The 288,358-nt window shown below is 45.6% G+C and overlaps 2 protein-coding genes across 6 annotated transcripts; one reads left to right on the forward strand and one right to left on the reverse strand.

Moving 5' to 3' along the window:
- Positions 1–36,654: 36,654 nt before the first annotated feature.
- SMIM13 (small integral membrane protein 13) lies at positions 36,655–53,916 on the forward strand. Its single transcript, XM_052649512.1, has 2 exons — positions 36,655–36,766; positions 53,387–53,916. Exons 1-2 carry the CDS (start codon positions 36,691–36,693, stop codon positions 53,572–53,574), a joined length of 264 nt encoding a protein of 87 aa, XP_052505472.1. The 5' UTR covers positions 36,655–36,690; the 3' UTR covers positions 53,575–53,916.
- Positions 53,917–87,305: 33,389 nt separating this feature from the next.
- Positions 87,306–208,920, reverse strand: NEDD9 (neural precursor cell expressed, developmentally down-regulated 9). Of its 5 annotated transcripts, none has more exons than XM_052647989.1 (7): positions 208,876–208,920; positions 118,201–118,647; positions 98,032–98,133; positions 97,013–97,114; positions 94,812–96,029; positions 92,530–92,619; positions 87,306–89,782 (listed from the first exon to the last, which is right to left on the reverse strand). In XM_052647989.1, exons 1-7 carry the CDS (start codon positions 208,885–208,887, stop codon positions 89,273–89,275), a joined length of 2,481 nt encoding a protein of 826 aa, XP_052503949.1. In that variant the 5' UTR covers positions 208,888–208,920; the 3' UTR covers positions 87,306–89,272. The 5 variants fall into 5 exon arrangements, with proteins under 5 accessions (XP_052503949.1, XP_052503948.1, XP_052503950.1 ...); XM_052647988.1 differs by lacking the exon at positions 208,876–208,920 and adding an exon at positions 139,528–139,695; XM_052647990.1 differs by lacking the exon at positions 208,876–208,920 and adding an exon at positions 119,180–119,269.
- Between the last annotated feature and the right edge of the window lie 79,438 nt (positions 208,921–288,358).

A 288,358-nucleotide genomic window follows, 5' to 3' on the forward strand; every position in this document is an offset into this window, starting at 1 on the left:
CCTATTTCGTTTGGTTTTACACATACACTAAAATTTATAATCAATTTCCACTACTAAACTGATAGGGGAAAAGTAGGAAAAGAAGCAGTAAATATGTAAAATCATGTATATCATATATATATATATGATATATTCTTTCCTCATGATTTGCAATACAACATACCAATCTAAGAATCAGCTATATTTAGGGTTTTAGTATGTGAAGTAACGGCAGTCTGGTGGCAAAGGCAGAGCACGGAAGATCTGTTTTCTTGCACATTTGTAAGGGTTAAGCCATTAGATTAAGCACAATTAAGAGGCTCAAGACAAAGGCAATTTGATGTGGGCAGTTGGGAAAATAGCTGAAGTTTAATCTGATTACGTGGCACTCTTAGAAGGTTCCAAAATGGTACTTCAAATCCATTAAACAATTTTCAAAATACATTCAGTTATGTGACTGCATCTGTTGGTGAGAATCATTCAGTGAGAAAAACTGCTCTGAAATGAGAACACAGTTTAGCCTTTCATTTTTCACTATTTAACAGAATTCATGAAGCCTAAAGAAAAGGACAAAGAATAAAGTCTTTATATACTTCTTCATTCTCGCCAGAAAAAGTCCTGAATGTCAAAACTAAAATCTCAGGAATATGAAAAACTTTTTAATGTAAATATATCAATCAAGTTAGATTTTTAAAGATCTCTATCCTGGGCATAGAGAAAAGTTAGGTTTGTAAATATGAATATGATGAAGTTTCTGTGGGCCACCAGTTTTGAGTATTTACTCTTGGCTAGCTTATCTATTATGAGGGGCCTTATATATTATCTTACTTGATCTAATATTCACCTTATGTTACTATATATATTTTATAGATGAGATAAGTAGAGTAGAGAATTGAATCTAGGAGTGTGTGGTGAAAGAGTTATTTTCAAAAGTTGACAACATGAAAATAAGAGAACTAACACACTGAACTAGCCCCCTTATAACCTCCTTATCCAGGCTCTTCCAGCCCGAGCTGTTATGGAAACCAGCTTACTCTTCCTAAACAATGCTTTCATCATTTGGCTCTCCATTCCAAAATCCAGTTTACAAAACCTAGAAGACACTTCCCAGCCTCAGATTCAAGATTCTTCAAAATCTGGCTCGATTCATCCCGTAATCCCCTTGGTCTCTAACCTTCCAACTCAACTCTTTTTTGAGCGCCTATTCTGTGCTAGGCTCGGCAAAGATGTGTCCTTGTCTGTCGCAAGCTGCTCATAGCATACAGTTCAGTTCAGTCGCTCAGTCGTGTCCGACTCTTTGCGACCCCATGCACTGCAGCACACCAGGCCTTCCTGTCCATCACCAACTCCCGGAGTTCACTCAGACTCACGTCCATCGAGTCAGTGATGCCATCCAGCCATCTCATCCTCTGTCGTCCCCTTCTCCTCCTGCCCCCAATCCCTCCCAGCATCAGAGTCTTTTCCAATGAGTCAACTCTTCGCATGAGGTGGCCAAAGTACTGGAGTTTCAGAGCATACAGCTTTAACTCAAATGTACTTTTTACTGCTTTCTGCTTCCTTACCAAGTTATATCCCTAGATGGAATGTTCAATTCTACCTTCCTTTTTCCTACCTACTAAAATCCAACCTACTCAAGATCCAGTGTTGACCCCCAACACCTTTATGATCATACACTAACCATCTTTGCTAGAAAGTGTCCCTTGTTCCTTGAGAACTCCATCTAGAACACTAGCTTCCACATTCATGTACATGGGATTCCAAGCAAACAGATTCCGCAGTCCAGCATTCCGATTCTGAGTCCGCACGTGTGGCTTCACCAAGTCTGGGGATGTACATTTAAAATTCCTGCTCCTTCCACCCGTGCTAGCTCTCCAAGGACGGGTTTGATGTTTTTCCCTCTCACTGAACTGCCTCCTCTTCTGAGTACGCTGGTGTCACAGACTCAAATCTTGACCTCAGCTTTATCAACCCTGATGATTTCTGGCTCTTCAGTTACCAGCCACCTCCTGGTCCCGACCACATTCTTGGCCTGATATTGAAGCAAACGTGCCTTGTATTGCAGGGTTTAGATTTTTTTTTTTTAAATAACAAAACTAGTCACCGTACCATGTAAGTCTTCTTACTGGGTAAAATGTTACACAGACATAAAGCACATTTACTGGCCTGAGTGATTGGTCCTCTCGGCTGCTGACTTGTGCATATGCTCCTGCTGGAGGACCCAAGAGTCCCTCGCTGCACATCTGACTTCCTGAAGCAGGAACTGTCTTTTCGATGGAAACTGACAGTGCCAAGCGTACTGCCTGTTACCAACCACGTGCCAGATGAATGAACCAGTGGGCACACCTACTCAAAGGCTTACTGAGGCGTGTACTACGTCTCCTTGATGTCAATTTTAAAGAACATGGTACTCAACGTAGAGAACAGTTCTCTTTCCATCAAAAGAAAAATTAACGCAATTCCAAAAGTTAATGCAATTCTATCAATTCCCAAAGTGTGCACCAAGGACTTACGACTATGACAGACACCTGTTCTATCTTACATAAAGCAAGCACCACTAAGATCAGTGTTCTTTTCAGAAATCTGTTACAACAGGGACAAATCCACTTACTTTTAAATTGTAAAGCAAAAAAGATTTATGGTACAGTAAATTTATAATTTACAAAGAAACCAAAAAACCACAGAAACATTTTAGTAGGAGAGGGAGGATCTTGAAGGGGTCAAGGTAAGCACCACACCATTGCTGAAGAAACACGGTAGTGAAGGCAGTACGCTTTGAGTCTGAAACAGACTTTAGCCAGAAAATCCCAAGATGGCTTGTGACACACGCCATTTCTTCTTAGGAATCGGAATAGATAAGAGGCCAAAGGACAGCAATGCTTTCCTTGAATATACAAAGAACTAACAACTCTCCAGCCCGTGGAGAAAAGGGATGTGAAACAGCCTCCAGGTACAATTCTGACAGCAGAGTATTTTGCCAACAACCCAAGACACCCTCTCTCGGGCATAACTTCACCAACATTAAACAGCCAGGAAATCTGTAATTTCAAAAAATCTAGCAAGCTGCTGGCTCCAAGAGAGGGCGTCTTCCTGGGATGAAAGCCTTTGAGAAAGTGGAAGCGCAGCAGCCCTCCTTCCCAAGGTGCCTGGAGAGCCCGGCACGGACCCCCCAGAGGCAGAGAGGAGAGTCGCTTTCAGGCTGAGCCCTCCGGAAATCTCCAACTGGCCTCACTGATTTTTGCCTTATGCACACCTTCTGATTTCTTCTTGAAAGGCACGAGTTAATTTTTAATCTAACTCTTCAGCATCAGTTCAGTTCAGTTGCTCAGTCGTGTCCGACTCTTCGCGACCCCATGAATCGCAGCACGCCAGGCCTCCCTGTCCATCACCATCTCCCAGAGTTCATTCACACTCACGTCCATCGAGTACATGATGCCATCCAGCCATCTCATCCTCTGTCATCCCCTCTCCTCCTGCTCCCTAATCCCTCCCAGCACCAGAGTCTTTTCCAATGAGTCAACTCTTCGCATGAGGTGGCCAAAGTACTGGAGTTTCAGCTTTCGCATCATTCCTTCCAAAGAAATCCCAGGGCTGATCTCCTTCAGAAAGGACTGGCTGGATCTCCTTGCAGTCCAAGGGACTCTCAAGAGTCTTCTCCAACACCACAGTTCAAAAGCAGCAATTCTTTGGCGCTCAGCCTTCTTCACAGTCCAACTCTCACATCCATACATGACCACAGGAAAAACCATAGCCTTGACTAGACAGTCCTTAGTCAGCAAAGTAATGTCTCTGCTTTTGAATACACTATCTAGGTTGGTCATAACTTTTCTTCCAAGGAGTAAGCGTCTTTTAATTTCATGGCTGCAGTCACCATCTCCAGTGATTTTGGAGCCCAAAAAAATAAAGTCTGACACTGTTTCCACTGTTTCCCCATCTATTGCCCATGAAGTGATGGGACCGGATGCCATGACCTTCGTTTTCTGAATGTTGAGTTTTAAGCCAACTTTTTCACTCTCCTCTTTCACTTTCATCAAGAGGCTTTTGAGTTCCTCTTCACTTTCTGCCACAAGGGTGGTGTCATCTGCATATCTGAGGTTATTGATGTTTCTCCCGGCAATCTGGATTCCAGCTTGTGTTTCTTCCAGTCCAGCGTTTCTCATGATGTACTCTGCATAGAAGTTAAATAAGCAGGGTGACAATATACAGCCTTGACGTACTCCTTTTCCTATTTGGAACCAGTCTGTTGTTCCATGTCCAGTTCTAACTGTTGCTTCCTGACCTGCATACAGATTTCTCAAGAGGCAGGTCAGGTGGGCTGGTATTCCCATCTCTTTCAGAATTTTCCAGTTTATTGTGATCCACACAGTCAAAGGCTTTGGCATAGTCAATAAAGCAGAAATAGATGTTTTTCTGGAACTCTCTGGCTTTTTTCATGATCCAGCAGATGTTGGCAATTGGATCTCTGGTTCCTCCACCTTTTCTAAAACCAGTTTGAACATCAGGAAGTTCATGGTTCACGTATTGCTGAAGCCTGGCTTGGAGAATTTTGAGCATTACTTTACTACCATGTGAGATGAGTGAAATTGTGCAGTAGTTTGAGCATTCTTTGGCATTGCCTTTCTTTGGGATTGGGATGAAAACAGACCTTTTCCAGTCCTGTGGCCACTGCTGAGTTTTCCAAACTTGCTGGCATATTGAGTGCAGCACTTTCACAGCATCATCTTTCAGCATTTGAAATAGCTCCACTGGAATTCCATCACCTCCACTAGCTTTGTTCGTAGTGATGCTTTCTAAGGCCCACTTGACTTCACATTCCAGAATGTCTGGCTCTAGATGAGTGATCACACCATCGTGATTATCTGTATAATGGTCAATAAACTTTTTGAACCTGGTCAAAAAAAAAAGTTACGGTCTCCCAAGTTGCCATAGCATCTGTTATTAAACTCGAAGATTCTAGTAACCAAATTCTACTGAGCCTTATAGAAAAATCAGTACATCTTTTAAGTATTGGAAAAAAACTCAAATAGTGAACTCTCATTATAAACCAAAACTTCTTGTGCAGAGCTGCTGTTGGTCTGAGTGATGTCTCAATACTGCACTCATTCTACTTAAAAACAGACTTTACTTCCTTTGTAAATTAATTATCTACTATTCAGGGTTTCCATATTTATTATACTGGTAAGTAGATTAGGTTTGATATGCACATATATTGTTCATGATCACCTCCATTTAAAATGCCTTTCCCTTATATGCTCCATTTCCATACAAATGAAACAGACTTTTAGGTTTTATGTATATTCATTACTTTGAAATGTATGTGTGTATGTGTATCTCTGTCCATCTAGCTACCTATTCTTTTAATTTATGAGAAAGAAATTACATGGGGAAGTCATTCTGATTTTTCCCTTCTCATCTATAGTAACAAGAAATAGCTCTTCTTTCATCATATTTGTATGAGAAGAGTACATTTGCACTGGTTCTAGGATAAGGTTATAAGGATTAGCGAAAGAGATGACATTTTTGGAGTCAGAAGGCTTGTGCCTGGTTTTGTTACCTATAGTATGTGATCCTGAGTAAATCATTTATCTTGTTTGAAACTCAATTTTCTCACCTGTAAATTGGTAGTCTACAGGACTTGTCTCTCTCAAAAGTCTTTTGTGAGGCTTCAAAACAGATAATGTGTGTAAAAATGCATTTAAAAAATCTTACTGATTAATAACTATAAAACATTACTATACTTGTAATGCACTGAGGTGATAATTCAAAGCCAAAAAAAGGCAACATATGTAAAGTAATTATTCAGTAAATGTATGAATAACAACTTTGTTTATATTATTATTAAGCTATTCATCTTTAAAGAACTTAATTGTATAATTATAGAACTTAAATCTATAATTATAGATTTCATTATATAAAAACAATATAATCTGGCCTGGTCTACAAATTATGAAATGCAAGTAGAATTACAGAAATGCATACACATTTTGATTTCAATAAGAACTTATGAAATTACAGGTTTCCCTATTTAAAAATAACAACCTAACCTCCCATAAATATAACGATTATGAAGTACAATACAGATGTGGGAATACACACACAGGATCACTTACTAACAGGTCACTCGGGCGTCTGGGCCTTGGGGAAGTATCTATATTACCCAAACACGCCTAAACTGAATGAATGGTGGTGATTTTAAACGCATTGAGAGACTGTCCTTTGAAGGAAGTTACTGTGGATATGTCTGCAAAGCAAAAGTTCGTTTCCCAATTTGTCCTCTGCAGGTGGGAAATGGGACGTAAGGAGACAGGAGCACCGCTCGGGGAGCCAGCAGAACCTGCCAGCACTTGGTCAACAGCTGCTCAGCATTCACCAACCATCAAGGGTGAGGCTCGGTGCCTGAGCTACATCACTGAGCAACGGCGACAGACACCTGCCCTTGCGAAGCTTGCCTTCACATAGGAAGGACAAGAAAGCACACAACATAATAAATGATCAGAAGGTTCCCAGGGCTATGTAAATGAGTAAATTATAAAGTTATAGTGTTATGGAAAAAGCAGAGAGCCGTAAGGAGATGCATGTAACACGGCCGAGAGCAGGCTCCAGTTTTAAATAGCGATGTTAGGGTAAGCCCAACTAAGAAGGTATTAGGAAGACAACCACACAGCTCGCAGGGCAAACACCCAGCCAGAGAGAACGAAAGGCCCCATTTGCTTCTGACAAAATCATCTTGTGAAAACGAGAGGAGCCCATTTCGCTGATGAGTAACCAGTGCCCCAGAGTAACCCGGTCAAGGGCACAGAGCTGGTCCACGACAGACCCAGGACGAGAGGCCAGGGCTCCTGGCTCCCGATTCAGGCCTTCCTTCTGCTTTGCGGCCTCGATCACCAGGCACAGAGGGCGGGGCCCTGTCCTGCTAGGGCACTGAGAAACTCAGGGTGTTATCACTGATGTGCTGGTTGCTGCTATTATTATTAACCGGGTCCATTGACAGTTCTTAGAAAGTAGATGAAGCTCAAAAATAACTTCCTTTTCGCTGCTAGTGGTTGATATTTCCCCTCCCTCTACCTGTGCTGCTTTTCTTGGGTGGTTCATTTTAGTGTCACATTATCAGTTATAGTAAGTATATTTCTTTGGATATTTGATAAAGGAAAAGATGTTGAACACGGAAAGAAGCGATCAAATGGAAAGCATTTGTGACTCACGACAAACAGCCAGTGAAGGAATGGACAGAGTGTGGAGGCTGGTGGTTTGGAGAGAGAGGCAGGCTGGGGGAAGGGAAGCAGGGGGCTGGGGAGGTGGGAGGGAGTGAAAATACTAGGAGAGAGCCCCCAGCACTGAGCTACGTGAAAACGATGATGAAAGAACAAGCTTCAAGTAAAGAAACAATCAGACAACAAAAGAAGAAACCTGGAGAAAAAGCAATAGTGGAAAAGGGGCTGGAGACAGTAAACGACATTTTCAACTTAAAATATGAGATTCGATGATAAACAACACAAAGAAGAGAGAAAGAGTAAGAATCAGATTTCTGACACCGTAGATGCCAGAGCTGGTGGAATTACTAACAGCAAGAGGGACCAGAGGCAAGTCTGAAAGGTGAGTAGCTCTCTTTCAGTAACGCTGGGTTTAAGGTGGCAGGGAGGTTCTTGCGAGTGCAAAGGGCCCAGCAGATAGGAGGTACATCTGGAAGGTGTGGATCACCCCAGAGCTGTTCTGTCTAACACAGTAACCTCGACCTCGAACCACATGTGTCTATTGAGAAATCGTGGTGAGGCTGAACGGAACAAGTTCCAAGCATAAAACACATACCAGATTTTAAAGATTACACACGGAAAAAAAAAAAAAAAGTACCCACTGTTTTCTACACTTACTACATGTTGAAATACTATTTTTGTGAATTAGGTTAAAAGTATGTTAAAAATTAATTTCACCTGTCTCTCTTTACTTTTTAAAGTGACTACTAGAAAATTTTAAACCACACATATGGCCTGCATTATATTTCTCCTGGAAGGCATGGATATAGAGCAATACTAGGAATGTTTTAGGACCACATAAGGGGACGAGAATTCTGGGAAGAATCACAGACATCATTTAGAAGGGTCTCAACTGCAAACACATATGCGAGAAAGAAAAAAAACATGTCATTATAACAGTTAACATTTACTGAACACTCGCAGCACTAAATGAGCCGCACCAAGTGCATTATCTTACTTGTTCCTCAAACAACCTTATGAAATAACGTTAGCATCTTTCTTTTCACAGAAGAAAAAGCTGGAGCCAAGAGAAGTTAATCTGCCCAAGGTCACAGTTAACTGCTGTGCTGGAATTCAAACCAGAAGTTGAGTCCGAGCCTCAGGTTCCAAATTGCTACATCAACCCCAGAACAATTGACATTCTGCTATTAAACTGTTAAATTTTAAATGGCCGTATTTAAACTAGCAATTTATTATAATGGTTCATTGTTAAGAGCTAGTGAAATACCAGCATTGTCCTAATTCCAAGGTTAAGAAAAAATACGAGTGAGCAAATTTGTAACTTCAGAATTATGGGAACTACTAATGTTGACCTACTTTGAGTATGTTGAGCCTAAAGAAGAGCTTCCAGTGCAGCTCCGTGCCTTCAGTCAACGTCCACTCCTAACACCCAAACCTGATGACTTAGGTGGTACACAGCCGGCTGTCTAAGGGAGGTGATCCTGGACGCAACTCTAACCAGAAGGGCCCTGCCTCCTGAAGATGACTAGATGACAAGACTCCTAAACTGTGATTAACATGTTTTGAAGGGATAAATTATATCTCAACTGAAAAAAAAAAAAACAAAAAACATGTCTTGAAGGGAGCTAAAATTTCAGCCTTTTGTTGAAGAGCCAAAAAGTAAGCTTACCCAACTGGATGCGTTAAAAATGGATTTGATACACTTTTGAAGAAAAGAAAAAAATAGCTTGATATTTTGACTGGAGTCATACATAGCAAAATCTCCTAAAAATATAAACTTGCATTAAAATGAGATATCTTACATTTGGTTTGGTTGGTTGCTTGTTTTTAATTAGAAAGAAAATTTTCTTTCCTTTTTATCTTTAATTTTTTACTACCTATCTGGGCAAGACCGTAGTCAGAACCACAAACTTGTACAATGATGGTTAAAATCACATCATTTACAGAAACTTTACCAGGTAGATTTTATCAACCAATTTGGCTCAGATTATAAAAGCACACTTTCCCAGGCTTTAAACAAAGGATTACCATAAATTTATACTCTGGAAGTGGAAAAAAGGGAACTTGAAACAAAAATGGGTTTTGGAGTAAGACAAATTAGCAGAGACACCTTGAGAGACTGTTCATGTTGGACTTGGATCCAGAGGAGTGTCTCTGAACCGAACCACTACCTTATAAACCCTGAAGTTTCACACACACTGCATCGTTGCTTTTTTTTTTTTTCCCAAGTGGGAAGACTCGGATTTGGACATTTACAAGTGAAATAATTCTCCTCTGAAGACCCAAAGTTTCTGAAAAATGCTTGTCTTCAGGCAGTATTGGCTTGCCCTTTATTCTGGCTTTTTTAGGTTCCCATGACTGTTCCATTCAGGTAAGGAGACTTTCTTGGACATTTCCCTTACTCGTTGTAATTCATAATAATTTGGAGCAAAGGTTCAGAACCTGAAGGACACAGCCAGTTAGCCCTAAAAACACTTTGTCCACCCAGGTGCCAAGCTGCCAAAAGCACAGCCAACTCTCCTCTTATCGTCAAGGGCCACCACACCGAGTCCCTCTCACCCAAGAGCATGTCTGCTCTCAACATCACCCGTGATTCTCATCATTACAACTATTAATTGAATACATAAACCTATAATCGCGCTGGCTACTTTTTTCAGTTTATGGAGCACTAGCGATTGGCCAGGCATCGGTGCAGGTACCAGGAATGGAGCAGTGAACAAAATGAGGAAAAATAAGAATAAAAATAAAAAAGCCCAACTCTGCCCTACTGAAACTGACAGTCCGGTGGGGAACGTACTCAATAAAGTCCATAAACTAAACAGAGAGTGTGTTAAACAACAGAGATGCTCCAGGAGGAAAAAAAAATGAAGCCGACTAGGGTCATACGAACTGCGGTGAGTGGAGTGGGGAAGACTGGATTTTTAGGAAGAGTGGCCAAGCAAGAAGGCTCCTCCGTCCACAGGGAGATTGCGTGTGGAGGGTGGACAAAAATCTAGGACTGACTGGTGTCAGCTGGAGCGGGGGTAAAGGAGATGCGCGTTCTTTTAAGGACCCCTGAAGTGGGGAGAGGGGACCATCTGAGAGGAAAGAGAGAAGCAAAGATAGAACAGGGGCCACCGAGGACGTACGCGACTTCACATCTGAGCTCCGCACACACTTTCCTTTTTTTTGAAGTCACGGAATCGGGTTCTGCCACCGACACTCTCGGGCGATGTCTGGGTCAGGGACACGCGGGGACACACACACGCACGCACGCCCCTTTCTCTCCGGGAACTGAGCCTAAGATCCAGCAGAAAGCCTCGTAAACCGGGAAATGAGCCGGAGCCTGCGGAGACAGCGGTTGCGGGGCGGGGGAGAGAATGGAGCAGAGAGGCCCGCTCACCGCGGTTCACACGGGGACACCCCACCCCGACCCCGCCGTGCAAACCCGGGGAGGCCGCGCGCAGACACACCCCCGGCTCTTGCAGGCTCCGTGCAGGCGGGAATTCAACCGTTAGCGCCCCGGAGCCGGCGTGAGTCCCGCGGCGGGGCCGGTCCCGCGCGAAGAGGGGCGCCGTCCACCGGGCCGGACCGGACCGGGAGCGTGGAGCGCCCGCCGCGAGACGAGGGGGGCGGCGCGGCGGGCACGTGCATGCAACAGGGGGCTGGACGCGGCGGCCGGCGCCCGGAGGGGCCGGGCGGGACCGCGGAGCCGGCGACACAGGAGCCCGAGCGCGGCCCGCGCGCCCCCCGCCCGCAAACGTCCGCCGCCCCCTCCCCAGGCCCGCGCGGCCCGGCCCGCCGACAGCGACGGGTTCCAGCGACCGAACCCGCAGCCCCCCGCGCCGCCGCCGCCGGCCGGTCGGCCCCCTTCCCGCCCGGCGCGTCGGTGGCGGAGAGGAGGAAGGGGCGGCGGCGGCGGAGGCGGGAGGCGCGCGACGCCCACTCACCATGGCCGGCGGCGCGGCGACCCCGGCGGCCGGCGATGCGCTGTCCAGGGTAGCCAGCGTCCCTCTGCCCGCGCTCCCGCCGCGCGCGCCCGCCGCCCCGCCCCCGCCCCGCCCCCGCCCCGCCCCGCCCCCGCCCCGCGCCCAGCCCCGCCCCGCCCCCGCCCGCGCCCCGCCCCGCCCCCGCCCGCGCCCCGCCCCGCCCCCGCCCGCGCCCCGCCCCGCCCCCTCGGGCTCGCGCGCGCGCGCCCCCCCGCCGCAGAGCCGTTTCGGGCGCCCGCCGCGCCCCGCCCCTGCCCCTCTCCCGGGCTTCACGGAACGCCGCGCGTGCGGGCCAGCGGGGGAGGGGCGCGCGGGCCAGGCGGCGGCGGCTACCCCCCGCCACCGGCGCCCCCTGCCGGCCGGGCGGCGATGTACAGGCCCGGCTCCCGCCACAAACACACACGTACACCGGTACACCGGCGCCCCCTACCGACCGGGCGGCGAGGTGCAGGCCCTGCGGGTGCCCGCTGCGCTCGGCTGCTCAACGTTCGCGGAGGCTCGGCCAGGACCCCAGGCATCGCCCGCTCCGTGTACCCCGGTCTCCCCGACCCCAGCCCGGAGGCTGCGAGCGCAGCTGATCTGGGGGAAGAAGGGGCTGCAGGAGGCCAGGACGTCGTCCTTCGCTGACTCGGCTCCGGGGCTTTCAAGCACACGTTCAGTTCAGTTCAGCCACTCCGTCGTGTCCGACTCTGCGACCCCATGAATTGCAGCACGCCAGGCCTCCCTGTCCATCAAAAACTCCCGGAGTTCACTCAGACTCACGCCCATCGAGTCAGTGATGCCATTCAGCCATCTCATCTTCTGTCGTCCCCTTCTCCTCCTGCCCCCAATCCCTCCCAGCATCAGAGTCTTTTCCAATGAGTCAACTCTTCGCATGAGGTAGCCAAAGTACTGGAGTTTCAGCTTTCGCATCATTCCTTCCAAAGAAATCCCAGGGCTGATCTCCTTCAGAAAGGACTGGCTGGATCTCCTTGCAGTCCAAGGGACTCAAGAGTCTTCTCCAACACCACAGTTCAAAAGCATCAATTCTTCGGCTCTCGGCCTTCTTCACAGTCCAACTCGCACATCCATACATGACCACAGGAAAAACCATAGCCTTGACTAGACGGACCTTAGTCGGCAAAGTAATGTCTCTGCTTTTGAATACACTATCTAGGTTGGTCATAGCTTTCCTTCCAAGGAGTAAGCGTCTTTTAATTTCATGGCTGCAGTCACCATCTCCAGTGATTTTGGAGCCCCCAAAAATAAAGTCTGACACTGTTTCCACTGTTTCTCCATCTATTGCCCATGAAGTGATGGGACCGGATGCCATGATCTTAGTTTTCTGAATGTTGAGCTTTAAGCCAACTTTTTCACTCTCCTCTTTCACTTTCATCAAGAGGCTTTTGAGTTCCTTTTCACTTTCTGCCATAAGGGTGGTGTCATCTGCATATCTGAGGTGATTGATATTTCTCCTGGCAATCTGGATTCCAGCTTGTGTTTCTTCCAGTCCAGCGTTTCTCATGATGTACTCTGCATAGAAGTTAAATAAGCAGGGTGACAATATACAGCCTTGACGTACTCCTTTTCCTATTTGGAACCAGTCTGTTGTTCCATGTCCAGTTCTAACTGTTGCTTCCTGACCTGCATACAGATTTCTCAAGAGGCAGGTCAGGTGGGCTGGTATTCCCATCTCTTTCAGAATTTTCCACAGTTTATTGTGATCCACAGTCAAAGGCTTTGGCATAGTCAATAAAGCAGAAATAGATGTTTTTCTGGAACTCTCTTGCTTTCTCCATGATCCAGCGGGTGTGGCAATTGGATCTCTGGTTCCTCTGCCTTTTCTAAAACCAGCTTGAACATCAGGAAGTTCATGGTTCACGTATTGCTGAAGCCTGGCTTGGAGAATTTTGAGCATTACTTTACTAGCATGTGAGATGACTGCAATTGTATGGTAGTTTGAGCATTCTTTGGCATTGCCTTTCTTTGGGATTGGAATGAAAACTGACCTTTTCCAGTCCTGTGGCTACTGCTGAGTTTTCCAAATTTGCTGGCATATTGAATGCAGCACTTTCACAGCATCATCTTTCAGCATTTGAAATAGCTCCACTGGAATTCCATCACCTCCACTAGCTTTGTTTGTAGTGATGCTTTCTAAGGCCCACTTGACTTCACATTCCAGGATGTCTGGCTCTAGATGAGTGATCACACCATCGTGATTATCCAGGTTGTGAAGATCTTTTTTGTACAGTTCTGTGTATTCTTGCCACCTCTTCTTAATATCTTCTGCTTCTGTTAGGTCCATACCATTTCTGCCTTGCATTGAGCCCATCTTTGCATGAAGTGTTCCCTTGGTATCTCTAATTTTCTTGAAGAGATCTCTAGTCTTTCCCATTCTGTTGTTTTCCTCTATTTCTTTGCATTGATCACTGAAGAAGGCTTTCTTATCTCTCCTTGCTATTCTCTGGAACTCTGCATTTAGATGCTTATATCTTTCCCTTTCTCCTTTGCTTTTCGCTTCTCTTCTTTTCACAGCTATTTGTAAGGCCTCCTCAGACAGCCATTTTGCTTTTGTGCATTTCTTTTCCATGGGGATGGTCTTGATCCCTGTCTCCTGTACAATGTCACGAACCTCATTCCATAGTTCTTCAGGCACTCTATCTATCAGAATTAGGCCCTTAAATCTATTTCTCACTTCCACTGTATAATCATAAGGGATTTGATTTAGGTCATACCTGAATGGTCTAGCGGTTTTCCCTACTTCAATTTAAGTCTGAATTTGGCAATAAGGGGTTCATGATCTGAGACACAGTCAGCTCCCGGTCTTGTTTTTGCTGACTGTATAGAGCTTCTCCATCTTTGGCTGCGAAGAATATAATCAATCTGATTTCAGTGTTGACAAGGCTCCCACTTGGGATGCAGGATCACCCTGCATTTTGCAGGATGCAGTGGTCAGATGGAGGGGTCAGTCCGGTTCCTTTGAGGGATGAGGTCGGGAGCTGATCAGTCTCCCTACTAGATCCCTTGTCTCACGTGAGGCTCTGGCTCAAGAGGATGGTCTTGTTCTTTGAATTAAAAATGGGTGCCAGGAGGAAATTCACCCCAGTACTCACCTCAAATTGTTTTTTTCCCCATAGCTGTATTATGAAATGATTTGTCTTAATATTTTTTCATTTTTTAGGGTTTTTTAACACATATTATTTTATAATTTTAAATCCACAAAAATGGTTCTCACATTCTTTGAACATTCAACTAGGAAAAGACTGGCTCAGTTTCACTGTGTGATTAATCTACTGTAACACAGTGTGAATTCTCAACGTATTCTCAGACATTATTGTGTATAAATTGCACCTGAGGATTTAATCAACTACGGAGACCTGGATGCATCAAGCTGCTCTCAGGTGCAGATCAGGAATCCAAATTTTTAGCAAGTATCACAAGTGAGGCTGATGCAGGCACGTAGGCCATGGACCACATTTTGAGAACACGAGTCCATCATCTCTGGAAGGATTTAGTCTTATTTTTCTAATAAGATGGTGGAGTAGGGGGGAAGTGGGGGAGAGTGTGATAGCTAGCCCCTAAGCATTCTGCTCCTTGCTTGTAGAAATTATACCATTGATGTCATCTATACCTTGCAAAGAACACCAGGTTCACATGTGTAAGGAACCCTTAAATTTTGAATTATACTTCCCATTTGGTCTGATACTTCTTATTTTATGTTTATTATTTTACAATATTTATCAGTCCACAGGTCCAGAAGGAGACCTAAAATGTCACTGATATATTATCCGTCACTTAAAATAAATTATGGCTTTTCTTGTCACTACAGTAAAGGAACATAGGAGATGGCAAATGCCAGAAGGTATTCCTTTTCCCACTAATTATTTCATTAAATAGAAAAAGGAAGTAGTTCTACCCCTATTAATACAGAACTGGGATCATATCTTCACGTTCTGACCAGAGATAACATGAATTCCCACTCATTTGTCCGTTATTAATATGCAATAAACATGCTTTATAAGATTTTTCTTTTATCTTCTTGTTCTCTTGTATGGATCACTCAACTTATAATGTATTGTGACTTTAAATCAGTCTGCTTTTCTTCAGAGTGTTTGTGTTTTTTAGCGAATGATAGAAACCGCCTCTAGAAATCACATTTTTTCCATGGCCATACACTCTGCCTCTGTGTAAAGAAAGTTCTGTCCTGGTGCGTATGGTCAGGCCATTCAAGATGGCTGTTTCTTTGCTCACTCTGTATCCCCTTCTTGTTGGAGAAGGAAATGGCAACCCACTCCAGCGTTCTTGCCTGGAGAATCCCAGGGACGGGGGAGCCTGGTGGGCTGCCGTCTATGGGGTCGCGCAGAGTCGGACACGACTGAAGTGACGCAGCAGCCACCACCTCATCAGTTTTTAAAGGGTAAACTTTTTGCTGTTTTTTCTTTTTAGATTTTTTGAATGTGGACCATGTTTAAAGTCTTTACTGTATTTGTTACAATATTGCTTCTATATTATGGTTTTGGGTTTTTTTGGCCAGGAGGCATGTGGAATCTTAGCTCCCTGACCACCCCCTCCCTTAGTTGGAAGGTGAAGTCTTAACTACTAGACCTCCAGGGAAGTCCCACCAGTATAGTTTTTGACGTTTAGGATGACCATGTTTGGGGTCACAGGAGCTTGTGGTCACACTTACAGTACTAACAGTGGCTGCCTTTTATAGCATTCTTGTGTGCCAGGCACCGTGGCCAGCGCTTTGCATGTATTATCTCATTCAATCCTTAAAGCAATCCAGCAAGTAAGGTATTATCAGCCCCAACTTATAGATGGAAAGCTGAGGGTTAGAGAGATGAAGAAATCTGGCTGGGGACACTTGTGTGCTAAGTCGCTTCAGTCATCAGACTCTTTGTGACCCTAGCGACTATAGCCAGCCAGGCTCCTCTCTCTGTGGGGATTCTCCCGGCAAGAACATGGGAACGGGTTGCCGTGTCCTCTTCCAGGGGATCTTCCCAACCCATAGTTAATAAGAAACAGAGCTGAGATCCCAAACCATCTTATTCTGATTCCAAAAAAATCCATGTTGCTAACCTCTAGGCTACACTGCCTGGGATTCTAAATGCCTGGGAGAAACCAATGCCACTCTGAGGGTGGTTTTATTATTCTTGGTACCTTTATGTGTATTTGAAATCTTTCTTAACTTGACAAGGGAAATTGACCATTGTAAAATGTCCATGTAGGGGATCTCGATCAACAGACATGTATTGAGCACCTTCTCTGTACACAGAGCAGGGTAGGAGCTGGGCGGAATCAGCAGATTAACAAGAGTGGATCACTGCCTTCTAAATGTCACAGTCCAGAGGTGGGTGTGGAGGGAGGCAGACGGATACCCAAGCAGATGCATTGCAAAGTGGACTGTGGTGTGTGCTCACAAAGAGCTACCCATGAAAAGGGATGCAGATCCGAGAGAAGGGATTCTGATTTGTGGAGGGTGGGTGGTGCGGGGGAGTTGAAAAGCTTTTGAGAGCGTGGGAGCTGCAAGGCCCTTGAATGAGGAGCAGGATATTAGCTTTGGGATAAAGATTAGGCGCGTGGGGAGTGAAGACAATGGATATGACAGGATAATACCAGGTTCTAATGATGTGTATCTGGGGCTGCTGTTTCCCCCTGTCGATTTGATGGAAACGCACAGAGAACAACCTGGCACCTCGTACCACAGGCAGATGGAAATGCACTCCAGCCAGGGTCCAGGTTGGGGTGACCATAGTAGGTGCTTACTGGTCATCCAGATTAACTGCCTAGGATCTCTGTGCTGGTCTCTTTTAAAAAGCCCAGATTGTCTTTGATTACTCGTGGCCACGGTCCCTGTGACCCTTGCCGCCACTTACCGCATCAGCCAGCTTCTGATCTACAGAAGCCTTGGGCTTTGCTGAGGTCAGGCAACTTGCCAGCTCCATGCTGACAGGAGAGCCTGGGTGACTGAGATAACTAGCTTTATGCTGCTGTGATTACAAACTGACTACCATCCTGGATTGTTCTTGGTGAGCTATGACAGCTGTGACTGCCAGAGGTGGGCAGACCCTGTGCTTTATGGCGGATCCATGAGAGTCCTTTCAGGTCTGTGACAGTAAGAAAGGAAGCTCTTCGTTCCAGGACTTGGAAGGACTTCATTTTACAACTTTTGAGAAATCTGGCTTGATGGGGCTAAGCAAAGAGGGATTGCTGCGCACCAAGTTTTTCATTTCTATTTTGTTTTTTTGCCATGCTGCGAGGCTTGTAGGATCTTAGTTCCCTTACTAGGGATTGAAGCCAGGTCCCTGGCGCTGAAAATGCAAAGTTCTAACCACTGGACTGCCAGGGAATTCCCTTTTCATTTCTATTTTGACAAGGAGACACAGGTTCAATTCCTGGGTCAGGAAGATCCCCTAGAGGAGGAGGAAATGGCAACCCACTCCAGTATTATTACATGGGAAATCCATGGACAGAGGAGCCTGGTGGGTCGCAGTCCATGGGGTGGTGAAGAGTTGGACACAACTTAGCAAATGAACAACAAGGCAACATGGAGGAAATTAGCCTTGTAATTTAATATTAAAATTTTTATATTGGGTCTTAAGACCTCCTATGCCCATATTCTACAAGACTACACCTTTTTAGGTATATTTGCCATGAGAACCTCACTATCAAGACTGAATCAAGGAAACTTTTGCTAAGGGTCACTGTGCTTAAATTACATTTTAGCGCCCTCTGCTGGACAAATTGAATACACCGCTGATAAACGCAGGTGATTTCTGCCAGTGGGACCTTTTATTTTTTTTCCCCAATATGATCTTTTTTGACTTGTGCTGTTTAAACAAAGGCTCTGGAAGTATATTACAGTCTGTACTAAAAGAAGTTTTTCCTGTGAACAAATGCCTCTGACAAGTTCTATCCAGCTACCAGTGGTATTTGTCTCCAGCAGATCAATGTATATATAATTTACACATTTACAACCTAAAAATAAACTTAGTGAAAATCAGAAATTTGTAATATTTAATTAATAGTTAATTTTTGTCATTTAAATTACAGTGTGTCTTGGTGTGGTCCTCCTTGGGTTGTTGATCCTATTTCAGTCTCTTGGTCCTCATTTCCCAGGAAAGGGGATTTAGACCAGATGCAGAGATATCAGGTTTTTGTTGGCAGTAAGAAATATATTTCAGACTATGATCCCATCTATATATAGAATTTTCATCAATAAGACAATAAATTTACTTTGTGAAATGCACTCTAATATTTCTTTTTCTATTGCAATCCATCTGGAAAAAAATTCTTTTCATATTCATAAACACATGGTGACATGAAGCTTGGAAATGTGAACTCAAGGACCTTTCCAGTTTGTTTTTTTTTTTCCCTGTCTTTTTATTTTTCATCACTATTCGTCAGCAAAATGTCCTAAGACTGTTGCATTTAGGCTTCTACAGCATGCATTTGTCTTTCTGATTGTGAGGGAGGGACTGTTGGCAGTTGGGATTTACAGCAAGCTGAATGGCAGAAAAGATATGCTGTGTCTTCCAGAGCGATTTATATTATAGATCCCAGATACTTTATTTTTCTCCCAATCTGCAACATAACTACACAACTGATTCTTGGAATTTAATGGAGGCAGGTGGAAGTTTGGTTGTTTTCTTTTCCTCAGTAACCACTTAGCTCTCACTTAAGCAGGCAGAATAAGCATAGTGGTTAAGAGCATGAACTTGGGGTGACTCTCTCAGTCTGCATCCTGGTTCTTGCTTTACTAGTTATGTAACTTTGGTCTGGCTACTTAACCTCTTGTGCCTCATCTTCCTCATCTATAAAATGGGAATAATAATAGTTTCAACCTAATAGAATCGAGGTGAGGACTGAGTTAACATAGCAGACAAGCACAACAGGAGTGTTATTAGCTACTGTTAGCCTAGACTTTAATTAAGTAACATTTGAACATTTGAGCCTAACTGTACATTTTCCTGATAATGCAGAAAAGTTATATACTGATAAGTACTTTTAAGACAGTGACTTTAAAACAGTAGCTTGAACTATAATATTATGCCCAGTAAAAATATTTGGCAGAAGCCAACACAATTCTGTGTAGCAATTATCCCTCAGTTAAAAAATAAATACGTTTAAAAAAAAATTTTTTTTTTAAGTGTTTTCAGCAATAGCATAGCTGTCTTTTATAGGTCTAAATTGTCTGGTCTTCCTTTAAAAAAAAAAAAAAACAACTAACAAATCAACCTAAACAGCTACCATATAAACTTTTATGCATGTGGTCTAGAAGTAAATATTCTACCCGTCACAGGAATAATCAGATCAAGAAAGGAAATGAGGACTGGCTGCATGTGCCTCCACAGTTGCTATCCGTGGAGGTGCAGTCTTCTGCTATATAGCTAGCTCAGAGGGTAAAGCGTCTGCCTGCAATGCAGGAGACCTGGGTTTGATCCCTGGGTCAGGAAGATCCCCTGGAGAAGGAAATGGCAACCCACTCCAGTACCCTTGCCTGGAAAATCCCATGGACAGAGCAGCCTGGTAGACTACAGTCCATGGGATCGCAAAGAGTCAGACACGACTGAGAGACTTCACTTTCTTTTCTTTCTTTAAGCGGCCACAGGGAAACAGGTGTGTGTGCAGTGCCTAAGTATAACTGAACTAAACCACTTTTAAGACTTACACTGTATTTATGGGGGTTTTCACGAGGTCACGGTGAGAAGACAGGACAGTATACTTGGAATAAAGATATTTTTCCAGGGACTTCCCTGGCTGCCCAGTGGCTAAGACTCGTGCTTCCACTGCAGGGGTGTGGACTGAAAGGAACAGTAGAACTGTTTCCTCTCCCTGGCCTCTCACTCTTGCTAGTCACGAAGCTTGCCCCATGAACCCACTCTGACCCCTCGGTCTTGCCCCATGAACCCTCTCTGACCCCTTGGTCTTGCCCCATGAGCCCACTCTGACCCCTCGGTCTTGCCCCATGAACCCTCTTTGAACCCACGGTCTTGCCCCATGAACCCTCCCTGACCCCGCGGTCTTCCCTCCCCAGGCTCTTCCCCGTGGACCTCATTAGTCCACGTCTGTGTCCCTGCAGCCTCCTCTGGGCTGTCTTCACATTTGTAAGCGAAATCTCTCCTCTGTTCTCTCAGGTCTCTGGCTGAGCCTAAGGATTCAACATAAGACTGATGAAAAGCATACAGACCTTATTTAGTAATTTTTGTATGTACATAGGAGCCATAGGCTGCACCGGCGCAGGAGGGCCGAGAGGAGCTACTCCACGTTCAAGGTCAGGAGAGGCGGTGGTGAGGAGATACCCCTCGTCCAAGGTAAGGAGCAGCAGCTGTGCTTTGCTGGAGCAGCCGTGAAGAGATACTCCATATCCAAGGTGAGAGAAACCCAAGTAAGATGGTAGGTGTTGCGAGAGGGCATCAGAGGGCAGACACACTGAAACCATAATCACAGAAAACTAGTCAATCTAATCACATGGACCACAGCCTTGTCTAACTCAGTGAAACTAAGCCATGCCTTTTGGGGCCATCCAAGATGGGCGGGTCATGATGGAGAGGTCTGACAGAATGTGGTCCCCTGTAGAAAGGAATGGCAAACCACTTCAGTATTCTTGCCTTGAGAACCCCATGAACAGTATGAAAAGGCAAAATGATAGGATACTGAAAGAGGAATGCCCCAGCTCCGTAGGTGCCCAACATGCTACTGGAGATCAGTGGAGAAATAACTCCAGAAAGAATGAAGAGACAGAACCAAAGCAAAAATGATACCCAGTTGTGGATGTGACTGGTGATAGAAGCAAGGTCTGATTCTGTAAAGAGCAATATTGCATAGGAACCTGGAATGTTAGGTCCATGAATCAAGGCAAATTGGAAGTGGTCAAACAGGAGATGGCAGGAGTGAATGTCAACATTCTAGGAGTCAGCGAACTAAAATGGACTGGAATGGGTGAATTTAACTCAGATGACCATTATATCTACTATTGCGAGCAGGAATCCCTTAGAAGAAATGGAGTAGCCATCATGGTCCAAAAGAGTCCGAAATGCAGTACTTGGATGCAATCTCAAAAATGACAGAATGATCTCTGTTTGTTTCCAAGGCAAACCATTCAATATCACAGTCATCCAAGTCCATGCCCCAACCAGTAACGCTGAAGAAGCTGAAGTTGAACTGTTCTATGAAGACCTACAAGACCTTTTAGAACTAGCACCCAAAAAGATGTCCTTTTCATCATAGGGGACTGGAATGCAAAAATAGGAAGTCAAGAAACACCTGGAGTAACAGGCAAATTTGGCCTTGGAATGTGGAATGAAGCAGGGCAAAGGCTAATAGAGTTTTGCCAAGAAAATGCACTGGTCATAGCAAACACCTTCTTCCAACGACACAAGAGAAGACTCTACACATGGACATCACCAGATGGTCAACACCAAAATCAGACTGATTATATTCTTTGCAGCCAAAGATGGAGAAGCTCTATTCAGTCAGAAAAAACAAGACTGGGAGCTGACTGTGTCTCAGATCATAAACTCCTTATTGCCAAATTCAGACTTAAATTGAAGAAAGTAGGGGAAACCACTAGACCATTCAGGTATGACCTAAATCAAATCCCCTACAATTATGCAGTGGAAGTGAGAAATAGATTTAAGGGACTAGATCTGATTGATAGAGTGCCTGAAGAACTATGGAATGAGGTTCGTGACATTGTACAGGAGACAAGGATCATGACCATCCCCATGGAAAAGAAATGCACAAAAGCAAAATGGCTGTCTGGGGAGGCCTTACAAATAGCTGTGAAAAGAAGAGAAGCGAGAAGCAAAGGAGAAAGGGAAAGATATAAGCATCTGAATGCGGAGTTCCAAAGAGTAGCAAGGAGAGATAAGAAAGCCTTCTTCAGTGATCAATGCAAAGAAATAGAGGAAAACAACAGAATGGGAAAGACTAGAGATCTCTTCAAGAAAATTAGAGATACCAAGGGAACACTTCATGCAAAGATGGGCACAATGAAGGACAGAAATGGTATGGACCTAACAGAAGCAGAAGATATTAAGAAGAGGTAGCAAGAATACACAGAACTGTACAAAAAAGATCTTCATGACCAAGATAATCACGATGGTGTGATCACTCACCTAGAGCCAGATATACTGGAATGTGAAGTCAAGTGGGCCTTAGGAAGCATCACTACAAACAAAGCTAGTGGAGGTGATGGAATTCCAGTGGAGCTATTTCAAATCCTGAAAGATGATGCTGTGAAAGTGCTGCACTCAATATGCCAGCAAATTTGGAAAACTCAGCAGTAGCCACAGGACTGGAAAAGTCAGTTTTCATCCCAATCCCAAAGAAAGGCAATGCCAAAGAATGCTCAAACTACTGCACAATTGCACTCATCTAATATGCTAGTAAAGTAATGCTCAAAATTCTCCAAGCCAGGCTTCAGCAATACGTGAACCATGAACTTCCTGATGTTCAAGCTGGTTTTAGAGAAGCCAGAGGAACCAGAGATCAAATTGCCAACATCCACTGGATCATGGAAAAAGCAAGAGAGTTCCAGAAAAACATCTATTTCTGCTTTATTGACTATGCCAAAGCCTTTGACTGTGGATCACAATAAACTGTGGAAAGTTCTGAAAGAGATGGGAATACCAGCCCACCTGACCTGCCTCTTGAGAAATCTGTATGCAGGTCAGGAAGCAACAGTTAGAACTGGACATGGAACAACAGACTGGTTCCAAATAGGGAAAGGAGTACGTCAAGGCTGTATATTGTCACCCTGCTTGTTTAACTTATATGCAGAGTACATCATGGGAAACACTGGGCTGGAAGAAGCACAAGCTGGAATCCAGATTGCCAGGAGAAATATCAATCACCTCAGATATGCAGATGACACCATCCTTGTGGCAGAAAGTGAAGAACTAAAAAGCCTCTTGATGAAAGTGAAAGAGGAGAGAGAAAGTTGGCTTAAAGCTCAACATTCAGAAAACAAAGATCATGGCATCCGGTCCCATCACTTCATGGGAAATAGATGGGGAAACAGTGGAAACAGTGTCAACTTTATTTGGGGGGCTCCAAGATCACTGCAGATGGTGATTGCAGCCATGAAACTAAAAGACGCTTACTCCTTGGAAGGAAAGTTAAGACCAACCTAGACTGCATATTGGAGAAGGCAATGGCACCCCACTCCAGTACTCTTGCCTGTAAAATCCCATGGACGGAGGAGCCTGGTGGGCTGCCGTCCGTGGGGTCACAAAGAGTTGGACACGACTGAAGCGACTTAGCAGCAGCAGCAGCAGATAGCATATTGAAAAGCAGACATTACTTCGCCAACAATGGTCCATCTAGTCAAGGGTATGGTTTTTCCAGTGGTCATGTATCGATGTGAGAGTTGGACTGTGAAGAAAGCTGAGCACTGAAGAATTGATGCTTTTGAACTGTGGTGTTGGAGAAGACTCTTGAGAGTCCCTTGGACTGCAAGGAGATCCAACGAATCCATTCTGAAGGAGATCAGCCCTGGGATTTCTTTGGAAGGAATGATGCTAAAGCTGAAACTCCAGTACTTTGGCCACCTCATGCGAAGAGTTGACTCATTGGAAAAAACTCTGATGCTGGGAGGGATTGGGGGCAGGAGGAGAAGGGGACGACAGAAGATGGGATGTCTGGATGGCATCACTGACTCGATGGATGTGAGTCTGAGTGAACTCCAGGAGTTGGTGATGGACAGGGAGGCCTGGCGTGCTGTGATTCATGGGGTCGCAAAGAGTCGGACACGACTGAGCGACTGAACTGAACTGAGAAGCTTTCACGAAAATAATAGAAACCCCAAGAAGCAGCTAAGGGCCACACTCACACACTAGGTTGGACAAAGAGCAGTGAATTTCAAACATGTGACAAAATACGGGGTCTGAACTAGTGCAGTTGATCCTGGAGAAGCGGGTGGGAAGAAAAGGGTTATTTTGACAAGGTTTGTTTGCACAGATTTCTCTTGCCTATCACTCCCCGTCTCTGGTGATAAGATGACTTTTCCCCCTCCTGGTTCAGGGAGGTCACCTATCACATGGGAATTTTATCTCCTGCTTTCAGGAAGAAAAAGGAAGATCAGAGTGACCTTTTTACATATGCTGGTTCTCTAGGGACTTTAACTCAAAATATCAATATGCCCAAGTGACATCATTTAGGGTGACGTGCTCAGAACCCCCTATAATACCTAAGGTCTTTCCAACATACCTTCCATGCCACTGCTGGCCTAATCTTTTTTTAAACCCCGTTTTTTACCCCCTTCATTAATTTATGCATTTGGAAGCCAATACTGAGAGACTAAGATGCAGGGAACACAGATGTCAAAACCTTTGGTTTGAAAAAACACGATTTAGTAGGAGAGAGAAAAAAAATTTTGAGAGTACCACATGATGCATAGATAATCAGTGTGAATACATGATCTAGGCAGAGCCTGAGAGAGGTTGATAAGTCACCCTTGGGCGATCCAAGCTTTCACAGAAGCAATACAGTCAAGGAGTTTTAAAGAACGAGTTTGTCAGGAAGGCAAATTCTCAGTAAGTGTATATCACACTCAAAATGGGGGAAAAACTCATAAAGAAGAACTTCCCTGATGGTTCAGTGGCTAAGATTCCATGCTCCCAATACTGGGGACCTAGGTTCCATCCCTGGTCAGGGAACTAGATCCCACATGCCACAGCTAAGACCTGGCACAACCAAATAGATAAATCTTTTTTTTTTGGTTTGTTTGTTTTCAATAATGAAGAGGGATTATTTCAAGAGCAAGCCCAATCTTTTAAAAATATTTCTCTGAACTCTTTGTCCTCTCTTCTTAAATGTTCATCGCTCCTTCAGCTTCCACTTTGCCCACTTTGCCCACTTTGCAGATGGCTGCTTGAGTCCTGACTGGTCTTTTGAACAACCTCCGGACACCCTCTGGCATCTTCCCGCTGAATATCTTCATCCACATGAGCATGCAGACCTCGCCCCATTCCCCAAGTCAATGATTTCTGTGCAGGGCCTCGACTTCTGCTCAGTCACTCGGGCTAATGATTCAGAAGTTATTGGTTCCTTCCAGGTCCTCAGCAGGACAGAGAACTCATGGGTCTCTGTCCATCGCCTTCTCCCCTTCCTCGTTTTTTTGTTTTTTGTTTTTGTTTTTTCTCCATCCCCCCCCACCAATTAGTGTTCAAGAATAATTAACAGGGGCTTCCCTGGTGGTCCAGTGGCTAAGACTCCCAGGTTCCACTAGAAGGGACAGAATTTCCATCCTTGGTCAGGGAACTGAGATCCCGTAAGCCTGTGCTGTACAGCTAAAAGAATAGATAAATAAAGGTGTGTGCTCAATAACATCCTTTTTTAAAACTAAGAATGGCAAGCAACTAAAAAAACAAAGATTTGAGAATGTGCTGGATATTGTGTTCAAAAAGTTAATTGTGGAAATTATGTGAGGACTCGGATGTTGAGCCTCTTAATTTGTTTCTGCCAGGCCTTGGGATTGTAGTAATCCAGGATTCCTTTAATCCAATTTCAGGATCTGAGCTTTTCTGGGTCAGCCAGATCAGACGGAGCTGACCCAGCCTGCAGGTTTATTTCTGGTTCTCTCTCACTCTTGTGATGCGGCCTTTTGGTGGTTCAGCCCCATGTGGCTGGTCTCCCAGTGCCCTGAGCCTGGAGCCCCCAGAGCTTGCAAGGCACGTCTCAGCATCCTCTTTAAGACCCTCCAACCTTTTTCGGGTAAAAGAGCCCTAAATGCCTGGCTTTCTGGATTTCCATTTCCATCTGCTCCCCTATCTCGGAGCAATTATTCCTTGTCATCTTCTCAGGTTTTTTTTTTTTTTTGAGACTTAGGCTTACACTTTTTCTTCAGATTTTTCAAGTGTATTCAGGAAGAGGGTCAGCACTAGTCTATCATTACCAAAAGCACAAAGAAACTTGAGGGACCACTATCCTAGAGGTTCAGTCACCAAAGAATCTGCCGGCAACGCAGGAGACACGGGTTTGATGCCTGGGTCGAGAATATCCCCTGGAGGAAGAAATGGCCACCCAGTTCAGTAATCTTGCCTGGAAAATCCTATGAACAGAGGAGCCTGGTGTGCTCTAGCCCATGGGATTGCAAGAGTCAGGCACAACTTAGCGGCTAAACCGCTCACTACTACCACCACGCTAGACTGTGCCGACCATCTCTTAATATCTCTGATCCTTCATCCTCCCACTTTCTTCTCTGCTGCCAAATCAACATTTTTTAAAACAATATTTCCATCAAGTCATTTCCCTGCTCAAAAACAAAAGAAAACACTTCAGTGATGCTGTATCACTCTGCAACACTGGTAGCTCTGTACTGTATCAACTTAGCAACACTGGAATTTCCCAGAATTTCCTTTCCCGAATGGTTCTGGATCAGCGGCGGCCAATAGAGACACTCTGAATCACATCTGCGAGGTGGAAAGAAAGCAGCTGCCAAGTTTTTTTTGCTTTAACGTTTTCATGGCTGATGGAAGGTGCCAGGTACATTGTCTTGATTGGCAGGTAGATCACACCATGTGGGGGGTTGTCCTTCCCTTCTCCCCCAATTCACATGCACCTAGAATCTCAGAACGAAACCTCATATGGAAATAGGGCCTTTGCAAATGTAATTAGTTACATTAAGATGAAATCTTACTAGGTCAGGGCAGGTCCTGGATCCAGAGACTGATGTCCTTATAAGAAGGCCACGGGAAGACATAGAAAGGCAGATGCATAGAGGACAGCCCTGTGAAAACGGAGGCAGAGATCAGAAATCTGCAGCTCTAAGGACTGCCAGCCACCACCAGAAGTCAGAGAGGATTCTCTGCCAGATCCTCCCGGGAGGGGGCGTATGGCCCTGCCAGCACCTTGATTTTAGCCTCCACAAGCGAATACATTTCTGTTGCTTCGAGCCCTACGATCTGTAATGCTGTGTCAGGGCAGCGCTAGCAAATGAATTCACCTCTCCTCCTGGGAGGTCTCCTCCTCGATTTCCTCCAACTCCAGGACTGAGGGCGTGTGTGGCTCCCTCGTGAAGGGTTCCAGCGTCTCCTCCACAGCAAACACTGCAGCCCGCGGCATATGCGACCTTAGATTCCTGACCAGGGATTGAACCTGAGTCCTCTGCAGGAGGCAGAGCCTTAACCACTGGACCACCAGGGAAGTCCCAGGAATTATGTCTTTTCCATGGACGCTTAAGGACCCTAACCCTCCCCACCCCCCTCCCACCCACACAAAATGCTTTTTCATGACTTCAGCACTTTGCTTATGCCTTTTCCCTTCATCATCCTCTTTCCCCAAGAACTTTCCCAGTGTCACTCTCAGCCTTGTGGTACAAAGGAAACACCTTTTCCTCTTAAGTCAGACTGACCTGTGTTTGAAGATCAGCTCTAGCTATAACAGCTTCCCTGGTGGCTCAGAGGTTAAAGCATCTGCCTCCAATGCGGGAAACCTGGGTTTGATCCCTAGGTCGGGAAGATCCCCTGGAGAAGGAAATGGCAACCCACTCCAGTATTCTTGCCTGGAGAATCCCATGGACGGAGGAGCCTGGTAGGCTACAGTCCACGGGGTTGCAAAGAATTGGACACGACTGAGCGACTTCACCTTCACCTTCTATCTATAACTGGCTACCAATTTCTTAGATTCTCTAAGCCTCAGTCTCATATCATAAAACTCCTATGTTACACATGTAAAATAATATTTAATAAAGTCACATACATGTGTCTTGTTCCCCTGTTAGGCTAAGATCTTCAACTTTTAAAAACTATAACCGACAGCGAGAATATATTTTGTATTGCAACTGAATTTACACACATACACACAGTCTCATCCCCCCCCCCCATATACACAGAAAACAGAAACAATTCTCACGAGTAGTGTGCCCTTACCCTTGTAGTACATACACATTATTTTGTCCTTCATAGCGTGGTCATGACTCACTAAACGGATCTCACAAAGCACAGACATTGAAAAATGCTGAGACGGTTTGGGTTCTTTTATGTTAGGGAACACATTTTATTTATTTTTGTATTGCTCCTGGCAAGCACAGTGCCTGGCACAAAGTGGGTATCTGACAAATACTTGCCATAGACTTGGGTTTCGCTTGCGGGCAGGAATCTTGTCTTGGTTATCTTGTATCCATCCCACAGCTAGTATAATTCTTCCCATAACATTTAGAGATCAAATTGCTAAGTTCCAGGCCTACTGCCAGGCTTTGGAGATCAAACATTTGTTGTCTTTTTTAAATATATATTTATTTTTATTTATGTATTTATTTGGCTGCACCGACTCTTAGTTGTGGCATGCGAGATTTTTTTTTTTTTTTTAAGATTTATTTATTTATTTTTGGCTGTGCTGGGTCTTCATTGCTGGGCAGGCTTTCTCTAGTTGCAGTGAGCAGGGGCTACTCTTTGTTGCCATACGCGGGCTTCTCATTGTGGCTTCTCTTGTTATGGAGCACAGGCTCTAGAGGCGAGGGCTTCAGGAGTTCCAGCCCTTGGGCTCAGAAGTTGTGGCACATGGGCTCGGTTGCCCTGAGGCATGTGGGATTTTCACGACCAGAGATCAGACCTGTGTCGCCCGCATCAGCAGGCAGATTCTTAACCACTGGACCACCAGGGAAGCCGCGTGCGGAACCTTTAGTTGCAGGGTGCAGGATTTTTAGTTGCGGCATTCAAACTCTTCGTTGCAACATGTGGGGTCTAGTTCCCCGACCAGGGATGGAACTGGGGCCCCTTGCACTGGGAGTATAGAGCCCTAGCCACAGGACCACCAGGCAAGTCCCAGAGATCAAACATTTGGATCAAACAGTATCTGACAGGCACCTACTATGTGGTGATATGTCAGTGCCGGATTGATGACTCCTTCCCCTGACTATCTTAAACGCAGTGTGGGATTGCTGAGAGGGGGATACTGAATAATGCTGCCCACCTGGGAAACTGGAAAAGGAAATAAGGGACATGGAGGCCAAAATACCACCTTTATTATTAAGAAGAACTAGATCAGAGAACATATAATAATGTGAGAACCAGTCTGGCCTGTTAATTAAACCTGAAGTGGAGACAAGGCTGAACTAGGCCCTCCCTATGCTGAAGGCCTACACAGACCACGCAGAAGGTGGCTCAGACCCAAGAGGAAAGTGGGAGGAGCCGAACTCAGCAGAGCCAGCTTGTTTTTCCTAAAACGCACCCGTTAAACAAGTCACTCCTCCCCTGACTAGGGACAGAAGGGATCAAAGGGCATGGAGAGATCAGACATAGTACCAACTGAGTACATATATGTAGTATTTGCGTGCATGAAATACTAAATAATAAAACAATCCAAAAGTGAAAGTGAAAGTCGCTCAGTCATGTCCTACTCTTTGTGACCCCATGGACTACCCAGTCCATGAAATTGACCAGGCCAGAATACTGGAGTGGGCAGCCTTTCCCTTCTCCAGGGGATCTTCCCAACCCAGGGATCAAACCCAGGTCTCCTGAATTGCAGGTGGATTCTTTACCAGTTGAGTCACAAGGGAAGCCCAAACAATCCAAGGAATATCACAAAGTGTGGTGGTGATTTAGTCCCTAACTCACGTTCAACTCTTTGTGACCACATGGACCGTAGCCCGCCAGGCTCCTCTGCCCATGGGCTTTCTCAGTTGAGAACACTGGATTGGGTTGCCATTTCCTTCTCCAGGAGATCTTCCTGACCCAAGAATCAAACCTGGATCTCCTGCAATGCAGGCAGATTCTTTACCAACAGAGCTCTGAGGGAAGATCGCAAAGAAGGGAACTAATTATTTGCTAAATGGAGTTGACACGAGTTTCTCAAGTCTGATTGTTCATCAAAACTTGAGGGACATTAAGTAATTAGAGGCCCTCTCTAACCCCCTCCCCAGCTTCAATATGCTTGCCATGAAATCCCGGAATCTGACTTGAAAGCATCCTGGGTAATTTCGGTATGCAGGTGTGGGCTGAGAAGCATTGACTGAGAGGAGGTAGGCAAGTAATCTGGACTCGGGGAGGTCTTACTGAGGAGGAAATTGCACCGACATTGCAGGATAAGGACTGAGATAGTCAGAAAGGAGACAGCAAAACACCTGTGCTGGAAGGAGAACAGTAAGTAGAAGGACTCCAGAAATAACTGTGGCTCAGGAGTAAGCTTGAGACTTTGTTCTTGAAAACCCTTACAAAGTTTATCCCTGGAAAATAACCTATGCTAACAAATGACAAGACATATCTCAGCATGGCTTAGTAGGAAAGACTGTGAACTGTTATGAGATGGTTCCTGGTTGTGTGACTTTGCCTCCATCACAACATCCATCACCCAGATATTAAAGGATCATTTGTAAGTGGTGCAGGCAGGGGGACCCCTTCCAGGGTCCAAGAGTGGGCTCTTGTCTAACACTCAGAAACAAATTGTCTCAGGAGATACAGTGCAAAGCAAGATGTCCTTTATTGGGAAGGGGTGCCCAGGAGGAGAGAAGCAGGGCAAGGGACCCCAGGACTCCAGGTACGTGGCTTGAAGTCTCGGGTTTTATGGTGATGGGGTTAGTTTCCGGGTTGTCTCTGGCCAATCATTTAGACTCAGTGACCTTCCTTGTGGCACACGTATCTCTCAGCCAAGATGGATTCCAGTGCAAAGGGTTCTGGGAACTTGGCAGGACATGTCATCTCCTCCGTCCTTTCAGTCCCTCTCTTATTGTCCTGGTTAGGTTTCTGCTGGCAGCATGTCATTCTTTTATCGAGACCTCCTGTTGTGAGACAACTGCGGCAAGTTGTAATCACTGTGTCTGGCCAAGGTGGACGATTTCAGTCAACGGCTCCCTAATATAAAGACTGTGTGAGTGCTCAGTTGTCTGAATCTTTGCAGCCCCATGGACTGCAGCCTGCCAGGCTCCTCTGTCCACGGGATTTCCCAGGCAAGAATACTGGAGTGGGTTGCCATTTCCTCCTCCAAGGGATCTTCCTGACCCAGTGATCGAACTTAAGTCTCTTGTATCTCCTGCAATGGCAGGCAGATTCTTTACCACTGCGCCACTTGGGAAACCCAAACATAAAGACTGGTGTTCTTATAGCATTCTGGGGAGGTGGTTACACAGTCTTCCCCATTTCGGGAAATAACACTGCATTTACCTAGAAGCTCAGGTTACAAACCTTGGAGCCATTTTTCGATTTCTTTTCCTTACCTGTCCCCATGTCTAATCCATTAGCTAACCCTGATGATTTTCCTTCCAAACCGTATCCCAAATCTCTCAACTTCTCACTGACTCCATTGTTCCCTTAAGATCATTAATTACTGAAACCTATTCAAGAGAAAGCTTTTTCAGTCTCCTCTTTCACTCTCATTAAGAGGCTCTTAGCTGGCTTAAAACTCAACATTCATAAAACTAAGATCATGGCATCCAGTAAAGTGGAAACAGTGACAGACTTTCTTTCCCTGGGCTCCAAAATCACTGCGGATGGTGACTGCAGCCATGAAATTAAAAGATGCTTGCTCCTTGGAAGGAAAGCTATGACAAACCTAGGCAGTGTACTAAAAAGCAAAGACATCACTTTGCCGAAAAAGGTCCATCTAGTCAAAGCTATTGGAGAAGGAAATGGCAACCCACTCCAGTATTCTTGCCTGGAGAATCCCAGGGACAGTGGAGCCTATGGGCTGCCGTCTTGGGGTCGCACAGAGTTGGCCACGACTGATGTGACTTAGCAGCAGCAGCAGCAGTCAAAGCTATGAAAGGTATGGTTTTCCAGTAGTCATGTATGGATGTGAGAGTTGGACCATGTTGACTAAAAAAGATGTACAACTTGAGAGTTGTGAGTTAAGTTTTATTTGGGGCAAAATGAGGATGGCAGCCCAGGATGCAGCCATCTCAGATAGCTCCGAGAGACTGCTCCAAAGTGGCAGTGGGGGAAAGTCAATATATAAGGTTTTAGTGAAGGGGGAATTCAGTACCATGAAGCACTGACAAAAGGTTTTTTTAGTCATGAGGGTCTGATGTCACCGTGAAGGGATTTAGTGCTTCTCTAGATAAGAGGAGATGCAAGGATTGAGGTCATAAAATCTGTTCCTAAAAACATCCAGCTATCTAAAGAACTGTCCCGCCAGATTCCCTGGAGCAGAGTGCCTCACTCCACCCTGAACTCCCTTGGGGGTTGTTGAAGGTCAACAGCTGTAGCAGCGCTGAGTCGATCTCCACAGAGGCAGATGGCAAAGGGCTTTGATGTTCAGTCTTTGGCCATGCTCTTGCTAAGTGCCAGTTTGTAGCTGACAACCATGAAGGCTAAGTGCTGAAGAACTGATGCTTTTGAATTGTGCTGGAGGAGACTCTTGAGAGTCCCTTCGACTGCCAGGATATCAAACCAGTCCATCCTAAAGGAAATCTGAATATTCATTGGAAGGACTAATGCTGAAGTGGCTAAATTTGTTTGCCCTTTGTGGCTTTGGTGAGAACAAAAGAATGCAGAAACAAAAGACTGTTATCAAGGAGAGAAATAACAATAGCAAAGATAATAAATCAGTCCTAAACTCCCAGTTCTGTTAGAAAAGTGGAGATGAGCCTGAAGCACTTTCTTGAGCTCCTTTGCAGAATTTAAACTCGAGGTGCAGTAGTAAAGAATTCGCTTGCCAATGCAGGAGACACAGGTTCCGTCCCTGGGTTGAGAAGATTCCCTGGAGGAGGAAATGGCAACCCACTTCAGTACTGTTGCCTGAAGAATTGGATGGACAGAGCACTACAGATCATGGGGTTGCAGGGAGTTGGATGTGACTGAGCAACTGAGCTTGCACACATGCACAGACGCTCAAACACCAGATCAACTAGAACCTAAGGGAGGAAGATGTTGACTCTTTCTGACCCTCCTGACTTCAGTCAGCTAAAGTTTGCGTTCAGTTGACCTTCCAACCCCCTTCATGAATATGCATGTACCCTTAGTTTAAAACTTCCCCAGTTTTGCGTAGGGGAAAATACTGATTTGGGAAAGTTCCCCAGTGTTCTCCTAACTTACTGCAAGTAATAAATCCTTCCTTTTGCCTTTTGTCCCGGTTGTGTCTTTTGGTTTGACACCCTCCAAGAGGTGAACCCAGTTTTCGGGTAACAGCTTCTGCACTGGCTGCTCCCGTAAGCTGTGTACTATTCCTCGGCTGGATCCTTCCTATCTTTATTCAAGTCTCAGTCTAAATGTCACACTTTCTCAGGTAGGCTTTTCCTGTTCCCCCCAATCTAAAATAACACCCCATCTTTATCACATTGTCCTGTTTGTTTTCATTATAGGAATCAGCAGTTCCAGAGGTTTCCCTATTCACACTAATTGTATCTTCCAACTGTAACACAGACACCTTGAATGTAAACACCTTTGTCTTATTCACTGCTGTATCCTCAGCAGTGAGAACAGTGCCTGGCAGCTATTAGGCCTTCAATATATGTGAACGAAAGAGAAGATACAAAGCTGTAAGATAATTCTCCCAGCTTCATGTTGTTTTCAACCATTCAACTGGATTTTAATAAAATGTGTTTTATTTATGCAATAGAATTGAACCATCTATGGGAAAAAAATCAATGGATTTTTAGTAAATATATATATATTAATAATAGCATGAGATCCATTCTCTCTTCATAGAAACCCTGTATTAAATTTTATGCAAAGCCATTTTTGCTTAATATATTTCAATATGCAGTATTTGCTCATAATACTGCTGCTTAGGAAATTTGTTGTTTAGTTGCCCACTAAGTTGTATCTGATTCTTTGTGACCCTATGGACTGTGGCCCGCCAAGCTCCTCTGTCCATGGGATTTCCCAGGCAAGATTATTGGAGTGGGTTGCCATTCCCTTCTCCAGGAATCTTCCTGACCCAGGGATCAAACCCACGTCTCCTGCATTGGCAGGTGGGTTCTTTACCACTGAGTTACCTGAAAAGCCACATAGGGTATACAGGCCACAGAATGGAGCAGCTGGGGATGGCCAGGATCTATTTATCAAGCAATCAAGCAACTGCTGCTCAGATTCTGTTAGCTTGTTTTTGGAGACAGAGTATTACCCCAAAACTGATAATCAACAAAAAATTAATCAGTTGATTTAAGAAAGAAATGGAAACTTTTATTTTAGCCAAATTTGAGGATTATAATCCATAAAAAACATCTGAGAAAGCTGTAAGAGCTGTTCCACCCATCAAGGCACAAATATATTTTTTGAGACAGAAGGCTGTACGTTAAGTGTTGTATGATTGACAGTTTATACAACCCAGATCTGAACACCATCATGGTGGGTCACGTGACCCCTCAGAAGCTCAGGAAGGAATGTCATCTTTCAAGGAATTGTTTAAATGTTAGGAGAATGTTGCTGTTTATGGTTGATTTCTGCTGATGCGGAAGATTTGGCATAATGCAAATACACAGTGCACAATAATGGGGAAAGAGGAGGCTGAAGGCCAGAGAAAAGTTGTTTACATTTTTCCTGTCTTGCCATAAAATACGAATTTTATTTCACACTGGTTTGGCCTCTTGGTGGGGGTTGAGTCAAAAGACACAACCAAGGCAAAGAATGGCATTAGGAAGCACTTATTATTTGCAGCAAGTCCGACTGAGCGACTGAACTGAACTGAAGGAGAGCACTGAGGATTTCCCTCAAGGCAGTGTCTTCCAGAACAGAACTGGGAGTTTTAAGCTAAGGGTATATGCATATTTGTCAAGGGGCTTGGGAAGCCAACAGAGTCTAGCTTTAGCTGGATTGAAAACCAGAGTCAAAAAAGGTCAACATCCTCTCTTAGGGCGATCTGGTGGTTGAGTGCCTCAAAGGGGTTTGAATTTTGCAAAACACCTCAAGAAAGTGCTTCAGGCTAATGGGAACTATTAGAACTGGGAGTTTACAAATGATTTGTTATCTTTGGTATTGTTATTTCCATTGCCTGATAACAGACAATGAAGTTATTGTGGGGGGGGGGGGAGTCGGGGGAGGGGGGCGACCGATGGCCAGGTGAAGATCACAAAAACTTGTTTAGTGTTCAGTCTGTCCCGCTCTTTAGGACCCCAATGACTGCAGGCTTCACTGTCCTTCACCATCCCCCAGAGTTTGCTCAAACTCACGGGGTCACAAAGAGTCGGACATGACTAAGTGCCTAACACTACAGTACTAAATGGCCATTGAGTCGGTGATGATCACAAAATGGCTTAGGCCGAAAATGGCTTCTGTTCTCTTCCTCAGCGGACCCTCTACCTCGCCTGCTAAGAAGAGGCCAGGGGAAAGAAATCAATAGAAGAGTGGAGAGGTATGTCAGGGAGCAACAGACTCATAGGAAATCATGTACCTGGCTCCTTCTAAAAGTGCAATACACATCTATCCTCATTTCTCCTGGGGCCACCACTTCAAGGAGTGTGTCACCTGGCGGAATTGAGGAGTTTTAATTTCAGAGGACAGTAACTGAGATGATTACATCGTCCTCTTTCGCGGTGTGTTTGAGCCAGTGCGGCAAAATCTTCACTTGTGGGTCATCTGTCACTTGGTCTCAGGAAGGCGGCTGAATAAAATTCACAACTCAGGCGAATTAAGGGCAAAGCTGAGGTCCGTAAGTCCCTCGCGGGCCGTTTCCGAAATACATTATCTATGAAAACACATAACAACATCTATTATGGGGGAAAGGGAGATTGCATGCCTCTGGCCCCCTCTCTTTGGCAGGGACGCAGGTCCTTAAAAGTCCCAAGTATCCAACTCGCCGCCAGCAAGAGGGCTAGGTTCACCAGCAACCAGTTTTTCAGGCAGCTGCGTCCCCTTTCTTCCTTCTTCGGGGTTCTTCGGTCACGGTGGCTTCAAACAGAACGACGCTGTGTGTCTGAAATCAGCCCGGCGCTTTGGCACACCGCGGGAGGGGTAGACCACTGCACGGATTCCGAGAACCGCAGTCAGAAAGCAGAGGTTGGGCTTGAGGGAAAAAACCGTAGGCTGAGGGAGGGAGAAGGAAAGCAACTGCGTTGGCGGCGCATTCTGGGAGTTGTAGTCCCCGTGGAGGCGGCCTCCTCAAGGCTCCTGCGGACTCTGCACTCCATCTCCCAGCAGGCCCCGCGTCGCAGAGGCGGCGAGCGGTGGGGGCGCCGAGTGACGAGCTGCCGCAGGGGGAGGGGGCCTGGGGCGGAGAAGCGCTGCGGACGCCGCGGGGAGACGTTACCTGCCGTCCGCGAGGGGGGCCGAGGGACCCTCGGGTGGGCGACCGCGAGGGTCAGGCGGCCGCCGCACGCTCCTGTGCTCGCCCTCGGTCCGCCTCAGGGGCTCGCGGCGTCCGCCATGGAAGCACATCCGGCCGCCTCCGGGGTCTCCCGGAGCCGCGTCCCCGGGTCCCCGGAGCGATGAGCGAGTAGGGGCGCCCCCACTCTCCGCCTCCCGCCCGACGTCGGTCGGCTGCCCTGAGAGGGACCGCGCGGGCCGGCGGCCGGCCGCGGGGCCGCCCCCGCGCCGCCCCGCCCCGTCCCGCCTCCCGGGGGCGCTGCCGGCGGGTGGGGGCGGGGGGCGTCCGCCGCTCATGCCGCCCCGGCCGCTGAAGCCCCGGCCGCGCCGCCCTCCCGCCTGCCCGCCCGCGCCCGCCGCCGCCCCGCCGCCCCCAAGATGTGGCACAACGTGGGGCTGACCCTGCTGGTGTTCGTGGCCACGCTGCTGATCGTGCTGCTGCTGATGGTGTGCGGTGAGTGGGTAGTTAACACCCGCCGGCTCGGCTGGTCCTGCCGACTGGCTGGTTCTGTCTCTGGTTTTTAAAAGAAAAAAAGACTGCCTGGGTGGGCAAGTGACGAAAACCCATGGGTTCTCCACTTGCCCCTCGGGAGTGAGCCCGGAGCTGGGTACCCCTGCCCACCGCAGAGGAGGGAGCCGGGTCCAGCGCTGGGCGTGTGGACCCGGGGTTAAGCCTGGCCGCCGCAGCGCCTCGATCGCCACCCTTGCCACAGATCAGCCCAAATCGTCACCTTGGCCTGTTTGCGGAGGTGCGGTGATCGGTTCGTCCTCTTTCTGTCTTTTTACATGTTTTGACTCCCGATGATAAAGCGAGGGAGGTTTCATTACCTTCCTTGAACCAGGGGCAGAAGCAAGAGTTGGCTTTGCAGCACGCGTGAGATGGTTTGCTTGAAGTTTAGGCGTAAGCTGAATTCCAAACAGCAGTGTCGAGACGAGGCAGAACTTAAAAAACACCGGCTATATTAAACTTCCAGGGTCAGGTAACCTAACTCTTAGTTCTGTAGAAATGGTGCTATTTTGTTCGCTGTGATTTTTTTTTTCCCCCTTCCCCTCCATGGAATGAGAGGACGTGAAACTTTTCTCAAGGTAATTTCAGCGCAATTGTAGATCTTTTTTTTTTCTAATACACAGTAACTGGTAGCTACCCAGCCATCTCATCCTCTGACACCCTCTTCTCCTTCTGCCCTCAATCTTTCCCAGCATCAGGGACTTTTCCAATGAGTCCTCTGTCGCATCAGATGACCAGAATACTGTTGGATGGCATCACCAAGGCAATGAATGTGAACTTGGGCAAAATCTGAGAGATGGTGGGGGACAGGGAGGCCAGGCGTGCTGCAGTCCATGCGGTTGCAAAGAGTGGGACAGGACTGGGCGACTGAACAACAAACAACAGCAGATAGCCACAGCTCTCTTAGCAAAGGGGCTGAGCAATTGTGAACATTTGGGAAAGTGTTTACAACCAGATGTCAGTGAGTTTCCTTTTTCATAATTATCATATTGAAGTAGGGATTCAGGTTGATGCAATAATTGGTTAGTATTCAAACTATGGGGCTTATTCATTACCCGATTAATGCACCACGTGCTCAGTGTTAGCTGTGTTTGGAGACATTTAGGCATGTACATATATGTATATTTGTATTCATATACTTGTATGTGTATTTTAAATTTTCTTTTACATGACCATATACATGTGTATAGATAAACTTGTGTGTATATACTTGTTTGTATATTTTTAGTTTTCTTGCTTTTGCTAAGGCACTGGAGTTAAAGCTTCTAACTTACAGGCTTTTCTGATGATAAAGCAATTGGAAGGCCCTTGTCAACTTCCTGCCTGTGATGTCAGGATTTGGGGCTAATTGTAGATGTTTAGGATCCTTGAAATAAGGAAAACCAAATCTTTGTGGTTTGTGTGGTTATGAGGAAGGAGGTAAACATGCTCTCCTTTCTGGTTTGAACATGCAAACTACCTGGAGATGGCCCTGCACCATGTGAACCATACCTGCTTCCTTGTTGTTCGGTTGCTAAGTCGCGTCCGGCTCTTGGGGGCCCAGTGGCCTGCAGCATGCCTGTCTGTCTTTCACTGTCTCCCGGAGTCTGCTCAAACTCATGTTCACTGAGTCTGTGATGCCATCCAACCTTCTCATCCTCTGCCACTCCCTTCTCACCACTTTATAGAGTATTTGCCAAACTTGCCTTTGAGACCTCAAAATTCCTATTTGCTGCATATTCAGACTTGCTCTCTCAGCCTCTAGTAGCCATTTGACTTAAATTCTACTCATTTTTCTAAAAGTACCCCGCCTTTGACTTCAGAAAACAATGTGGAATGAGAGGTGAGGTGTGCTAAGTAAAAGAATGCCGTATTTTGATTGGAGTGGTTGAGACTAATAGCTGTAAGAAGTAATCTGAGCACTTTTTTGTTGGGAGAGTGAATTTTGGGGTAGCTTTGTGTTTTGACTAGTGGGGGAGCCTGGGGCTTAGGGAGGAGGAGGGATGGATCCCACCAGATATGAAAGAGAAACTAAGTCTGCTGTAACAATATAGACATTAAACCACAGAAATTTATTTTCTTACAGTCTGGAGGCTAGAAGTTCAAGCAGGGTTAATTTCCTCTGAGCCTCTCTACTTGACTTACAGATGACCATCTTCTCCCTGTGTCTTAACCTTTCATCTGTGGGTGTGTCTATGTCCTAATCTTGTGTAAGAAGGGCACCAGTCATATTGGATTAGGGCCCCACCCGTATCAATTTATTTAACCTTTAAATAAGCCTTTAAAGGCTTTGCCTCCAAATACAGTCACATTAGGGATTAAAAATCAATGACCTGGGTCTACCCCAGGAAGTGCATAGCCTGAAAGAACTCTGACCGGTTCTTTCACATAGTGAATTCTGATTTTCAAATTTCAGGATCCTTAGGGAGGTCTTCCTTCTCCTATCTGTTGGTTGTACTTTCTTGCCTCTCATTCATTCTAAAAATATTTTCCATTCCCACTATTCACTGAAACTGCTGTTGTCAAGGTCAGTCACAAATGGCCTCTGTATCACCAAGTCCATGGTCACTTTAGAGTTCTAATTCTCTTTATCCTCGCAGACTCATTCTGTACAGGTGAGCATTCTTCCCAGGAAGCATTTCTTGTGGCTTCTGTACACTCTACCTTCATGGTGTTCTTCCTACCATAGTGGTTAATTGTTTTATCTTTTCCTGTCTTCCCATCCCCTAGAATTTAACTTTTTTTGACTAAATCTATGATAGGAAATGTTTTACATTATTCCCAGTACATTCATAAGTATGTAAATTACATGTATCAATCAGTTTATATGTACATGTTTCTATCTACCCATCATCGCTCTTATCGCTGAATTAAAAACTTTACAGACTAGTACTTGGCCATTACTCCATGAGATGCATGCTATTTTCTACACTCCTATCATACATTGTGTTAGAGTAAAAATAAATTTATGTTTCTGTTTTTACCTTCCTTCCATTCTGTCCCTTATCTAGTTCTAAATATTTAAATAGTAACTCTAACTAATGACTAACATTGGTATCTCTAGCTATCACGACTCTCCCGCACCCTAGGTTCATGCCTCAGTACCCTGACTTGAAGCTCTAATAACCATCTCAAACTAAACACATCTAAAACAGAACTTTTGATTTCTACAACCTGTTTGTTCCTCCCTGCTCATGTGTTATCAGCAGCCAGGGACTTGGGTGTCATTCTTGGATTTGCCCTTTCCTTACAAATACTCACTCCATCTGGAAGTCACTTCAGTTTTGTCTCTCTCTCTTTTTTTTTGCCTTGCAGTGTTACTGAGCTATAATTGACATACGGCTGCTGCTCCTAAGTTGCTTCAGTTGTGTCCAATTCTGTGAGACCCCATAGGCGGCAGCCCATCAGGCTCCCCCGTCCCTGGGATTCTCCAGGCAAGAATACTGGAGTGGGTTGCCATTTCCTTCTCCAATGCGTGAAAGTGAAAAGTGAAAGTGAAGTCGCTCAGTTGTGTCTGACTCTTCGAGACCCCATGGACTGCAGCCCACCAGGCTCCTCCGTCCATGGGATTTTCCAGGCAAGAGTACTGGAGTGGGGTGCCATTGCCTTCTCCAGTAATTGACATACAGCACTGTATAAACTTGGAGCTTCCCAGGTGGCTCAGTGGTAAAGAATCCGCCTGCAATGTTGGAGACGAAGGTTTGAACCCTGGGTTGGGAAGATCCCCTGGAGAAGGGAATGGCAACCCACTCAGATATTCTTGCCTGGAGAATCCCATGGACAGAGGAGACTGGTGGGCTACAGTCCATGGGGTCGCAAAAGAGTTGGACACACTTGAGCAACTTAACAACAATTGTCGAGATCTAAGGAGTGCAACTTAATTGATCTACACATATCATGAAATGATTATCATCGTAAGTTTGGTGAATATCCATCATCTCCAAGATATGGAAGTAAAGAAATAGAAAAAAATTTTTTCCAGTGATGAGAACTCTTAAATTTATTTACTCACTTAGCTTTCATATATAACATACATCAGTGTTAATTATATTTATCCTGTTGTACATTATGTCCCTAGTACTCATTCTTATAACTAGAAATTTATCCCTATATTCAGTCCCACCCCTCTCTTCCCTATCAGCCACAGATCTGATCTCTTTCTATAAATTTGTTTGTTTTTAAGTACTAATTGACCTACCACACTGTTAATTCCTGTTACAGGATATTGGGATTTGATATTGGTATACATTTTAAAGTGATAGCCATGAAAGTCTAGTTATATCTGTCACTACGGAGATACTACATAGTTATTGACTTTATTCCCCATGGTGTACAGTTCATACCCATGACTCATTTACTTTGCAACTAAATTTGTACTTCTTAATCTCATCTACTTCTCCCTGCCCCACCCCCATCCTTTGGCAACCATCTCTCTGTTCTCTGTATCTATGACTCTGTTTGTGTTTAGTTATGGTTGTTCATTTGTTTTGTTTTTTAGATTTCACCTGTAAGTGAACTCATAGAGTGTTTTTCTTTCTCTGACTTATGACACTAACATCATACCTTTTAGATCTATCCAGGTTGTTACAAACGGCAAGATTTCATTTTTTAACCCCTATGGCCGAGTGATACTCCACTGTATACATAAACTTTCTCTTTGTTATCTGTCCATTTCCCTTTGCACCGACCGTCTCCTCAGTTTCAGTCTGGTAGTCAGTTTTGTCTGTGGTGGTTTGACTCTTTGGCCGTGGCACTCAGCGGTGCAGAGGCTGGCTTTATCTGTTTGTTTCCTCCAACAAGAGTGTAAGCCCAGTGGGGACAGGGCCTTCTTTGGCTTGCTCATTGCTCTGTTGTTGGATCTTGGAGAGTAATGCCTGACATGTAGAGGGCCCTTGTATACCTGAAGTAGAAGTGAAGAAAGATTGCTCTGTATAAACTGTTAAATTCCTATTAGAAACACACACTTAAGTGTAGTACAAACCAAGGTTGTCTCAAACTGGATAACCTTTGTATTCCTCAGTAAAATACACTTGTGAAAGTGAAAGTGAAGTCGCTCAGTTGTGTCCAACTCTTTGCGACCCCATGGACTGTAGCCTATGAGGCTTCTCCGTCCATGGGATTTTCCAGGCAAGAGTACTGGAGTGGGGTGCCATTTCCTTCTCCAGGGGATCTTCCCGACCTAGGGATTGAACCCAGGTCTCCCGCAATGCAAGCAGACGCTTTACCCTCTGAGCCACCAGGGAAGCCCCAAAATACACTTAGTGAACTCTTATGTTCAGGTGCTGTGGTGGAGGTCATGAATATTCAAAAATTAATAAAGCACAATCCCCAGTATACTTTCTTAAATGTCTGGTAGAATTAATTTAGATCAGGACTTTTCTTTTGGGGGAAGTTTTTAATTACAAACTCAGTATCTTTCATTTGGGCTAATGTTGGGCTATTCCAGTTAACCTGTTGTTTTTTGAGTGAGCTTTTGAGTTTGTGTTTTTCAAGCACTGTGTCTGTTTAATCTGAATTAATATTCTCTCATCATTTAATATCTGTAGCATCTGTGATGATGTCTTCTCTTTCATTCTTGGTATTGTGTTCTTTCTTTTGCTTATGGTCAGTCTAGCTAGAGGTTTATGAATTTTATTGGTCTTCTCAAAGAATCTGGATCTTTTTGTTTTACTGATTTTTTATTTCTTTTTTGGGGGGATCAAACCATTTTATTGAGGGGCTTCGGGGGGAGATCGAAAAGCTGGGAGGACAGTGACATCTGACGTCCTTCTCTGAGCCATCTGCCCAGCTCCTCAGCTGCTGAAAGGCTGATTTTTTATTTCTTGTCCAGATTTTATTTCATTGGTTTATGTTTATCATTATTTTCTTCTACTTATTTTGATTTTAATTTGTACTTCTAGTTTCTTATGGTAGAAACTTAGATTATTTATTTTAAACTATTCTTATTGAAAAATATAAAAATAGGTATTTAATGATGTTAATTTCTTTTTAAGTATTAGTTTTGATTTTCTTTAGAAAAACTTTATTTGGTTCAAAATGTTTTTTAGTTTCACTTGTGATTTCTCCTTTCAATTGTGAATTATTTAGGACATTTCTTTTTTCCCCCCTATATATCATTTTATCATTTTCTAGTTAAATTTTATTATAGTGAGAAAATGTATCTTGTATCATAGAATTTAAGAAGGTTTACGCTTAATGGGCTTGCCTAGTGGCTCAGATGGTAAAGAATCTACCAGCAATGCAGGAGAACTGGGTTTGATCCCCGGGGTGGGAAGATCTCCAGTATTCTCTGATATTCAGTGTTATCACTGGTTGATAGCATTGTTCAGCAGTTCTGTTTATCAGCTATTCTGTTACATGGTAGGAATCTTAAGAGCTCTGAGATGGGTCAATTGGCAAAAGTCATTAAATCCTTAGTTATGGTACTTTTGGTGTGTAAGGCTTCCCTGGTGGCTCAGTAGGTAAAGCGTCTGCCAACAATGCGGGAGACCCAGGTTCGATCCCTGGGTCGGGAAGATCCCCTGGAGAAGGAAATGGCAACCCACTCCAGTACTCTTGCCTGGAAAATCCCAGGGACTGAGAAGCCTGGTAGGCTACAGTCCGTGGGGTTGCAAAGAGTCGGACACGACTGAGCGACTTTCCCTTTCCCTTTGGTGTGTATTGAGGGTGGGGGTTGGAGGATGGAAGTTGAATAGTTTGTGTAGGGTTTCTACTCTGTGTTCTAAGACAGAAGAAACAGAAGAAAAAGTAGATAAGCCATACATTTTCCTTCCTTAAGGAACTTGTGTCTTGGGAGGAGGACTGTTATTAATACAGTGACAGATGGAAGTGAATGTGAAATCCTAAAGGAGTCACCCAAGAGAGTGTAATACTGAAGAGACAGTATAGTAGAAAGATGTAAAAATTATGTGTTGACGTTGCTTAAAAGGGCTTCCCTGGTGGGTTAGATGGGAAAGAATCTGCCTGCAGTGCAGAAGACCCAGGTTCGATCCCTGGGTCAGGGTTGCTTAAAAATGTCAGTGATAGTGGTAATGACCCCTTGTCTGTAGAGTTTGCCCTGGGTGGGGAAGAGACCACAGCCTAAGAGATGGTGACGATGGCTAACCTTTGATGAATAATTTATGACATACAGGCATTCTCCTTAGCATGTGACACATATTCATTCTTTTTATTACTGTATTGTCTGTGGTGGTGTCTGTATGTGGTGGTGTCTGCATTTTATAGACGAAACTGAGACACATAGAGGTTAGCTTGCTCACATTTCAAGTGAGTTGTTGAATTAGGATTCATGGCCAAGCAGTGTGGCTGCAGCATGCCTCTGAGTTAAGAAATTGCAGTGGTAATCCAGTTGATAGTAAGGATGGAAGATGGCGCTGGGAATGTAACGAAGGAAGTAGACGGGAGAGGGTTTATTAGTGTAGAAGCCACAGTAGGGGAAGGCCATCGTGCTGGAATACCCTGTTTTCCACCTGAGGGGTGGGGAGGGGATACAGTACCCCTTATGGAAATATGAGCATCAGAAGAAAGAAATGTCGGATGGACATACTTTTTAAAGGTGTCTTCCAGCCAATAAGGTAGAGATTCGTTCCTGAGGTTTAAGAAAGGGATAAAGTATGGATGAAAAATTTAGTCATATGTAAGAGAGCTCATATTTGGATCTATGGGAGTGTTGTGATCGCTGAAAAGAGGGGAAAATTTTAGAAAAAAGAAGAGGTTTTAAAGGGAATTTTAAAACTGTCCTTCATTTTCTGGATAACAGGGATTGAGGTGTGGAGGTATTCCAGTTCAGCGTTGTGTTGGATCAGTGATGGTCCCCCGTGTGTCTTTACAAAAGAGACATGCAGTAGAGGGAGCTTTGTGGGAAGAGTTGAAAGAGCAAGGTTCTGTTTTCACTTTGCCTGTGTCTTGGCCTTGGACATACTACCTTAGAAGTGAGCTTTAGCTGCCTTCTGTGTAAAAGGGAAAAAAGGTTACAGGATGGAACATGGAAAAGAGCTTTATACCAATTGAGATTGGTATTGAGCCAGTCAGCTAACCATTTAGATATCACCATGATGGTGGGATTAAGTTAAGACTGTGGAGGAATGAGTCCACAAAGATAGGAATTTTTTTCTACTGCACCCAGGCATTTTGAACTAGGAGATCTTGGGTAGGCAGTCATGTTCTCATTTCCTGATTAGTGTTTTGTGTTTTAGCCATACTTTCACTATGAAAATATGAGAAATTTGATGCACTTAATGGAGAAGAGAAACTGGAGAAGGAATGGCAAACCACTTCAGTTATTTTTGCCTTGAGAACCCCATGAACAGTATGAAAAGGCAAAAAGTTAGGACACGGAAAGATGAACTTCCCAGATTGGTAGGTGCCCAATATGCTACTGGAGATCAGTGGAGAAATAACTCCAGAAAGAATGAAGAGACAGAACCAAAGCAAAAACAACACCCAGTTGTGGATGTGACTGGTGATGGAAGCAAAGTCCGATGCTGTAAAGAGCAATTTTGCATAGGAATCTGAATGTTAGGTCCATGAAGCAAGGCAAATTGGAAGTGGTCAAACAGGAGATGGCAAGAGTGAACGTCGACATTTTAGGAATCAGCGAACTAAAATGGGCTGGAATGGGTGAATTTAACTCAGATGACCATTATATCCACTACTGTGGGCGAGAATCCCTTAGAAGAAATGGAGTAGCCATCATAGTCAACAAAAGAGTCCAAAATGCAGAACTTGGATGCAATCTCAAAAACAACAAAATGATCTCCGTTCATTTCCAGGGCAAACCATTCAATGTCACAGTTATCCAAGTCTATGCCCTGACCAGTAATGCTGAAGAAGCTGAAGTTGAACGGTTCTATGAAGACCTACAAGACCTTCTAGAACTAACACCCCAAAAAGATGTCCTTTTCATTATAGGGGACTGGAATGCAAAAGTAGGAAGTCAAGAAACACCTGGAGTAACAGGCAAATCTGGCCTTGGAGTACAAAATGAAGCAGGGAAAAGGCTAATAGAGTTTTGCCAAGAGAATGCACTGGTCATAGCAAATACCTTCTTCCAGCAACAAGAGAAGACTCAACACATGGACATCACCAAATGGTCAACACCGAAATCAGATTGATTACATTCTTTGCAGCCAAAGATGGAGAAGCTCTATACAGTCAACAGAAACAAGACAGAGCTGATTGTGGCTCAGATCATGAACTCCTTATTACCAAATTCAGACTCAAATTGAAGAAAGTAGGGAAAACCACTAGACCATTCAGGTATGACCTAAATCAAATCCCATACGATTATACAGTGGAAGTGAGAAGTAGTTTCAAGGGATTAGATCTGATAGAATGCCTGAAGAACTATGGATGGAGGTTCGTGACATTGTATAGGAGACAGGGATCAAGACCATCCCCATGGAAAAGAAATGCAAAAAAGTAAAATGGCTGTCTGAGGAGGCCTTACAAATAGTTGAGAAAAGAAGAGAAGCAAAAGCAGAGAAGGGAAGATACACCCATTTGAATGGGGAGTTCCAAAGAATAGCAAGGAGAGATAAGAAAGCCTTCCTTAGTGATCAGCGCAAAGAAATAGAGGAAAACAACAGAATGGGAAAGACTAGAGATCTTTTCAAGAAACTTAGAGATACCAAGGGAACATTTCATGCAAAGATGGGCTCGATAAAGGACAGAAATGGTATGGACCTAACAGAAGCAGAAGAGATTAAGAAGAGGTGGCAAGAATACACAGAAGAACTATACAGAAAAGATCTTTAGGACCCAGATAATCACGATGGTATGATCACTCACCTAGAGCCAGACATCCTGGAATGTGAAGTTAAGTGGGCCTTAGGAAGCATCACTACTAACAAAGCTAATGGAGGTGATAGAATTCCAGTTGAGCTATTTCAAACCCTGAAAGATGATGCTGTGAAAGTGTTGCACTCAATATGCCAGCAAATTTGGAAAACTCAGCAGTGGCCACAGGACTGGAAAAGGTCAGTTTTCATTCTAATCCCAAAGAAAGGCAATGCCAAAGAATGCTCAAACTACCACACAATCATGCTCATCTCACATGCTAGTAAAGTAATGCTCAAAATTCTCCAAGCGAGGCTTCAATAGTACATGAACCGTGAACTTCCAGATGTTCTAGCTAGATTTAGAAAAGGCAGAGGAACCAGAGATCAAATTGCCAACATCTGTTGGATCATCAAAAAACCAAAAGAGTTCCAGAAAAACATCTTCTGCTTTAAGTCTTTGACTGTGTGAACCACAACAAACTGGAAATTTCTTAAAGAGATGGGAATACCAGACTGCCTGACCTACCTCTAGAGAAATCTGTACGCAGGAAGCAACAGTGAGAACTGGACATGGAACAACAGACTGGTTCCAAATAGGAAAAGGAGTACGTCAAGGCTGTATATTGTCACCCTGCTTATTTAACTTATATGCAGAGTACATCATGGGAAATGCCAGGCTGGATGAAGCACAAGCTGGAATCAAGATTGCAGGGAGAAATATCAGTAACCTCAGATATGCAGATGACACCAACCTTACGGCAGAAAGTGGAGAACTAAAGAGCCTCTTGATGAAAGTGAAAGAGGAGAGTGAAAAAGTAGGGTTAAAACTCACATTCAGAAAACTAAGATCATGCCATCCAGTCCCATCACTTCATGGCAAATAGATGGGGAAACAGTGACAGACTTTATTTTTGGGGGGCTCCAAAATCACTCAGCTTGCAGCCATGAAATTAAAAGATCCTTACTCCTTGGGACCAACTTAGACAGCATATTAAAAAACATAGACATTACTTTGTCAACAAAGGCCCATCTATTCAAGACTATGGTTTTTCCAGTAGTCATGTATGGATGTGAGAGTTGGACTATAAAGAAAGCCGAGTGCTGAAAAATTGATGCTTTTGAACTGTGGTGTTGGAGAAGAGTCTTGAGAGTCCCTTGGACTGCAAGGAGATCCAACCAGTCCATCCTAAAGGAGATAGTCCTGGGTGTTCATTGGAAGGACTGATGCTGAAGCTCCAATACTTTGGCCACCTGATGCGAAGAACTGACTCATTTGAAAAGACCCGGATGCTGGGAAAGATTGAAGGTGGGAGGAGAAGGGGATGACAGAGGATGAGATGGTTGGATGGCATCACCGACTCAATGGACATGGGTTTGGGTGGACTCCAAGAGGTGGTGATGGACAGGGAGGCCTAGCGTGCTACGGTCCATGGGGTCGCAAAGTCAGACATAACTGAGCCACTGAACTGAACTGGTGAGCTCATTTCTCTGATTTGGTGATCCTGCCCTCTTCCATGGTGATGAATTACTTTGAGCCTTTGTTTTCTTATCTAGAAAATGGGGATAATGATTCCTAGTCTCACTAGTTCAGAGGGCTAATGAGAGTATTAAATTAAATGTTGAATGTAAAAGCACTTGGTGAACTGAGAACTCTGTGATTACAACTGTCCTCTGGGTTTGTGGTGTGTTGATGGTGATGGTTCATTATTCGGGTTCATCTGCTATTGCTACCCTTCTGCTGCTAGCACATGTATCTTGCATTGTTGTGTTAGCTGCTCAGTCGTGTCCAACTCTTTTCGACTCCGTGGATGTAGCCCACCAGGCTCCTCTGTCCAGGAATTCCCCAGGCAAGAATACTGGAGTGGGTAGCCATTCCCTTCTTCAGGGGATCTTCCCAACCCAGGGATCGAACCCGGGTCACCTGCATTGGCAGGTGGGTTCTCTACCGTTTGAGCCACCAGGGAAGCCCTTATTCTTGCATAGAAAGGCAATGTACAGTGCGTTTTCATGGAATGCATCCTCTGAACTAATGCTTGGGTACTGGCACACACAAGTTGAGTACTTCTTTGCTTATCCCAGGATACACAACCTCTGTTGCCAGCTGGTTTATCTAACACACAGACTTGCCTTTTAAACTGTGAAAGACTGCGGTACTTATTTAACAATTAGTATACATTTTTGACTATAAGTGCATATAATTTTGTTCAGTCCTTCTCCCTGCCCCCTCTTTCTGTTGTCCCTCCCTCCCTCCATCCATTTTTCTCTTAGAATCCCAGGACAAGATAGGAGACCCACGGTCTACAGAATAAAAATAGGTAAAGAGTTTCTAGTGTCTGCATATCAGGTTTGGGTGGGAGGAACTGTACGAGCTACACTTCTACAAGAGGCCCTTTAGGCATTCAGTATTCTTGCCTAAAAAATCTCGTGGACAGAGGAGGCTGGCGGGCCACAGTCCGTGGGGTCACAGAGACTTAGTGACTAAACAGCAGCAGCGGAGGAACTGTGAGTACACGCGTGTTATGAGTATCCCACCTCTCTCCTGCTCCTCCACTGCTTGTCCTTTTCTCCTTTTCCTTGGCCACTCGCTGTAATTGACCTGCTGTGGCACTCATATTTCTTCTTCACGTGACCTCTTCTCCACACCTACCTGTGCATCAGAATCATCTGGGAAACTTAGAAGGGATGAGCAAGCACAGTTCTGGAGGCTGATTTGCAGTGTCCAGGATGAGTCGTTGGCAACCAGTAGCTTCTCAAGGCTCCTGAGCAGAGGATGGTGAGTAGCCAGTTTGAGTGATGCACAGTGTGGTCATTGCATGTGTAGGGTCATTCCATTGGACAATAAATAAATGCTTTCAAAATTGCTTTCCACTGAAACATATTCTTCTCCCGAAAAGGGAGAATAGGACTTCCCGCCTCAGCAGATCCTACCTCACCTGGAGGGAATGTGATGTGCTAGAAGGATGTAGAAGGACAGTGTATAGTGAACAACAGTTTGGCTATAAATGATCCTTGCAGAACATTTCCTCACAGTACCTGTCCCGAAGTTAAGTTTGTTGTGGTTTAGTCACCAAGTGTCCAATTCTTTGTGACCCCGTGGAGTGTAGCCCGCCGGACTCCTCTGTCCGTGGAATTTTCCCAGGCAAGAGTACTGGAGTGGGTTGCCATTTCCTTCTCTGGGGGATCTTTCTGGCCTCCACAATTGAAATTGTGTCTCCCGCGTTGGCAGGTGAATTCTGTACTGTTGAGCCACCACACCAGGGAAGCCCAAAGAAAAAGCTGTTTTTATTTCCAGGTCTAATGAACATAGCCAGTGACTATTAGCAGTTTTATCCGGCACTGTAGTACCTCTCTTAACTTCTTTGCTAAGTCACACTTTTCCACTTTACCTATTGGGAGTTTTAGTAGTGGTTCTTTTTCCAAAATAAATGTGTAGTTGTGTTTCATTCAAATTGCATGGGATTTTGAGTGTCACCCTCTGTTCAGACAGTTAACACTGATGAATGGTCTGTTGCCTAAGCACCAGCTCTTCCCGGCTCTAAGTGCCGGGAGGTAGAACCCCCTCCCCTGCCGTCTCCCCAGAATTACAGCTGTGTGAAAAGTTAGTCTTTACTTGGAAAATAACAGGTGAACTTCCCCGAATCTAGCGAATACCCCTGCAGTTCTTGGTTGTTCGGGTTCACCGCTACAATTTCCTTTTTAACTTTGCTTTCTCACCCTATCATTACAGTAGCCATTGAGAAAGGCAGCGCAGTGGATGTTTCTTTGGCTGCCCAGTGGATGAGCTCCACATCTGTGTTAGGGAGAATTCTCTGCCTCACGATTTTTCGTGGGAAGCAGCATCCCTACCTACCTGCTCTTCCACGTGCAACCCTCACTCACACCCAGGCAGAATAGGGAAAAATGAGCTGCTTTTCAGGTTGGCTTAACTGCAGGTGAAGGTAATAATTAAAGAGGTGTGACGTGCTTTAGCTGGTGTGGTGGGGAGGGGAGTGTCGTGTGTAGAGGCTGTAACTTGCTACCCCAGCCCCTGGAGTCTCTCTGATTGGCTACCTCGTTGTGAATTTTGACTTCAGATTGAATCCCTTACATTGTTTGGTTGCTGGCAGTGATGTTTTTTTAAAAGTCTTTTGTTTTGGATCTGTTTTATTAAAATTGAGAAAGAATTCGTGGTCTCACTGAATGCTTTTTTATTTCTATCTCCCAAGATTGACTGCTGAAGCGGTCTCCAGTTCCTTTCTTGCGGATTCCTATGCTGGGGGACTTGACTTTCTCTGAACTGCCCCAAGGGCAAGAGTATTTTATGGTGGGAACCCCACTGGTGACAGCCCTTCCCTCTTCGGTCAGAAGAGTTCCAGTTACTTCCCTTTACATTCTAAATTTTTGCTCATTTTATACCTAATAACCACTGTTAGAATCTTTGATCTTTATGAGGTCAAGACTATCATCATCATTGATTGAGCTTGCTTATAATTTTCCTGATGGTAAATTCACCTCCATAATGTCTATTTAGCACTTAACTTTTAGGTTGAGTTCTCAAAATTAACCTAAGAGAGGTTTTCCTTAGTGTCTTGAAATCACTTGGGCTTATTTAGGCCAATTAATGGTATTTGGGTATTTAAAACGAGAAGTCTACAGAGTTCAGTTCAGTTCAGTCGTGTCTGACTCTTTGCGACCCCGTGGACTGCAGCACGCCAGGCCTCCCTGTCCATCACCAACTGCCAGAGTCTACCCAAACCCATGTCCATTGAGTCAGTGATGCCATCCAACCATCTCATCCTCTGTTGTCCCCTTTTCCTCCTGCCCTCAATCTTTCCCAGCATCAGGGTCTTCTTAAATGAGTCAGCTCTTCGCATCAGGTGGCCAAAGTATTGGAGTTTCAGCTTCAACATCAGTCCTTCCAATGAACACCCAGGACTGATCTCCTTTAGGATGGACTGGTTGGATCTCCTTGCAGTCTACAGAGTATTCATGAATTATTTGTTGGTTTCTGATATTTTTCTCCTGATTTTTCTGATTGTCAAAACATTTTTCTATGTCCACTGTGGAAAATTTTTGATATGGACAGAGAAGTATCATAAAAAAGTATAGTTTCCCCCCATTGACCTACAGATTCAATACAGTCCCTGTCAAAATTCATGCAATTTTTTTTTCCAAAAATTGACAAGATAATTCTAAAATGACACATGGAAATGCAGGAGACTCAAATGCAAGTGACTCAACATAGTCTTGAGAAGAACAAAGTTCGTGAACTTATACTCTTGATTTTAAAACTAAACACAAAGCTACTAAAATCAACATAATGCATATATGGCATAAGGATAGGCAGATCAATGGGAATAGATCTTTGTGACCCCATGGACTATACAGTCCATGGAATTCTCCAGGCCAGAATACTGGAGTGGGTAGCCATTCCCTTCTCCAGGGGATCTTCCCAACCCAGGGATCAAACCCAGGTCTCCTGCATTGCAGGTGGATTCTTTTACCAGCTGAGCCACAAGGGAAGCCCAGAAATAAACTATAACATTTATGATCATTGGAATTTTGACAAAATTGCAAAGACAGTTTAATAGAGGGATGAATAGTCTTTTCAACAAATAGTTCTGCAACAATTTAGTATTCACATGCAAAAGGATTAATTTGGATCTTTTACACCAAAGTTAAAATCAATCAAAGACCTACGTGTAAGAGCTAAAACTAAACCTCTTAGAAGAATGCATAGGCATAAATCTTCATGACCTTGAGTTAGTCAGTGGTTCCCTAGATATGGTACCCAGAAGCATAAGCAACCAAAGAAAAACAAACAAAACAAATGGATTTCATTAAATAAAAACTAACTTAGGCTCCATCATAATTAAAAAACAATCATACTTCAAAGAACATGATCAAGACAGTGAAAAGTCCAGCCCATAGAATGGGCAAAAAATGTTTGCAGATCCTATTTCTGCTAAACAACTGGTATCAAGAATATATTTAGAGTTCCTACAACTCAATAAAAAGACAAGCTGATTATAAAGTGGGCAGAGAGGTTTAATAGACATGCCTCCAAAGAAGATTTACAAACGGCCAGTAAACACAGGAAAAAGATGTTCAGCAAATTTAGTCATTAGGGAAGTACGATCATAAAAGCCACTATGATATACCACTTCATACCCGCAAGGATGACTATAATAAAAAGGGTGGAAAATTGAAAGTCTTGGTGAGGCTGTGGAGAAACTGAGAGCCTCTTACATTTCGGATGGGAATGTAAAATGGCACAGCTGCTTTGGACAGGACTTCAGCAATTTCACAGTTACGTGAAAGTTGTCATATGACCCAGCAGCTCTGCCCCTTGGTGTACAGTGAACCCTTGAACAACATGGGTATGAACTGTGTAGGTCCACTTATGTGTGAATTTCTTGTCCTAAATACATCTGCAGTTAAGTACATGATCTGAGGTTGAATCCTTGGGTGTGGAACCATGGATATGGTGGGTCTACTGAAGAGTTGCAGATGGATTTTCAAAGGTGAGGAGGGTCTAACCATGGCCTTGTTCGGGGGTCAGTTGTTACACCCAGGAGAAGTGAAAATATGTTAGTGCAAAAATTTGTACACTTGGTCATGGGCATCCCGTGTAATCCCAGAGTTTGTCTTTATGCCTTGTCCATAGTAAATGCTTGATAACCGTTTGTTACATAAATTGTGATCACTTACACCTTTAGATTATACATCCTATTTTGTAGTGTACCCCTGATGCAGAGTTAACTGAAATGCTCTCAGTTGATAATGCTGGGCGTAATAATTTTTCTGAATGTTTTTTCTCTCTCTTTAGGTTGGTATTTTGTTTGGCATCTTTTTTTGTCAAAATTCAAGTTTCTTCGGGAACTGGTGGGAGACACCGGATCCCAGGAGGGAGACCGTGAGCCTTCAGGATCTGAGACCGAAGAAGATGCTTCACCGTCTCCGCACAGGATCAGGTCTGCTCGCCAGAGGAGGGCCCCTGCCGATGAAGGCCACTGAGCCAGCCGGTCCTGTGATGGCGAATGGCCAAGGGTTCTGGGAGTCTCTCTGTAATGACGGGGCTTTGCAGTTTGCTAAAGGAGTGAAGAACATTCATTCTTGGATTCTAAGTCCAATTCAAAAAAAGATTTACATGTAAGCCATATGCAAATAAAGGGAAGTTCAACCAAATCGGACCATTGCAGATTTCATCGTTATGATAATTTTTGCTTGTATGCTTAAACATATATACTTTTTCTTTGACCCTTGGGCTTCTTTTCTTGCACTGGTGTTAATCTGATAAATATTACAGGCTTGAAAATCCATATTTTATTAATGTTAGTTCTGCGTCATGTTTCCCCTCTCCCCTCCCGCCCCCACATCATGCCTTGTCTGAAATTGGGATATATCGCGGTTACAGTCAACCAGGCAACAGTCGTGATGTAATTACCCTCGTCTGGGCACGTGTGGACCTCAGGCTTGTCATAGCACCATTACTGATTGTTGGTATCAAATGTGTCAGGTTTAACTGGCTTTTAAAAATGTCTTCAAAAAGATTACACTATGATTCAGCCTTGAAACGAAAAGTCATCGTGTATGCAGAAAAGCACGGCAACAGAGCAGCAGGGCGCGCATTCCACATCAGTGAGGCAAACATCCGTCGCTGGAGGAGCGACCGAAACTCCATATTTTCTTGTAAAGCCACCACAAAGTGCTTTACGGGACCTAAGAAAGGAAGATACCCTCAGGTAGACGAGGGTGTGCTACATTTTGTCAGTGAGGCACGTGCAAAAGGACTGCCCGTCACACGCCAAGCAATGCAGCTGAAGGCCGGAGAAATTGCCAAAGCCCTCGGAATAGATGAAGCGAAGTTCAAAGCCACCAGAGGCTGGTGTGATCGATTCATGCGTCGAGCAGGACTGTCCTTGAGGCGTCCGACCTCATTGCGTCCAAAGCTTTCCACTGACGTTAACCAGCGGGCGGTGCCCGAGCGCCGTTTAAAGCGGTGCTCTATCACCAGGGCGCTTGACAATGCCCAGGGGGGTGTCTGGAGGAACGCAGACGCCCGTCTGAATGATTCCGAAGAGTTAGACTCAGACTACGACGTTATAGTCATCACTTAACCAGCTTATTTCATCATGCACTTCCTGGACGTGAGCACAAGGTTGATCTGATAAATACCTGTTTGAAAGCTCTGTTTGAGTAAATCAGAAAGCGAGACATTCTGCAGAATACAAAAGCATCGTGTCATAGTTGAATCGCCTGTGTCTTTTCTTAGTGATATTTATGGTGCATCTTACCGGTGATGGTATCTTAGGTTAGGGGGAAAAAATAGTCTGTAAATTTATTTTTATTCCTAGGATAGCAACTATTTATTGGGGAACTTAATTCTGACTCTTACCATATCATTAAAATAGTTATCCTCTGAGACACATTTTGGAGCACCCTGTTCACGATTCTAGAATAGAAATGTGGGAATCTGGGCTCTGTCCTCTCCCTTCAGGAAGGGTAGGCTTCATTACTCCTTGCACATGGGAGGACTTCCTGCTCAAGGCATGTGCTGAGGAGAAAATACTTCTTCACAGACAGCAGTTCAGTGACAAGGCCTCCGAGGCGCTAGGTATTGAGAGAGCGGGTGAAAATGCTTGCTTTACTGTAAAGTGATTCCTGCCATGTTCCCTTGTTTGTCTTCACTGAACTTTGGACTGAGTGTTTCCTGGGGAAGAGAGCTATGCATTAAAGAACTTTCCCATTTAGTGTTGCCTGCTTTACATGAAAGTGAATTGCAAAGCCAACTTACTTTATTAATCTTAGGTTCTTTCTATTTTAAACGTTTGTTTCTCAAGAACTAGTCATTACAGAATATCGCCTCTGTTTCATGACTGTGTAACTTTGTTTGATACCTCATACTCCACGCTGATAGTTTTATTAACAGTTCATCTGCTCTGCCCCGAATTGATGAACACCTGTGCTGTCATTGTGGCCCTTTGCATGTACTAAAAGGGAATTTACAGAGTTTAACTTTACTTTTCAATATTTGCTAAGGGGAGCGGTCCCCAGCAGCTCAGAGCGGGGCACCGTCTTTGTTTCCTTACTGGATACAGTTTTTTCTCTATGTGACTATATTGTTCAAGCATTCATTTTAATGCTTTTTACTAGCTAAATATCACATTATAAGTGCTCATCAGGTAGGGGAAAACCTCATGCTTCTTGGTGCTGGGAGGATATTTGAATTGGATTTTTTGCAGGCTGATATTTAGAGCTATGGATTCTGCTTTGTAGTGAATGTCTTAGGTTAGATAATAGTTGCTGACCAACTTTTTTAGTAGCTGGAAGGCTTTCTATTGTGTCAGTATTAAGAGTGATGGCCAACATAACCCCTAAAATATTCAAGGGTCATCCACAAATTAATCCATGAAAAGATATACATGTTGGTATTATTTATTAATATTTATGCTTTTATGAATGTCTTTAAAAATAGAATTTTAAGAAATATTCTGCTTAGCTTGCTTGGGAAATATGCCCAAAGCATATTAATAGCTCACACTCTGCCATGTTTTAACTCTTAGGAAAGTAAAAGGAAGTAGCTGCTGCCGTATGAAAATTCTACAAACTGATTTCTTTGTTTGAAACATTTTTTCCCCCTATGCACCTCTTTTCCTAATAGACTCACCATAGTACATATTTCTAAGGCCACAGAGAGAGGCAAGAGAAATAGTTAACACAGAGTTACTTGTGTGATACAGGGTTTTTGTTTTTCCTGTTTTAGTGCTTTTGTAGCTGAACTTGCAGAGCTCATCATAAGTGCATTTTCAGTTTCTTAGTGGCCTGTGGTTGATGTTGAAGCTTGGAGGGTTCTAAGCATGAAAAAAAAAAAAAAAAAAAAAAAAACCCAAGTATTAGTCTTGTCTGAATGCTCTCAGACAGTGATGGTGACCTCCGACGCCCTCGTTGGAGGATGAATTCTAAAATGAGAAGACTCTAGTGGGTGCTTTCATTTCTATCCAACCAACCACTTACAAATCGTTTTTCTTCTTTTGCTTCTGAAACTTCTGTGAAAATTGCGTATATCAGATTTATTGGTAGCATTGCTCTGATTTCAAGGCCAAAAGACACTAAATATTTGTGTGACGCTGTTAAAGTTTTTAAGATTTACATTCACCCAGGGGCTCTCTGTAGTGATGTTTTCGTGGTGGGAACAACGTTTTGTGGTGGATAGCCAATGTACATGCTGACCCATTTCTTTAGATGTTATCAGATTTAAAAACAACTTCAACCTGTCATTTTAACTGAAAGTTGGGAATATAGTAGGTAATGGTTTCACAAAATAGGGCATTTTAAACCAAAATGTGTTGAAAGATTTGAAAGTAGTGCATTTTTACTTTTTAGAGTTCCATGCTGCAGTATTTTTAAATTCAGTTTTTCTTAAACGCTATGTTTTAATGTAACATGTAACCAGTGTAACATTAGCTTTTGACTGGTAAACTTGAAGTGCTTTTATATTTCAGGTTGACTTTAAAAAGCCAATGAGCAGTACTCAAAGGTTATGGGTTCTTAAGCAATTAATGGAGTAGTGTTTTGATATGGAGTCTAAAATGAAAGCACCTTGTATTGTCTGCTTTTAAAGTATTCTATAGTTTTTAACTTAAAGCGTAAAGAGAAACATTTTATCTTATATTAATAAAAATTAACATTTTTCACTTATTAATGTACGTCTATCCCTTGCTTTATGACCAGTGTTTATTACCCTTTAAATTCTATGCATAACCATTCACCAAATAGTGCTGCTCTGGTTTCTTGAAGGAAACGTTCTGTGCTACGCTATGGTATATTGTCATCTTGCTGCTTGACAAATAGGTTTCTAAGAAATTAGAACTGTGTGTGTTCATAATGCCTTTGTATAACGAGATGAGGAGTCCGTGTAAATGTTATTCGCTGTAAAACAGTTACTAGCTGTTAAAACTGGTCAACACTATGTCTAAAGCTTCTGTGGTTTGTCTGTATGATGTCACTTTACAAAGAATAAATTAAAGTTAAAACAAAAGTTGTGTGTGTTTCACTGATGAAGTAACATGAGGGATTGGAAACCAGCCATTTTTACCGGTGGGCTCACCCTTCACCTCATTTGTCAAACTAAACCTCTACAAGAATTAGGACAAGTTAGCAGTAACATTCCTAGTAGATGAAAAGAATGGACTTGAAACCTAAGGATATACAGTGTTAGAACTAGTTTACATTTAACGTTTAGCCCTTTTTTCCTTCTCAGGCTTCATCCCATATCCTCAAGATTGTTTGGAAGATCTGTTCACCATAGGTCACATCTCCCGTTTTGTTGGTGTTAACCACCAGGAAGACTGGCTGAGGGGACTGATGAAAGCCAAGTAAGAAGATGGAAGGATGCCTTTGAAACCCATTTGAGATGGGGAACCGTGAACTGCTATGGCTGGGTGCCAAGTTTTGATTTTTCCTCCACGGTGCTCAGCTGCCAAGAATGTAGAATGGAAAAAGTGGCCTGTGCCAGGGTCAGGCTTTGTAAGGTAGGGGTGTCTCAAGGGCACGGTCACTCGAGATTGCTGGAGGCCGGTCATGGGGTCTTGGCTGGATCAGAAGAGAAGCCAGATCAGTAAGCACCAAAGTGGGGCAAGTGGGAAGGCATGGAGGTGGGAGGTAGTAAGATGCGTGAGTGTAATCGAACAGAAAATTGGGTTGGAGGCTAGGATTTTGGAGGGGAAGCAACCACAGAAAAGGGGAGTCTGAACTGTGACGCATCCTAGGGTGTCGTGAGGGCCATCAGCCCGGCCACGAATAGTTCTACCTGATGGCTGGAGTCAGGATGGAAAGGGGGACTGGGTCAGGGACACGGAAGACTGATCTTCAGGTCTGGGAGGTCAGGCGGCTCTTAACAGGAGGGAGTTTGCTGAGAATGAAAGAGGTGTGTTCTTGGGGAGCTGTGAGAAGGCTTTGTCTTCAGCCTGCCCCTTCCCCCCACCCCAGCAGCTCTACAAGCCAGAGCGTGAGTATTACAATTAATGTGCTTTGGTTATAAAAGTGATCACTGTTGATGAAGAACTTCCTTGGGGATCGGGAGGACAGAAGAAGGGAGGACAGCAGAAGCTTCTCAAAGAATCTTAGGGGGCGGGGGGAGTTTATCAGGGAGAGGACGTGAAGAGGCTTCTGGACAGAAAAAGGCTGAGGCAAGGTGCCTGGTTTGCAGAACAGCAGGTATTAACGGTTGACTGTTCTGGAATGGAGAATTTGACTATGGGGTGTGATGTTTTGGAGCTGGAGAAGTAGGAAAGATGAGGTCATCAAAGACCTCATACGCAGTGTCAGCGGCTTTACCATCTTGTGTGGCTGCAGCACCTGGACCAACTGCAGTGGCCCAGGAAGTCCATGCTGACCTCACGAAGGAGTCCTCGCGTGAAGATGCAGTGGAAACGGTGCTAGACAGCCAGCGGCGGCCTGGGAGAGAGTTACGGCCCCGGAAGTTTGAGGATGAAGCATCCTCAGGGCTTGAGGCTGGGTCATGAAGGCAAGTGACAGAGAAGTGAAAGACGGTTTCAACACTGGAGGTCAACAGTACTGGGATGTGTACAGAAGAAGTAGGCTTGAGGTTGGCCCAAGGGAGATGAAAGATGAGAGTCCAGGTTGGGGCACACCTATCTGAGGTGCTTACAGGCTCCTGGGTGGACAGAAATCAACAATTGTAAAAATGGTAGGAGGGTCATCCATGGTCATTGTTGTAATAGCAACTGTTGGCAAAAACAGGATCTACCAGGAGAGAAGCCAGAATTGGAGACCCAAGGAGTTGCCCCTAAGGGGCATTGATATTTTAAGAGGCTGGTAAAAAAAGGCCACCAGGGACACTGTAAAGGATTGCTAAGAACCAGCAACATACCTGGAAAGAAGGCAACGTGCTCGAGGCAAAATGAAGAAAGAACTTGAAGGAGCACGCGTTAAACGGGTATATATTAAAGAAAGTTGCTGTTCAGAAACTGGCTACCTGATCCTTGCAGAAGTCCAAGCAAAAGAAAGACGTAAACCTCTGCAAGGTGATGGTGGGACAGGCGGAATAGATGTTGATGGGGTTCAACTGGATGGGGTTTGGTGGTTGATTAGATATGGGAGGTGAAGGGCAAGGATGAACCCTTGGTGGAGGCTGATAGAGGATGTGGGGGGAGAATGTCTGAGGGGGTTAGTCCAGGTGGATGGAAATGACCAGTGGAAATGGCCATTCTGAGGATTCAGGTCAGAACCGAGTTCCTACCCAAATGCTATAAACTCGATAGTTGGCAATTACTTAACCTTTCTGTTCCTGATCTGCTGAACGAGAATGAGAATGTGTACGGTAAGTGAGGAGTCAGTTTTTAAAAATACCTGTTAACCATACTCCTTAATATACAGTGGGCTTCCCTGGTGGCTCAGATGGTAAAGAATCCACCTACGATGCGGGAGACCTGGGTTTGATCCCTGGGCTGGGAAGATCTCCTGGAGAACGGAACAGCTACCCACTCCAGTATTCTGTCCTGGAGAATTCCGTGGACTACAGTCCATGGGGTTGCAAAGAGTCGGACACGACTGAGCGACTTTCACTAATATACAGCAAGCAACCTATAACTTCACCCCGCTTCTCTTCTTTCCTCACTTCTTGCTCTCCTTTGTAGCAAGGGAACCCTTTTATTGACAGCTTTGTCCAGGAGTTGTCAGTTCACTGAGAACAGTTGAAACGGGGAGTCACAAAGCATTCACATTCATCCTGCAGTATTTTGAGGAAAAGTCAAGGCTTTTTTCACCGAATATAGATCCCTGAGTTCAATCTCAGTTTCTTTGCAAAAGCCAGTCTTATAATCTGGTGGTCTCTAGTTTCATCCTCTTTAAAATTGGAACAAGAACAGAACCTTGTGAAGATTTTTACTGGAGTGTTTTTCTACGTTTTACAGTTGCCTGGCTTGCCCCCAGGCAGACAAGACTTTTTGTATCTTGCTGTTGTTGCTGTTTGGGCATTCAGTCATGTCTGACTCCTCTGCCACTCCATGGATGGTGGCCTGCCAGGCTCCTCTGTCCATGGGATTTCCCAGGCAAGAACCCTGGAGTGGCTTGCCATGTCTTCCTGCCCAGGTTCTCTTCCTTGCCCAGGGGTTGAACCCAGGTCTCCTGCATTGCAGACAGATTCTTTAGCATCTGAGTCACCAGGGGAGACCTCCAAGTTTTTCAAAACATTCAACTAGGTTTTCATAGAAACAGCAACCCTTTTCTCACCCTCATGGCTTGTTGTAATATTTAATTACGTAATTACAAGATCTGAGATGACTGACCTAAGAAGGCTTGGAAACCATTTGTGCTAGAAGTCATTTGGTGACAAAAATATGTGAACCGTACAAGAGTCTAACCCTCTGTCCTTAATCATGTAGCCCACCCGGGGCAGGGACGGTGCATCTCACATACCGGAGCAAATGAAAGCCTCAGCGGGTATCTCCTCCCCCTTCCTGCATGGAACCTTCGCACCTGTGTGCTATCTCTTCCGACCCCCCCCCCCACCCCCGGCGGCCCCACCCCTCACTCGAGGACAGACCCCTCTGCTGGTGTGACCTGAATTTCTCCTCCGGCGCTCTGGATGCCCTTACACCTTTTCAGCCAGGTAACACTCAGTTATTCTGTACCCTCGACGGCTGTCTGTCACCTGGGTCATCCTCTTCAACATCCAAGCATGTTCAATAAACACTCTGCCTCGAAAGGAAGAAGGAAAGGCCCCTCCGGCTCTCTCCCCTCACCACGCCACACTGGACTTCTCTAAGGACGTGTCCCCATGACCCTGGCGCCAAATCTGAGGGACAGTTTCCAGTCCTCAGCTTTGCCTGACTTCCCAACAGCATTCGTGTGGTTGGTTGCTCGTCCCTTCTCTGTTCCTTGAAGCCTTCTCCTCCTTTGGATCTTTATTTGTGTATTTATTTGGCCACATTAGGTCTTAGTTGTGGCATGTGGGATCTCCAGTTGAAGCAAGTGCGGTCTAGTTCCCTGACCAGGGATCGAACATGGGCCCCCTGTATTGGGAGCACAGGGTCTTAGCCACTGGACCACCAGGGATGTTCTCCTTTGGTTTTTCATGGTACTAGATTCTGGCTCCATTGGTTTTAAGCCTTCTCTCGTTTGCAGGCTTATCCTGCAGTGACCTGTCCAAGCTCGTTGGGGCTACGTTCTCTCCCGCTTTTCCTTCCCGTCTCCCCGGGCAGTCCTGTTTGTGACTTCAGCCTCTGCCTCTCCCCCAGTGGAGCCACATTCCAGGCTTCTGAGACAGCGACCTCCTCGGCGTCTCCTCTTGGTTGCCTTGAACAGTGGTCCCACCCCGCGTCTTCAACCGCCTTGGACACTGACGTCTTACCAGCTTCCCTGTTGACTCTTGTGAAGCCGACAAAACAGGTATCACTCCTGACCCATCTTTCAGGTCACTGATTCAGCCTATCAAAGTCTGGTTGATTTTGCTTCTGGAATAGCTCTTGAAACCTTCTCTACTTTTCTCCATTTTTTCCCCCACTATCTGTAGGCAATGAAGTGTAGTAGCCAAGAGGGTGGTCTCTGCAATTAGACCTCTGCGTGCCTCATTTTTCATCTGTACAGTGGGTGTAATAATAGTATCTGTCTCATAGGGGTCTCTGCAATTAGACCTCTGCGTGCCTCATTTTTCATCTGTACAATGGGTGTAATAATAGTATCTGTCTCATAGGGTTTCTGTTAGGATTAAATGAGTGAACCCACACGAAGTAATTAGTGCCCAGTATGTGGGGTTGGAGAAGGAAATGGCAACCCACTTCAGCATTCTTGCTTGGGAAATCTCACGGACAGAGGAGCCCGGCAGGCTTCATTCCGTGGGGTTGCAAGAGTCGGACACGACTTGGCGACTGAAGCACCACCACTACAGTGTGGGGGGATTCCCTGCCACTGATGCCCACCTGGACCTGCAGAGCAGCTCCTCAAATTCATTACAGTCCCTCTGCAGCCTCCTCCTTGTCACCAGAATAATCTTTTTGAAACTCAACTACGACTCTGTCGGCTCCTTGCATATAGCATGGGAATGGCTTCCCGTTGCCCCTAGAGAAAGGGTGGAAAAGCCTTAACACACTTGGGGACATGGCAGGACTTCACTCACCAGCTTCTCCAGCAGCATCAGGCACCCCTACCTTCCCTGAGCCCGCACTCTGCCCTGGGCCTCCTCTCAGCTCCACGATCGCTTTGATCACCTGCACCCTGTTCCCGGGTCCCTGCTCGGGCTCTCGCCCCTCCCCTCGTCTCCTAGTCATTTGTCCGGTTGCAGCTCAAAGTCGCTTTCTCAGGCAGCGTCTTTGAACACCACCCAGACCATTTCCAGGCAGTCCCTTGGTTACACAGAGTAGTCCTCCTCTCTTCCAGACAAGAGTCAGACACTTGGGCTTCCCTGGTGGCTCCGTGGTCGAGAATCTGCCCAGCATTGTAGGAGACACGGTGTGATCCCTAGGCCTGGAAGAGCCCATGGAGAAGGAGATGGCAACCCACTCCAGTATTGCCTGAGAAATCCCGTGGACAGAGGAACCCTGGTGGGCTGCAGTCCATGAGGTTGCAAAGAGTCGGAGACGACTGAGCGACTAAACAACAAAGTGGATTTATTTAAGCTCCATTTCATTTTCCATATCCCCTCTGTTGAATTAATCAATGTAGCAGTATAAGACAGAACTTATAACTGAATATTCAATCTTTTGGTTGGAATCTGAGGGACTTAATTCCTGCTCTGTCAGCATCTCCTGAAAATGGTGGTTGTTTTGTTTAATCAACAAACGCAGAAGTGTGTGTTACTGAGATGCTTAGTTTTCAAGCCCCTGACTCCTGTGCGTTTTGTGTCCATAACTCCTCCATCCCTTCTGAGAAGGTCCAAGGAGCCCGTCAAAACGGTCGGAACAGCAGCTTCTGACCACAAGATGGCGTCAGATTTCAGGAATTAGCCAGAGTCCATTGCCTGTCGGGGTGTGTTCCTTTAAGAAGACGTTAAAGGGTTTGATAATTATGTGGCACCGTGTTTTGCGTCATAGGTATTTAGCTTAATCCCCTTTACCTAAAGCAGCTAAGTGAGCGTATAAATCTTTGATCAGACTGGAAGGGGAGGGGGGTTATTCATCGCTAGGTCAGGACAGATGTAAACCAGGGCTATTCGGGCTGCCCAGGGACGTCTTTCCACTCCATTTAGAGCGGAGGCCAGCCAGATGACAATGTATTTACAGACCCTCCGATGAGGGCTTGAAGTCAGAGACAGAGGAGCCCTCCCAAACAGCGCCTGAACTCCACCGACAGAAGTGTGACTCCAGAAACCAGTCTGTTTCAGGAGGGGTGGGGAGAAGGATGCTTGGTCCAAAGGCCCCCATGTTTACTTGTGGGTGCAGCATCCTTACCTTGGGGAGATGCCTTAGGACCATAAGGGCTCTGTGTAGATAGGAAGTGCCTTTGATTTGCTGGCGGGCTGCAGCCCGTGGGGTAGGTTGCATGAGTTGGGCGCAACTTAGCTCACTAATAACTGCAGCTTAGCTAACTAAACAACAGCAACAGCAGTTTCATATCTTGCGTTCCTAAGCTTTGTGGGAGTGAGGAAGGCAAGGAACATGTCACCCCTCCTTTATAAAAGAGATTGAGGTTCAAGGGGGTGAAGCAACTCGGCCGTGTGTGTGATGGTGTCAAACCCTGGACCCCCGCCTTGTTGCTTAGAGAAGGGGAACTGTTTCTTTTTAATTTAAAGCATCCGAATCACCTTAGGTCATTCAGCACAGAGGAGAACGCGTAATGTTCAAATACAAACACGGGACGCAGCCCACACCTATAAGAGCCTTCCCAGCGGGATAAGCTCGTGGAGAAAGTCACCGTGTGTCTCCTTTCTCCTCTGCGCTCCAGACCACGGCCGGCCTCTGTGTCCTGAGGGCTGGCCTTCCTCACCCCAGGAGGGTCTCAGCAAGCTGGGCTCACTGGGGTTCTGATGGTCCAGCAGGGAGAGGGACCTGCAGTGGGTCAATGGGAAAGGGACACTTGGGGAGAGTGACCCAGTTGGCTTCCCGGGGACCAAAGGCTGAGCTGTGTGTCCTGTTCTCACGCAGCCCTGGGAGGTGGCAGGCCTCCGATGGGGGTGACCTGCGGGTTCTGGGGATCCGAAGGCTCGGCTCAGGGTTTGGAAAGTGAAGCCAGCTTTCCTCCGGCCACGCTGGGGCCGGGGAGTGATGCTGGGAGTGGATCTCACGGGGCGGATGGTGAGCATCTCAGAGGCAGTCCTGAGGGACTGAAGAGTGAAGGTTTCTTTTGCTGAGGTTCTGGCTCTCAAGGAGGGAGCTGGGTTGGCCCGTAGTGACTAAGACTGAATGTCTCACCAGGCGTGGTGGAGAGGCTCAGAGTCACAGCTCATTTGGTTTAGACAAAACAATGCAAAACAAAACATGAGACGAGTCTTGCACTGAGCATTGTCAACTTAACCCATCCTCGCTAATGATTACAAGTAAGAACAAGCTTGCAAAGCTCTTCCCCAGACCAGAGACAAACACAGGGAGAACCCCACAGCCCTGGGTTTTCTCATATCTTCCTTCGCATCTCGCATCTTGGGTCCTTTGGTGTAGCTGAGAGCCAGGCTCTGTGCTCTCAGACCCAAACGCGGGTCATCCTGCCTGGTCACCTCCTCTGGCCTTTAACTCCCCCTTCCCACTCACCCCACTTCCTGGTTATCTGACCTGCTAGTGCCCGCAGAGTCACCAAGATGCTAAATGCAGACTCTGGGCCTCTTCCTCATTTCAGTTGACTTGACTCAGAGTCCCAGGCAGGTCAGAACTAAGAATCTGTGTTGTTAAATGTTCCCCCAGCCGTCCCTGGTGGCTCAGAGGGTAAAGTGTCTGCCTGCAATGCAGGAAACCTGGGTTTGATTCCTGGGTCAGGAAGATCCCCTGGAGAAGGGAATGGCAACCCATTCCAGTACTCTTGCCTGGAAAATCCCACGGACAGAGGAGCCTGGTGGGTACAGTCCACGGGGTCGCAAAGAATTGGACACGAGTGAGTGACTTCACTTTTGCTTTCTTTCCAGCTGTTTATGATCCTTTTTATTTAAAACCCCCAGTACTGGGTTGAATAGTGACCCTCCAAACTTCGTGTCCACCTGGGACCTGTAGATGAGGCCTTCTTTGGAAATAGGATCTTTACAGGTTAGCGTGAGGTCCTTCTGGGTTCGCTTGGGCCATAATCGTGCCTGGTGTCCTTGTAAGGAGAGGGAGGAGCTGTTTGCAGTAGATGGGAACGCCTGTGTGCATGGCCTTGGTCTGTTGGGTTTCCGGAAAAGATTTCTCATGGTAGACGTGTATTTTCGAACCTTGGAAACCCAGTGTACAGCACCTCGGGCCTGGTGTGAAATGAGTCCATCGCCCCGTCACCCCTACGGTTGTCATCTTCAGGGGCTGTCTCAGCCCTGCCACTTCCTATTAAATGTCAGATCCTGTTCCAGATGCATTAGCCAACCTGCTTCCCAGGTATTCAAAACCGTCTGGGTAGCTGCTTTTTACACTTTAGCAAAAGTAGTTGGTTCAAACTCTGAAGTACCCATTGTTAAACCTCTGAGGCATGCTTTTGAATGACCCAAATGTATATGTGAGGAATTCAATTGAGAAAGTTGAGAACAGAGTACTCCCCCCAACAAATGTGTGGTTCAGTCAAGAGATCTTAGGTTTGGCAAGACGATTAAGGAGCATCAAGCATTTTCTGTGTCAGAACGGTGGAAGCACATCGTGCTTTTTTGTTTGTTTGTTTATTTGTTTATTTTTTCCCTTGTGTATGTGAGGAGAGTGACTCCTCTGGAAAAATGTGCTTAGTCACTAAGTATCAAGGCAAAGCTTAGCGTTTTCTGAGAAGAGAATTACACCTGTGCGCCATAAGGAGAACTGAGGAGAGCTTAACATGATCTGTAAATATAAGGTGTGACTATGAAGTTAAGCTACTCTGGGGGACATGTTACAGAAATAAATTTTACTATCTTGTTACATTTTTAGTCATAAAAAGTTTATGCTCCTGTTTGTGGAGAAGTACCTTTTCTAAGTGATAGTTCAGACGCACCTGGAAACTTTTCGCATGTTGAAAAAGGGTGACTTCAAAAACTGCTTCCTCTGTTTTACCTCTATTTTTTTCAAACTCTGGGATATGGCCCATTAGGTAGATTGTGACATTATTTTAGGGTCACAAATAAGCTGAAATGTATGACATCACCGATATTTGATTTTTTTGATGACGGTGCCATGCAGTGTGTGGAATCTTAGTTCCCCGACCAGGGTCAGAACCTGCAGAGGGAGGGAGGAGCCATAACTTCTGGATCGTCAGGGAAGTTCTTCTTTTTCCTCTTTATTGCTTTTAAATTTTACCTCACATTTATTGTCATCCAATAAAGCTGCTTTTGGTAACAGAAGAGGTGGGGATTCAGACCAACCCTCTTGCTAAAAATAAAGTAAAGCTAGAGAAAGTATAAAATGCAGTTTTAAAAATCATCAAAGAATCAACAAGGTGGAAGAAATTAATGACCAAGATCAGAGAAGACAGAAATCAAGAGAGTGAGGCTAGTATTGGGAGCCACTCTTGGCCTGGATCAAGCTATGTCATCGAATCATTTCTACAAGTGATTTTTCAAATACAAATGTCTAGCACACACACACACACAAATTAGCATGGAAACGTTTTTTTTAAACCCAATAAAATATGTGTGTGTGTGTGTGTGTGTGTGTGTGTGTGTGTGTGTGTATCAGTCCAAAAGCCAGCTTCTTATTCAATTGTGTCTAACACTTTCAGGGAGGCATTTCCTTCAAATCAGGAGGAAGGCAAGAACGCCTGTTACTTCTCCAGTTATTTAACATTGCATTGGAATGTTAGCTAATGCAACCAAGCAGGAGAAAACACGCTTGTAAGAGCTGGAAAGGAAGAGGCAAACTCTTTGTTGACAATATAATTACATATCTAGAAAAACCAAAAGAATCAGTGGAAAAGCACTGCAAACCATAAGATAATAAGGCAGCAGGACATAAAATTAGCCTAGTAAAATTGCTAGCCTTTGTAAATATAAACTATAAGCCACTAGAAGGTATAATGGAAGGGAAGACCCTGTATACAGTAACAAAATTTTAAATGCCTAGACAGAAACCTAGTAAGAAATATGCAAAAATAATAAGAAACCTGCAAAACACTAGTGAAAGATATAAAAAGAACTTTGAACAAACTGAGTAAAAAAAGCACCATAATCTTGAGTAGGGAAACTTAACATCATAAAGATGTTATTTCTCTCTAAATTAGTTTTATAAATTTAATGCAATCTCAATAAAAATTTCCTCAGGCTTTTTTTTTTTTTTCTGGAACTAGACAAGTTGATTATAAAGTTTATATGGATGAATAAACAACCAAGAATAGCCAGGAAATATTTGGAAAGAATATTTAATGCATAGCTAATCCTATTAGAGTTAGCAAAACATTTAACATCCTCTAAATTAAAACAGTGAGGTATTGGCTCAGGAAAAGACTTATAAACTAGTGGATCAGAATAGAACGCCCAGAAATATACATAAGGAAAATTTAGTATATGACAAAAGAGGCATTGAAATCAGAAGGGAAAACTGAATAGTATTGGGGCAAATGAACTTCGGTAAAGAAAAAGAAAAAAAATTAGATCTTTTTCTCATAATGTATGCCAGGAGAAATTATAAATATATTAGAAATGTAAATGAAAATTAAACAACAACAAAAAAGAAAAATACTAGAAGGAAAAATGGGTAAATCTTTTATGACCCCAAAGTGGAAACTTCTAACTAAAAAATCTAGACAACAAAAGAAATTTGACAACTTTGCAAACAACAAAATAAGTCACAAGATAATTGCTCAGTGGGCAAGTCATGTCTGACTCATGACCCCATGGACTGCAGCACGCCAACCTTCCTTGTCCTTCACTATCTCCTGGAGTTTGCTCAAATTCATTTCCATGAGTTGGTGATGCTATCTAACCATTCTCGCTTGGAGGATTCCATGGACGCAGGAGCCTGGCAGGCTACAGTTTAAGGGGTTGCAAAGAGTTGGACAACTGAGCGACTAACACTTTCACTTTAACAGTTAATTCATTCAGTTCAGTTGCTCAGTCGTGTCTGACTCTGCGACCCCGTGGACTGCAGCATGCCAGGCCTCCCTGTCCATCACCAACTCCCGAAGTAATTACAAATTCGGAAAAAGTCAACTTATATCACCAGGTACTTACTTAACCCACGTCTCCTGTGTCTTCTGCATCGCAGATGGATCCTTTACCTGCGCAGCCATCGGGGAAGCCTTAATATAATAAAGATTTCCTAAAAATTGAAAGGATCTACAACCTGACTTTTTAAAAGATTAGCAAAGGTGTGAATAGAGAATTCTCAGAAAAGGTACATGAATAGCCCTCATTCACAATAAGAGCACTGCATGTCAAAACTACTTAGATTCATCTCTCATCAGTCAGATTGAAAAAAAAAAAACTCCCAAGTTTGACAATGTAAATTTTGCAAGGCTATATGAAAATGAGCACTTTCATACACTGCAACTGTGGACCCCAAATGGTACAATTTCTATGAAATGAAATTAGCATTATCTAGCAAAATTGCATATGTATGTCCTCTTTGATCCAGCAATCATATGTCCAGGAGTCTATCTCAAATATTCAATTGCAAATATATGAAGACATATGCAGAAAGCTTTTCACCATGACCTTATTTGTTACAGCAAAAGGCTGGAACAACCCAAATGTTTCTCAGTAGAGAGTCAGTTAATAAGCTATGGTGTATCCATGAAGTAAAGTACTATGAAGTGTAAAAAGAAATGAAAAGACAACCCCCACTTCCTATGATGGAGTAGTTAGCAGAAAACTGTCTCTTCCACTGAGAACAACTGAAAAAGCTGGGAACAATTAAAATCGATGTGTTTGAAATTTTCAGAGAGTCACTACAAGAACCTGAGTTGAAGGATCAAGACACCAGAGAGAGGAATTCCATGGCACCCCAGTGGTTAGGGCTCTGCGCTTCCACTGCACGGTGCACGGGTTCGATTCCTGGTCAGGGAACTAAGATTCCTTCATGGTGCGCAGCAAGATACCAGAGGGAAGGGAGACTCACTGAAGTGGGCCTCGCTTCCTGAAGCTGCTTTTCTCCTCTTGGCATCTCGAAACTCTTGGCGCTGAGAAAGAGGCTGAGAGGTTTGTGGAAGCATCACCACTCCCAGCAGACTTATCGGTCTGAGGAAATAAAACCTGGAGCGCGGGGCTCCCACGTCAGCCAGGATTCCAGAAGCAAAGGTTCCAGAGAAAAAGGGAGGTACAGAGAAAGGAGCCTGACATTTGGTGGTTTTCACTTTGAAGTCCTTGGTGAATCTTAATCACATAAAGTGAAAGGCTGAGACGCCAAGAAAAGCAGCTGGAAAACAGAGTGGAATTTTTGGCAGTCTTATGTTATTGTGGAGATAAAAATTGGAAACCAGGAACTGACCAGGAGGCTGCACTCCATAAATGCTGTAGGCTTTCAGCTGGGGTCCTAAGAGAGGGTGCCTGAGCGTCAACCAAGCCTCACTACAACTCAGCCTTGAATCACCTTAGTTCCTGGCTGAACTGAGAAAAGCTGCCCGCCAGACCAGAGAGTGAACCTTCTCTGAAGTAAAATAACTTCATCCAGAGCTTTCTGTCAGGCACAGGGGTGAGCATCCCATCCAGAATTATCAGGATCCCAGATATAGAGCCAAGGGAGAAAAGCGAAACAGAATATACTCCACAGGTGTCCCAGATTACTGCCCTTACCAGACACAGATTTAAAAATAATTGTAATCAATGTGATCGAGAAAATAAATGAAAAAACCAAAGACTAGAGAGCTGGAATCAATATTTTCAAAGAAGCAAATAGAAGTTCTAGAATTGAAAAATATAAAATAATCAAAAATTGAACTAAAAAGTGGCATTTAACAGCAGACTGGACACAGCTGAAGAGAGGACTGATAAGCTGGACAGGCTACAGTAGAAAATAGCCTGACTAAAGAACAAAAAAAAAAAAATCAAAAAGATGGAAACACAGAAAAGCGTACGAGACGTGTGACATGGTCTGTCATATAAGACGTTCTAGCAAATGGAATTGGAGTCCCGAAAGGGAAGAAAGAGAATGTGGCAGAAGCAATATTTGAGGAGATAATAACCAAGGGAATTTCCCCAAAGGGATAAGGAAATTTAAGTCACAGGATTAAACATTACAAAGAACCCCAAGCAGGATCAAGGCACCATATCTTACACTTTGGCACAACATAATCGAATTAATCTAAGCAATCTCTGCGAGATAGTGGAGGGAAGAGGAGCGCTGCAGTCCATGGGGTCACAAACAGTTGGACACGGCTGAACAACAATTGAATCCGAAGAGAAATCGTGAAAGTACGTATAGAAAAAAGATGCTTTACTTTTTAAGACTAAAAGCTACTTCTCAGCAGAAATTATGGAAACCAAGTGATGAAACAACAGCTTTAAAAAACTAAAAGGAGATAACAGGCAGTTTAGAATTCCATATCTGGTGAAAATATCCTTCTAAAGAGGAGGCAAAATGAAGATATTTCCAGAAAAAAAAAAAGCTGAGGGTATAGATCCCTGTATTTCGCAGGTAGACGTATTAGAAGAAATAGTAAGTGGAGTTTTCGTGTTTTGCATCATGACTGTGGTAGGTTCTCCTGATGCACTGAGGTACGCGATTCTTTTAATTTACTAATTTCTTGTTTAGGCTCGTTGCATCTGTTGCCTTCACTTAGACTATATTTCTTTTTTTCTTTTTGGTATTAAGATTATGTAAGATGAATTAGAAATGCATCTTTGTAGTCTGGAATATTCTGGAATAGTTTACTCACTGAAGGATTATTTATATCTTTTTTGATAAGACTCTTTAAAATCCACCTGAATCTAGTGTTGTATTTGGGGCTTGTACTTTGTAACTTGTTCAGTTTTTTTTTCCCCAAAGGATTAGTTTTCATGCAAGTTTCTGCCTCTTCCTGATTTTGATGATTTAAATTTTCCAGGCACTGTCCTACCTCATCCAGATTTTCAGACACATGGGCAGAATTGCATATAATAGTCTTTCCTCTATACTGTGATAATTTCTCTTTTCCTATCTCATATTACAGATTCATGTTTCTTTTTTTTTTCTCTTTTCTTTCCTGCACACAGTTGCCAGGGATTTGTCTTTTTTGTTGGACCTTTAAAAGCAAAAATCTTGATTTTACTTATTAATTATACTTTTTTGTTGTTGTCTAATTTATTACTTTTGCCTTTATCTCTACCAATTCTTTTTTTCTCACTTCATTTTGACTTATTTTGTATTCTTAAAATTTTTGAGTGAAGATTAGTTTATTTAGTTCCTTAATTCCAATTACTTTTTTTTTTGAGGTTCTTTATTTAAATGTGAATTTGAAGATAGATGTCTTCTCAAGAGAACTGAAAACATCATTTCCAAATTCCAACTGTGGTACTGTATGAATTGTTATCTCTTATTTAAGGAATCAGTCTGAGAGATTTCACGTGAAAATATGAAGTTAGATATACAAGAGAGAAAACAAGATTGTTAGCCTTGTAAATTAGAAAGATGTGTCTTTATGAAAACATTAAGAACTGTGAATGACCATGTTTCTCTTCTTTTATTCCTACTTGAACCAAGGATTATCCAAATTCCCATTTCCTAAAGTTGCTATTCAAAAAAGGAACATCTTTTTTGTTCCTTTTAAACAAGGAACATCTTTCCTTTAAAAATATCATCCTACCTGGAGAAGGAAATGGCAACCCACTCCAGTACTCTTGCTTGGAAAATTCCATCAACAGAGGAGTATGGTGGGCTACAGTCCATGGGGTCGCAGGGAGTCAGACACGACTGAGTGACTTCAGTTCATTTCTTCTCTTAGAAGTTTGGGACATGGTGCTTGGATAGTCAGGCTTCCTTGGGGAATTGTTTTAAACATCATGAATTTGAGGCTAATTGACAAAACACAGTCCCCGAAGGACTAAGCATCTGTCCTGGCAGAATGTGGCTGCCCTAGCAGTGAGAAATGACCTTGACTGTCCTTAAAGGGTAAAGGCAGAATATTGGAAATAAAATCTTTTTGATACATTTTTGAATGATAAAAAAAAATAAATAAAAATAAAAATAAAAATATCATCCTCTTTACCCCAAGTCTTGATTATTAATATTACTTGTCAGATCTCGTTCCTTTTTGACCAGCCAGTTCTCCAAGTTCAACCAACTTTGTTCAGAAACATTTACAATTTTTTACAATGTGGAAAAGCGATTCATTTCCATTGAAGAGAGCCTTTTCACAATTCCCGAAATGAAATTTGAGCTTACACAAAGAGAGCCTCAGACAGAAAGGGTAATTTTTCATAAACTACTGAATATGAGATGCAGGCTGGATGCTTGTCTGTGACCTTAGCCTTGTGGCTCCCGCCACGGAACTGAAGGGCTAGTCTTCATTGTTCTGTGGCTCAGCCTCACGCATGAATACTTGTGTATGACAGAAGCATCCAGCAGGGCGATTCTTCATCAGTTTAAATTGTTTGTAGTCTCTTTTGTGTGTATAATTCAGAATTTAAACATCCCTCTAAGTGCATTTGTTTGTACGTTACTCAAGCTTCACACTGGGGCTTTGAGACGTTCCTGTGTACTCTTTCTCTGTGAAATGCCTGCTTAGCATGGATGAGAAGGCAGTAGTGGGGTGGAGAACATGACCCGAGGCCCCGAGAACATGCCCAAGGAACCCAGAACGCCTGCGAGAACCCAGCGGGGAGAATGAGACGCTGAATGAAGAGTGGGAAGTTGGGGCAGCAGCATCGGGACGATACCCAGGACAGAGCCTGCTTTTAGGAACCGGACAGATATTCATGGGTGATGGGTGATCAGGATGAATTAAGAAGGAACGTGGTGGTTGTGTGCCTGGCAGGAGAGACACAGCGTGAGAAAGCTGGGAAGGTGTGGGGGGGCTGGTGTGTGCAAAGGGGCTCTTCACGAACACCCGAAGCAAGTGTGGGCAGGACGCAGGGACTGAGGTTCCCGGCAAGGAGGGCCTTGAACGTCCCCCAGGTGGGCACTGAAGCGTCTCCGGGGGTGACCTGATCACACTGGGACTGGATGGAGGGAAAACCAACATCCAGTCTAGTCAAGGCTATGGTTTTTCCTGTGGTCATGTATGGATGTGAGAGTTGGACTGTGAAGAAAGCTGAGCACCGAAGAACTGATGCTTTTGAACTGTGGTGTTGGAGAAGACTCTTGAGAGTCCCTTGGACTGCAAGGAGATCCAACCAGTCCATTCTGAAGGAGATCAGCCCTGGGATTTCTTTGGAGGGAATGATGCTGAAGCTGAAACTCCAGTACTTTGGCCACCTCATGCGAAGAGTTGACTCATTGGAAAAGACTCTGATGCTGGGAGGGATTGGGGGCAGGAGGAGAAGGGGACGACAGAGGATGAGATGGCTGGATGGCATCACTGACTCTATGGATATGAGTGAGTGAACTCCGGGAGTTGAACTGAGGCAGCCCTCGCAGTGACGTCGCTGGTACCATGATAACTGGCATCAAGAGACTAGCCACAGGGATGATGGAAAGTGGACGAATTTGTGATAGAGGCAACATTCTATTACTCTCAGTCACTGGTTGGATATGGGGCCTAAAGGAACAGAATGACTTGTGATAAGCAGGCTTCACCAACCAGGTGGCTGATGATGTCGTTCGCTGAGAAGGACCGCAGCCACCCAGGTCATCTGCAGAATGTGAGCAGAGCGCTGATGCATGCTGGAAGGCATGAGAAAAGTGGAGACCACCCGAGAACCACGCGGGACATCTCAGAGCCCCGAGCTGAGTGCCTGGTGCTGTATCGCAGGCTCCCATGCGCTATCTGTTTCACACATGGGAGTGTGTTTAGGTCAGTCCTAACCTCCCAGTTGATATCTCTCTTAAAGAAGATGTGTTCCATATTTACAATGGAATATTACTCAGTCACTACTCAGTTCAACTCCCGGAGTTCACTCAGACTCACGTCTATCAAGTCAGTGATGCCATCCAGCCATCTCATTTGTAGAGATATGGATGGCCCTCGAGTCTGTCATACAGAGAGAAGTAAGCCAGAAAGAGAAAAACAATAATGTATATTTATGCATATATGTGGAATCTAGAAAAATGGTACAGATGAACCTATTTGTTGGGCAGGAATAGTGACTCAGATGTAGAGAACAGATGTGTGGTTTTTAATAAGGGGTCCCCACTGGTGGGGCTGAGTGGGCTTGTCCTGTAATGTTCCCCTTGCCCTGCTCGCCTTGGCTGGGCCTGGGCCCCAGCTTGGGGTGAGGACTGGATTTTTCCCGTTGCCCCCTCTTCCAGCACTGATTCATGGGGAGGGCTTTGCTCTCAGTACCCCTGGTTGGTCCGTCACCCTGGGGGCTGACGCTTCTTGTTACCTGTACGACTCTAGCTCCTAATATGTAGCAAAAAGCCACCTGGAAGATTTATTTACACACCACTGCATGTTATTGAGTTGAAGGAAGCTTAGCAGTCCATTCAGCCCTGTATAACTGCTTTTTAAGATGAGCAAGACAGATTCTTAAAATGGATAGCCAACAAGGACCTTCTGTACAGCACAGAGAACGCTGCTCCATGTGATGAGGCAGCCTGGACGGGAGGGAGTTTGGGGGAGAATGGGTACATGTATATGTATGAGTGAGTCCCTTTGCTGTGCACCTGAAACTCTCACACTGTTGTTAATTGGCTATTCCTCAATACAAAATAAAAAGTTTAAAAAATTACACACACACACGCACACACAAAAATGAGCAACTCAGGGTAAGAGGAAAATGAAGAGAGAGACAAGAAAGGCCAGAGTATAGATGAGCTGAGTGGTATGAGGTCTGCTGGGGGTAGGAGGGAGTCTTGCCTTTGACCTTGAAAGTCCAGGGGTGGTAGCTGGGAGAGAAACACTCACGTTCCAAAGTCTACGAAGTTCCGAAGACTCATTCAGTAAATGCTTGGTGGCTTATAGCCATGCCAGGCGCTATTTTTGCCTCTGAGATCACAACAGTGGGCAAGACAGAAGGATTTCTTCCCTCACGAGATCACATTAGGTGGAAGCAGACAGACTATAAAAGGCAGAACGTATAAGAGCTATTAATTAGAGTTCAGAGAGGATTAAGCGAAGTGAATGTGCTCGAAGGTGGCCTGGAGGTGACCCTGAGGTCTGGGTGACAATGGGGAGCCTGATCTTGACCATCTGGGAGGGGAGCCCAGGGGCAGGGGGAGAGCTGGAGCAAAGGAATGACTTCGTCTTATTTGGGGAACAAAACACAGAGGCCTCCATGGTTGGGACATGGAGGGGTCAGGGCGAGCATGGTCTGAGCTGAGGTCAGAGGTCAGCAGCGATCACAGTGGGCTTTGCAAGTCAAGGTTGGAGTCACAGGGCAGAGAGGAGGCCTGGAGGGCGCTGGGCGGGCGGCTTCCAGGATGTGAGTCAGGTTTTCAAAAGGTCGCCTTCTGTGTGGTCTCTGCACCGTGGATGCGCCCGTGTGAAACGGTGAGCCCGGTCAGAGAGAGACGAATGTGGCTCCAGTGAGGCCGACGAGCCGGGGTGAGACCCCGAGCAGAGAAGAGACAGACGGGCAGGGAATCCGGTGTTGTCTCGGTGATAGGGAGACTGGCTTGGGGTCTCCCTCCTGGAGGCACCCCCATCCGCCTGCTGCCCCCCTGGCGGTGTTGCCTGTGATCATTCCACTCTGTCAAGCAGCTGTCCGATTTCTTCACCATATAATCACTGTTTCCCCCTTGCAACTCATATGCAGTCTGTGAGCAGACTCGAGGAGCTATCTCTGCCACGGGGACGCAGCAGTGACAGGGTGGAAGAAAGTTCTTCCCTCCTGTGGGAACGTGAGGAACGTGGGGCTTGAGCTCCATCCACCTGGAACTGGGACTGCCCACCTCTGAGTTGCGAGCTTGCAGGTGTCACAGGGGGATGGATTAGGGCTGAGAGAGAGCCCAGTAAGGGGCTTGGATGTTTCCAGGCAAGGATGACGCAACTTGCATCCATGAAGTGATAAGGTGACTGGCATTCCTATGGTTTTTCCAGTGGTCATGTATGGATGTGAGAGTTGGACTATAATGAAAGCTGAGCACCGAAGAATTGATGCTTTTGAACTGTGGTGTTGGAGAAGACTCTTAAGAGTCCCTTGGACTGCAAGGAGATCCAACCAGTCCATCCTAAAGGAGATCACTCCTGAATATTCATTGGAAGGACTGATGTTGAAGCTGAAAATCCAATACTCTGACCACCTGATGCGAAGAACTGACTCATTTGAAAAGACCCTGATGCTGGGAAACATTGAAGTCCAGAGGAGAAGGGGACAACAGAGGATGAGATGGTTGGATGGCATCACCGACTCAATGCACATGAGTTTGGGTAAACTCCAGGAGTTGGTGATGGACAAGGAGGCCTGGCATGCTGCAGTCCATGGGGTCGCAAAGAATCGGACACCACTGAGCGACTGAACTGAACTGAACTGAACTGAATGCCTCCTGCAAGAGACATGAATGGGTTCTAATCCTCAATCTTATCTTTAAGAGTTAACTATTTGATACCTGTCCGAGACCACATTTCAGGAAAGCGCTTTAGTTCCCCAAGGGGAGACTGGCAGCAGGAAAAAGGGACATCCACACTGGTCTCATACCCAAGCCTGGAAAAAGCTGCACCAAGAAGATTGATCTGGGGCGTGAGAAAGAGCCAAGAGAGGAGCTGGCCCAGCCCAGCCCCCGGGGGGTCGGGCGTCTGTAGAGGAGACCCGGCGATAAGCCCTGTAGGACAGGCCCCGTCCATCCTCCTGGGAGCATCTTGACCCCACAGAGGAAGAGGCAGTATCCATGCTTTTGTACACACCCCATAAACATCCAAGCTATTATATGCTCAAAATATTATACATGAACACATGTGATCTTAAAGATAAGTAAAAACAGAAGACAGGGAATACTTAAGGTCAAAAGGATGAGATGAAGAGAAAAGTTAGAACCCAGATATTCAAGCTTTAGATTACTAAATAGTTACTGACACTGGTTACTGCATTTGCCTTTGAACTCCTTGGCAGTAACAGCAGAAGTGGAAACATCAGGTAGTTACAAAAATCTCATTTCCATGAGAAAAACCTTGTCTGTTACTCAGGAGAAACAAAACACACCCCGGCGTTTAAATATGAATACGTCTGCCGATAATTCGCTTACTGGTAATAAAGCTTCTCTTCCATTTAGCCTTTTGTTAGTTTTCTCTGTAATTGACTTTTACTTGTAGGAGCCATGGTTAAAACATCTGTAAATGCTGGGATATGCTCAAGATCTGTGTATCAGGACAGTGAAGTAACAGGAATGTTGAGTTGTTTGGAGAGATCACATGGGGTGATGTAACATCACAGTTATCCAAAACCATAGATTCTGAGTCCAGGGACTGAGGGCTTGGTCCAGTTACACCAGGGAGTGCACTGGAGCTGGCCCCGTGGGGCACTATGAAGCACAGATTCTAACCTCAGGAACCAGCAACAGAGAAATCACTAGACATCCAACAGCAACAAAAAAGGCACTGCAGATAATGATGGGAAATTGCTTACATAATGGGAAACAATGCAATAGTAACTTATGGACACTCTCAATCCTGCCCTTTGGAGAGGTTTCAGGTCTTACTATCTTTAAGGATTCTGCTAAGACCTTTTGTTTCAAAGGACTCCTCCAAATGTGGGATTAGTGGGGGGGCGGGGGGGGGGGTACTTGGAAACTGGATTCATTCACTCGGTCAGTTAGTCAGTCAACAAACCTGACTTGAGCTCCTTGTGTGAGCCTGGTGACGAGATGGAGAAGGGGAACTCAAGATGCTCTCCAGTCTGAAATGTAGAAGAGCACAGGGAGATATGCAGGCAGAGGCGTCCTAGTACAGCGGCGTGTTTGCAGAGCACTTAGGAATTATTTTCAATGCTTATTTTCACGTTGTCGAGCAAGGTCTGTTTAGGAACCCCTGTTTGCTGTGGCAGAATCTGGCAGAAAAACCAGATTGTACTCTTGGGCCATCTTTCCGCACCAGACCACAAGGGGGTGCTGTGTGAGGCCACCCTGAGGGGTTCCAAGAGAACTCTGCTTTAGAGCCACAAAATGCAGGACCCTTAGGCGAGAAATTTTGCCACCATGCTAGGAGGTGCCCACATGAAGGCCTTGCTCTCTGGGGTGAGGGGGTGCTGGCCAGTCACCCTGGGGGGATGTAAAGGACTCTTGAGGGACTCCTAACCACAGCAGCGGCCTGGGACCCTTACTTGTCCACCCCTTCTGGGGAACTTTGCTACAGAAAACTCCGCGTGGCAGGCCTGGACAGGCCCTCTTCTTAGTGCTCCTTGCATTCCTTTTGTTTCTTGCTTATTGATTTTTCCTTTTGCAAACAGGATAGGGGTACCCACTACTCAAGGAAAACCTTCTTTTGTCAAAGCTCAGGCCTTCTAGTGTTGACTGGCTGTCTAGACAGAGAGGTAAAAATAATTGCCCTAGGGTAAGGACAACCTCAGCTTCGTCGTCCATTTACACTTTTACATCTTCCTAAAAGTACACCTGCATCGTCCTTTGTCTTGGTGTTTTGACACTGGGCACGACCCAGGCAGCTGGCCCGTTCACAGCCATCCTCTTTAGAGAATTCACCGCTTTGTAATAGGGATTTAGGGCCCTAAATCACAAAGGGTCACCCTGTCAGGCTCCCTGGGTCATAAAGAAGACTCGTAAACGGTTCTTGGACGACAGGCCGGGGAGGGCTGGCTGCTCCCGGGAATCTCACAGCATCCTGACTGCCTGGCCGGCCAGAGAAAATTACGGGTATGTTTTCACTGAACATCATTTCTTGCTGATGCTTGTCTGCCTGGAAAATTATCCGTGAGGAGACGGACTAAGGTGCCCTTTCTGTTAGCTCAGTTTTCTTAATGATAGTTGTTGGGGGATGGTTTAGACCATGAGAGCTTTGGGTTGTTTTTCCCACTCCCCCGGCCCCCCAGCTACAGGGGAATTTTAGAGGCTGGTAATAGTCAGCTCTGAGATAAAAGTCAGTGTGTGCTCGGGGTTTTAGTTATCCCTTTTTAGAGGCCTTCCCCCCCGCCACAAATGTTGGCCTCTACTCATTAAATCCCTTTCAAGATTGTTTTTCTTTTTTTTTTAAGCCACAAAATAAACCTGTGCCTACTTGTCTGGGACCTGGGAAGAAGGAAGGTGGGCCTAACATGGCCTCCTCCTGGTGCAGTTTTCATGTGTTTTTTTTAAAAAAATTATTGATTATTTTTGACTGTGCTGGGTCTTCATTGCTGGGCGTGGGCTTTCTGCAGTTGCTTTAGGCGGGCTTCTCATTCCCGCAGCTTCTCTTGTTGCAGAGCATGGGCCCTGGGGCTCGAGGGCTTCAGTAGTGGTGCTTCCTGTCGTGTTGGGACCTCCCCAGACCGGGGGTCCCTTGCTTGGCAAGGCGGATTCTTAACCACGGGACCACCAGAGGTGTCACTCTCTCGCCCTAGATTTTTCCCCAGCAGCCCCGTGTCTCGGGCCTGGTGTGGATGGTGCGGTAAGCGTGGAGTTCACGCAGGCTGGTTCCATGGAGATGCCGAGACCGTGGTGCTTCCTAGGTCAGAAAGGATCCACACCCAAGGAGATGCCACAGGAGGAACCCGCAGCCCGGCTCCCGCTCCATCAGATCCCCATCCAGCTCTTCCCGGACCGTGCTGACTCCCCTCCGGCAGACCTGGAATCTGTCCACGTCCACCTCTGCTCCTCCTTTTAAATCCAGGCTGCCTTTGCCTTTCGCCTGGAATGGACGAAAGAGCTTCCAAACTGAGCTGATCGGATCCAAAAGCGACAAGGCCCCTCCTCTCGTCCCATACTTCAGAGGGCTGTTTTCAGAAGAGAGTGCGTATTTGTCTTTATCACTGTCGGCCCCCTTTCAAGAAGCCTTCCCATGTATTAAACACCTCTTAATCTATGACTGGATTGCTCTTCCCATCTATACTACGTTTTATATTTCTTTCCCTTTCTTGTGTCCAAGCTGCAAAGTCCTTTTATTTTGCAAACATCTCATATGACATATATACTATTGATACCAGGTATAAAATAGATCCCTAAGGAGAACAGACTGTAGGGCACAGGGAACTCTACTAAATGCTCTGTGGTGACCTGAGTGGGGCGGAAAACAAAGAGGGAGGCGGTACATGTGTATGGATGGTTGATTCACTTTGCTGTACAGAGAAACTAACAAGACATCTCATTCGCATGCCTCTCAGCCGTTTGAGGGGGAGAGTAAAACAAAGATGAACTATCTGAATATCCTTGACCAGGTTTTCGTAAGTGTTAAGAGAAAAAACAGAGAAGGCAATGGCAACCCACTCCAGTACTCTTGCCTGGGAAATCCCATGGACGGAGGAGCCTGGTAGGCTGCCGTTTATGGGGTCGCACAGAGTCAGACACGACTGAAGCGACTTGGCAGCATCATCTTAGGGTCAAAAAAGTTTCAGGTTAACAGTAGACAAGACAGGTTTCTCTATTGAGAGACTCCGTTGAGGCTTTACTCTGCTCCTGAGTTTCACAATGTGCTCAGTGATGTTTTCCAAAACGACAAGACAACAGCCTGTCTACTAACAGTTTATTTCTCAAGCTATCTCCAGAACCTAGACTATCAAGGAACCTCAAATAAATTTTTAGAATATCAATTTCTTGAAGTTCGTATTTGCTCTGCTGCCCCTTTGCTTTTTTTAAAAATTCAATTCTTATTTTCAGCGTAGTTGATTTACAAGGTCGAGTTACTTTCAGATGTACAACGAAGTGACTCAGTTATGCATACAGAGACAGCCACTCTTTTTCAGGTTCTTTTCCCGCAGAGGCCATTCCGGAGTGCTGAGTGAGAGTCTTTTTCGGCTCTTGGTCTCTCCCCAGCCCTCTTTCTGCCCCCATCTCCCCTCCTCTCTCCACTCTCCCGGTTTCACGTCTTCACTGTCTTTCTCATCTCTTTTATCTCCTCTCTACCTCTTCTCCCGCTTGCTCCCCTTTCTCTTGTCTGAAAGGGTGTGAGCTCAGCGTGAAGCCCCGTCCCGGTGCGGTGGAGCCCCCCACGCCTCTGCCCTGCCCTCCCCTCCTGCCAGCCTCAGCAGGCTCCCCCCACGCCCCACCCTCCGTCCGTGCTGCCAGCCCTTCCTTTGCCCTCAGTCTCCTTCGCCCCAGAGAGGCTGTCTCACCATCCTGCATCCCTCTGATGCTCTCTCTCCCTGAGTCCCGAGTCTTTGCCTGAAGCTTTCAGCTGAACATCGGTCCATCCCCTGCCTCGACTTGTGTAAAAGGCATGTTTACTTTCGGTTCTCAAACAAAGAAGAGCAGAGAGCAGGGTTCCCCTTCCCCCCTGCCCCTTGGGTGCCCAGCGCGCTGCTGAGCAGAGACCCTGGCTGTGAGATGGGGGTTGCTGCTCGGACTGGGGCACCTGCCCTGTGATTGATGGACGGGGTGGGCCTGTCTGCTCTGCTCGGCCAGGCAGGAAACCTTCAATGAATAAACCAATCCTTCTTTCTCAAGTCCTCTGGTGAACAGCAGCGTTTCTTTCATCATAACTCTGCAAACACTGGGAAGAATGTAGATGTGGTTTATGGGGAATCATCAGAAGACCAGACCGCCTTTCACTGACTGGGGAGGAGGAAACCACGTCTGTCCCCAGGTGGGTCATGAACTAGCCCCGATGGACTGTTTACAAAGCTGAGCTTTCCGAATGGCCCTTCTTTTGCAGGCCCTCCAGGGTTTCTGTGAGTCAGTGAACGATAATATTGATTTGAAATAATATCAATTCTATTAATATCAGCATTAATATTGATTTGAAAACAATGGTACGTTAGAGTCGGTTGGGAAATATTTTTACCTCGTTTCAAAATCAACTTTATTCCTGCATGACTCACATACAGTAAAATGTACCCACTTAAGTGTATATTATGCAAATATTGGGGCTTCCCAGGTGGTGCTAGTGGTAAAGAATCTGCCTGCCAATGCAGGAGACACAACAGACTTGGGTACGATCCTTGGGTCAGGAAGATCCACTGGAGAAGGGAATAGCACCCCGACTCCAGTATTCTCGTCTGTAAAATCCCATGGACAGAGGAGTCTGGTAGGCTACAGTCTATGGGGTGCAAAGAGTCAGACATGACCGAGAGACTGAACACATGCAAATATTTGCGTTCATATAATTACCCTAGGAATCGAGATGTAAATACAGTACTGTCCACTATGATAGCCACTCACCACTTGTGGCTATTTAAATTAAAAGTAACTAAAATGAAAAACAGTTCCTCAGTTCATCACGTTTCAAAATCTTAATGGCAACATGTGACATTATTGGCCACTGTATTGGGCAGTGAAAAGTACAAATGCAGGCGCATCTGATATAAAACATATATATATATATATAGCATTGAGATAAAACATATCCATCACACCCAAAAGTTCCTTTGTGCTCTTTTCCAGATAACTCCAAACTCCCAACTCTGATTTCAGGAAATCACAGATTTGAGCTGCTACAACACATTAGACCTGTGTTTTCTAGAGCTCCATATTTATCTGTAGTCTTGATTTACCTGGCTTTTTCTCAGCATAATGATTGTAAGGTTGATCCATTCTTGCTGTAAGATCTGTAATTAGTTCTCTCCTTTTTATTTTTTAAAATTAGTTAATTAATTTTGAGGGCTGCACCTTGCAGCTGGTCGAACTTTCCCAACCAGAGATCCAACCCACACCCAGCAGGGCAAGCATAGAGCCTTAACCCCTGCACTGCCAGGGAAGCCCTCATTCCATTCTTTTTACTGCTAAACAGGATTCCACTGTATGCAGAGACCACAGTTTATCCACTCACCTGTTGATGCCGTTTGGATTGCTTCCATTTTGGGATTATGCTAAATAAAGCAGTTAATTTTGTGGACACTTATTTTCTTTTTCAAAAAATTTTAAATGAAGTATAGTTGATTTACAATGTTGTGTTAGTTTCAGGTGTACAGCAAAGGAATTCTTTTTTTCAGGTTCTTTTCAGGTTATTACAAGATAGTAATAACCTGTGCTATACAGTAGGTCCTTGTTAATGGACATAGATTTTCATTTCACTTGCCTAAATACCTTTGGAATGGCTGGGTTATATGGTAAGTGTATACTTAACTTTGTAAGAGATTGCCAGATTGTATTTCAGAATGGCTTTACCATGTTACACTCCTACCAGCAATGTAGGGGAGCTCCAGAGAACCCCAGTTATTACCGGTTTTTGTTTTGTTGCTGTTGTTCAGTCGCTAAGTCGTGTCTGACTCTTCGTGACCCCATGAACTGCAGCACGCCAGGCTTTCCTGTCCTTCACTGTTTTTTGTTTGTTCTATTAAGTACTAAAAGAGAGTATCTCCAGCCTAGAATCGAATACTGTAATTCTTTTCTGTTTCTCCTTTCAGTTCTCTGTTTTTGCTTCACTATATTTTGCACCTTTGTGACTAGGTGCATTTGCATTGAGGAACATTTTGTCTGCTTCGTGAACTGATCTTCTCATGATGATGAAGCCCTCTTTGCCCAAGTGAATTCTGCTTTGTCTGCTGAGAAAGCCATGAAAGCTTTTCTTTTTAAAAATTAGAATATGCATGTTATATTTCTCTCTCTTTGCTTTTAACTTATCTGTGTATTTTTACTAAAATTGGGCATCTTTTAAATAGCATATAATTTAATCTTGCAGGGGGTGGGGTGGGAGGGAGGTGAGATAAATGTATGCATAGAGCTGATTCACATTGTACAGCAGAGACTGACACAACATTGTAAAGCAATTATACGCCAATGATGAAATAAACAATATATATGTTAAACAATAATTTTATAAAATAAATAGAATTAATTGATAAAATAAATACAATTAAATAGTTTATTTAAATTCAACATAATTTAAATTTTTATTTTTAAAAATAGAATTTAAATTTTTAAATTTAAAATAATTTAAATGATTTAATTATTTAAATTGAATAATAACATTAACATTAAATAATAACAATAACATTAAACCTGTGGCTGAGTCATGTCAATGTATGGCAAAACCAATACAGTATTGTAAAGCAAAATGAAGTAAAAATAAAAATTAAAAAAACATTAAATAATAAATAATTTTAATAAAATAAAATATAAATTTAGTATTTCTTTTTAAAAAAATCTAGTTTGAGAATCTCTGACTTGTAATTGGAGTGTTCAGACCATTTGCATAAAAAAGATAATAACCAACAAAGAATAAACTGTGTTCATTCCAAGTGTGCAGTTTGAGGAGTTTCAACATGCGTGTACCCATGAAGCCATCTCCACAGTTGAGAAGCTGGGCGTTTTCATCTTTGCGCAGATCCTTGAGCTCCTTGGTAGCTCACCCTGTCCCCACAGCGGCTGCCTGCTTCCTGCCACTGCAGTCTGCATTTTGCGGAACTCTGTATAAACGTGCACTGTGTGTGCACACTTCTTGTGTGCATCGAAACGACTCTGAAGCTCATTCATGTTGTTTTTTGTTTCACTTGTTTCTTTGCTCCTTCGTGTGTCTGTGTAGTATTCCGTTGTGTGGATATGTAACAGTGTTTATTCATTCACGTAGACATTTGGGTTGTTTCTAGCTTTGGGCTATTACAAATAGAGCTACTATAAACATGCTTTTTGTATGAACCTATGATTTTATTTTTCTTGGGTAAAAATTAATTCCTAGGTCCTATGGTGACATGAGGGCTTCCCCGATGGCTCAGATGGTAAAGAATCTGCCTTCAATGCAGGAGAACTGGGCTTGATCCCTGGGTTGGGAAGATCCCCTGAAGGAGGTCACGGCAACCCACTCCAGGATTCTTGCCTGGAGAAACCCACGGACAGAGGGGTTCAGCGGGCTACAGTCCACGGGGTCACAGAGTTAGACACGACTAAGCGACTAACACTTTCACTTTTCTTTTCATGGTGTCATGGGGCTTCCCTGGAGGCTCAGTTTGATCCCTGGGTTGGGAAGCTCCTCTGGAAGAGGAAATGGCCAACTCCCTCCAGTATCGTTCCCATGGACAGAGGAGCCTGGTGGGCTACGGTCCACGGGGTTGGAAAGAATCAGACATGACTGAAGTGAATTAGCATGCACACATGCATGGTTTTAATATATTAATTAAACTAAATTTAATTAATACATTTAATTTTTTTTAATGCCAATCTATTTTTCAAGTGTTTTGCACTCTCCATAGCAGGGTATAAGAGCTGCATTTACTCCAATTCCTCGCCAACAGTTGGTATAGCTTATCTTTTTAATAATTCTATTTGGTGGGTTTGTATTTCACTGACTTATTGTATATTCATGTCTTTTTTTTTTTTTTTGCTAGCTGCTTGGCTTGTGAGATCTTACTTCCTGATCAGGGATTGAACATAAGCCCCCTACAGAGGAAGCTTGGCACGCTAACCACTGGACCGCCAGGCAAGCCCTTCACATGTCTTCTTTTGTGAGATTTCTGTTCAAAATTTTTGCCCAGTTAAAAAATTGTTATTTGTATCCTTATTCTAATACATATCTTGGGCTGTGAGTAAAGTGAGTGAAGTCGCTCAGTCGTGTCCGACTCTTTGCGATCCCGTGGACTGTAGCCCACCAGGCTTCTCTGTCCATGGGGTTCTCCAGGCAAGAATACTGGAGTGGGTTGCCATTTCCTTCTCCAGGGGATCTTCCTGACCCAGGAATCGAACCCACATCTCCCGCATTGCAGGCAGACGCGTTAACCTCTGAGCCACTGAGGTGGTACAAATATTTTATTGCTGTTTGTGGTTTGACCTTTTGTTTTCTTAATGGTCTTCCTATAAAAGTTTTAAATTGTGATGAAGTCCAATTTATCAATTTTTTATGATTTATGTTTTTTGTTCTACCTAAGGAACTCTTGTCTACCTAAGATGACAAAGATTTTTCTGCCGTCATTTTCTTCTAGAAGTTCTAAAGCTTCATGTTCAGGTCTATTATCCATTTGAGCATTTGAGTTAACTTCTATGTAGAGTGTAAGGTAAATATTCCGCTTTTTCCATGCGGAGATCTAGTTTATCAAGCACCATTTTTTTTTTTTTTTTTTCCAGAAGACTTTCCATTTCCCAGTAAGTGCCTTGACACTTTCTTTGGAAATGTTTATAGATGTGGGAAAAGAGTATATTCAAGGTATATTCAAATAGTTCATCTGTAACTCTGTGGGACAGCAGAATGAAAGTGGGCCAAGCATTAAAGATAATTTATGTGGTCATAAATCTATTTTCATCAATATAGTTTTCTTTTAAATATTTCTTGATGTCTATTCAAGAATGCATTGAGCAATTCTCTTTGATTCTAAAATGACATCAATAGTACATTCACATTATGACAGCAGATACCATCCCACCTACCATTTAAATATTCAGGCTTCCTGGTGAAGAGAAGCCTTTTTCCAGACATTTGGGTTTGGTAATGCTCACAAATTCCAGAATTTTCTTCAAATGCAACACATCCCGAAGTGACACAAAATGAATGAATAGCTCTCAATTTTACTCAAAAATCCAGATCTATAGTATTAATAAACTCACCATAATTCAACTATGTTAGGGGTGCCAAAATAAGCTAACATTTAACTGTGTGACAAATAAAGAAATGGAAAAAGAAAACCCAAGGCCTATGAAAAGACATCCAAAATTTTAATGATTTAAAAATAGCCTCTACATATAGTACGGGAAAGAGATTAACACAGATTGAACATTTTGGTTTTGAAAACATGAAATGTCGCCTCTTAGCATAGAACAAGTCATCTCCTAAGAAATACACATGATACAATGAAATCTACAAGGACACTTTTTCAAACTCATTGCTGATTTTTAGCAACCCCCTTCCTCCACACACACTTGCTTGTCCTACAGCAATCCGACTTCTTTTGGCAGAATAGAATGTTGAGAACTACAACACTGGTTCTGAAAAAGCACCTCCTGGGTAAGTTTCACTGATTTTTTCTTTAATCCCACTTAAATCATATATCCTTCTCTCCTAAATCCTCTCCTGTTCCAATAATTTGGTTGTCTAAAGCAAGCAAGCTTAATTAAGTCAAGGCATATATTGCAAATCAAACATTTTCCAATTGACTGGAGTGGGATCATTAAATGAAAACTGGACTGATAAACCATAAATAACTTGCTTCTTGACTTGGTGATATGTGAACACATTTATCCATTGGGTTGGAAGGGTTTCATCTGCCCCATGATGAATCCGATGGCTTGTGATGCGTTTGTGCTGTGCCAACCCCAGCATGTATCAGAGGACAGACTGTGGAATGGATGCTGTGCTGAGCTGGGGGACAGTGAATGAGCTGTTCACGGGGTCATTGGGCAGACAGAGCTGTAAAGCCTAGATGGGCTCCTGACAGCTGCTCTGAGCGCTGGGTCTGCGTGTGCACGTTTTAGGGAGGGTACAGGGTCAAGCCACGACTTCTCTTAAGAGTAAGATTGTAGCCTGGCGTCTCTAACCTTTAGGTGATTGAGGAACTGGCCAGCTTCCCTCAGGTACCAGGGATAGCAGCACCGAAGAGGATGACGACAGTCAGAAAGGCCTCCGCTTACAACTCAGGTGGAACCGTCCTTCTTTTGTGGATGATCATTGCCCAATGTGTTTTTAGGAATTCCTGCTGCAAACAATATGCTTTTTTGCAAATCTGAAAATGTCCTTTGGAAAATCTCATGGCCAGATTACTCATAAATGCCGATGATCAAAAAGCCCTGGGGATGGACTTCCTGGGTGGCCCAGTGGTTCAAGACTCTGAACTCCCCATGCAGGGGGCATGGGTTCCAACCCTGGTCTGGAAACTAAGATCCCACATGCCACCTGGTGGGGCCACAAAAGAAAGTCTTTGGGGAACACATGGTCCCCTTTTGTTGGGACAGCGTCCTGTGTTGAAACAACCCAGCGCTAATCAGGAAGCGGCCTCAAAACACACGTGTCTCTCCTCTGGCACCTAATGTGTCAGAGTTTGGGTTAAGATATATCAAGACTTTCTGAAACTTTCTAAGAGGGTTTTTTTCAACCAGAAGTGAGGCATCTTGCAATAACACGTCCGAGACGGCCAATTTTGGAAGGGCTTTCAAAAAGGAAAACAAGGTATTAACCCGCCTCCTTATGGAAGGTGAACACTTGCAAATACACTGTACTGTGTGTCTCAGACTTGGGAGTGACAGGCTCGGAACAATCACGAGTATATGTAGAGCAATATTACAACCAGCTGGTAGGTTTTTCTGAAAAGAAAATGCAGCATTGGGAGGTGCCTCCTAAGGTGCTTCTTATCTCATGGTTCTTAATGGAATGTATCAGACAAACATCTACAAACGAACGTGAACACGTAGTCACACACACGTGGATAAGATTCTGTACAATTGGTGTCTCAGATGCTTATGTGTATACATAAGAACAACATGGGGGGGAAAAAGGCCACACACCACCCCCCCGGAGTTCCCTGAATTTCTGAATGCCATCTAACCCATGAAATGTGAAAGTCTTTCACTTTTATACAAAAATATCTACAAAAATAGACAAGATTTACAAAAACCAGAGAGTGTTTTCCAGTTTTCCTCAGTAACCCAAGGCAGTGCTCCCTTTCCTGCGTCTCCGCTCAGAACGTGGCCATCTCCAGCAGAGAGCGCTTGAAGAGCTGTGCGTTCCTGGACAGGTCGGTCACCTGGTGGACCATATCCTGCAGGGCGGGGGTGCTGGGGTAGTGGAGCGCGGCCGTCTTGGTGGCCAAAACTATAGTCTTGAGCTGCTCGCACAGCTGGTTGCTGGAGTTCATCACTTTGTTGCGAACGTCCTGGGCGGCCACCTGCCGGGTCAGCGTGTCTCCGATGAACACCAGTTTGTGGGCACTGAGGATGACAAACTTGCTGTGGGCCACGAAGATCCTCGGGGGCTGCGCCGAGCTGAGGCAGCTGAAGAGCGCGTCGATGGCGTTGAGCAGGGAGATGTAGTGGGTCTCGCACTGGTCATAGTAGAAGCAGAGGAGCTGCCGGTCCTGCGCGCTCACGCCGCTGCTGGTGGTCGGGAGGCTCTGGGACGGCTTCCACTTGGAGATGTCGTTCTCCACGGGCTTTGTGATTTCTTGTTCCAGCAGCTGGAACTGACTCAGCTGCAGGGGAGAAAAAAAGCCCGACTTAGTTAAGGACAAGGCGGTGTGTGCCGAAGTGGAAACTAACCAGGGCTTGTAGCGATTAAGGCAGGGATGTTCATGTCAGGTGGTTTTTTAGATGCCAGGCCTTGTCAGGTTGCCTGGCTTTCCTGAGTTGTAAAATGCAGAGGTTGAGAAAGAGGATGCCTAAGGAATCCTCCAGCTCTGACTTCTGCAACTGGGCACGATTGGTCTCTTCTGTCCTCAGAAGGGAAGGCAGGGTAGGGTTTCAACCCAGCTCCCTTGGACAGCAAAGAGATCAAACTAGTCAATCCTGAAGGAAATCAACCCTGACTATTCATTGGAAAGACTGATGCTGAAGCGGAAGCTCCATTACTTTGGTCACCTGATGGGAAGAGCCAAGTCAATGGAAAAGACCCTGATGCTAGGAAAGATTGAAGACAGGAGGAGAGCGGGGCAACAGACGTTGAGATGGTTGCAGTCAAATGCTCTACCACTGAGCTACACACCCTGATGAGATGGTTGGATGGCCTCACCGACTCAATGGACATGAGTTTGAGCAAACTCCGGGAAATAGTGAATGATACGGAAGCCTGGCGTGCTGCAGTCCTTGGAATTGCAGTGTCAGACACGAATGAGCGACTGAACAACAGTTACCTACGTCTTTACGAAGGTTAAATGAGTTAACATTTGCAAAGTGCTTAGAATAATGTTTGGTATTATGTAGGCTCTAGGTAAATGTTTATTGAGTGGTGGCCAGGGAAAAGCAAATGTAGGGATCTCTTTGTCAAGTCAGCCACTGATGTTGTTTGCTCCTTCTAGCGGAAAGCCTCAACTTTGTCCCTTGCAGACACTTACATAAAAGATAATCCATGACCCTTTTTTATTTCTCCTACTCTTTCTGTCCAGATTTATAAATGTCATTATCCAGCAACACAGGGATGACTAATGCATATAAATAAGGCTTCCCAGGTGACTCAGTGGTAAAGAATCTGCCTGCCAATGCAGGAGACTTGAGTTTGATCCCTGGGTCAGGAAAATTTGCTGGAGAAGGAAATGGCAACCCGTTCTAGTATTCTTGCCTGGAGAATCCCATGGACAGAGGAGCCTGGTGGGCTACAGTCCATGGCATCACAAAGAGTAGGACACGACTTAGCAACTAAACAAGAAAACAACAAATGCATACAAATACACGTGCACTGCAGAAGAGATCTTCTCTAAAGGATCTGAACACTGATTGGGCTCATAACACCTAGACCCTCAACACTGTCTGAAGGAAGGGACCTCAGCCCAGGTCAGACTCAGTGTTAACTTTCTCCCTTCTCTCATTGCTCCTAGATGGTGTATTATTTAAAATGCAATGATAATAATTTCCAGCTATTGCACCAAGTGTCAGGAGAGACTCTCTTCGGCATGCAAAGGCTATCCATCACTGGAGTTTAGGGGTCAGTCAATCTTCTGCCCTCAAATAGGGTTGAGTCTGAGCATGGCTAACCTCACCCAGCTTCTCCCCTGAGAAACGCACAGTGAGCTTTCCTTTTCCTTAGACTCTGGTTTCTTCTTAGGAATTACTATGATTCCAACAAGTCCCCTAAAGCCCTGCAGTCTTAACTTGGCCAAACGCCAAAGCAAATATAAACAGCGTGATGCTTCAGCATAGTTAGCTTATGCTTTTCCAAGTATGTTCATAAACATATCATCTCATTAGATGGAGGGGAGAGGGATTTTCTCACTTTATAGAGAAATAATTGATGTTTGGGGAGATTAAGTGACTTGCCTAAGGTCACAGAGTTGGTTGGTGAGGCAGCACAGATTGGGACTCTGGTTTCCTGAGTTCTGTGTGCTATTTCATGTCACTGGACACCATTTCAGTTCACTTTAAAAGGCCTAGAAATCCTCGATCCATTTCTCACTTTTTTTATGCTCTTACATTAGCAATACCCATTATTTGCCGCACTCATGCCCAACTTTTGAATGAAAGTGCCTTGCCCGAAGCCCTTAGTAAATGGACTAGGATATATTTTGAAAACACTGAATCCTGCCCTCCAACCCTTTGACTAGACCTAGGATAGCCAAGCCATGGGCTTGTGTGGGAGAGACAGAGGGAGAGGGGAGAGGAGGAGACAGACAGACAGATGGATACGGCTCAGACTTTCTTTTGGGGGGTATTTTATAAACCACAGAAGGAGTTATTAGCTTAGGAAGCCGAGATGAAAACCTATCTACAGTAAAGACTGAGTGGCCATTTATGGGTTCTGTAAAAGTTCCAGGGAAGCCAAATGAGTAGAGAAGCAGAGGAAACTGCCAGCAAACAGAGGCAAAAGAAGTCAATTTGGAGAGAAGCAAAGGAAGCACAGAAAGGAGACGGAATGGACAGTCCTAGTTCTTTCAGATGTGGCTCTACCTTCCTTTTCTGCTCTTGAGCTCTCCCATTAGGGCTTTACTATAAAACCCACTTGCTTGGGCCAGTTTGAGTGGGTCTTGCTCCTTGAGACCAACTGCCTTAACCCAAACAGTCCTAATGTGTTAGACGTACAGGCTTGGCCTGGAAAGCTGCTATTTGAACAGAGTGCAGGTACACCCAGCTGGATCACCAAGGCCATAAAACCTTCTTTTTGTTCTTATACCCTATTTATGCTAAAGTGTACTGGAAGGATCAAAATCACGATCTTTTGAAGCCGTACCTTTCTGATTAAATGGGAAGTCTTTTTTCAACAGTTAATAGTTTTTGTTCCGATTGAACGTACCTGATGATGTTCCAGCTGCATCTTATTCTGTTTGATGATATTTTCTTTTTCCAAGAGCTCTTTCTGTTGCCTCTCGAACTCCTCCTTCCCCTATTATTTTTCAATGTAAAGAAAACATTACATCACCACCATGATTCACTTATGCTAACAGCTTCATTGACAAACATACAAATTCTCTGCTACTTTCCACTGCTTTGGAAACTTCCTGCACGACCGGTTAGGCCCTGTGAACCCCAGCTCTCATCCGGACTTCCAGAGTCACTGTGTAGATCAGAAGTGAAAACTAAGATCAATTTCCATATGGGGCGCCATGCTCTCCGCTCCACTTTACCATTTTTGTAGGACTATTCATGACCCCAACTCCCCCCAACCTCCTTATGCAGTGCTTTTTCTCAGGGTTCTTTTCTAATAGATTATTTGCAAGCCCATAAACCTCCTGCTCAGTTGCTTCAGTCGTGTCAGACCCTCTGTGACCCAATGGACTGTACCCCACCAGGCTCCTCTGTCCATGGGATTCTCAAGACATGAATACTGGAGTGGGTTGCCATGCTCTCCTCCATGGGATCTTCCCAACCCAGGGACTGAACCTGCACCTCTTGTATCTCCTGCGTTGGCAGGCGGGTTCTTTACCACTAGTGCTACCTGGAAAGTCCCAAAGTGAAAGTGTTAGTTGCTCAGTTGACCCCATGGACTGTAGCCTGCCAGGCTCCTCTGTCCATGGAATTCTCCAGGCAAGAATACTGGAGTGGGTGGCCATTCCCTTTTTCAGGGAATCTTCCCCACCCAGGGGTAGAACCTAGGTCTCTAGCATTGCAGGCAGATTCTTTACTTTCTCAGCCACCAGGGAAGCCCCTGCAGGTCTAAATGCGGGCCACATGACATTTCTAGTCTCTTCAAATTATGTGCAGCTCTACACCAAACTAGTATTTTCCAAAATGCAGAGTTGGTCAGCCAGCTGGGTGAATGGCTTTTGTCGTTATTGTTTGTTTGTTATCTTTTGGCCCAGCCACACGGCATGTGGGGTCTTAATTCCCTGACCAGAGACCGGAGCTGTGCCCGCTGCATTGGAAGTGCCAAGACTTAACTCTGGGACTGCCAAGGGGAGTCCCCGGGGAGGTGTTTAATGCCTCCATCTACTCTCACCCCACACTGCTCTTCAGCACAAGGTGTGGCTCTGCTCTCTCCTCCCCCTGCTGCACACAATGGAGAGGTGTTCAGTAATCCTTGGGACAATCCATGGCTGTCAGTCAAATGAAAAGAATAGCGGAATGAGATAGTAAGCCAAATTCTAAATAACGGATCTTGTAGAATGTTTTAATTCCCTGAATGGAAAGGGCAAGCTGTCATGATCTTGGGTCAATCTGGTAGAACTGTCACTTGTAGGAGGCAGATTGTGATGGCCTGATTTCCCATAAGCAGGTTAACTTCTAGATCAATTGGTAAATGCCCAGTGGTCTTCAAAGTAAGTCTATGGTAGGGTTAAGTTTCTCTGTGAGTAATTACACACACACACACACACACACACACACACACACAGTACAGAGCTGAAGGTAACTTAGAAAATTTTCTAGTGCAGAGGGTTTTGAATCTTTTTTTCTTAAACATTGAAGCACCCCGCTCCTTTTTTGTTTTTTCTTCCAATTAAATATCCTGTAGAACCATATAGTGAAATGTGAATATAAGTGGAGCTGCCCTGACTATTCAAGGGCCCAATGCTCTACTTGGGGCTTCCCTGGTGGCTCAGCGGTAAAGAATCTGCCTTCCATGCCGGAGCCACGGAAGACTTGGGTTCGATCTCTGGGTTGGGAAGATCCTCTGGAGGAGGGCATGGCAACCCATTGCAGTATTCTTGCCTGGAGAATCCCATGGACAGAGGTGGCTGGCGGGTGAGGGTCCATGGGGTCACAGAGAGGTGGACACGACTGAAGCAACTTAGCACTATCCTATTTGGGTCGGGGGTGGCTGGTCTCTTCCTGCTTGCCTGAGGCATATCAATCAGATCTAATTTAACTCTAGGCTTCATCCATTTGGCAAATGAGGAAGTCAGGTGAGTTTACATAAGTTGGTGACACAGTCAGTGTCCTGGAAGTCTAGAGGCCTCTGGACCCTCAGACCAGTGTTCTTCCTACTGGACACCACCACCTCCAGACTGTGAACCACTAACCGTGCTCCTGAACCTTTAACCGCGGTCTCCACTTCAATGGTCTAGTCTACATCTTACAGGTGTGAGCCCCAGGCCCCTGCATGTGAATATCGGGGCCTTAGGAGTCTGGAGTCTTTACCTGCAGGTGGACATAGTCATAGTCATCCATCCAGCTCCTTTCAGAGCCATCGCTGCTGCTACAGTCGTGGGGCTGCTCCTTGCCCAGGCTGGGGAGCAGTGGCTTGTTGAGGGCGGGGGCCTTGTGGTCCCCGGCGGGCAGCAGCTGCCCCGGGGAGCCGGCGGGCGGGTACTCGGTGGAGTTCGTGACGCTCTCCGGCCCGCCCTTTCCGGGGCTGGGTCTGAAGAGGGCCTCGGCATTGGTGCTGATGGTTGTGGTGAGCTGCTTGGCGTCGTCCGGCACGGTCTTGGCCACCATCACGAAGCGGTCCAGGCTGTCCCACTTGTTGTGGGGCTTGTGGACGGCCAGCACGTTCAGGGACCAGCCGCACTCGCTCAGCTCATGGCTGGTCTGGCCCAGGATCTGGCGGGAGTCCTCCAGCCTCTGGAGCTCGCGCTTCACCTTGTGATGGAGGACAAGCTCGGGGAGGCAGGCGGCGTTCGCCGCGGCGCCCTGCGCGAAGTGCAGGTAGTCCCTGAGGGCCAGCTCCACCCTGTCCACGGCGGCGCGGACCCCGTTGACGTGCCGCTCCATGTAGCCGTAGCTCCGCCAGTCGGTGGTGACCAGCGCCATCAGGCTGGAGACGGCCCCGTCCAGGGCTTGCTGCAGCCGGAGCAGCCGCTCGAGGGCTGCGTCAGGGTCCAGGAAGAGCCTTCTGTCCTGCGCCGGGGAGGTAGACAGCGAGGACTCCTTGGAGGTGGTGGAGGACGTGGACATGGTGCTCCGCGTGCTGCCCGTGCTGGAGAAGGACAGCCGGTTGATGCCGTCCACCACGTCCGTAGGGCCCTTGGCTTCCGGCGGCTGGTGCAGCGGCACGTCGTACACCCCGTCCCTCTCTTCCGGGCTGGCCTTCTCGCTGGTCTCTGCTGGTGCTTCCAGAAACTGGACACCCCGGGGGATGTCGTAGGCATCGTTGTTCTGGGAGCCCACGGGTGGGCCCGGCTTGGGGGCCGGCTCGGTCAGGGACGCGCCGTGTCTCCGTGGGGCCAGCTCAGCAGCTCCGGGGGCGTCGCCGTTGTACTTAGGGTGCAGGTCCTTCCCCAGGGGCTTGGTGCCCATCGGGGGGATGTCATAGACGCCCTCGGGCCTGCCCGCTTGTCTTATTGGAGGCGGAAAGTCATACTCTTTCTCCCGGAGCCCGGCCTCGTCTCTGTAGCCGGAGGGTGGAGTGGAGTATCCCTGGGAAGCAAGCGGACAAGGACGCTGTTATCTGCTGAGCTGGTCTAAGCGGCAGTGCAGAAACCGTGCGGTGCGTCCCCAGAGGGCCACCGATCCTCCGGGGTGCCGCCCCCTCCCCTCTCCTCCAGGCACTAGGTGTCTCCCGAGGCTGCACAGGGCTCTCGTCCCCACCCTCTGTCGAGGGCGCCCTCCCCTGGACACCCCGCTGCCCTGTGTGGACCCTCCTGCCTCAGCTGCTCTCGGGGTTCCTGGACCACATGTCAGGAGACCCGAGGTCTCCTGCCAGACCTGCCAGCGGGGGTGAAGCTCAATCAGCTGCTAAAAGGGTCTGAGATGCAGTTCCCTCTTATGTGGAATCAGGATAACTGTACTTCCTGTACCGGCGTAGCCCACAGTGACTCCAAACTTGTACGGGTGTGCACAGCCTGAGTCATCTGTGACGTCCTGTATAAACATGAGCCATGTGACATATAGGCTTCCCTGCTCACTCAGTCGGTGAAGAATCTATCTGCCTGCGGTGCTGGAGACCTGGGTTCGATCCCTGGGTCTGGAAGATCCCCTGGAGGAGAGCATGGCAACCCACCGACGCCAGTATTCCTGCCTGGAGAATCCCATGGACAGAGGAGCCTGGCGGGCTACAGTCCATGGGACTGAAAAGAGTCAAGACACGACTGAGCGACTACACCACCACCACAGGACATATATGAGTTGCTTGCCAAACAGAATCGATTGCTTTTCCTTCCTACTGGCTCGCCTTATTGACCGCCCCATTTTCTTATGGGGAGGGGGTTAAACATGGAATCCCTACAATCGTCTTTGTTGTCTCTTCCTAACCCCTGGCTCCCCTTCCCTCCCTGTTCTTGCACACAAAGACAAGTTTTTTCCTCTTTGGATTATCTCAGTGTGTGCAAGCTTACACACACACACACACGCGTGTGTGTGCGCACGCGTGCTTTTGGCAGCTTCTGCAGTAGCTCACTTACCCCTTTGCTAGGAGGGATGTCATAGACCCCTTGAGGCTTTATCTCTCCCACGGGGACAGAAAACACGGGGCCCTTCACAGAGGATGGCGGGATGTCGTACACCTGGGGAGAAACACCTGAGTTAGCCAGCATGGAAATACTTGTCATTTTAATGTTTTTTTTCTTTTTTTAATTTACACATCTATTTTCGGCCGTGCTGAGTCTTTCTTGCTGTGTGGCTTTTCTCCAGTGATGGCGCGAGGAGGCTGCTCTTTAGTTGCCATGCGGGGGCTTTGAGTTTTGGGGGCTTTTCCTATTGCAGAGCCCTGGCTCTAGAGAACAGGCTCGGTTGTGGCTAACGGGCTGAGCTGCTCCGTGGCACATGGGATCTTCTGGGACTAGGGATCGAATCCATGTCTCCTGCACTGGCAGGCGGTTTCTTTACGACTGAGCCACCAAGAAAAAACCTACTTGTTATTTTGTTATGTCCTAAGCTTTTAATGATGGATGTGTTTACCAGGTTATGTATTCCCTTGCTCTTTGGCTGAATTCTATGTAATAAAAATTGATGGAATTTTTCAATTTTGGGTTCTTTGACTTAGATTGAGTATAAAAATGATCTTAGGTGAAAAAAAATCTGCACTGTGTGTACTTTATTATTTTTTAAATTAATTTAATGGTTTATGGCTGCATCGCACAGCATGAGGGGATCTTGGTTCCCTGAGCAGGGATCCAACCTGTGCCCCCTAACCTTTGGATCTCCAGGGAATTCCCAACACTGTCTGTACTTTAAAGTGTAGTTTAAACTTTACGCTCCCTGAGAAAATGATAAGCAAGAAAAGCTTTGTGAGATCAAAGCCTCGGATTCCTTAATGAAGCAAATCCAGAAAACAAGTAATCCTGGCCCCTGGATAGACAACCTAAATAAAGCTTCACACGAAATGTGCAGATTTTGTGAACTTCCCTTTCCTCTGGAGCCCAGAAGGAAAGCTGCCCCGAGGTGCCCCACCCCCGGTGACGACCGTGTTCTTGGTACGCACCCCATGAGCCGTCTGGAAAGGAGGGACATCGTAGACGTCCTTTTGATATCTGGTCGGGTACTCGTACACATAGCCGTGGCTTGTCCTAACCGGCGTGATCACCTGCGGATGGGGAGACAAGAGTAAACTTCCCAGCCCTGAGGGCATCGCAAAGCCTCATAATTAGACGCTCCGCCCCCATCTCTCCCCAACTAAGGAAAAAAAGGAAGAGGGAGGAGACCAAAGGAAGGAGACGAGGAGACACCAAGCCAGTCAACTTCCAAGGCCCTCTTGAATCCCAGGGAAGAACCAGGCCCTGAAAGCTCTCTGCCTTCCTCATGGTAATAAAATCACCTCAAAGGTGGTCAGACCAAGTCCTGATTCCCGAAAGGTACTTGAAGGGAGCTTCCTTTCTCACTTGCTTCAGTTGTGGCCAACTCTGCGACCCCCTGGACTGTAGCCCACCAGACTCCTCTGTCCATGGAATTCTCCTGGCAAAAATACTAGAGTCGGTTTCCATTTCCTCCTCCAGGGGATTTTCCTGACCCAAGAATTGAATCTGCATCTCCTACGTTGCAGGAGGATTCTTTGCCCACTGAGCCACGTGAGAAGCCCCCTTGAAGGGAGAATTGTGTTTAAATTATGAAAGTCCCAGATCAATCCTCTGGAGCACAGCATAATGAAAAGAAAAGAAAAAAAAAAAAAAAAAGGGTGGGGGGGGCTCTGAAACCATTTGTAAAGTGAATAATGTAAATAGAGTTGAGCCACTTAAAATTCCTCTCATACCTTCCCCAGGAAGCCTCTTCATCTGACGTGATTATGATTACAACTAAAATTCCATAGGCCACGAATTCCATAGGTTTATGAAGCTAAAGCTTGCACAACACTGTCCCGAGAAGCCTCCAGGAGCTTTCATGCTAAAGAATGAAATGCATGAAAGATTGAGTCCTGGAGCCGACCAGGAAGAAGTTCAGGTCTAATCATTCTCCCATTTCCACCAGGAAAGCAAATGTCCAGACGGTGCCCACGACCAAGTGATGTCAGATGTCAGACACACTCATCGCAACCCAGCATCTGGAACTAATGTCAATGAAACAAACCTCACCCGCCAGGCTCGTATTTTCGTATCTACACGGCCCACTGTGTCCTAAGCATGGGTAGAGAAATGACTGGAACGTAAACTCCTTTGAAAATATATTTAATCCCCCCCAGAGCTTCTAAATGACCAGGGTCTTTTTTCTTTTTTTTTTTTTTATGACCAGGGTCTTGTGTCTGCCTCATCCCTGTGGGGCGACATGCTAACAGCACCCAGCTCAGTATTGTCCGGGACATTTGTGAGAACAGACATCACAGATTAGGAAGAGCTGGTTGTTCCCTGAGAAACCATCATCGTTTATCCTTTCTCTAATGTGAAAACTCTGGCGTCAGGCTGCCTACGAAAGTATGCGAAAAATGCTCATATCCATCTTACCCTGAAATGGGTGGAACTCAGCCAAAAGCGCCAGTGCCCTTCTCCCTGGGGGCTCTAAATGCCTGGGTTCAATTTGCTCTTTAAATCCCTGGTGCCTGTAGCTGATTATGTTTTGCAATGAAGGTAAAAGAGATTAGCATGCAGCCACCAGCCCAGCCCATGTCTCCACTGCCCCGGGTTTCAAAGAGGCGTCTCTTGCTGTAAGGTTTGTTGGCACAGAGCATACAGAACCATTTCACAAAGTGGCTACTGTATCGTGCAGAGCAAGTCTTCCTTTTTAAAGCAGGATGCTGGTCGCTCAAGAAAGATACACTGTGTTCCCCATGCCCTTAGATGATTTTTTTTTTTTCTTCACTCACTATTGTCCAGGAGAGACATGAAGTACCTTCTCTTCCTCTATCTCATCAGCTCCTCTATTTATAGCTCTCTGCTTTGGCTCTTTAATAGAACCTACTCACAACCCTGCTTTTGTTCAGTCTACAAGCTTCTAAGAGTGGATTCTATCCAAGGCTGTCAAGTTAGCAATAATGCTAATGGAAAATCAAGGCTGGTTATGCTGAAGGCCAGCCGAAGGGTTTCATCTTTAGTTTGAAAAATGGAGGGGGGCTGGGAGATAGATGGGGTGGTGCTGGTATCTGAAAATAGCCCTTGGTACATGTAAACAGGAGGCGCCGTCTCAGTAAGGCGGGTCCCCGGCAAGGCTTTGCCTTGCCTGTGCGGACAGTCCCTGGCAGAGAGCATCCGAGCTCCCCAGTATTTAACGCCTCACTTCCTGACAAATGTCACTGAACTCCTGCGTGCTCCCTCTTTCTCATTTAGAGGATGCCTGTGGTCATCTTTTTTTTTTTTTTCCACTTTGCATTCCAAACCAGTCATTTTCTTTGTTTATGCATTAAAAGAAACAGATGGTGAAAACCACAGGGGCGAAAAGCCAACAAAATACAGCCTCCCTCGACGTGACCATCCAATTCACATCGGTTCTCAAATGGCACGGAGAGGGGACCCGGGCGTGCATCTGGTCAGACGCGGGCGGAGCATAGCGTGAGGTCCCCTGTGCCGCCTGGGAGGACGAGGAGCTGGACGCCTTCCCCTTCTGGACCGTCTCCTCCTCACCCCACTGCTTGGGTCACTTTCATGCCAATTGCGTGTTCTCTCCTCAGAGCAAAGTGCTGACTGTTCTGTACCTTACAAAGTATCCAGTTTTGTGGTTTAAAAGCCCAGTTTCTTTCTGCTTGACAAAGTCCACAAAAACCTTTCTCTCCCAGGATCACTGAACCTCAACCTACAAGGAACACCAAGGTCTGGCTCAGGGGAACATACATTTGGGGCGAAATCTCCTGGGCGTTTGCACGGCAGGCAAGGCTGCCAGTGGTAAGGATGCCACTGCTCCACACAAAGGGTGTCTTAAAAACTAATTTTCTCAATGAAATCAGGTCAAGCTTTTCATTTCCTTTCTCCCTCCGTTTGTTTTCCTTTCCTGCATTCCTTTCATTCTGCGTACTTATTTATAGTTACAAGGGCTTAGCCTTAGGAATTACCAAAGTGACCTCTTAATTCCTTAGTGATGCCACAAAGAGGGGGCAAACTGGGCTTCTCGAGGCTCTGTGACCAGATGCACCTGAAACTGTCTTCCTGGTTTCCCTGCAGAGGGTTTTCTGTCCAGGCGAAAAATCCACCCTTCCTGGGATGTTTGCATACCTGTCATTCGTGTCAACTAATGGAAGAGTCTGAAGATGGATCTCTGAAAAGAGCTATGGAGCAAAGGGCAGACTGTAGACATGTCCATTGAGTAAATCTGAGGCTGGATCCCAGTAGGGGAGGATCAAATATTTGGAAACCAGGGTTATCTTAACTCACTACTAATTATTTTTTTTCAGATTAAAAAAAATTTATTGGAAGACAATTGCTTTTCAATGTTGTGTTGCTTACCATATGACCCAGTAATCTCACTACTGGAGATATACTCTGAGAAGACCATAATTGAAAAAGACACATGTACCCCAGTGTTCATTGCAGCACCATTGATAATAGCCAGGGCATGAAACCAACCTAGATGTCCATCAACAGATGAATGGATAAAGAAGTTATGGTACAAATATACAATGGAATATTACTCAGCCATAAAAGGAATGCATTTGAGTCAGTTCTGGTGAGGTGGATGAATCCAGAGCCTGTTATAGACAGTGAAGTAAGGCAGAAAGAGAAAAACTAATATTGTGTATTAACGTACATATAATGATATCTACTAATTCTGCTTGTAGAAAAAGCAAGAAAATGCTCAGGGCTTACCCTGTCCCATACTTTAATTCGCGTCATTTTCTGCTTCAGATTCTGCACAGCATGAGCTCTTTAGAGATGCTATTAAGACTTCCATGTCTCAATTTTGAGACCCATGCATGCTGAAATTTGAAAGATGGGGTGTGTGTGTCTAGGGTGGTAGTGAGAGCTAGGGGACACTGAAAACCACCAGGTGTGCGAGTCACTGGCCCGGGACGGAGCCCTCGGTCTGTCACCCATGTCTCTACATTCCGTTGGCCTGAGTTTGCACCTGTTGCAGGGCCCAGGCCTGATGCTGAGCTGCCTGTGTGCTGAGCAGGTCGGGGGAAGGGAGAGACAAGCTGAGATCCTGGGCTGGGAGCACAGAACTCCTCCCCTTCTGAGAGATGGCAGCCAGTCCTCAGCTCCAGCCAACTGCCATCTTGAAAAAAAACACTCCCTGGGTTGCCAGATCTTTCCAATTTTCACAAGAAGCCAGAAATCTGGGTTTTTATGTGATATCTGATTTTCAAAACTGGCTCAACTATTTCAAACAGCATCTGGGCCAACGACACGTGCCTCTGGCCCCCAGGTGCCAGTCCTGACTTTCATCTGTGTATTTCTTCCTCCCTCACCCCCCTCAGTCTGAGGGCAGAAGCCAAAAGCTCTTCACCAGCTCTGTGCTTTGGCGAGGCGGAAGCACTCCATTTTTCGCAGGCACCCTGTGTGCCACACCTCTGAGCTTTCACTCATGCTTTGGCTGTACAAGATGCTTGACTTTCTTTCCTCCTCTGCAAATTTTATTCACTTTTTGGGGTCAACCTGAGTGCCCCTCTCCCACAAAGCCCTTCCCAGACAAGATACATCTCCCTCCTTGGAACTGACTGTGTGTGTACTTACATCTCTAACAGTGCTTATCCCTTGAGGTTTGACTGTTTCAAACTATCTCATCTCTTTTCTTCTCATTGTCGACACGGACACAGGGCCGACAAAGTGCCTTGAACATAGTAGATCTTGGATAAACGTATGGATTGAATATAGCTTCCCTCATAGCCCAGTTGGTAAAGAATCTGCCTGCAACATTGGAGACCTGGGTTTGATTCCTGGGTCGGGAAGATCTCCTGGAGAAGGAAATGGCAATCCACTGCAGTATTCTTGCCTGGGAAATCCGATGGGCTACAGTCCATGGGGTTGCAAAAGTCGGACACAACTTAGCGACTAAACCACCACCACCATGGACTGAATATAGTCACGAACTAAAGAAAACTTGAGACTTTCCTTAAGCAAAGGGATGTAGCTCTGCAGAGGGGAATTACAGAGGATGAGGCTGGTTTCCAGATAGGTCAGCTCTAGGATGAGTGGGACTCGTGGGAGGAGGGGCATGTCTTATCAGCCATGCAGGGCAGCGCTGTGCCAGTGGGGTGGCGAACAAAGCAGGGGGAGTCTTGGGTAGAGGTGACCAATCAGAAACCATGGAAGCATTTTATCACCTGCCTCACTCTCTGGTGGTTTCCTTTCCCCCAGTCCAGAGCCCACACGTGACCCAAACACCTGCATTCTTCTCAGCTGCAAGCCAGAAACATATGCGGGAGCTTTGCAAAAAGAAATGAAAACAAACTCTGCCTTTTACCTTTACATCAGAAAGAAGATACAGTAGAAAGGAACAGGGGTCATGCTTTCTCTAGTTCTGAAAATAGGGGACAGGCCCATGTCACATGAAACCTCGGACCGAAGGCCAAGGTCACACTGGGTCTCTGGCCCATTGAAAGGATCAGATCTGATGAGCGGAGTGATTGAGAACATAGGCTGGACGCAGGACGCAGGCAGAGCTGGGTGTGGACCCTGGTTATGCCGCTTAGCAGCCATGAGGGCATGGCCAAGGCATTTGCCCTTCTAAGCCTGTTCCCTCACTGCTGTTTAGTCGCTAAATCGAGTCTGACTCTTCTGTGACCTCACGGGCTCCTCTGTCCATGGGATTTCCCATTGCAAGAATACTGGGAGTGGGTTGCCATTTTCTTCTCCAGGGGATCTTCCTGACTCAGGGATCAAACCCACGTCTCCTGCATTGCAGGCAGATTTTTTACCACCTGAGCCACCAGGGAAGCTTGCTTCCTCGTTAGTAACACATAAATGATAATACTTATAGGCTATTACGAGTATTAAGTGACATCAAGTACACAGGGTACCTGGCATAGCATAAAATTGTAAGCCTCAGCTATCTTTATCATAATCATTACCTAGGTTATGCAGATTTTACTTTTGGACTTAAATCGGGCACTAGGTAATTCAGATCAACCATCCTAATGAAGACAGCTTTAAAAAAGTGAAGAGGTAATATGAAAAATCCTCTTGAGGGTATCAAAAGTTAAAAGATAGTAAAGAATTAGCAGGTCAAAATAGAAAAGTGGAGAAGGGGCAAATTCCCTGGTGGTCTAGTGGTTAAGAATCTGCCTTGCAATGCCAGGGGTGCAGGTTCGATCCCTGGTTAGGGAACTAAGATCCCACATGCCGCGGCGCCACTGAGCCTGCCTGCCACAGTGAAAAGGTCCCACATGACGTGATGAAGATCTCGTGTGACATAACTAAGGTTTGGTGCAGCCAAATAAATTTTAAAAAGAAGACAAAGAAAAGGAAAGAAGAGAAGAAATTCACAAAGAGAGGCCTGAATTTTGAGGTTGCTTTCTTCTGGGCATTTGCTGACCTAAAATAGGTATGAGAGGCTACATTGTGTTTTTTCAGCTTCTATGGGTGAGGGGACTTGAGAGCTCCTCAAGGTAGAAACCACGAAAACCATCTTCCAGTTTGGGTTGGGATCTTAATGGCTGCATGCGAAAGTAAGGATTAACTGGAAGAAAACCTACCCTTGTACAGGCCTAAGCTAGGTTTTAAGTCATCATGGTGGGCAAGAACATCTCAAAGCCTGAAATCAGATTTATGTGTGCTTGTGAGGCTGGCAGAGAGAAGTGAAATCCTCTTTGAAAGTACAGAACATCTTTATAGGGCTTTGATTATTTCTACCAATATTAAAAAAAACACAATGTCCAACACAATCAAAGATAACCAGGAATGCAGGAGACAGGCAAGTGAAACAAGAACAGAACAGCCAATTCCTGCTTCCTTCCTAATAGGATCAGGATGTCTGGCCACAAATCTCAAAGCCACTTGCTTTCAAAATGTTACATGACTAAAGTGAAGTGAAGTCGCTCAGTCGTGTCCGACTCTTCGCGACCCCGTGGACTGTAGCCCATCAGGCTTCTCCGTCCATGGGGTTCTCCAGGCAAGAATACTGGAGTGAGTTGCCATTTCCTTCTCCAGGGGATCTTCCCGACCCAGGAATCGAACCCACGTCTCCCGCATTGCAGGCAGACGCTTTAACCTCTGAGCCACCAGGGAACCTCATGACTAAACAGTAGGAGAAAACCAAATTTAATCATCCTAAAATCGAAGTCATGTAGAAAGACACTGACCTTCGCAAACGTATAAAGTGTTCCCGAAGGTGTCTATGAGGCTGTGGAAATTTCAAACTAAAGCAGGACATGACAAAGACTGTAGCCTGGTGATCATGAGCGGATTTACTGGGATTACTGTTTGACTTTGGTCGTATCAGTGTTGCCATTGTCATAGTTATCACCACAACACACAAGACACAACGGTAGGAAACCCCAGGGGAAAGCGTGCTTTGCAATGTTGAGAGATACAGAGATTTATCCAAGAGAAAGACAGCAAAGAACCTAATCCAAGAGACTACTGAGTTTCTCCTCGGTGGATTTCTTTTCAGTGGGCTGGGTTTGTCAAGAGGCTCTCACGGAAAAGTGGGGCGCATATGCATGAGGAATGTTCAGAAGCAACACACTTCCTTTCCAGACAACTTCTGTTCACAGGGCATCCCTTGTACCAGTGTCTCAGCGAGTGTCCTTGGAGGCACTGCTTCCCGTGGACATCCACTGAACCTTCTTAAAGCCAGAGCTGGTGGGCGCTGGGGAGGGGGCGCAGCAGAGCAGAGGCCCTGAGGTTAGGGGAGCTTCAGCAAGACGCGACCCATTCAGGGGCCGCGAGCAAAGTGGGGAGAGAGCCGGCTGAGGCGCGAATGGAGGCAGATCCTGCCCGCCCTCAACGCGGTGAAAGCCCATTAATAGGGTCTCAGGCCCCCTCACGTTCTGCACCCCCTTGCCCCAGCCCTACGGCTCATGTACTTACACAAATTCTCATCTCCCTCCGCCAACCAACTCACGCTCCTGTTTTGACTCTTTCCCTCCTTCCACGCTCCCAGCAACCAGAAGGAAGAACAAAGAACAGGAAAAAGGATACAGAAAATTCCTCCTGCTTGAGAGAAAGCACTGGGCGGAGAGCATGAGAGCCCAGGCCGGGATGCGGAGGAGCACAAGGAACTTCAGCACCATCGGTCCTGTTCTTGTAGCTTTTACTAACTTTTTATTTTTTATTTTTTGATGTGGACCATTTAAAAACTAATTTTAAAATTTATTTATTTTTGGCTGTGCTGGGTGTTTGCTGCTTCGTGCAGGCTTTTCTCTAGTTGGGGAGCGCACGGGCGGCTGTCTAGTCGGGGTGCGAAAGCTGCTTTCTCATTCTGGTGGCTTCTCTTGTTGTGCAGCGAGGCCTCACGGGCACGCAGTGCAGGCTTTAGTAACTGCAGCACGTGGGCTCACTGGCGGCTCCCACGCTCAACAGCTGTGGTGCCCGGCTTCGTTGCTCTGCGGCATGTGGGATCTTCCCCGACCGGGGATCGAACCCATGTCTCTTGCATTGGCAGGCGGATCCTTCACCACTGAGCCACCAGGGAATCCCTGATGCGAACCATTTATAAAAAGTCTTTGTTGGATTTGTTACAGTATTGCTTCTGTTTTATGTTTTGTGTTTTCGGCTACAAGGCATGTGGGATCTTAACTTCTCTGCTAGGGATCAGATCCACACTGCCTGCTCTGGAAGGTAAAGTCTTATAACCGCTGGATTGGCTCCAGGGAAGTCCCCTAATATTTTATTACTGTTATTGCTATTATTATTCATGGTTCTACAGTTGATGTATGTATTTATAAAAAAAATCACAAAATCACAAAAATAGGATTTAAGTTTTAACATTTTAAAAAATAATAAGAAATTCCACTCGGAGTGAGTAGGAAGGAGTCTTCTGTAACTGAATCTCTGTGTTCCATGATTTAATTCTGTGTCCCTCTCTACAATCCAAAGCAACATTAGGAATGGTCTGAATTCCACAATCCCTTGCTTCTGATACCCAGATAACACCTCCCTGGTGGCACTAGTGGTAAAGAACACGCCTGCCAATGCAGGAGACGTAATAGATGTGGGTTTGATCCCTGGGTCAGGAAAATCCCCTGGAGGAGGGCATGGCAACCCACTCCAGTATTTTTTTCTGGAGAATCCCATGGACAGAAGAGCCTGGGGGGCTTTGGTCCATAGGTTTGCAAAGAGTCGGACACGAATGAAACGACTTAACACACACAACGCCTCAGTAATGGACCAGTGGAGCTGACCCTTGAAACCAGCAGAGCAGGAATGTGTGTGACCAGCTCCTGGTGCTCTGCCCTAAGGCCTCAGCAAGAACTGGGCAACCCAGGTGGTGCTCAGGAAATGTAATGGGTGACTGATGAGAAGTGAAAAAATGCCATAGTGGTTACAGCACATATTCGTCACCTTGACGCTAACATCACCAAAGACCGTCTGAATTCAAAAGCAGCCCTCACCGATTAGCAATCGTCTTTTTGTTTTCCTAGATATATACGGAAAGTAAAATTAGATGGCTTCCTATCTTTAATCCCTCGACACCGTGTTTTATTTATACTGTCTCTGGGACTTGTGCATTAACAAGGGTATTTCGATTTCAACAACTGCCTGTTGGAAAGGACTTATTCCACCTAAATGCCCTTAAAAAGCATTAACAGAGCCACCACAATATTTATTCTATCTTATAATAACCTCTTTGTCTTAAAGCCCATGGACGGTGTGACTCGTTTCCTTTAAAGAAAGGCCCAGGAAAAGAAACATCAGTATTATCAGTGCCGGCTCATGAGAGCTTGGATCCCATTTTCAGAAACTGCAAAGTTACAGGGGTTTGTCTGTTTAAAATACAAGATGACTTCTTGCTTTTCTCTGACTGGAGGAAATGCCACAAGTTGCCTACGCTGGATTTATTAATTCTCTATAAATTCTCTCTGCTCCGCTTGGGTGTAGCAGTGAGCTCATTTATTTACTCGCATAGCAACAATATAATGAAAACTGAGTCTGGCCTTAGAAATACACCCTCCTGGGCCATGTCCATGGTTAACCCTTCCTACTGCTTCTCCCGTGTGCATCGAGAGCTCTCCCCCTGTACTTAGGGAGGTGATCGACTTTCCTTCAAGGACATGTGGATGTCTGGTTTTAGGCTAGAACGAAACCTTTTGCTAGCCACGTGAAAATCATGGCCGGGTCCTTTTTCCAAAAGAGAAAAATGTCACTGAAACTCAGAGGTGGAACGACGCTCTTGGGTCCTGCTCCTTTGACATGGCGTTTGGACGGCAAACAACTCTGTGCAAACAGTGGCCCGATTGTTAGACCCCAGCACGTCTCCCCGCTGCTTTCAGGAAGCGCTTTGTGTAGCAAGTGCTAAAGCAATATTTAGTTATGGAGTGACCAAGTGCCAGAGAGCAGCTAAGAGCATTTAAACGTGAAAGAACATGATGGGAAATGACGTCCGGTTTTTGCAAGTGTTTGAGGTCTTTCTCTGGACGGGGCTGAATACAGCCCACGACAGAGCTGGGCACAGCACAGCCATTAAAAAAAATATATATATATATCCTGAGGCCCAAAATGTTCTTTGAGTGAAAACTATAAAAGGCGCAAGCATGTTGGTTCTTTTCTTGTCCAAATAAATTCAGCAATACACGAAGCACGAAATCTAGATTTTTGACTTGGATTTTTCAGAGAGGTGCTCACAGACTGCCTGAAAGGGATGTGATGATGGGAAGAGGAAAGGGTGAGAATTTCTGCGCCCAGATGCCTCTGGGTACCATTTCCTCCTAAATAGGATGAAGGAAGATGCTGTGACTTAACTGGGAGAAAAAGGTGATGGCAGGTGGAGGCGGCTCACATGGCAGAACCTGGTGGCAGATCTGAAAGGCGCTGACCCAGGGGTGTGGCAGGGCTGTCGCTTCGAGAGGCACCAGACCCATCAAGGGCCCCTGCCGAGCCCGGAGGATTAAACGGAAAATGGGCAGAACATGAGTCCCAGGATGCCACTCTCTGAGCTCTTGGTAACAAGGCAGGCATGAGATGCTCCTGGAAAGTGTTCTCTGTATGGGACTAACTCTGCTGCCCCCCGGCTCCCCATCCTGCCCCCTACCCCGGTGCTCCTGTCTACTCCTTGCTCTTTAAGACATGGTTCTGCCTTCTAAGGGAGACTGGTTTCCAGATAAGAAGGTGGGTGGGATCCTAAAGGAAGGGTGTAAGAAGGACCTGCCCAAAGGGAGGCGTCAACTGAAACTGACATCAACACCCAGCTATCTTTTCTTCTTTCTTAAGAATCTTAAGGCCAGGTCATGTAATCAAACTTTTCAAGAGACGGGAAAGAATCAGATGAGGATATCTGGGTCATAAAACTTTAGCTAAGACCATTAAGTGACAACCCAACCCTACTCCCGATTTCACGGCCGAGGGGACTCAATTCAGAGGTTATTCAGCTGGGGGATGACAGGGGCGTGCCCTCCCCCCGTGCCCCAGGCCATGAAGACTGCAGTGTTCACAGGCTTCACAGCGAACAAATGAGACATTACCTCTCTAACTTCGGGCTTCCCAGGTGGCTCAGCGGTCAAGAATCCGCCTGCCAATGCAGGAAACATGGGTTCGATCCCTGGGTCTGGAAGATCCCCTGGAGGAGGAAATGGCAACCCACTCCAGTATTCTTGTCTGGGAAACCTCCATAGACAGAGGAGCCTGGTGGGCTACAGTCCATGGGGTTCACAAAAGAGTTGGACACGACTTAGCTATTAAACAACAACAACATCACCTCTCTAACTTCACAAATAAATACTCCTAAAAAAAAGTTACTTCCTTATTCGAGAAGCAAAAGTTGAGATCTGGGGAGCTTATGTTTTGGGGGTGCCCCTTTCACTGGCAAGCCGGTTCTGGGAGATTTGACTGCATCTGCTTAAATGAATTTATCCACTTGGAGTGATTTAAAGTCATTAGAAAAGATGGTGTTTCCAATGGCAGAGAAAGCCATCATGGCAGTGTTCTTGGCGGTATCAGGGTCTTTACAGCATCCGGATGACCTGCTCAGAGCTTCTAAGGGTCAGCCTGCCCTGGAGCAGGAGATCCTGGGTCCTTGACTCCGACTCCCTCAGCCTCCAGGCCATGCTCTGGATCCGAGGTGGCAGCCTTTGGAAATGACTTTCATTCTTTCTGACCAACAGGATGCTTTTTAGCACCCAGGGCTCTGGTGAGCTGGAATTGCTCAGGAGTGTTTAAATATGCCTCTCACTTTAGGGCTTGGCAGCATCAGCCATTAGCTGGGATGTGAAAGTCATTAGCTTCAGAGTCAGACAGACGTGGGCTCAAACATGAACCCGACGTCTTCCTAGAACTACGTCCATCAGCAAGGTCATGTCTCAGGCCTCAGAGCCCACCCCTGGAAAGTGGAGGTGGTGAGGAACGCCTTAGGAGGCCATTGGGGGGACTACATGAGATTATATATGTAACATCCCTAACATGCAACCAAGCTCCAAGGGATCCCCGGTTACCCCCACTTTAGATCTAAAATGATCTTTAAAACAATGAGTAACTTAATAACATGTTCAAGGTTAATTGGTGGTAAATGTGAAAACAAAAGTGTGCCATGCTGTAAGGAAACCAAGGACCATAAAAATGATTCAAATAAACCAGATGTGAGTATGGCCTTGCTAAGGGATTCTTTGTTCCAAAAGCTGATCTACTGTGGGATCCCTTTAAGGGGAGACTCCTTGTGCTCTTCACACATTGCTGGAGTTACAACTTTGAAGGAAGACATACCATCCTGAGTCACACCTGGGCAATGAGTCACACCTGGGCAGTGAGTCACACCTGTGCAGTGAGTCACACTTAGATAGGAGCAGCAGCCTGCCTCTCTGGATGGTGGCCTGGACCATGAGGTTTATGGCACAGCTATTCAGAACCAAGTGCATCTCTTTCTTTTTCTCCTATTTTTTGGCTTTAGCTCCCCACCAGGGATCAAACCTGTGCCCCCTGCAATGGAAGAGCAGAGGCTTAACCACTGGACTGCCAGGAAAGTCGCCCAGGTTCATTTCTGACTACACCTACCTCTGTAAGCACAATGTACTCAAACTAGTCTGCCTTTAAAGATGTGTTCAACCAATAGTGTCTCAATTTTACCATCGAATCACCAAAATTTATGTATTCTTTCCTCTACCTCACAAATAAAGCATTGTCTACTGGGCCAGACAATACACTACCTATGATGCTGACCTGTTCTCTCTGATAAGCAGTCACATAGCATGAAGTCATTCTAGAAGGATGAACACTACCTCTCTTTGCTTTGGTGTGAGTCTGTAAGAAATGACTAAATCATTCCTAGAAATATGCATTATCTCTGAGCTTTGTAACCAGTTGCAACTGAGTTTGAAGGCTTTGGCACTGACCAAACAAAAAAGACCTTTGTTTGAAGGAGGTGTTACAATTTGCTCACCCCACTGGTGTGGGTGACTTGACGGTGAAGAAATACTTTTCATTTTTAAAGTGATGTCACAGAGTCCTTGAAATGCTCAAGGACCTCTAATTTTGTGTAAGATTTAAGTTAAAAAAAATTATTTGGTTGCATCAGATCTTAGTTGGGGCATATGGGATGTAGTTCCCTGACTAGGGATCTAACCTGAGCCCCCTGCATGCCTTAATCACTGGACCACCAGGGAAGTCCCTAAAGATTTAAATTTTATCTTGACTTTGAAGGTAGAGATTTTAGGTGAAAGTCCACTTTTCTGCATACCCCAAAGAGACACGTGTTGAGGGGAAAATCATTAAATTAGAACTATCTTTATCTAGAAATGCTTAATTCTAGAACAGGGTCATATTTTATTGAATTTATAAGTGAAGAAACTGAAGGTACCCTCTACCTCGTCAAACTCTGATTCTCCCCAATATTATTCAGGGTGTGTATATATGGTTTTGTGTGTGTGTGTGTGTCCATGTGTCTGTCTAGGAAGTGAACAAAGGAAAGTGAGGTGGAGTCCGAGTTCATCTTCTCTATTTCCTTTTAATCTATTTTCACTTGTTGGTAGACGAGTCATACTGCTAATAGCAGCTAGCTGGCTGGTATCTGAGTGCTGTCCTGGACAACCAGATTTCACAATGCTTCACATCCCAATAAGGGAAGTCCTCTGCCCCCTAACCAAAGGCTTTGTGGGGGTGTGAGCGCGGGTGTGTGTAATTTATGATGACTCAGCGTCTAAGAAGGCACAAACATTGTAGCTTCAACTATTTATGGTTCTTATATTACCTTTCAAGGAATGGGCCTGGAAGACCTGGCTAAAGTCTTTGAATCATTTCCTGCCAATATTGGGCCATGTCTCATTGTGGAAGGTAGGAAGTAGTCTTTATAAGGATGTCGTCATGGGGTTTAGATAAATCTTTAAAGTTACTTGAGTTTTCTGCGTGCTACCCGGAAGCAGAACATCCCGCAGCCTAGTCTATCATACACAGTATAAAGGTGGGCTGTTTCAATGTGCTTGACCACTACCACGAACTCGCCTGCCAGTACAGGAGATGTAACAGACTTGGGTTTGATCCCTGGGTCAGGAAGATCCCCCGGAGGAAGGCATGGCAACCCACTCCAGTATTCCTGCCTGGAGAATCCCACGGACAGAGGATCCTGGCTGGGCTACAGACCATGGGGTTGGTCTCAAAGAGTCGGATATGACTGAAGCGACTTAGCACACATGCATGAGCTCCCTTAAGATTAGGTGAAATTTACAACATATTTTGGGAGCCTCGGGAAGGGAGAAATTGCTGGGGTGCAGAGAAAGCTTCCCAGAGGAGATGAACATTGAAATGGGTTTTAAAGTATGAATAGGAGTTCATGGGTAGCACAGAGAAGGGAAGATGGCAAATAGCAGCATACGCAAAGCCCTACTGAGGGCTCTGTCCCTCAGTAGGAACAGCTTGGTTCTCCTCTTTCGAGACTATACAAGTCTTAACTTATCCTGTTGTCTAAACTCTCCAAAATGCATACAAGTTATGCCTTCAGAAAAGCTGAATGTGACCTCAGTCATGCTTCGGATGCTCACTGGTTGTGAACAGATAGTTATGATTACAGAAGACAGATGGTGACATTCTCCAAGACCCTCCCGGGGGAAAAGGACCGTGTATTATCTGACATGTGTCGTAACAGACTAATGCACTGGATGCAGGATCTGACTTGTGTGTGCTGGTGAAGGGGTGATAAGATCAGAGCCACTGTTCAGCTTATTTAAAGGTCAACTCAAATTAAATGCCTCCTTCCTTGCTTCTGCCTGTGCATTCACTCACTGGCTGTTATCTATGTGCTGATGGTTTGCTAGGAGCTTGGCCTACGCTGTACAGAGGCAGCCACGTCAGCCTGGATGGGAGGGCAGTCTGGGGGAGGATGGATACATGCATACGCGTGGCTGAGTCCCTTCTCTGTTCACCTGAAACTATCACAGCATTGTTAATCAGTTATACCCCCATACAAAATAAAAAGTTAAAAAAAAAAGAGAGCCAGCCATGGCCTCTGCCTGCCTTAATGGAATTTATAATTTAGCCCAAAACTGATTTGAGAAAGATGCAAAGGAAATCTAAATCCACCAGTTAGAATAAAGCGATATGTTCAAAGACTCAGAGAAACACACATAATTCCCTGTGAAGATCAGGCAGAAAATGGGTGAACTCAGGTGGCAGGTTTTGAGCTCTGAGGCAGAGAAATCTACCTCTTAGACCTTTGTAGACCTTGTGCTTTTAAAGTGTGGGTCTAAATCATCCCCTCTAAACCACAGAGCCCCATATTAAGGACAATTTTGCCTTGAAAAAATTGAGGACACTTTAAAAAAATATAATTCAGCTTTTCAAAAGCTTGGACTATGAATAATTCATTTAATTTAGAAATGCCTGTGAGTTCTTGGCAATCACAGAGCATATTTAGAAGTCTCTGCAAAGTGAGAAGAATCTAACCTACAGATTGCTTTCACATGTAATGAAATAGTTATAACATCTAAATGGAACAATTAATGAGGTTGACATTGTGTTGTTTCTGGCACATTTGTCTAAATGTTTACTAATTTCTATTAATTTCTATTTTGCACTTTTTGTATTTTGGAGCCAAAATTTTTTATTCAGTGCTCCAAGGTTCCCGTAGACACTGGGCATTCTGCCCACAGTGCCTAATGGATATAGCGGCCCTGCACACAAAACCCAGTGTGAAAGAGACCAATGAAATTAAGTCAAGGTGTCAATGTGTATGGTTTCCAGGTAATCTGGGGAGTTCTTTCCACTCTGTGCAAAACTTCTGGAGAACCAAAGAAAGAGCCACACAATCAATGGGAACAGCATATACACTAGCAGTAAAGTATTTGCATATTCAGTGCAGAGTATAAACTCTGAGAAAGGAAAGAAAAATGCCAGGGAGAGGCACTGGTTTTTTAAGGCCCTGCTCTGCAAATCCCTTGCCCGGCCCTCTCCATGCTGTGCGTCATTTCATTCTTACAGCAGCCCTAGCAGGGCCTTATGACTATTCGCATTTGACAGATGAGGAAACTAAAGTCTAAAGAAGTTCGGTCACTTGTCAAGAGATTTACAGCTACAGAGAAACAGAACCAGGAGTTGACCTCCCCCCGGAGCCCAGGCTCTTTTCACAACACTCATGCTGTCTTCTTTCAGGAAAGGGTGGGGATGATATGATTTTCTTTCTTTCTCTAACCACTGATTTAATAAGTGACGAATGTCATTTTCTGTGGATGGGATGCAGGAAGTGGGGTGGGGACTGGAGTTTCCCAGAGAGCAAGGTTGAATTGATACAAGGCAGAATTCACTCTATTTTTTTTTTTTTTCTGAATGATTCATTAGTAGAAAAAACTCTGGTGGATAAAACTTCTGAAGCCCACAGGCTGTAGCAGCGTCAAGGAAATCTTTAACTGTGGAAAGTCCCAAATCACAGGTTGGAACACGTCCAGCCTCCTTCATGGCCCCGTCACAGCTCATCTCCAAGGGCAGTCCTGGACCACCTTCCTCGGCTATCCCAGGAGCTTCCCAAAATTCCCAGCTTCCCCCGGGCCTGGAAACCTGCATTTCAACTCACCTTCCCTCTCTTCCTTGCTGAGAGGTAAATTTTAAACCACACTTCAGTGGTTTCAGATTTTAGAACTACACTTCAGTGGTTCAGAGCCAGATTCCACTGCCTCTTCTTTCTCTCCTTTAAGAGACTGCAAGGACTAGAGCGTAAGCCACCAGGAATGGCCAGTTCTGGGTTCACCACCATTTTGCAGCCAGGAAATTAAAAGAGAAAACTGGATATGGGGCTATTTAGTTAAGTCAGGAAATGAGAACTATCCAATGAGAACTCAAACAAACAAAACCCCTGCAGGGGTTTTATCTCGGTACATCCTTCCAAGTACCGAGATAAACTCTTGGGGCCTTGGCTGAAGTCATCACTATGATTCTCACCCAGTGAGAAGCTCCTGAGTCAGAGGAGATTTTTTTTTTTTAACAAGCACAAAAAAATGTTTTGCTTTATTCTTCTAAATCCCAAAGTGACAAAGATACTATCAATTAGCTTCAGGGTAGCATATAAGTATGCCAGTATTTTTCTCACACTGAAAATTTGAAGGAAGAATGAGTATTTGTTTTTTTCCTACTAGCTTCAAAAATTGAAGAAAAATCTGTGGCCAAAGCTCAGACCAGATGGGAGTATATGTTTTTAACAGAATAAGGTAAAGAAAGAGTTAATATGTGTGTGCTATGGAAAAAAAAAAAATCATACCTCTTTCCCTCAAGTGTCAGGAATTAATTCAATGATTTTAAATTTTTCCACAAAAGATTATCTTCTCACTTTAACGTGAGAAAGCTGAGTGTAAGCAAACTTGTATTTCATGTTTCATTCTTTGAAATAATCAATCATAAAGTTACTTTTCAACTAGATACAGTAACAGACCATCACAGACAAGGATTCTGTAACTGAGGGAGATGCTGACAGAAGTTTTTTTTAAAATTATTATTCTTGATTTATTTATATTTTCTGTCTATGCTACACAGCATATGAGATCTTAGTTCCCTGACCAGGGATTGAACTCTTGCCCCCTGCACTGGAAGGGGGACCACTGGACCATCAGGGAAGTCATGATGGCAGTCTTTAAAGCAGCTGTTGGTACTCAGAAGACTAAAATGACCTGTTAGCAGTCAGCTCTCCCCACTACAACGAAGGAAGAAAGGAAGGAAGAAAAATGGGGCGAGAGAGAAAGAGCAGGAGGCATGGAGGGAGGGACAGGAAAGACAAGAAGAGGACAAGCCCACTCCCGTGGGGTACGAGCGAGTGGTCCAGTGGGCAGCATGGAGGTGGCAGCCCAGAGCCAGTGGCACTGACGACTTGAGGTGAGGCCAGGGGTCTCACCGGGTGTGTGGCTGAGAAGAACCCGAGCTATGCCTCCTGCCTCCGGACGTGAACAGCCTCAGACCTGGACGGCTCGAAGCTCCACCCTCGGGGGTTTGTCTGCCCCTGTGCTCCGGAAACCTCCCCCAGGTCTGCAGCATCCTCCACGAAGGGCTGGCAGAGAGTGCCCTTCCAGAATTCGACTTCCTCCTATGGAAGCACATGCCTCTTGCTTAACCACTGATTTCAGAATTAAAACAACAACAACAACAACAACAAGTGCCCAAGGGTAACCTCAGCACCCCGACCTCCATCCAAGGGAAGGTGCGTCAAAATCTCTCCCCTTTAAGAGGACAGAGGGTTCAGGAGTCAAGCTGCGGAACAGTTACACAACGGGAAGAAGTCCCAAGTTTCAGACTTTTCAGGCTTGGGCCTAAAAAGGTTTGAGTCTGAACATGAAAACACCTTCCTGCCAAAATAAACTGTGATGGACGCTCAGACCCCGTTTCCCCACCTGACATTTGGTGTTGGCTGATGTCTCCCTGGTGGCTCAGATGGTAAAGCGTCTGCCTACAATGCGGGAGACCAGGGTTCAATCCCTGGGTTGGGAAGATCTCCTGGAGAAGGCAGTGGCAATTCACTCCAGTACTCTTGCCTGGAAAATCCCATGGACGGAGGAGCCTGGTAGGTTACAGTCCATGGGGTCACAAAGAGTCGGACAGGACTGAGCAACTTATGCCCATGACCATGCTGTCTCTCGCTACAGTGTAAGTGTTGTGGAGGCCACATTCCCTCTTGGATTCATCACGCTATCACAAGCATCGAAACTATGCTAGATGCTTAAAACTCCTTCAATGGTCTACTTATCTCAAATTCTTACAGCATTTGGAATTACAGAGAGTGCTGAAGAGGTCTTTCATTTTTTTTTTTTTAAGATTTTTTGATGTGGACCATTTTTAAAGCCTTCATTGAATTTGCTACAATCTTGCTTCTGTTTCATGTTTGTTTGTTTGTTTTTTTCTTATCTGAGAGGCATGTGGGAATCTTAGTTCCCTGACCAGGGACAGAACCTGCATGCACCCTTGCATTGGAAGGCGAAGCCTTAACCATTGGACCACCAAGGAAGTGCCCTCACCTTTTTTTTTTTTTTTTTTTTAGTGTGATGCCTTCCTAAATACCCTAGCTCCACTATTTTTACCCACCGCCTCAGGCATTGTTATAGCAACTACTAGAAGGACAAGAGGCTGGCTCTTCTCTGAATTCACTAGTCTGTGTGTTAAGTGAATCGACTTTGAGGCTGATGGCTCTCCAGAACACGGTGGTTGGCTTCACCCACTCCCCCTTCCTTGCGGCCTTGACTTCTCGTGGGTTCGTGCAGCCAGCCGTGTGGCATCATGGCCGGTGGGGTCATAATCGAGCTTTTAGTGAAAGGACAGTCCTTGCTGCTTCACTATGCTTGTGCAAAGTATGGTGCCTTGTACTACTCAAGGGAGAAAGAGAAAAGACTGGACTGTGGAGTGCAGAGCCCACGTGTAAAAGCAGGTCTATCAGAAAGATGGAAACACTTGACGACGCGGTATAACCTGGCACAACTCAGGAACCTGTAAGGGCTATGGATCAACAGTACTTGGCATGGGGGGGGTGTTCAAGGTTTTACTGACCAATGAATGGAAAAATGACTTCCCCTGTCAAAAAAATGTGCAAGCTAGAGGATTCAGATATTCTTACTTCTTGGAAGATTTACTTACTTCTTCGACGGCTTCTTGGAAGCTCCAAGTTCTTATTTTAGGAGCACATAGACACATATTTTGATTGCAATGGAAAAAATTAAGTAAGAACAGAAATCCAGCTGTTGTTCACTCACCTTTTTACTTAGGTGGGGACCGTTAGCGCCCCCAGCGCCTCTCTGCCCTGAGGGTGGCACTTGATACACATCTTGTTCCTGGGTCCCATGGCCGGTGGGGACTTGGTAAATTCCCTGATTTTGGTAGGAAGGCGGCACTTGGTAGATGGTGTCTCGAGGGGCGCCCTGTGGGTTTGGTATTTGATAGAGCTTCTGTTGGCCAAATGGCGGTGGCCCCAGTCCCGAAGTGGGCAGGTCCTGATTGGAGGAGGTCTCCTGCACTGGGCCAATCAGAAGCTTCACCCGGTTGCCGGGGACAATGCCCTGCCGGCCGTGTAAGGAGCAGAGCCACCATCCCTCCAGTCCTCCTGTGTTCTGCTCGATGACAGTCAGGATGTCTCCCTTGCGGAAAGCCAGCTCCTCGGCACACTCTGGGACATTGTCGTACAAGGCTCGGGCCATAAGATTCTAGGCAGGAAAGAAGAGAGGGGGAACGCAGGTTAGCAGATGAACTGAGTCCCTGAAACACCTAAGCCCATGCTCTGATGGAAAGGCACACTTCCTGGAAAGAGGAGGATCCAAACAATAGGCTGTAAGGAGAAAAACAGATGGTGCAGACAAAAGACAGATCCATACGTACTGTGTCTGCCACCAATGACATCAGACCGCCTCCTCGGAAAAGCTCGGAACACCACCGAGTGCTGTGTTCCAACAGCAGAGGCTGTGCCAAGGGAATTACGAGGAGCTCGGTGAAGGAGCTGGAGAGCAGTTCACTCTACAAAGCATTTTTCTTCCTTGCTTCAATCCAGCTGAAGGAAGAAAAATATATCCCAAGATATTCAAATGGACTGCAACAGACATTTTTTAAAAGTATATTGGAGGTAAAGAGAGTCAAAGAACATCCCCCCAGACAAACAGCACAAATGGCGTTTATATCCAGTATTAAAATGGAAACAGAAGTACACTGATCTCTGCCTTGGCAGGCCTTAACAATTCTTACTCTCAGTTGATCAAGAGGTCCTCGGATACAGGGAGACTCTACAAGCGGGGGATGTTTCCATGCTAATCCTGTGCAGAGTGCAGTGACGGTGGTCCACACCTCCAGACCCGAGTATGCGGAGCTCCAAAGAGGTTACCCCACGTGGGCAGGCAGAGGCCGCCCCGTCCCCTCTGGTGCTTTGTTGCCACCTTTCCTGAGGGGCCCTCCTCACCCCGCCACTTTATTTCCTTCTCCTTGAATCTCACCATTCACATCGGAAAGGCTCTGCCTTCCCCTTTCATGGGCCCCAGACACTTTCTCTCTTTGTGTGAAGGCCCGTCTGGCACTTTTAGTACCGAGCAGCCAGCCAAAGCAGGCATTCGGCGGGGAGCGGGTAGGCAGGATATGCCAACTTTCTTGGAAGTCTTTCAAAGGCTCGGCGATTTCATTTCTTGGCATCAGTCACGTCTCAAGGCATGAGGGTAGCCTTCCCCACCCCGATGCCGGCTCCTTCCCAGCACACAGAGCCCTGGAACGTTGCAAATTCATCTCCAGCCATCGGAAAACTCAAAACGGTCTCTTCAGTGCTTCACTAGACAGTCGGGATGCCCTCGATGTTGGGGTGATGATGATCGGCTGTGGGAGAAAAGACCGCTGATTGGATGGAGTGTGTTCTGATGACATACCCGTGGAATTTGGGGCTGTTGTTGTCTGGATTTCTGCCCCCGTGTTTTCTTCTCTAAAAATGTGGATTTGATCTTTCAGCCTCCTGCTTTTCAGCCCTTCATCACTGACATGCACGCACCATCTCCCCCTGTACTATGCCCCATAACCACAGATCCTGTGCCATGGGTCTGTCCCCTGCTCAGTGGTTGGGGAAGTTCCTACTTTTACTCTGTTAACCAAGCTCCTCTGAGTACAGTGCAACGGCTTAACCTGAGGAAAGGAGATGAAGCCCTGGAACTCAGTGCCCAGGAAGCCTGGTGATGCTCTTTAAGAATAAGACTGCAGTCCTTGTTCTTGACGGTTTTCTGATCCAGGAAGCCTGTAATGTAGACAGGAGGGCAGAAAAGGGAAGTTGAAGGATACTGAGGGGTTTGTGTTCCAGGTGAAAGTTGTACTTGGTATTTATATTCTAGGAAGCTTCGGGTTCCTTCTAACAAAGGTTCACACACAAAAAAATAAAAACACGCAGCACTGTAACGTGATGTGAGGAACCATTTAAGGATGAGTCCTAACCCGAAAATCTCTTACGTTTCTCTTCTCCCATCTTGTGGGTAATCTGTCCTTGAAAGAAAATTCATTGAGTTGAAGAAGACAAGACTCTTTTCCTCTGTATCTAAATGATGGGAAGGAAATTCAGTCAGTTCAGTTCAGTTCAGTCGCTCAGTCGTGTCCAACTCTTTGTGACCAACTCATGGACCACAGCATGCCAGGCCTCCCTGTCCGTCACCAACTCCCGGAGTTTACTCAGACTCATGTCCATTGAGTTGGTGATGCCATCCAACCATCTCATCCTCTGCTGTCCCCTTCTCCTCTGGACTTCAATCTTTCCCAGCATCAGGGTCTTTTCAAATGAGTCATCTCTTCGCATCAGGTGGCCAAAGCTTCAACATCAGTCCTTCCAATGAACATTCAGGACTGATCTCCTTTAGGATGGACTGGTTGGATCTCCTTGCAGTCCAAGAGACTCTGAAGAGTCTTCTCCAACACCACAGTTCAAAAGCATCAATTCTTCTGTGCTCAGCTTTCTTTATAGCTCAGCTCTCACATCCATAGGTGACTCCACCAAAACTGTCCTGAGGTGACAGAGCAGGGAGAAGGCTGACCACTCTGGACTCTGTCCCTTTCTCTGGGGCCCATTCAAGGACTGGGAATGGCTTGCAAGGAGGCTCTAATGCCTCCTGACATCAGGAATGACAGGGTTGGAACCAGATCTATGGGAGTTGAGGGTCCAGAGCTTGATACTGGTGATCAAGAAGGGAAAGAAAAGAAACAGAACAGGGACCTCCCCAGTGGTCCAGTGGATAAGACTCTCCCTTCCAATGCAGGCGGCCTGGTTTCCATCTCTGACTGGGCAACTAAGGTCCCCTATGTTGCTCGTGGCCAAAAATCAAAAACAGAAACAGAGGAGACTAGAAGCGTGAAAGACCACAAGCCTCATTTGCATACATGAGCTCCAGGCATCTGGAGTTGGGCACGGCTGTGGAGCTCCGGGAGGCACTGAAGTGGAGCCATGGGCCACAACCAGCTCGAGGCGGCTAGCAATCCCCGCATGAAGGCTAGTCTAGATGGTCTCTGCCTCTTGCCCCCATGACCCTCCACCACCACCAGCTAAGCCGCACGTTCAGGTTTCTAGACAGGCTGCCAGAGACGCTTCTCGTGGAAAACCCAGGGAGCCGCTTGTGGACGCACCGTGGGTGTCTTCTGACTAGCTCCTCCTCCGTGCCCACAGAGACTGGGATTCAGGGAGTCCGGTGAGGCTGCTAGAGAGGCACCCCTGCCAGCCCGGTGCCTCAACACTGAGAGTTCTTCTCAGCCTCGGCCTAACGGGAATGTTATTTACTACCTGCACGAGCTACAGGGAGCCAGCAGCCTCGCACACAGAGGGGTTACTGCTCCTTCAGAGGACCTTCAGAGGACACTTGGACCCGGCCTCCCTGTTCCACAGATGAGGAAACACACCTGGCAGAAGGGGACAGTTTATCATCTGCCCAAGCCACACATCGGTGGAGTCAAAGATGGGAACAGAACTGTGGTCTCTTGGCCCAGTTCTCCTTCCAGGACTCCAGGCCACCTTAGCTCTAGTTCATGCTGTTCTGCAAACTGGGCTCCTTTCCATTTTACAGTAAAGCTTTGAAGACGACAATTCTTTTTGTCATGTCTAGGGAATAAGTCAATTCTTGGGGTTTGGGGTCTTGGCTGTGTGACTTGGGCAGATTACTACCCCCAACCTTTGAATCGGAACTTCCTCATCTGTAAAATGAGAATGAGGATAACATCCCTATGTCATGGATTTGCAGTGAGGATTAAATGAGTTCATTCAAGTCAGTCCTTGAACATAGTGGGAGACTTGGGAAGCAGTGATGACTGTTCAATGTGTTGATGGTGCTTTGATGGTAAGCTTCCTAGTAGGTTACCTCCTTAGTTCACAATCAAGGGTTGGTGATGCTATTATATATACTTCTTTATACATCTGATGTTTCTCTTGCTCATAATTACACTTCAAGAGAATCGTATCTTGAAGCAGTATTTCTCTGAATTAAGAATGAGTTCTGATCGCTGCAACCTCTTGTTGAGTATTTGCCTACAAACAACAAAAGTGAAATCATTGGTTGATTCAAGAGACCTTCTGAGACAAAGTAAAATAATAAAAGTTTCCCAGGTGACTCAGTGGTAAAGAACCTGCCTGCCAATGCAGGAGACATGGGTTTAATCCCTGGGTCAGGAAGATCCCCTGGAGAAGGAAACAGTATTCCATTCCAGCATTCTTGCCTGGAAAACCCCACGGACAGAAGAGTCTGGTGGGTTACAGTCCACGGGGTCTCAGAGAGTCAGACATGACTTAGCGACTAAACAACAATAGTATTTCTGGAAAAATTTTATGAGGTTCCAGAAGAGTACCACCCATCAGAAAATGTGGAAAAACATGGGCAAAGAGGAGCTTGACTTTTGAAAACACTCGATATGTTGAGGCAAGAATTTAGTAAGAAGATAATAGCAAAATTAACTTCAACCAGAACAGGAACCATCTCATTCAAAAGTGCACAGGCAACTCACAGACAAGCAGGTGAAGAGTTAATGTCCCTGGCAAGGACAAGCTGGAGGGAACCTTTCTCTCACTGGTTGCTTAAGGCCACAAAGTCAGAAGGTATCTCTGCATATCTCACAAAAACCCAGGCAAGACAGTTTGCCTGGTCAAGACCTACTGCTTCGCCCACTCCCTGGGATATTTATCTCCAGGGCAGGAAAGGTCAACACAGAAACACATCAAGGAAAGATAAGAGAGCTATGTAATTTTATATCCAGCTGGATGGTTAGCCTCCAGAGGCTGGCAGTTAGAAACGCGGCTAGAGCTTGGCAAAGCACCAACACAGTCGGGGCACAGAACTCGAAAGCCAGAAGAACATCAAACAATTACAGTCCAACTTGTTCACTTTACAAATGAGAAAAACGAGGCCCCAGAAGTTAATGATTTGCCAAGTCACCTGGCAAGACGGTCAGAGAGCTGAGCTAAGAATGCGGGCCTCTTGTCTCCAGCTCGAGAATTAGGATGGTATTTAATAAAGTCAGAGGCATGTGCTACAAAAGCTGTGGTTCTAATTAGGATGGGAAATCTGCATTTAGAGTCATAAATCCTATTTGAGGGACTCTAATCGTCTCAGCCTGTGGCGCTGACCCCACCCTGGCCTTACTTGAAACTGTCCTGGGCTTCTATGCTCCCCATCCTTGTTCTCCTTCTTCCCTTGAGCTCAAAACCAGTCATTTTCCTTCTCTTCCACTGGACATTAAAAAAATTTTTTTTTAAGGTTTATTATTAATTTATTTCGCCGCATAAATTTATTTGGCAGCGCAACATGCAGGATCTTAGTTCCCCGACCAGGGGTTGAACCTGTACCCTATGCAGAGGAAGTGCAGAGCCTCACCCCTCAACCGCCAGGCAAGCCCCTATTTTATCCCCTCTATCCTTTTAGTGGTCATGTTCCAAAAGGATCTCTCTTCTTTCTGAGCTCGCTCTCTACAGGACATCTCATTCATGCTGATGGCATCTAAACACCCAGGTGACACTCAGATCCACAGCTCCAGCCTCGATATTCCCTCTCCTCTCCAGTCCCGTACTTCCCATCATCTAGTGAGCATCTTCACTTCACATCCAAGTGCCAAAGCCCCCTTCTCCTGGTCTCTCAGTGAACAGCAGGCACATAGCTGCCCAAGACTGGAGACTCAGAGGTTTGCTGAGTCACTCCACAACCCGAACCCCAATCAGCTGGGACCTGCTCATCCTCCTCACTGCCGCTCCCCGCTCAGGCCACCAGTGACTTTTTTTTGGTGGGAAGGGAGGAGAGGGCAGGTATGGCAACTGCTTCCCAACTGGTTTTCTTGCATTCAACTTCTTCCCACCTCCAAACCCATCTTCCACATCACCAGAAGAGTTCTCTTCCCAAAGTTGGTTCCCTTTCTAATTCTTGGTGATAGCATTTCTTGAGATCAAACTAGTCAATCCTAAAAGAAACCAACCCTGAATAGTTACTGGAAGGACTGGTGCTGAAGCTGAAGCTCCAATACTTTGGGCACCTGATTCAAAGAGCCAAGTCATTGGAAAAGACCCTGATGATGGGAAAGACTGAAGGCAGGAGAAGGGGACGACAGAGGATGAGATGGTTGGTTGGCATCATCGACTCAATGGGCATGAGCTTGAGCAAACTCCAGGAGATAACGGAGGACAGGGGAGCCTGGCCTGCTGCAGTCCATGGGGTCACAAAGAATCAGACACGACTCAGTGACTGAACAGACTTGTACCATCCCATTCAAGACCAAGAACTCCTTAAGTTCAGGGAGGCTGTTCTTCCTTGGGCATTTTCAGAACCACTGTCTGAAGCAAAATACTCACTCTTTGCGTTTGCTAACTTGAAATGGACTCTTGATTCTGGTTCTCTACAGAGAGGGTGAAATGGTTTTCTAGAGATGTCTGCAAGGTATGTGGTGGAGATTTTGGACGCGGGGAAATGAACTACCAGGACCAGAAAGATAAACGGTGCGTCCAAGTCACTAAGCCTCAGGGCCAGAGAACGTGGGAGGCAGCCGGCAGGAAAGCGCCTGCCCCGCCCTCTTAAAACAGGATGGGGCGCCTGCATCTGCCACAGAAGCTCTGAGCAAACAGGAAGGCCAAGAGGAGCCGGCGTCCCCATCTGGTTAAATACAATGGTTTCTGTGAGAGCCTTTCTCTCCCTTCAGTGCAGCAACCAAGGTCTGCCGGTGGGTGACTGAGCACCATTCACGCTTTGCCAGAATGCTTGGCTGCTGTGACCCTCGGGTTCCCAGCCTATACCTGAGGACTGGGAGGAAAATGCCTGGCGTTACAGCAAGTACACAGAGCTCCGGACCACACTGGGTTTCCAGACCCGCTCTTGCCTGCCCTGCTACCAAAACGTCGACTGTGCATTACTCCTACTGCCAGGGAAATGATCTTCCAAATACGGAGAGGTGTGACTTATAATTTCCATGACCATTTATGCCGTTCTCTGAAGAGAAGTGAGACACAATGACTGGTGTGTCATCCTCCCTTCCCTCCCCCCAACCCCTCCTGGACGGATAGCATCATCAATGGCCCAGCTTCCTCTTATTATTCGGCTTCGTTCTATATTTACCACGCAGGAGCTCCTGCCAAGGCCTTGGGCCACCACATTCTCAACAACGTGACTTTCCTGCGCCCAACCCCAGCCCCCCCTCCAAACTCTAGTCCTGGACTCTGGCAGGGACACGCGCACAGAGCAAAGGAGGAAACGGTCATGGTCAAGGAAATCGGTCCCCAAGGAAGTAGCTGGGGGATGAGCGTGAGCGAGGTCAGTCTCGGGACACACGGGAGAAGAGCAAGGGGATCTGGTGTCTTTAGTCTGCCGACAAAAATCAGCTTAGGTCTTTTCCATTACAGTTTATTACGAGCTTTAGAATACGATGTCTTGTAATAACCTATAATGGAAAAGAATTTTAAAAAGAATACAGATACACACACCTATGTGTGTGTGTCCATGGGATTCTCCAGGCAAGAATACTGGAGTGGGTAGCCATTCCCTTCTCCAGGGGATCTTCCTGACCAACCTAAGTCTCCAGCATTGCAGGCAGATTCTTTACCATCTGAGCCACCAGGGAAGCCCTGTATGACCCCGTGTATACATATATCTTCTCAGGTGGTGCTAGTGGTAAAGACCTCTTCTGCCAGTAGGAGACTCAAGAGATGCCGGTTCGAGCCCTGGGTTGGGAAGATCCCCTGGAGGAGGAAATGGCAACCCACTCCAGTATCTGTGCCTGGAGAATTCCATGGACAGAGGAGCCTGGCAGGCTACAGTCCACAGGGTCGCAAAGAGTCGGACACGACTGAAGCAAGTTAGCATCCACACAAGCATGCAGATATATATATATCTCCAACTCACTTTGCTGTAGAGCTGAAACCTAACACAATGTTGTAAATCAACTCTGCTGTTGCTGCTGCTGCTAAGTTGCTTCAGTCGTGCCCGACCACCAGGCTCCCCCGTCCCTGGGATTCTCCAGGCAAGAACACTGGAGTGGGTTGCCATTTCCTTCTCCAATGCATGAAAGTGAAAAGTGAAATCAACTCTACTTCAGCTAAAAATACAATCAGCTCCAGTCTGAGAGCGATCAAACCGCTTTGGCTTTCTCCTGCTCCCATCTTTAGGATATAGTGGGATGTGAGATTTCCCCAAAGAAGGACACAGTCACGGTCCAAAACCCTGGATATCTGCAAGTGTCTGGGTTTTGATTCCTGGAATACTTGGTTTAGACCTGGATTCTTTCATCAGATGACATCTGGAATGTGGAATTTTTTAAAGAGCTGGATCCTCTGGAGATTAAGTAGTAGATACAAGGCTTTCAGGTTTAGGAGTCAGAAGATATGATGCAGAGCGCATCTAAGGTTTTTTTCTCAGTAATATTTTTCCATTGCGACCTGACACACTTTTCATTAGGTGCCCTGAACCAGCTGCAGAATGGCAGTGTGACATCCCGCGAGGTGTCTAGGAATACTATAGTCCCTAGTCGTGTTTCCTGACCTCTGGGGAGAGTGTCCACCAAAGGTCCCTCTGCACTGGGACCGAATTTCAGTCAAAGATTTACATATCCTGGAAAGTGCTTCTGAACCCCTATGATGATCATAAAGCTCACACCAGTGTCTTGGACTTTCTCTGAATATTCATGTCATCTACTTGGCTCCAAGTTCTCACATCCTCTAAGATGTTCATTCCTGAATGGAAGGTGCTTTTAAAAAATGTGGCCTTGGGCACTCGTCTCCCAAAGGTGCTCTTTGACCTGCAGTGGCCCTGACATGCACGGTGCGGCTGTGCCCCGGGCATGGTGGCCCAGGAGGCGCCCAGGTTTGGTTCCTTCCACGTTGGCCTGCTCCACTTTGGTGAGGGGTGGTTCAGAACCCAGCATGACTTTGTGGTTCACAGACCAGAGGGGCATTAGTTCTTGAGAGCCAGTGAGAAGACAGACCTGATGCTCACTGCAAACCTGGATATTTTTAATTAATTTATTAATTTTTGGCTGCCCTGGCTCTTTGTTGCTGCATGTGGGCTTACTCTAGTTGCAGAGAGCGGGGGCTACTCTTGGTGGCCGTGCTGGAGCTTCTCATTGTGGTGGTTTCTTTAGTTTCGGGGCACAGGTTCTAGGCGCATGGACTTCAGTAGTTGCGGCATGCAGGCTCAGTAGCTGTAGCTCTCAGGCTTAGCTGTTCCGAGGCCTGTGGAATCTTCCCAGACCAGGGATCGAACCTGTGTTCCCTGCATTGGTGGGCGGATTCTTATCCACTGTGCCACCAGGGAAATCCCAACAAATCTGGGTATTTGGATGTCAGAAGAATTTTTCTATGTAACTAGATTTTGTAACACGATATGGAGAGCATAGTTGAGATTAAAGAAGTGGTTCTTCAAGTGCTGGCTTTCTGCCTGCCCTAGAACAAATGCTATATATTTACCCCTGATTTTTGAGGTCGATGCAGGACAGAAACATCCACAGGCTGGGACCTGTTTACCAAGAAACCAATGGTGGCTGGGAGCAAACTCTCCGATTCAAATAAGAAAAGTGGCAAACAGGTTGTCAGGTGGTGTGGGTGTGGGTGTGCAAGTAAGTGTGCGACTTCACAGCCAACTTCTATCGCTTCTTGGCTGGCTGTGGAGGATGGGTTTGATTGCTGACATTAATTGAAAAAATAAATCAGCTTTTGCTCACAAGTTTGATGATATACATGTGTCTTTATGAGCTCAGTTCTCTGCTCTTTTGTGGTTTGGGGATTTTTTTCGGGGAGCTCCTGAGGGTCTGAAAGGTGAGAGAACACCCAGGTTTCTGTAGGTACTCAGAACCAGTAGTCACCCATGGCTTGACCAGACCCACCAGGCTAGAATTTTAGACTGAGAAGGAATCCCAGAGATCATTGTAGCCCAAGCTCCCTGTTTTACAGCCCAGAGGGTCTCCTATTAGATAAGCAGCAAAGCAGATCTAGCATCTGGTTCCCTCTTAATCTCGGATTTTTTTTTTTCCTGCTGGACTAGGGTGTGCTTCCTGAGAACCTTCTCCATCTTAGAATTGAGTACCATTGATATTAAGCCTCAAATGCTGTAAGCATTTGTCCCAGGTTGCCTGGTTTTGATAGATTTAAGCATAGTGTATTGGCAAAGGATCAAAACTACGGGGCAGGCACAAATGCTTTTCAGGGTCTGTCCCTAGATAAATCTGACAGGCGCCATATAATGATGATGGCCTGACATCCACTCACCCAAAAGATAGGTTTTATTAACAGCAAAACAACCATCTGGATTTCAGCCAACATTACAGTGTTGGCACCGAATGACTTCTATTTGCCTGTCTAGACAAATCCCTCTAACATTCAGGTACTTGGGGAATTAAATGAGAATTAAGTCATAAATGAGTAGGGGACTCTAGTCCACAAATATTACAATATAATTCCCCCCAACTGTATCATTTCCCAATAGTCAAAACACCCAAGTTGTAACATCTAATAAAGCATATTTCAAAGAAGGGAAAGATCTTCCTATTTTCACATGCCCATCTATCTTATCTTCCTGCATCAAGGTATGCAGTCCCCAAGGTATGAAGTTATATCTAAATCCATGAATGCATATATGTACATATGCTATCAATCTTTGCCTCCCAGCCAGAACACAGCTGATGCAACTTGGGTGGCACCCCTCACTGGAACTCTTAGATGACTCCTGACCTAGGTTTGACGCCTGATTGTTATTCTCCTACTTAATTTCTGAAGTCCTCAAAGAGTTTTTAAAAAATGGATTTGTACACTTGGTTGAGCAGGTATATACAATCAGAGACTGTCAGCACTGCCATCTGCAGGGTTGCCTCAAGAAAGAATCTTTAGATGCTGAGAAGCTAATCTTCGCTTCAGGTGATATGTGGCCATGTTCAGAGGCATTTTTGGTCGTCACATTGCGTGTGCGCATGTGCGGATGTTATTGGTAGCTAGTGGTCAGAGGCCAAGGATGCCGCAATGCACAGAACAGTCCCTACAAGAAGGAATTATCCACCCTCAATGTCAGTAGGGCTGTGGTGGGGGGGGGGGGGGGGGCAAACCCGGACAGAAGGATGCACGCGACATTACTAAATCGATAGAGTCTAATCTCGGTCCTCATCTTGTCAGATTAATGACAATGAGTCACTGCCTTTTGTGCCTCTGTTTCCCCATTTGCAAAATGGGGATAATGCACACGTTCTTTATAATAACATCAAGAGAAGTCATGGAATTATATATGCAAAACACTCTGACTTCTTCAGAAGAAAGGGTCTCTGTAAAATCAAAGCACAGTTATGATTACTGCACTATTATGAGCTCATGAAATTGCATCTTAAGAACTGCACTCCTCCCCCTCAAAAAAAAAGAAAAAAAATTCCTCCGGGGAAAGAAAACAAACCAGAATGATCTCATCATGATTACACCTGCCACACCAAAAAAACAGACACAGTTCAGAGAAGCTAAATTCTTTCCCTCCAGCAACAAAGTAAGCTGCGTCTGTAATTAAGATCTTAATAAGGGAGGGCGGGAGGCTGGATGCAGATGCCGCAGGCTCTGAAGCGCAGAGCTATCCCACCAAGTTTCAACAGGAACAATGGAAACACAGCCCCGGTCACTGCTTCTTGCTCTCTCACGTGTTCTCTGCATGGTCCCTATTTCAAAGCGGTCTTGCCTTCATTTCTTCACTTCCACAAGGAGAAAGAAAAGGACCATCTTATTATTTACAAGTAAATGTGTGTGTGCTCGGTTGCCAAGTCGTGCTGACTCTTCGCGACCCCAAGGACTGCAGCACTCCAGGCTTCCCGTCCCTCACCGTCTCCTGGAGTAAAATGTTATGTTGTAGATATTATTTAGAAGTAGATTATGAAAGGTGTGCCAGAATCCACTTTAGAAAAAAAAGCCCCGAGGCAATTTTCTGATACAAAGCTGGAAAAACTCAGATAGAAAGGTGACCTAAGGCAAACGGGATAATGCCCTGGACAGCCGATTGATCTTGGGAGCAGCTTGTGTTCAGTGTCCGGAACAACCACGTGTAAACTTCCCAAGATGGTCCCCGTTTCAAATATCCTTCCCGGGGTTAGACCATCTGTCCCATGTTGGGGTCTGTGAAACACGGATACGTACCCACAGAAGGGAAATATATTTTAAACTAAAAGTAAAAGATAGACATCTAAGTATGTGTCTTGTTAATGGATCTGCCTTCATTGAATTGAGGATATAGGAGGAAAAAAGACAGGTACTGATAAGAGTCTTGGATTTAGTCAACAGACGTGTTCTCTCATTGGCAAGGAATCGAGGTCTGTTCCAAGGGCATCCGGGCCTCTGTGGGACTGTCGAGCCGTCCAGCTCCACCGTGGACGCCCCTGGGCTGTGTCCTTATCATCCTTTTCCGGGTGCTCACTGCACTTAGCAGCTCTGAGTGGGAAAGGATGGAGAATCAGAGAAGAACACGGAAGTTCTATCCCAGAGGAGCATTCAAGGGAAAAGGGCCTTCGAGATGGTTTTCTGCCAGGTTGTTTTGATGGTCCTGAAGCGGCGCTGGTCCTCTCAGCCACATTTTCTGCTGCCTCTAAGTCACGCCATGAATGAGAAGCAACAACAAGCAAGCAAACAAAAAAACCAGTGACGCCAACAGGCTCGTCGACAGGTCACTAGCACGTCCTGTGAGGAGGCTGCAGCGCCTAGAAGCCCGCTTTCCCGCCTCCGCAGTGTGCTGGCTTGGCTGGTTACGGCTCTTCGGGGGCTGAGAGAGGGAAGTCCAGCTCACTCTTTCAGTAGAGTGCAGAGCCTGGGAACAGAGAAGCCTGAGGCCTGAGTCAGCCCCATCTTCTGTGGGAGTGAGGTGCTGAGTTCCGGGTAACACGCCGACTACCACAAGTCAGTGAGACTACGGCTAATTCATACAAGAGACAGCACTGGGTTTCCACATAAGTAGAAGAAGAAGAAGTTAGGAAAAATGCTGTCTAAATACACATTGCTTTACTTAAATAGAAAGATCTGGTTCAAATCTGAGCTGCATATGCCGTTTGGTGATCACAATTTAGAGTTTCACAAATAATCCCCCCTCCCCAACACACACAACTAAGGGTAAAGAAAGGAATGAAACTTAAATTAAAAAGATGCTATTAAGCATTTTTCTGCCATGCTTGCACTTTCACGTATTCAGGGTTGCTCAATCTTTACTTCTGGTAAGTATAAACATCAACATTCCACATAAGGAACAACTTTGGTAACATCTTATAACTATTACCTTGACATATTAGAAATATCAGGAGGAATTCTCATCAGCAATGTACATACCAAGATCTACAAAGAAATAAGATGTCTTCAAATCAGTAAACCCAGTCTTTGAGTAAGGATCGTGGACCACCTACCTAAATACCATTTAGCACAACTCATGTACTAAATTAATTGGGGAAGAGGCTGAGAGAAGGGACTAGTCTTTTTTGTTTGTTTGTTTTAAAAAAGAATAAACTGGAATTTAGTGGTCCATGATGTCTGTGTGTGTTCTCAGCTGTTCAGTCGTGTCTGATTCTTTGTAGCCCCATGGACTGTAGTCCACCAAGCTCCACTGTGCATGGGATTTCCTCTGTGCAGGCAAGAATAATGGAGTGGGTTGCCATTTCCTACCCCAGGAAATCTTCCTGACCCAGGGACCAAACCCTGGTCCCTTGTGTTTCCTGCATTGGCAGGCAAATTCTTTACCACTGAGCTACCTGGGAATCCCAGTCCATGATGAGACCTAAACATATGTATTTAAAAACACTCCACTGGCAGCTTTATTGAGTTGGCCCAAAAGTTCATTATATATGGAAGATATATGGAAAAATCCAAATGAACTTTTGGCCAACCCAATATTATCTCTATAATTAGCTGCCCCTCCCCACACCCCAACTCAACCATGAAAAATCACAGTCACATGCCATCACTGCTTATATTTTCTGGGCAGTCTGTTCCACCTTCCTCAAAGTGCATGCCTGAATTCACCTAGATCACACTGTCTGCCTTTTGAAAGAAGGCACTGCTCTTTCCAGTGCAGAGTGGAAAAGGTTACCAATGAAGCATTTATATTAAAATGAAAATCCCTCAGGAAGACAGTAATGAGTGAGAGTGAAAAGCTGGCTTAAAACTCAACATTCAAAAACCTAAGATCATGGCATCCGGTACCATCACTTCATGGCAAATTGAAGGGGAAACAATGGAAACAGTGACAGACTTTATTGTAGGGGGCTCTAAAATCACTGCAGATGGTGACTGCAGCCATGAAATTAAAAGATGCTTGCTCATTGGAAGAAAAGCTAAGACCAACCTAGGCAGCATATTAAAAAGCAGAGACACTACTTCGCTGACAAAGGTGTAGTCAAAGCTATGATTCTTCCAGTAGTCATATATGGATGTGAGAGTTGGACTACAAAGAAAGCTGAGTGCCAAAGAATTGATGCTTTTGAACTGTGGTGTTGGAGAAGACTCTTAAGAGTCCCTTGGACTGCAAGGACATCCAACCAGTCCATCCTAGAGGAAATCTATCAGTCCTGAATATTCATTGGAAGGACTGATGCTGAAGCTGAAACTCCAATACTCTGGCCACCTGACTCGAAGAACCGATTCATTAAAAAAGACCCTGATGCTGGGAAAGATTGAAGGCAGGAGGAGAAGGGGGCGACAGAGGATGAGGTGGTTGAATGGCATAACCGACTCGAAGGACATGAGTTTGAGCAAGCTCTGGGAGTTGGTGATGGACAGGGAAGCCTGGCATGCTGCAGTCCATGGGGTGGTAAAGAGTCAGACATGACTGAGCGACTGAACTGAACTGTAATGTTCCCCAGGCGTGTGGAGTCCTCTTTTACTAGTAAGAAATGCCGCACGGAGATAACTGGAATGTTCAAAGTAAAAAAGAGGGAGGTGGGGTTGTTGACAAAGTATAAATGGGGTTTTTTCTTTTTTTAGGGGGACCCCTTTTCCATGCCCACGTTCTTTGCAATCATCCATTGCCTAGGTAACTGGTAGCTATTTTCTGCATTTTAAATTGAAAAGAGAGTATTTCTTCCCAGTGGCCCCATTTTGTTTATCTTGGCAAGGAGGCTTGGTAATTAAGTCTATACGTTACTGGAGGGCTGGGATACAGCGGCTGGGATTTCAAACCAATTTGTTTAGGTTCCTTTCTAGCCCTAAAGTGATCTAAAAACAGATCATCAGCACCTCTAACTTTATACCTCTGTCACTGACTCCAGTAGGATAAGGGATGTGGTTTACCCCGAGCCCTACTCACCTCCTGTATCAAATCCACCTCTGATTCTTTAGTCATGACTTTTCTCTTTTTTTCAGTAATATTTTTGTTATGGAAAAGCAATTCTAGTGAAGGTTTTCTCTTACATTTTAACCTATATAGTGTCTATCAATATCCCTATATATGAGTATATTCTGAATATTTTATATATCTTATAAATGCATCGTACCATAGCTGCCATTTTTAAATGCCTACTATGTGCTAGAAACTGATGATTTTCAAATATTATATCCTTACAACTATCTAATGAGACAGGTATTATTACTCCTATTTTATAAATGAGGAAATGGAGGCTTGCCTAAAATTATACTGTTAAAAAGCAACAAAAGTGAGATTTAAAACAAAATCTATGTTCTTTCTAATAGGCCATATGGGGAAAACTCTTTTAATAGCTATTTGTGTATTTCATGTAATCCAACATTCAATTCAATGTTTGTTGAGTACCTCCTATGAGCAAGGGCCTATAACCTCAGGAATATCAAATCTTATTAATAACAATGAAGATACCAAAGCACTAATATATTAGCAAATGGGGACACAGGTGTGTTGGTACACCCTTATGTCTGGCGACCGCATTTCTATAAGACACAGCCAGGCCCGTGGAATATTTAATAGTACTCGATTATCTTAACATAGTAAATAGGGCTTTGACATAATCCAAGTTTTGAGTCCGCGCTATCCTTTCAACGTCTGTTGGGCATATACTTATACAAGGAGAGCTGGGGCCTGCTGGGATTGTCTATTTCCAGGGCAGCCACGGTAAACACCTCTCCATGCAAAACATCTCACTTCAGCTTTAGAACAATCCATGAGGCCGGATTAACCCTAGTTTGGTGGTGGTGCTCCCTCCCTCAGTTGTGTCTGACTCTTTGCGACTCTACGGACTGTAGCCTGCCAGGCTCCTCTGTCCGTGGGATTTCCCAGGCCAGAATACTGGAGTGGGTTGCCATTTCCTCCTCCAGGGATCTTCCTGACCCAGGGATTGAACCTGAGTCTCCTGCATTTCAGGCAGATGCTTTACCACTGAGCCACCCTACAGATAAGAAAGCTGAGGCTCACAGAGCTTAACTTGCCCAAGGTTACAGAGCATCGAGTCACAGGAAACAGAAATGCCTTTCCCCAAGCCCCACGCTCTACCTTGCCTCTACTGCAAGAACACCTAAGACCAAGTCCCCGTCCAGGCCCCAACACACAACAGATCCTGGATCATACTTTTTATTCAAGGGCTTGCCTATCAGTCTGCCTCTATACAGATAAAGGGTGAGTCTCTCATATTGAGTGGGGCTTACCTAAAGCTGGACAGCCCCAGTGGGCAACCTTGGTGAATTCCAGGTATCATTTAGATAGTGATTTGGTTGAAAGGGGTTAATGAGTAAGGCAGTGCTAACAGAGTAGGGCAGAGGTCCAAAACACAAAGCCTATTGTAGAGATGATAGGAGACAAAGGTTTAGGCTTCTGATTGTTGCATAGAGTGGATGGATGAGGAGACTTGACTTCTAGCAAGTACAGACGAACCAAGTCATGCAGGCACAAAGAGACGGGAGCCAATGAACAGGAGCAGCAAGGGACCACGATTTTCCATAGCAGACTCAGAGGAGAGCAGGAAGACAGGGGTACAGAGAGCGCTTTGAGTGTGTCACGCCTGTGTGGGTGGGGGGAGGCCAGCCCTCTAGAAGTCTGGTACTGGAGAAGTATAATGGATGCTTGAATGAAAAAAATGAGAGACGATGAGGTCATAAGGGCACAAAAGGGGAGTGAATTGGCAAAGAGGCTTGAAAAGTAGAGAGGAAGTTTCTTTAGAAGTGGGGGGCGGGGGTGCAGACAGGAAGCCGCCGCTGATGAGTTCTTAGAAGAGGACTGATGTACATCCCAGCAAAGAAGGGGTGCTTACGGAATCTTTGTTACGTGCATCTTGCACACTTGGTGCTCTCAGAACACTTTCAGTCCCGTAAAGACTTTGATCTCCAAGCAGGTAAGTCATTTAGCTCTGAAAATGGGCTTGCTCAATCAGTGAAACAGTACATAAGAAAACTTAATTTTTTTCAAAGCATCTTTTGTTGCTTTGAAATCTCAGATGGGATTTAAAAAAGAGGCAGGGGGCAGGGTGTGCAACACACCGTTCAGAAGCGTATAAAACATTTTAAACCAAAATGGCAAAGCCAGGAAAGAAGCAGGAATTACATATAGACTGTAAGCTGACTAAATGGAAGACACTCGGATCTCATCTTCTCCACTCACCCTGAGAAAATAAAAACATTTCCAAAGTCCGCTTGAAAGCTTTTCTTTAGCACACTCTTTCTGCTTTCCCTAACCTACCTTACCCACATTCAGTCAGAACCCAAGAATCTGGACTTCAGAATGTAGTTTTCCTATTTGTAGTCTAAGTTTCATCTGTAATTTTCTTCAATCAAAACATTCAAGAATGAATCTGTTGAATGGCAGACTAGATAAATAATTTAGAGTTTCAGTGTACGCACACAGGATACAGAAATTTGGCCAAGCCACAAAAGCTGCTCAGCTATTAGAGATCAAACAGGCCAGGCCTGTGGGGCACTTACCAGGCCTGGGCCTGCACAAAGTGGGCGGGGCCTCTGCTCAAACACAGCTGTGCATCCACCTCTCAATTACCCTCCTGGCAGAAAGTAGCAACAACCTACCCCCAGACCCTCAGGAGGGAGGCCTTCACTTAGCACCATGACCACTGAGGCATAGCCCCCTCACCCACCTCCAGTATTGCAGAACATGCTGTGTATATTCCAAGGAGCTTGGGGAAAATTCTTAATAAATGAAGCCCCCCATAATTTACTGATTAGAGAGCTCCAGACGGCATCCTTTAAAGAGCAATGGAACCTTAAGTGCATATGAAAAGAACGGCTCCCTTCTTATGAACAAATAAAAACACATACAGTGTAACCAAAATAGACCCCATATAGGCTAACCACCCCCCAAATTCACCAAAGTAATAGCTTGTAATAGCTTGCATTCCACCGTGCTCAAGATGACTATAAATGCATAGCTGGCTGACTTGGAACTATGTGTAAATTCAAAATGAGTGGAGGCTTGGTTGTTCTCTAGTTATGATCCCTGAAGTAGCCAAACCAGATAATCTGGTTTAAAAAAAAAAAAAATCATATAGTGACAGGATTATAAATCTCTCAGTGAGCATTTTTAAGTCTTAACTGAGCTAAATTTATATTGTTTAGAGCAACAGAATATCTAAAAGGTAATTCCCAACTCCAGGGTTTTACAATCTAATAATTATCTGGCTTTACTACCTAAGTGGCTTCAATGCAGTAACTGTCAGACATTCATTTCACTTTGCTTTGTAGAGGCACTGTTTAAAAAAAAAAAAAGAACCTATTCTGCAGGGATACTTTGAATGACATAGAGTCTTGAGCTACATGGGAGAAGAAAAAGCAGTCACACAGGACATTTTAGGAGGTCACAGATAGTTCTTTCTTTAATGGTTGTTTAAAGTCACAAGTTCTAGAGCCAGATCACCTTGGTTCAAATTCCAGCTCTGCTACTTTCCAGCTGTGTGGTTTGGGATAAATTACCTAGCCTCTCTGAGCCACAATTTCCACATCTGAAAATGAATATAAAGTATTAACACTACCTCATGGAGTTAATTGGGAAAGCTAAATATGACAACCCTGTATTGTCATGGTGAGTCTTAAAAACTGTTATTTATCATTCCTCTACCTTTGTGTCATCTCCTCTACTTAAAATAACAAAATCTCCTCCTGAAATAGTCCATTATTAAAAGAGAGAAAATAGATTTTGTAAGAAAGGGAAAGTAGATTGCTTCAGCTATTGGTTCCGTTCATACTCACCACAAGGTGTCAATCTGTCATTTGGTTAGCTGGGGAAGTCAGAAGTTATGCTGGTAAAGATGCCCACAAGCTAATAAAAATCATATCTTTACAGCATTTGGCAGCGTGTTTGATGCTGGGAAGACCCAGCAGAGAGGCAGGGTTTCCCCATGAATGCCAACCACAGTTCACATCATCAGCTGCCATGATGTTTTCTTTCCACAAAATAAAACTAAACATGATGAGGTCACTGAATAAAAGTGACTTTAGACTTTTTGTCACTTTCCAGACTGCAGTACTCTATGTTAAAAACAGCTATTTATACTTTCCAACAATAAATGCAGGAACACATTTTCTCCTCTGCCCCACCCCCGACCTCCCCCAAGGTTTTTATGAATCTAAAGGCATTTACAGTAGGAAGAGGAGGGCAAAGATTCACTGAAGGCTAAATAATATGTGGGGATTTAACATTAGTGATATCTTATCACTGTTCTAAATAGAGGAACTGCGTAAATACCAGTGAACCATTTCAAGAATGAGAGCTTTCCTGCCAGGTAGAAGGATCTGCCTCTGGTTGTATCCTAATGTCAAAAATACTAAGAATCTTCAGGATTATCCATCTCTCTGATCTTTCCTATTGAGGCAGAAAATGGAAAGCTGATAGTTGTGATAACTGATATCCCTGCCTTCAGAGGGTTCTAACCTTTTCAAGGAGAACTATAACTCATGCATCACAATAGATACTTTCAACAGTTAGATTTAGAGCTATTGAACATGATTTATAGCTTTTGAATAAAAGGCTTATCACGGAGGTTAGCCAGTGGCTATCAGCCAGGACTGAGGATTTACAACCTCACATTTAAAAAAGGATGAGCCAGAAGCTAGATGATTCAGAAAGAAGGCAAAGTAGCTCTCAGCTGGTACAATCCTGCAGGTCAGACAGGTAATTCAAATTGCCAATCCCCGAGCATAAATACCTTGCCAAAACGCATTTCAATAGCAGTGTTTGTTTAAACGTGCTAACGTAACAATAATGCTCAGTCTCTTTTTCAGTCCTGTGGGACTCTGCAATCCTCTGGACTGCAGCCCTCCAGGCTCCTCTGTCCATGGGATCTTCCCAACCCAGGGATCGACCCTGTGTCTCTAGGACTGTGTCTATTCCAGAACAGAAGTGTTCATCCTCCAAGGAAAATTCACCTTCGATTCTGTGCAGTCAGCTTGAATAGGGGTCTCTGGAAGCCTGGTTAGATGGAGGCAACTTAGACAAAACAGTATATTCTAAATAAGTTATAATCCTTTTTCCAGGAATAAACACACAAATGCATGGGAAAACAGGCTGCTGAGCATCCTGACACTCTTTTGAGTTTCAGAGACAATAAACTGGCTGGAGCCTTCAGACCCTCCGTCCATTCAAACGCCATGAAAGTATTTCCAAGAAATAGCATATATTCAGTTGGTTCTGAATCCAACATCCTTTATGGATATCAAAATCCTCCATCATCAGCTGTATAATAGAACCTGGAAACTTTAAGTTCTCCCACTAAAATTATATATGGCAAACTGCTTCCCAAAGCGAACGCTTTAATGCAAAGGATGAAAACTGCTTGAAAATAGCCAGCCTGAGAGACTTAGCACTTTTGATTCTTCTCTTACTACGGCTCCGGGGGCGTGGGGGTAGTGGAGGCTAGGCCCCGGGAGCCGGGAGTCCTGAGCCCAGGCGCGCTCCCCTTGGAGTTAGACGCCCTCCGATCTGCAGTGACTGCCATACCCCGGCGCCAAGACCGAGACCGACGCCGGGGAACTTGCAGCGGGGGTGGATTGGGCGCACTGCGAGCTCCCGGCGTAGGTCTCAGAGGCTGGATCTCTGCCTGCCTGCTTGTCTGGCAACCCGGTGACCCATCTCAGAACCCCTCTGGGGGCACAGCAGAGGAGCTGTCACAGTAGTGGACACACACATACACAGAGAAACCTTCTGCATAAGTCACTTTCTTACCTTATACTTCATCTCGGCAGCGGTGAACTGAGCCGTTTTCCTGCACTAGCGAGACTGCATTAAGCACCGGCGAGCCCGCCCCTCCATCAAGCGCTGGGCTTAAATGCAAGCGAGGACCGCCGAGCTTCGGGCCGCTTCTCCGCGCAGCACCGACCTCCGGCACCGCTCAGCCCGCCCAGCCTCTGAGCTCACTGTTTTCCTCCGGGCCGGCAGAGCACGGAGCTCGTTTGCATATAGCCTCGCCATTGGCTCGCGGGCCAAGGTAACGCGGACGCCCCGCCCACCCCGAACTCCTGGAATCTGACAAAGAACTTGTAATGCGATCATTTATTTTTACATTGTCGGAGAGGGTGGAAAAGAAACTCGGGAACCTTCCCGGAATCCTACCAAACCTTATACTTCATCTACCCCGAACCTCTACCAAAACCCTGGGAAGAGGAGATGAACACTGAAATTTTTTTTTTTTTAGTTTTAAAGATTAATCCGAATTTTAAAGAAATGGAATTCACAAAGCAGTCTGACAGCCGTGCGTCCTGTGACCTAGCAACTCCTTCATAAATCCATTTCATTCCAAAGCCATTCACCTCACAAGCTCTACATGAAACGAACTCAGGGAACAAAAGGTTTTCTGTCTCCGGGGGCCCCTTTTTACTAACTACCCCTGCTGCTATCTCTCTCTCTCTCCCTTTCTCTCCTCCCTCCCCTCCCTTTCCTTGTGGCTGTTTGCTTTTTGTGTGTGTGTTCTTTTCAGTGTTCAAAGTACTTGCAGTGTCAGTCTGCAAGGCGACAGAATACAATTCTCCCTCAGTGAAAGGGAACTCTGGAGCTGGGCACCAGGGATTCCCTGGTTGGCTTCTCACCGGGGCCTCGGGGAGCTGAGGGGTCAGCCTCATTCAGAGACCTCCTCTGGCTTTGTAGAGGATAAAGCTTAGCTGTGACCTCTCCGATGGGGCTGGCCAGTGTGCCCGCCCCATACATCATCACTGTTCACCGAGTACTGCGTTCTTTGATGGTTGGCATTTCTAGCTCCAGCTTTGAACACTGCAGTTTTTCCTTCTGACCTCTCTCCTGAAGATGACCCATTAACCCACCAACACTTATTATCTGGGGAACGACGACCAAAAAAATGCCTGCTGTTTGAGAAAGTTGGTTAAAAAGACCAGTCTTCTCTCAGTAACGCATGGAACATTTGGTTCAGCTGCGTGCTTTCTGTAGAGAGAAAGATCACCCAGGAGAGGACAGAAACGGCCATCTTCAGCAACTCTTCTGAGGCGTGGAGCGGTGAGGGGAAAATTCTTTTTCATGGGACCTCAGGATTGAGACTTGGTGAATACAGACAATGGCTGTCCCTGAAAGGGATGGACTCCAACCAGACTACATGACTCTGATGGAAAAACTCAGCCCTTGGTGTTTTTTTTTTTTTTCCTGACCAGGTTGGATGAGAATCAGTTTGATTTTTTTCCTTCCCAATTCCCAGTGGACTAATTTATGAGCTAAGCAAAAAAGTACAGGAGAGCAGCTGTCCTACAAAAGGGGTTTCCGCACACAGTTTAAATAAGAGGACCCCCCACCCTGGACAGGACCCCCAGAGCGCCACACCCCACCCCGGCCCAGGTGATCATGGCAAGGTTGACTCACCGTTTTGGACCTCCACTAGGCCTCTTTCCCTCGTTTAGCTTTAGAGGGAAAATGAGCCTGAGTGATTTTGCAAGGTCCTTCTGAACACACATTAAGCATGTGACATATGATGCTGCCATGGACAGAGGAGCCTGGTGGGCTATGCAGTCCATGAGGTCATAAAGAGTCGGACACGACTGAGAGATTAGGCAGCGTAATCAACACACTGCAGGGACCTTCCTAACAGTCCTACAGACTCATGGGACAGTCACTAGCTTGCGGGAAATTTTTCTTTTGGTGTCTGCCTGGATATGTCACAGGCCTTCTCATCTGTAAGATGATGAGTCTTTGGCCTCCAGGAGATCTAGATAACATTCCTTTGGCTTCCTCAGCAGTAAAGCTGAATCACCTCCTGTTTCGTTTGAAGAACATCATTGAATAGTGAACACGATCTCACCTCATTTTAATGCTTTCAAACAGTTTCCCAAAGCATAGCTAGGACTTTTTCATTCTCTAAGTAAAAAGCTTAACTCACCCCAAGTGGCTCTCCTGCTTTCCTGTTTCTGTTCTATACAGAATATACCTGAAAACCTACCTGAAGTTCATTTCAAGGTGGTCTGGGTCGCTGCCTTGTTAGTTACATATATATAAAAAAGCACAAAGGTGTTACAGTCAGGTAAACGTCTGTTAGAATCTCAACAAATTTCTAACTTGCTAATTTTGGCATTCTGAAATGTAAAATAGAGAATAATAGCAATCTGCTAGGGCTATAATGAGGATTAAATGATATCATGTGGATAAAAGTGAATAGTCTGGCACATAGTAAAACATTAGTTTTACTCTGAAATTAAAAGATGCTTGCTCCTTGGAAGAAAAACTATGACAAACCTAGAGAGCGTATTAAAAACCAGAGACATCACTTTGCCTATCAAGTTCCGTCTAGTCAAAGCTATGCTTTTTCCAGCGGTCATGTATGGATGTGAGAGTTGGACCATAAAGAAGGCTGAGCAATGAAGAACTGATACTTTCAAACTGTGGTGTTGGAGAAGACTCTTGAGAGTCCCTTGGACTGCAAGGAGATCCAACCAGTCAATCCTAATAGAAATCAGTCCTGAATATTCATTGGAGGGACTGATGCTAAAGCTGAAACTCCAATACTTTGGCCACCTGATGCGAAGAACTGACTCATTGGAAAAGACCCTGATGTTGGGAAAGATTGAAGGCATGAGGAAAAGGGGACGACAGAGGATGAGATGGTTGGATGGCATCACTGACTCAATGGCATGAATTTGAGCAAACTCCAGGAAACAGTGAAAGAGAGGAAAGCCTGGCATGCTGCAGTCCACAGTGTTGCAAAGAGTCAGACATGACTTAGTGACTGAACAATAACAACAAAACCTTAGGAAATGGTTGCTTATTAGTATTATTTCCATTATTATTCTTTTAATATTAAATTTATTTTGCATTATTTTATGACTGTATCATATAACCTTGTAACATCATATATCATTATATCAGTATTCATGTTATATGATATAAATTAATTTTAAATGATTAATTATAACTATTATCACTATTAGACTGTTATCAATATTGTTAAGTGTGGTGGTCACTCAGAAGAAGCTGGAGGAATGTCCCCACCTCTGTGGCACCCCATCCCTGGGCAGCTTTCTAATTTAACAAACATCAATTCAGCACCTACCACATGCCAGGGGCTGTTCTGGGAAAGGAGGATACAGCAGCCCAGATAAAGATCTTACTCTCAGAGCTCACAGTCTGGTAGGAGTGGAGGACAACAGTTTAAGGAATATATTATACAATTTTGAAGTGGTGGATGCCATGAAGAAAAATATTGAGCAGGGAAAAACCACTAGAAGGTGGGTTCTCACAGGTTCCACCCTCATAGACCAGGGTGGGTGAAGGGTGTTTCATGTTAGAGATAATGGTCATGCAAGCCCCTCTAAGGAGTTGATATGGAAGTAGACACCTGAATATTATGGGGGATCCACTCTGAGATCTGGGGAAAGAGCCTTCTGGACAGACAATGACCCACAGAAAGGGCCTGAGATACCAGTGAGCTCGGTGTGTTCAAGAGCAAGCAGGTTAGTATGCTCAGAGGGGAGGACCCACAGGAGGGATGGAGAGAGGGTGGTGGCAGGGTTTGGATTTTCTCCTGAGTGTGACAGGAAGTCACTGGAGTGTCCTGAGCAGGGAAGCAAAGGGTCTAGCCCTCTCTATTTTTACCCTTGGTTTGTGTAAGTCCTCATGCACAGCGGACTACTGAAATACTGAGCCTTTTCCTCATGCAACTTACAAAGTGCTGAAACTGTTACTTTGTTAGTGTCATCTGCTATATTCCCTTCAAAACAGCTTTGGAGAAACACAAATTCTCACAATGAAAGCAGAAACAGCCCCCTCCCCATCTACTAAGTGAGCTTTTGGATGCAGAAATAACTGTTTAAATTGTGCTGTATAAACACTGGCGATTGGTTTATGCAGCCACCCTCATGCTCCCTTGGATGGCTTCCCAAAGTGGTCCAGGCCCCCGGGCCTTGGACACTAACCTGTCTCTCAGCCTGTCGGTCTTGCCACCTGGCTCCCACCTCTGCCAAGGGCTCTGCCCACCGCTCCCCCCACCCCCGCAACCCCCACCCACCAGAAGCTCGTGCAGGCCGGAAGGAGGGAAATGACACAGGGGCCGTCCAGACCATTTTCCAGCTGCCACTGGGCATGGCGTGGATGCAGCAAAAGTCAGAGAGGGTGCTGGCGGGAAGAGGCTCTTCCGTCCACACGGGGAGGAGCTCACGTGGCTTCTCTCTGAGAGTGAAGGGCAAAGCCAGAGCCTGTGAGGGCAGGGAGAAACCTAGTGAGTCACCCGGTCTAGCCTGGGGAAAGGAAGACGAAGCTGCCGCTCCGGGGGGCGCCCTGCTCGAGGAGGATCCTAACCACAGTCAGCGCTTTAGGTCAGTCTGCTGTATCTCCTGTCTGATTTAGTCCAGCCACAACTTTCAGTTTCCTGCCTGAAGTCTCTCCCCGCTCTGGCCTATATTCCACATCGCCACTTGCTTAATTTCTAGAATACAGAGTCGATCGTGTTACTACTATATTTAAAAGCCTTTAAAAATACTCCAGTGCCTTAAAAATAGAATCCACATGTATCAGCATGGACTATGATCCGAGCCCAGCCTGCCTTTCTGGCCTCATCTCCCATCGACATCCTCCACATGTTGGGGCAGAGTGGGGGAGGGGGCAGATTCACTGAATCTGAGACGCTTGTACTGTCCTGACTTTACACAGACAGTTCCCTCCGCCCAGAATGTCCTCCCTTGCCTCTTCTGCTCTCCAACCCAGTCCCAACACTAACTCTTTTGTCCTGCGTTGTCTACACCCCCACCCGGCCCACCTCGCCTTTTCAGAACGAATTCCTCCCTTCTTTCACTATGCCCCTATTGTGCTTGGACCGTGGCCCTAGCAGAAGGCTCCTCCCCGCAGTGTCCTGATGACTGGGTGATATCTGGGTCCCCCGCTCCCAGGTGACCTGAGTTCCCTGCAGGCTCATACCTTACAGGATCTGAAATGCCTTCTGAATGAATAAGAGGACCAAGGCTTCTTAGAAGAATGTTGTTGACTTGAGGTTCTGCCTGTTGTTTAGGAGGAGAGGGAGGGAAACTCTTGTTTGAAGGTGGGACTGCTCTTTCCATTTATTACATGGGGAGCTTCAGACCAGCTCAAGGCCTGCTGCCTGTCCTGGCTCTTGGACGCAGGGCAGTTTAACTACAGCTTTTTATATGACCTATGAGCTAAGAATAGATTATATACTTTTAAATGATTAGAATAAAATCTAAATAAGGATGATATTTCATAAGACAAGAAACAATTACATGAAATTCAAATTGCAGTGTCTATAAATAAAGTTTTATTGGAATAGACACATCTGTTTGTTTACACGTTGACTTTCAGCTGCAATAGCAGACTTGAGCAAGTGTGAGCAGAGGTGGTGAAAAGGGCAAAGCTGGAAAAATGTATTATCTGGCCCTCCAGAGAAAAAGTTTGATGACCCATGCTCTAGAGCAGTGCAAGATACATGCATCGCAGAGTTCTTCCACATCTCCTGAGACACAATCTAGAAATACTCACCCTAGAGCCATCTTTTACCATTTCTAGTTTGATACCAGTTTTGTTTTTTGAGAGTCTACATTATGCCAGAGTTATTTCAAGAAAATAATTGGCGGCAGCAACTTTTCAATTCCATAAGTCTCCAGAAACTTCTCCAAACAAAGATGGGTCATTGGGAATTTTCTGCTACAGCCCACTGACCCCGGCTCATTCAGGGGTCTGTACCTGGAAACTGTCCCAGGTTCTAGGCCCTGTCCTGGGCAAGTCACAAACATTATTTCACTCAATATTCACCTAACGAGCCCTAATGAGGTGGGTCACAATATTCTAGGTTTACATGTAACAAAACGGAGACTTGGAGAGCTTGTTCAACCTACACAAAGGTCCAGGCAGGCAGGGGCAGGTCTGGCATGTGAGCCCAGGCTTCTTGGCTCCTGGGTTTGTGTGCTACATGCTACCAGGAGTCATCTGTGTGCTTTGGTTATTTGAGTCCCATTTGTGAGATCAATAAATTAGCATCTCCATCCTAGTGGGACTAAGCCTAACTGAGGAACAAGTACGTTCTCCGGTTGTGAATAAGGCTACTAGCGTGCACAAAAACACACACATATCTTACTAACTCGTACTTGCAAGTCTGTGTGTGTGTGTGTGCGTATGCATGTGGTCCCTCTTGCCCAGACTGCCTTCCTTTCATCCTCTGCTTACCTAAATCCTGTCTTCCCTCCAGTTTCCACCCCATCTTCCTCATGGAACCTTTTCCTACAAAATCTCTCCTTTGTTGATTCCTCCAGTTCCCAGTGTCTCTCATCACCTATGATATGGGTCAGTGCTTCTCAATCTGACCTCCCTTAAAAGCCAGTTGCGACATTTCCATATTTACGTCAACAAAAGAAATTTGCAAGGCGTACTAGCATACCCTCTTGATGTTCAGTAATTGCAGTAAAACATGAAATGCCACGTTGGTTAAGTGCCATCATGCATAACGCAGTGTGTCATCTGGAAAGAAACTTGGAGAAACTGGCAGTTTAAGACCCAAATGGGAAACCCAAGGACTCATTAGTAGTTAAAAACAAATCACAGCATCTTGTTTTCAAAATGACCAGTGTACCTTTGAAGCGCAAAGTCCAGTCTGCTGCAGCAGCTCTGTGCCCGGCCCCTTTCACAGGACACTTCACTCAGCTTTCTATGCACGTGAAAGAAAAATAAATGTGGAAATTTCATCCTTGTGGGGGAAAAAAAAACCAGTTGTGGATGCTTTGGCTTCTCCCCTCTAAGTTGGATTCAGTAGGCCTGATAGGAGACCTTGGTACCTACACGTGAACAGAGATCCTCAGAGGATTCTACACACAGTGTTGCATGTGGGGCATATCACTTAGTGCTCAGTTACTGCCTGGTCCTGTTTCACCCTTGAGAATGCCTTCTCCACAGTGAGATTTTTAAGCAACTTATAGATGTAGAAAAGGATCCCTTTCTGCAGCTGTGTAGGTCATTGCATCGCATTCTATGTCTTCTCAAAGCCCTATGTCTTGTCTGCGTACCAAGCCTGCACTGATGTCAATTTGGAAAAAAAATAAGCTACTGTTCAGCAGGCAGGGGCAAGAATACCTCCCACTCTAAGCAATCACTGCCCCTCCCTCCCTTTTTTTTTTTTTTCTGGTTAGGGCTTCCCAGGTGGTGGGGTGGTCAAGGATCTGCATTATTCCGACCCAGGGATCGAACTTGTATCTCCTGCATTGGCACGCGGATTCTTTACCACCGAGCCATCTTGGAAGCCCTAGGCCCCTCTGAGTCCTTGATAAATCTTCCAAGAATACATGTAACACAGTGTCACTAACATGCTACAAAGACTCTTGTAAATGGGTAATGGTTAATATCTTGACTTGATTTTTGAAAAACGTGTGCAACTGCAAAATTTCTATACATACAGAATACTGCTATTATAACTTGGGAATAGTTAATTACTATCTTTCCCCGGCAAAGAACTAAAAAAAAAAAAGTAACAGAATAAATTATATGTTAAGTAAATCCACTTAACTCTAGTGAAATATGACAAGAATTTGTGAGGCTCCATCTTAACATTTAGTATGTTCTTTATACGAAAGGATTTGGGGGAGTTAACTCAGGAGTGAAATGATAAGCAAAGTTAGAAACACATAAAAAAGATTTAGGTTTATTTATCGTCGTAAATGTGCAAAGGCTTAGATTTCTACTATTTGTATGTATCCAGCTGGGCAGAGGAATGAAGTACAGTGGGACAGAAGGAGTTTTTCACAGTAAAACTGTGCAGACTCCTGCCAAGGGCTCCCTCCTGTTTTCCCCAGCCTTGAGGTGTTCTGTTCGTGCACGCTTTAGTTTGTCCAAATAAATGATTTGTTATATGAAACTGTCATGGAAATCTCTTCTGCTGGTAGAAATTTGGACTGTGGGCTTTTAACATAGGTCAAGGTGATCTGCCAAGACCGAATAGACGTGCTGTGACTGGGCGGAGGATGGCCTTTGCTCTTTCTGAAGGCAGGATCCAACACAGTGATATGCTCCATGGTGTGCATTCAACTGGTGTTATTTAGTCACTCAGTCGTGTCCGACTCTTTGCAGACTCACGGACTGTAGCCCACCAGGCTCCTCTGTCCGTGGGATTCTCCAGGCAAGAATACTGGAGTGGGTTGCCATTCCTTCTCCAGGGAATCTTCTTGACCCCAGGATCGAACCTGAGTCTCCTACACTGACAGATTCTTTACCACTGAGCCACCAGGGAAGCCTAAGAAAGGGGCAAAGGCCCCATGGTTCCTTCTTGGTAACTTCTGTTCTTCCTTTGTATATTCTTAAATTCGAAAAGACTTCCTGACCTCTCCTTGCATCCGTAGCGTCACTGTCTCTGTGCCCGGACATGAGAACACAGCGTGTTGTGCTAGAGCTCTGGCCGCCCTTTCTTACTCTCCCCACGTTGCTCCCGTCCAGGTGCGATGGGCAGCGGCTGGTGGACAGCCTGCCCTACATTCTCGGGTGGGGCTGGATGCTCTGTTTCCGGTCGACTCCTGAGCTTTACAAATCTCTGGACGCATGCACGGGTGGCTAAAAGTCACCCTTCCCATCTGGCATCCAGCGAGGCTCAGGGTGGAGGTGGGCGGAGAACAATGGAGGGAGCAGGGAAATGAGAGGGTTGGCACAGTGTTTCAAGCACTGAACAGTCACTTAACTGGAGGCCCCGGATAGATCATTTCAGGAGAGGCCAGAGAACGTCCAGCAGGCCCCGTCCCCAGGCATCTGGCCCATCTGAGCAGACCCTGGTGGCCGCCAGCTGGCGCTGAGGAGCAGGCCGAAGGAATCTGAGCAATGCAGGGCCTGAGGTCGGTGGGGGGTGGGGAAGAGGAGGGTTGGGGGGGGGATGGAGGAATGCGCTGTTGAATCCAAGCTTTTGAAGAGTTTGATTCATTTTAGAGAGCAAACAAAGCACTCCAGCTATCAGCTATCTTTTATTTTGTCTGCTGGAGGAATGCCTCTCCGGCGTGGGCCGGAGCCTGGGCGGCGGTGGAGACTCCGGCGTCCACCCTCGACGGGCTGGGCGAGTGTGGCCGGCACACTCTTTCCTGGCCACTGAGGCTGGAAAGAAACAGCAAGCAGCTCTCTTCTCCGTCAGGAAAGCCAGGAGGAGCCCAGTGAACTGGCACGTGCAGGACCTAAAGGTTCACTCACAGCCCTGAGGTTTACAGATGCTAAGTAGCCGTTCCCTTAGCTTAAGTCCTGGCACCCTGAGATTTAGACCAGAAGGTGTAGACAGGGAGGGGAAGTTTGCGAGGGTTTTCCAGCTTTGATGGCCTGTGATTCTCAAGATTCAGGCTCTAACCAGCCTGGGAAGCTCCTGGTCTTCGGAAGGGTGGAGGGTTGGGAGAAGCAGCCAGGCTGTGGCCCTCCTGTCCATAGAAGCTGGAGGCCATGAGCTCCCCACCTTGAGATTTTCCCATCTCAAGGTTGCTCTCTGTCGTCAAAAGCCAAACCCCACACAGTCAGGTCACCAGGAAATGAAATCCTCCCACTTGAAGTCTTCCCTAGCAGCTCGGATGGTAAAGCGTCTGCCCGTAATGCAGGAGAGCTGTGTTTGATCCCTGGGTCAGGACAATCCCCTGGAGAAGGAAATGGCAACCCACTCCAGTACCCTTGCCTGGAAAATCCCACGGATGGAGAAGCCTGGTAGGCTACAGTCCATGGGGTCGCAAAAAGTCGGGCACAACTGAGTGACCTCACAGTGCCTGACAGCTCTGTGCTTTCCATCCTCCCCATCAAGGAGGGGAGGACTCAGCCCCAGGACTCAGGTCCCCACCTCTCCGTGCTCCCATTCCCACCCCTGGTCTTTCGAATCCCCTTCTCTACAAGGATGTCCGTGCCTTCTTCATCCTCAACACAGATTCATGGTTCCTTGTTCAAAAACCTGGAGGCCAGACGAGCTGTGGAATTCTGAGTATTTCAGCCTTTCAGGACCGATTTCACGTCTATTCGGCATGCAACAAAACTCCCAGGGGGACCCGGCCAGCACACCGCAGGCAGATTCATTCATATTTCAGCGGACGTGTGAATGTTTGTACCAAGGTGGGTGAATGAGGAATATGCACCACTTTGAGCCAATCCAGGCAGGTTTTGCTCCCAAACAAGCCATGAAAGAATGCTAAATTTTTATACTTATAATCGTGGGTGAACGAACCTGGACCACTGACACACTCCCCAGCTTCTTGGACTCTCCTAGGCCACCTCTCCTGCCCCCGACTCCACGCATGCGCTCTTCTCTCTCTGTCGCTTGCTGCCACCAGACACTGAACTGCCCAGTCCTGGCCCCCTCCCCCTGGCCTCTGCCTTCGACACCCTCTCCACCCACCTGCATCCAGGCCGGTGTACCCCACGCACATGCTCCCTACTGTAAAATCGCGGCCTTTTCCATTCTCAAGCCATCAGGCTATGCTTAAAAATACATTACTAGAAAGACAGAATGAAAAAGACTTAGGAAATACAAGTCTTGCTTGTTGTTACTATTATGTTGCTGTTCAGTTGCTCAGTCGTGTCTGACTCTTTGCGACCCCATGGACTGCAGCACACCAGGCTTCCCTGTCCATCACTATCTGTCAGTTCATGTCCATTGAGTCGGTGATGCCATCCAACCATCTCATCCTCTGCCACCCTCTTCTCCTTTTGCCTTCAGTCTTTCCTAGCTTCAGGGTCTTTTCCAATGAGTCAACTGTTTGCATCAGGTGGCCAAAGTATTGGAGCTTCAGTATCAGTCAATCCAATGAATTTTTAGGGTTGATTTCCTTAAGGATTGACTGGTTGGATCTCCTTGATGTCCAAGGGACTCTCAAGAGTCTTCTCCAGCACCACATTTGGAAAGCATCAATGCTTCGGCACTCAGCCTTCTTTATAGTCCAACTCTCTTATATTACGAATGACTCCTAATGTCGGTCAGACTATGAAGGGCTCACTCTCAGCTTCACTCTTGGTGTGGGCCTGGGTGCTGTGTGGACTGGGTCTGCAGATGGCGTGGCGTGAGGCCCTCACCCTCCTTTGCCCAAGTTGGGGGCTTTCACTGGTCATCTGCGTCCCTCTGCTCCTGACCTTCTCCTCCACTTGCTGTCTTGAATGGCCTCCTCCTTCAGCCTCTACGGCAGTGGGCTCTTCTTACTCTTCTCTCACTGATGGGTACAGTTGGCACCTGGTCCTTGGTATCCAGGGTTCTGATCCACGGATTCAACCAATCGCAGATGGTGTAGATTTTTCTATCCAGTGCGGGTTGAATCTGTGGATGTGGAGCCCGTGGACAGAGCATCCTCGGATTCTGGTATCCACGGGAGATCCTGGCGCCCATCCAGGATACCAAGGGAAGCTGCTCTTCTGTCTTCTTTTTCAGGCAGGCTTTCCCCAGGGTGCATCCTTCAGTATTTTCTCCTTTATCTGTCTTATCTTCTCCAGTGACTTCTGCTCTCATTTTTGCGTTGATGACAATCACATACCCTGGCCCGTGTTCTGAATTCCAGACTCTCATTTTCTCCCGCACCCAAGTATTCCAGAGGCTTCTTATCAATTCCTCCTATTCACATATTGTGACGGTTCGTTTTGGTTTTTAATTTTTTTGTAGATTGGAGGATAGTTGCTTTACAATATTGTGTTGGTTTCTGCCATTGATCAGCATGAAGCAGCCATAGGTATACATTTGTCCCCTCCCACCTTCCACTCCATCCCACCCCAACTGTCACAGAAGCACCAGGTTTCAGCTCCCTGCGTGTGACAGTTCATTTTCCGGGTTAACCTGGCTAGGCCACAGTATCCAGTTATTTGGTCAAATTCTAACCTAGATGTGTTGTTAAGATACATTTTAGATGAGAATGACATTTAAATCAGTAGACTTTGAGTAAAGCAGATAAGGCTGCACCATGTAGGTGGACCTACCTAATCAGTTGAAGGCCTTAAGAATAAAAAGACCAGTGTCCCCCAGGAAGAAGGAATGTTCTTCCAGATGGCCTTTGGACTGAGCTGCACTGTCAGCTCTTCTCTGGTGTCTACAGCCTGCCAGCCTCCCCTGCAGAGTTTGGACTGGTCAACCTTTACAGTCATGTGAGAAATTCCTTAATCAGTCTCTCTCTGCACATGCGCACACACACACACACCCTGTTGGTCTACTGGTTCTGTTGCTTGGGAAGACCATGGCTACACACCCAAGAAGCAAAGATATTTGAAGTAGAGGGATGATGGGAACTCTGATCCTGCTGCCTGCGCCTCTGCATGCAGCCATGCCTGAACTCCGATCTTAGCCTGAATGCTCAAGCAATAAATACACTTTTCTGCTTCACCTGGTTGGGGCTGAGCTTTCTTCACTTGCAACTGCAGTGTCCTGACTAACCTTCTGCCAGAGAGTATTCTCCTGAAGCGCACAGATGATACCTTATGCATTTAGCCCCCATGTGGCACTGCATTTAGAATCTTCTCCGTCTGCGTGTTGCGTTAACCCCCAACTTGCCCTTGAGCTACCAGCTACCTTGCGATATTGTGTCTGAATGAGAGGAGAGAGACAGAAATGACAGCAAGGAGCATTTTCCCTTGGTTCCTAAGAAGGCAGAAATAAAAAGGAGACTTATGTGTTAGGAAAATTCCACTGGGAATTTGGTGACCCAAATGAGAAGCAGATCTACCCTTTTCTTTCAGATTCATTGATTTAGATACACAGATTCACCAGTGAAAGGAAGAGCAAGGCAGAATTTTATTGTTAAGTGTGGGGTAGCAGTATCTTGTCTACCTGGAGATCCATATAAATGTTTACATCACATTTCCTTTGCCAACTAACTTATACTTGTCAATCACAGCTGAGATCTCATTCATTCGTCCACCAGGACTTAACTAATTACCCAACAGAATGCCAGGCTCGGTGGAAATTACAAAGATGTATAAACACTCACACGCTGCTCTCACTTCTTAAATACCTATTAACGGTAGCTGCCAAGGGGACTTCACGAAGATAAACGTGTAAAAAAAAAAAAAAAATCACACCGTAAAGTTATGTAAGTTTCTATTTTAAAATCATCTGGTTCTAATTTACTAAATTTAATGCTTTAGAGTCAATGCCAAAGTGCTACATTTGATTTATGGAAATACTTCAGCACATTTTTCCATCGCACTCTTGTACAATATATTTACCGCCCTTTTGTTATGGTTGGAAAGATTATGGACCTTAGAAAAAGCCCTCTTTACGAGCTTGCTGATATTTTATTATAAAATGCCATAAGACAGAGTAAGAAGTCTAGTAAACAATAATACTCACTTAGGAGCATTCCACATGCTTTAGCTTTTTTTTTTTTTTTTTTTTGGTATATACGTATATAAATTTAACAGAGAGGTCCATCTGGAAAATGGATGCTTAAAAACTTTCACTTTATGCCAAACCACTTCTTTTCATGGCAGACAAGTACTTTGGGATGGGGGAGAGAAATTTAAATAGCAGTCATATTACGCTATGCTGCCAGCAAAATAATAACAACGTTAATACCGAAGGATAAAAAGATGCCAGAGACACAGACTTTCATTACCCCAAAGGGGGAACCTGCAAAATATCCCAGTGAAGTGGAATATAAGAATACGACATCTGTACCTCTCTGTGGCTTTCCAGGCCCTGGGCTCGACCAACTTACCTGGCACCATAGTTTGGCAACTACCCTATGGCATTTTATAGAAAAACCAAGGCCTCGTGCCAGCCTCTTCATTGAAACCTCCCAGATGTGCTGTGGTTTAGCCAACAAAGTCCGCCCTGAACTTTCAAAGTGGTATTTAGGCCCGTGCATACTCATTTCGCTTCTGCTGTACCTCCGTTTTGCTCAGCTTACAAAATGAGAGGTTTTTCACTTCACACCCACATAAAATAAGATGTTGGCCTAGGAATTTCCCCTGCGCCTTGCAGCGCTGTGCTTCTTTCAAACAAAGAAACCTCATCTTCTTCAGAGTTTGGACAGATCAAGGCAATGGCACCCCACTCCAGTACTCTTGCATGGAAAATCCCATGGACAGAGGAGCCTGGTAGGCTGCAGTCCATGGGGTCACTAAGAGTCAGATACGACTGAGCGACTTCACTTTCACTTTCACTCACTGGAGAATGAAATGGCAACCCACTCCAGTGTTCTTGCCTAGAGAATCCCTGGGACGGGGGAGCCTGGTGGGCTGCTGTCTATGGGGTCGTGCAGAGTCGGACACGACTGAAGTGACTTAGCAATAACAACGAACAATTGCAGAGACCAGGCCAATCGACATGTTTTTATTCCAACAGGCCATCTTCACGGCAGGTCAGAGGAGCCAGGATACAGGTATTCATAGAAAGGCATGGGAAAGAGTGTTGTGTGACCACCGGGTTCCAGGGCCCCGGATGACTATACCCTACATCCCTCGCATCAAGACGGGGCCAGGGTATCATCAGAGCAGACTTGTCTGCTCTGCCCTGTTCTGCCTGGATTTGCTTTCCCAACTCCTCTGTCCTGGAGACCAGTCTTCCCACCTCCCGTTGAGAACACTGTAATAAGAAATGAAATTAAAAAGGCAATGACCACATAGTAAAGACAATACTATGATCTCTTACTCCTTCTAGGTTCTTCTTTGGAGTGTCTCTTTTTGCACCTCTTCAAGTTCATCCAACTCCTCCCTCGTGCCCAGCTGAAGTCTCACCTTCTCCCTGAAACATCCTCCAGTCTCTATGGATGAGTCCTTTCCGTGAATTCATGCCAGGCTCACTTCTGGGCTACCTCCTGTAACACTGGCGTCCTGGCTCCACTGTGTATGACTTGTGACCCTCTAACTATGCCTTGTGTGTGGCAAGTGACCCTCATTTGCACAACAGCTGGTCTTGGAAGCAGGCAATCCCTTATCTGACCCAGGCAATTTACTGAGACAATTCACATACCCACAGCTCACCATTTTAGAATGGACTGTTTGGTGGCTTTTAGTATATTCACAGAATTATACCACCATCATCACTATCCCACTCCAGAACATTTCCATCACCCTGAAAAGAAGCTCCACGTCCATCAGCTGTCATTCTCCACCCCTCCTCCCCACCACCCCAAATCCCTGACAACCATAACCAGCGTTCCAGTTTCTTTCTAGTAGTAACAATTTATCACTGACTTCATGCCTTTCTTTCTAGGTGCAATTCCAAAGGCTAACACAAAAAGAGACAAGCTATGCAGTTTTCTGTACGCATCTGGAAAGATGGTGTCAGTTGTATGAACTGAGTGCTTGTGAGAGAATACAGAATGATAACAACCAATAAATGTTGATTCAATTTATAAAGGAAAAGCAGAAGTTGGGGGGTGTTGGGAAGTGAAGTCTTTAGAGCGAGAGGAGAAGCAAGTTCTCCCAGAGGTCGGGAGACTGTTGTTTGTATTGACCATAAAGAGGTCTTACCACGTGCCTGATAGTTAATGTGTATGTCTGTTCTCAGTTGCTCAGTTGTGTCTGGCTCTTTGCGACTCCATCGATTTGTAGCCCACCAGGTTCCTCTGTCCATGGGATTTTTTGGCAAGGATACTGGAGTGGATTGCCATCTAAGGGCATCATCTAATCTCTGTAACAACCAATCAGATAGGGGTTAGGAATCCCATACCAGAGATGAGGAACCTGATCCTCAGAGAGGTAAATGCCTTGCCCAGGGTCACACAGCAAGGGTTTCATTAAGAGTCAGCAGGTTTCAAATCTCATGGATAGGGCTGAGGACAAAGTGCTGAGTACCTAGAATGACATTCATTCAGTTTTTTAAATTAATCACCCAATAGGTCAGTCAGTCACTCAACAAACATGTATTGAGTCCTATTGAAGGTTAAGTTTGACTGAAAATGATAGAAAAACCCTAGGTGAGTGGGCTTAAAAAAGATAGAAGTTAATTCTCGTTTATTAGAAGTCCAGAAGAAAGCAATCCAGAGCTGTTTGAGGGCTTCATAAAGTCTGCAGAGATTTAAGTTCCTCCTATTGTGCGCTTTGCTATCCTCAATACAATGTCCAAGGCAGCTCAGATTCAAGCCATCACAGCCTCCTTCCAGCCAGCAAGAAGAGACGCGTGAAAAAGAGGTGCCTCTTCCCTGAAAGGTGTCCGAGGACCATTTGCGGATATTCTATCAGCCAGAATCGGTCACATGGCCACAGTTAGCTGCAAGGGAAGCTGGGAAATGTAGTCTTTATTCTGGGGAAGAGGAGAATGGGTATCAGAGGATGACAGTGTCAGCCACTAGTACCTACTAGGTAAACAGTGTAACTGTGCATAGTACCTGTGTGACAACTGCTGAATGTACACACATTAGGCTTTGTCCACCTGTCAGGATAGCCCTCTGCTTGTGGCAGATACTCATAACAGGCCAGGAGGCTATATACGGCATGACCCTCCTGCTGTGTGGAGGTTGTGCTCTGTCTGCCGGAGTGGGCTTCCTCCAAGCCTCTGCTGTCGGTCTGCCCTCCTGGTGCACGCTGACACCAGTGTAGAGGCCCTTGTGAAGGGGCTCCTGCCGGGACCCGGTCTTTCCCAGTCTTCTCCAACCCACAGAGGTGTCTGGACCACGAGCCCTCCCTCTTCCTGTGACTCCGCGGGAAGAGGTGCACACATGGATGGGTATGGCCAAAGCAGAGCCAGACCCCTGCCCTTGCGTGTGATCGAGAGAGTGGGAGGGAGGGAACAGCTGCGACTGGGAGGGAAAAGGGTCCCTGCTGCTCCTTCTGCCAACTGGCCATTGTCCTTAGAGGTCAAAGACAGCACAACATCATAACACTGGTGAGATGTTGGCTCTGGATGAGTTAGAGCCCCATGACAAGCACAGTAGCCAAAGCCTACATTTAACTAGACATGCCATGAAGATGAGACAATCGTATGCTAGCCTTGCTGGAATCCCTACTTGTCACCCTTTATTAGTTACCTCCTCAGGGTGGCTTCCAGAATCTCTACTTTTCCTCTGCATCACAGATGGGGAAGCATCCCTGGGCATCCTTAACCACCAAAGAGGACAGAGATGATGTTGTACCCAGAATTCGTTCCGAATCTACGAGGAGGCTTCAGCTGATGGTCCTGCCACCCACCCCCTCCCACATGCTTCATCCAGTCCTTCCTCCCCAGATCCCAGAAAGACCCATTAGCTGAGTCCAGTGACAGTCTTTGAGCCTGACTACAATTGTTCCCTTGGGGTAAAGGGATAAAGGTGTTGGCAAAACGTGCTGAGATTCCGGAAGTAGGCACAGCAACACCCTCCCATTCCTCCAAGCGTCGAGGCTTCTTTAAACTTCACCCTCTGCCCTGGTTTCAAAGTTCTCATTTGCAAATCAATTTAATAAGGCCCCAGGTGGAAATCTCTGACTAACAGTATTAAAATGGTTCTTCTGACTAGATTGGGGAATAAAACCACACACCTGCAAATTCCTTACTACCTTTAATTGTAATCTTTAACTGCCGGTCAGTGCACCATATTTTAATTTCTCTAGGTATTGTGCCTGGATTTTCCACCTGTGGAGACAGAATTTTGCTCCTATAACAGGGCTTAAGGAGACAATGGAGTATGGGATAAGGCACTGTTTGAGTTTTAAAGAAATATAACATTTGATGGAAAGAATAAATGCAATCCTATAAAAAAATTAAAGCCTTATAAAAAACTGGTGGCCTATTATTTCTTTCTCTGGCTCTTAAGTCTCTCAACATGGAAATGTCAGTTCAAGCATAACTAATATGGCTTATATTTCAGAGAAGATAAAGGTCTGGGGCAACAATAAGAATGTTACGTGGTGGTGGTTGCTTTGTTTAAATCACCTTCCTGGGTCTTTTGTCTTCTAGTTATGGGACACCTATGATGGGGACATCTCAGGGAGGTTGGTATTAAACAGAGAGCAGGAGGATCTTGGAGGCTGGGCAGTCAGGTAAGGAGCTCAAATCCACAGGGTAGTGAAAACACCAGCTTTGCAGTGGAGAAGTTGTGTCCAGAAGAACCAGCTCCCATGGTTCTCTCTCCCCTTTAACGTGGGAAGGGTGCATATTAGGATCCTGGTGGCTCAGATGGTAAAGATTCCGCCTGCAATGCAGGAGACCCCGGGTTCGATCCCTGGGTTGGGAAGATCCCCTGGAGAAGAAATGGCAACCCATTCCAGTATTCTTGCCTGGAGAAGTCCATGGATAGAGGAGCCTGGCAGACTACAGTCCATGGGGTCGCAAAGAGTTGGGCAGACTGAGTGACTAACACTTAGCACTCTGGTGGGAAAACGCTAAGCCTGCTCATCTGCTGTGGAAGTGACCTACACAGGCTTCCCCCATCGGATCCAGGTCCCCCACTGATGGGTTTATGACCCACGGAAGTCTCAGAGACACGCTGGGGCGTTAGGAATGGAGCTAAAAGGGGAAAACAAAGCAAAACAAGGGCTTGGCCTGGTTTTGCTGAATGTGGCTCTTTCCCGGTGTTTCTACAAAGAAGTAACTCTCATACTCAATTGCCTCAGTCTGACTAATTTTTCTGTGGGTTCATCCCAGGGTGTGTTTGCTGCGGGCTCTGTGTTGTTATACACCTCAGCCTGAGTCTGTGTGTGTGAGTGTGTGTGTGGAGTGGAGGGTGAAGGGCAGAATTCTCCCCTTTCCTCCCGCTTTTACTTCACGTAAACACCTCCCCACGAACCCGTGTGCTTTGCTCTGCCCCAGTGTGAGGCTGTGTTATCTGACCTGTGAGTCACGGGCTGAACCGTGTGAGTTAGAGCCTGATCCTGAGGCCTGGGTGTGGTAGCTCCACGGCCGCTAGATCCTCAGATTTGTCTCTGGGCTCTTAGCTGCGGCAGTGGAAGCCTCTCCAGAAACAATGGTGCTGTCACTTTTTACCAGCCTGAGTGTGTTATGAACTTCTTGGCCCACGGGCCACTGAGAATATAGACAAATACAAAAATCGGAAAAGGGCTCTGGAGGGTCTAAGGAGGTGCCAGTCAAGTGAGAGAGCAGCAGGTTCCCACTGAAATATCAAAACCGGCTCTGGTTTCCCCACCTCGCAGTAACTCATTTATCTCTGTTCGCTTTGTAAACCGTGTGCTAACATACCTCTCTTTGGGGCCTTTCCTTCCCTTTAAATGGAGCAGAACAAATTAACACATGCACACTGGCAGCCCCCACGCCTCCGCGCGCGCGCGCACACACACACACACACACAGATACAGACTAAAACACGATTCAGTGCCGATTGGCTTTAAAGACCCTGGAAGTTATGCTTGACCTTTCCCAGGCCTCCTGGAAGTACCCACTTCCATGGTCAAAGAAACACCCCAGCGATCAGAAAGGAGCTGCTAGGAAGTCGACATCTTTGTTCCATGTCTCTTATACGATCTGATTCTACAGAGCCTTCCGCACAGGCAAAGCATTGCTATCTTAATGTGCAAAGTCAGAAATGGAGAGAAGTCAGAGAGAAACGCATTCCTGGCCTGGCATAGTTCTATTTGCCTTAAAAAAGTTCTGCCTCTCAAATGCATGGCTTGTTTTGTGTGTAAATTGGCTTTGTATCCTGGGGTCCAACATATCCGTTAAAAAAAAAAAGAAGAAATAAAAATTAAACAGAGAGCTACGATAGGAATGTACTCTCCCCCCCCCCCCCCCCCCCCCCCCGCCATTTCAACACAGAAATCATTCTTTTAGAAAATTGAGCTTGAGCAAGATGTTTCTGATGCTTCCTGATGGTCGCCTAGGAACAAAACATTATCGTCTGAGGCAACTGTAGGGACAGAAGAATGTCTAAGTTTGTCTTAACAATCTCAGATTCTTGCAAACAGCCGAGTCCCAAGGAAGCCGGGACGTATCTCGCAAGAACCTCTAGGACAAGGGATCAGATTATGGTTGAAAGAAAATGTGGAGAATTCAGTCCTAATAGGTTCTCAAGGCAACATCCTATGTTGGTTGTGCTGTGTTCACACGTGCACATGGTCCCTTAACTCAAAAACACTTGTCAAATCAAACGGAGTTTTAATTCTTGTTAATGATAATAATAAAGTTTCACCTTGCAGGACTGTAAGGGAAGGAAAAGACATGAGGAAATTAAACAAAACCTCCCCAGTTGTGAGCATCTGGCCTCCTCAGTCAAGGTCACTGGGAGTAAGTGTCATGTAGCAGTCAGTGTTTCTGAAGGGAATATGTGATCAGAGCCTCTGTCTCATTCTTCACTTTTATTTCCTCCTCTTTGAAAAGCCGTATGTCTCCAGGAATGTTGCAGGAGAATTTATGCCTTTTCTTTTCCCTGCACAACCCCATTTGATTGTGAATTAAATCCTGAACTTTTCGGTTTCGCATATTTAAAGTGTTCAAAATGAATTTCTGCTTTTCCATTCTTTCATGTATAATTGTACGTGTGCGAAACCATTATCTCTAAATCTGTAAGAAGATATAAAGACTATGAACAAAGTTCATTGCTTTCTTCTGAACACAATAGGCAAGCAAGACAGCTAGGCATCCAGGGCAAGTGTGACGGCTGCACCATCCAAAGGGCTTCGCACACACAGAAAACTAGACCCACACCTGCCCTCTAGGATGGCGATGATTCAGGTGCTGACGCAACAGCCACACAGGCAAGCCCGTAAACACCGGGAGGGAATTACATTCACATGGTCATTCTGCCGGCGTTCGTGTGTCTGTGCGTCTGTGTTTGCTATTTGGAGCTACCGACTAATATCACAGCATCGTCAGCTAGATGGCAGAAGCATGGGGTTAAGGTTGTTAGATGAAATACAGAATAGGCTCCATTTGAAGTTCAGGTAAACAAGAATAATTTTTTCTAGTATATCCCATGAGATATTTGGGACATATTTCTATAAGAAAATATTTGTTGATCTGAAATTCAAATTTAGCTGGGAGTCCCCTATTTTTACTTCCTAAAGCTGACAACCTTACCTGCAGAGAAATAGTGTTACTGCCCTGACAGCCATCTGGAACAAGAGGAGAAATCCCAAAGATGATCATAGCTTATTTTTACTTAGAAGATGCTCACAATATACCTAATTTCTCTCCCTCTGTGAAGAAAGCACCTCTTCCCTTCTACATTCTGGATCCTATCTCAGGAGCTCAACTGGGCAGAATGTCACTGGTATGTGTTATCTGAGAGTGACTAATTGGAATTTTTTTCCCTAACGCTGAACTTTTAACAAGTGGCATTTCAGTTCAACAAATATTTATTAAGCACATACAGCTTTGCAGAAGAGTATGCTAGGCTGAGTCTCTTTTCTCCAGAGTTTAGAATTCAAAGGGGGAGACTAACATGCCTAGGATGGATGCTAATTAAACTGTATATTTGATAATTAAATATATGTTTTACATATTTAATAATTAATTTAATTTAAATTTAATAATTACATTGAAAGGTATAAATAAAGAGCTCTAGAATCATACATAGAGACAGGTAAGTTTTGTAAGCATGGGAAAATGAGAGAAGAGTTCACACAGGAAAGAGTGGGTGTGACTTCCCTGGAGGTCCAGTGGTTAAAACTCCATGCTCCCAATGCATGGGGCATGGGTTTGATTCCTGGTTAAGGAACTTAGATTTAGCATGCTGCATAGCCAGCCAACAGTTGGACAGAAAATTCTAAGAGCAACCACTAAAGAGACAGAAATAAGAATGTGTGGTCAAGGAGAGTATTCCACCAGGAAGGAATGATTTATTTGCTTGTTTGCTCAGTAGGTATTTACTGCACACCCATGCACACGTCAGTGCAGAACTGCAATTGTGTAAAGAGCTACTACGAAGAAGAGGTAAGTGGTGCCATGATGCAGTGAGTGAGGTGGGACAGGATTTTGTGAGGGAGGCAACGATTGAGCTGAGCTCTGAAGGGAGAACAGACTGAAGCAGGGGCCGGGAGGAGGAGGACACTGAGGCAACTGAAGTGGTATGTGCAAAGGTCCTGTGGCAGAAATAAGCAGGAAGCCTTCAAAGAACTGAAAGGAAGCCAGTGTATGTGGAGCCCAGAAAACGTAGTTGAGAGGCAGGATACAGCTGGATCCATGCAAGGCCTTTTGGGATCTGTTAAGTAATTCCATCTTGATCTACAGAGCAAAAAGGAGCCATTCTATGTGTTTATGTAGGAATGTAGCATAATTAACTTTGAGTTTGAAAGAATCACCCTGACTGAGCTGGTGAGAAAATTGGAGGGGAACCAGACAGCTGTGAGGAGACCAGTAAGAAGGTAACTTCAGTAATCTGAGCAAGAACTGAGGGACACATGTATTCTCCATCTTTCCCGATGATTTTTTTTTTTTTCCCCCACTATATTTTGAGAGGGATCTGGGAAGAGCATCACTAGGCCTCTGCTCACACCACAGAACATCGGGGTCTTGATGACCAGCCAAGTGAGAGGAATTTCATAACTCACTGTGTGTGGTTATTGCTGAAGGTGGTCTCAGACCTGTTCAACAGAGTGCCTGGGGCTGTCCCGGGCCTCAGGAGTGGCGGGATGCAGAAGACTAACACCCCTACTGGCCTTAGGGGTTTGGAACCTCCTTTCCCACACCAAGCAGCTGACAAAACACAGCCCCCACTGCTCCAGCAGGAGTCTTCCTGTGGCGTCCTTCAGGGAGCTAACATGTTCCCTCTCCCATCGGTCCCTTCCCTACCAGGTGTATTGGTGGCAGAGGGCAGAATGGTTCTATAACTCTTGGCAAACTCTTGGAACCTCTCCAACCCTCTCTAAAACCACAGGAGCACCTCCACCAAACAATTCTCAGGAAGAGTAGCTGGCATCTGTTTCAGGGTGTTCTTTGATATTTAATTTTTACATGATGTATATAATTGTCCCATGGGGTCACAAAGAGTCGGACACGACTGAGCAACTGCTGCTGTTGCTGCTGCTGCTGCTAAGTCGCTTCAGTCGTGTCCGACTCTGTGTGACCCCAGCTGAACAATATACAATTGCTACAAGTTGTGGATTCCAAAGGGCCTTTGCAGCAGCCTTGGAGGATCAGTGATTATGAGTGGATTTAGGTGAATCACATGTTGTGCAGACTCGGAATGGCCCCCATGTGGATGGCATATTTGCTGAATGGGGATGGCTTATTTGCTGACTGGTCCACTTTCACTCATCTTCCAGCTTTGCCGCAGGCTGAACCCCCCTTCGAGTAGCAGTGGTCAACCTCTGCGTATGTGGGACAGGAGTTCATGGATGCCAGGAAACAAGGCAAAATTTCGAAGTATGATGGGTCATGTTGCCTCTTAGACCCCAGGGAAAAGGCAAAGGGTGGCCACTGGACTCCTGGCTCCAGACCAATCCTCTTTCAAGGGGCCATAAACCACAGGGATCTTAGTAGACCCTGCAAACGAGGCAGTCCAGAGTTTTTCCCCACTACCACTGTGGACATTCTAGGTGGGATGGCCCTCTGTGGTGGGCTGTCCTGTGTACTACAGGATGCTGAGTGGCATCTCTGGCCTCTACACACTGGATGTCAGAGCACCCCTCTCTCCAGTTCTGACAACAAAAAATGTCTCTAGACATTGACAAATACCCACTGAGGGGGCAGACTGACCCTGGTAGAGAGCCTCCGGTGGATTCCACGTTTCTCATTTATCTAATAGCGCAGGATCTGGGCAAGGAATAATGCCTCCTGAAGGCCCACGATTCCAGGGGATGACGTGGAACAGCGCTAGGGTCTCTGGACTCCTGATCTGGCTCAGTCTCCTAATCAGACCAATTTTCTCAACTGTGCTTTTTTCTGTCACTCTCCTTCCTCTAGATGCTGCTCTTTACCCTTCCCTTCTGTTCTAGTGTCTCCATTTTTTAGGTCCTCTAGCTCTTGAGGTCTGCCAGGAAGCACTAAGAGATTTGCAAGGTCAAGTTCCAAGCCAACAGAAGAGCTGGTGTCAGGCACAACTCTCAACAGGATGAGAACTGAGGCTTTTCATTTCTGCCTGCTCCCAGCGCACAGAGCACTAGGCACAATGTAGATGGTTGGTAGGTGTGTGCTTTCATTGAGGAGCATAAAGATTTCTTTTCAATCCCTTGTCTAGTGATTAGTCAGTCTCTGAAGGCAGGAGGAGAAGGGGATGACAGAGGATGAGATGGTTGGATGGCATCACCAACTCAATGGACATAAGTTTGAGCAAGCTCTGGGAGATAGTGAAGGACAGGGAAGCCTGGCGTGCTGCCGTCCATCAGGCTGCAAAGAGTCGGACACGACTGAGCGACTGAACAACAACACAGACAAGTGTCCTGTGTCCATCTGTTGCTCTTAAAATGGAATCTTACAGCCTTTATTCACACTGAGATATGAATAACCGATAATAACCACAAATAAGTTTCCGCAGAGCTGGCATATCCTGAAAGAGACAAAGGCCAGCTGGAAGAGGCTCTGTGGCAGCTGTGTACCTGGTAGCACTGCTGTAGCACCTAAGAATGGGCCTTTTTTTTACATGAATCATCAAAAACCAAAGTCCACAGTGAGTGCAGATGAACTCAGACTTCACCCCAGCATCTTGTAGCACACACAGCAACTTCCCGGCATAACTGCATGTTTACAAGACTGGGACCATTCAGGTGTGAAATGCTCTGAGGCCAGCAACTGCCCGCCAGCGAGGCTCAGGGGCTTCATCCAGCCCCCCACGGCCTGCACATCAGCATTTTGTCACAAGAGAACAAGATGAGAGCAGAGCTCCAGCACCCTGATGGGTTTTGCTGTAGAAGGTGTGAATGCTCTTCTCTGAACTTTGCTTACTTAATGATTTAACACGGTTGCTATCAAGAATTTGAAGGGAAGTGGTTTTGTGGGTTTGAATACATTTTTTACATTTAACTTTTGGGTCACTCGCTTATTGGTCTAAAGCCCCATTTAAAAACTTTTTTTTGTGCTATTTGATCAGCTGTGAAAGCTAGCTTGCCATCTACACCCTTTCCCTGGCATCTGGACCAAAGGTTGCAGGTTCTGAACCATCCAAAGCCATGCAAGTGGTCACAGCCCATGGGTGATGGTGCCCACACTTCCCCTCTAGAGAGCATGTGAAGCTGAGTGAGGTCATGACACCCTCCGAAGAGGTGATGTCGATCTGGGTGGAAGGGCGCAAAGTCATCAGTTGATCAGGGCTGATTGTGTCTCAAAGCACGATAAGGCTGCTGAGTGTCTGGGAAAAGGGTTATTTATTACTTCATTGGCTTCTGGCATTGCAGATGGTCCTCTGTCGTAAGAGGAGCTGCAATGTGAAACCAGAAAACGCACCCATCATGTCTCCCTGCTGGCACCCTAGTGCTGCTGCGGTTTTTCTTGGGGGTCCCGGGAGTCTCTTTGTCCAGGACTGCAGGGGACCTGGAAACATGACCCAGCTCTGGGCAGTTCATGCGATGGACCCAGATGTGGCTTCTAGGTTAAGAGGGACACATGCGTGGCTTTTGTGCTCCTCAAAGTGAGTGTCCCTGCCTCTCTTCACCCAGTGACCCCAAGTCAGCTGAGAAGGCTTGTAAAATAAGGCCCTCTGGCAGGATGAGGGCGTCTCGCCTCGCCTGGCTCTGACAGCCTTGCAGGAAGAACTGTGTCTGTCAGCGAAGGTGTTCCCGGGTGGCACTCCCTGCCTAGAACCTGGGTATTCAGAAGCATTTTCCAGTTAATTTAAGCTTAAAGGCCTTCTGCCTTTAAAGGCCACCTTGAAAGAAGGACAAAAATGGCGAATTTCAAGTTTTTTTTAAAAGGCAAGTCGTTGTTTAGATTGTTATTCTTATGTGATCATATCCTTGAAGAGAGCAGGACCCTAAGAAACTTGATGTAAACGGTGGATTTTGAAAGTATTCGTCCTCTTCCCTGAAGTCAGGCACCAAAGGGGTGTCTCTGCAAATGATTTTATGAGCATGTATAATCATCCAATCTTAGAGCTCTAGGCATGCAGTATTATTAGAAAAATTGACGGCTTATATAGTGAAGTTCTGTTTGTATGCTCTTATTCAAAGCAAAAAAATGACACCTTGCAAAAATAATGCACAAACATGCACAGTCTGAAACATACTGTCTCCCCTTCAATGGAGTTAGAAAAACAAGTCAGATCTTTAGCATATTGTTTTAAGATAGACAATAAACTGTGGAAAATTGTGAAAGAGATGGGAATACCAGACCACCTGACCTGCCTCTTGAGAAATCTGTATGCAGGTCAGGAAGCAACAGTTAGAACTGGACATGGAACAACAGACTGGTTCCAAACAGGAAAAGGAGTACGTCAAGGCTGTATATGGTCACCCTGCTTATTTAACTTATATGCAGAGTACATCATGAGAAACGCTGGGCTGGAAGAAGCACAAGCTGGAATCAAGATTGCCGGGAGAAATATCAATAACCTCAGATATGCAGATGACATCACCCTTATGGCAGAAAGTGAAGAGGAACTAAAAAGCCTCTTGATGAAAGTGAAAGAGGAGAGTGAAAAGGTTGGCTAAAGCTCAACATTCAGAAAACGAAGATCATGGCATCCGGTCCCATCACTTCATGGGAAATAGATGAGGAAACAGTGGAAACAGTGTCAGACTTTATTTTTCTGGGCTCCAAAATCACTGCAGATGGTGACTGCAGCCTTGAAATTAAAAGACACTTACTCCTTGGAAGGAAAGTTATGACCAACCTAGACAGCATATTGAAAAGCAGAGACATTACTTTGCCAACAAAGGTCCGTCTAGTCAAGACTATGGTTTTTCCTGTGGTCATGTATGGATGTGAGAGTTGGACTGTGAAGAAGGCTGAGTGCCGAAGAATTGATGCTTTTGAACTGTGGTGTTGGAGAAGACTCTTGAAGTCCCTTGGACTGCAAGGAGATCCAACCAGTCCATTCTGAAGGAGATCAGCCCTGGGATTTCTTTGGAAGGAATGATACTAAAGCTGAAACTCCAGTACTTTGGCCACTTCATGCGAAGAGTTGACTCACTGGAAAAGACTCTGATGCTGGGAGGGATTGGAGGCAGGAGGAGAAGGGGACGACAGAGGATAAGATGGCTGGATGGCATCACTGACTCGATGGACATGAGTCTGAGTGAACTCCAGGAGTTGGTGATGGACAGGGAGTGCTGTGATTCATGGGGTCGCAAAGAGTCGGACACGACTGAGCGACTGAGCTGAACTGAACTGAACTGACCAGCTATTGGGGATTCCCAGGTGGCTCAGGGGTAAAAAATCCACCCGTCAATGCAGGAGATGCAGGAGACACAGGTTCGATCCCTGGATCATAAAGATCCCCTGCAGGAGGAAAAGGCAACCCATTCCAGTATCCTTGCCTGGGAAATCCCATGGACAGAGGAGCCTGAAGGGCTACAGTCTGTGGGGTCTCAGAGAGTTGGATATGACTGAGCAACTGAGTATGCACAATGAAATATTAAAGTCAGCAACTAGCCATCTTTACATCAAGGATAAAGGCATTGAGAGTCACATCAGTAAGATTGGAACTACGAGGGATAAGAGCAGTTGGTGGACTGGAGGGTATGGTGTTAGCAGTTCAGCGACTGCTGCTTTACAGCAAACACACACACACACACACACCATATTTATCTCGCTTTTCATCAGCTTAGTCATTTTTCAGTTTATTCATTCATTCAACTTATACAGAGTCCTTTTTATTTGCCATGTGTCAGATAAGGCATTAGAAATCCAGGGATGAATCCACTACAGTCATTGCCCTCAAGGAGCAGTTAAACTGCATCCTGTCTTTTACAAACTGCACCCAGTTTATAATTTTAATTTTCCTAGTTAAAAATGGAGACATACTACCTGTCAGGTATGACTGTCTTTGTGGGAACAACTGGAGAGATGACAGGAACGCAAATGACAGGAAATCCAGGATGCATGGGGGTTGTTCATAACCTACGCCTTGTTTTTATCTCATTTTCTCTGCTTCCCCTTATTCTCGCTCCACTAAAATCCCAAAGGAGTGAGGCCTGGGCAGTGAAAGATCATGCAGGCCCAGTGGTGAAGCTTACAGACCACCACACAATCGTTGCTGGGATATGTTAGACTCTTGTCTTATCCTGAGGATGTCTAATTTGGAACTGATCTCCTTGGAAGAAACCTCCACCTTAACCACCTCCCAAATTTCTCAACTTCATCTGATTTTGAAACATCATCTTTTTAAAGAAATAGACAAAACAAAAGCCTCAAGTATGCTTGAATATTCCCCAGTGTGGAAGTCTGGTGCAGGACATGTGTCCAGACTAGATTCACACAGGGCTGTGGTTTGCTGAGGCCTTTTGTCTTGCAGTCCCCTGGCCTGGGTTCTATTTGCTGTGAGTGACTGGTAAAGAAGCTCCTACTTTCAGACGGCCCGAAAAGGGCAAGAGGAAATTAATAAGTAACTTTCAAACTGAAAGCACCAAAGAGGCTTTGCTTTCAAGATTTACTTTCTTTGGCACTTTGAAAAATTCTGGCGGCTCTCTCGGTGACAGGTTTGTGGCAACATTCTCTTGGCCTAGGTAAATGTTTGCTCTTTTTTTTTTTCCCTTCCAGATTGTGCAATTATGGGTCTCAATTCCCTCCCTGCCCAGAGGTGGAAATATGCCACCTGCCCTCTGAGTGTAGAAGAAGGAACATAGGGACTCTGCTTCCCGGATTCTCTGTTTGAAACAAGTTTAGGAATTTATGTGTGGTTGGAATGGGGAGTTTTGACGATTCTGGAACCTGCATACCACCTCACATTTCCAATTTGGCTTCAATTGTAATCCCAGGATAGGGCTGTTAGAGGAAAGCATTTCCATCCAGAGAGCCCAGAAAACTGAAATAGAAAACTCTGAGTTAAAAACATAATATAGATTTGCTGAAAGGCTAAAATAAGTGAATGCCCAGAAAATATGTTTGAGGAGGAGCAGGGTAGAGAGATAGTCCTGGACTCTTCAGACAGGTGTGGTTTCTTACATCATGACATCTGCTTTTTGTGAAGGTCACAGATAAAATCAGGTGACATTTTAACATACAGAATTATGCTACACATAATTTATTTATTACATATAATTAATTTACACATTAATGTGTAAACTGTGGGCCTCGTAAAATTAGATCAAAATGGTCCTATAGAAATTAAGTTATTCCATTTTTTTCCATGGTATTTCTACGAAATCTAGGATAGCTGATGTGTTAGTAGAAAATCTAAAGGAAATGAATACTAAGTCCATGGCTGATTTTTAATTCTCACGATTTCATGATATGCACAGCAATTGCATTTTTGGTTTTGTTTGAGTCCATTTCAAACCTATTATGCATATTTTCCATGTTGGGTGTATGTATTCTGGGTAAACTATCATTTAAAAGTTTAAAATCATCTAGATCAAATAACCAGGTGGGATTTTGTAGCTTTCTGGGGGTGAGCTGGGGTGGATGGGGGTGATTCTGATTAAATGTAAAACAGTTCAAAGAAGTTCAAGAGTCTGGCCTGCACGACTAACAGTCTGCAGTAGATATTAGAAATCCAGACAGACTAGAGGCAAAATGCCCTCTCCTCATAGACAGACTGTATTCTAACCTCCAAGGACTCTGCTTATGCAGTCACTCTCTCAGTTCAACTGTCTCTGCCAGCCCAGACTTCATTGCTTTAGAGAGCAGTGGAAAAACCCCCTCCCAGGGATGACTGTATCAAATTCACCATGTGTTTAATCTGTCTGGCACGCTGAGGGCCCTCTCAAGTCGTAGAGAATGAGGGGCGAGGAGAGCCGTCTTGGGCTGCAGCGCTTGCGTTTGGAAAGTGAAAGCAAGTTGTTATTTTCTCCTCCTCAGCTCACATTCCTGGCCTTGGATGGCATGAGGTCATCATTTGGTTGGAATGGAAGAGTGTGTGTTAAGGTCACACATGGATAAGTGTCATTTTTGTCTGGGACACCGACCCAGGGAGTGTGTAACCTCCTGAGGGATGGAGTCCCATCATTTATACAGAAAGTTTATGAGTCCTAACTAAAATTTTAATTCATGGTTCATTAAGCCTAAACCTTTGCAATCCTAAGTCAAGATGGCAGACGGTTTTGTTTTCCTCACAGTAATTCCTGCAGAGCATCTCCCAGTCTTTCTGGGCTCAGGTTCAGACTTACCCACTTACTAGCTGTGTGACCTGGGCAAATTCCTTACTTCTTCTAGGTCTCAGTTTGGGACACTGTGAGGCTTTTTTTCCCTCAATTTTTTATTCTTTTCTTTTTTAGTAGTCACAGTATTTAATGCATTGCTTAGAAATGCGTGCGTGCTAAGTCACTTCAGTCGTGCTGGACTCTTTGTGACCCTATGCTTAGCAACAGAAGACTCAGTTAATATTTGTGAAGTGAGTGAATCAGTGTATGAATGAACAAGTCAATGAATAAACCAGTTAATGGGAGAAAAGCAGGGACTCTAACAGTACCTTTCTCCTAGGGCTGTTATAAAGATGGAACAAGACTACTTCTGTAAACAACTTAAAGCACTGCCAAGTACACAGGAAGCTCTCCTTTAATTATTATTATGAGTAAATTCCATATCCTGATGTTTCACTGTTTTTGCTAGTCCCTTCAGTTCAGTTCAGTCGCTCAGTCGTGTCTGACTCTTTGCGACCCCATGAATCACAGCACGCCTCCCTGTCCATCACCAACTCCCGGAGTTCACTCAGACTCAGTCCCTTAGGCATCCTTTTTTCCCCTGAGCCCTGAGCACACTAATAGAATTCTCAAGACACCCCCTTTATCAACAGTTGTTCACTGAATACCTCTATGGGTAGGGTATCTGCTTTGAGAGGTTTTTTGACAGAATCTAAAAAGATAACTATTCATACAGTCTGGACTTTTCATGTGCTAAGATGAAAAACGCAGTCAAAATTCAGCAGGGAGATGGTGAGAATGGACTGGAATAGAAGTGATACTAGAAGAAGCTGAAAGATAAGGATGCACTTAACCCCAGAATGTCATCATGGAATCAAGGATAACTAATCTTTGGTTATTTCATATGTATGATTTTGGAATGAGTAGAGATATAACGAGTATATAAGAAGGCTTCCTTGGTACCCACTAGAGACTGATTTTCAAGCTGAAGCTCCAATACTTTGGCCACCTGATGTGAAGAGCTGACTCATTGGAAAAGACCTTGATGCCGGGAAAGATTAAGGGCAGGAGGAGAAGGGGGCGACAGAGGAGGAGATGGTTGGATGGCGTCACTGACTCAATGGATATGACTTTGAGCAAACTCTGGGAGATAATAAAGGACAGGGAAGCCTGGCATGCTGCAGTCCATGGGGTTGGAAAGAGTCTGACACGACTTAGCAACTGATGAGCAATAACAATAAAGTGCTCGAGGAACTAGGAGAGCAAGGTGGCCCAGAGGGTGGAACTCAGTTGCAGATCTTAAGTGGGAAAATGAAGCAGAAAGAAGACAGGAGGAGAGAGTAATCGTAGTTTATTCAGGGAGAGGGCAGGGAGTGATGGCTCTGTGCATTCTGGATCCAGTGGGAAGAGAACTGGAAGAAGTGAAAGAGAAGCCAGCAGAGATCCCTGCATGTGGATGGTGGACAGTGGAGACAGAGGGTCTGCTCCAGGCCTTGTGATGGGGGGTGGAGGGACTCTGAGCCCAGCACAGGCTACAGAAGCAGGAAGAGACTCACTTGAGCTGGTAGTCCACCACCTCCACCTTCTGATGGGCAGCAAAGGCCTTCAGGTGATTGGAGCAGGAAGGTGCGGCCTCACTAAGGGATGCCCCAGAGATGAGAAACCAGGAAGCTCCATGGAGCCACAGCGCCCAGGGTCCAGTGGGCTCAGAGGTCTCCCCTGTGGGAGCCGGCTGTCAACTCTAGCAACAATCCTGGGGTGGAGTCTATGAGCTCAAGGGAAGAAACGGTTGCCTGAAAATTGAATCTCCAGCCAAGTTGTCCTCAGAGTATGAAAACAGCAGAAAGCTATCATCAAGGTTTCAAAAGCGCAAGAAATACAGTCTCAGCGGGTTCTTTTGACAAGTAAAAACTGTCTTGAAAGACAATCCAGCCACAAATAAGTGAGATACATACATCTCACATATGTGTATACACACACACAGACACACAATGGAATATTACTCAGCCATAAAAAGGATGAAACAATGCCATTTGCAGCTACATGGATAGATCTAGAGATCATGCTAAGCAAAGTAAGTCAGAAAAAGAAAGACAAATGCCATATGAAAGTGAACGTTGCTCAGTTGTGTCCGACTCTTTGTGACCCCATTAGTCCATGGAATTCTCTAGGTCAGAATACTGGAGTGAGTAGCCTTTCCCTTCTGCAGGGGATCTTCCCAACCCAGGGATTGAACCCAGGTCTCCCACATTGCAGGCAGATTCTTTACCAGCTGAGCCAGAAGGGAAGCCCAAGAATACTGGAGGGGGTAGCCTATCCCTTCTCCAGGGGATCTCCCCAACCCAGGAATTGAACCGAGGTTCCCTGCAATGCAGGTGGATTCTTCTGCAACTGAGCTATCAGGGAAGCAAATGCAATATGATGCCGCTTATATGTGGAGTCTAAAATATGACACAAATGAACATATCTGTCAAACAAAAACAGACTCACAGACATAGAGAACAGACTTGTGGCTGCAAAGGCAGGTATGGTGGTGGCTGGGGCGGTTAGCAGGTGCAAGCGAGTGTATACAGGATGGATAAACAACGAGGCCCTACCGCACAGCACAGGGAACCATGTTCAGTATTCTGTGATAAACTATAATGGAAAAGGATGTGAAAAATAACAGACATGAATAGCTGAAGCACTTAACTGTACAGCAGAAATTAACACAACGCTGTACATCAACTACACTTTGATTGAAAAAGTCAAAAATTTTAAAAATGAGTTAAAAGAATTCGGGAACCAAGAGGCTGTGGATTCATTTAAAATGGAACTGAGAGCAAATAACTATAGGAAGTATGGCTGAGGAAGAGAACTTAAAAGGTCATATGTAAATATTATAGTTAATCAAATTGGGGATGGTAAGAACAGGGGTAGGAGAAAACTATAAGTTAACCAACTTCCTCATCTTTCCTGTTAGGGAGTTAGTGCACGCCATTCAATGTTGAAAGAGACAGTTTAAAAACAACAATAATTCTAGCTCTTAAAATTTTGCCTCAAGATTTTCTTAATTTAGGGAGATCTTTTAAGAACCAATCTCTCTAGTGGTGAAGAAACATTTATTTGAAATGCATCGATTTCTTCAGTTTTCAGTGTCTTTCTCATGAGAAAGTTAAATATAATTCTTGTCATTTAAAACTGCATAGGCAGAATTTTTTTTCTTTTGTAAATTTCAGCAGGGAATCATGGGATTCATTCATCTTGGGCTGTTTTGTAGAAGAACTTCAGTACAGAGTCAGGCTTTATACCTGGTCTGTGTTCATGAAGACTGTCTGGAAGAATACTCACCAAAGATCAGTAATAGTTATTTCTGCAAGGTGAGGTTTGGGGTGATTTTTAAATGTTAGTTTAAGGGTTTCCCTGGTGGCCCAGTGGTAAAAACTACACCTGCCAACGCAGGAGACGCCGGGTTTGCTTCCTGGTCTAGGAAGATCCCACACGCCGTGGAGCAGCTAAGCCCGTGCACCACAACCACTGAGCCCACGTGCCGCGCCACAGCTACTGAAGCTCGCGTGCCCTAGGGCCTGGGCTCCACAACAAAGGAACCCTCTGCAGTGAGAAGCCCGCGCCCCGCAGCTAGATGGTAGCCCCCGCTCGCCGCACTGAGAAAAAAGCCCAAGCAGCGGTGAGACCCAGTGCCGCCAACAACACATTTAAAAATTGTTTCCAAAAAAACTTCTCTATCCCTTGAATTTTTGGAGAGTACACGTTGGGCTTTAACCTATTCTTTCAGTGAATCTACATTTAGAGTTTTCAATTTTAGTTTTCCAGGATGTGTGAATGGAAACACTTTTCTTTAAGAACTCTATCCTGGGATACCAATTGAATAGATGCATGTATTATTCTTCACCAGTAACACTGGTGGGAAAGTCCTAGAAACAAAAGTTGGTCATGTTGTACAGAACGAGAGGCAATTCTTCTGTAGGGCTTGGGAGTGAGGAGTTGGGAGAGAGGTGTCATGGGTACAGATGAAATGTGTTTATTAAAGAATAGCCTAAACCAGCAGTTTTCAACTGGGGGTGATAGTGCATCCCCCTCACCTTCCCCACCCCCACCTTAGGGGAAATTTGATTATTTCTTCTGGGGACATTTTTGTCTCAACTAGGGTGGGGAAAGTGCTAGTGGCATCTAGTGGGTGGGGTCCAAGGATATTGGTTAACATATTAAACACAGAGACAGCCCCGACAATAAAGAGCTATCTGGCCCCAAATGTTAACAGTGCCAGAGTTGAGAAGCCCTGCCCTAAAGTCTTAGAAAAGTAGCTTCTATAGAGACAACTAATTCACTCACAAGAGGGAGTCTGGAGGCAGAGGATTCTATTTTGGAGATAAAAGAAGTTGGGTTTAATCTCTCTGGCCACTAGGGCTTTTAGCCAAATACGTCTTTAAAAACAAAGTTTCTGCTTCTTATTGGTCTCTAATTAGTTTTCAGCTATGGGACTGATTCATTTGTCACTGAGGAATGAAAAACTGCCAGTGAAATCAGTGGTCTAACCAAGGGCAGATGTTTCCAGCAGTACCTTGACTGAGTACAGTGGTACTCTTGATGAGGATGAAACAGGAGAGTGAAAAAACTGGCTTGAAATTCAACATTAAAAACCGACGATCATGTCATCCAGTATTCACAGTAAATAGAAGGGAAAAAGTGAAAGCAGTGACAGATTTTATTGTCTTGGGCTCCAAAATGACTACAGATAGTGACTACAGCCGTGAAATTAAAAGATGCTTGCTCCTTGGAAGCCAAGCTGTGACAAACATATTTAAAAGCAGAGGCATCATTTTGCCAACAAAGGTCTGTATAGTCAAAGCTATAGTTCTTCCAGTAGTCATGTATGGATGTGAGAGTTGGACCATGAAGAAGGCTGAGGGCAGAAGAATTGATGCTTTCTAACTGTGGTGCTGGAGAAAACTCTTGAGAGCTCCTTGGACTGCAGGGAGATCAAACCAGTCCATCCTAAAGGAAACCAACCTTGAATATTCATTGGAAGGACTGATGCTGAAACTGAAGCTCTAATATTTTGGCGACCAGATGCGAAGAACTGACTCATTAGAAAAGACCCTGATGCTGGGAAAGACTGAAGGCAAAAACAAGGGGGCAATGGAAAATGAGATGGTTAGAGAACATCACTGACTTAATGGACATGAATGTAAACAAACTCCAGGAAATAGTGGGGGACAGAGGAGCCTGGCATGCTGCAGTCCATACGGTCACAAAGAGTTGAACACAACTCAGTGAGTCAACAACCTTGACTGAGCTGGCCTCTGATCTCATTCCTACAAGCCCAATCAGACCATCTGAAGTCTCTGAGAAGCCAGGTGATGGCCCAGCTCAGTTGCATTAAACAGGAAGTTAGTACAGGAACATTGGGCCATCTTGGTATGGAATGAACCACCTTCTTCACTCACTGTAAGGACCGTGCATCACTGTGGATAAAGAGCATCAAGAGATGGGAGTGGAGATAGCTTCCACGGAGGAGCAATTTTGCTTTCAGCCCAGCAGTGTCTACAGCATTCACACCAAAGAAAATCTGGACTTGCTGGCATTACCTGTCTGTCCTATAATTATAAACAGCCCTCCCATGAAAATCTCAGCATCTGTAGCTGCTGCCTGCAGCGGCTCTTTCTGAAGTCAGTATCCCTTGATGTCAATTATTTTATTTCAGGCACAGTCATTTCTCTGGCAATGCTTCCTGAAAACGGGTCTTTTCAAGAAAACTAAAGCTGGAAATGGCTTGTGACATGCCATCCGACTTTATCAGGCCAAGAACAAATGACTCTCGAGTTTATTAGATGCCAGATGAGCTGATGAGCTGAATTCTTGGGCCGAAGCTTTGATGAGGTCTGACGCCTCTGCAAAAATAAGAAGCTACCTCTTCCTTGATGGCAGGGGTGTAGTTTCCCAATACCTTTTATTAATAATAATGCCTTGGTACTTGTCCTGTGACTTGACTCTAATGCACATATTTTTAAAATGTAGAACTGGCTTTATATGCGTTTGTGCTCTGTCCTCCAGTCGTGTTCTCCTCTTTGCGACCCTATGCACTGTAGCCCGCCAGGATCCTCTGTCTAACGAGGTTCTCCAGGCAAGAATACTGGAGTGGGTTCCCATGCCCTCCTCCAGGGGGTCTTCCTGACCCAGGGATCAAACCAGCATCTCCTGCATTGCAGGTGGATTCTTTACAGATGAGCCACTGGGAAGCCCGTGCTTTATGGTGAGAGAGTTAGTCGCTCAGTCGTGTCCGACTCTTTGTGACCCCATGGTCTGTCCATGGAATTCTCCAGCCAAGAATGCTGGAGTGGGTTGCCATGCCCTCCTCCAGGGGGTCTTCCTGACCCAGGGATCAAACCAGCATCTCCTGCATTGCAGGTGGATTCTTTACAGATGAGCCACTGGGAAGCCCGAGCTTTATGGTGAGAGAGTTAGTCGCTCAGTTGTGTCCGACTCTTTGTGACCCCATGGTCTGTCCATGGAATTCTCCAGCCAAGAATACTGGAGTGGGTTGCCATTCCCTTTGCCAGTGGATCTTCCCAACTCAGCGATCCAAGCCGGTTCTGCATTGCGGGCAGATTCTTTACCATCTGAGCCACCAGGGAAAACACTTTATGGCTTTATGGTAGCAGAGAATCTTTTGGTACTGGAGAGCAAGTTAGCATCGAGGGCTGTTAGAGGTACTGGCTTTCAGTGAAGTATGCTGATTGCTGCATATATTGTTAATTTACAACAGAGATCTTGGGGTGGGGGAGAGAATGGGGGGTGTGTAGAAGTAACACGAATGAGCTAGTGTGAAAAAATAAAACTATTACAGTGTCTATTGAGATATGGATCTTATCTAGGGGAGAAGAATGCCTTCCTTCTATATTCCATAAACTAATTATATTTGAATATTATATCTAAGGCTTATAATAAGGTTTATTTCTAAGCAAATGCCATAACAATAGATTGGATTTAAGTAGAGAGGTGTAAAAAGGGAACCGTTTGACCCCTGAGCCTTCTCCCAACAATGCCTTTGACCACAGCAGGCGGGTCTCAGTAGGTCTGAGGTTGGAAGTTTTGCATACAATTTTTAGGAACAAGTTATATTACATATGGGAGAATCTTAGAGCTTACTTAGTTCCAAAATAAAGCCCTTCCTCCCGTGATAGTTCCTCCCATACTTAGAAAGTATGAAAACCACTAGGATAGTGTTCTCTAGTCATATTTCAGAGAGGAAGTTTAAGAAGAATCCTAGGGCTCAATGTATGTCCCTTGTCCACGCAAGGGCACATTCTTTAGCACCTTTATCTAGACAGACCCCACGTGGTCTACCAGTCTTTTGCAGACCAGACTTTCCCCATGAAAGCTGCAATGTAATTCCAAATTATTGCAAAATGATACTTCCTTGACAGGGATTTATGCATTTCCTATGTCTCTCAGCACATATTTCAAAAGCACTTCAAAGACTGTTATTTCTGGCTGTGGATAAATCTGCATTTTGTGTTGCTTTTCACTAGATTTTTCTAAGGGATCAATGTTCCTGATTTTATCCTTAATTTGGATTCATTTATCATCATCTTCCGGAGAAGGCAATGGCAATCCACTCCAGTACTCTTGCCTGGAAAATCCCATGGACGGAGGAACCTGGTAGGCTGTAGCCCATGCGGTCACTAAGAGTCGGACATGACTGGGCTACTTCACTTTCACTTTTCACTTTTCATGCATTGGAGAAAGAAATGGCAACCCACTCCAATGTTCTTGTCTTGAGAATCCCAGGGATGGGGGAGCCTGGTAGGCTGCTGTCTATGGGGTCGCACAGAGTTGGACATGACTGAAGCGACTTAGCAGCAGCAGCAGCAGCATCATCTTCTATGGCCTGACTCTCCAAGAAGTGTTAATTTAACACTAAAGATCAAACCAGTCTATCTTAAAGGAAATCAGTCTTGAATAATCATTAGAAGGGCTGATGTTGAAGCTGAAGCTCCAATCCTTTGGAGCATTTGTAATGTTTGGAACCTTAGGTATTTTATATTACCAATAATAGAGATTTCAGTTATCATATTATTGGGTTGGCTATAAATACTCATTATGGAAAAACCCAAATGAAATTTTTGGCCAACCCCAAACATTTGAATAGCACCGCACTGTGCATGAATCATTTTCACAGGCAGACTATTTTGCCATTCGATTTTCTATTGGGTACAAGGAATCAGGGGAGGAGGCAGAACAGTACTCATTGTCTCCATCAGCCCTGGTGCATGTACCCAGCTCACACACCTGCCCTGGGATTAGGCAGTCACAGCCTCATCTCTATTCTAGTCTCTTTCCCTGGCCACTGGGGAGAAAGACAGTTTTACACGACATGTTTGAACCAGTCTTGTGAGTCTCTGGAGGACACAGAAGTAAGCATACTTTGAAGTATTCTATATATTGATCTTACAATTTAACTCTCAACTGAAAAGCTGATTTTTCCAATTTCTCAATTATTCTACGGCAGCTTTCAGGAGCTCCCGCACACTCAAGACATGAGCAGGTATGTCAATTTCCTAATGCCAATTACGATGCATTTATTCTTTCTCTGTGACTTGTCTGCTGTCTGGGACACCCCTTTTTCAGAGCAGGACATGTGTGCATCAGGAATAAGTGCGGTATTAGAGAAAATGAACTTGAATTCATGTTTGGAGAGATATTTGGCCTTAGGCTTTGAAAAAATTGATGCAAAATTCCTGAGTTGACAATACACCCTTCCAGTGACACTTCTGGTTATTATTTGGCTTTCTCCACAAGTTGTCTGGTAGGGATGGCGTGAAATGCCAGCAGTCTGTTTCTTATGAGAATAGTTCCTCAAGGTGAACCAACAGAGTGGCTCCAGACTAGGACAGAGTTTCCCACAAGGCCTGAGAACTAGGTGGGCATCACACCCGCACGACTGCTTAGTCCGGTCCATTGCATTTTGAATAGATTAGGTATTCCAGGGGATGCCCCAAGCACATCAGCATTTTGGTTGATGGACACAGATCAACCTTGGACACCCCTGGACACCCCTGGACACAGATAAGAGTAAGTTTCTGGGATCCCAAAGCAGAGCATGAAGCTCCTAGAAGGACCAACCTGTGGGATGCCGCCTAGCCCTGGCCCCATTGCCTTTCCCACCTCGTCTTCATCTGATCTCTTCAGGTTGTACATCAATCTCTTCTGTGTGATCGAGCTGAATCAGCTCCTGAAAGTCTGACTAATTCTGGCACAAAGAGAAAATTTATTTATTTATTTTGACTTCTAGGAGCAAATCTTGGAATGTGATGATACAAGGCAAGTGGTTTAACTGCCTGGCTGGTTTCCCCTTATTAGCAGCTCTCTTTCCTTGACCTCTAGCTGAAACAGACTTCTAATGAAAAAATACAAAAGAAGGTATTAATATTTTCTGGAAAATTCATAACAGTGGAATTAGTTGCTATTCTGTTTGCTGTAACAAGGTAGAAAATGAAAACTGATCTTCAATTAATTTACATCAAATTAATTTCTGATTTGAAAACTATAAAGTAGTGATTTTAATATTGGATGTCTATCAGTCAAGGTAAACAATAAAGTCAGTATACTTAAAAAGGCATTCATTTGTTAACACAAGAGGAATAAAAGAGCAGCTATATAAAATAAGACTGAGTTAGAGTTGTTGACTTTTAATGACAATAAAGAATTTTCCAGTGTTTGGCAAAAAAGGATTACATTTATTTTTATTTCATCTTAGTTCCTTACCTAGTTTCAGAGATATTTAAGTCTGACTGAAATTAGGAGGAAGAATTTTACTTATTTATAAGAAAGTTCAATAAGGTTGAACATTGAAATTAGAGTTTGTGAACTTAAAGAAAGGGCCCAAATTCTTAAGATTCCGTATCTTGCAAAAGTGCTGTTCTCTTTTAGTTTTAAACTATTTAACGCAAGCCCAGGAGTCTGAATTTAACTGTATTCAGTGAATCTAACCCATGCTGGGCAGATTCACAAACTGGTATCTGATGAGGCTTTGGGGCTGGGGAAGAAGTTTGGTGATAGCATTGCAGGATATGCTTTCGGAAGCCCTGCCCCCAGAGTTCTGCTCTGTGCTCCATTTGGTCAGGCCATGGGGCATTCTAGTTGCTGGGAACAACCTGAACAACTGATTTCTGACCTTCTCTGAAGCCTTAGGCTATTTAGAGAGCTGGTGAGAGCTTTGGGAAGAAGACTGAGAGACTATCCTGCTTGTTTTGGTTTGTTTTTATTCCCAGGGATACATTCATATTACGATGACAAAATGGATCACTTATTACTGGTGTGTGCCAGGCCAAATATGGAGGTGATACTCAGGACAAATTACTAGACTTTCCCCCCTAAGGATGTTCCTGAGAATAATCTCTTTACTTGCTCAACTGCAAGCCTGGAGTAAGCTGTAAAAAATAAACAAACACACCCTATTGATAAACAAGGAGAAAATGAGGTAAGAGGTAAGAGGTGTGCCATGGGGCTCCTTCTAGCCTTCTGTCAACTTCAATTAACAAGCAAAGCTCCAGTGCTCATTACCCTGAGGTTACAACCTAGTAGATAGTTCTTTAGCTGCTCTTAAGGGGAAGCCTTAATTACAGCATCACCAAATGCAGAGTGCGGCTTTCTCTCCCTCCCCCTTCAAAAGTGCCAGGGAGACCAACATATCTTCACGTTGTTCTAATTAAAAAAGTCTCCAGTGATCTCTCCATCCCCTGGCATTTCCGACCCTCCCAGGAATAATAGCAACAAGTTTTCTCCCTAAAATAAGCAAGCAGACATTTTCAGGACAGTTGGAGACCTTGAACGGTCTTGCCCAGTTTATTAGCCTCCAGGAAAGTCTTGAGCACTTCACGTCATCCTGAGCTGCAGCAGCCCTTGTAGTGTCAAGCCTATGTTTCACAAGCTGAAACTCCTGGAGGTTAAGTGGCTACAGATAGCGTATTAGTGCTACTCATTTATTCATAAGCTGAGTGCCTACCACGGTGACCGGGCTTTCCAGGTGGCTAAGACAGTAAAGAACCCACCTGGAATGCGAGAGACCTAGGTTCAATCTCTGGGTGGGGAAGATCCTTTGGAGAAGGGAATGGCAACCCAGTCCAGTATTCTTGCCTGGAGAATTCCATGGACAGAGGAGCCTGGCAGGCTACAGTCCATGGGGTTGCAAAGAGTCAGACACGATTGAGCCACTAACACGCACATACCATGGTGATTGGTTTTGGAAACATGAAGATGAAAAGAACATTGCTCTTGCCTCCGAAAGGTGTTCCATCTAGTTGGATAGACTAACCCGAAGAGATACTTAGGAATCCAAAAAAGGCAGTCGATTTAAGAGAATTATTTGAGGATTTCAGGGAAGGCTTCTAGAAGGAGGTAATACTTTAGCTGAATATTGGTGAAAAGAGAAACTATGAGTTAGATGACAGAAGGGAATTGGGTGGGGGGAGCCGGTGGGAGAGAGCCTTCTGAGACCAGAAGCTGGTGATGCAGAAGCCAAGACAAGCTGTTGAGCAAACAGCAGCTGAGCAGTGCTCGTGGTTGGCATATTCCTAAAATGGTAGAATCCTTGACTGATGCCTTTTCCGCACTGTGGAGTCACCAGCAGGGCAGGAAGGCCTATGTGGGCCATGCGGGCCCGTCTGGGGTTGTGGTGTGATCTGGTGACAGAGCTGGATCTGAATCTTACCAATTAGCAGATGAAATCCAAGCTCTCGGGCTTCTGGGGGGAAAACTAGTCCCCCAAGAGAAGGGCCCATAGGCGCTTGCAGAAAAAGGGGCCCAGTGCGGAGAGAGGGTCAACACACCCTAGAATGGTAAGAAGTGCTGGTAGAAAGTCATCTGATTTATTTCCAGCCCTGTTTTATGTCCATCTGTACTTCTGTGTTTGGAAGGAAAAAGGCAGAGTCAGGACACTTTGACACCGGTCATGTTACGACTGGATCTGGAGCGTCATTCATCAGGGAAGTTGTAGGTCATCTGTTCCAACGCTTTAATTCTCCCTCCATCTTCCTTCCCTCCTCCCCAACCTCACTGAACCAGTCTTTCCAGCTGTCTTTGGAAGGAAATAACAAACACGCGTATAGTTCAAGTATGACAATACCATCCAGAGCTGCGTCTGGGCCTCTGCTGCTGTGTAAACCAGGCTCGTGTATGGTAAAACCGCAACGAGCATCCCTGCCCTTAAAGCCTGTTTCCGTCTGGTTCTCATATTGAGACACTTCGCCACTCTCATCTTAGGTGGCCCCACCGCAGAAGGGCGGCCCAGGGAAGACCTGGAGAGCCGGGTCAGGACCCGCTCCCCACCTGCTTCCTCCACTGGCCCTGAGCTGGGCGCTCAGCTCACCTCCCTCTCTCCAAGCTGAAGACACGGCCTCCCCACATCACACGGTTGAACCCTTCTGCGAATGCAATGAGCCAGATCTGGGCACGCCCTCCATTCTCACCTCTGTCTACACTGGTCACAATCTGCAACTCCTCCCACCTGCCCAAACCCCGTGGAAGGAAGTGGGGAGGGGAACGGTGGGTGGGGGGTGAAGAGAGGGGAGCAGTGGGGTTGGAAGGATCACAGGGAGTGGCTGATGTGACATGACCTTTTAACACTCAGCACTCCCCAAAGCTATGATTGTTTTCTCAACACGTGTTCAGTCGAGCAGTCGTGTCTGACTCTGCGACCCCACGGACTGTGGCCATCCAGGCTCCTCTGTCCCTGGGATTCTCCAGGCAAGAATACTAGGGCGGTTCGCCATTTCCTCCTCCAAGGAATCTTCCTGACCCAGGGATCGAACACACATCTACACACATCTCCTACACCTCAGGCAGATTCTTTACCCCTGAGCCACAGGGGAAGTCCCATGGAAGGAATTGGGGGCAGGGGTGATGATACAACATGAACCTTTTAACATTCAGCACTTCCCAAAGCTGTGATTGCTTTTTCAGTGAATGAAACAAATGATCACCTCCTGCTTTTCAGATTTCGTGCTACAGTTGAGCGCAGGTTGACCTAGATGTGTCTCCGTAATTTGTAATGTTTTATGTTGATTTTTATTGGAGGTACTGTACACCAGGTGGGATCTTAGTTCCCCCACCAGGAATCAAACCCGTGCCTCCTGCATTAGAAGCACAAAGTCTTAACCAGGGGACCACCAGGGAAATCCCTGTAACGTTTTAAATTAAGGTAGGATGTGCGATGGAGCTGAGGCTCCGGTATTTTGGCCACCTGATGAGAACGGCCAACTCCCTGGAAAAGTCCCTGATGCTGGGAAAGATTGAGGGCAGAAGGAAAAGAGGGTGTCGGAGGATGAGATGGCTGGACGGCATCACTGATGCAACGGACGTGAAACTGGGCAAACTCCGGGAGATGGTGCAGGACAGGGAGGCCTGGTGTGTTGCAGTCCATGGGGTCGCAAAGAGTCGGATAAGACTAGAAGACCGAACATCAACAAGGATGTGAGAGCACCAGGTGGAAAACGAGAACCCCACCGTCTGACGAGGTGGTATTTACCTTGAGGTCATGAACTGGGGAAATTCTGTTTTTCACCAATGGCAGGAGGTATGTTTCCTTCCTCCCTCCCAACCCCGGGCTGGATCTTTGGCTCCTCCTTGCACTGGCCTTGGCTCCCACAGACCCTCGAGATGTGTGATCTAGGTGTAAGAGCCCCAGGAAAGAGGCTTGGGGAGGGTTCTCCAAGTGAAGGAGAGAAAAGCTATGCCTGGGGGCTGCAGTTGGAAGCGCTGTTTCTTTCTTTCTAGCCTCACCCTGTTCGCGCTTCATTTCACATCTGCAGCATGCAAAGGAGAGCGCTGTTGATCCACACAGATACTGGACTGCTATGCTGCTTATCTGGTCTTCCTAACTGTCTGCTTGATTCTCATTTCTCTTCCCTCCCGGTTTGCTTAATCGCTTCTCTCTAGACCCTGAGGTTGTTGATCTGTCCAAGCCAGCAGGCTGACTCCCACAGCCGTGGGGCCTGGGGAATGAATGGGTCAGTCACACAGGGCTCTTTGTTTTCCAGGCTTCGTTATTAACAGATCATCAAAAGGACGACTGGCCTTGTACTGGGGTATGGAAAGATAGCCCTGTTGCTTAATTGTTGCCTAATTTAACTCAGCCAAGGATGTGGTTTCTTGACAAGGTGAAGTTTTGTTGAAAGGGGTGTCTGAGATGATGATGTTGTACCTCAAACAGCCATATGATTGCCTATTCACCTTTCCTTACGAGTGTATTTTATAATAGCTATACTCTTGAAAATAGGTATTGATGTTAAAATTTTATTTTATTTATTAAATTTTTTAAATCGGAGTTTAGTTGCTTTGTAATGTTGTGTTAGTTTGTGTGGTGATATATGTATATATAGCAAAGTGCATCAGCTCTCTGTTTACATATATCCCCTCTTTTTTGGATTTCCTTCCCATTTAGGGTTTCCTTGGTGGCTCAGAGGTTAAAGCGTCTGCCTGCAATGCAGGGGACCTGGGTTCGATTCCTGGGTCGGGAAGATCCCTTGGAGAAGGAAATGGCAATCCACTCCAGCACTCTTGTCTGGAAAATCCCATGGACGGAGGAGCCTGATAGGCGATAGTCATGGGGCCGCAAAGAGTCAGACACCACTGAGCGACTGAACTGAACTAGGTCACCACAAATGACTGAGTAGAGTTCCCTGAGCCATACAGTAGATTCTCATTAGTTATCTATTTTATCTGTGCTATCAATAGTGTACATATTTCAGTGGGGTATATAGTGTCAAAAGTATATATATGAAGTTGAAAATTAAAAAAAAAATTATGGCAACTACTAGTGCAGAGGTGTTATTTAAGACTGGTGAAGTGAAAAAGTTGTTAGTAAGTGAATAATTCTCCTTTATTTTAGATTCTGTAAAAATAAGTACACCAAAAGTGAAAGTTAGTCACACAGTTGTATCAAACTCTTCGTGACCCCATGCACTGCAGCCTGCCAGGCTCCTCTGTCCATGGGATTCTCCAGGCGAGAGTACTGGAGTGGGTTGCCATTTCCATCTCCAGGGGATCTTCCCAACCCAGGAATCTAACCTGGGTCTCCTGCATTGCAGGCAGATTCTTTACCAACTGAGCTACTAGGGAAGCCCAGTACACCAAAGGTTGAATTAAAGCAAGGGCAGGCTGCACTGTGCCACGTGTCACACAGAGCCCCTGAGGCTGAGGCATGCATACTCATCTCTGTCTGCTCACTTGGACTGCCCTTGACGTGGTCCCCGCTGGGTGCCAACCCGAGGCTCCTTTTCCTGCTGGCAAATTCCATTCTGCCAGTGACTCAGTATGACGTCATCCACATCAACGCTATCAAGGCGGGACGGGTTCTAGGGCTTGTTGCTACAACTGCAGGCAGGATCAACACCCTGTGACCGGCAGAGTACCTGTCAGCAGTTCTCAGCACGTAGTTCAATATGGAGTTGTTCCCTGGAAAATGACTGTCCCTCTTGGACAAACTGATCCCTCCACGGATGTGACTCCCAAGTCTGATTAGAAATCTGCGTCCAATGGCTCTGACCCCTTGTGCTGGGTCTGTTCCTTCTTTAGTAGCATTTTCTCAAGTGGGGACCAGAGAGGACTTGCCTGCACTAATGGCCAATGACACTTCCTTATCCAAATGTGCTTCCTCCCTGCGTAATAATCACTTTCACTTTAAGTGTCTTTATCTTGACATCATCTCGGGAAGATCCCCTAGAGAAGGAAATGGCAACCGACTCCAGTATTCCTGCCTGGAGAATCCCATGGACAGAGGAGCCTTGTGGACTATAGTCCATGGGGTCGAAAAAGTTGGACACAACTGAAGCAATTTAGCACAGCACATTCTTATCTTGACATCACCTCAAGACAAATCTTCAGATACTGATGGATACATCTTGAATATATTTGTGGATATGACATGAATTCAAAATTTTAATCAATTAACTAGATTTGGAAATGGGAGACATCTTTTGGCCATCAGAGTTCTGTGTATAAACACAGAAATGAATTAATAAGTATAATTAAAAAAAACAACCCTACCAATACCAATGAAATGGAAATTACCTGGAGAGAAAACCAGCCTTGACTAAGGGAAATGTCTAAATTATAGAGTTTTAAAATGCAATTCAGTTATTATTATTTATATGCTAATTGACATTCATTCTATTCTGGCCTGCGGTATTTGGAGTGTGTGTGTGTGTGTGTGTGTGTGTGTGCTGGGTCCTCCCTCCTCTAAAATGTAGGCTCCTTGTTGTTTAGTCTTTGCAACCCCTTGGACTGTGGCCTGCCAGGCTTCTCTGTCCATGGATTTTTCAGGCAAGAAAACCACTGGAAAGGGTTTGCCATTCCTTTCCCCAGGGGATCTTCCTGACTCAGGGATCGAACCCATGTCTCCTCCATTGCAGGCAGGTTCTTTACAGCTGAGCCACCAGGGAAGCCCTGAAAGCTCCTTACAGGTAACGATTTATTCAACCCCCGGGACCTATGCGGAGAAGGCAATGGCACCCCACTCCAGCACTCTTGCCTGGAAAACCCCATGGATGGAAGAGCCTGGTGGGCCGAAGTTCATGGGGTCACTAAGAGTCAGACACAACTGAGCAACTTCACTTTCACTTTTCACTTTCTTGCATTGGAGAAGGAAATGGCAACCCACTCCAGTGTTCTTGCCTGGAGAATCCCAGGGACGGGGGAGCCTCATGGGCTGCCGTCTATGGGGTCGCACAGAGTCGGACATGACTGAAGCGACTTGGCAGCAGCAGCAGCCGGGGCCTATGTGTCTATAAGTCCGGCTATTTCTGCTACTAATGCTTCTGGCCCACTTACCCCAAATCAGTGATCAAAATCCTGCCAACTCACACCTCACCAGGCATCTTTTAACTTCAAGCTCCTTTTAGAGGCATTGGCACCACCACTGTGATACTTCTGCTTTAGAGCACTTATATTCTGAGAGAGGAACAGGAAGGGTTTTGTCTTCTCTCTGTCTTTACTCAGAAGAACCGAGTAGTAACACCTGCCAGGCTCCTGAGGGGGAGTGGAGCCAAACAGTGGTATACGCAGTATAATACCACAGTGTGTGCATGCAGGGTGTATGTGATGGGAAGCATGAATCCAAAGGAATTTGAGATGAACATAATGGAATAATGAGGATGAATAGTTCCATTAAGTCTAGTCGAGTAATATCTAGTTATAGAATCTGGGAAAAAACAAAACAAAACCTTATGATGATGGGAAATGAGGCCAGGGTCACGGCAGGGTCTTCAGTGCAGCCGAGCCTGTGTATCAGCGCCCTGCGAGAACGGTCAGACGTGCCCGGGCGCGAAGCTACAAGTTAATCATTTTCATTTGCAATGTGGGGCGGTGGCAAAACGCAGGGAGGAAATGTCACGCCATGTGGATGTCTACGGGGAAAGCCACTGTCGCCCTGAGCACCCGCTCTCATCCCTTACACATGGGGGCTTCTGCCTAAGCAGCTCAGAACTCACAGGGAGTGAGACTCCAAGGGCGGTCTTGTAGGTCAAATGCAAACACACCCCAGAACGGCAGCTTAAGTAGAAAGTGGGCGATGGGGAAAGACTACAGTCTTTATTGGATGAAAGGTCAGCATTCACGGGTAAGAAGAAAGAGGTGGTGTCTGGGGGTGGAGAAGTGATGGAAGAGGACATTCCAAAGTACACTGCCCGGCCAGGCTCAGGAACAGGTTTCAGTTAGCAAAGGAAGGAAGCCAGGAACTCTTGCTTTCTGAAGCCCAGGGGCAGGGGCTGGGAAAGAGGCCCAGGTGAGCGCATGAGAGATGGGCTCGGCCAGGAGCATGAACTAGTCCACGGGGGCGAGGGGCTTTTTGCTGAGCCCTGAAAGACCCAAGGAGCTTAGGACATTCAAAAAAAAAGAAAAATCCAACGGGACTTTTGCTTACTTTTGCTTAAGGCTTCCCTGGTGGCTCAGATGGAAAAGCGTCTGCCTGCATGGCGGGAGACCTGGGTTCGATCCCTGGGTTAGGAAGATGCCCTGGAGAAGGAAATGGCAACCCACTCCAGTACTCTTGCCTGGAAAATTTCATGGATGGAGGAGTCTGGTGGGATGCAGTCCATGGGGCCTCAAAGAGTTTGACGCGACTTCACTTTCTTTCTCTCTTTTGCTCACAGCCATTCATAATCATCTTAGTTTGCTGCGAAAGGTCTGTGGGGATTGGCACTTTTCTCCCAGGATGAGAGTGGTTTGAGGGGCAATTCTGATTCTACAGCTGATGCTAAATCCACGCTAGGGCAACAGGGACTTTCTCCAGAGACCTGCAGTTTGTGTAATCGTGAAAAACAGCTACGTGTGCTGGTTCTCCTCCGTTGGCCTCCCCACCCACTCAGGTTCCCTCTCCTCCGCTTTCGGCCCAGCTTTGGGCCCTGGGAGGCTGACCATGAGGGCTGCCTCCCCTTCGCTGGCTGGCTTCTCAGAAGGAGAGAGAGAGACCCCAGTGTTTCTGCCCTGCCCGCTCCTTGCTCTGTATCTTTGGCAGCCGCCCCATGTCTCTCTCCAGCCTGAGCTTTCACTGGATCCTGGTATCACCTCTGCTGCCCTTGCCCTTCCAGACTAGACTGGGAACACCTTCCCACCGTTGCCAGTCTCTGGGAGTCACGACACCCCTGGTTTGCTCGCTTAGCCCTGCCTATACCTCCGGCTCAACACCTTGACCAAACCCCGAACTGCGAACACTAACTCTGCTGAGTGTTGTTATGAGCCAGGCTTTATTCTCAGTCCCCTGTGCTCACTGACCCACTTCAGCCTTCTGAACTTTATTCACGAGGCCAAGGCACAGAAAGGTTAAGACGTTTGCCCAAGGCCGCCCAGTAAGTGGCAGAGTCAAGTCCAGACCCCGGTATCTGAACTCTCGGCTCCCGAGTACTTAACCACTGATTCATCCTAGCTCTTTCCCTAGCTTGAGTCACTTCCTTGGAGCACAGCTAAAAAAATGAGATCATGAACTCAAAGACCTCTAAAAATGCATGCCCCAGAGATTCATATACTAAAGCTTACTCACAGGAAAATCTCTCAGATCACAATTCCCTCTTGTTTTATGCCTAATTATGACAGGCTATCAAATTTCCCATCACAGTGGTTCTCAGCCTTGGTTGTACAAGAGAATCATCTGGGGAGTTTTAATCCGTCCCTATGCCCAGGCCGTGCCCTCAACTGAATGCTTCCACAACGCTGCAGATGGAGCCCAGGCATGGATAATTTATTAAGCTCCCAGGAGATTTCAGCATGCCGCCAAAATCTGAGAACCACCGTCCTGACCCACAGCGGCAGTTACTGGAAGGCAGGGTTATGAGTGGGCAGGCCTGGTGATACAAACAAGGGGTAGCAACTGGCAGCGGTCCAAGTGGAGAATGGAGAGGAGCCACGGAAAGTTTGCACAAGAACAAATGACAAATAAAAAATAAAGCATTCATTTAGTCACACTGCTCCTAGGTCTGAAGACATTGTTTTCTTGCTATTACATTCTAATAATGGTCTGGAGTCACTTTAAAAGGTAGAGTTATCGTCCATATACTTTGTTTAATGAAGCAAAGGGACAGGTGTACCCTTCAGAAAACTTTTAACCCTAAAGATTACATCAGTGAAGTTATTCTTAAAGTATCTGGAAGATATGCTTAAAACACAATATTTCGGATTGATCTGTAGATGCCAAATAAAGAAGGAACTGCTATTTGACAACAAACATTTATCAAAATACACTTGCTGACCTTCAGCAGAAGCTTAGCTCACCTGCTCTTGATTCGTGGTCACGGTTGACATTTTTACATTTTTTGGTCCTAACGTGGTGTTTGGCCTTGGTGGAAACAGAGGCTGCTGCCAGTGGCCGGTCCTTCTGGAGATGGTCAGCAAAGGGAAAATGCAGGCTTCATGTGTCTAAATGTCGGATGCGGTCTCCTAGTTGTTATTGTTGGTTGTTCCTTTTGGACTGGGGTTGGAATATTCCACCAGTCTGTTCCTGATGGCAGACCAAACAACGTTTATTCCTTTCTTATGTTTCTCGTGGCTGGTCTTCTTGTTTACATGCTTGGCTGCACAAAACTGATGTGGGATGTGGTGATGGTTTGCACGCTGCTGAGTGGCTGGCTCTGGTCCACTTGCTGCGTCCCGATGGCTCGCTTCTCCCCCCACCCTTCCCCATGCTGCCCACCCCGAGCTCAGAAGCAGGGCCACTGACCAAGGGGAGATTCGACAGTTGCCATTCCACACCCAAAGAGGACCCTCTTCTCCTTTCACCTGCCTCACCCCTGTATCTCTGCTCCCACTAATGCCTCCCCGGCACCCCCTTCCTCTCAAAGGGCCCTGGTGCTCTTTTTTTTTATTAGCTCACCATGAAAATACAGATCCAGCCCAGTTCACGAGGGGAACTTTGGGGTGTGGCTCCTGGGGACTGTCTTACAGGGACAGCCTTGCACAGACAGGCCCTGCCGAAGGTCTCATCCTGGGCGCTGGTGACATTTGGGGCCACATCGTCCTGGGGGGTGGTCCTGTGCATTGTAGGATGTTTCCCAGCATTCCTGGCGTCTACCCACCAGGTACCAGTGGTATCTCTTCCTCCAGGCTGTGACAGTGAAAATGTCTCCAGACATTGCCTGGGGTGGGGGTGGGGGACTAACATCCCTGGTTGAGGACCACATATGTAGACCCCAAATGTCGACTTCCACTGGATGCTGGGGTTAAGGACTGCAGTCTGGACAAGTTTTGCACCAGAAGTTGGCTGTGAGATGTGCAGGCTGCTGTCCTCTATCAAAAGCCTCGTCATGGGGATGAGCAGTGACTCCTGCTGCTATGGACCCCCCGGCTGATGGGGAACTTTCCAGCAGTCAGAGGTGTCCCAAGGTGAAATGAGTGGCTTCCGGCTGGCTTCCAGGAAGACCCTGGTCTTCCCTTCCAGAGTAGGCTGGTATCTTCTCTTTGCTCTTCCAGAAGCATCCCCACTCTTCTCCCCCTTTCTCTGTGGCCCAGACTCTCATCTGCAGGGACTCCAGGGATGGGCTTCCTTGCCCTCTGGCTTTTAGTTGGAGGGAAGGAGCAGGTGAGGTCAGGCTGTTGATTCCTCGTGTTCCCTCATCCTGCAGGGTCGCTGAGGGCTGGCTGTGCCCCCTTCTGCGTGCTCGGCCTCCTCGGGCCCACGGATGGTCGGGGGGCCTCTCTGCACCAGCCCCGGCGGCTGCACTAACTTGTGGTTTTGCTCTGCCCAGGCCCCAATCGGAGCATCAAATCCTCTGAGTTCCTGTTAAAGTAGGACAATCCAGGTATATCATATATTTCTTGCTGGGACCTTGTGTAGTACATAAAGTTGTGGGGACTTTATATATGTATATATTTAAAATTTTATTTTTAATTGGAAGATAAGTACTTTATAATATTGTGATGGTTTCTGCCATACACCAACAGGGACTTTATATTGAGGGTCCATGGATCTTCAAGGCTTCTTCTGAGCCCCAGATCTAAGAGGCTATGGTAGGCACAGGTGAGTGTTTCAGTGGTCACTTGAACACTACTTTAAGGAGAAAAATTCTTTTATCTTGGCTGAGAGATAATGCATATTTATTCGTAAGTGGCTATATTTGTGTCATTGCCGTGGAGGAAAGACAGGCATATTCAGAATGCCAAGCACTAGTGTTGCAGACAGTATCGGTCGTTGGATCAAGAATCACTCCAACAAGCCCTTCTTTCTCTCTCAGAATCCTGGCTGTTATCACCCTCCTTCAAGTGGCCATGTCCTTCAAGAGACCCTGGGCTGTTTCTCAGCCCCAGGTTGTGAGTACTGAATTACTTCACTCTTCCTACTAAGATGAGCTTTGGCATGGGTGTGTGATGCATTCGGAATTAGTCGGAAAGGGAGTTCTTCAGAGCGGCTACTAGTAAAGTTTCCTCACTCATAGAAAGACACACAAGTAAAGACTCTTCCCTTTATCCCACCTCTGGACACTGTGAGGGCTGTGATATCCATAGCTGCAGCAGCCTTCTTGCCACCAGGAGGAAACTGGAGCTCAAAGATGAAAGGATCTTGGTCCTTGATGCCATCTTTGAGTCAATGAATTGACCAAACTTAGAGCTACTTTTCTTCAGAGTTATACCATGTGACACAGTAGATGTTCTTATCGTTTAAGCTACTTCTACCTGTCATTTCTGGTACTTGGCCAGGAGCCCAAAGTACCCTCATATGCCGCTGTCCGGTATGCACCTCATTTAATCCAGTAATGAACTGCAGGGATCAAAAATGTCATGCTAAGCCTCGAAGCTTCTCCATCTTTGGCTGCAAAGAATATAATCAATCTGATTTCGGTGTTGACCATCTAGTGATGTCCATGTGTAGAGTCTTCTTTTGTGTTGTTGGAAGAGGGTGTTTGCTATGACCAGTGCATTTTCTTGGCAAAACTCTATTAGTCTTTGCCCTGCTTCATTCCTCATTCCAAGGCCAAATTTGCCTGTTACTCCAGGTGTTTCTTGACTTTCTACTTTTGCATTCCAGTCCCCTATAATGAAAAGGACATCTTTTTTGGGTGTTAGTTCTAAAAGGTCTTGTAGGTCTTCATAAAACCGTTCAACTTCAGTTTCTTCAGTGTTACTGGTTGGGGCATAGACTTGGATAATTGTGATATTGAATGGTTTGCCTTGGAGACGAACAGAGATCATTCTGTCGTTTTTGAGACTGCATCCAAGTACTGCATTTCAGACTCTTTTGCCACCACCCTTATGGCAGAAAGTGATGAGGAGCTAAAAAGCCTCTTGATGAAAGTGAAAGAGGAGAGTGAAAAAGTTGGCTTAAAGCTCAACATTCAGAAAACGAAGATCATGGCATCCGGTCCCATCACTTCATGGGAAATAGATGGGGAAACAGTAGAAACAGTGTCAGACTTTATTTTTTTGGGCTCCAAAATCACTGGAGATGGTGACTGCAGCCATGAAATTAAAAGACACTTACTCCTTGGAAGAAAAGTTATGACACCTAGATAGTGTATTCAAAAGCAGAGACATTACTTTGCCAACTAAGGTCCGTCTAGTCAAGGCTATGGTTTTTCCTGTGGTCATGTATGGATGTGAGAGTTGGACTGTGAAGAAGGCTGAGTGCCGAAGAATTGATGCTTTTGAACTGTGGTGTTGGAGAAGACTCTTGAGAGTCCCTTGGACTGCAAGGAGATCCAACCAGTACATTCTGAAGGAGATCAGCCCTGGGATTTCTTTGGAAGGAATGATGCTGAAGCTGAAGCTCCAGTACTTAGGCCACCTCATGCGAAGAGTTGACTCATTGGAAAAGACTCTGATGTTGGGAGGGATTGGGGGCAGGAGGAGAAGGGGACGACCGAGGATGAGATGGCTGGATGGCATCACTGACTCGATGGACGTGAGTCTGAGTGAACTCCGGGAGTTGGTGATGGACAGGGAGGCCTGGCGTGCTGCGATTCACGGGGTCGCAAAGAGTTGGACACGCCTGAGTGACTGAACTGAACCGAACCGAACTGAAGCCTCGAAGCAGCATTTGCTCACTCTTTCCCTGAAAATCTTAAAATCCGGCTTCCGCGTTCGCGTGCTCTCCAGGGTTTTCCCTGGCCCCACTGGCTGCCCCATTTCCCTCTTTCTGCGATTCTCCTCTTCTTGCGGGGACTCCTTTTCTCCAGTGATAGTCACCACCTGGGTGCCCTCAGCCAGTGTCCTCAATCTCATCACCACGCGGGCACTGATGGCTCCATAAGCGAATCTCCAGACTGCCCCCCGTTGTTCAGTCCTGTGTATGCAACTGCCTGCTCGACCTGCCCCTTGGCTAGCTGATAGACCACCCCAACTTCACACGTCCCAAACAAGTCCTTGGGGTGTCCCCCCACCCCTGCAAACTTCTCCAGGCTTCTATAGCTCAGTCAAAGGCATCCTCTTTCCACACAGGCCAAAATATCAGAGTCATCCTTTCCTCCTTTCTTATCCCACAACATGGAACCCATGCATGCTCAGTAGCTCAGTTGCGTCCCTTTGCAACCAGACTCCTCTGTCCATGGGATTTCCCAGGTAAAAATACTGGAGGGGGTTTCCATTTCCTCCTCCAGGGGATCCTCCTGACCTAGGGATCAAACCGACATCTCCTGCATTGGTAGGCAGATTCTTCGCCACTGAGCCACCTGGGAAGCCCACGGAAGCCATACCCTACATCTACTTGTTTAACAAATGTTCCGTTTATTTCTTGTCTCTTTCACCACTGCTGGTCTGAGCCACGAATCTCTCTGTCCTGCACCACAGCGACAGCTTCTGGTTCTTCCTGCTTCTCTGGCCATCCTACCATCAGCCCTCCGCACATAAGCCTCAGGGATTTTTTCCAGAATAAGTCAGATCTTGTTATTTCCCTGCTCAAACACCCCGTGGTTTCCCATCTCACTTAGAATACACTCAAAAGTCACTATGCTGGCCTACAAGGCTCCATTGGGTTTGGTCTCTAGAAGCCCCTCCTGTGATCTCTTTACTGCAACCCTATGGGCCTCGTGCATTTTCCTTGAACATGTTTTTTTTCCCTCAAGCACAAGTCTGCCTTATGACCTTTGCATTGACCACTCCCCACGTCTGGAATGTTCTACCAACAAGCCTCATGTCACATCACTAATTTTTTTTTTTTTATTGAAGTAGAATTGATTTACAATATTATATTGGTTTCAGGTATACAACATAGTGATTCAACAATTTTTACAGATTATACTCATATACAAAATATGGGCTGTCTTCCCTGCTGTATAAGATATCCTTTTAGCTTATTTATATTATCCTTTAACTTACTTATATTTATCTGTTTTTTAGAAGTTTGTGCCTCTGAGCCCCCTGCTCCTATCTCGCGTCTCCCCACTCCCCTCTGCCATTTGTAACCACCAGTGTATTCTCTATAACAGACACTTTTCACTTTCTTCAGGTCTCCACTGAACTGCCAGCCGTCTCAGAAAGAACTTCCTTTAATCCTCTACCAAACTAGCATTTCTTTTCATTCTCTGTCTCTTCACCCTGCTTTATTTTTTATCCTTATAAAGCCCTACTCCTTGATAATCGATTGCATAGGTGTTTATTTGCTTATTATCTGTCTCTCTGACTTGAATATAATCCCTGTGGGACCAGGGATTTTGTTTCGTTTGCTGCTGTGTTCCTGCACTTTAACAATACCTGGCCTTATACGATTTGCTGAATTAATGAATGACTTAGATCCAGTATTCCTTTGTTGTATAGCGGGGAGCTTGCATGGGATCTCAGGTTACAGAGAGGGAAAAAAGGCAGCTAGGATTCGGACCCAAACCTGTACTTTTTTGGTCCAGGGCTCTTTCTATTACTTTATACTGTCACCTACCTACATAAGTTAATGATTATTTTCCTTCAAAGGTAATTTGTGATTTTATAGGGAGCAAAGTCACCTAGCACAGAAATGGGTTTCCAACTGGGCAGTTTGCATCAACAAGCCAGGAGGGAGATGGTGTGTGTGTGTGTGTGTGTGTTTGCTGGGTGCCAAGGGGTGCCAAGAGTCTTCCTGGACTTGGATATCATGTCACACCACAAAACCAATCTAGCATATAGCCTGGACTGTTGTTTACCCTATAGCAAGTAGATGCTTTTAATGAAGGAATCAGCTTTCTAAGGATTTTAAGAGCAATGAGAGAAAATGAAATGCAACATCCAAATTGCAGGATAGGGAGTCTGTGTTCAAGATTAAGGTCGGGTCTTTAAAGACCAAACCCCCTTCCAGAAAATTCAGTTCAGTCTGAGACATTCAAATCATATGAGAAACATACCTGAAGGTGTTAACCATGTAGCCTAGTTTAAGCTGGATCAGCTAATAATAAAATCTACCCTTTATTGAGTGCTTACTATGTTCCTGATGCTGTTTATTTATGATAAAATCAACAGCCATTGTTAACATTTATTTGTGGCTTATTACATGACGAGATTGCATAGTTTTAAGTATTTAACAAGTTCACTTGACCCTCGTGAGAACACTTATAAGGAAGCTGCTAGTATTTTCTGCATTTTGCTAATTATAAAACTGAATTCTAGAGGACTGCTCAGCAGTAAGTGGTCAAACTGGGATTTGAACACAGGCAGTTTGACCTACAGGCTGTGCTATATACTAAACGGCATAGATGCACTCTCTCATTTAATGATCACAACTCTAGGAAATAGATACTATCACCTCCTCTTTATAGTTCCTGTCTTGAATTGTTGTAAAAGGATACAGGGGCTTAAGCCTCTAGTGAGTGCCTTTAGGATATCAGTCTTGAAGACATTGGTCAAGACTAACTCCCTTACGGTTTGTGATTGACAAATCACAATACAGTTCTCTAAACACTGAAAACTATAAAACATTGCTGAGAAAATTAAAGAAGACCTAAAGAAGAGGAGACATATAATGTGTTCATGGATCAAAACATTCAATAGTGGTAAGATGTCAGTTTTCCCTAAATTGATTTATACATTCAGCATTATATCAATCAAAAGAGCAGTGTTTTTTTCTTTAGAAATTGAAAAGCTGATTATAAACCTCATACAGAAGTACAAAGGACCCAGAACAGCAAAAACAAAATAAAACAAACCATAGTTTAAAAATGAAAAAAATGATAAAAGAACAAAGTTGAAGAACTAATGCTACTTGACTTCAAAATTTATAAGCTACACTAATCAAGACAGTGGGTTTTGGCTTAAAGGTAGACAAATAGATTAATGGAACAAAGTCATATACAGACAACTGATTTTTGATAAAAGTGCAAAAAAATTGAGTGGGGAAACACAGTCTTTCCAACAAATGGTACTGGTACAATTGGTTAGCCATATAAAATAATGAACTTCAATCCATAACTTCTATCATATAAATATTAACTCAAAATGGATCAAAGAAAAATGTAAAACCAAAAACATAAACTTCTGGAAGGTAATGTAAGATAAACTGTTTGTAGCCTTGGGCTAGGTAAAGATTCCTTAGACATCACACCAAAAGCACAATCCATAAGAGAACAAACTAATAAATATGATTTCATCAAAATTTAAAATGTCTGTTCTTCCAAAGACAATGTCAACAGAATGAAAAGACAAGTCATAGCCTGGAAGAAAATGTTCACTCCAGAAAATAATCATATCCAGAATTGATAAGAAACTCTCAAAACTCAATAATAAGAAAACCTTAAGAATTGACAAACTCTATGAATGGACATTTTATTAAAGAGGACGTATTGATGACAACTAAACTCAAGAACAGACATTCAGCATTATTAGTTATTAGGGAAATGCTAAGCAAAACCATGGTAAGATACCACTACAACTATCTGAATGGCTAAAATTAAAAGCAGAGTACATCATGAGAAATGCTGGGTTGGATGAATTGCAAGCTGGAATCAAGCTTACCGGGAGAAATATCACTAACCTCAGATATGCAGATGACACCACCCTTATGGCAGAGAGTGAAGAAAAACTAAAGAGCCTCTTGATGAAAGTGCAAGAGAAAAGTGAAAAAGTTGGCTCAAAGCTCAAAATTCAGAAAACGAAGATCATGGCATCTGGTCCCATCACTTCATGGCAAATAGATGGGAAACAGTGGAAACAGTGGCTGACTTTATTTTGGGGGGCTCCAAAATCACTGCAGATGGTGATTGCAGCCATGAAATTAAAAGACACTTAGTCCTTGGAAGGAAAGTTATGACCAACTTAGACAGCATATTAAAAAGCAGAGACATTACTTTGCCAACAAAGGTCTGTTGGTTTTTGAAAAACTGTCAAGGCTATAGTTTTTCCAGTAGTCATGTATGGATGTGAGAGTTGGACTATAAAGAAAGCTGAGCACCAAAGAATTGATTATTTTTAACTGTGGTGTTGGAGAAGACTTTTGAGAGTCCCTTGGACTACAAGGAGATCCAACCAGTCCATCCTAAAGGAGATCAGTCCTGGGTGTTCATTGGAAGGACTGATGTTGAAGCTGAAACTGCAATACTTTGGCCACCTGATGTGAAGAGTTGACTCATTTAAGAAGACCCTGATGCTGGGAAAGATTGAGGGCAGGAGGTAAAGGGGACGACAGAGGATGAGATGGTTGGATGGCATCACTGCCTCAATGGACATGAGTTTGGATAAACTCCAGGAGTTGGTGATGGACAGGAAGGCCTGGCGTGCTACAGGCCATGGGGTTGCAAAGAGTCAGACACGACTGAGCAACTGAACTGAACTGAACTGAAAATTAAAAGGAAAACCTAACCATACCAAGTGTCAGCAAGCATATGGAGGAAATGGAACTCTCATATACCGTTGATGGAAATGTAAAATGGTACAACTGCTTTGGAACCCAGTTTGTCAGTTTCTTAGAAAGCTAGGCATTAGACCTACCATATGACCTATTCATTCATTCCTAGGTATTTACTTAACCAAAAGAAAAGAGAATGTCTATCCATGCAAATACTTTTAATTTTCCTCAGTAGAAGGAGTCAGAAAGAAGGTATGTACTATAGGCTTCATTTATTAATATATTAATTTCTAGGAATTGAAAACGCAGTGGCAGAAAGGAGATCAATGGTTTCCTGGGACAGGCGTAGAAAGGGGCAGAAGGTGGGATTATAAAGGAAAAAGAGAAAATTAGGGAGCAGGTGATGAATATGTTCATTATCTTGGTCGTAGTAATGGTTTTACAGGTATACATGTATGTCAACACTATCAAATTTTACAGTTTAAATATGTGCAGTTTATTGTATTACAAGTATACTTCAATAAAGCTACTTAAAAAAAAACCAAGTAGTTAAATCTGTAGACATAGGTTTATATGTGTGTGACAACCTGGCATGAAGTCACAGAGTATACAAACCCTCTCCCTAGACACACAAGGAGACAGGCAGATAGACACAAACATGTACACATATTAATAAGAACACCTAGAGACTAGAAACAATACCCTCGAGTTTTCAGGCTATATTCTTTATCTCCTCTGTCTCTGCCCTTTATTGATGTTCAGTCACTCAGTCGTGTCTCTTTGTGACCCCATGGATTGAAGCACACCAGTCTTCCCTGTCCTTCACTATCTCCCGGAGTTTGTTCAAACTCATGTCCATTGAATTGGTGAGGCCATCCGACCACCTCATCCTCTGTTGTCCCCTTCTCCTCCTGCCCTCAATCTTTCCCAGCATCAGGGTCTTTTCCAGTGAGTCGGCTCTTTGCATCAGGTCGCCAAAGTCTTGGAGCTTCAACTTCAGCATTAGTCCTTCCAATGAATATTCAGAGTTGACTGTCCTTTATGTACTGTCCTGTAAACTCCTGAGGTTCTGTGGTAGAGCTTTCTGAGCTTATTTTCACTTAAAAAGGATTGTGTGAACACTGAAGCCTTCAGTGTACAAGATTTCAGACAAAGTTGTAAGAAGGAGAGCGGAGAAGGACCTACCTGTATAGCAGAAGGGAGAAGGGACAGGGCTAAGATGCTAACCCATCACCTGGTAGGTGAGAGGTGCCACTTACCCTTTCAGCTTCTGGAAGCTGAATTTTATAATGAGCTGTCACTGTATTTATCACCTAGCAATTACTATAATTGAATAAGGTGTGAAGAAAACCTGGAAAACATTAGTTGTCAATGACCGTGGTATCTTTGATGAAGCTGTCTATGGTAGGGTCCCAGATGTAATTGAAAATCAGCCCACAGCCTGTTAAAATGGTCTAGGTTCTTTATGTCCCTTCATTCTATGTACTGCTTCTGGCTTATAATATGGCAATTGTTTTGTCAGCTCACGAAAGGCAGTCATATTATTAAAATATCTTGATCTTGACTTTATATATATAATTCAGTCGAAACTGAGTAAGGCTGGTCAGCTGCAGTTCGAGAAGAGTATGGGACGAGCCTGAGCTGTTGCTGAGTAATATTACTTCCTGCACAGGTGCACCCCATAAAGTGATGTTTACCTCAAAGTATATAGCATGGTCTAACGTCTGTTAGCTTCATAAAACTGACTTTGTTGGCATGCTCAAGGTGGAACGGGCTCACAGCATCAGATAGAGTTAGAGCAGTTTAAAGTAAATGCGACCGGCTAGTAGACCAGAAAGGTGTGAGACAGCTCTGCCAGGAGGCTGGCTGCACGAGGAGCCACATCATGACAAGGTCGAGTGGTGTCCAAAGAGTCATAGTTACTGACAGTGGTTTGAGGCACTTTGGCCCACAGTAGGGATGCTCTCCGTAAGAGAGCCATACCGCCATGTCCAACACTCCCAAGACTTGTCTTCCCTAGACGGGTTCACGTTGTCGGGCTCTGCCATCCAGAGGGCGTCTGTGACCCTCTGACTCTCTTAACTGCTCCCTTGGCCACCCAGCTCCTGTTTACACAGCCTTCATCCAAACAACCACTCCGTTTTCTACCCATGAACTTAAAATCAAATATATACTCTCCTTGTTACTGTACCCCTAGATCTGTGGGGCTGAAGTCTGAGATGCTCCCATATACTTCTATTTGCCTTACTTCCACAGTGGGCTATTTATATCCATCCTGCTTTTGCCATTTAGTATGCATTTGATCTATGCATTTTACTAGTTCCACTCTGAAAGCAACCTTATTTCCAAGTTCTGTAAAGACTCTTAACCAGCCAGCCTCTCTCTCTCCTACTTCCCATACTGACCCTTGTTTTGAGCTCAAGCTTTGCCATAGATTAACCTGAGTTCAATGAATCCATTCATCTTGCTGTCTTAATAAGCTGTCACTCTATTTCCCCAACTTACAAGAAAAAAATTTTTTTGAAGAAGGGGAGGGATTTTCCTGGTGGTTAAGACTCTGAGCTCCCTGTTCCCACTGCAGGGGGCAACGGTTCAATCCCTGATCAGGGAACTAAGATCTCCTATGCCTGTGCGGTGCAGCTGAAAAAAGAAAAGAAAGAAGGGGTGCAGTGGGCATGGAAAGAAGAGAATGAGGTAGAAAGACTGCAGAATAAAGGCACATGTAGTTAAATTCTGTACTATTTTTAATATCTGATCTGTAAACATGAAAATGTGATTGTCCTTTGGCTAAAAATATAATTTGGCACTGCTATATATCTAATTCTATTATTACTGTTACTTGATTTTATGTGATAATGTTTGGATTAGATCAGCACCTTAATTTCCAGCCAAGTGGAAGTTATTATTTTCATTTCTTTTCCCAGTCTCGTTGTTATGGTGGCGGAGGGGAGACCTCAGAATATTAACTAGTTTGACAAAGATTCTTAAACCTAAGAGAACTAATGTGCAGCCTTTACTCAATGTCATATCTCCAGATGAGAAAGTTAAAATCCAGGCAAAAAAATCCAGATATAGAGCCTTCATGATGATCAAGTCAGAGTTTGAAAAAACAGATACATAACTGAATGTTCAGTAGACATTGATGGAGACAGTCAGAGATGTGGCCAAGGTTTCTCCAGGCAACTTTCAGAGCCTGCCAAGGAGACCAGCCTTCCCTGGCCCACTTCCTCATTCTGTATCAGGTATTTTTGGGAAACCTGTTTTTTGTTTTTGTTTTTTTTCCCTCACATTTGATTTCAACTGTGAGGAGGACATCCGGGCATCTTTTTCACAGGACAGTGTGACGGTTGGGAATGGGGATGACACCTTCCAGACTTTCTCTCTCCATAAACTCTGTCTCCACCCTTTAAGCTATCTTGGTAGAATTGAGCACAAAACACAAGCCCTAATAGGTGACTCTGGCCTCTGAATAAAGCATTACAGGGTATTCTGTTTCTATTTTTCTTGACTTTCCGCAAAGTAATTTCATATCCCTTGGGAGCTAAGAGGCATTTCCTGTAATTAGGGTTTGCTACTGGCACTTGCTCCCTGAAACACTCATCTGTCCAGCTCCCAGGCTGAGAACTGTGCCGGAATTGTGGGTTCAGAGCAGGGGTGGTCATAGTCCTTCTCGCCCTGGAGTCCTGGATAGAAAGTTCTAGAAACAATACCCCAACTGTATCTTGAGATTTTTATGAGCCTTTTATACACTAATTGAAAGCAACAGGAATGGGCAGGAGCCTCTTGGCCAGACTGAACTGCTGCTGATTAGCTGTGTGATGAGCTGTGTGTAACTCAGGCTTTTGGGGTCTCTGTTGCCTCAACTGAAAAAAAAAAAACAAAAAAAAAACAAGTAACAAAAAACTTGAAGGGATGGAAAGCAAGAGGCATTTGAGGACTCTCTGAGGCAAACACTATTATCATCTTCGCGCTTCTTAGTTCTCAGCCAGTAGCCTGCTGGTGGAAATGACTTACTCCATGTTCCTGGTCTGCTCCCTAGAAGGTGCCCCACCCCTTCTTAGCCATACTGCTGGAAGGGGCGGACTCTGAGATGGTGGGGCCACATGATGGAAAGCCCAGATTCCTGAGGACAACTGCCCAAGAGAGCCATGGACTCTCACAGGAGTGAGGACTGAACTGTACTGGGCTAGCCCCCCAAGATTATACAGGATTTACTTGTTATTGCAGCTCACACCAGGACTACGCTGACTAGCATGTTCTCCCAGCTCTAAAATGCTGCATTTAATAAACAGCAGTCATGTATGGATGTGAGAGTCAGACCATAAAGAAGGCTGAGCGCCGAAGAATTGATGCTTTTGAACTGTGGTGTTGGAGAAGACTCTTGAGAGTTCCTTAGACTGAAAGGAGATCCAACCAGTCAATCCTAAAGGAAATCAGTCCTGAATATTCACTGGAAGGACTGATGCTAAAGATGAAGCTCAAATACTTTGGCCACCTAATGTGAAGAATTGACTCATTGTAAAAGACCCTGATGCTGGGAGGCAGGAGGAGAAGCGGGCAACAGAGGATGAGATGGTTGGATGGCATCACCAACTCGATGGATATGAATTTCAGCAGGCTTTGGGAGTTGGTGATGGACAAGGAAGCCTGGCATACTGCAGTCCACGGGTTCGCAGAGAGTCGGACATGACTGAGTAACTGAACTGAACTGAATAAATGGCAAGTACAGATCAGAGATAGAAAGAGATTTGAACAGAGGAAGGAAGCTGGATGTAAGGCTGCTATTTACTTGGATGTCTTTCTCAAAGATGAGTCTCTCAAAGAGATGGTAAAAAGTCAGGGGGTCTGTGGGTAATACTTCAGTTCAGTTCAGTCGCTCAGTCGTGTCTGACTCTTTGCGACCCCATAAATTGCAGCATGCCAGGCCTCCCTGTCCATCACCAACTCCCGGAGTTCTCCCAAACTCATGTCCATTGAGTTGGTGATGCCATGCAGCCATCTCATCTTCTGTCGTCCCCTTCTCCTCCTGCCCCCAATCCCTCCCAGCATCAGAGTCTTTTCCAATGAGTCAGTGAGGACAAAAAGCTCGCTGATTCCCACACTTCTGATGTTTGTGGGGAGATGGTGAGTGCAGAGTCACCTCTGACTTCTCAGTGGCTGTGATGTTTTTGTTGTGCTGCTTCTATAATTTTTTTTTTTTTTTGGTCACATGGAAAGTGATCAGGTCTAGGTGGCTACTGACCATTTCAAGGGAAAGAGCTGCTCTTTCCATGTTTTTAGTTTAATCCTTTTCCAGAACAGATTCCCTCAAGAAAGTGTTTTAATCCCAACTTAATTTTACTGAGTGAAAGTACCATTTTCAAGAAACCCCCAAAGCTTCATACTTTAGAATAAATGAGGCCTCTCCATGGGAAAAGAAAGCCAGAAGAATTGACTGGGAAAGCACGTGGCCCCATGTCAAACTGGACCTAGGTCAGATGTCTCTTTGACAGTGTTGGTTCTTCAGGGCTTTGTGATCCACAGTCGAACATAATCAGCCCTCAGCGTTCCCACCCAGGGGAGCTCAACCTGACTTGATTTAGATGAGAGAGTTCAACCTCTGTCCAGATGTGTTTCTTTGCAGGCGCAGCAACTCTTACCCATGCAGGACACTTCATCCTGGAGTATGCTTCCCATTTTGCAGATAAGCTCAGGGGATCTGCATCCCCCGATACAATCTCTGTCTGCACTAAATTGCCCCGTAGTAGTGATTTATACCCCAATAAAACTACATATTGAAATGGAGAGTTGGTCTGGTTGTACACCAACATAATTTATGCGTGTCTTAGTTTTGGAATAAACTTGGTATTTATGCAAGGGGGTGAGGTCTTTGTGATGGGAGGTGTATTTTCACATTGACAGAGCTGGTGACAGTGAAGGACAGCGGAAGGAAATGTCCCCAGACATCTTTAGATCACCCCAGAATCTGATAAATGTCCTCCTTCGAGTTAGGAGATGAATCGTCTCTTTTCCATTTGCTGAAAGAAAGGGAAGGCAGCTAATTCTTTTTGGAGGGCTTCTTTGCATGAAACATAGTGCTAGCTGCTCTAAGTCCATATTTCTTATCTAAATCTTTCAACAGTCTAACGTAAGTTGGCATTATTCTCCTCACTTTGCAGAGGAGGAATCGGAGGTGGAGAGGGGGTAAGAAATGTTAGTGAAGCGTGGGGTTGAGATTTGAATCCTATCTTTTTGGCTCCAGAGAGCATCCTTTCCCCACTAAGCCACTCCGTCACCATCCTGCTGGGCTTTCTCTATGTGTGCTGAATTGGGTTCCATGTTCCAGGGTTCAGAATTAGTCACCTTTTAACCTACTGAGAGCCGTGATGAGAAATTTCTCAAGAAGATGACGGTGAATCCTTCCATCCGTTTAGGGGACGTCCATTCACGTGTGTTGCTGTGGACCCTGCAGAGCATTGACCGGGGGCCCCACTTGAGACCAAGCAATCATCCTGTCAGGGCCCGGAGACTCAGCCACTGGCAGCTCCCGGCTGAGTGCCCCCGAGACCGTCCTTAACCGAAGACAGCGTCTCAGGCTGGTCTCAGGGAGGTCATGCCTCCTCCCTGGGGCAGTCCACTCCCTGCGGCTGGCCCACCCATTGGCTTCAGTTTCGGACCCTCGGAAGGGCCACCCCAGAGGGTCTGTGCGCTTAGCTGGGGCCTTTACCGTGACTGCGCTGCGGCCCAGCCCTCTCTCCGCCTAATCCTGCTTCCTTCACTGCTCGTACATATTCCTGAGACGGCTCCCCATCACCCCCTGCACGCCATTCTCCGTCTTTCCAGAGTTTGCTCCCCTGGGAACTCGACCTGTGAGGCTGCTAAACCAAATCTTCCCTGTGGATTCGTGTTGCGTGTGTTTAGTCAGTGTTCTGGGCTCGCATGCCTTTCCAAATTCATATGTTGAGGTCCCAGCCCCCCACGTCGCAGAATGTGACCTGGCCTGGAGATAAGGTCTCTGAGGAGGTGATGAAGGGTCAGTGAGGTCATCAGAGCAGATGCTGCTCCAATAGGACCGGTGTCCTTGTAAGAAGAGACGAGCGCACAGGCACGCAGAGGGGAGACCACGTAGGACACGGAGAAAAGATGGCCGCCTACAAGCCAAGGAGAGAGGCCTCGGGAGAAACCAGACCGCTGCCAGCGTGAACTTGGAGTTCCTGCCTCCAGAACTGCGAGAACATACGTTTCTGTGAAGTCACCCGGGCTGGAGGACTCCGTAATGACAGCCCCTGTGGACCAATAAAGGCAGATTTCGAGGTACTACATTTCTGTCTGTCTTCTTTCATCTTTACTGTCAAGGAACAACTCAGAAATCTGAACAACTTAAACAGTCTTTTTAGATGGGAGGAGGTAAGGTAATAATTCCCAGCAGACAGCTTTCATATTCTCTAAAATATATCAAAATAATCATATTTTTAAAGAGGTGAGAAAAGAGTATGTGAACGACCCCCACTTCAATGTATTTTCCTCTTTAGGATATTTATCACAAGCCTATAAATCCACCATCTGACAACTAGTTTGGACCAGGAGTGAACTTATATTTAATGGGAAAAAAGGACACCATTTTCAAGTTCTGTCAGTCAGCGCTGGCCTCTGTGAAGCAAAGATTCAGTCTGGCTTTCTTCTTTAGAGAAACGCTAACAGACCATGTCCAACTGCCAGCTTCCTGCCTTCATACAAAGGGGAAGAGTCAGGGACGCCAGAGAAAAAGCTTTGCAGTTTAAAGAGTTTTTTCCTTCAGTTTTTTCCAAGCCAGCCTTTGACTCCCCCAGCAGTGTGTTGGGGAATGTTTAACTCCCGGCTTTCTAAACGCAAAACAACATGAAGCAGTTTCTGCCGCTTTCTGTGCTGTAAATACCCCACCATGGCTGACATCAAGAGACTGGGGAAGAGTGCGAAGTAGGTCTGGGGGCTTGACCAGCTGCCCCCACACACACTGACTCCAGCTGGATGCAGAAGAAGGCTGCTCGCTGGCCTCTCTGCAGCCCTCAGCTGGCCCTCCAGGTGGGAGCTGCGTCCTCCACTTTCTTTTTGTTTGTTTGTTTTAATAAACATATATTGATTTATTTGAAAACGCCGGGTCTTAGTTGCGGCAGGCAGGATCTTGTTCCCTGACCGGGGATAGAACCCGGGCCCCCTGCACTGGCAGCACAGGTCTTAGCCACCGGACCACCAGGGAAGTCCCTCCACTTTCTCTTCACGCTGATATTTGCACTGATATTTGCTTCAGGGCCTGCCGGTCTTTGCTGAGCTCTTTGGTAAGTGCTTCCTTTTAAGAGTGTTTATGGATTTAGCACAGGTCTCCCCAAACAACCGTTTTGGGCCACATGCCCAAAAAGCTTTTTTCCTGGGGTCTTCACTGTCGCTCTTGGAGCCGGAAAACCACAGCCTGAGGGGTCCCAGGAGATCAGCCACGCCAGCGTAAGCCTGACTCCCAAAGGCTCGTCGTCTCTCTGGGCTCTCCTCATACTCTGCCTCTCCCATCTTCCCCCTCAGTGGTTCAGTTTAGCTGCAGAGACTTCATTTCACCTGTGCTATAGGACTCCAGGTCGCACTGGTTGTCGGGTGTGCTCAGTAGCTCAGTCGTGTCCAGCTCTTTGCCACCCTGTGGTCTCTAGCCCGCCAGGCTCCTCTATGCACAGGGATTCTCCAGGAAGGAGGACTGGCGTGGGTTGCCATTTCCTACTCCAGGGGATCTCCCAACTCAGGGATCGAACCTGTGTCTCTGGCTTTTCCCGTATTGGCAGGTGGGTTCTTTACCACCAGCGCCACCTGGGAAGCGGCCCCCTCCCCCTCGCCAGGTCTGATTGGTGGGCTTGCCAAATGCACTTCTAAGCAACTTACATACATAATCGTCAAGAGAACCCCTTGAGGTAGATACTATTCTCACCCCCATTTTATAGATGAATAAACTGAGGCAAAGAGAGGTTAAATGACTTGTTCAAAGTGCTGCTACTCGTCAGCGGTGGTGCTGGGATTCAGATCGGGCAGTCTGACTTCACGGCCATTTGTGCAGCTGGCACACCTACTCCCCTTCTCCGCAAAGAGCAGTAGGAATATATCCTTAGGAAGCCCTGACAGCCGGGAATGAATGCTCCTTTTTAATAGGTGATGCTGAGAACTGCCAAATATTTGCATCCTACATAGTCTACTGTCATGTAAGTGTGTGTGTGTGTATGGAATATTTTAAATAAATTTCAATGATGAGAAAAAAAAAATCACTCTAAAGTTGTGAAATTAATGATCTCAAAGATCCCTTGGACTCTGAATGTACATAAGCAAATTGAGGATTCCGGGTGGTAGGAGTTTCTGGTTTTCAAGTTGAAGGTACCAAAAGTTGAGAAGCAACCTGTATTTGAAATACCCCAGAGCTAATATTCACTGCAGGGACTGAAATGAAATGAAATACGCCTTGCTTTGGAGAAGGTGATCTCCTCTTGTTCCCTCCTCTTCTTTCTCCCTTTCTTTCTTTTTCCCTCTCTTTCTTTCTTCTTTCCTTCCTCTGCTTTTGTCTCACTTTAGGAAAACTGGCTGAGCAGGTAGAAAAAAATGAGAAGAGGTGATTTTTATTTCACTCTTCATTAGGAAATTAATTCACACTGAATGCCTTGAGGAATCACAAACGTAATTTGCTCCAGTTTGAATTCATACTTGGGTGGAGGCCTCCAAGTGTCCAATTCTGTCACAGATTTTTGTCATAGAACCCTAGGACTAGGGAAGATTTTTAATAGGCCTTTAACTTTCAAACAGTACAGTGGTATGACAACCTAGCTGGTTGAATAAAAGAAATCCTTTCATTACTTAAAATATTTTAAGAACGTATTTGTCATTTTGCTTAACTGACAGCCATTTACGGAGTTTTCTTATTTGTGTTGATGGTTAGTTCTTTCGTGATAGAGACGACAGATTACTGATCCCAACCCATAAAGGAATTAGCTTTTTTTCCATTGAGCACAAGTTACTTTATGTACGCTTTCTCATTTCATCCTCAAGACAGTCCTTGTATCACCATTTTATAAACTTGAAAACAGATTCAAAAGTCTCAAGTTAGTGGAGTGAGGCTTAAATCCAGGTCTGCCTCCAAGGGTACCACGCAAGAGCACGCTGCCTGCCTCCACTAGAAGTCAATTAATAGGCAAAATTACACGTCGCTTCTTCTACTTAATTTCCATAAAAACTTAGCAAGCCTTGGTTCAATAGGAAGATGGATTCTTTTAACCCTAACCTCCACCCTAGGCCAACATGTTTTCTATGGAACGGCTGAATGGGAAAGGATTGGTTTAGAGACAACGGGCAGACAGAGAGAGGAGACACCAGAGGACTGGCTAATTGGTAACCTAGGTCAGGGGTCCCCGACCTTCAGGATCTAATGCCTGATGATCTGAGGTGGAGCTGATTTAATGATAATGGAAAATAAAGTGCACAATAAATAAATAATGTCCTTGAATCACCCTGACGCCATCCCCATCCCTCACCTCTGGTCCATGGAAAAATTGTTTTCCATAAGACCGGTGCCTGGTGCCAAAAAGGTTGGGGGCCAATGACCCAGGTGATCAGCTTCTGATCAGTTCAGAAGTGCAACCTCCAGACTTGCTAGGGCACTGGTACACGAGTGGAATATTCTGCCTCTGTCCCAGAAGATTCTTCCCCTGAGATTTCTGAATGGAAGAGGGTTTTCTGTGGGTATCAGCACATCCATGTAAAAAGATTCACCTACAGAGCAAAATCTGGGGGCCTAACATCAACCTTTCAATTTCAAGTGTTAGTTGCAATCCTGGGTGGGAAATGGAATACCATTTCTATTACTGTTTCAAATGCATTCGTCTGAGTTGGACCACATAATGCGTGGTTTTTTCAACAGTACTCACCCTTGCCCACATTTTCCCAGGTTCCTCTCTGTCTCTTACGCCAAAGAATGCTGGAGCTCTGGGTCTTGAAGAGGATGATCCCAGTGTTTTAGTTGGCTGATCAGGTTCTTTGTTTTCATTGCTCTACTTAAAGAACACATGGTGTTCTCATGCGGGTATACGACATTAGGGAGCTCACAGCTTCCTGGGCCTGAAAAGAGAAGTTAAAAAGAGTGGGTAAACTCTGGCAGAGGCCAAGATGCTTTTCATCACTTAAGGGTGGCATCACAGGTGCTGGAAATCTTGTTAATAGAATCCATAGTCTCAGTAATAGAGTTGTCTCATTAATGGAACCCATCATTCATTCATGCAGTCAAGGGTAATATTTATGGAAAATATATTATGGTAAATATATTTTTTATTATGCATGAGCTGAAACCTTAGAGATGCACAAAGTATGGTCCTGTTCTCAAAGAACTCACAGTCTAGGAGGGCAAATGAAACAATCCGGTCCTATAAAATGTTACAGCAATTCTGGCAGAATGCAAAGTGGGTCTGGTAAGGGCACCAAGGAGGGAAAAAGTAAACGTTGGCTGGAGTCTTGTGCAATGGGTAGATGGTAGCCAGGCGTTTCTTACTGGGGTAAAATGGTGGACACGAGTGATCCTTCATTGTCTGTAACCTACAACTTTCTCTGTCATTGATTTCCCTTCTTTTTCTGCACCTTGACCTCCCTGCCCCACTTGCTGCTGCTGCTGGTCAGTCGCTCAGTCGTGTCTGACCCTTTGTGACCTCGTGGACTGTAGCCTGCAAGGCTCCCCTGTCCATGGAATTCTCCAGGCAAGAATACTGGACTGGGTTGCCATTTCCTTCTCCAGGGGATCTTCCTGACCCAGGGTTTGAACCTGCGTCTTCTGCTTGGCAGGCAGATTCTTCACCACTGAGCCACCTGAGATGCCCCCATTCCCCTTTAAACTAATCCAACATGCTGTTCCTTTGATGATCTTGAAATGTGCCTGGCTCCAATTTTTGGCATCAACTTGTGAAGGTCCCTGGAGCCATATGCTTTTCTTGTTTTTCCAAAATAAGGAGAACTGGTACTTTGGCGATGAGCCTTTTAAACAGCTCAGATACAAAGCCCGGAATTTGACTTTTTGCAAAAAAAAAAAAAATTTTGCCTGGGCTTTTGGTTGGTTAGTACTGGCCAGTTTTTCACTTCCTGTTCATCATCTCTCAGCCATAAGGTTCAGTTTTGGTATGAGGTATGTGTGTATCTTTATAGGCCATAGTTGAAATATATATTTTTAGAAAAACTCTTGATACTTAAACCATGTGGGGCATTTGGAAGTCTTTTTGAGAATCAGGAATCTGAATCTTTGTAAAAGGAAAGTGTTTTTCCCATCAAGAATGAAAAATAAAAACTAAATGGATGTTTTAAACTGTGGAGCAGAAAAATAAGGATTGTGTCTAAGACATTGTAGAAGGTTGGTGAACTGTGTAACGAACCTATCAGCTGCCTCAAGGCAGAGAAGTCTTTCTAGCAGTGCTTTCCAACTGGAGGGGAACAGGGAGCTGGCTGCCTCTCACTTCTCTTAAGATGGGAACGTCATCCTGTAGTTTGTTTGAAAAACACGGTATTTGTAACTCGGTTAAGAGGAAGAAGACTTCTCTCTGGGGCGCTTGCAGGGGCCAGGCAGGAGGACACAGGCCTGTAACTTGCAGGCTCTGCCTGCACCCATCCATGTCGCTCAAGGATCTCAGTCTGGACAGTGGAGAGAATCAGCCGTACCACGTCTCACTGAGGTCTTCGCCCCCGGGGACATTTCAACTGCCCGAGGCGTCTGAGCTTAAAGGCGACCACTCAGAGCTGATCTGTCTATGGAAGGTGAAGGAAGGTGAAGTCGCTCAGTCGTGTCCGACTTTTTGTGACCCCATGGACTGTAACCTACTAGGCTTCTCCGTCCATGGGATTCTCCAGGCAAGAATACTGGAGTGGATTGCCATTTCCTTCTCCAAGGGATCTTCCCGACCCAGGGATCGAACCCGGGTCTCCCGCATTGGAGGCAGACGCTTTAACCTCTGAGCCAATCCCATAAACTGCAGCACCATGGATAGAATGTATATAGAGAGGTTTCATTAATTCTTTATTGTGAAATATGACACACGTGCAGAAAACTGTATAAAACAATGTAGAGCTTAATAAATTATCATGAATGTAACCACAGCCGGGTCAAGATATAGAACACTGCCAGGGCCCCAGAAGCTGTCCAGTGCCTTTCCTAATATGACTTTCTTTTCCTTTGAAGGCAGGACACATCACACAGTATGTATTTATGTTGGTTTCTTCCACTAGGCATTACGGATGTGAAATGCATTGATGTTGCTGCCTACAGCTGTAGCCTGTCAACTTCATTGCTGTATAGTATTCCATTGTGTGGGTATCCTTCCATTTTAATGCTGATGGACAACTGAGTTGTCACTGGTGTTAGACCATTATCAATAACTTTTGCTAGGTAGATCTTTATTCATTTCTTCTGTGCATATACCCAAGAAGGGAACTGCTGGACAATGGATATGCATATCTTCAATTTTAATGGAAAATACCAACCTGTTTTCCAAAGTGGTTGTACCAATTTATATTCTTACTGGCAGGGTATGAGAGTCTCCATTGCTTCTAACAAAGTTTGGTACTTGTTTTTTTGTTTTAATCATGCTGTATTAGGAGTATTTTCCATATAACACTAAAAAGTTTCTCCCCTCCTGCCCCCCACCCTGATTATTTTCTATCTAAAGATACTAGAGTGATTCTAGTAACTTGGAGTTCTGAGTTGACTGCTAATAATATCAGTAGATGTACATTAAGAGAAGATATGTGGCCTTGGAAGATTCACAGTAATAAAAATCCCAATAAACAGAATTGACCCATACAACATTTAAAAATAACACTGAGATTAGAAACTGACATAGGGATTGAATCAATACACCAGCTGGTGTTGACCTCTCATCCTTTCATAGGGGTATGTGTGTCCCAAGGGCATGCCCTACCCCTTGTGGCTGGGTGCAAGTTGCCGAGTTACCCAGCTGGGGCCAGTCAGGACCACCTTAGAGGAGGAAGGTCAGCTGAAGAGCCTGTCAGCTTACAGCTCATTAGCGGTCACATATGGCAGCGTCTGCTCCTCCAGCAGGCAGCAGAGACCCCATGCTCTGGTCAACAGGGAGCAAGGGGCACGTACAAGGCTCTTCCGCAGAAATAGCACAGCCCACTCACTGCCCACCGGCTTCTCTACCAACCTGGCCTCTGAGCTTCCCCCCACTTCACCCTCCTCGAGCAGTCTCCTTCCCCCTTTGTCCTGCTGTCGCAGCCTCCTGGGCAAAGCCTAGGTCTGGATCAATGCAGTTGTTTATTTTCTCTACACCAATCTCCCAGCTGTTGAAGCATGGCTGGAAAAACCTCACACCCTGCAGATGGTGCCTCTATAAACTGGTCATGATGCCATCTGGACCATGGTTACTGTCAGGCAGCCCTCCTCTCTTCCCCTGCTCAGCTCACCGCCCTGTCTACCATTTTCCTAATGCATGATACTGGACCTTCCTTAATGGTGTGCTGGGCCCCTACTGAAGACAGAGCTGACTACTGTCCGTTATGCACAAGGCTCTTTCGAACTGTCTCTACCTTCCTCAAGTCTCTGGTTCCACTTTCTGTCTGTCTCCTGAGCCCCATTGCCAGCCTCCACTGTTGGTCTCCACAGGCAGTCTCTCCTCCTGCTTCATGAAGAAAGCTGGGCCGTCTGAAGCCACTCCATTGACTTCCCTTCTCCATATTTGTATATCATTCTGAATGCACAATCATCCCTTTCTCCTCTCTACCTTCTGTGACAATACAGGAAGTGTCTCCCCTCCCGCTAAGGCTAATCCCTCTCCCCAGCCATGGAGCCACCGTCTCTAGCCTCCCCATCTCTCTGTGCACCAACTCTCCCCTGACTTCTTCCCAGCAGGGGTCAAACAGGCTCATGACTCTCCCTTAAGGACCTGGTATTGGGAACTTCCTTGGCTTGACCGGGACCTTCATCTGGAGAGGGCAGGAAGCAGTGCTGTGGGTTGAATTGTATTCCCTATACCCCGATTCCCCAGTTCATATGTTGAAGTCCTAGCTCCTAGTATCTCAGAACATGACCTTATTGGGGAACAGGCCTCTTTCATTAGATAAGATTCTTTCATAGAGATAATTCATCAGAAGGAGGTCATATTCTCTTTGGATCTCAGTGTCCCCATTTTGGGACATAATGGGTGGTTGGACAGTCCTTTTTGTGGAGTGCAGTTCCAAAATCTGTGCGAACAGAGGTGGTGGGAGGGATGAGGGATTTTAGAAAACAAGACTCTGCTGAGCTCTCCATCTCTCTTCTGACCAAAGCAGGTCCAGTTTTAACTGTTTTGTATTTGGGAACTTTGGGTGATATTTGGCTTAAAACGTGTTTCATTGTTTCAAAAATAAAATTAAAAAATTCAAAGCTACTGGCTTAGGTGTTATTTCAGGTCCTTTCCAACTGCAATAACTTCTGATTATAAGGTTTTACAAGTTAACACATATGGGTTTGATGAACGTATAACGTAGATTTTTCTCAAAAAAGCCTGATTATATATATTAATATATTTTATTTCTTTTCAGTAAAGGAAATTTGTTAAAGGACTTATGAAAGCAATTTAACTTTCAAGCCTTTTAAAGATGTTCATATAGAACAGTTGCAAACTAGAAAAGCAATTTTTTGGGGACCATATGTTGGGATTTGGGATTTAGAAATATGCCCATTGCCCACATGAGGCTATCAGACCCATGAGCAAGCAGTTGCACATGAATAGGACCTTCAGCTGATGAGCTCTTGAGAAGAATAACTGTGTCTGTTCCGTCTTTACTTCCCCAGGACCTGGCTTAGTATCTGGTACACTGCATGCTACGTGCACACGTGCTCAGTCACGCCCGACTCTTTGCGACCCTGTGGACTGTAGCCCACCAGGCTCCTCTAACCATGGAATTTTCTAGGCAAGAATACTGAAGTGGGTTGCCATTTCCTACTCCAGAGGATCTTCCTGACCCTCGTCTCTTGCGTCTCCTGCATTGACAGTCAGGTTCTTTATCACTGCGCCACCTGGGAAGCCCCGTCTGGTACCCAGTAGATGCTTAATAAATGTTTGTTGAATGAAAACATATGATGACATAAACTCTTTGCCTGGAGCTTGGTGGGAATTCTTGGTGACAGGAAAGAACTTTCTAAAGGAAGTGGTGGGTGGACTGGAAGCCAGAGGAGGGGCAGTGTCCCTGGCCCAGGCCTGGGTGAACATTCAGGACTTCTTCATGCAGGCTGGCTATTTCTGTGGGCTGGGATATCCGCAGTTAAGGAAGGCAGCCTTCACAGCGCGCCTAGGACAGTCTAAGTTCCTGGTCTCCTGGCAACTTATTTCATTTCCCACGCTAAGGCCAGTGGACCATGGAGTCTATATCTTCCCCGTTTCTTCCTGGATGTGTCTCTAGTCGGGTATCTGACCCTTATATCTAAGATCCTTGATGAGAAGGGGCCTGGGTAGCTACTAAGATAAGCCAGGTTCTCCAGCTTTCCCCCTCTTCCATTTGGCCATCCACGACCGGGAATGCGGTAGGAAGACCAGTGGCCTGAAATCAGGAGACCTGGCCTCTGGTCCCAGGTGTGTGACTGTGGGCAGCTCAGTCAGTTCCAGGCCCTAGTTTATATGTGTGAGCTGAAGGGCTCAGACAAAACTGTGTCCTTAATTCTACGTCTTGTTAGATATAGGACTGAATACATGTCACTTGGATATGTAATTGGTGAGCTACCAGAAAAGGTGCACTAACAAAGACAGTATCTTCCTGTCTCTTTCTGTTTCTGACTCTCCGTCTGTCTCTGACCCTGTCACACTGTGCGATGTTCCCACTTTGCTTGTGCCTTTGATGTAAGACCTTGAAGGTGATGGTGAAAATGCAGTGCTATTTAATTAAAAGGCACAGAAGCCGAACATTTATCAGTTGTTGTTATTGTTGAGTTGCTAAGTCATGTCCGACTCTTTTGCAACCCCATGGACTGTAGCCTGACAGGCTCCTCTGTCCATGGAATTCTCCAGGCAAGAATATTGGAGTGGGTTGCCATTTCCTCCCTCCAGGGGATCTTCCTGACCTAGGGATTGAACTGGTGTCTCCTGTGTTGGCAGGCGGATTCTTTACCACTGAGCCACCCGGGAAGCCCCAAGCAGTTATCAGTAGTGACATCATAAGTTGAGTGCATTTATCTGGTCCCCCTTTCATCACCTGGACAGTGTCCTGAGGGCTCGAGGCTTGGCCTGAGTCAGATGTATGGGCCAAGGTGTCAGAAAGCCCCTCCTCAGGGGGCCAGGTAATGTTCCCTAGAGGAGGACACCAAGAGGGGGAGGAGCAGAGCCCAAGGGCTGAAAACCAGCTGGGTTCCCCTTATGGCTTGAGGACAGCTCTGGGCCCTGACTGATCAGCCAGCTGAGCATGCTGGCTCTTCACTGTCCGGCCACTGACAGTATCTGAAGCAGAGGCCTCTTGAAATTACACACTTCCTGACTTGTCTTCCTTAGTAATTTCATGTCCTTGGGCTGTGGAGCCTTGTCAGCTGATGATAGAGTCCTTCTATCATGTTCGGATTTGCACAGTTTATTTTGGTAACTAAGACAGAAAGACAGAATTAATTATACCCTCCATGAAACAGTCCATCAGCCACCTGCTCATGGAGCAAAGAGTCAAATGTTTTGCTGCTCTTTGCCAGAAAGATCAGTCTTCTCTTGAGTCCCATTTGGGATTCTAACCAGGTTATCTATGAAAATTTCTTCTTAAATATGGTGTATATATATATATATACACCATATATATATATATGGTATACACACACACATATATATTTCCATTTGTGTAAAAACAATAAATAAATACCACTCTTTCTGCCTATGCCAAAGAAGAACTTGTTGAGGATTTAATACCCTAATGCATTAGACGTACTTAAATTCAACAAAACAGTCAAATTAGTGATTTGGCTTAATTTAGCCAGTTTAAATATTGTTAGTATATAGACTTGCAGATGACTTTGTTTCTTTCAGAGTCATCCCTGGAGGGAACTGACTATTACGTGAATTGGAAATGCTCAGGTATGTTTCAAAGGTCTATGAGACAAGACTTTCCTTTGTTTTCACTCGGTAAGACTCAGTGAAGAGGGTGAGATGAGAAGAGCTGTTAGTTCATCTGTGTGCACGTCTAAATGTGCATCCTGGAGGCATGGCAACTGAACAATTCATGTTTAAAAATGTTCCGCAAACAGCAAGATGCTCCAAACTACAGCCAAACCCCAACCAAGAACAAAGGGAACGACAATGCTCATGAAATAAATGAGGATGGAAGTCAGAGTTCTAAGTCCTTTAAACCTTTTTGCACTTAGGTAATGTCTTGCTGAGCACATGGCTGAGCACATGGTTCTTTTCCTGGCCTTTGCCAGCAAACTTTTAGGAACCTCCAGGCAGAAGAGAAGAACCAGTTCACTGCACCTTCCACTCCTGAGAGGTCTCAGTTGCTGACTATTTATAGGGACTTTCACTTGCCTCCTTCTCCCATCTGGTATTAATTTTTATTTCTTCTTTTTTTCTAGGTTCTGACTCATCCCCGCCCAGACCAACAGGTTTCCTGGAGGCCTTGCTTCCCCAGACAGGGGGCTCCACCCAGGTAACTCAACTGGCTGCTGTCCACCAGGAAAGGAAGGGCTGGGTCCCCAGTCTCAGAGAACCAGGCCATGATCACTCAGTTATCCAAGTTAGAAGTAGAAAGCTTTCCTTAGCATTTCCTTGATTCCCACTCCCCACATCTAATCAGTACTGGGATCCTCCTCACTCCCGAGGCCCTGTGGCTCCATCTCCTCCAACTCTCCATCTCAGCTGCCACTGTCTTAGCTCATGGCGTCTCTCCTGGACTGTTGAACAATCTTCACATTTCAACCTCAAAACAATGGGGAAGACTTTGAAAAGTTTTAACTGGAAAGTAACTTGATCACATTCTGTTGTCATGGAAAATCACACTGAATCGAATGGATAAACTGGACAGGCAGCTGGAATGGTGACAGAGAGAAATCCAATGCAGAGCTCTGCTGGGGTCTAGATGAGAAATTAGGAGGGCCCAGGTTAAGCCTAAGGAGGGGCAAGGAGGCGGGTGTTTAGCATGTAAAATGGATAGAGCATGATAACGGATTGGAATTAGAAGGTGAAGGAGAGGGAGTGTTTATCATGATGTCTCCTGCTAGAAGCTTAGGAGATTGGGTGGATGACAGTGTCATTATGAGAAAGAGGCAATTAAGCCTGTGAGAAAATGATGAATTTAAGGCAGTGTGTTAAGTTCCAGTTTCTTGTGGGGAATGTCATGTGGAGAAAGAATCCATGAGCAGTAACATACAAGTCTGGGATTCAGAGAGAGGTTAATGTTGAAGATAGGCTTTGAGCCTGGGCTTAGAGCTGGTAAGGTCACGGAATGTGTAACACTAATGGACAGGGATTATAAAGTAGAAAAGGAAGACAGTGTGTCCCCTGGGGAACACCACCGAGGGGAAGGGGTGGAGAGGTAGGAGGAAATTCAGAGAGCAAGAGAGCAAAGGATTTCACGTTAGATTATTGACATTCTTGGCGGTGGTGGTTTAGTCGATAAGTCATGCCCAACTCTTGCGACCCCATGGACTGTAGCCTGCCAGGCTCCTCTGTCCATGGGATTTCCCAGATAAGAACACTGGAGTGGGTTGCTATTTCCTTCTCCAGGGGATCTTCTCGACCCAGGGATTGAATCAGTGTCTCCTGCATTACAGGTGGATTCTTGGCCAACTCTAAAGCCCCATGGATATTCTTAACAAAACAGTGATAGGGACAGAAGACAAATGACATCTGGGTTGAACAGTGAGTGAGAGCTGAGACGTTTCAGACAGTGAATCTAGATTTCCCTTTCTAGAAACTTTGCCATAAAAACAAGAGGAAAAGTGGGACACAGAACCTGACGACATGCAGGGTCACTGGGGAGCAAGTAGCAGTGGCCTGTACGCAAGAGAATAGAGAGGTGCCTGTGACGCTGAATTTTATGTGTCACCTTGCCTGGGCCACAGAGTGTCCATATATTCAGTCAAACACTATTCTAGGTGTTCCTGCAAGAATATTTTTGGATGAGATTAACGTTTAAGTAATTTATTTTGATAAAGGGAATATTTCAGGTTGAAACAAAGAGATAGAACACCAGCTCAAAGCCATATGAAACATACATTTCTGTAGCTAAGGTCAATTAAAAAAAAAAATCTAAAAACCAGTATCACTATGATGTTGGTTCATAACTCCACTCTTGATTCTTTTACAGTGTCTAAAAGACAAAAACTGAAAAAGTAATTATAAATCTACACTAATGGATATATAATATCAGTTCAGTTCAGTCGTTCAGTCATGTCCGACTCTTTGTGACCCCATGACTGCAGCACGCCAGGCTTCCCTGTCCATCACCAACTCCCGGAGCTTGCTCAAACTCATGTCCATTGAGTCAGTGATGCCATCCAATCATCTCATCCTCTGTCATCCCCTTCTCCTCCTGCCTTCAATCTTTCCCAGCATTAGGGTCTTTTCCAATGAGTCAGTTCTTCTGTGGCCAAAGTATTGGAGTTTCAGCTTCAGCATAATTTGTAACACAAATAACATACATTGGGGAATGTATTTAAAGTAAATTAAAGATTAAAATAAGTAGACAGAGTAAAGCAGATTGCTCTCCCTAATGTAGGTGGGCCCTATCCAATCAGATGAAGGTCTGAGTAGAGCAAAAAGACTGACTCTCCCCGAGGATGAGAGAATCCCTCCTGCCTGAATGTCTTTGAACTGGGATATTGGTGTTTTCCTGCTTTTTGACTGAAGACACTGGCTCTTCCTGGGCCTCTCAGCTTTTGGAAAAGCTTCAGACTCCACTCGGTCTTTCTCATTCTCAGGCCATCAGACTTGGAATGGAACTAGATCGCTGGCTCTCCTGGGTCTGCAGCTTGCCTACCCACCCTGCAGATTCTTAGGACCTGCCATCTCTATAGCTACATGAGCCACTTCCTTATAATAAAACATATATGTGTGTGTGAGTGTGTGTGTTCATGTTATTGTGTCTGTTTCTATGGAGAACCCTGACTAACACAACATAAAATGGAAAATAAAAGGGGGGCAAAAGAAAATAAGGAAGGAAGGGAGACTGAAGGTCAGGTGTGGAATGGATGAGGTTCGTGAGAGCCTGCTTTAAAGTTGCAGGGAGAGGGCGGGTGACCGCTTAGCTGTCTGTAATCTCTGAAGGCACTGATGACTCACTCCTGTTATGTAATTAGAATTCGCCTTCAGACGTCGCTGTCTTGGAGGCTCTTGTCTCATAGAAGTGAGACTTCCTCGCTCGGCTTGTTTTCTTGTTCCTTAGGAGCTGTTGCTAGCATAAGGTCATACTTAGAAAATTGAACCCTCAATAAGATTACTCAGAGTCTTGGCTGCTTTCTCCCTGGCCGTTTGGTCTTTAGGTTGAAAAAAAGAAACAGCTCACTTTCCTAAAGTGACATCACACGTCACTTTGAAATAAATATGTTCTATAGGCCAGCCTGAAATCTATGGTATTCTTTTTTTTTTTTTTAAACTCATGAAAGAGAAACTTCTGTTTTTAAAAATGTTAGAAAAAAATTTTTATTCTAAAAATCTTCTCTGATAACCCAGTTATTAGGAAACTACCTGCTGAACAGAAGCAGTAGCAGAAGTGAGGATCTGGCCTCTTTATACCTGACTCATTTTTGCCACAGTGATAGGATAGCCTCAGGAACCGCTAGGGTGATTTAAATGAGAGATTTATTGGGCATTCAGAACTCGTTTCACATCTGCTCTACTTTTGTAAATTCTTTTGTTATACGATTCAAGTGACTGAGATAAATCATGTCATTTGTGGCTGTAGCCGATGCCATTTGGAATATCTGCTCAGTCGCTCTGCTCACTCAGAGAGGCAGGGTCCAGATTTCGGTTTGGACAACAACATGCTTTATTGGTCACAGCTGCCTGGACCTGGGGTGGGTGGCTGACCCAAGTTCAAAGTCCTTCACACGCCCACTGAGTCACTCATGCGGGCCCTCTCCAAGTGCAAGCTTGGGAGCAGGGCTGCCTGTCTGCTCTGGGGACCTCGTCCTTATGATAGGATGACCACCTCCCTTCCTTTCTCATTGCCCCACCCCCCTGGGGCTGAGTTGAACTGTATTTTATTACTTGCAGCCAAAAGAGTCTTAATTTATTTAGTTATAATTTAAAACATAAAAATATTCCCTACTTGAGCTGAAATAAGAATTTCAACGGTTACAGCTGGGAACGCTGCAATGGGGGAGCCCAGTTCTCCAGTTAAATAGCCACCCATACTCTCTAACCCCTTTCTCATCCCAAGAAAGCCTCAGGGACGAGCCACAGCCAGCACTGCCGCACCCTTGGAGGAAGGGTGGCCAGTGCAGTGTGTTTGACAGGACTACAGAAGCACATCCCTGTTGACCCAGAAAGAGCATTTGCAGGAATTTGTGTTACATGTAAACTTGTATAGATGCAGAGAACATGGTATGCAGATAAAACTGTTGTTCAGTTGCTAAACTGTGTCTGACTCTTTGCGATCCCATGCATTCTTGCCTTGAGAACCCCGTGAACAGTGTGAAAAGGCAAAAAGATAAAATTGCACAGGTTCAAAAAGGACATAGCAGAAAGTCACTTGGTAAGGCACTGCTGGTAAGAGCAGACTATCAGAAACAACCTACATTTCTATTAATATCAGTTCAGTTCAGTTCAGTTCAGTCGCTCAGTCGTGTCTGACTCTGCGACCCCACGAATCGCAGCACGCCAGGCCTCCCTGTCCATCACCATCTCCCGGAGTTCACTCAAACTCTTAGTTTTAAACAATGTTATACTGGGCTTCCCTGGTGGCTCAGATGGTAAAGAATCTGCCTGCCATGCAGGAGACCTGGCTTTGATCCCTGGGTTGGGAAGATCCCCTGGAGAAGGGCATGGCAACCTACTTGGTATTCTTGCCTGGAAAATCCTCTTGGACAGAGGAGCCTGGCGGGCTATAGTCCTTGGAGTCTCAAAGAGTCAGACATGACTGAGCAACTTTATATATATAGAGAGAGACTTTATATATATAAATATATGCTGCTAAGCTGCTAAGTCACTTCAGTCGTGTCCGACTCTGTGTGACCCCATAGATGGCAGCCCTCCAGGCTCCCTCGTCCCTGGGATTCTCCAGGCAAGAACACTGGAGTGGGTTGCCATTTCCTTCTCCAGTGCATGAAGGTGAAAAGAGAAAGTAAAGTCGCTCAGTCATGTCTGACTCTTAGCGACCCCATGGACTGCAGCCTACCAGGCTCCTCCGTCCATGGGATTTTCCAGGCAAGAGTACTGGAGTAGGGTGCCATTGCCTTCTCCAATATAAACAAACAAACAAACAAACAAACAAACAAACATATATATATATATATATATATATATATATATATAGGGTTTCCCTGGCGGCTCAGACAATTTGGGAGACCTGGATTCAATCCCTGGGTTGGGAAAATCTCCTGGAGAAGGAAATGGCAACCCACTCCAGTATTCTTGCCTGGAGAATTCTATGGATGGAGGAGCCTGGTGGGCTACAGTCCAGGGGGTTGGGGTTGGAAAGAGTCAGACACGACTGAGCGACTTCACTTTTTTTTGTGTGTGTATATATATATATACACACACACAGTGTGTTGTCAACTATTTTTTAAAAAAGAGAGTGAGAAAAGGGAAGGAAGGAAGGGAGGGAGTAGGAAAGGAGGATATCGACAGCCTGTCTTCTGAACGGTCCATAGGATCGGTGGCACCACCACGAATAGGGTTTGTCTTTCTGAAAAAGGTGAGTGCACAGAAGAACAATGAGAGACAATAGCTATGCTAGATCAGGGCCACAGGAGAAGACTGGCTCTTTCTTGACGCTGCAGCTCACTGAATAAAAGCCAGAGCCACCAGCAGCCACAGTTTGATCAGAGAAGGGCAACCACCGCACTCACGAGATGCCGAAACCTGTAGGCAGTGTGGGCAAACAGCCGGGTGTGTGACATCACAGAGGCTGATTTCAGAGTGCGGTGAACCCAACTGGGGTTTTTACGGCAGACACACGATTGCTTGCAAACGAGTAGCAGGTACAGTGAGCAGCGTTTTGTGTTTCTCTGCAGGTTTTCTCTTTGGTGTCTTGAGGGAGCTGGGAGAAACCCAGGTCTGAAATTCAAACCTGCCTGGGCCAAGATGCTCCCTTAAACTAGACCTGAACCTGGGGGCTCTTCTGGCTTTATTTGCCGAATTCTAATGGGAACCAAGCCCTCCAGATACTATTCTTATTCTGGTGTGCTGATATTTTTTGCTGGAAACACATCATACCAAGATGGCTTGGACTCCTTCCCTTTGCCGGACTGTTTGAAAGCTCAAGTGAGCAGACATCCAACTTCCGGGCTGATCCAGGTTTTTCATAATCAAGCCAGGGCAGGCAAAGATTCCAGGAAAACTCTCCTGGGAAGGCCAAAGATTTCTGAAAGTATCTGTGGACAAACGGATGCAATATTACTGGGCTAATTCCCATAATTCAGCTAAAGTGATGGAAGCACTTTGCGGATGACTAGCAGGTAAGCTGACCGTGGCCTGGGTCCCGGCACCTAAGGCCTGAGTTGGGGGAACCCGCCAGCCCTTCAGATGCTCTCTTACTGCAGAGGAGCAGCTAAAGTCAATGGGCATCCAGTGGGGACTAGATTTTTGGACACAGTATTGCCAGGTAGGGGCTTCCTGGGTGGCTCAATAGTAAAGAATCTGCCTGCCAATGCAGGAGACACAGGTTCGATCCCTGGGTGGGGTAGATCATCTGGAGGAGGAGCTGGCAACCCACTCCAGTATTCTTGCCTGGGAAATCCCAAGGACAGAGGAGCCTGGCGGGCTACACGGGGTTGCAAAAGAATCGGACGTGGGTTAACAATTAAACAACAACAACAACAACAGACACCTGGTTGAGCTTCCAGGGATGTGAGAGGGACCCCAGAGGCTTTTACTCTCTCTCAACCCTTTTCCTCTCTTTTCCTCTTTCCTCTTCACCCCTCCCCAACAGCTCACCAGAAATCATGGCCTAAAGCAGCAAGATGGCCACTCACCATCTCTTCCCTTTCAATCCTCCCTTACTCATCAGTAAGCAGAAGGTAGAGACGCTGCTCGTGCAACGAGCACGCGTCAAGACATGAAATAAAAGCTGGTGACTTAGTTGGGTGCAGTCTTTCCACTGTTAGGGGAAGAATGGAATATGCAAATTGTGTAATTTTGTTGATTAGCATATGTGTTAAATGCTCTTCTATTTGCATTTAAAACAGGCACTGCACAATATTGAAATGAAAGGGGTAGAATTTATGCTAACAATTTAAAATTTAAATTTTCCTTGACTCCGAGTGGCATTCAATAGCTGCATTTTAAAAATAAAAACATGACAAGTGGAGAGAGAGACTGTGGAAGAAAGGCGAAGCTTTTCTTTTAGTACCTCTAATGACACCTCTTCCCCTGCTTTTTAAAAAGGGACTCCCACATTTTCATTTCGCCCTAGGCCCTGCCTGTTCACTTTTCTTCCTACAGTGACAGTGGACGGCCTTCTGGCTGTAGAATCCATCCATCCGTGAGCACAGGCAGCGCCCAGGGTCTGAAGTCCCCCGGCAGTGGCACTGAACCAGTGATGATGGAGAGGCAGATAGAATCACCGCAGCTCCTGTGTTCCCCTCCAGCCCTGGCCTGGAGCAGCCCCCCATGGGTTTGATCCTCGTCACCCTCTGTCCGGCTTGGCTCCTGGCAGTGTATCTTTCCTTGTCCTTCACCTTCAAGGTCCCACTTCCTCACTCCTTCTAGTTTTCCTGGGAAGATTTCTGCAATGATCTCTTTCATTCAACCGGAAACATCACGTCCATATCTCTGAAAATCTGGGCCCCAGCCAGCTGAAGCTTCTGAGGGTCTATGGACGAACTCACCTGTCCTTCTCAGTTCTGTGATCTGTCTCTGACAAGGCCAGTGTTTCTGGCAATTAGGACATGGGGTAGGAACTCCAACACTACTGTTGCTCAGTCGTGAAGTTTTGTCTACCTCTTTGCGACTGCGGACCTCCCCAAAGCGCTCTCCCAGAAACACTGAGTCTTAAGGCTTACACTGAAACTTTTTAAGCAGCAGTCTTTCTGTGCAGGTCAGAGGGAACCTGGAGAGTCCTTTGGAGAGTGGGCTCCATTGGGAGTCACTCTGTTGTAAGCAGTGATGTTCTTGGCAGGTCTGGGTCAAGCCCCCAGGCAGAGAAGACCCAATGACCTGGACCTCAGGGAAATGTGTTCTATTTACCTAACAAGACTTGATGTCCCAGTGTCCCCAGCTCTGCTTGCTTGGCTGAGGGAAAGGAAAAAGAAAACTTATAAACGGTGGGCTTATCTTTTTAAATTAGTCATAGTTGGGGCTTCCCTGGTGACGCAGAGGTAAAGAATCCACCTGCCATTCCAGGAGACTCGGGTTCCATCCCTGGTCTGGGAAGCAGCTAGTTCTCCCAGTTGTGAAACAAGGATACTAGTGCCCGCCTTATAGATACCAATATGCTAGGCCTCAGTGCAGCTAGGCCTGTGGGCTGCAACCACTGAGCTCACGTTCTGGAGCCCAGGAGCCGTGACTGCGGAAGCACTTGTGCTCCAGAGCCTGTGTTCTTCAGCAAGAGAAGTCGTGGCAGTGAGAAGCCTGCACCCCGCAATCAGAGAGTAGCCCCCCTTGCTGCAACCAGAGAAAAGCCCGCCCAGCAACGAAGACCCAGCACGACCCAAAATAATACAGAAATAAATATGTTTTTAAAAAATTAGTCATAATGTAATCTGTAAAAATCAGGCCAGTGCCGAAGCACACATTTGTATCATCTTTTTCCATTCATCCAGGTACGTGGTTACCTATCCTGAGCAATCTTGGGAAGTCTTTTCACCTTCTCTGCCGGGAAAATGTTTTCTCCATGCTTCAAAACACAGCACAATATCTACAGACTGCTTCACAGTCCATGTAAGTACTTGCCTGTATTTATAGTTGTGGGCTTCCCAGGTGGCTCAGTGGTAAAGAACCCGCCTGCCTATGCAGGAGACGTGGGTTTGATCCCTGGATAGGGAAAGATCCTCTGGAGGAGGGCATGGCAACCCACTCCAGTATTCTTACCTGGAAAATCCCATGGACAGAGGAGCCTGGCGGGCTACAGTCCATGGGTCGCAAAAAGTAGGACACGACTGTGTGAATGCCTGACAGAGCACGACGCTCAGCACTCTACACGCGGTACGGCCGTCCCTCTTCACGACAGCACATTGGCACCTATAAGGCGGGCACTGGGGTCCTTGTTTCATAACTGGGGAAACTGAGGCCAAGGAAGGTTAGGTAAGATCTTGCCTAAGACCACACAGCTCCCCACGCTAACAGAGCCCGTGTTGTTTGCCACGGAGTAAACGAAGTTGGTGAGTAGGTATTTTCCAAGGTTGTCAGGAACAGAGCTCATTAGAAGGCAGGCTTGTCTGTGCAATGGCCTCTTAATTAAATAGAAGAGCAAAATTCCTTACATTAAAAAAGAAGCCGTTTTCATCTCCCAGCTCTCCATGGAACCAGCTTTCATTTTAGCCAGTGTTTCCCAAGTCTGTTGAGCTCTGGTATGGGAAGGTCTCGTTGCACAGGTATTTAGCTCTGTCGCAGATTTAACAGCAATGCGGAAAGCAAGCACAGCTGCAGAACCAGGCTCCTCACAGCTCACGATTACAGCTTGCTGGGGGCCTCCACCAAAACGGCACTGTGTATTTATGACATTTAAGACATTCTTGAGGGTGGTACTGATATACCAATTACAGGCACTGGTATTTTGGCCCCGTGGGGCAGACAAGGAAAGGGGATTTTATTTTGTTATGAGAAACACTTTCTTGCTTATACTTAACTTTTATTATTCACAAAGGATTTCAAAGCATTACCACGGAGTATGAACACCACACTTGAGTCATCTGGATGTACTAAACTCTCACAACCTAATGGGTGGTGTTTCACAGTATATTTCTTTTCAGTTCATCTTGGATTCATTAAAAAAAAATATCACGGACGTTCACCAGACTTCTTGCCCCCCATCCACCTCCAGCCTTGCTCACTGTGGATGTCAGAGCACACGGAGGGACTTTCCAAGGCTTTGGTCAAGGCCAAGGACTTGCCTGGGCCCCACTGATCCTTCTCCTGGGGTGTCTGGCTTCCTCGCCCACTCAGGAGCCCGAGGCCCCTTAGTTGAGGCAGTCTGGACCTGGAGTTGTCATTTATAGCCACCCAAACTTCGAGGATGACCAAGTTCTGAAGACATGAGAAATGGACTCAGAGAGGAGGAAAAGTTTTGAGACTCATTGAAAAGAGAATGGGGAAGAGTTGTGGAGTGGTAAAAGTGATAAACTGATGGTTAGAGGGACTTGGGTATGAGGTAGGATGATCACATTATTTATTACCCAAATTGGGACTCTTTTTGGGGTGAAGACTTCCCTGGTGGCCCAGATGGTAAAGCATCTGCCTGCAATGCAGGAGACCTGGGTTTGATCCCTGGGTTGGGTAGATCCCCTGGAGAAGGAGATCTACCCACTTCAGTATTCTAGCCTGGAGAATTCCTTGGACAGAGGAGTCTGGTGGGCTACAGTCCACGGCGTCACAAAGATATTACTGCTGAAAACTTTACTGGGACAGTAGGCATTCCTGGTGTGGCGTGGTCACCATAGTGCCAGGACACTAACTAGCTGTCTAAACTTCGGAGGAAGGTAGACGCCACTAGCATTTTGTGCCAAGAAGTTGGGGGTGGTAGATGCTCTGCAATGAGCCAGAGACATTTGTGTAATGAAGAGTCATCCTATCCCGCAAGTTAGAAGCACCCCCACCGAGAAACACTGCATAAAAGAATGGGCTTTTAATGATTACCTATAAAGAATTGTTGCCTTCCTTCTACAAGTATATTAGAGAACCATTGGAGAGAGAAAGTTGTTGCTTCTTAGAAATGATGGGGTCGCAAAGAGTTAGACACGACTGAGGGACTGAACTGAACTGAACTGATGAAAGCTTTTATCACTGCTATACCCTTAAGAGCCTAAGCTCTACGCTTTTTGAAATTTTAGGGAGAGTGAGCCTATAATTTCAAGATACCTTAAATAGCAAAATTTGAACCACGTCTTCCAAGTGCCATTCTTCATAAATCTATTTAGAATCAAGCTTAAAATTCACCACCAGCAAATCATTTTCATGGCCTTTATGGCAACTGAACTTTCTTCTATTTAATTCTTCAGCACTGCTTTATTATAAGACATAGGTTGCAAAAAATAATAAGCTATTTGTATTGTAAGTGGAAAAGAATGAGAATCATAGAGTAGATTTGCATAATCTCTTCTGAGGATAGCAAGAAAATTAGACATTTCAACTGTGCCTTTAGATTTGCAATCAGGTTGATGGAAACAAATATCCCCAGGTCATTCACCTTAAAACCTAAATAAAGAAACAAACAATCGGCCAACCAGAGGTATAGAATTGGTATAGAATTTAAAGACTCCAAAGACAGTTTTCTATAACCTGGGGTATCCTCTAATGCACATTAATGAAGTCTCCTTTATGTACAGTTGGGAAGGTTCCCTGGAGGAGGAAATGGCGACCCACTCCAGTATTATTGCCTAGAGAATCCCATGGACAGATCCTGGCAGGCTACACTCCCCAGGGTCGCAAAAAGTCAGACACGACTGAGCAACTAATACTAATACTATTAAGAGGGTTCGAGGTGGTGCTAGTGGTAAAGAACCCAGCGGCCAGTGCAGGAGACGTAAGAGACACAGGTTTCATCCCTTGGTCGGAAAGACCCCCCTAGAGGAAGAAATGGCAACCCACTCCAGTATTCTCGCCTGGGAAGTTCCATGGACAGAGGAGCCTGGCGGGCTACAGTCCAAGGGGCCACAAAGAGTTGGGCATGACTGAATGACTGGGCACACACAGAGGGCTCAGACCACGCTGCACCACTTCCCATGGTGCCAGAGCATCGGGCAGGACTTCTGCGTGGAGCCGCTTAGGTCTGATAGACCCTGAAAAAGAGGGAAGAGGAGAGGCGACACCAGAAGTCCCCGAGTAACCCATCCCCACCCTTGTCTAAAGTACACAAAGTATTTTGCTGGGCGGTTTCTTTTTTCTCTCAGTGTTTACAGAATTGTTGAATGATGGTGTTCATTTACTTATGAGATGATTGACATCGTCCCTCAAAACAGAAAAACAACTTGGGCTAACTCTAGAATGCAGGTATGCAGCCCACAGGGCAGTCCTGGGTCTCTGCTTTGCCTTCTATGGTAAACTTGGACTTCTCCTGGGTTTGGTTTCGGTCATTTCAGCTCGGCGTGTGTGGCGAATACACTTTTCACCAGTCTCCCCATGGAACGGTTGACTCAGCTCTGCAGTCTCAGTGGCCTCGGGGGGAGCCGGCCAGGGCTCCCTCTCTGTAAGATGCCTCCTGAAAGGGAAGAGGTCGCTGACGACCCACAGAGGAGGCTGTGGCCGTAAATATTTCAGAATTTGGTTTCCTTAACATCTTCAATAATGGAAAACATTTGCTTGTTTAAGACTCTTACGTCCTCTCCGGTCTTCGGATTCCGTCTCCAAAGGCGAGGTACAAGCATGATGTCAGGAGGAAGGCAGAGCCCAGAAAGCCTCGCCTGGGTCACAGAGAAGTGCTAAACTCTTGAGAGGGCCCTAAGGCAAATAAACGGATGCGGCCTAACACATGTCAAAGACCTGTGCAAGGGCAAACATCTTTATGACTTTGGTCCTGGGAAGGGAGACCCGTCCTGGGATTAGACTTTACAGCTGACAAGCTGCTGATGAGGCAGTCACGGCCATTTAGGGCATGAATGGCCACTCTGGGGACAGGGGGCTTAGCACTCCAGGCTGAAAATCTCAAAGCGAAGTAGGGGCAGCCCCCACTCCCTGGGAGAAGCGTACTCACCCCACAACCTGCCCCCTCTCCAGGGCCTTTTCTTTGCCTTCCTTTGATTTACAGCCCTCCCTGCAGCTCTGTAGAGCTCTGACACACGTGACAATTCAGCATCAATGGAATTCCTAAGACCAGGGGAAGAATCTCTTTCTTGGCTATAAACGTCACTCTGAAATTCTTCTCCTCTGTAATGTTTCAAGAGTGCTTGGAACATGCATGGCTTGCCCCCTGCAGAGTCCCCGTCCTCCAAGCACTCACAACTCCCTTAACCCATCTTGTGCACAAGTGTGCTGATAGATGGCCTCTCTGATCCCCAAATGTCAGCCAGCTTTCCTACAGTGCCTCTCAGATGGAGCAGTTTTGTCCCATGGGAGATGTTTGGTAAGGTCTAGAGACTTTTTGTTTGTTTTTTTGGCTACACCGAGCAGCTTGTAGGAGATCGAACCCATGCCTCTGGCAATGGAAGCTCGGAGTTGTAACCATATGACCACTGGGCAAGTCCCTAGACATATTTTTGATGATGATAAGTGGATGAGAAGGGTTACCAGCATGCAGCCATGAAATTAAAAGATGCTTGCTCCTTGGAGAGAAAGCTATGACAAACCTAGACAGCATATTAAAAAGCAGAGACATCACTTTGCTGACAAAGGTCTGTATAGTCAAAGCTATGGTCTTTCCAGTAGTCACATATAGATGTGAGAGTTGGTCGATAAAGAAGGCTGAGCGCCCAAGAATTGATACTTTTGAATAGTGATGCCGGAGAAGACTCTTGAGAGTCCCTTGAACAGTAAGGGGGTCAAACCAGTCAATCCTAAAGGAAATCAACCCTGAATATTCATTCGAAGGACCAATGCAGAAGCTGAAGCTCCAATATTTTGGCCGCCTGATGCAAAGGGCCAACTCACTGGAAAAGACTGAGGGCAGGAGGAGAAGGGGACAACAGAGGATGAGATGGCTGGAGGGCATCATGGACTCAATGGACATGAGTTTGAGCAGACTCAGGGAGATAGTGGAGGACAGAAGGGCCTGGTGTGCAGTCCATGGGGTTGCAAGAGTTGGACACAACTGAGCAACTGAAAAACAACGACAGGGGATAGATGCCAGAGATGCTTCTAAACACCCTACAATGAACAGGACAACCCCTCCACCCATCCGAAAACAAAGAAAGATCCAGTCCAAAATGTCAGTGGTGCCAAGGCTGAGAAATCCAGCGCTAAGGTAAGGGTACATCACGTCTGCACAGGTCAAGAAAGTCCTCCTCTAAGCTTGCACTGTCTGATGGAACTTTCTGTGAGAATGGCAATGTTTGGTACTTGTGCTGTCCAATATATTAGTTGGGAGACACATGAGGTTATTTAGCACTTGACATGTGGTCAGTGTGACTAAGGAGCTGAATTTTTACTTACAGTTTTTTTTAATTAATCAAGTTTTGGCTGTGCCGGGTCTTCGCTGCTGCATGGGCGTTTCTCTGGTTGTGCCCAGTGGGGGCTACTCTCTCGTCGTGGTCTCAGCCTTCTCACTGCAGTGGCTTTGCTTGTTGCAGAGCGTAGGCTCTGGGGCGGGCGGCCTTCAGCAGCTGGGACCCGTGAGCTCAGGAGTTGCAGCTCGTGGGTTCTACAGCACAGGCTCAGTAGCTTAGTTGCTTCGAGGGACCTGGGATCTTCCTGGCTCAGGGGCTGGACTTGTATCTCCTGCATTAGCAGGTGGACTCCCACCACTCAACTACCAGGGAAGCCCTTTAGAAATTAAAAAATGTTTTATTAATATTTACTTTTAATTAATTAAATATTAGTCATCCCATGCAGCGAGTGACTTCTATTTTAGACAGTGCCGGTCTACATCATGGGCGTTTAGAAGCCCTGGAATAGCCTGCCCTGGCTGGTTCTCTACTCTACCGGCTTATAATTAAAATTCCACAGTTAGACACGCCTTCTTTCGCTAAGACTTTGACCCCTATTGATATGATATTATCCTGGGAGGGAGATGACCTTTAGCTTATCAACCACTGATGCTAATATGACTAATGGATCTGAAAGATGTCTGGGGGTGGGGCCCTGAAATGGAGAGGGCACCACGAGATGGGGGACTTTGTAGAGGAAATGGGAGGGGGTGGTGACAGGCTAGAGGTAGCAGAGGCCACCTGGGACTGCTTTACTCAAACTCTGCTGAGAACAGAAGTCAAATACAGTCATCTCTTAATATCTGGAGGGGACTGCAGTTCTAGGATCCTCCACAAATACCGAAATTCACGGATGCTCAAGGCCCTTATATGAAATGATGTACTATAGCTGGCCTATAGAAAGGTGGAGGAGGATGCCAGGGAAACTGGAACTGCGTTGTGGAGGGGGCGGAACCCACAGAAGCAGAGCCCATGGAAGCAAAAACCAGAGGTGGAACCACTGTACTCACAATTTCCATTCAGATAAATTTGCCGTCTGCAAAAACGAGAGCCAGAGGCAAGCAGAAAAGACCAAGTATGTCACAGAGCCGAGCCCGCTTCCTGTTCCTTTTCTGTTTGCCTTAGGCTCTTAGGCCAAGTCTCCAAACCACTGAGATGTTAGGGTGTCCTCTCTCTGATGCCGCCCAAATGGTGGTGGTGGTTTAGTCACTAAGTGGTCGCTCTTTGCAAACCCATGGTGGGTAGCCTGCCAGGCTCCTCTGTCCATGGGATTCCCCAGGCAAGAATACTGGAGTGGCTTGCCATTTTCTTCTCTGGGGGATCCTCCTAACCCAGGGATTGAACCTGCATCTCCTACATTGGCAGGTGAATTCTTTACCACTGAGCCACCAGGGAAGCCCCATGTAGCCCAAATAGAAGCAGTAATAAACCACAGAACATAAAATAGTTTTTCCCTTTGATCTGATTATGAAATTTGGAGTTCAGTTCAGTTCAGTCACTCTGACTCTTTCCAACCCATGGACTGCAGCATGCCAAGCCTCCCTGTCCATCATCAACTCCTGGAGCTTGCTCAAACTCATGTCCATCGTGTCGGTGATGCCATCGAACCATCTCATCCTCTGTCATCCCCTTCTCCTCCCACCTTCAATCCTTCCCAGCATCAGGGTCTTTTCCAATGAGTCACCTCTTCGTATCATGTGGCCAAAGTTTTGGAGTTTCAGCTTCAGCATCAGTCCTTCCAACGAATATTCAGGACTGATTTCCTTTAGAATGGACTGGTTGGATCTGCTTGCTGTCCAAGGGACTCTCAGGAGTCTTCTCCAACACCACAGTTCAAAAGCATCAATTCTTCAGTGTTCAGCTTTCTTTATCATCCAACTCTCACATCCATACATGACCACTGGAAAAACCATAGCTTTGACTAGATGGACCTTTGTTGGCAAAGTGATATCTCTGCTTTTTAAATGCTGTCTAGGTTGGTCATAATTTTTCTTTCAAGGAACAATCGTCTTTTAATTTCATGGCTGCAGTCACCGTCTGCAGTGATTTTGGAGCCAAAATATAGAGTCTGTCCCTGTTTCCACTTTTTCCCCATCTATTTCCCATGAAGTGATGGGACCAGATGCCATGATCTTCGTTTTCTGAATGTTGAGCTTTAAGCCAACTTTTTCACTCTCCACTTTCACTTTCATCAAGAGGCTCTTTAGTTCTTCTTCACTTTCTGCCATAAAGGTGGTGTCATCTGTGTATCTGAGGTTATTGATATTCCCCCCAGCAATCTTGATTTCAGCTTGTGCTTCATCTAGCCTGGCATTTTGCATGATGTACTCTGTATATAAGTTAAATAAGCAGGGTGACAGTATACAACTGTGACGTACTCCTTTCCTGATCTGGAAACGGTCTGTTGTTCCATGTCCAGTTCTAACTGTTGCTTCCTGACCTGCATATAGGTTTCTCAAAAGGCAGGTCAGGTGGTCTGGTACTCCCATCTCTTTAAGAACTTTCCACAGTTTGTTGTGATCCACAAATCAAAGGCTTTGGCGTAGTCAATAAAGCAGAAGCAGATATTTTTTCTGGAACTCTCTTTCTTTTTCAATGATTCAACAGATGTTGGCAATTGGATCTCTGGTTCCTCTGCCTTTTCTAAATCCAACTTGAACATCTGAAAGTTCACAGTTCACGTACTGTTGAAGCCTGGCTAGGAGAATTTTGAGCATTACTTTACTAGCATGTGAGATGAGTGCAATTGTACGATAGTATGAACATTCTTTGGCATTGCCTTCCTTTGAGATTGAATGAAAACTGAACTTTGCCAGGCCTGTGTCCACTGCTGCTCATCAAACTGTATTGTTGTGATTTCTGCTGGTGCCCCAAGCAAGTGCGTGCCTCCTTCTCAACATAGCTCTGGTTTAGGGTCTGAGTTGTAGGGCCTGTAGTCTATGTAATCCACTGAAAAGCCAGCTTACTGTATAAGCTTTCCTTGATGAAATATTGTGTACTCAACTTTCAAGACCTCTCGAGATGGAAGTCACCAGCCTCATTGGTAAACTCTATCTACCCATGTTTCTTGAGATGGGGAAAGACTGAAAATGAAATCAAACCGAACACAAATCCTCTCTTCTTAAATGTCCTATAAGCTCACAGTGGAGCAGCAGGTAGCCCAGACTCTGGTCATTCCCAAGGGGCACAACGGAGATTCAACAGAAATCCCAAGTACACCAAAATTATCACAGGGACTGGCAACTGCGATATAAGCACAGCAAAAACAATGAGAATTCTTCCGCCTAGAAAGATGCAACATGAGAGAAATACTGGAGAGAAGACAGAATTTTGAATTTTTTCACAAATCACTAGTTTGTCTGAACGTGACATGGGTGAGGGAGCGCAGAGGGGAAGGTAGGTAAATTTAGGACAGTGTAAAGAACTATTTCTGTCTCAGTCCATCGAGGTTACTATAACCCAAATACTGTGGACAGAGGGCTATACAGCAGAAATTTATTTTTCCACAGTTCTGCAGGCTGGGAAGTCCAAGATCAAGGCACCAGCAGATGTGATGTCTGCTGAGGGCCTGCTTTCTGGTTTACAGACATCCTATCCCCATGTCCTCCTGTAGAGGAAGGGACAAGAGAGCTTTGGGGTCTCTTTTCTAAGGGCGTTAATCCCATCCTCGAAGACTGATGACATAACAGCCTTCCAAAGGCCTCACCTCCAAACATCATCACACTGGGGATTAGGTTTTAATATATGAACTTTGTGGGGGACATAGACCTTCAGTCTACAGCATTCTGCCCCTGACCCTCTGAAAGCCGTATCCTTCCTGTGTACAAAATTCCTTCATTCCATCCCAGATACCTCTCAAAGTCTTATTTCAGCAGCAGTTCAAAAGTCTACAGTCCCGGGTCTCATCTTAATATCATCTAAATCAGAAATGGGTGAGACTCAAGGCATGAGTCTTCCTGCGGTGAATTCCTCCCCAGTTGTGAATCTCTGAAACCAGACAAGCTGTGTTGCTTCTCAGACACAAAGGTAGGACAGGCAGACGCTCGACCTCCCATCCTGATGGAGAAACAGGAAAGGAGAAAGGGATGTCAGGTCTCAGCTCTGTCTAAAATCGAACAAGGTAAACAGCGTTGACACTTAAAGCTCGAGCACATTCTGGTTCAACGCTCCCACTTTCAGGCCTGCTGGGTGGCAGTGTCACGCCCTACCATGTGTCCGTGGGACAGCGCCTTGGTGGCTCTCTGCTAAGGTTCCACTTGTGTCTGGACTACAGTTCTCTGCCAGGCTCAGCGCCATGATGGCTCTGTGTGGGGACCTTCTGTCTCTCCCAGAAGGCCCTGTCCATGCCATGGTTCCACTGGATGCAGCCCAAACCGGGAGAATCTCTCTGCAGGGATCCCACACCTGGAGGTACTGCATGGGCATTTTGCCTCACCTGACCCAGAAAGGTGCCCTCCCCTCCCCCACCCCTGCCACTTTGAAATCACTTTGCTCCCTAGGCCCTTGCACTCTAGGCCTGTGATAGCAGTGGTGTGTTTGATGACTTCTGAATTGCCTTCAGGGTCATCCTGCCATAGTCTTGAGGACTAGTGATTGGCCTCAGATAGCTGATTCATAATCATTTCCTAGTAAACATTCGCCTGACCATCGTCTTCATTTTTTTGCCATATAGACAGGTTGAGAATCTTCCAAATCTCGAAATTCTGCTTTCCTTTAGCTTAACAATTCCATCTTTAAGTTTTTTCTCTCCTCTCGAATTTTACTATATGCAGTAGGGAGTGGACAAGCTGTATCTTTTACACTTAGAATAGCTTCAGCTATGCATCTGATTTCATCACTCACTAGTTTCACTTTCTGCAAAGCACTAAAACACAAACACAGTTCAGCCAAGTTCTTTGGCACTTTATAACAGGGATGGCCTTTTCTCTAGTTTTCAGTAACACATTCCTCATTTTCATCTAAGACCTCTCAGAATGACCTTTTCTGTCCATATTTCTACCAACATTCTGCTCATGATTCAGTTCAGTTCAGTTGTTCAGTCGTGTCCGACTCTTTGCGACCCCATGAATCACAGCACGCCAGGCCTCCCTGTCCATCACCAACTCCCGGAGTTCACTCAGACTTGTGTCCATCGAGTCAGTGATGCCATACAGCCATCTCATCCTCTGTTGTCCCCTTCTCCTCCTGCCCCCAATCCCTCCCAGCGTCAGAGTCATTTACAATGAGTCAACTCTTCGCATGAGGTGGCCAAAGTACTGGAGTTTCAGCTTTAGTACCATTCCTTCCAAAGAAATCCCAGGGCTGATCTCCTTCAGAATGGACTGGTTGGATCTCCTTGCAGTCCAAGGGACTCTCAAGAGTCTTCTCCAGCACCACAATTCAAAAGCATCAATTCTTCAGCGCTCAGCCTTCTTCACAGTCCAACTCTCACATCCATTCATGACTACTGGAAAAACCATAGCCTTGACTAGACGGACCTTAGTCGGCAAAGTAATGTCTCTGCTTTTGAATATGCTTTCTAGATTGGTCATAATTTTCCTTCCAAGGAGTAAGTGTCTTTTAATTTCATGGCTGTAATCATCATCTGCAGTGATTTTGGAGCCCCCCAAAATAAAGTCTGACACTGTTTCCACTATTTCCCCATCTATTTCCCATGAAGTGATGGGACCGGATGCCATGATCTTCGTTTTCTGAATGTTGAGCTTTAAGCCAACTTTTTCACTCTCCTCTTTCACTTTCATCAAGAGGCTTTTTAGTTCCTCTTCACTTTCTGCCATAAGGGTGGTGTCATCTGCATATCTGAGGTTATTGATATTTCTCCCAGCAATCTTGATTCCAGCTTGTGTTTCTTCCAGTCCTGCGTTTCTCATGATGTACTCTGCATAGAAGTTAAATCAGCAGGGTGACAAGATACAGCCTTGACGTACTCCTTTTCCTATTTGGAACCAGTCTGTTGTTCCATGTCCAGTTCTAACTGTTGCTTCTTGGCCTGCATACAGATTTCTCAAGAGGCAGGTCAGGTGGTCTGGTATTCCCATCTCTTTCAGAATTTTCCACAGTTTATTGTGATCCACACAGTCAAAGGCTTTGGCTTTAATTTAGTCAATCAGGCAGAAATAGATGTTTCTCTGGAACTCTCTTGCTTTTTCCATGATCCAGCGGATGTTGGCAATTGGATCTCTGGTTTCTCTGCCTTTTCTAAAACCAGCTTGAACATCAGGAAGTTCACGGTTCACGTATTGCTGAAGCCTGGCTTGGGGAATTTTGAGCATTACTTTACTAGCATGTGAGATGAGTGCAACTGTGCGGTAGTTTGAGCATTCTTTGGCATTGCCTTTCTTTGGAATTGGAATGAAAATTGACCTTTTCCAGTCCTGTGGCCACTGCTGAGTTTTCCAAATTTGCTGGCATATTGAGTGCAGCACTTTCACAGCATCATCTTTCAGGATTTGAAACAGCTCAGCTGGAATTCCATCACCTCCACTAGCTTTGTTTGTAGTGATGCTTTCTAAGGCCCACTTGACTTCACATTCCAGGATGTCTGGCTCTAGGTGAGTGATCACACCATCGTGATTATCTGGGTTGTGAAGATCTTTTTTGTATAGTTCTTCTGTGTATTCTTGCCATCTCTTCTTAATAGCTTCTGCTTCTGTTAGGTCCATACCATTTCTGTCCTTTTTTGTGCCCATCTTTGCATGAAATGTTCCCTTGGTATCTCTAATTTTCTTGAAGAGATCTCTAGTCTTTCCCATTCTACTGTTTTCCTCTATTTCTTTGCATTGATTGCTGAGGAAGGCTTTCTTATCTGTCCTTGCTATTCTTTGGAACTCTGCATTCAGATGCTTATATCTTTCCTTTTCTCCTTGGCTTTTCACTTCTCTTTTTTTCACAGCTATTTGTAAGGCTTCCCCAGACAGCCATTTTGGTTTTTTGCATTTCTTTTCCATGGGGATGGTCTTGATCCCTGTCTCCTGTACAATGTCACGAACCTCATTCCATAGTTCATCAGGCACTCTATCTATCAGATCTTGGCCCTTAAATTGATTATATTCTCTGCAGCAAAAGATGGAGAAGCTCTATACAGTCAACAAAAACAAGACCAGGAGCTGACTGTGGCTCAGATCATGAACTCCTTATTACCAAATTCACACTGAAATTGAAAAAAGCAGGGAAAACTGCTAAACCATTCAGGTATGACCTAAATAAAATCCCTGCTCATGATGAGTTAGGTATTATTTAAGAAGACTAAGGCTGTCTCTACAGTTCTCTTTTCTTTCAGAACTCTCACCAGAATCACCCTTATTATTGTTTTAATTGCTAAGTCATGTCCAACTCTTTGGGACCCCATGGACCTGGTCCATTTATCGCCATGTAGGATTTTTCTAACATGCACCTCAAAATTCTTCCAGCCCCTGTCCATTATCCTCATTCCTCAAGGCCCCCACATCTAAAACTCTAGTATTCTTGGCCTTCCCTGGTGGCTCAGATGGTAATCTGCCTGCAATATGGGAGACCTGGGTTCAATCCCTGGGTTGGGAAGATCCCTTGGAAAAGGGAATGGCTACCCACTCCAGTATTCTGGCCTGGAGAATTCCACAGACAGAGGAGCCTGGCAGGCTACAGTTCATGGGGTCGCAAAGGGTCGGACACGACTGAGCAACTTTCACACGTACGTACCGCATTTTAAAATATTTGCTACAGCAGCATCCCACTTCTCAGTAGCGGTTTCTGTCTTAGTCTGTTCAGGTTGCTATAACAAAAATACCATAGCCTGGGTGGCTTATAAGCAAACATCTATTTCAAATGGCTCCGCATGCGTGCTGAGTCACTTCAGTCACGTTCGACTCTTTGCAGTCCCATGGACTGTAGCCCACCAGGCTCCTCTGTCTGTAGGATTTTCCAGACAAGAATACTGGAGTGGGTTGCCATGCCCTCTTCCAAAGGATCTCCCTGACCCAGGAATTGAACCCATGTTTCACGTCCCTTGCATTGGCAGGCAGGTTCTTTACCTCTAGCGCCACCAGGGAAGAACTTCATATAGCCCTGGAGGCTGGTAATTCCAAGTTCAGGGCATCAGCAGATTTGGTGTCTAGTGGGAACCTTCTTCCTGGTTCATAGACGGCATCCTCTTGCTGTGTCCTCACGTGGCATAAGGCACAACCTCATGATGTCCTTAAAGGAGCACTAACCCCATTCCTGAGGGCCCCACCTTCACGACCCAATCACCTCTCGAAGGTCCCACTTCCTCAAACCATCACGCTGAGGGTTAGGTTTCAACATTTGAATGGCGGAGCCACAAAGCATTCATTCTATGGCGATTATTTAATACAGTGTAGCAGTGAGGCGGGATGATTTAAGAGCCTTTTATCTCCATGCCGAAGGCTGCAGAAATAAAGAGCTCAACGATGTTTAAATGGAAAATGACAGTTCCATAATGAATGTTTGACTGGAGGAAACGAGGGTGTTTAAAGCTGATCTCCTGAGATAAGCAGAAAGAGAGGGGCTCCACCTCCTTCCCATAAGGACCCCTGTGCCGGTCTCTGAAAAGTGACACTAGACCAGTCTTGCCACAAATCTCTGGGTTTATCTCATTCAGCCACTCTTGCTGTGGAACAGAGGTGAGCTAATCTCCTAAGTGAGTTTGCCATTTACTGTTTGACACAAGTAGTTTTTCCACATTAGTGTTAAAACAGGCTGAGAAACACAGACCTCCCTGGGAAGAAGTGGCAGTGGCCCCATGGCAGCAGCAAGCCCAGGCCTATGGGGTGGGGGCTGGAGTTCAAATGCACTAAGGGCTGTTTTTACGCTGATCCACTCTAAGTCTTTGAGTGCAATGGCTGATTACTGGGTCAACAAACATGAAAAGCGTTGTCACTGGCCCAAGTTTGAACCAGAAGCAACATGTCTTTCACGAGCATTTGAGGATGAAAGATCTAAGATTAAAACAGAAAATCTTGGTCCCAGTAAGCACCATTTGAGGGTCTTTGTTCACACGTGTTTTGCCCTAAAAGAAAAAGTAAAGCAAGAAGACCTACGAAATGTCCTTGATCTTTTTCTCAGCCCAGGGTTGTAAACCCTGAGTTACCTCATGTGTCCACTACAGGAACTGTAGGGTAGGGTTTCCAATGGGATGTTGAGCTTGTAGCTTAGTAAAATGATGACACTTATAAACGGTGGTGCAGTGAACAAAGGTTCAGGGAACATTTGACTGAGTGCACGTTTGACCATATCATCCTTCTTAGACCCTTGAGACTCATCAGAGGCTCTCTATTACCTGCAGGATGGGGGCGGGGGTCTCCTGGTTAGTACCTACGACTCTCGCCTTTGCTTCCACCCCCCTGAGGTTCTTCCAGTTCTTCAAACGCTTCATGCTTTCTTGTAATCCCACCCCTTAGCATGCACTGTTAGCTCACAGTCATATGCACCTTCCCTGCGAAACCAACCTCGACAGCCCTTGAATTAGCTTCTCCTTTGCACTCTGTGCTACATTTCATTATAGCATCCATCGAGTCCTATTGAAATTACCTCCCAAGTCAACTGTGAGCTTCCTGAAGCCAGGGCTGGGGGCTAGGTTACAGTGGTCCCTACACTTTCCCAACACCTAATCCAATGCCAGGCACAAAAGGAGCAGCAGGTCCATAAATGCTCAATGAGGGAACAAGTGATTCCAATTAACTGTGCATGACGGAGAGCTTTTTGATAAAGGTGCATCCCACATTTTCTCTTTGGCAGAATACTATGAGACTGCCTTGTTATCAGCTCCACATAAGGGATAGTCCTAAACTCCCTGGTTTCCCTTAAGACAGAAAGAAAGTAGGGAAATCGCTCATACACTTTGGGAAAGAACAAAGAAGGGAAGGAAGGAAGGTAGGAAGGTCCTTGGCTTCTGAAAGTCTACCTCAGGTGCAAGAGAAGAGATTATTTATATTCTGCTCGGAGACTTGACCCATGAACATAAAGAAAGAAAGTGACTGAAATTTATTACTTTACATTCATAAGATGAAAAGGAGTCTTTCAGCTCCTCATTGGTCAATAGACTCAAGTTATATTTCAACCATAAACCTTTTCTAAAGAAGCCCAGGAGTGTAGGTAGGAGGTACATTAGACAATGGAGACTGAGCTGCACCTATTGTGAAGTGCCTGATTAATTAGTCTGTTGCCCAATACCTCCACTTTTCATTTTTTGGAAATGAATAAGCTGTATCATTAGCCTCCACTGGACTTATTGTGCCTCACGGGGACTGAGGCCCCTCTTGGAAAGGGCCGCTCCTTGTCCTCCCCCTGTCACTGTGCAAAGACAAAGCCCTGTGGAGAAGGAGGAGCCAGGACAAGCCACCCTCCCAGGACGCCAGGACGATGTCAGGGGAGTGACCGGTGCAGAGGCGGACAGGGCCGCGCTGCGCAGGGAGGTTTGCCCGCGTGGTGGAGAAGGCTGTCTCTGCTTGCATCTCTCTGAGACAGCTCATCAGGTGCGGCTGGATTTGGGACTGCCAGCAGCTGTGTTTAGGGGTGCCTTTGTCTTATCTACCCACATCCTTTGAGGATTTCAGGGCAGGCCATTTTTATCTCTCTTAATGAATGCCCTGGCGGTTTCTGAACACGGGGCTGTGTCTGCATGCCCCGAGGAGTGTTTATTTTCACTGCTGTTGAGACTGACTAGGACACGTATTCACGGACTCCTTTTGGATGTCTTTTTTTCTCTAACCATCCCTCCAGTTCAGACCTGAACATGAAGACAACTGCAGTGAAAAAAGTTTCTGCCCGGAAGTTGGGGTTTCCTGGTTTTCTCTCTCTTTTTTTTTTTCCACACCTTAACAGCTCATCAGTCACCTCAGCATACTATTTGTAGTCCTTAAACAGTTTGCAAATCTGTCCTCTAGGTTGGCTAAATAAATACGTCACATCAGTTAAAAATCAGGTTATACAAATTCACTTAGTGGAATAGGGAAATAAGATATATAGAGTGGAAAAATCAGGTTACAAAAAATAGTCTGAGTAAATGATTATAGATGCTCACATATATGATCTTGAAAAAAAAAATCTAATAGTATACACACAAAAACAATCATGCTTATTCCTGGACTGGAATGAAGGAGTTTGGGGATTCTAGAAGTTTGTTTTATTTCATACACATTTAAAGTTTTTTCCAATGAGCTTGCATTAACTTGCATAATCTGGAAAATAATACAAAATTTTAAGCAAATGAAATCTACGCATGCTCACAGGGGGAAACAAGTCTTCCTTCTCCTCTCTCTTCCTGTCATCACGACCATGGTTCATCGCTCACTGTTTCCCTCATCTACAAAAATTTCTTTGCATGTTACCCTCTGCTTAATCTTCCACCTTTATTCATTTTCCTTCAGAAAGGTCTTTCTGTAAAGGAAATCTGACCAAGTAACTCCTCTAAATGCTCCAGGGTTTCCTGCAGGATGAGTGAGTGAGTGAAAGTTGCTCAGTCCTGTCCGACTCTTTGCAATCCCCGGGCCTATACAGTCCATGGAATTCTCCAGGCCAGAATACTGGAGTGGGTAGTCTTTGCCTTCTGTGGGGGATCTTCCCAATCCAGGGATTGAACCCTGGTCTCCCACACTGCAGGCAAATTCTTTACCAGCTGAGTCGAAAAGGAAGCCCAAGAATACTGGCGTGGGTAGCCTATCCCTTCTCCAGAAGATCTTCCAGGCCCAGAAATTGAACCAGGGTCTCCTGCATTGCAGGTGGGTTCTTTACCAAATGAGCTATCAGGGAAGCCCTCCTACAGAATAAGGCAGTTCAAAACCCTCAGGCTGATGGTTGAAATGCCTCAGAACCTCAGCAGCATCTGAGGGTCAGTGCCAACTCCTGGGTTTCCAATCCTGGTCAGCGGTCACCGGAAGGCAGGCTGAGTCTTTCCTGCTTTGAACGCAGCATCCCCCTCTCCTCCTTGTCTCCTCTCCCTGCCCTCACCCACTTCCTTTATCTCTGAGCCAACCCTCAAGAGTCAACCCCAGCATCACCTCTCACAGGAAGGCTTTCTCGCCTGACGTTAGGGGTCTTTTCTTGTTCATGTCTCTATACAAGCACTTACAACATCTCATAATTATTACTTTGGGTGTCTCTTTTCCACACCTGAAGGGAAGGAGGATCCTCTGTCGAACTCTACTCAGCTCTCAGAGCAGTGTCAGGCACAAGCAGGTGCTTAATAGACATTAAAGATAAACTATACCCTTGGCTGGTGTGGACGGGACGTGAGCGTGTGAGGGAATCAGTTCTACTGATTTACTGCTGTGACTGTGCTGCTGCTGACGCTAAGTCGTTTCAGTCGTGTCCGACTCTGTGTGACCCCATAGATGGCAGCCCACCAGGCTCCCCCATCCCTGGGATTCTCCAGGCAAGAACACTGGAGTGGGTTGCCATTTCCTTCTCCAATGCAGGAAAGTGAAAAGTGAAAGTGAAGTTGCTCAGTCGTGTCCGACTCTTAGCGACCCCACGGACTGCAGAAACTATTAATTCTTCATTAACCAAGTTTAGCCTTTCTGTTTCCTCAGAGGATAGTAATGCCCTCGAAAACGGTAAGCTAATCGACCGTGCCAGCATTTACCCACTTGATACACTTGGGGCGTGAGGAGGTGTGCTTTATAGACACATTTCAATACACTTCCCCTCTGCAGCAAGGTGAGTCTGGATAAGTGAAGGTTACCTGGGGCTATGGGTTGAATTGTGTCCCCCTTGACCACCTGACCTGCCTCTTGAGAAGAGAAACCTGTATGCAGGTCAGGAAGCAACAGTTAGAACTGGACATGGAACAACAGATTGGTTCCAAATAGGAAACGGAGTACGTCAAGGCTGCATATTGTCACCCTGCTTATTTAACTTCTATGCAGAGTACATCATGAGAAACGCTGGGCTGGATGAAACACAAGCTGGAATCCAGATTGTAGGGAGAAATATCAGTCACCTCAGATATGCAGATGACACCACCCTTATGGCAGAAAGTGAAGAGGAACTCAAAAGCCTCTTGATGAAAGTGAAAGAGGAGAGTGAAAAAGTTGGCTTAAAGCTCAACATTCAGAAAATGAAGATCATGGCATCCGGTCCCATCACTTCATGGGAAATAGATGGGGAAACAGTGGAAACAGTGTCAGACTTTATTTTTTTGGGCTCCAAAATCACTGCAGATGGTGATTGCAGCCATGAAATTAAAAGACGCTTACTCCTTGGAAGGAAAATTATGACCAACCTAGATAGCATATTCAAAAGTAGAGACATTACTTTGCCAACAAAGGTCCGTCTTGTCAAGGCTATGGTTTTTCCAGTGGTCACGTATGGATGTGAGAGTTGGATGATAAAGAAAGCTGAGTGCTGAAGAATTGATGCTTTTGAACTGTGGTATTGCCGAAGACTCTTGAGAGTCCCTTGGACTGCAAGGAGATCCAACTAGTCTATCCTAAAGGAGATCAGTCCTGGGTGTTCACTAGAAGGACTAATGTTGAAGCTGAAACTCCAATACTTTGGCCACCTGATGTGAAGAACTGACTCATTGGAAAAGACCCTGATGCTGGGAAAGATTGAGGGCGGGAGGAGAAGGGGACAACAGAGGATGAGATGGTTGGATGGCATCACCGACTCGATGGACATGGGTTTGGGTGGACTCCAGGAGTTGGTGATGGGCAGGGAAGCCTGGCGTGCTGCGGTTCATGGGGTTGCAAAGAGTCAGACATGACTGAGCAACTGAATTTAACTGAACTGAACGGAATTTATATGTTGAAGTCTTAGCTCCCCGTGCCTCAGAGTGTGACCTTATTTGGAAATAAGCTTTTTGCTGATGTAATTAGTTAAGTTAAGATGAAGTCATTAGGGTGGGATCCCAATCCAATATGAGTGATGTCCTTCCAGAAGGGGGAATTTGGACACACACACTCAGAGGGAGAACACCATGCGAAGATGAAGGCAGAGCTGGGGTGACGCTTCTGCAAACTAAGAAACGCTAAGAATTACCGGAAAACCACCAGAAGTTAGAGGAGAGGCACAGAATTTGTGGCTCAGATGGTAAAGAATCTGCATGAAATGCAGGAGACCCGGGTTCAATCTCTGGGTTGGGAAGGTTCCCTGGAGAAGGAAATGGCTACCCACTCCAGTATTCCTGCCTGGAGAATCCCATGGACAGAGGAGCCTGGAGGGCTACAGTCTGCAGAGTCAGATACGACTGAGTAACTTTTACTCACTCTCACAGATTTTCTGCCGAGCTCTTAGAAAGAACCAACCGGTTGACACCTTGATGTCAGACTTTAAGCCTCCAGAATTGTGAGATCATAAATTGCTGTTGTTTAAGCAACTCAGTTTGTGGTACTTTTTTACAGCAATCCTAGCAAATGAGTACACTCAGGGACCCTTGAGTGAAGTGTCAGAAAGAAGCACTATATCCTAAACCTCCTCTATCAAATGCTCATTTATGTCCCAGCATCCGGCATGATTATGACTTGTTTTGCAAATGGAAAAGGGAAGGACCTATTCCAGCTCTTTTGAAAATTTCATTGCGGATGTTATTTTCTTCTTTCCTAAACTTTTCAACATTTTCAACTGAGAAAAACAACCTATCTGAATTTAAGTACATGTAGAAATAAATTCAAGAGTTGAAGGACAGACTGAAAAATAAGTTCCCTGCTTACTCTCAGCTACTCAACTCCCCTCCCCAGAGCCTGCCTCTTTTACGTCTGTGCGTACTTATATTTCATTTTTTACACTAATGATCTTATAGTATAAGTATCATTCTGGCTGTACCTTGATTTGATGGCTGAGATTTCATTGTTGGAGAGGATTCTTTATTAGAATACACACATATCCCTCATTCTTTTTGTGGACTGCATTCTGTTTCCTGGATGGGTATCTTCTGCCTGTTCTTAATAACTTCTCAGCCAGCTTTTCTTAATCAAAACAAGAAGAAAACATTTCTGAAGTTCTCTTTGCAGCCTGGAATGAGCCTGCCCACAGCTCTTATCCCATTAAAGAGATGGATCCTTTCTTTGTCACCAGGGGTTGTTAGATGTGCTTTAAAGCCTATGGTTTAAAGCTGGCTTTCCTTATGTTTTTGCACAGGTATCTCCAAAGCACAGCAGCTTATGTTTGGGGAAGGACTGACTGGTCTTGGCTCACTAGATCTTGTTTCAACAAGTTTTTCTTCTCCAGCGGGCTCTGATAGAAATGACCAATTAGTTACATGTTGGGCCAGATGAAATGTGAGACCACATGCATTAGTTAAAACCTTTGAGTAATGTATCCATTACCTTCCTGGGGCTCAAGGGCCATCATTCACTTCCCAAATGCTACTGCCTTGGGATTTCAGGACTCACCTGACTTCTCTCTCCCTGCATTTCTTGACTCTTTCCTACATTTTCACAGAGACAATGGTAAATGCTTCTGGTTCAACAAGATTCTGTTTGCATTCATCATCTAATTTCCCAAAGCAAGTTAATCAAGCCATTCAGCTGTACTATAACTACATGCTACTTCATATGTTAGATAATTAGGAAATTGGATAAGTATGTTAAGATATTTTGGGGGCTTCCCTGGTGGCTCAGTGGTAAAGAATCTGCCTACCAATGCAGAAGACACGGGTTCAATCCTGGCTGGGGAAGATCCCCTGGAGTAGGAAATGGCAACCCCCTCTAACATTCTTGCCTAGAAAACCCTGTGGACTAGGACCAGGACCAGGACCTCACAGCTGCTGGCAGGCTACTCCATGGGGTCACAAAGAGTCGGATACAACTTAGCGACTAAGCAACAACAAGAGATTTTTCAGGCAATGGAAAATAACCAGCACAAGAATTTCATGCTTGGGAGAAGGGAACTTGAGGGGAGCCCCGCTGTTGGAAACAAAGCCCTAGAAGTCTACACAGGTGTGTGGGACGGTCGCTCATGATTTCATGGCTGGGAGCTGGACTGTACACGTGTCAGGCAGAACCATCCAATCCTTACCAAACATCTGCTGCCACGGGGTTGAAACTGAAACAAATATAAAAAAGGTTGAGCAGTTCTGGGAGGTAAATTTGTGACTATTTAAACTTAAATTAACAAAAATTAAATGAAATTTAAAATTCAGTTCCTCAGTCATGTTCAAGTGTTTAACAGCTGCTACTATATTGCGTGGTGCAGACATAGAGTACTTTCCTCAATGCAGGATGTTTTATTGCTGATCTCAAGTCTCTATGATGCAAAATTCACAATGTCCAGTAGTCAATCATAGATCAGCAGATGTGCAAAAACACAAATAAACAAACTAGGATTGTGGAATCCACAGTAGACAATAAGAGAAGTAAGAAAAGAAAACCCACCTGATTTTAAGGTGGACCAAGTGTTGAACTTAGAAGGTAAAAAATCCAAAACATATGTGTTTTACAAAACAAAAGAAAATTTCAAAAAAGGAAAATTAAAAATATACTTATTAATTTTTAAAAAATGTCCTAATGAATGAATATGTAAGGATCTTAGTAGAGAAATAGGTATCAGAAGAAGAGTCATGTGGAAATTCTAAAACTGTGCTATACCTGAAATGAGTCACTCACTGGAGGGACTTAAAGTGAAGATGGAAGAAGACTCAGTGAAGCTGGGAACAGGTCAGTAGAAATCACCAAAGAGAGAAAAAAGATTAAGGAAAAATGAACAGAGGGTCAGGGACCTGTAGAAGAGTATCAGACAAACAGTGTAACACATGTGTGATTTGGGTCCCAGAAAGAGTAGAGAGCGAGGATGGAAAAAAAAAAAAAAATCTGAAGCAACAGTGGTCAAGCATTCCAGATTTTTAAAAAATGACCTACAAATCCAAGAAGCTCAAGAGTAAAGATAAAGAAAATCCTACACTGGAACGTCAAAGTCTAACTACTCAACACTGAACAGAAAGACAAAATTTTGAAAGCAGGTAGGAAAAAAAAGACAAATTATATACAGGGGAGCTAAGTTAAAAATGACTGCTAATTTTTCATCAGAAACAATAGCGGCTAGAAGACCATAAAGCAACATTTTTCCGGTATCAGATGAAAAATCGTGCCCATCCAGAATCCTATATGAAACCAAAATATTCTTCAAAATATAAAGACATTCTTAGAGAAACAAAATCTGAGAAAATTTATCACCAGCAGACCATGGTAAAGGATGTCCTTCAGTCCAAAGGGAAATAATACCAGATGGAAAGCACAGAAAGAATGAAAAGGAAGAGAAATGATAAATAATTGAATACATAAATTATGGTATATTCATTCAGTGGATTAATACTTAGTAATAAAGAGCAGAACTACTGATAAATACAGTAACACGGATTGAGCTGACAAAAAGAAGCCACAGACAAAAGACTTGCTGCTATATGATTCCATTTACATGACATTCTAACAGGAAAAACTAATCTATAGAGATACAAGTAAAATCTATGGTATATTGGGGGTGGGGCGTAGGAGAATGACATAAACCAGTGGGGCAACACTTTCTGGGGAGGGAGATGGGAATTCTCCATGGCTTGATTAGGGTAGTGGGTGTGTCCAGTGGTTAAAATCATCAATCTATTCACTGAAATACGTGAATTTTACAGCAGATAAATGAACAAGGTGGGTTAAAGTTTTAAGCTACCTTCGCAGCAAGGTTTTCCTCTCTATTTAAAGCTGCAGCCCACTACTAATTTTTAGTTTTCTCCCATATATATATATATATATATATATATATATATATATATCACGGCCCCATATTTATATCATGATCTAACATACTGTATATTCTATTTGTGTTGTTTTGGTCTCCCTTCTAGAACGTAACTTCCATGTGGGCAGAGACTTTTGCCCATTTATTTCTTTTCTGTGAGCAGTGCTAAGAACACCACTTGGCACAAGCCCTCTCTTCACTCACCATCTCCCAGAGTTTGCCCAAGTTCATGTCCACTGCATTGGTGATGCCATCCAGACGTCTCACATTATACACAATGTAATAAATGTTGAATGAATGGACGGATGGATGGATAAATGAGTGAATGAACTGACTTCCTCTACTGTTATCAAATGTAAAATTGAGTAGATAGGCTAAAATAAAGATACACTAAAATATTATGAAGCTCAGGACACTGTATTTTAGTCTAACTCCAAGTTAAAAGGCAAGACACCTAAGTTAAAAAGTAACAAGGACTAAATGTGTAAACAGTTGGCACAGCACGTGAGACACTTCAGGTTTTCAGGTGAACTATGGATGCTTACAATAAATATTTCCTCAGCTTTTTTTTTTTTTTGTACTTTACCCACTAGGAAACTAGAGGTATAACTTGGGAGTTAGGAAAATAACAGGGGGAAGTGGAGCTGCAGTTGGCAAGGGATAGATACAGATGCTGCTAAGTCACTTCAGTCGTGTCTGACTCTGTGCGACCCCATAGACGGGAGCCAACCAGGCTCCCCCGTCCCTGGGATTCTCCAGGCAAGAACATTGGAGTGGGTTGCCATTTCCTTCTCCAACATACAGATGAGTGGGCTGCTACTGATCTTCCCGAGACCTACCACCCGAAGCCCCTTTTTGTTCTCTTAGAAAATCAGTAAGAATAAACTCTCTTAAAACTGTGGACATTTTGCCACCTGGGCCTGACATATCTCTGGTTATAAAAAGTACTGATAAGCACATGTGGGGGGCATAATATTAGAATATGAGAGTGGCCTCAGTTCTCAAGAGGTAGGCACCTCATTTAGCATCACACTCCAGACAATTGAGAAAAATCCACGAGGCCCACCATATGGGAAGCTCCGCCCTGTTGAAGACAGGGGACTCATTCAAGGTAGAAGAACATTTGGAAGGGGCATGGGGTGAAGTATCCCACAGCGTCATTCGTGCTCCTGTCCTAAGAGTCATACCTGTCCAACGCAAGAGCGAACCGGATTCCAAGCTTCAAGTAAGGGCATGTTTATTCCAGGTCATAGCTGATCAAATGAGATTCCAACACCCAGAACCATCGGGATGGTTCTGAAGTATGCGCCCTCATCGGTACCTCCTCCAAGGCAAACGGCCGTCTCACAGTGACTTCTCCCACAGGGACCACATTCTAAGGGGTACTGTCCCCTGAGGTCCCCTCCCACCCGCCATCATGGTTATAGCTTCTCCAGCTCCAAAGTTCAGAAAGCAGGTAACTTTCTGTATTCTTCTCGTTCAACAGTAGCAACAGTCTTCTCTTCCTTTTCATCCTTCTTTCTTCCCTGACGCCAGTCCCCCACCCCCATTGGAGAATATTTAAAGAAACTGGAGATTAAGAGTCAGGGATGGGGGAGAAGAGGGGAGAACTCATACTTCTCATTCCATGACCTTCTGACTGTCAGAGTTACAAAGGCCAGGAGTCAGCTCTTCTAACGGAAACAAAAGGAATCCGGGAGGTTCTGGTAAAAGTACTTGCTGTTCAGTTGCTGTCATGTCTGACTCTTTGCGGCCTCATGGTCTGCAGCACGCCAGGCTTCCCTGTCCTTCACCACCTCCTGGAGTTTGCTCAAACTCGTGTCCATTGAGTAAAAGTAGAGAAGACAGCAGAAAAGAAAGGCATGGTGTGAAAGATCTTGTGTGAGACAGGGTGGTTGGAAAGGGGGCCTGGAAAGAGGGACCAGGGTGAGATTGGATGGAGAGGGGTGGGGAGAGGATGAAATACCCTTGAAGATTCGCAGAGAAGAAAGAGGGACCAGAAATCCTCCCTCTCCCACGCAGGGAATATCTAAGATTCACCAGGGAGTTGCTGGGAGTAGGGGATGGGAGATGCGGAAGATGTGCTGATCGGTGCTTTGAACCAAGTGGAGAAAAGTTGGCTGGGGTAACAAGACACCATGACATTTATGACTTATTTCAACAGTATATAGTCTGGGACACTGGGAGGGAATTTTGGGGTTTCAGCTTATACTTGTGGAATTACCTTGCTTATCTCCGTGTATAAGACAGAGGTGGAGGAGATGGAAAAGTCAACCCCGAGGTAGCAGGTGTGCGTGAGTGTGTGTGTGCGTGAGTGTGTGTGTGTGTGTGTGTGTGTGCACTGTACTTGAACCAACTTTAGCTCTGCACGAGGAACCAGAGCTGCCTCCGCCCTCCCCCCCATTGCGGCTTCATTTCCAGGGAACCTCAGACTGCCCAACCACACTAAGAGCGCCCTGAGTCCCCGTGCCCTGCCCCAAGTCTCCCAGCAGCCTTTCTGGAGGAGAGAGGATCTTCTTTTCAACCCCATGAACACTTGCAGAGTGTTCAAAGTACACAACATCACGAGCTGGTTGTAAATACCAGTATCTAGAAGTCAGCAAAGCGGTGCTGGTGAAAGGTATCTTAGGCCAAGATCAAAAGGCCAGGTCAACGTGACAGAAGAGGGTGTAAACAGCTCTCAAGCCTGCCTCCTGCTCAAGCCCTGCAGCCCACAGGCCTTCCGCTGTTCCTTAAACACCACTCTGCCCCTCGTTCTCTTTGCCCCAAGGCTCTGATTCCTGGACCCCCCGGGTCCCAGCTCCTGAGACCTCTCTATCTGAAGGGTCTCTTATGCCACACTAGCCACTTTCGCTTCTTGATGGCACTTGGCACTCTGGTTACAGCCTAGTGTCTCCACTTGCTTTCTTGGCTTCCTTGTGTCCCCTCCACTGGAACACAAGCTCCACAAGAACAGACAGCTTGTCCATCCTCTTCTGTACCAAGGACAGTCTGGCTCATAGAAGTTCTCAGTAAGCACTCATCGAATGAATAAACATGCCCATGGATGTAGGGTTTGTATCTTTTATGTTACATAGAAAGCAATTTTCTCCACTAGGTACTGATTCAGCAGTCTCTCCCCAGCCCTACCATTGTATACAATGATGAGAAGAAAGTGAAAGTGTTAGTCGCTCAATCGTGTCCAACTCTTTGGGACCCCATGGCCCACCAAGTTCCTCTGTCCATGGAATTCTCCAGGCAAGAAAACTGGAGTGGGTTGCCATTTCCTTCTCCGGAGGATCTTGCCTATCCCAGCGATCAAACCAGTGTCTCCTGCCTTGCAGGCAGATTCTTTACCATCTGAGCTACCCGGGGAAGCCAAATACAGTGATGAGGACGATCCTCACCAGATCAGAGAACAGTGATAGGTGTTAGAGACCCACCCCAAAGAGCAATGCTCTTTAAGGAGGAAGTAGATATCTGTGGTTCACTTTTGCTGTGTGGTCAGGAGAAGGCTCAGAGGCCCCCAGGTGAGTTCAAAGGCCCCCTCTGTTTGCTGGGTGGAATAATTCTTATTATAAGGCACACACTAGAATTCACAGGCAGGGAGGGCTTGGCTCTGCCTTGTATTTATCTCCAGACTTTCCCTCCAAGACTGGCATGGACTCTTTCTGGGGAGGAGGGGAGGTTAGGGCTGAGGAGGGGAGGTTAGCGCTGGGGAGCGGATCCAGGCTGGCTGTTGACTGAGCAGTCCCACCGCCCCCACCCCTACCCCCCACCCAGCCCTGCTCAGCTTTTCAAGGCTCCCTGACTGCCTTTGATCACTCAACCAGTAACTGCTGCAGGCAGCAGCCTGAATCTGTGTTCAGAGCCTCATGCAGAGAGGCTGTGAAAACCTCTTCTTTCTGTGGAGCCCAGACAGCCAGCTTCAGTCCAGGGCTACTGAGTCAGGGCCTCCAGGAAGCTGAGTTACACAGAGTCAGCCAAACTTCCCTGTTGCCTCCACTCACACCAGCCTTTCCAGGCCTCAGCCCCTTCCCCTCCGCCCTTCGTGGCTCCTCATTTAGGAAAAGGGGAGCCAGTCTGCGCTGCCCAGCCCCCAACCCATCTCTCCACCAATAGAGCAGAACCAGGAGGTGAAGTGGGGTGAAGAGGGGCAGTGGTGGGGGGGTGGGGGGCTGGTATGCTGTGGGAGGTGGGGGCAGTGAAGACTGGAGGCCCAGCCATGTCTTTCCCTCTTTATGAGCTGCAACTTTGGGCAAGTCACTTCTCTCCCAGCTCAATTTCTTTCCTTGCAAATCTGTGCTAAAAATCCTCAATATCTCCAGCTCAGAGTTATCTCTACGTTCAAAAGAGGTGATGGGCAGTGTACAGTCTTACCCAACCTTCTAAACTGAGATGTTCACAGTTCACAGTTCTTCAGGAGCTAGTCTGGGCAATGAAAAACTAATTTACAATTGGCTCTTAATGGCCAATTAAGGGCATCCCGGCAGCTCGGCCAGTAAAGAATCTGCCTGCAAAGCAAGAGACCTGGGTTTGATCCCTGGGTTGGGAAGACTCCCCTGGAGAAGGGAATGGCAACCCACTCCAGTATTCTTGCCTGGAGAATCCCATAGACAGAGGGGCCTGGCAGGCTACAATCCATGGGGTCACAAGGAGTCAGACATGACTGAGCGACTAACACACACATTTAATGGCCAAACGTGACTTCAAGGGTTACACCATCTGGGTAACATATTTCATTTCTGTCTGGTCTCTTCTGGGACATCCAGCCTTAAGAAGAAAGCATTTAAGGTGAGGATTTCAGGTGTCAGGCTGACCTCTAGAGGCAATGCCTTGAGGGAGAAGAGTCTTTGAAACACTCAGATCAGTTATGACAGTTGTCCTTTTGACTCCTACATAAAGCCGACCTCGCCCCCATACCCTTCCCAACCCCACAGCCACCAGAGGCTCATATAATCTGGACAGGCCACAGCTGGTTGAGACACCACTGTCACTGTTATCCTGCTAGCTTTTTTTGCAGCTCTTGCCTCATCAAAACTATGTTTTTTCCTCTTGGTTCAGTTTTTCTTTTAAATACCCAGATTACAAGTTGCAGAGACCAGGCCGACGTGGGCAGCCCCAAACAGAAGTCTCATCATCCGGCTTTGGCAACTTCCTGTCCTCTGCGCCTCACTGCGGGAGCAGAAATAGAGACTCACAGACTCTCAGAGGAGATGGGAAGTCAGAAGGCGGCAGGCCCGCCCGTCCTCAATGTCACCAGCCAGCGGACAGGCTTACTGAGCACCCGCTCTGTACAAGAGGCTGTAGTGGGGGCTGGGGGGCCTATGACCAAGATGCTGAGCAAGACCTCTCGATCGCTGGTCCTGAGGGAGGGAGGTGGGCAAGGAGACAGGCGGTTGGGCTGCTCCGGTAAGCAGAATGGAGGTTCGCTTGGGGGCTCGTGGAGAGGATGGGATGTCGGCCAGGCCTGGGAGAATCAGAAGAGGTTTTGGGGGAGAGGAGTCCTGAAGGAAGATGAGAGGGAGCCGGCAGATGATCACAGAGCTGGGCGAAAAGACGTTCCGCGGGGAGCTGACGGCATGTGCAGGGCAGAGAGGCCAGGAAGGAAAAGAGGCGGGAAGGGAGCAGGGGAGACCGAGGGGGCGGAGTGAGGGCTGAGGAGGCCCAGGGCCAGGGCACGTGGCTGAGCTCACGGTCAGGGCGACGTGAGACGAGGCAGGAGCCGGAAGCCCGAGCCCGGTCGGGAGGGGCCTCCACCTTGAGAGGAGTCACGGCCTCGCCCCCGCAGACAACAAGGGGGGACTCCAAAGGCTTTAAACAGCGCAGTGGTTAGGGAACGGTAGATAAACTTAGATCCCTTCGGTGGGCCCCCGGCAGACAGCAGAGGCAGGTCAGCTTATTGGCACCACGTCCACAGCTGCCGTCTACAAGCACACGGCCCGGCCCGCCCTCCGCGGCTCGCGCTCCGCCTGCAGGTGCTCGCGACAGGGCAAGCCTTCCCTTATCCCGCTGTGTCCTGGGTTTCCTCTCCTGCAGTGTTAACACGCCCGGGCCCTTCTGCTCCCTCTCACTGGACACAGGAGAGCTTATCCCCAGAAATCTGGGGCTTGGGCACCCCAGGCTCCCCCTCTTATCTCTCCTCCAGAGAAGTGAGTCATCTATATCCCAGCCATCCAAATGTAGATGGAGCTGAGAAAGCCTCTCCGGGTAGGCAGCACAGACGTTTACACTGAGCCCAGCCTGCTGTGCCTTGGAACAATCAGAGTCTGGCCTTTGTTTCATGGATTAACTAGCGCTGCCATGGAGCTCACCTCTTCACTCTTGCCTGTTCCCCAGGAACATGCTCTTTTTTGTATTTCTTTGTTGCATTCTGCTCAGCTTCTTCCGGCAGCTTAATTTGGGTGTCTTAATGCCACCCCTCCTCCCAGGAAACACGGCACAATGGTTGGAGTTTGAATGCTCACTCAGTTCATTATTAACTCTGTCTTCAGGTAAGTGACTTAACCTGTCTGAGCTTCAGTTTCCCATCTGTGTAAGGCTGATACTGTCTATTCCTCAGAACTGTGGGGATGTCTATTCCTCAGAACTGTGGGGAGTGTAGCTAATTTATTAACAGGTAATGTCCTTGGTGGGCTTCCCTGGTAGCTCAGTTGGTAAAGAATCCACCTGCCATGCAGGAGACCTGGGTTCGATCCCTGGGTTGGGAAGATCCCCCAGTAGGCACATGAGAACTGAGAGCTATTAATCATAAAAACAATGGTAGTATTAATGATGACCCACAGCCCTGGCTCTCCTGACTTGTTCCCATCTGTTAAATGAGGATGAGAGTAGTTACTTAGTAGAGTGATTGGGGGATCCGAGGTGATAAAAAAGGGTGGAACATGCGGTTGGCTCTTGGAACGCGGGTGTTTCTCTGCCTCCTTGCCCTCCAGGGGGTCCCTTCTGCTTTTAGCTGTAACATTCATTACTAGGCCCTTTCCCTCTGTCTTGAGATGCTCCTGGCAGGGGTCTCAAGCACCTTCTTGGCAAACAGTCTCTGAGATGAGGTTCCACGTTTGTGTTGCCCAAGATCAGAGAGTCTTTTTTTTCATTCCCTGGTTTCTCTCTTGTTCTCTCTTTCGTGCCTGTTATTGGTTGAATTGTGTCCCCTACTCTCTCCTCTAAAAAAGATACCTTGTGGTCCTAATGCCCAGCACCTGTGAATGTGGCTTTATTTGGAAATAGGTTCTTTGCAGGCTTAAGTTAATGACGAGGTCACGAGGGTGAGCTCTAGTCCATATGACTGTGGGCCAGGTGAGCAGAGAAGAGAAGTCGTGTGCGGCCAGAGACCCGTGGGGAGGAGGCAGCAGTGTGAAGATGGAGGGAGACTGGAGCCTTGTCACCAGAGCCAAGGAACATCTGGGAACATGCCAGAAACTGAGAGGCGAGCAAGCCTCCTCCTCTAGAGGCTCTGGAGACCACATGACCTCACCACCTAGACTTGAGGCTTCCAGTCTCCAGGACTGTGGGACCTGGTGACTCAGATGGTAAAGAATCTGCCTGCCATGCAGGAGTACTGGGTTTGATCCCTGGGTTGGGAGGATCCCCTGGAGAAAGAAATGGCAACCCACTCCAGTATTCTTGTCTGAAGAATTCCATAGGCAGAGGAGCCTGGTGGGCTACAGACCATGGGGTTGCAAAGAGTCGGGCGTGACTGAGCAACTTTCGCTCACTGACTCACTCCAGGACCGTGAGAGAACACGTTTTGTCATTTTAAGCCAACTAGTTTGGTACTTTGTCATGCAGCTCTAGAAAACTAACACCCTGGCTCCATCACTAGTTTGGGTCCACATGACGGAGAGATTCATTTATTTGTGAAACAAACACTTGTACAGCCTTCAGTTCAGTTCAGTTCAGTCACTCAGTTGTGTCCGACTCTTTGCGACCCCATGGACCACAGCACGCCAGGCCTCCCTGTCCATTACCAACTCCTGGAGTTTACTCAAACTCACGTCCATTGAGTCCGTGTTGCCATCCAACCATCTCATCCTCTATCATCCCCTTCTCCTGCCTTCAATCTTTCTCAACATCAAGGTCTTTTCAAATGAGTCAGCTTTTCGCATCAGGTGGCCAAAGTATTGGAGTTTCAACTTCAACATCAGTCCTTAAGCTAGTTTTTTATCCAAATGAAGGATATATTATGCAATTATGTATAACCTAAAATGGATCAAATGGAGTAAGATTAGGCTGATTAAGAAGAGGAAAGAAAAAACTGCTTAAGAAGACCCCAAACACTACCTTGTGGTTGTTCAGTTGCTAAGTCACGTCAGACTTTTTGTGACCCCATGGACTGCAGCACACCAGGCTTCCCTGTCTTTCACTATCTCCCGGAGTTTGCTCAGATTCACATCCAAAATACTACCTTACTGATGGGTAGAAGAAAGCAACTTTCTGTAAGAGTTGGAAAGGTCTTAGGTGTGTGTCCCGGTGGGAAGAGGTCTAGGAGGTCATGATTCAGATGTCTCTGGGGAGCTGGCATTTTTGTGCTAATTTAAGAGTTCAGTTTACGAAGGGATCTTGGAGAAGGCAATGGCACCCTACTCCAGTACTCTTGCCTGGAAAATCCCATGGACGGAGGAGCCTGGTAGGCTGCAGTCCATGGGGTCTCGAAGAGTTGGACACGACTGAGCAACTTCACTTTGACTTTTCACTTTCGTGCATTGGAGAAGGAAATGGCAACCCACTCCAGTGTTCTTGCCTGGAGAATCCCAGGGACGAGGGAGCCTGGTGGGCTGCCGTCTCTGGGGTCGCACAGAGTCAGACACGACTGAAGTGACTTAGCAGCAGCAGTTACGAAGGAATCAGGTTTACAGATTAAAAATTAGCCACAAGGTACAACTTTACTCCTGGCTTAAGAGAAGACTAAAAGAATAAAACAATCAGCTGTGTCTGAACTTGCAGGCCAGCCTGAGAGGCTGTGGTTTGAACAAAACCGAGTTGGCCTGAGTATGAATTACAGGAAGAAAGGAAGGAAGAAAATGAGCTCTAAGGCTATTTATGCCTTTTCTATGGGACACACTGAAGAAAAGGTCGAGTCGCATGTCACAGACCCAGCTGGAAAACGCGGGGCCAGATGGGGCCAAAGGGATGTGAGTCACCGGCTCCCGACTTTCAGGAGCTCTGTATTTCAGACCTCTGAACCCAGCAAAAGCTCATGATTCCAGTGGACCACATCACCCCCCTCCCACCCCCCTGCCTCCATCCTTGGTTCTCAGGTTGCTTCAAACTTCAGCCAAATATGTGTAGGTCTTAAACATTAGAATGGATGATCATGGCCTTGGACTCACACAGCCTGGTGTTTCAGGGCAAAATAGTACTTAGAGCTCAGCTGCGTGGGGCTGGAGGAGGAAAACGGGGTGCAGGATGTTGAAGGCATGATCAGATGTGATGGGGGCAGTCATATGCCTACCACTGGCCAATCAGAACGCTCCATTGTCCTGGCTACAGTCCTGGCTTAGGAATGGGCACAAGACACATGTCAGCCCGAGGAGGGTCAATCCAGGGACTTTTACACAAGCTATCGGCAATGAGATGCAGTCAGCCAGATTGTTGAGAGAAGGCAGTGTGTGCCTGAAACTGCTAGGCGTATCCTGTTACCATGTTGGAAGAGCCAGCTTGAGTGAGTTCAGGGAGGGAGAGAGAGAGACTCAGTTCTGACGAGACTGAGCTCCTTGTATCCAGCTGCCACCAAAGCTCTTTTCTGTGGCAACAGCCAATACCTTCCATCCTTTTATTTTCCTCAGCCATGAGTGGTTAGGTTTCCTTTACCGGCAATCTAAAGAATTCTGGCTAATACACAGACCTGAGCAAGACACAATAGGGCCACAGCAAATACTACACAAAACTACACAGAAGCCAGACCGAAGATTCTGTCTGTCAGCATGCGGCATATCACACCTGCTGCTAAGTCGCTTCAGTCATGTCCAACTCTGTGCGACCCCATAGACGGCAGCCCACCAGGCTCCCCCATCCCTGGGATTCTCCAGGCAAGAACACTGGAGTGGGTTGCCATTTCCTTCTCCAATGCATGAAAGTGAAAAGTGAAAGTGAAGTCACTCAGTCGTGTCAGACTCTTCGCGACCCCATGGACTGCAGCCTACCAGGCTCCTCCGTCCATGGGATTTTCCAGGCAAGAGTACTGGAGTGGGGTGCCACTGCCTTCTCCAATATCACACCTGAGGGCTTGTAAAGCAGCGCAGATGTAAACAAAGGTGTGGTTACAAGAGTATTTTACAGTATCTTAACACAAAAAATGAGGGTAGTATTTCTTTACATCCATCTGGAATTAGGGAATAGAGAAAGTTAACAAAAACAAAAACACGGTAATCTGGATCCTTGCAGTAAGATGGCATCATCACCACCAACACCATCACCATCATCCCATCCCAAAGGCAAGAAGGGACAGTCCCGCTGGCCAGACCTGGACGAGTAGCCTAGATCAGAGCCTAGACAAAACAGGGACTGTCCCTGTTTTAAAATTGGAAGTCCTACATTCTCAGGACTTCCTTAGCCCTTAGACGGTCAATCACACCAAGGGGAGTACTAGGTTTTTATAGTCATAGCAGCTCCTGTGGGGGTGGGAGGGTGCCAAGCGATCTCTTCTGCTTCAGGCATCAGAGTTCCTCTTCAGTAAGTTTTAAAAGTTGGAGACACATGGGGGTAGGGAAACCTGCTCTCCGAGGGACCTCCCTCAAGAGTTCCATGATTTTATTTATTTTTGTTACAGGGCTGGGCTGACAGGGAATCTTCATTTGCCATCAGCTACCTTCCGTAGCGTCTTTGCAGACTGTAAGCTCAGTTGAGGGTCTAGTCCGCTCTCCTTAATCCTTGTGATCATTATAACTCTCTCATCTCCCCCAGGACAGCACCCTTGGATCAATGTTTTATTGGCCTCAACAACAGAGACTTTTCTACCAACTTTCTAAAGTGTATCGTGTCCTGCACCCCTTCGCATATCACAGAGGTCTCGGCTGGCTAGCTCAGGAATACTGATGGTATCTGGGGACCTCAGCTGAGGACGCGGGCGGGAACCACAGGATTTCCTGCTCTCAGCTTTAGGGGCTTTGTGCTGAATACAATAAGGTGTGTTGCCTCTCCCAGGGCCTCCAGTCACGCTCACTGGACTCTCAAAGACTCCATTCTATAATGCTGGTTGATTTATTTTTCACCCATTAACTCCTTCTCCTCATATTTATGTTTTAAAATTGACTTGCTGAGACGTTGTTCGGTCGCTCTGTCGTGTCCGACTCTTTGCGACCCCATGGACTGTAGCCCACCAGGCTCCTCTGCCCATGGGATTTCCCAGGCAAGAATGCTGGAGTGGGTTGCTATTTCCTCCTCCAAGGGGATCTTCCCGACCCAGGGAATGGAACCCACGTCTCCTGCACTGGCAAGCGGATTCTATAGCTTTTCATTTCTGTGGGTAAACTTGTCATTACCCGCTCTGGAAGCCTCAGAATGAATGATTCCAGTCCCTGCTCGGGCCGTGCGGGGCCCCTAATCATCCCGCATCCGCTGGCCTGTTGGTTCTCTGTTGGTGCCGGCATACCGGTGAGCGCCTTGACACTGTCTTCCCACACATCTTCATTGGTGCAAGAACTGTTTCGTGGACTACAGACATCTATGCGTGGCTGCAACCCGACCTAGACCCAGACACGCCCCCAAACAAAGTCAGAGAGAAGAAAAAGACTCTCCATTTGGAGAATCAAGTTACTTTAGGAGGAAAATGGGTATTTCTCTTATAGATGTGTGTGTGTGTGTGTATAAAATCTAAATGTGACCCTGGTACATGGCAGGAAGAAGTTACTCTGAACAGCAGCAGAGGACCTGTGAAAGGAATACTTCAAGGAGACTGCGTAGGAAAAAAACAAAGTCCGAATGAATGGTGCTATGCTGGCTTCCTTCCCTTTTCGTCTTTCTCTTTTTCTGTCTCCCTCTCTTTCATGTTCTGCCTCGTGCTTCTCTTCTGCAAGTCAAGCCTTTCACTGGCACGCTTGGGCCCAGCTACAAGCAACCAGAGCCGCAGTCGAGACTTTGACCTCTGTATTCTATGAGTTTCATTTATTTTTTCCAGGTTCCAGTATTCATTCCTCAAATTATAACATTAAACAATCCCAGTCACATTGTTCTTTTACTTTAGTTCCCTTCTCATCTTGCTTTTCTCACTGGAGGATAGGATTTGTGTAGGTGTAAAAATCTGGCCCTGGGTTGACTACAGTCATCCAGGAAATACCCACCTACACATGTGGGCTAAGTCATAAGCCACCATGCCCAGAGGTGAATCTCTTATTAGGTGGCAATATATTAGGAATTGAATGTTAAAGAATGAGAAAGAAATGCAAAAAGGCAAAATGGTTGTCTGAGGAGGCCCTACAAATAGCTGAAAAAAGAAGAGAAGCAAAAGGTAAAGGGGAAAAGGAAAGGTATACCCATTTGAATGCAGAGTTCCAAAGAACAGCAAGGAGAGATAAGAAAGCCTTCCTCAGTGATCAATGCAAAGAAATAGAGGAAAACAGTAGAATGGGAAAGACTAGAGATCTCGTCAAGAAATACCAAGGGAATGTTTCATGCAAAAATGGGCACAATAAATGACAGAAATGGTATGGGCCTAACAGAAGCAGAAATATCAAGAAGAGGTGGCAAGAATACACAGAAGAACTATACAAAAAGATCTTCAGGACCCAGATAACCACAATGGTGTGATCACTCTCCTAGAGCCAGACATCCTGGAATGCGAAGTCAGCTGGGTCTTAGGAAGCATCACTACGAACAAAGCTAGTAGAGGTGATGGAATTCCAGTTGAGCTATTTCAAATCCTAAAAGATGATGCTCTGAAAGTGCTGCACTCAATATGCCAGCAAATTTGGAAAACTCAGCAGTGGCCACAGGACCAGAAAAGGTCAATTTTCATTCCAATTCCAAAGAAAGGCAATGCCAAAGAATATTCAAACTGTCGCACAATTGGACACATCTCACACACTAGCAAAGTAATGCTCAAAATTCTCCAAGTCAGATTTCAATAGTACTTGAAATGTGAACTTCCTGATGTTCAAGCTGGATTTAGAAAAGGCACAAGAACCAGAAATCAAATTGCAAACATCCGTTGAAAAAGCAAGAGATCATTGAAAAAGCGAGAGAATTCTAGAAAAACATCTGCTTTATTGACTATGCCAAAGACTTTGACGGTGTGGATCACAACAAACTGAGGGAAATTCTTCAAGAGATGGGAATAACAGACCATCTGACCTGCCTCTTGAGAAATCTGTATGCAGGTCAAGAAGCAACAGTTAGAAACAGGTCAAGAAGCAAGCACAGACTGGTTCCAAATTGGGAAAGGAGTACGTCAAGGCTGTATCTTGTCACCCTGCTTATTTAACTTACATGCAGAGTACATCATATGAAATGCTGGGCTGGATGCAGCACAAGCTGGAATCAAGATTGCCGGGAGAAATATCAATAACCTCAGATATGCAGATGACACCACCCTTATGGCAGAAAGTGAAGAGGAACCAAAAAGCCTCTTGATGAAAGTGAAAGAGGAGAGTGAAAAAGATGGCTTAAAACTCAACAGTCAAAAAACGTGAGTTTGTGCAAGCTCTGGGAGTTGGTGACGGACAGGGAAGCCTGGCGTGCTGCAGTCCATGGGGTCACAAAGAGTTCGACATGACTGAGCAACTGAACTGAACTGATATTAGGAATTGAATGTTAAAGGAATAGACCTTTATTGACCATTTGCCATGTGGAAATTTTACATGCAGCTCTTCGGGGGACAAAATGGCTAGGAAGTTTACAAAAATTTCATTTACTGGAAGAGGCACATGTGTAACAATGAACTATACTAAATGTCAAAATAAATTATTGCTCCTAGACTCTTCATTTCATCATACTGTATAGCCAGACTGCAATCCCCAGGGATAATGCATACTTTTAACTTAAATTTCTTTCCTTGTAAAGTTTCTCTTTTAGAATTGTACTATTGAGGCAATATTCAAAGTATTCTGTTAGCCCTGTCCCATTTCTAAATCTTTTTTTTTTTTTTTTTAATTAAAAGATCCCTCTCAATGCGATTCCCTCTCAATTGCAGTCAAGGGCTACAATTCAATACAAGGATTTCTTTGGTTCAGCTTAATATGACTGGGCCACAGTTATCTACAGCACCTTCACATATGGCTGACAAATGCATCTACTACCCATTCCATTGACATAGCCAAAGACATGAAATCCTGGTGAAAGTTGAGCTAGAGCTGTAGTTGTTTAGTTGCTAAGTCATGTCTGACTCTTTTTCGACCCCATGGACTGTGGCCCACCATTCTCCTCTGTCCATGGCAAGAATACTGGATTGGGTTGCCATTTCCTTTTCCAGGGGATCATCCCAATCCAGGCCGTGTCTCCTGCATTGGAAGTGCAGAGTTTTAACCACTGGACCACCAGGGTAGTCCCACCAGCATTCTAAACCTAGTATTTTTTTTCCATTTAATAATTATGGCTAAAAACTTTTTCAGGGCTTCCTAAGTATAAAGCACTGTTGTAAGCAGTACTGCTTACTGTATACTTATCTACTGCTTCAGTTCAGCTCAGTTCAGTTCATTCAGTTGTGTCCGACTCTCTGCAACCCCATGAACTGCATCACACCAGGCCTCCCTGTCCATCACCAACTCCCGGAGTTCACTCAAACTAATGTCTATCGAGTCGGCTATGCCATCCAGCCATCTCATCCTCTGTTGTCCCCTTCTCCTCCTGCCCCCAATCCCTCTCAGCATCAGAGTCTTTTCCAATGAGTCAACTCTTCGCATGAGGTGGCCAAAGTACTGGAGTTTCAGCTTCAGTATCATTCCTTCCAATGAACACCCAGGGCTGATCTCCTTTGGAATGGACTGGTTGCATCTCCTTGCAGTCCAAGGGACTCTCAAGAGTCTTCTCCAACACCACAGTTCAAAAGCATCAATTCTTTGGTACTCAGCTTTCTTCACAGTCCACCTCTCACATCCATACATGACCACTGGAAAAAGCATAGCCTTGACGAGACAGACCTTTGTTGATAAAGTAATGTCTCTGCTTTTGAATACACTATCTAGGTTGGTCATAACTTTCCTTCCAAGGGGTGTCTTTTAATTTCATGGCTGCAATCACCATCTGCAGTGATTTTGGAGCCCCAAAAGATAAAGTCTGACACTGTTTCCACAGTTTCCCCATCTATTTCCCATGAAGTGATGGGACTGGATGCCATGATCTTCGTTTTCTGAATGTTGAGCTTTAAGCCAACTTTTTCACTCTCCTCTTTCACTTTCATCAAGAGGATTTTTAGTTCCTCTTCACTTTCTGCCATAAGGGTGGTGTCATCTGCATATCTGATGTTATAGATATTTTTCCTGGCAATCTTGATTCCAGCTTGTGCTTCTTCCAGCCCAGCGTTTCTCATGATGTACTCTGCATATAAGTTCAATAAGCAGGGTGACAATATACAGCCTTGACGTACTCCTTTTCCTATTTGGAACCAGTCTGTTTTTCCATGTCCAGTTCTAACTGTTGCTTCCTGACCTGCATATAGGTTTCTCAAGAGGCAGATCAGGTGGTCTGTTATTCCCATCTCTTGAAGAATTTCCCACAGTTTATTGTGATCCACACAGTGAAAGGCTTTGGCATAGTCAATAAAGCAGAAATAGATGTTTTTCTGGAACTCTCTTGCATTTTCAATGATCCAGCAGATGTTGGCAATTTGATCTCTGGTTCCTCTGTCTTTTCTAAAACCAGCTGGAACATCTGGAAGTTCATGGTTCACGTATTGCTGAAGCCTACCTTACTATAATTCTGGAGCCTCCACAGGGGTTAGAAGCAAGGGCTCTGGAACCAGCCTGCCTGGATCCAAATCCCAGTTGTGTTACGTGCCCGCTATGTGACCAGTAAGTAAATATATAGTAAGCAGTAGGTATATGTTGTGCTAACTCAGTGGTGTCCAAGTCTTTGCAACCTTATGGACGGTAGCCCACCAGACTCCTCTGTCCATGGGATTCTCCAGGCAAGAATACTGGAATGGATATTATATTACTTCATCTAATTTCACAATAATCCAATGAGGTGATGTACAAAAAAGAGTTAACATAGCAGGCCTGAGGTTGCTATCCTTAAAAAGACTTGCTTGCAAGGCTGACCATTAGCAGCATCTTGGGACTTGGATTTCAAGAGGGTTCCTATCATTCCCAGGAGAATTATTCACTGCACGTAACTGTACAAACGTGGGGTTTATGCTGCTCCCTCCTGGGAATCTTGACTTTTGATATGTCATACAGAGGGTGCCCAAGCAACCAGTGCTCTAGCCCTGAGTCTCCAAGGAGCTTCCTGGTAGACAGCACTTCACATCTCCCATAACTCGTTGCAGAAGAGTTAAGTATGTCCTATGTGACTCCACTGAGAGATGAACCTTGGTAGTTTTCGCCTGGTTTCCTCTGGGCTTTGCCCTATTTGTTTTCCTTTTGCTGAGGTTGATTTGTATGCATTTGATGTAATAGTTGGGCTTCCCAGGTGGTGCTAGTGGTAAAGAACCTGCCTGCCAATTCAGGAGACTCGGGTTGGATCTCTGGGTCAGGGAGATCCCCTGGAAGAGGGCACGGCAACCCATTCCAGTATTGTTGCCTGGAGAATCCCGTGGATAGGTGTAACAGATCTTAGTATGGTTATATGCTGAGTCCTATGAGTCCTCCTAGTGAGACATCAAACCCACAGGTGGGCTTGGGGACCCTGACACAGGTGTGACATTATCACTACTTTAATTTTGAAGGTGAGGAAGCTGATTCATGGAAAGGTTAAGTAACTACCCCAAGGTCACATAGCGGGCACGTGACACAACTGGAATTTGGACCCAGGCAGGCTGGTTCCAGAGCCCTTGCTTCTGACTCCTGTGGAAGCTCCAGAATTACAGTAATAACGCCTCCTTCACTGGGAGATTGTGAGTTAAAGGGGGGCGTGTTTGCTCAGAATATACTAAATGCTCAGTAAAACTACTATTGTTTATTATGCATCAGCCACCCATCCTTTCCACGTGCTCATCAGGAAATCTACCATACATTTCCTGCAGCTCAGTGACAAGTAGAATGTCTTCAAGAAGCTGAAATATTTAGGAGGAAGGAAAAGGGAGGGGAATGATATGGAACTCATCCGACTATTTTAACAATATTTATTATAACATTTTATCCTGACAGCTAACTGGAGCCTCGACTCCCTTTTCTTCACCTCTTCCATGGTCTCGGGGCCAGTGGAGACTGGACACTGTGGTATCAGTGATGGAGTCAGTACAGCAGGCTGAGTGTTCAGAAGAACTGGGGCAGAAGCTGGACAGGAAGGGGTGATTTCACCCCCTTTCATTATGGTGACCATAGTTTCTATTACTTGTTCTCTAAACAGAACACATTGTCTAAAAACAGAATACTTAACATTCTGTTTGCTGAAATGATTTCCCAATCACCCTTTCTCCTTCCTACTTTTCAAACCTTCTAATGAATGCAGAAACATCCTGTTTCTTTCCACTGAGGAAACGAAATGACCCCAGCATTCCGCAAACATTCTTGCACTTCTTTCAAAGGAAAACAACCTTCATGTTTTTCTGGCCATGCCACACAGAACTTCCCATCCCAGGGATCGAACCCGTGCCCCTTGCACTGGAAGTGTGAAGTCTTAACCATGGGACCACCAGGGAAGTCCAGAGAAAAACAACTGTCTTCTAAATGCCTGTTTTCTATGTGTCAAAACAAACATGTGGCAAGTTGTTATGATGCTTCAGTTGATGGATCAAGATGCTCTAGTTAGAGATGGAGCTGGGTAAGCAGAGTATATATATATATATATATATATATATATATATATATATATATAGTAGAATTTAGAGGGTAAAGGAAGCTGTCCTTATTTTAAAACCTCATCTCCATCTACTCCCCCAGACCCCCCTTACTAGAGAAGCAAGTTTCTCATTTCATAGCAAGGAATATGACTTAAAATGGAACTAGCAGGAGAGTAACAGCTTGACATCCCACCAATTAAAACCAATGAGATCAAATCTTTCCCAATGAACACATTTTGATAAAAGTCAAATTGGAAGGAGCCCATGGATATTAGGCATATGGAAAGAGGACTTGGTCATAACAAGCACCAGAAAAAGGAAATGGAATTTAAGAAGAAAAACTGGTGGTACTCAAGGATCACTTCATAAATACGGTAGATTTTTCTACAGGAAAGCTTGGCTCTTCAAGGCTAGCACTTTATAAGCAACACGGGAAAGATGGGAATAAAATGAAAAGCCTCCCATTTTTAAATAAATGCATTTTCCTCTAAGAAAAATCAGTGTCTTCACACCAAAGGCGTCTACGCTGTAAGGATCCACTGCAAGGAGTTGCTTAGTCATTAGATGAACATCTTTATGCAAATACCTTATTTGAAAGACTGGGGTTTCAGTTTCAGCAGTTTTCAAGTGATCGCTTGCCTGACTTCACATAAGTCACTTCATATCACCTTGGTCTTCTCAGTTTCATTTTCTGTAGAGTGGAGGATATAATAACGCTCCCCAGGACTGCTGTGAACATTAAATAAGTTGATGTGGGTCAATGTTCTGATGGCATTGTAAGTTAGTGCCTTACTGTTGACTTCCCCGGTGGCTCAGTGGTAAAGAATCCGCCTGCCAGTGTAGGAGGCACAGGCTTAATCCCTGGGTCGGGGAGATGCCTTGGAGAAGGAAAAGGCAACCTGCTTCAGTATTCTCGCCTGGAGAATCCCATGGACAGCAAAGCTCGGTGGGCTACAGTCCATGGGGTTGCAAAGAGTCAGACATGATGGCACACATGTTTGTTAGCTATTGACATTCTGATCCAGCTAGCACCAAGATTAAAGAGGAAAATAAAACACATGAAACAAAACCCTAGTTTTCACCATGTTGGATGTCAAGACAGGAGGGTTACTTCAAGAGGAGAAACTTCCAGAGCTAAAGGTAAAGGGTGTTGCAATAAACTCACGGCGTGACTGGTCAGAATGTCAGCCGTTCTCCACTGCAGCCACCTTAATCCTTCCTCCTGGGTTTGTCTGGCTGAAATCACACACACAGTGGTCTAAACAGGCGATGGCGTCAATTAAGATTTAGGTCAGAGCCTCTGAAGTAGCCAGTGATTTAGGTTCTGGGATTAAGGAAGACAAAGTCTTAGCAATGGCTGGATAAGAATAACATTCCTCTCTACTGTGATCATGCTACAGCAAGGAAATGTTTGAAATTCAGGCAGCCTAGTATGATGTGCCTGCTAAAGTTATTAGATGGTTGAACTTTTGAAAAACACAGCAGTGCAAATATGTTTTATCAGTCTCTCCTGTTGGTAAGAATATTGGAGAATGCAGATTGGACTCATCTCTCGGTGCAGTTCACGCTAAAATAGATCCTTTTCCTAAAGGACTCACTCTGCCCTGCTGTATTCCCATCTGTCTGCCTGGAGTCCCCTCTCCCATCCCCACCATTCAAATACCCTGTGTTTTCTTCCCAAATGCTGAGGACCATCCTTAGGCTCAAAGAAAGCTGCAAATTAGCAAATCTCTTAGCTTTTCTTCTAAGGAACTTATTTTTCAGTGGGAATTTTTGTAATGTTCCTGTCTGATTTTTTTTTTTTAACTCTTCTCTGAAGACCAAGCTCCTCAGCTCTGTCCTTGGCAATGCGATTCTAAGGGTGAATAACACCCTTTGGGACCAACTAATTACCATAGTTACTTCAATTTAGCTACGAGCTGTTTTGGCACCTTCCAAACAGCATCCCTTGCAAATTAATCCTGCCGAACTATGAAATGTCTGGCTTTCCTATCGGAACAATCAGAGATATACATGACAGGATCTTGACTCTCACAGGGCTGTGTGGTCAGGGGTAACAAGCACAAGCCTCAGTGTTTCAGGGCTGCTGTGCTTAGTCGCGTCAGTCGTGTCCGACTCTTTGAGACCCCACAGACCATAGCCCACCAGGCTCCTCTGTGCATGGGATTCTCCAGGCAAGAATACCAGAGTAGGCTGCCATGCCCTCCTCTAGGGGACCTTCTCAACCCAGGGATCGAACCTGAGTCTCCTGCAGAGCAGGCAGATTCTTTACCACTAAGCCACCAGGGAAGCCCCAGTGTTTCAGGGACCCATTACATTTCTCTTTGGGGAGATGGTAACAAAGTGTTTGCCAAGGTCACTTTGTTCAGTGACCAAGAGGCTGCTTAGAACTTACTGGGGAGAATAAGACAGCTGCTTCTCCTGTCTACCCTAGGCCCAGGTGGCCATTTGCAAATTGAGAATGAGAGAGAAGAAAAGGATAACCAGAAATCCAAACAGATGGGGGAAGGCATTGAACTTAAGAGGCAAACGATGATGATTTAACTTATAGATAAACATAATTTAATCTATCAACTATTTATTCCTGTGAGTCCTCATTAACACAGAAAATCAAGAATTGTCTATCCTTTAAAGGTAATACAGGGACTTGCCTGGTGGACCAGTGGTTAGGACTCTGAGCTTTCACTGCTGAGGGTGCAGGTTCAATCCCTGGTCAGGAAGCTAAGATCTTGCAAGCTCTAATGTATGACCAAAAAAAAATACAAGTTTTTTTTTTCTGTTTATTAATGATGAGGAAACTATTCTAATACTTGGGTACGTTACAAACCAACACAAATGAAACAAATGATCCCAATAATTTTCTGACTTTTAACTCACTTGAAAAAAAGATCCATGCTGGCGGGGACCATTGTAGGGACTCCATTAATATTTGCTGATACACAGGTTGGTCAACATGATCACAAAGGAAAGCTAACTTTAAAAAATCCTTCCTAAATTTCCTTTAGATACTTGTACCTCTGTGATCCGGTTTATCACCTAGATAATGAAATGTATACCATTTTGACTTTCTTTACGTAGGTCGAGCTGAATTTAATTGGATTGACTCATTCATCCTAGAAGACTTCTCTCTCTAAATATATATCTCCATACTCTCCTCTTATGGAACGCTCTTTTCTTGTCAAATCCCACTCATTCTTTAGATTCCTTCTTTTAAAATGCTTATTCTGTCTCCCCCTCTTCCTCTTATCAGCTAATAAATATCAAGCATTAAATGTGTCAAATAACGGCTTTGGGGATTTGGTGTATGTTGATTTACGGAACACTCAAAACCAGGTATTGACTCATAACTTTCACAACCACCCAGTGAGGCAGGACTGTTATTACCTCCTCCCTGCAGATGAGAAACTGAGGAACAGAAAGGTAAAGTAACTTGCTCAGGAGCACACAGCAGCTGGCTGTTGGAGGAGGGCTTCTAACCCAGGTGGCTGGCTCCAGAGCAGCCCTCGCAAGCACCCTACCAGTTACTCCAGCCAGACCAGTAACACTAACCCTGACACTAGCTATTGACCTCAACATCTCCATTCTGTGGACAGACAGAGCGCACTGCCTCCCAGCGTTCCGCTTCTCCTGCACATTTCCCTCTAGAGACACAGGTGCTGAGAGAACGCTGCACTTGCTAGAGCCGTGTTGTGATGGTACAGGCTCGCGACCGTGCTTTTAGGGGAAAATACTTCCCATGGTGATGCTCAGCCACTGATAGTATCACTTCCTCTAAATGTTTCCACTCCTTATGGGCGAAGCTGTGGGTGGGGAATTTCAGAGTCATGGAAATAGCCAAATGGTTATGAGAGGTTCATGGACATGGTCCCATTCGATGACTATGTGCTAAACACGTCCCATATACTCTAAGGAAAAGATGAATCTAAAAATACACTAGTGGGAAGGCTCCGGGGGAGTTTTGTATGAAAAGTGGACTCTTCAGGATCTAGCAGTGGTTAGGACTCACCGTGGCCGTTTGCTGATTTTGGCAAAGGGTGCTTTTGAAAACTAAGTATCACACAGGCCCTTGCACTAAGGGTTTCTGCGGTAGGGGAAGTGGACAGTGAGAGTGAAAGCTTCCCTGAACGTGCCCACAATCAGGACAGTTCTCCTTCCAGGAGTCAGTTCTATTTCCTCTTTCCCTCCGTGGGTGTGTGCTCAGTCGTTCAGTCGTGTCCAACTGGCCAGTCATTTTTATTTCTCCTTTCCTTTCGTTTAAGGAACCTTTCCTCCTTTGATGCTTTTTTCCTTCTGGCTTTTAGGTGCCTAGTTCGTTCACCTGTTACCCCCAGTTAAAACCAGCTTCTAACATAAGGCAAAGACGCTTCACACCTCTGCTGGTAGGGTTTTGTACATGAGAGAGGGAGAAATTTGGGAGGCATTATGCCTTCCTGCAATCATTCTTGAACCTTCATCTTTGGCAATGATCTAGGACTGTCAACTGACAGAGATGATAAGTAGACTGTCACTTGTTTACACAACAGAGTGCTCTACAGCCAAGAAAATGAGTCATCAGCATCTATTCGCATCCATATGGATAACCCTCCAAAACGACACAGAGTCAGTCTGGAGTCACAGAGTCAGTTATGGAGGAATGTATACGGTATGATTACATGTGTTTAAGTTCCCAAACAGGCAAAAATAAACTGCATATACATATAAACTGTGTACAAATTAAGTATATATAAATTGCCTATACATGTATATATATAGGCACATGAGGCCAGTCTAAAAAGAAAAATAATGGAGTGTAATTAATACAAAATTTAAGACAGCATTTCCCTTCAAGTGTTGGAAGGTGGGCAGTGGGTACACATGTATTTTTTTTCTTCTACTGTTATTTAGAATGTATGTGCACATCACATATAGTTCTTTGTAGCACAAAATGTCTCAAGTATTTTAAATTTTTTTCTCAAGTGAAATGGATCTGGATTAGTGGCCCTCGTTTACCATCTTCCTTGGAAAGTGGAGGAAGGGACTTGGGGAAGAACAGCCACCAATAGAAATTAAGTAGAAGGGCTGCCTGGGTGGCTCAGTGGTAAAGAATCTGCCTGTTCATGCAGGAGACACGAGTCCGATCCCTGGTCAGGGAAGATCCCACGTGCCTCGGAGTAGCTAAGCCCACGCGTCACACAACTACTGGGCCCGTGCTCTAGGGCCCGGGAGCCACAACTACTGAACCTATGTGCCCTAAGAGCCCGTCCTCCGCAACAAGAGAAGCCATCGAGGTGAGAAACCCACGCACGGCAACTAGAGAGGAGACCCTTGCTCTCCACGACTAGAGAAAAGCCTGCACAGCTATGAAGACTCAGCACAGCCAAAAGAAAAAAAACTAAAAAAAATTAAATACGGTTGAGTTATAGACCTCCTTCCACCACAACTTCTAATCTAAAGCGAACGTGCAAAGGAAAGTGGGTGCATCGGCACCTCTGCTGAGTTACTCCTGAGTGGCCAGCCTCAGTCCTCACGGCAGGACTCCCCGACCAGGAGCCTGGGGCTGTGTCCATCCCAGGCAGTCTTTCCCCTCACGGCCTGGACATGTGGGAGCCACGGTGGGCACAGTGAAGTTGCTTATTTTAATGACCAAAAAAGCCTGGAGCACACACGAGGCTGGCTCAGCCAGCCCCTGCCCGGACGTCCACCCCTCCTGGCCCTGCAGCTGGGTGGCCGGGACGCAGCCATGCCGTTGGGGAGCACCTGCTCTCGAGGAGCTCTGTCCAAGTCTTCCCTCCATCAGGCCCCACCTGTCGGGGTTTCCTCATCAAGTGTGCTGCCAGTACCAGGAGGGACACGGTCCTTTACTTTAAACGGACCCACTTTTAGGGTGGTGGAGGATGGCCAGTTGGATGAAGGTGGTCAAAAAGTACAAACTTCCAGTTATAAGTACTAGAGATGTAATGTGGTGTAGTTGCTGAGTCATGTCCGACTCTGTGTGACCCCATGGACTGTAGCCCACCGGGCTCCTCTGTCCATGGGATTCTCCAGGCAAGAGTACTGGAGTGGGGTGCCAGTTCCTTCTCCAGGGGATCTTCCTGACCAGGCATTGAACCCTTGTCTCCTGCATTAGCAGGCGGATTCTTTACTGCTGAACCACCAGATAACATACAACATGACAAATATAATTAACATTGTTCTATGTTATATATGGAAGTTTTTAAGGGCATAAATCCTAAGAATTCTCGTCACAAGGAAAAGATATTTTTTTCAATTTCTTTATTGTTGTATCTATATGAGATGATGGATGTTCTACTATGACAATCACTCCATGATGCATGTAAGTCAAATCATTATGTTGTACACCTTAAATTATTTGTTGCTGTATGTCAACTATATCTCAAAAAAAACTGGAAGAATACAAAAACAAAAAAAGGAAAATAAATAAAGACACCTTCTTTTAAACTTAAAGATATGTAAATCCAAAAATAAAAACCTTTCATGCCACTCCTGCAAATAAAAAGCCAGTGCCACTGTGGTTACTAGAAGACAAAACTGTGCTATTAAATTTTAGCTAGCTACCACTGCCTGCTGATGGCTCATAGCCTGAAGTCTACTTCCTCTTTGTGGAAAAGGTAAATGGCCACAGTTAGATGGGTCTTCAGATCAGGCCTACATCAAAGGATGAAAACAGTGAAATGGAAAAGATCTTTCTCCATGATACAGCGATGAAGTCGAGTGACTCAGTGTGATTAAATGTCATATCTGGTGTCAGCTACCATACCCACTTATTGTGTCCCACACTTTGGAAATTTTGATCAAATGAGTTATGGGGAGGCCAGGAGGCAGAGGGGGAGTGGAGGTGATTCAAGGTGGGAGGTGTCTTCACGTGGTGCAGTTTCATACAGGACATGCTGAATTTAATGGACCCTCCCTGATTCTGGGGCTTGGGTCCTTTTTCCAAGTGAAATCTCACAAGGGGATGAGAATGGGTAGGAAGAGTGCTAGGGGGAGGGAAGAATGAAAAGAGAAGAGAGGAAAGCCAGAAAGGGCACATGACCAAGTCAGCTGCCACTATGGGCAACAGGGGCATAAGTCCAGGAGGAAACTTTGAGAAAAAGTAAGATGGTCTTCCTCAGTGATCAATGCCAAGAAATAGACGAAAACAATAAAATGGGATCTCTTCAAGAAAATTAGAGATACCAAGGGAACTAAAGAGCCTCTTGATGAAAGTGAAAGAGGAGAGTGAAAAAGTTGGCTTAAAGCTCAACATTCAGAAAACGAAGATCATGGCATCTGGTCCCATCACTTCATGGCAAATAGATGGGGAAACAGTGGAAACTGTGGCTGACTTTATTTTGGGGGGCTCCAAAATCACTGCAGATGGCAATTGCAGCCATGAAATTAAGACTCTCACTCTTTGGAAGGAAAATTATGACCAACCTAGACAGCATATTCAAAAGTAGAGACATTACTTTGCCAACAAAGGTCCATCTAGTCAAGGCTATGGTTTTTCCAGTAGTCACGTATGGATGTGAGAGTTGGACTGTGAAGAAAGCTGAGCGCCAAAGAATTGACCCTTTTGAACTGTGGTGTTGGAGAAGACTCTTGAGAGTCCCTTGGACTGCAAGGAGATCCAACCAGTCCATCCTAAAGGAGATCAGTCCTGGGATTTCTTTGGAAGGAATGATGCTAAAGCTGAAACTCTAGTAGTTTGGCCACCTCATGGCCAAAGAGTTGACTCATTGGAAAAGACTCTGATGCTAGGAGGGATTGGGAGCAGGAGGAGAAGGGGACGACAGAGGATGAGATGGCTGGATGTCATCACCGACTCGATGGACGTGAGTTTGAGTGAACTCCGGGAGCTGGTGATGGACAGGGAGGCCTGGCGTGCTGCGATTCATGCGGTCGCAAAGAGTCGGACATGACTGAGCAACTGAACTGAACTGAACTGATCTATAGCCCATGAGAGAGTTAAGTCCTGGGGCTTTTCATTTGCCTTTGGGCAATGGAAGTGGCTCTACTTGGCCTGGAGAGAGCCGTCAGGTCATGAGATAAAGATTCAGGGTGTTAGAAGTCAGCTCAAAGTTGTGCTGAGGCCTGAAGAATGTAGGCAGGACTCTTCTTCTACTACACCCTTTCTCTGCTAGATAGTTAAAACAACAACAAAAAAAATCACATGTAATCCTTACCACAGCCCTTCACAATAGTGACTAATTTCCCCTTATTTACATATAGAGGAAGAGGCACCAGAAGTTACATAATTTGACCAAAGTCAAACAGTCTGTCCTCCTGCACCTCTGCTTATACTTTTCTAGTCTTTTTCCCATCCCCCCCACTTATAAAATACTGAACTAAAACTCGCACAACATAAATTAGCCAGTTTAAAGAGAACAATTCAGTGATGTTCAATATAGCCACAATGTGGGGCAACCACCACCTCTATCTAGTTCCAAACAACTGGATCACCCTGAAAGGAGACCCCATACCCATGAAGCAGTGGTTTCCCATATTTCCCTGCTTCCAGCCCCCAGTCTCCATTCTGTTTCTATTGATTTCCCCATTCTCAGTATTTCATTTAAATGGAATCATACATTTTGGGACATTTTAGTTTTCATACATTTTAGTTTTCTTTTACTTCAGTTCAGTTGCTTAGTTGTGTCCGACTCTTTGCGACCCCGTGGATTGTAGCATGCCAGGCTTCCCTGTCCATCACCAACTCCTGGAGTTTGCTCAAACTTGTGTCCAGCGACTTGGTGATGCCATCCAACCATCTCATCCTCTGTCTTCCCCTTCTCCTCCAGCCTTCAATCTTTCCCAGCATCAGGGTCTTTTCCAGTGAGTCAGTTCTTCACATCAGGTGGCCAAAGCATTGGAGCTTCAGCTTCAGCATCAGTCCTTCCAATGAATATTCAGGACTGGTTTCCTTTAGGATGGACTGGTTGGATCTCCCTGCTGTGTTCTTTTACTTAGAACAATGTTTTTGAGGTTCATATATGTTGTACCATGTATCAGACCCTCATTCCTTTTTGTGGCTGAATAAAAAGCCTCTTGATGAAAGTGAAAGAGGAGAGTGAAAAAGTTGGCTTAAAGCTCAACATTCAGAAAACGAAGATCATGGCATCCGGTCCCATCACTTCATGGCAAATAGATGGGGAAACAGTGGAAACAGTGTCAGACTTTATTTTTTTGGGCTCCAAAATCACTGCAGATGGTGATTGCAGCCATGAAATTAAAAGACGCTTACTCCTTGGAAGGAAAATTATGACCAACCCAGATAGCATATTCAAAAGCAGAGACATTACTTTGCTGACTAAGGTCCGTCTAGTCAAGGCTATGGTTTTCCCAGTGGTCATGTATGGATGTGAGAGTTGGACTGTGAAGAAGGCTGAGCGCCAAAGAATTGATGCTTTTGAACTGTGGTGTTGGAGAAGGCTCTTGAGAGTCCCTTGGACTGCAAGGAGATACAACCAGTCCATTCTGAAGGAGATCAGCCCTGGGATTTCTTTGGAAGGAATGATGCTAAAGCTGAAACTCCAGTACTTTGGCCACCTCATGCGAAGGGCTGACTCACTGGAAAAGACTCTGACACTGGGAGGGATTGGGGGCAGGAGGAGAAGGGGACGACGGAGGATGAGATGGCTGGATGGCATCACTGACTCGATGGAGGTAAGTCTGAGTGAACTCCGGGAGTTGGTGATGGACAAGGAGGCCTGGCGTGCTGCGATTCATGGGGTCGCAAAGAGTCGGACACGACTGAACGACTGAACTGAACTGAATATTCTATCAAGACTTCCCTGATGGCTCAGCGGTAAATAATCCACCTGCAATGCCGGAGACACAGGAGTCACAGGTTCAATTCCTGGGTCAGGAAGATCCCCTGGGGAAGGAAATGCAACCCACTCCAGTATTCCTGCCTGAAAAATCCTATGGACAGAGGAGCCTGGTGGGCTACAGTCCATAGGGTTACAAACAGTTGGACGTGAATGAGCGTGCAGGCCCACACAATATTCTATCCTGTGACTGAATAATATTCCGTCTTGCGGTTATATAAGAATTTATTTATCCATTCATCTGTTGATGGACTTTTAAGCTATTTCTACTTTTTGGCAATTGTGAATATTGCTGTTATGAACACATGTGCATGTACTGATTTGAGCCCCTGTTTTTAGTTCTTTGGAGTGGAACGTAGGTAGGCATGGAATTGCTAGGATATGTGCTCATTCTGTGTCTAACTTTTCAAGAAAGTACCTAGTCATCTTAGAGAGCTCACGCTCCTCTCGCTGTTTAAATGTTAGGATTTCTTAAGGTTCCATCCCAAGCCACCCCCTCTTTTCTCATTTGATGTTCTCTCTCAAAAATATTTCATCCAAACCCACGGCACCAATTAGCATGTATATACTAAGGATCCCCAGACCTTTGTTCTGTGTTCTAGGACAGCACGTCAACGGCCTGGCTGACATCTGCCCCTGGATGTGTTCAAGGCCCTCCAAAATCCAAGAGAACTCATCCCAGGCCTGGATGTTCATTAACCCTTCTAGTCTCAGCGAGCAGCATCAACATCCATTCAGAAGCCCCAACCAGGACAGCAAGGATCACCTTCCACCTTGTCCCCAGGATCTCCTTTCTTGTCTGCCCCCAAATCCTGCTGATTGTCCTTCTCGATGCCTCTCTGTCTATTTTGTCTATCAGCTCTCTATTTTGTCTCCACCGTGAATACTCACTAGACACCCTTGTCTTGTCTGGACCCACTGATGTCCTTGCTTGGCTGACTTCATCAGCCTTCTAACCGGTCTCCCTGTCTGGGTGTGGCCCCTCCCATCCATTCTCCACACAGCAACAAAAGGGATTCCTTAAAAACGCACATCAGACGACAACACTCCAAGTTTCTCCATCAATTTTAGAATGACCAGCATCTTCAGCGCTGCCTCTTTGTCCGGATTCCTGTTGAGCCACTCTGCTCTTTCCTCTGGCCACACCTTAATTCAGCCAGACAATTCGGGTCTCCCGCCTGGCACTAGCCAATGCTTTGCCTTGTGCACGCATTTTCCAGTTCTCCTGGTGCCTGGGTATGGAAACCTCGCTGACTCCCAGACAGATCAGGCTTCCCTGCTATGTGCTCTGGTCCTTATCACATTTATGTAATGATTAGTCAACGTCTGCCTCTCCCCTGGATTGCAAGCTTTTGTTGCGGGGAGGGCAGGGCAATGTCAGTTTTGTTCCATCCTACTGAAGTTTTGACTTAAATGTGGCTTCCACACTGTGAATACTCACTAGACACTTCTTCAATAATTTAGTGACAAACAGTGGAGCTCTCACGTGAAACAGCTCTCACCTTGCCCTGTCCACTGCTCCCCTCTGCCCCATTCTTAGAACAGGAATATCCAAAAAATAAGCAAACCCGGGAGGAGACAGAAAATAGGAGGAAGACCGCTTGGCTGGTTTCCACGGCTCTGTTGTGGAAGATCCTACCTCACACTCACTTCTGGAGGGGAAATCAGCTTCTGGGGGGAAGGGAGGGGCTCTCCAAGCAGGAGTTGAAAGGACTGGAGCCCCCCGCCCTCACTTCTGGTCACTAACTTGGGGACCAGCCTGCTCACCAACCTCCTGGCAGCTTTAGTGCCTGATCCATTTAGAAGGGCTTTCCCCCTTTCAAGTTGTGTGTGTTCTCATTTCGAAGTATTAATAAATTCAGCAAGACAAAAAGGTGGCCTCCAGTTCTTTGAGGAATAAAGGCAATGGAACAAACAAATCCATTACATGAATTAATGTAAACAGAGAAATGCAAGGATGGAGCTGATGGGGTGGCTCAGTGTGGACATGAAGAATAGTGTCCTTTGTCTCCAAACCCCTTAGAGGGGATGATAACAGCCAGTTCGTGGCAGAGTCTAGACACTCATTGAGTGATTCTCAGTCACCACTTCCTGTCCCTCAGTCATTCCCACAAAGGCTGAACACCACGTTATAAGTGACTCAGATCCACCATCAGTTGTAAGTGACAGCCCACACTTAGAGGGTCTGAAATAATTTAGGAAAAGTAAAAGCTCAGGGTCATTGCAGGGGAAACTCTGACAGCAGGAAGGGGGAGGAGCCATGTCCTTTACACGCAGGAAGCACCCACCCAGGAAGATTTGAAATGCAGAACCACAACGATTGGAAGCTGCCCCTAAGCCAGCGTCTCCAGGTCAACCTGCAGGAGACCAGTAGCCCCTCGGTGGCATGTGGCGTCCCTCCCAGCAGCTGCAGAGGAGGGTGCCCACGGTGGGGAGCCCCACCGGCCGTCTGACATCAGCTCAGGAAGTCAGAGTCTGAGCGAGCCTGCTGCCCGCCCCTCCCCTCCGGCCACAGCAAGAGCTGGGGAACTCACCCAGGGCGGAACCGCGGTGGTGGGGCGCGGGGCTCCCCGGCGTCCTCGCCCTCCCTTTGGACGGGCGGGCTGGAGGTGGCGGCTCAGTCTTGCCTCATGGCTGTGCTTCTTTCTAGCTGCGGCCACCAGACCGGCTTTTGAAGGCAGCTGTGAGCATGGCTCCACCGAGCGACCCCACGCGTAGACAGCCAGTGGCGAGCCTCTGTGTGCTTTTCCTTCCGGTTACTGAGAAGTGATGTTGTCTCAGTTCATTTCCTTTCTGTGCACCTTTTTTTTTTTTTCTCTCTCTCTCCTCTGTCAGACCTCCTGATACACGGAGTTGGTTGTATAGCGACAGGTGAGCCGTCTAGTTCTGATCTACACTGTTCGCTGTTTTGAGAAAGAGAGGTGATCTTTAGGTTATTGCTGCCATGAAATTCTGTGGAATATCCTTTCTAAGTGGCACAAGCACCTTTTTAGGCTGCACTGAGGCAAAAATTAGGCTATTTGAGACCTATTACTTTAGGATTTTTTAGTTTTATCAGCTCAATATGTTCTGTTGTTCAGTTGCTAAGTCATGTCCAACTATTTGTGACCCCGTGGACTGCAACACACCAGGCTTCCCTGTCCTTCACTATCTTCTGGAGTTTGCTCAAACTCACGTCCTTTGGGTCGGTGATGCTATCCAACCATTTTTAACCTCCGTCGCCCCCTTCTCCTTCTGCCTTCAGGCTTTCCCATCATCTGGGTCTTTTCCAATGAGTTGACTCTCCGCATCACATGGCCAAAGTATTGGAGCTTCGCTTCAGCATTAGTCCTTCCAGTGAATATTCAGGGTTGATTACCTTTAGGATTGACTGGTTTGATCTCGCTGCAGTCCAAGGGACTCTCAAGAGTCTTCTCTAACACCACAGTTTGAAAGCATCAATTTATCAATATGTTCTAAAGAGTTCTACTACAAATTGACCTGAAACATCCTTTCATTGGACAAGTATTTTACTGAACCTCTACTCTGTGTTGGGGGATAGGTACCCAAACAGACCATTCCTGTTTACAATGTGATACAGGAGCCCCCAGGTGGCTCAGTGGTAAAGAATCTGCCTGCAAGAGAATCTTTGGCAGGAGGCACGGGTTCCATCCCTGGGTTGGAAAGATTCCCCTGGAGAAGGAAATGACAACCCAGTCCAGTATTCTTACCTGGAAGATCCCATGAACAGAGGAGCCTGGCAGGCTACAGTCCATGGAATGGCAAGAGTCTGACACAGTTGAGTGGCTGAGTACATAGAAATCTAGACTACCTGATGACGTGAAAGGGAATCTGAAAGTATTTCATCCCAAATCCGGGTCTTCTTCCACCTGGGCATCTGGGTAATAGACAAGGGGACGTGGTCTGAGACTGACCACCTGGGTTTGAATCTTGACTTTACTCTTCACATACTTTTGATCTTTCGGTGCCTTGACCCCCTCATCTGTAAAATGGAAATAATCAAAGGACTGCTGTGAGAATTGAAGGAGTTAGTATACACAGAGTATTCAAGGAGCACCTGGCATAATAAATAAGCAAGCAGCGTTATGTGGGCTTACCATTATTAATTAGTGGCAAATTATATGTAAGTTCAGTCCTTTACTTCTTCCTTTTTTGCCCCACTTCCCACCTCTTGCTGGTGCCTAGCAGATGACTTGGTGGCATAGCGGATTGAGAGGGGAGAGGGAGATGATTTGAATAACCGATACTCTGAAATGATTATGGTGTCTGTTGTTTCAGCTCCATCTCCGAGGCAAGGACAGGGCTGTCCTTGGCCTTCCCCTCATCTTCACACTCTGCTCGTGTTGTCTGGTACACTCTTGTGACTTCTGTTTTGTTGTTGTTTTGTCTCAATTTCCTGTACTACTACTCTGAAACTCAGATCCACGTCATTTATTTTTAAACATAGAGCTGGCCTGAATCAGGCTAAGGAATCCTCTGCTCATAAGCAGATGCTACGTTTAAACAGAGAAATACTCAGCTCAACGCCTTATCCAACTGGGACTTAGAAATACAGCAATAACAAAAAGGTCTCTATTAATCTTTATATGTGTACATATCAGCAGTAATTTTTAATTTTTATACATGTTAGCCGTATTCATGGTACAAATATCATTAAGCTACTCCATTTTTTTCCCTCTCTCTCTCCTTAAAAAAATATTCTTGAGTATGTGCTATATATTGGGACCTGTTCCAGATCTGAGGTAGAATTATTCTACACTTATTATTGTAAGTGTAGAGTTTTCATAACAAATCAATAGAGGAAGAGGAAAAGGAGAGACAGCAAATAATTTTTTCAAAATGCTTCGCCATGCATTTCCCATATCATTAAACTACCTTATTAATAAATAGTATTTTCTGTAGTAGATGTCCATGCCATATAAATTCAAATGCTAAATCTTAGGAAAATGCTTCACAGTTATATAATATATAACCCGAAGATTAATGCCAGTGAGTTGTTTCTGCAAGTCAATGACACGCTAGCTATACTAAGACAAAACTAAGCTTGGACTTCTTTTAAATAAAGTCCTTAAATTTGGTGATTTGACTATCCTTAACTCTGTTATTTCATCTGCATCCACATGGTTTCTTTTCCCACTCTGAGGTGCCTGAACCCCCACGGCTGAGCTCTGCAGGACCCAGAGAAGCCGCATCTGTCAAGGCAAACTAATCAGCCCCAACTTTGTCCAAAGACAGATCAGCTTTGTTTTAGAAAAACATGCTAAATGCTTTTCCTACTTGGAAAGATAGAAGTTTTCTATGTCTGTTTTCCTACTTACAGTCTTAGACTGTCTTCTTTTTTTCATTTGTTTTCCTCTGTTTTGATTAGTGGCAGGTTATGCCACATGTCAAAATTTTGACAAACCACAGATGGCTGTGAAAAAAAACAAACAAGTATTATTTCTAATCATTGTATCCAGTGAAGACTGTGTTTACATTTTCCTCTTTATGTAAACAGTCTTCTTGGCTGCTTTAATTAGCTTATTTGTGCCATCTTGGCTGAAATCTCAGCGCCATAGAATGGTTTATAACTACCTGTTAGGCAGTAGCCAACCTCCCAGCAACTGTTTTCAATCTGTCATGGATGTCTGGTCCAGGGAGGATGAAAAGTTTAAAAAAATCTATGGTCAAGATGTGCCTCTGTGTGTGTGTGTGTGTGTGTGTGTGTGTGTGTGTGTGTATTTATGATTCCATTGGCTTGACTCATTTCCCTCCACGACTGAACACAGTATTAGCCATGGGGAGTCAGCTGCCCACTGAGGAATTTAAATGAGTATGCTCAGGAGTTGGTTTGGCAGGTTTTATGAGCAGAGTTGTCTAGTATTAGAATGTATGCCTCCTCCCTTTTTGGGACTGGGGGCTGGTCTTGTGGTTTTAATTTTCAGATGAAGGAATCAGACCTCAGAAGGATCCAGCTCATTTGTCCATGCAGTAACTATGCTGGACCTTCACACTCCCCCGAGTGCCCCTGCACCTGGTTGATGCATCGGTTCACAAGACATAGGGCCTGTCCTCAGAAAACTCATAGCAGAGTGGGGATACTAGTGAGATCACTATTCCCATTAATTGGTTCACTCAGAATATTAAAAGCATTTATGGAACAAGTGCTACGATAAATGAAAAATGAATGAAAATCCTCTCCTTCCCTAAGAGAAATTTCAATTTAGTAGGTATGACGTACTCACTCCCGTATTCTTGCTCGGAAGACTCCATGGACAGAGCAGCCTGGTGGGCTACAGTCTATGCGGTCACGAAGAGTCAGACACCTTCCTTCACTTTCAGATACGACAAAATGAACCTTATTCATCTTCTTTTGTTCTCTTGCTGCTTACAACCCTCCTTTACTCTCTCCTGTAACGAGACGTTTCTGTCTTCCATCTCTTCTCCTCTGCAGGTCCATCAGCCGAGTCCTGGTGTGTGGCACTCTTACACGACCAGAACCCCACAGAAAGCTATTTCAGCAATCCGTTAACGTTGATTTCCTTGTTTTTGTTCTTCTGGGTGTTCACTCACTTCCAGCCCCAGGTGGCAGTTCAATCTACTTACTTGCTCTCATGCTTCAGAGCTACCCAGACTCGCTGGGGCAAGTTAACAAAGACCACATTGTTTCTGGCAAATTCTCCCCAATAACCTCAACCGAGGCCCTTCTGCAGCTCATGAACCTTCCTACTCATCTCCTCCTGACTATCTGTCATGTCTTCTTCCCAAGCTTTCCTTACTCTCCAGAGCTCTGAGCCCCACCCTCAGCTCATGCCTTGCGGGGGTGAGATGCTGCTATGAGCTCTCTCATTATCCCTCATGATCTCTGCAGAACGTCACTCCCTCACCCATCCAGCTTCTCATCCTCTGCTCATTCATCTATCCTCTGAATTCTGCTTTCAAGCATTCCCACTAGATTAATAAAAATGTTTATCATTAGGAGGAAAATGACATTTTCAGAGATGAAACCATTCTTCTGGCTCACAGAACAGTTGTTTGAAGAAACATAGGTCCCACAAAGAACAAAAGGAAGGAAGACTGAATTCTTTTTAAGATAGATCTGATGACAATCATAAAAGATTCTGATTTATTGGAGGCACTCATTGCGTTTAAGCATCTGGCAAACACCAACGTTTCTCCACGACTGACAACTTAGTCACCTACTCCTCGACTAGATGATAACCACCTTGGACTTTCCAAAAAAAATTAGGAAAATTTTGATAGTGATGACTTTGCCATAATTTTTAAATTAATTTTAAAAGCATACAACTAGGACTTCCCTGGTGGTACAGTGGATAAGGGGCTTCCCTGGGGGCTCAGATGGTAAGGAATCCACCTTCAGTGCCGGAGACCCGGGTTCTATACCTGGGTTGGGAAGATCCCCTGGAGGAGGGCATGGCAACCCACTCCAGTATTCTTGCCTGGAGAATCCCACGGACAGAGGAGCCTGGTGGAAGGAATCCACCTGCCAATGCAGGGCTTAGTTGCTGGTCTGGGAGGATTTCACTTGCTGAGGAGCAACTAAGCCCAATGCACCACAACCGCTGGGCCCGTGTGCTGCAATTACTGAAACCCACGCGCTTAGAGCCTGTGCTCCGCAACGAGAGAAGCCATCGCAATGAGAAGGCAGCACACTGCAAAGAGACGCCCATGACCGCAGCGAAGAGTGGCCCCTGTTCTCTGCAACTAGAGAAAGCCCGCACGGCCACGAAAACACAGTGCAGCTAAACTATTTTAAAAAACAAACAAAAATAGAAAATAACTGAAATTAGGGCTGATGGTTGGGGAGCATTTTAGTTTTACCTGCAATGTTAGCTTATTTTTACAAATCAATGTAAAATATGCAACCAATACGTTGATATTGTAAAGAACTAACATTTCAGGTAAAACCAAAATGCTTTCTGACCATCGGCCCTCATTTCAGTTTCCTCCTCGGCTTTGCCCACAGGGAATCCTTGGTATCTGTTCAGTGTGTGTTCTTTCAAGACATTTGTGTGAATATACGTAACCACTCTCAGATTGCACCATGCACATGTGCAACCTCATCCTTGAGTGTGCTCTTCTACACAAACAGAGCACAAGTCTGAAACCATCACTTGGAGCTCAGTTTCTGAAGGAACTGTACAAACTGCTGTTCTGGTTTCATATGAAACAAGACTTTGAAAACAACATCTTATTCATGAGAATATATGGAATAAAATTACACTGCTGTCTTCAATGCCTGAAGAGATTAGACTGCTCTGTCTATCCAACTTTGGATCATTTGTTTTCAAAGTACACAGAAAGCTGGGTTTACGTCAACTGGTGTGCCCCTGAGTAGAGATTCCCGGATCAGATACGAAAGGTTGATCAGTCATTTGATAAAGTGATTTTTCTGGATTTTCCTTTCTGCCTACACAATCATGTAGCCAAAAAATCAAGTCCAATCATGCGACTCCCGAGGCAGGTCTGCCGCCCTGATCATGACCCAGGCCCAGGGAGGGACTGCCGTGTGTTAAGATCTTTTATGGACCCTTTTTTTCTCTACAATGGCTGGCTCTTTTTCTTTCCTTCTCCTTGAACATTTCTTTCTTCTGACTCTAGAGCAGCCTCTATGTCTGTCCCATACTGAGACAATCCTACTCTGAAGACTTAGAAATATTTTTTACTTATTCCTGGCGCTTAAAACACTAGCATGTCTGTTTGTTTTCCCGCTTAGTTTTTACATAATTATTTTACTCTAAGACAACAGAAATTCTGAGAAGAAATCCAACTCGTCCCTCTCCTATCTTTACCACCACTTTTCCTATCTTATCAGCAAAAGCCTCGTGCCGCAGTCTTGTAGGGACCCTAGTACTTACTGCCTTCCTAATACTATCCTTCTTATGGGGCCTCCTGCCTTCGATGCTCAGCTTTCCTGAAAGAGTCGTCGACCCTGCGTGCATTCACTCCCACATGTCCGAGCCCTTCTTCCTCACTGCCTTCCTGCCATCCTGCCCTCTGCATGCAATAAGTCCCTGCGACTGTCGCCCATGGCATCCTAGAGGGTGAAGCCAAAAGCCATCACAGTGACTTGCCTCGGCTGCATTCCCAGTGGCTCATCACCTCTCTCCTCTCAGACCCTCTAGCAGGAGGACCCTGCCCATCTCGGTTCACCCTTCACGGTTCAGCACACCTCCTCTGCTTCTTGCTGCCGACGTCTCACCCCTGGACCTCACATGTTTTCACTCTGCTTCTCTCTGGATGGGTTCCTCTAGTCCCATGTGGATCTGGGGCAAGCCTTCTCCTCCTGACTCTCCATGAATGTGGTGGGGCAACTAAGCCTACGTGCTGCACTGAAAATCCTGTGAAGCCAAAAAAACCAAAACACAACAAACAACAACAACAACAACAAAAAAAAACAAGAAAAAATACCTCCACCAACTCCCTGTTGCTTACTAAATAAAATGAAGTAATTTGGTTGGCCAGTCGAGACCCATGCGCTCTTCTCAGATTCTCTCCTGTTATCTCACTCAGAGTCGCGCTTACTGCTCCTCTTCCCTCTAGTTCACGTCTCCTCATGACTTGGGGCTTGTAAAGCCTGCCCCCTACCCAGAATGCTCTTCCTCCTCCTCTCTTTGTCAACATCCGTCAGGACTGCCGCCCCCCTGGACAGAAAATCTTTCCCCCATCCACTGCCCCTAAAACTACTATTATTATGCTCATCACATAGGATCACCATAGTGTGCCTGCCTCCTTGGACTTCCAGGCTCCCAGTGGTGAGAAACTGTGGCTTATTCATTTTGGAGACCAAACCAAACATTTTGCAAAGTGGTCTGTAGCGGTCCTGCATCAAAATCACCTATGAGGTGGTTAAATATAGATCCCCAGGCCCCATCCTTGGATTGCTGAATCAGATTCTCTGGTGAGTGGAACCCTCCCAGGTAATTCTTATGCACATGGGCATTTGGGGACAGGGTTACAATATCCAACAAATATCTGATGAATAAAGACGTGATGAAAAGAACTAAGATGTCTGCTCCTGAAATCTGCTCTATTTCCTTCATTCCTCTGGGGTGTATTTTGGCTGGAGGCATGTCCAGGGAATTTGGCTCAGCCACGGATCAAAGTGACCTAATGGGAACAGCTTTGCATTATTTTCTAATCAGGTCATGCAAAGCACCTATTGTCCTGTCCAAATGCCAAATTAGGGTTAGGGCCATTCAAAGCCCTGAAGATGGTTGGTCCTGATAAGGATCGAGAAATTCTTGCTCAAGTGAGAACTGGTATTGCGGGCGTGCTCTGCATTTTTAACTCACCAAAGCCAAGTTCCTTTGCTTAAGTGGGTCACAAGTACCTTCCAAGGAGTCTCACCGTCTCATCTGCTGTACTTACCACCAGCATTGGTAACTCTAAGACTAGTTCATAGTCCTCTCTTGTAGACATTGGGTAGGTTGTGAATGAGCCTAAGAGTTTTGAGACTTTAGGTGAGGCTGATGGATTGTGAAATCACAGAGTCTTCTTTTAAATTTCTTCAGTAGATTTTGAGCTCTGTCAACATGACCTTGAGCTCTGCCACAATGCACTCACTATACCAGGCCTGAAGAAGATTAAAAAATATATATATTGTCTAAATGAGGAGTGCACAAAGTACCCTCAACAAATGTTTGCTGAACTTACTATTTACCAAATAAATCTTACTAAAAGTAAACAAAATAATTTCTTTATAACACAAGGAACATATACTCATTTTTGAACACAGAAGTAAATAATTCAAAAAGGCAACATAACCAGTGTTACACTGGAATGTGTAATTCTTTTAAATGTTTTCCCATATATATGTAGAGCAATATTATAGCGTATTAGCTTATTACTGTTGCTGTAACAAATTACCACAAAATTAATTGCTTAAGACAAAAACCCATTTATTATCTTGTAGTTCTAGAGGTTAGAAGTGCAACACAGGTCTCCCTGGCTAGTTATCATGTTGGCAGGGCTGCATTCTTTTGGAAGGTTTAGGGGAGAATCTGTTTCCTTGCCTTTTTCTGCTTCTAGAAATTGCCTATATTCCTTGGCTCCTGGCCCCTTCTTCCATCTTCGAAGCCAGTAACGTTGAATCTCTATAACGGTTCTATAGTTACCTCTCCCCTGATTTCAGCTGGGAAAAGTTCTCCTATTTGATTGTAAGGACCCATGGGACTAGCTTGGACTCTCGTGGATAATACAGGAGTCCAATTCAAGGTCCTTAACTTTATCAGACTCACAAAATCCCTTTTGCCATGTAAAGTAATACAGGACTTCCTGGATGGCTCAGTGGTAAAGAATCTGCCTGCCAAAGCAGGAGACATGAGTTTGACCCCTGGGTCAGGAAGATCCCTTGGAGGGGGAAATGGCAACCCACTCCAATATTCTTGCCTGGGCAACGCCACGGACAGAGGAGCCTGGTGGGCTACAGTCCATAGGGTTGCAGAGAACTGGACACGACTTGGTGACTAAACAACAATAACAACAAAGGAACATATTCTTAGGTTCCTAGAATTAGGACAGGGCCATGTTGGGGGCCATTCACACTTAGAGAATGAACATCTAATGTTCAAGGAGGTTACCCAAGATCACAAAGTTTGTAAATATTAAACCTAATAGTTAAATTTTTTCAGATGGCAAGAATTTGACACAATCAGATTTTCAGTGAATGAAGATGTATGATACAGACATGTAAGGAAAAACAGCAAAGAGCCTTCATAAACATGGAATGAGCCTCCCAGGAACTGGCACTTCGTCCTCAGCCTACAGACACCAGAATCTCACTGACACCTGGCCACAGCTGCCCACAGCACCGCAGGAGGCCACTGCCTGTTTCTGGGCCTCTCTTGCCACTTCTCACACCCTGCTGAGCTTCCCCTGATGCCCCACTCAGCTTCTTAATCTTAAATTCTACCGACCCATGGCTTTAGCCCACTGCCTCCTCTCCATGAGTCTCTTGGTTTCTGAACCCTTCTGTCACTTGTATTTCTCTCTGTGTGTCACCTTCCTGCTTCCTAAGAGAAAGTCTCTGATGGAGTCCGTTGGTCACTGCAGGGCACTGGACACCCCTGTCTCATAGAGGGCTCCCTGTGGCTGCTGGTCAGCTTATGGATGGCCATCTTCAAAACTGCCCCCTCCTATTTCCATCAGCCAGGATGACAGGGTCAAACATGATGATTTGTACGATGCTTTTGAACTGTGGTGTTGGAGAAGGCTCTTGAGAGTCCCTTGGACTGCAAGGAGATGCAACCAGTCCATTCTGAAGGAGACCAACCCTGGGATTTCTTTGGAAGGAATGATGCTAAAGCTGAAACTCCAGTACTTTGGCCACCTCATGCGAAGAGTTGACTCATTGGAAAAGACTCTGATGCTGGGAGGGACTGGGGGCAGGAGGAGAAGGGGACGACAAAGGATGAGATAGCTGGATGGCATCACGGACTCGATGGATGTGAGTCTGAGTGAACTCTGGGAGATGGTGATGGACAGGGAGGCCTGGCGTGCTGTGATTCATGGGGTCACAAAGAGTCGGACACGACTGAGCGACTGAACTGAACTGAACCGAACTGAAGGAATCACCTCGGGTCCCTTCTTTCAGAATAAGGCTGTGAGCAAGTGGTCACCGAGAGATTTTTCTCCAAAGCCAAGGCTGGAATGTCTTCCCTATGGACCCCTGGGTACACTGAACGAATGCTAGGTACATG

Source organism: Budorcas taxicolor, chromosome 11, assembly GCF_023091745.1.
Source record: "Budorcas taxicolor isolate Tak-1 chromosome 11, Takin1.1, whole genome shotgun sequence".
NCBI lineage: Eukaryota > Metazoa > Chordata > Mammalia > Artiodactyla > Bovidae > Budorcas > Budorcas taxicolor.

Coding starts and splice junctions, on each gene's coding strand:
- NEDD9 (XM_052647987.1), bottom strand. CDS start 118,840: ATGTCATTGGTGGCAGACACA. Junction 97,115..98,031: donor CTTTCCAGACGGCTCATGGG/GTGCGTACCAAG, acceptor GTTTCTCCCCAG/GTGTACGACATCCCGCCATC. Junction 96,030..97,012: donor ACATCCCTCCTAGCAAAGGG/GTAAGTGAGCTA, acceptor CTTGCTTCCCAG/GGATACTCCACTCCACCCTC.
- SMIM13 (XM_052649512.1), top strand. CDS start 36,691: ATGTGGCACAACGTGGGGCTGACCCTGCTGGTGTTCGTGGCCACGCTG. Junction 36,767..53,386: donor GCTGCTGCTGATGGTGTGCG/GTGAGTGGGTAG, acceptor CTCTCTCTTTAG/GTTGGTATTTTGTTTGGCAT.